The sequence below is a fragment of the Cinclus cinclus genome, chromosome 3, assembly GCF_963662255.1.
Source record: "Cinclus cinclus chromosome 3, bCinCin1.1, whole genome shotgun sequence".
Lineage (NCBI taxonomy): Eukaryota > Metazoa > Chordata > Aves > Passeriformes > Cinclidae > Cinclus > Cinclus cinclus.
In genome coordinates, this window is record NC_085048.1 from 76,906,147 (window position 1) to 77,194,504 (window position 288,358).

Sequence of the window (288,358 nt, forward strand, 5' to 3'; positions counted from 1 at the left end):
AGGAGCAGGATACGTATCCGTATGGAGTCTGCCTGGGTGATTCCCTGTGGAGAATCACCGAAGGGGTCGGGTTAGAAGGGAACGTGGTGGGTCAGCTGGTCCAACCTCCATCGTCCAACCTCCCTGCTCAAGTAGCGTCATCCCAATGCTCATTGCACAGGATTACGTCCATAAGGTTCTGGAGTATCTCCAGTGAGAGGGACTCCGCAACCTCTCTGGCCAATCTGTTGCAGTGCTCAGTCACACACACAGTACAGAAGATCTTCCTCGAGTTCAGGTGGAGCTTCCTGTGCATCAGTTTCTGCCCATTGCCTCCTGCCCTATTGCCTGGCACCACTGAGCAGAGCCTGGCTCCATCCTCTTGACAGCCTCCCTGCAGATATCTATACATCCTCTGTGGAGAATCCACTGGGATCCAGGACAGCTGCAGGCTGAAGTACCCAGCACTCAGGGCAGGCAGGTCAGGATCATGCTTTGGTCTATCCCAGTTTTAATTTCAGCAGCTGTCCAAACACAAGGTTGATAATATTAAAATTAAAATTCCTATTGTGAGATTATGTGATTTTTATTTTCAGAGAAAACCAGTAGAGTAACATTTTCTGTGAATAAACAGTCGCTAAATATAACTCCTCAGTAAAAGGAAGGAATATTTTGCTGTCTTCCTCACTTCTGCCAGTTCCAAAGTGTGGGGGGATATAAAAGATGGTTTGAGGTGTTTGTCAGTTGCCACAGACTTACTGAAATCTGCTGCTTAAATTTGTTTCCCTAAACTATTTGAAGAATATACATTTATTTCTTGAAGAACAATCAGTATGCTTTGTTTGCATCTAAGGATTGCTTCTGCCAGATGGCTCAAGGGGAAGAAAGTCTTTGCAGGGCTGTGTAGTGCAGATTCAAGATTTTAGCATAGTGCTGCTTATTATTTCTAAGCAGGAAGTAGATAATCAAAATTTCTGATACAAGGGTTTTCAGAGAATTACCTTCCTCTAACTTTTTTCAGAGAGTGTAAGAAAATTATCCATATGAAATGTGCTACTCTGGTATCTGAGCTAACACATGTGATATCACCTTACAAGATACCCCTGCTGCTGTATTGATGCAGTATTTAACTTCTGCTACAAGGTTTTTTCCTAATGCCTTTTGAAACAGATTATCTCCTTGTGGACTACCAAGAAAACCTGCTAACTGGAAAAAAAAATGGTTTTTGTAGGCTTCAGACAATTAATATTAGCATAGATTTATTATTATGACATTTTCAGCAGAGGAGCTGCTGTTTGTAAAAGCTCCTGTTACACGATTTTTAAACTGATGCTGAATTCTTTGTGCCAGGTCTCTGGTACTGCTGGAGAAAGAAGCAATTGTACTGTGTGCCATTTTTGAGCAGTAGCAGATTTGCTATTTGAGGAGTGGAGAAAAGGGAGGAATTGTCAAGGAAGAAAATGGCTCATTGCTACACCGGGACGAAAATTTGCAGCATTGCACAACCAAACTTCTGCAGTTCTAAGGAGTACATTTGATGCACCCAGTGAGAGGAGGGGAGATACAAGGCTCATTTTGGGATTTCTATCAGTTTTTCTTGCTTTGGCTCTGTAAGTTCAGTCAGGTTGCATCCCACTAAGTAGTTCGTCTCTGTGATTCCTCATATTTAAGATTACATCATCTTAGTTACAGTATCAGAAACTTCAAGCTTTTTGGAAGCTTGGGGGGCCCCAGTAGACATCAGCTAAGTGTTCAAACTGTTCTCTTGGGTTTTGCTGAGTTAGTGCACAGACCCTCACTGTCAGGAGGGTGGGTCCCTCCGAAGGTTCCCAGCCTATCTACTGCTTTTCCAGTTACATTTGTAATTTAAAAATAAACTTAGACTTGCAGTCTCAAGGAGACAAGGGCAAAAGAATGGCAATTATTACAGAGCTGTTACACCCTCCTAGCAGGATATCTCAGTCACAGGCACGGACGTGATGCTTCACATGGACTGTGGTTGCTTCACTGCATCCACCAAGCAGCTCTGAGTCCCTTGAGTCTCTCTGAACACTTGGCCAACTTACGCTCTTGCTTCACCAAACCCCAAAGGAAAAAAATCACTGCGAAGTCGGTGACGTGAAGGTAGAAAAGCTACGTTTCTAATGTGCTAAAATAGTAGAGGCTAAGGAATTCTTCTCTTCCTCACAACTTTATAAAGCAGTTACAGTTAGTGTAGGCCACTGCACCACAAGAAAAGCAAGAGTGATTCAAACCACTCTTTGGGAATGTAAAATGAAGAACATGCCAGTTGCAAATAACCATGGACAGCTCTTTTCTGGTATTGTGGCAACTCTTCTAGAAGCTGACATTTATCTTCATTAATCATTTGGCAAGTACTATATATTAATATTACTGGAACTCTTTTTGTATGGTATCCAGGATCAGTAAAGGAGTAGAAAAAGAGGAAGTAGGTGTCCAGTAAATGCGTACTCTGTAAAATACAGCTGTAATATTTGAGGTGCAGTCTTCCCACTCATAACAGGTTAGTTTTTCTAAAATATAGCCATTTAGTAGAAAATCTATTGTCATTCCTGATGTCCATGAGTATGTATTTGCTGACCATTTTGCAAGAGTTGCTCTGTTCCTTCTTTTTTCTCCTTTTTTGTCACATCAGAACATATCTCATCTGAACTTTTAAAAACTAATTATTATCTGGTTAGTTAGCATAAATTTGCTCTGTGTCAACTACATAACATCTGTGAATTTTCAGATGAAGGAACCAAAGCTTATGTGGAAATAATTCAATTTACTGTTCAACAAAAGAATTCAGAAATTACTCTTTCATTAAATAAGCATGTCATATGTGCCCAAGTAGACATTTTAAAACTATTTAATGCCTTCTTAGATGAGCTCATACAGAGGCATTATTTTATGATGTCTAATTTTTTTCAAACAGCAACATTTTCTCCCTTTGCTAGCTTCTAAAGATGAGAAGGATTTCAAATGAGAATTAAAAAATATTAAATGGCTCTCATTAATTGGATTCTCTTTGTTAGTCTAGAGAAAGAAAGCCAAACAAAATTGGTTCCTGTCACACTACATCAGGCAGAAGTTTTAGCTGAAACAGAATGTTTTATTAAAGCTACATGATAATTTTAATCGCTTCAGTGCACCCACAAACACAATTGTATTTTTGAACATAGAATGTGCATGGTTACCTGTGAGCAGAAATATGTTTTTGAGATTACCTCACATAGAATAAAATAGTGAATAGTTCTGGCTCTCAGATGCATTTGTGTCACAACCAGGTCACGGTGGCTACAGTGCTCCTGCCGGGACATCCTTGTGGGGCCGTGCTGGCATGAGACTGATGGGCTCATCAGAAACACAGACTGAGACAGGCAGCAAACTGTGGAGGGGTGATGAGCTCCTGATCTGGAGATCCCAGCTGAATCCTTGATGTATTGTCTGTCACCAGAGAAGAGTGAAGCTCTTGGATAATCAGCCCCAGTTGTGCCTGAAAATCACTCGCAGTGATACTTTTTCTGTTGGGCCTCCAAAATATGGGTCATCTCTGTGATTTTTGACTTCAGTAAGATTTGGTGCATGATTTAGGGAATAAGGACCATTGGTCATTCCTGGTTTATATGTAAGATTTGGTGAGTTCTGTTGATGAAATATGGCATGCCACATTAATACAGAATATTCCATGTGCATCAGCAGAAAATACCAGATACAGGTTTGTGACTATTTTTGTAACAATAGAGCAAGCAGTTCTCTCCATCTTTCTTAGAATCTTAAAAACACAAGGTCAGTTGTTACATTATTAGACACTAATGCTTTTGATGCAAATTGGATTCCAGAATTTAGATCTACAGAATAATCACTAAACTTAGATGTTACAATGTACCTTCCAGTATAATTCTTCTAACTAATTAGCATGAAGGATTTAACAGTGGTATTAGCTTAAATGCTCTGTGTTGATTTGTAATGACAGGAACACAACAAGGAACATTCTGCTTGATGAGAAGAGTATTACCCTAAAAACTTCCTGTTGCTCACAGCTTTGACAAATAGCACAAATGCCACATTTGATGTTTTCTGTTTGGAAAATGTCCCTTAGCTTGGACTTCTAAGCAAACTAGGTGCAATTTCCCTCTATTTTTAAACACGGGCACAAAAAAGTTTGTTCCTGTATTTCCCACTCTTCTCTGAAGTGCATCTGTTGGATGAGGAGGTATTTAGTGACTGGGTGTGTGGTGCCCTGTATGTCAGAGAAGTACTTTTTGCCATCTCAGTTTGAATTTGTTTAAGTAAAAATTCGGCATAGCTTTGCAGTGTGATAGAATTATAATAATAGAGGAATAGAACTTGCGAGAACCAAATGTTAAGGCAGGACGCCTCAAATCTGGAAAAGACAGAAATCCATTTGTTCTACTGAATTTAATCTGGATAATCACCTGTGCAATATTTATGAGAAGTTGATGTTTTATGGTAATTTCAAATGCTGTTTTGGATAATATGGGACATCACTGTGGATGCTATTGGTTCTCCAAAGTTTGAGGTAGACAAAACTGACTGCAAATGTTAGAAGTTCCAAAGAAAAAGGTTCTAGTAAAATAAATAACTAGATTTTGGTGGAGGGAAGTAGATGGAGAGTGTTCACACTTAAAACACCAATAGACCTCAATGTCCTTCAGCTACCAAAAAATCTGCACTGAAATGATTTCTCATATTCTCCATAATGAGTTTCTCCCTAAATCTTTGAAACTACTAGCTTCTTTGAGGATTATCTGTCCTGGCAAGAACAACAGTAAGATAAACATTCTCTTTCAAAACCTGCCTCAACACGCTTGTCAATATTTACTATGTATTTATTACTTGACACGGTGAAGGATTGATGAGATCATTATAGTGGATTAGAATGACTCATTTCCCTGTCCTTCATGACTGCTTCTGCTGAACTCTTTACTTCTCCTGACTGCCCAAAGGAGAAACTCCAACGTGTTCTGAGCAGCCTTCCAGAGAACTGGAAGAAATCAATCTATTCTTTTACAGTCCTTGAAGATGTCCAAAGGATTCTCCAAGCCAAACAAATTTTCTGTGTAAAACCAGCACTCAAGTGAGTTTTCATTCATCTTGCAACTGTTAATCATTAGACTCCACAAGCATTAGGAAATCTATTTGTGTCATTCACAATCTCTTTCCACAGGCAAAACTATTGGTATCAATAAAATCAGGCTTTGACTTTCACTGGTAACTTCTGTATAATCTTTCAGATCCTATGGTACAGTGAGTGGAAACAGTCCAGTCCTCTACCAGATTTCTTGTGGCTATTAGGATGAAAATAAGTTCCCTATAGGTTTTCCAACTGTTCTGATCAGCAGAATTATGCATTACTTTTGTGGCCATGAGAAATTCTTTCTGCTTTCTGATGTTGTGGGTTTAGGAACATTCTGGTAGGGGTATGAGTAGAAATGAGAAAACACTTTTTATATCTACTGTGTGCCTGCACGCTGCTGATCTATTTATACATCCATTCTGTTCAAAGACTGACTGTAGCAATTATTAGTGAAAACAAATTAGGAGGCATAAGGGATTAGCCCATGTCTACAGGTTAGTTTTGTTATGCCATGAAATAAGCTGCAGGGTGTTGTGAGCATACTTTGAAGAGGAGGGTAAGAAAAAACATTCATACTCAACCTGTTCACCCGTGAAAGAAAAGCAGTTGCTTTAGACTTACATTGTATCTCAGAGGAAGACTTCTTCTGGTTTAGCTTTATGAGTGAAAAAATTATTAGCAGCGAAACAGTTCTGGTTTTTGGTCCTAATCTACTACTAATTCTAGGATATTTGTATGAATTGCCTAAGGCTCTTTTTCACTCTATAGTACCTCTAGGTTTCCTGATAAAGAATGACCTGAAACAAATACAGATATTTTACTAAGGAGAAAAAGTTCTCTAAATCCAGATTTGCAGTAACAAATTTAGAAAAGAAAATCTAAAAATCTTAGGAGAAAGTTGTTAGAGATGTAAAAGTCTATCAAGAGCTGGAGAATACTTTTTGTCTTTGTATGGATTCACGCACAGCAAAAATATGTTGGTGTTCTGACATCCCAGAGTGGCTTTGAATTGTCTGAATCACAGAACTGCATCACAATGACTCATTCTTGTTGCGTACGGACATCCCTGCTGGGAAAGAGTTGCTGTCTCTCCCTTGTAGCTATTTCATTGACACATTTTTGTTTCCTCCTCCCAGTGAAGTTTCTGTCCTAACAGACGTCTACAGAGGAGCTTCCCTTCTTCAAGAAGACAGGCACTGTTTTGCAGGTGCATTAACTAATTTATTGCTCTATTAAAAGCAAGTATTTACTCCTCCAAATGGAAAAGGAATATACATCCTACCTACTGTTTCTAGGCACTTTGCTATAATTGAATTCCTTCCAATGCCAACACACAAGAGGGTAACACAAGCAGGATGCTGATTTGTACATGCCTTTCCCTTTATAGATGTAACATTTAAACCCTTTAGAATAAAGATGCTAATCCTTCTAAAACAATCTTGTTTTTGCAGCCCCAAAAGAAAAGCATTTATAAAAGAAGATGATCAGCCAGTGCTACAAATTCTTTGTATTCAGTTCCACTCAGCTCAGAACTATCTAGCCTGGGATGAAATGGTACATATTCCATGGGTTTTGCCACCATGCAACAGTCCTAGATTAAGTGAACCAGGAGAGGCACACATAGAGGAGATCCTTCACTGTCTGTATGTTCTTCTAATCTCTCTGGATGTAGATGAGGCATTGTCTTTTCAGGGCAATCTCCAAATTTATGCTGAGGGCAGGGAGAAGGGAACTCAATACACCCTTTTGCCAGAAATTGTGATGATTCCCCCCCATTCTTATCATCCTCTATAACCTTAGTGACATAGTGGGTGATCTGTCCTTCCACAAAGTCACTAGAATTGTTGCTCACTGCATTTTTCACAAGGACTTTTCAGGAGAATGTTAGTATTACTGCCAAATTCTTGTCAGCACACTTGGGCTAAGAGCATATGACTTAATGTCTGGCAGAAGTCCTACAGGATTTGCTTCTGAAAATTTATAAGCCCTCACACGTTGAGAAGAGAACAGGCCAAAGAGGCATAATCAAGTGCCCTCCTGAATAAAAACATCATTTTTTAGAACTTCAAGGAATATATCTTAGGCCTCTGCTGGTACCTGTGTCTTGATAGTGCTCTTAGATCTTCTTGTCCAGACCTGTTTGTCTTTTAACTCAATGAAATCACCTCTTGACTTTTCTTGCCCAGGAAATTGAAGTTTAGGGTTTTTTATTCAACTTTTCCTTCAGAGCTGGCAGTAATTTTAATGTTGAGCTATAGATTCATCATTCCCATGCTTGATGCTCACATGCCATTTCAACCTTCAATGCAGATAAACTTTGTAAAACTGTAATTTTTCTTTTATTGTCACAATCTTTTTTAGAACCTATTTATATATGCTTTCTTCCATGAAGATCTTTGTTGATGTGATGAAACATTTTTCATTTATGCATTACATTTTAATGATTTTTTTTAAATTGCTGAAATCAAGTATGATAAATTCATTGAGGAAATTTTAAGCTAATGTGTCATTACAGGATCTGTGCTCAGAAACAAATAAATTTGGATTTCTTGACCCTTAGGAACAGGTCTGTTTGTTTTATTTTGTTTTTTTCTGACAATGGATAAAGAGTTAGGAAACCAGAAGGTTCTTTCTTTTTTCCTGTTAATCAGTAGTTCTCAGATTCTTTCCATTTTCTTTGTCAAATTTTGATATTTTCTTTATTAACTAGCCTGTAAAAAAAAGGGATGATGGTATTTAGTCAAAAAGGGAAATTTTAAAGGAGTTCATGGTAGTCTTCCCATTTGTAAAAAGTTGCTGTAAAGAAGACTCACAGTATTCAGCACACACTTGGACTTTTGTGGTCTTCTGATGCTGCAAGCTTTGCCCAGATGATCTCTGAATTAAGGTTTTTGTGATTTTGTCTCCTCTGAAGTTTTTCTCTGAGCTGTGAATCCCCATGATATGAGATGGCTGCATTCACAGTTGATGATGATGAGATACACGTTGCACAGAATATGCTGGCATAACTTTAATCAGTACAGACCTTTCCTGGTCTGCTCCACTGAAGCTGTAGTCAGGAAAAAGGGGAACAAGATCTGTCATGGATGGTTCTGATCTGATAAATAGATTTAAAACTATGTGTCCCATTTGCAGTGCTGCTCAAACATACTGTAAGGCTTTTTAATGATTTTAGAGAAATAATTCAAAACATTTAGTCAAAGGCTTCTCAAAAAATCCCAACAATAAAACAAACCTTTCCTCCTCTTCTTCCTCTGCTGCTTTAGCTTGTTAACTCAGTTAACCCCACTCTGCACCCAGGCAGAGCCCTAAAATGAGTAATAAGTCTCATTGTGGGAATGACACCTGCATGACCTTAGAAAGATGAGGCAGAATTTCAGCTTTGATTTGAAACAGCTGCTGCTCTTTCTTGTTTGTTTTTTTATTTTTACAGTTACATATTATTAAATCTTCATGGTGTTTCTGAAATAATGCTTTACTACTTTTCTATAAACTTAGCAATGTAAGCAGCCATTGTATGTTACTTTCATTCTTTTCTGTAGATAAATATACTTTTTAATAGCTGAATTTAGTCTGCACAGTTGACATTGAGACTGGCTGGTAGGGAGCCAGATTCTGATAGCATCACAGCATGTTGCAGGTCAGGACTTAATTTAGTCTGGCTTCTAGTGTGGATGGATTCTCCTGTAATGTCATCTTTCTACTCCTGACATAGAATAATAGCTAGTTCTGCTTACATCTCATTTTCAAGCCACAAAATTCCTCCTAGTACCAAAAAAGACAAAAAAGGCACAGGATAAAAGATAGTTCCCTTGCTATAGAGCAGTTGTTTTTGGAAGAATGGAGGTGATGTTGGGAACTTGAGTTTTGTCCTACTCTCTTAAAAATAAATAAAGGTAAGATAAGGCTTTTATTCCCCAGTCACCTAGTTAGTGTAGCAATACATGTTTGTTATGTTGTGAAGCCCTACAGTTTCTAATTTAGAATAGCTTGGGTCGGAGGGCACCTTAAAGATCATTGAATTCCAACACCATGACCACAGGCAGAGACACCTTCCACTAGACAAGGTTGTTCAGGGCCCCATCCAATCTGGTCTTGAACATTTCTTATTTAAATTAATTGCTTGCTAGATTTCTGAACTTAAAGGAATCTGCTTCAGGCAAAACCTGAGTTTTGCAGAGCCTATTGGTCCCTGTTAGAGAAGCTACACCTAGCCTATATTTGTAAGCAATATTATCTCTTTCAGTTTTAATAATGTTTTTCCCCTCGTTCCAGTTCCTTTCCTTTCCTTGCAATGATTCCCGCCCCCCCCCCCCTTAAAGTCCTTCTTGACAAAATAACAAAATTCACTTTCTCAGTGTGTGTGTGTGTCTCTCTCTCAGTTAATAAGCTATACTGTCCTCCATTCCTGGCAGTCAAGTTTCTGGTATTTCCAGGTTTACAATCACTTATTTGGGAGCTTTGCTGCTTGTTTTGTAGTATTTGTATTATCTTCTCCTTACTGCTTATTGGGATTTGAGCCTTATACGCATGGGATCTTTAATCACCATTTTTGGCATCTTAACATCTTGAATTAATTTAAGCAGATGAAAGAGATCAATAGGTAAGGTCTTAAATATCCTTGATAGCCAGATGCTCCTGTATTTCACATGCAGAAATCTTCCATCTGCTGTCAGGGTGACAAATGAACTGAGTTTTGAATGTGTCCCCTGTTTACTTTAATGGCTGAGCATTCAGAGATTCCAAACTCTGTGTTCTGTCTCTGCACTGAAGTGCATAGGCCTAAATGCAGGGAAGCTTCATGTTTATTATATAGTACATATCTGATTTAGATATGTAAAATAGTTAATTCAAATAGTTATTTTAAAAACATTTTTAAGTAACTTCAGACAAATTCCAAATGCAGAATCTTTTAACTGCTTCAGACTTGCACAAGTTGCACAGCGGAGAGGAAGATGAAAAGCTTATTCTAGTAGCTGGCTTTTTGAACTCTGGAATTGAAAATTTAATCCTTTGTCACCTGTGTTCCCTAGCATTATTTGTTGAACTTGATGTAAAGTTGCTATAAATCAAAACTTTCTTACCTTGGTGTGTACAGAGATATTTCTGTTGGTCTTAAATATTATTGCATTATTCCAACCTTTTGAAATCAAGCTTAAAAAAATCTATAGTAGATACTCTATTGTCTTGATAGCATTTATGGTAGTGACTGGGCTCAAGCTACATAGCCTGTCCTGATGTAGGCAGGTCCTACACCCAGAATGTACAGCATACCTGTTGTTACTCTGTCAAGCCTAGTGATTGTTGACACAGTGTAATACAGCATACAACAGCAAAATTTAAAAGACATTATAAACTAATCTTATCATACTACTAAAACAGTGGTTGTAAAATTCACTACATTAGATATACCATAAAGATTTTATTGTTGCTTAATGACTCTAGAAGTACAAAAAGAAGTAAATCCCTTGGGTCTAAGCACAGCCAAAATCTCTGCCAACATCCAATTTGGAAAGATGCCATTTAGCCTCCAGGAAAAAGTCCTGCCAGCAGTTTGGACTAAAAGTGTTCAGACTCACTGCCTAAATAAACAGACACTAGACTTCAGACTCTATTGGATGACGGTGATACAAAAATATATTACCAACCCTAATAATGAGAATGCCAACATCTTAGTCCTACATGTGACTGAAAATAAAGAGAACACTTTACATAAGGGTGCAGAAAGAAGTTCTCCAGCCCCTTTAGTAAAGTCCTTATTAGCCTGGTTTCCTAGGGAAAACCAGTCTATGCAGTCTTATCTTGGTGACTTCAGTTAAGACACTGGGAGGGCACTGGCATCCTTCAGCCAAACTTAACAGAGACAACTTGTCCCTAAATTTTTTCTAGGTGTCTGAAAAAGCTGGATAGATAAGAAGAGAAAGATAATAGTCACAGTTTTGATCCTGCATGAAAACTTTTGTACTATTATGTAAGAGCGAATTCAACCTTAAGAGGGTAAGGGGTGTGGGAGAGGGGAACATTAAAGGCCCTGAGAGCAGAAAAAGCTTTGGTTGTAACCTGCAATCAGCTGAGGCAAAAATCAGCTGGAGGCCACACTCATGAACCCTCCTCTATGTGCAAAACTCCTGATTTAGTCACAGCACCATGATCCTTAACATGACTGCTTACAGCACACACATTTGAAAACTGTTTACTTCTCCCAGTAAGCTTTTCTGTCTCTTATGTTCTGTTTGCATAACATAGGGGCTTTTTGTCCTTAGACCCATCACCTTTTTTCCTGTGTCATGGCGCCCATGTTAGATCTCCACCAAACTCTGCTGCCAGTGGCAATGCAAGCTACTGTCATAATTCACTTTTGTCCCGTATTTCAGTTAGTGGTATGACCTTATTTCATGACCAGCTCACATTTAAAGATTTTGTTCATCAATAAAAATGTGCAGCTTAAAAATCTCCAAATTCCAGTTCTAAATCAGAATTTGTTTCTATAACTCATGCTGGTGTTTTCTGGGGAAGAAGAGGAAGATGATTCTGGTGCACAGTGATTTTCTCTGTAAAGTTCTCCTATCTTAGTGATTGTGGTGTTAATCACTGTCAGTATGCTCTAAACTTTCTAACATGGGGAATGCTTTGCTACAGGTTACTAGCACAGTCCTGAAAGGAAAAAAAAAATCTAAAAGAATACTAGCTAAAGTGAAAATGTGAGAGGGAGAGATGAAAGAGAAAGCCTTGACACTTTCTCTTTTGAGTCCAATTTGCCAAAGTCCTTGGATTGCAAAGTGGACAATGATTTTCTCTTGGCACCTTTTTAATTTCATTTGGGATGGAAGATATATTCTTACTGAAATGCCATTGATTGGCAACAGGACTTAATGGGGTGTATGAGTAAGATATGTAACATTGTTTGTAATCTTGCAGTTTATCATTTAAATTAAAAAAAAGAAAAAAGGGAAAAAATGAATAGTCCCATAAAACACCCTCACCACACCTGCCTTTGCAAAGGACAGCTGGATGTTGCAATTAAATTCTGTATATTTTGATGAAATCAAAATTTAGTGCTACCACAGGGGCACCTTCATGGCAGTTCCCAGCTGCAGCAGCACTGGCTGCTTCCCTCTCATATTTAATGCTTCCTTTGGACTCAGAAACAGCTGTGAAATCCTGAAACAGAGTTTCTTTAAGAAAGACATTCCTGTTTCTCACTACATAGCAATTTAAAATTTTTTAAATGCTAATAGAGAAGGCAAGGTGTCAGCCTTTGGATGACTGAGGTTAGAATTTTCTCTTTTGGAGCAATTATAGCAGATTAAAGCTAATCAGAAATAACCATGTTTAAAGGATTTTCCTTCAAACATTTATTTACAAAACTTCTTCTCAGGCATCAGAGCTATGGTGAGAGTGTAAGTCAAGTATAAAATATTTTGTGTTGTAAAGCAAACTATAAAGCATAAGTTGTTACTGTTCTTCAGCTGCAAAACTTACACGAATCCCAAATCAATTTGTAGCTGTCTTCAAATTTTAACCCAGGAGAATTAATGGTAAGAATTATTCTAGGTGACATTGAGAACTTCTGAAAGAGCCCACCAAGAACTTGAGGCCAGCCAGGCTTTTCTCCTACTTGTCCTCTGTATAGCAAAAAGCAGCAGCCATGGCCAAAAATAACCATGGAAAAAGACATACTGTGAAAAACTCCAGTCTCTTGAGGACTCATAGAGAAATGGTTTGCAGAATAGGACTAAAATGTGAGTTAGGTGACATTTTTCCTTTTTTAATAAAAAACAAAACAATCCAGACATCCCTCTTCTGATCACTTTGTCATTCTAATGAGTTTATCTATACACCAGTAAAGTAAAAGCAAGACACTTTCAAATACATGTATGAGCAAGGAATCTAATTCAAGAGAGATGAACAGTCTGAGACAGAGAAAGGATCATTTTATGGAAATAACGACCTCCAAGTGCTTCCACAGTCTTCATAGTTTCCCATAGTTTTCTCATAGGCATGAGTGAATTCACATCTTCTATAATTTGTGACTTTTTCAAGACAATGGAATAAAATAAAATTGAAATTTAAACAAAGCCAATGTTAAAGCTAATGCAGCAGCAGTCTGCAGGGTTTTTTTTTAGCACATGCCCCAGCACTACTGTTGTCAGATGTCTGCTGGAAAATTTCATAGGTTTCTCAGGTGGAATACCTGCCTTTGAATTCACTTATGTTTTTGCAAATTAGTCTCGTCGTTATTATTGAAGTGACTAGTTAAGAGGCAAAAGACATGTCTCTGACAAATACTGCCTTGTGGGGCAGGACACTGGTTTTACATATAATTCTGGCAGCCAGTAGATTCAAATGTGAGAATTTTGGCAAGTTCAGCACAGGATAATCTTTAAGCTTGAAGTATCTTGGATGAAGCCACAGGACAAAATAAAACCAAAAAAAGGCTAATCTTAAACATGATTCATCTGCATTCAGTCCATGTGAGAAGGCAGGAAGTTTTTTCCCTGGTCTTGACAATGCAGTTCAGTGCCACCAGCTTGAGCTTTGCTTACATAACAGAACACTGACAGTTTTTCCTATTTGTAGATATATTTTTTGATAGAAAACATTTAAATAGCAGTTTTTAAGCTCATACGAACAAGGTCCTTTCTATTTGAATTTCCAAAGCTGTGTTGCTGCTTGCTCATAGTAGGTTTGTGCCTCTGATAGAACCTGCTGTTCCACTCATTGTACAAACACAGCATCAGAAGTTTGTGAGTTCCAGGGAAAGTCTGATTTCAGCACTGCAATCAAACTGCTTTGTTAATTCATTGCCTGGGAAGTAATGGCCCATATTAAAACAGGGACCAGATATCTTCATCACAACAGAAGACTTGGGTAGCAGTCCTTGCTACAGGGCTGGCAGGCAGCAGTAAGGTCTGGCTGCTCCTCAGGGATGGTGAGGTGGAAGAGGAGATGAAGGGGACAGATCTGGCAGGACAGGGCAGTGTCCCACACACTCAGGGCCCACTGCCCACAGCACCTGAGCAGGGCAGACCCACAGACCACAAAGCTCAATCACGTCAAGATCATTACAAAAACTCACCAGGTCCGAGATCAAGCCAGCCCAGGAATTCAGTTCAACAGCATCCATAGCTATAGCAGAAACAGAAACCAGCCAAACCCCAGCAAGCAAGCAAGCAAACAAACAAAAACAACAACAACACAAAAGCCCTCCCCCTGGGTTTAGATAATGCTCCTGAGCCCACAGGAATGGCTGTGTGTGGTAGCCCCAGGTGGGGCTGGTCAGACTGGTTAAGACCAAGGCCTGTCAGCACACTGGGAGTTCTGGCAAGAACCCTTTCAGAGTTTAAGATGGGAAGAAGTGTTACAAGATATGCTCAGAGATACTGTGGAGATCTAATGTAGTAAAAGGCAGAGGAAACAATCTTTTCATAAGTCAGCTGTGTAAACAGCTGCATCTTGTCAGATTTTATCTTTTTAATGAAAAGATCTGACTGCTACACAAATAATGGAAATTTCTGCAAAGCCTCCATGTATTTACAGTCAGGACATTGCAGAAGCTGTCATGGTAGATCCTGGAAAAGGATAAAAGAAGAGTGCTGAGAAGTGGCATTGCAGACAAGCCTGGAAGGGTTTTGTTTTAGTTTGTCCATAATGCAGTGTGAAAGACAGATGAATGTGTTTGTGGAGGAAAGGGTAAACAGGCAATGGAAACTTAATGTTGCTGTACCAGTTTTCATACGTGTGTATTAAAAGGTAGTGCCTTGTTCAGGAGGTGATGAATAGGAGAGGAGAGTGGACGTGTAAAAGGTCTGATACATTACTTTACTAACAATGAAAGTAGTTATTAAAGACAGCATTTTGTGCTTAGAGTCATGTTTGGGAAGAACCTCCATGTAAATTGTGGCAGCTCTGCTGGTAGAGGTTAAGCATCTGGACAAGAGTTTCAGTAGTTGACCAAGACTCCTTTAAAGTCTGCTTTATTTCTTTGGAGTGCAATTGAATTTTTCAAGCAAATGAAATTCAGTCTGTGTTCCTTCCTCCCCCACAAAATTTACATCCTTTTCTCTAAAACACCTCCTGTTTGCCTTGGAAAAAAGAGCATTTCAGCCTCATAGCTCAAAACCAGGGCAGATGGTGCCCTTGCAGAATTTAAATAAGATATCAGCATGTTGTCACCTGTAAATGCAGTGGTTAAAGCAATTCTGCAGTGCACTGAGATGTTAAAAACAGAAAAAAGAGAAATTTTACTTCAGCAAATGCTGCATAGAACAGTTTTGTAAATTGCTTAATATTCTTTAGCTTACTGCAGTGCACCTGGCAGAAATGATTAGAGAGATACACATATACAAGGATTAAAAAAAAAAAAAAGTAATTGATTTCTGCATGTAGTAGGTTGAGGGCATTAGAGGAAATTTAATATATCCATAGCTGACAGTTTTAATTTGTCAGCTTTTAGCATGGCTTTAGAGGATAAGAGGCCTCAGTATTACTTTAAAGCCCATACTATCTTTATCAACATCAAGGAGTACAGAAGTTTGACTGCTCAGTTTGTTGAAGTAAACACAAAGTTGACAGCTACAGTCTGTTCCTGAAGTGAATGCAATATGGAAAATGTGTGCATGGATTTCTCTTCTTGTATGTTATTGCTGTCATTCCCATTTGAATGTGACATTAACATATCACTGAATCGTTGTTTCAATTACTGAACTGCATTTTATATTTTCTTTTAAGAAGAGGCAGAAACATGAAAAGCTTGAAAAATAATAAAATAGAACACATTTAGGGGGGCCATTTTTGGATAAAATTGTGAAGATTTTACAGTTAATCTAGAAAATACTGTATGAGTTAAGAGAATTTGGCATCCAAATACAAGTTAAGTCCTAAACACTAATTAAATAGCTTGGAGTGAAGGGCCTTGCATTACCAGAAGAGAACATTTTTTCAAAGACAGAAGTCAAGCATTGCATGAGCTGGGAGAATATAGAAAGGAAAGAACAATGCAAACTTTGGAAAAGTCGATAGTAGTTTTTGCAGTGAGAGAAAGATAAATGAATGGGAAAAATCTATGAGCTGATAAAGGGACTCATGAAGGGAAACAGCACTTGAGAATACAGTGCTTGAGTTTAAAATGCTTTAGTGAGAGGAATTCATAATTGAGTCTTTTTTTTTTGCATCTGATTCTATTTTGAGTCTCCTGAGAGTCAACAGTATAGATTACACCACCCAGCTCCTGACTGATTGATGCCAAGGGTTGTTCTCATTTAAGGTGGCATCCTCCAAGATTCCAGGAAACCAGTATGCAGCTATAGATTAACCCCTTGACACTGCACTTTAATCTATTTCCTTTCCCCTGTATCAGTACTGAGAAATGAATGAAGCTCATCAGAAGGACAGAGACTGTGTCACACCTGTCAGAACAAGGCAGGGTTATTTAATTTGATTTTGCTTTCCTGTCATGATTAGTGGGCTGGCACGCAAGTGCAACTATGGAAATACAGTCTCCCTTTATGAAAGTAAGAACAGAAGGAAAAGAGAAAAAGAAGAATTTTTTTGTCCCTGAGGAGGTTGGTTTTTATTTTGATGTGGGAGGATGTAGGATCCCTGGACACTATGAAGAAGTATGGAAAAAGAAAGAATTTTGTTTATTTTCTGTGTGTGTTCAGGAGGCTTTACTGGTGTTATTTGTTTGGTTTGGTGGTTTTTTGTGTTTTTTTTTTTTTTTTGTTTGTTTGTTTGTTATAGTTTGGTTTCAGTTTTGGTTTTGTTTTTTATTTCCCCTATACCTTGTACTGACGTTTTCCTGGTGCAAGGTCATGCTAATTATATGCTCTACCCCAAAAATGTATTTCAGAGCCCATCTAGAAGAATTTAAATTGGTGAGCTAATCAAGCTGAATAAAAATTAACAAACATGACTGATAAAAGGATTAGATTGAATTCACCAAGGAAGCGTCCCTTTGTAATAAATCACATTAGTTTAAAATACATATGTACATGTTTATTTATTTTTTTTAAAACAGAGAAGGCAACTGAAAGTTATGAGGTAAGTTTGAAAATTGGCCAGGCAGAAGAGCTGCATTTACTTTCATGAGCAGCTCAGCTGGCCAAACAGGTCACTGCCTCTGAAAACGAGAGGTCTCAACACCCTGCCCTCCCCTCCTGCCTTGCTTCCATCCACATTGCTCTGTGCATTCCTTGGAGGCTGCAGTTCCTGACTGCAGGAACTTTGTTCTCTTCCTCTTTGTTCAGGCACCTTCTTGTCAGGTTGAGGACGACACTGTCACAGTGATGGCAGTGTCAGATGAGCACCAGAGTTCTGGAGGCAGCTCAGCTCTGGAGTGCTAGAGACCACTCCCATTCATGCAGCAGTGACCTGCTGGGTCAAGTCAGGCCATGTCACAGGGCTGTGTGCTGTGCTTCAGGATGAAATGGATAATTAAAACATTCGTGTTAACCATTGTGCTTAACACCGTACAGAAATTTTACATTTTACAGAAATAAACTGCCCCAACAAAATTGCTTCTCCTTTGGAGTCAGGTGTTGAGGTATAATTTGAACATGAAAAGGAACAAATAATGAACAAATCCATATTTTTGAGTGTTAATTCTCTCTTGCCTGAGGTAGGTGTTCTGGATGATGGTATTTGTTTCTCCAGGACGTCTAATTTCTAAGTTAAGATATTAAAGTCTCAAGTACAAAAACCCAACCTTAAAGTTGCTGACTGGGAAGCTGAAAGAGCCTCAGCCTTGTGAGACCCATTTTAAAAGCTGGATAAATACTGAGGGGCTATCCAGCCTCCCATTTGTCTGTATAGGAAATGGATGTTTTAAAAGGGACTTGCTTTTTCATTGCAGCTGTTCTGTGTGGGCACAGGTCGGAGTAGATCAGCTGTGTGGAAAGAGAACTGCTCTGCCTCACCCAGCAGGGCTGTGGTTATACATACCATGGCTACAGCAAGGGGATGGGATTAAAGCTGTGGGAAACAGATTTTCAGCTGTTTCCCCAGTTTGTTTTTCATGTTTTCTCCAAAGGAATAAAAAAGAGCAAATAGAAAAAAAAAGGCTTGAGTCAAAACAAAATCGGTAATTTCTTCCAAACCTTGACTTGAAATCTTACGCAGAGAAATGGGGAGTAACAGCTTTGACTTTAAGGTTTGGTCCCAAACCTTCCATTTTCCATGATGCCATATACATATATTTGTTCTACCAAGCTGCTGCAGGATTTCAGAAACTAGTTGCATTTTGGTTAAGGTATAGGCTCTAATTCAGACAAGGTAACTTGCTTTTGGAGGGGGAGAAATAAAAATCTATTTCTCTCCTGTACTACTGCTTTGTTGTTTAAGGATTCTTATGCACACAGGCAAATTAGATGCTAAGGTAATTTCAGTTTAAAGGATTTATATGTTCAACTATATGTGCCTGTACAAATAGTGAATGTGAAGCCCTGAATTTAAAAACATGTGCTTTAAAAAGGGGAAGAAGTCAAAACCTGCAATGCTAATTATTATTTTAATAATCTTTTACAAACCATTAGCTGTAGCTTGATTTTTATTCTAGAAAGGTTTTGGGTTCTTACTGCACCATTTTTAAACCACGTGTATATTTTCTTAGTCTATAAAAGTGTGTCTGTGTCAATGCAGTATTTAGGTCTATTTAATGAAAATTAAAATCAAATTTTACTCTTTAGCAGCTGACATCAATCATGTCCCCTCTCTCCCCTCCCCCTGCCCCCCATAACCTTTAGTGCTAAACAATATTCCAAAAGGAAAATTTATTATATCGCCTATTTCAATTCTCTGACATCATTCTGTCATGGCAATGAAGTGATTTACATGGAAAAATGTATTACCTCTGCTTTTAGAAAAAATGAGTTTATGATGATTAATGGTTTTACTGCAAGTATGACATAACCTGGAAATGGCCAGCCTTTTAAAAGTGAAACATGACCTATGCTCAATTTTCCTCCTTTTTATTTTCTTCAGTTATTGTGAAATGGTTTTGGTTGTGAGTAAATTAAAATGAAGAAATTATGTCTTGTAACTGAAGTAAGCTATAAATGCTGGGGTGTCCATGGTAACATCATTACAGAACTAGAGACAAAAGGGAGAAAGAAATCAGCTTGAAGTACAGAGTCTAAACTATCATGATGGCAGGGGACTTGGATCACATATTCCATCCGGAGTCTAAGTCCTCAAGGAAGACACATGTTTAATTTGGGGAAGAGCAAGGCTGAAGGATGATCGCCTCCAGCTGTCCCTCCTGCTCACCATTCCTATGATTCTGTAACACAGTTGACTTTGGGCAGAGAACTTAGAATGCAGTATGGTCATATGAATAGTGAAATAGTGTTTTAACAGGAAAGCATGGAACAAATAATCTTTTCTGATACATGCCTTAAAATGACACTTGAAACATTTCCTTTAGCTTCATACAGAGCTATATCTTTCCTTAGATATCATATAAATAAAAAGTAATACACCAAGGCCTAAACTAAGATGAGAAGATGCTGAGTAAGAACTCGGAAATATTTTCTTTACGTATGTTAACTGAACCAAAACCCAAAGGTCATTAAGGCAAAAGCTGTTCAACTATGGAAAAACTTAAATTCAGGAAAAATGTAAACAGTAGCATGTTTTTCCTTTTTTTTTTTTTTTTTCTTTTTTTTTTTTTTGCCATGGGCCTTATGGAACAAAATCACTCTGCTAAAAAGAAGGCAAAGGTTGAGGTGAATAGTGACAATTTAATCTGCATGGAGAGATTGTATCAGTCAAAAGATATAATGTTTGAGAACAAACAATTTCTGAATGACAGATCAATTACGCTTTGCTTTTGGACATTTAATCCCAGGCTATGATGGATGCTGGGCACTGAGCACTGTTCTGCTGCCTCAGTGGAGCCTTGGTGCCTTTCCATGTGTTGAAATGTGTAAAATGAACGATTGGGGAAAAATGAAATCTGGATGAATTTACAGTCATGGCTTGTCTGTAGTGACATTGATTGGACAACTGTCGGTGAGGGCACACTTGGCAATGGAAAATAACTTGCTGTTGGATTCTGTGCATGAAAAGGCATTTGCAAGTAAAGCAAAAGTGTATTTAAGGTAGTGATTAAAAATACACAAATCATACTAACATTTTCAGGAAGACAGCAGTATCACAACAAGCATTTTAACCATGTTACTTTTATTCAGGTGATTAATCCAAATCTTACATTAGACATGCATTGAATTTAGCATGCTACTGCAGTTCTCTATATGAAATCTAGAAATTTCAGCATTGTCCCTCATTGACTTCTGCTACCAGTACAGGCTCTTGAGAGCTCTGCAAGACTGAAGTGTCTTTCCTGACTTAACGTAGTTGTTTATCAGGAGCCAGGCACTATTGTTCTCCCATTCTTTGTTCAAATGGCTTGGCTTTTCCTCCAATACAAGTTATTGACCTTCAGTTCCCTGCTGTGTGTTGCTTGCTCATCTGGCTATTTGTTTTCTAACTTGAATGATTTCCTTGGAGGGAGAGATAGAAACAAGTGAAAGGAGGTTTAACACATCGGTGGGCAGTGCAGATACAAAAGGATATTTTGTTCTTTGACTTACCTTTTCTTCAGTCACCATTTGCTCCCATCAGCAGCAATTGAGTCTGAGTGTATGTTGTGTTGTTTTGGTTTCTTTAACTACGGTGAAATTTGTATGGAGCTAAATCAATAGTTGGATGTAATTTCCACCTTGTTTTCCCTGTTCTGTCAGATGAATCAGGTGGTGTCTATCAGACTCTTCATGTTGCTGATGCTGAAGTCTCCCAGAAGCCTGTACTGGAGCAGTGTTTCAGTGTCTGTGTGACAAGTCTGCGCACTTTAGTGACCATGAGGCAACTGGGAGATGTGTAGAATTGAATCTGATAATGTGACTGTTTCTCCCTAGTGTGAGGTTTCTGTAATGCTCTGGGACTTTTCCAGAATCCCACATGCTAAGTAAAAATTCAGCCAGTCAGATGGTCACATGATTTGTCTTGTGACTGCTACTTTGCTGGAGGCCAGCCCCTGTGAATTTTATCTATCACATCAAGTTTCTCTGGTTGAAACTGCCTCAAAATCCAGTTGAGATTTGCAGTGTGACTATTTGGTGGGTGAGAAGATGGGTCCTGTTGGCAAGCACAGCATTTCCTTTCCAGCAATCCTGCTGCTGTTAGGTTTTGATGTGCCATGCCGCCTCCGTTCCCTCTTGACTCACTACCGCAGGACATTGCCAGCAAACAGCTGCAAGGTTCTCAGGACAACCTGAACTATAGCTATAGCCAGGATGGAGGCAGGGACTCACATCCTGCAGAGCATTCCCAGCCATTGTGCACAGGCATCTGGCACCCCGGATTCCCTGATGTGGGAATGTTGGTGCTTGGTCATGCATGTATGATGGTGGCCTTGTCAAAACCTGAATTAACCACACGGGGTACCCCTTCTGCAGTGTTAAAGAGGTGCTGTTGTAGTCCAGGCTTCGAATTGTGCTGCACCAGAATCGAGCTAAGGCCACCTTCTTATGGGCTGCTTAAAATACTTGTAGAAATAAGTTTATTACTGAAAACTCCTGAATGAATGAAGAATTTTTTATTGAAAAAGTTCTGGAAGTTTGCATCAATGTTCTTATTCCTAATTTAGGTACGGGTGAAGTTTTTCTGTGGCTGAAAACTTAGGGTTTCAAGGTGAGAGAACAGGGCTTCTGGAGACATCCAGACCATTGCTTAGGAGTAAGATTGTAAGACATTTTCTGTTGGTTTTCTGTTTCTGAATCACATGGTTATTTAAGTATCTTAATGAATACAGAAAAGATGGACCCCCCCCCCCAAGTTTTGCTTTTCCCATTTGCTCTCACAGTAAGTAAGAAAATCCTTAATGAAGCAACACTGAATATTTACAGATTGCAAACTGATTTTTTTTTTACCTTGAGATTTTCAGTTTATTTTAATTTTCCACATTAGCACTCTTAATGCAAAGGGTAAGTTGCATTAATACACCAGGAAAACTAAGTGGATCAAGTTATTTTTTGAGAGCCAAAACTTGGCCTCTGAGGCAATAAGACCAGAGAAGAGATTACAGCCTGCAGAGATGACAGGTCACAATATGCAGAACTCTCTCAATCAAGACAGAATTGTGGTTTGGGATTTGTTTTCTGAGCCTTTATTAAACAGAGGCAGTGGTGAGATTACTTGGGAGCTCTGCTGTATAATTCAATGGGTAGAAAAATGTATTTTCTGCATTCAGGGTTTAGGGGAATAAAACAATGGCAACAACCAAATTTCAGGAGAATTAAAATGTTTTTACCTGTGATTCATTTTAGTAATTGTGGAGCTTACTTTTACACCCACTCAGCTCAGTGTGTTTCAGAATGCTAATTGTGATATAAATGCCCAGTTGTTCCTACAAATGCTATGGAAGAGAGGAAATATCCAGCTCAGAAAAAATTTTCAAGAGGTAACTGCCAGACTGGATGCATTTATACATGGATAGGTATGTATGTGTATTGGTAAAAAACCTGAGAAATAGATCTGAAACACCCTCTCTACCTTGTACTTGTTCCTTACAACAAGAAAAATGAAAATGTCTCCTTTCTTTTGTAAAATGCATTTATTTTCTGTTTTCTATAAAGAGAGCTGGCAGTCCAAGGTGAATCCACTTGGTGGTGACTGGCTTCTGGAGAAAAAAAAAAAGGAAACACCTGTAAATCACACTAATACAAAGGCAGCATGGAGTTATAAAATGAAGAAAGCCTGCCTGAGAAACTCCAACCAAAAATCTAAGCCTAAATAATTCTCCTTCACAGGGATCAGAATAACATAGTATAGTCCTGGCTTAAACATAGCTCAGCTGGGTTTGTGTTCAGGTATTTACGGGTTTACAACACAAATTAATAACATGGCTGTTTGCTTATCAAGTTGTTTTCCTCAGGATGTAAAACAACATTTCCTAAAGTGCCACCAGAAACATTTTGGGGAAGACAAGTAACGGATAACATAGCTGGAAGAAAAGACTGTTTTGTAGTAATGTTTTCTTAACAATGTGATCCTGCTAGAAACTGAATGTCCTGTTTGATAGAGCCATCAAAATAGTATGGTACATTTCCTGTACTGTATTATATGGGAGCTTTTTTTTATTTTTTTAAGCAAATAATAGATGCTCCACTGCTGCTACACAGAACATCCAAGCACAGCACTGGCATGCTCACACTCCATGGAAGTGATCAGCAGCCCAGCGCCTTACCTGTGTCAGCAGGATTTTAGGGTTTTACCTGTGGCTGCAGGAGAGTCTCCTCACCTGGCTATCAGAGGTGCACAGTATCTATCTTGAGCTTATGGAAAAGATTTACAGAAGAAAAACAGTAACAAAGCCCAACCAACAATGCCACACAGGTCACTGCAGATCCAGTCGATCTATAGTTATACATATTTTATTCTACTTTTATCTAAACATTTAACATGTAATTTCTGTAGTGAAACTCCAAAGTTCTTTACAGCTTTTATGTTTCAAATTTTTTGTTATTTGTTATTTTTTCTTTTTTTCTAGATTGTCATATTTGTTTTTTCCTGTATAGGAGTGGCAGAATTACAGAGGAGCATTAATCCATGCATTTATGCACATCATTTACCCAGAGGAAATTCCAGAGAAGACCATCAGATCCTGCAGAGGTATCATTGCTGTCTGTTTATGGAGAGTGCTGTGGCCACAGTTGCACAACAGAGCAGTCGTTCCTGTGCCGCAGTCAGTGGATCGAGGGCTTTGCTCTCATGGAGCACAAGGTCTCATGGATAGCTGAGCTGTTTCCTCCTCTGTAGACACTGTGGTTGCATCAGTCAGAAAAGCTTGGCATTGTTGTCTGTGAAGCACCAGGAAACACTCCTGCCTTACTCTGTGGTGCTTTACTCTTCCTCTGGCAGAGTGGCTACAGCAATTCCAGTGGCTGGTAACATCCCACACTACACTGCAGAATTGTAGTGGCAACAGTCAGTCCTGGGCCAAAGGCAGCACCAAAAAATATGAAGTAAAATTCCATAATGATCTAACTAGCAGCTTGCTGCCCTCTGCACTTTCGAAAATAACTTCTGTTGAATTTTAAAACATTTTCTACAAAATCAGCTTAACAGTTAAAACCACAGGACCTGAATGGATGGTTAGAAACTGTGATTGATCTGTACAGGTTTCTATTCACTTTGATGAAATGGTAAGAGATGAGTCTACCACCTTGTAGGATTTATTTACTGAGATGTTACTTTTTGCCAAGTAGCATAGCTACCTTGTGTATTTAAAAACCTAAAAATGTGCATTTTGTGTTTGTTGCCAAGTTCACAATTTACTTAGTAGACTGCTGCAGACTGAATCTCTGCATTAATTTGGTACAATACCGTTCGAGCTCATGTTAGAGCAAAAGAATGATAATTGGTATGTAGATGCAAATTACAGTTTAATATCCCATGCAGCTGTTTACATCTGCTTAATTAAGCAGCAGTGACTTCACATTAGCATTGCTATGAAACCATAAATACACACTGGAGATAAAGGTACAATCATATTAACCACCTTCCTCATGTCAAATCAATGCAAAATGGGTACTTTTTGTTTCAGTCTTGTGTTTTAATGGTAAAGAAAAAAGTCTTGATGCTTAAAGATGATCTTCATGTTCAATACATTTGGTTTTGGTATACAAGTACCAGGATTTTATAAAAAGACTGTGCTCCTGTAGGCAGGCAGTTAAAGCAGTAAATGAAGAGCTCTAATGCAAACTCCTAACAAGTATCATTGGAAGTCAGTGGGTAATTTTGCTTTTGGAGCCTTTACAGGAGTATCACAGTCATTTTGTACAGTAGTAGAAGAAGGTAAGTAAATACCCATCTGGAAAAATGCAGGGCTGTTTTAACACTGATGAAGTTCTAACACTTGGACTATGTTGCATAAGCCCTTCTTTTCATGTATTTACGTAACAGCAGTTCTGGCACAGGGCTGTTTGTTTTGCTCTTTGACTAAGGACTCCTCAAGTTCCACAGATGTAGCCAAGCTGGTATTTTGAGAGGTATGTACAATCAGAACAGGCCTTGGATTAACACAACACATTGGTAGAACACAAAAACTGCTCTTTGGTTGGGACTATTAGAACTAACTGTTAACCATCAGGATAAGAACACAACCTCAGCTGGTGCCATTTTTAATGATTAGAAATAATACATTGTAAAACAAAAAGTGAAAAAATTCCAGCGTGATACTTATTAACAAAGAACAAATAGAAAACAAAAAAACTTTCAGTTTTGCCTGATTTATAGTATTTATCATACAACAGATCATTAGTCTGAGGTAATACCACTATTAACTTTTTAGTCCTTCAAGGACTGCTCAAAAATTAGTAACAATGATAGCAATGCATGTTATGTTAAAAGTGAGACTTGATAATTAAATCAAGCAAACTCCTTACCCTTTTAGTTAGGGATCTGTGGCTGCAAGTATAAAACTGGAAATAAGTTTACACACTAGGAACTACAGAACATCAGAGTCCTGTGTGGCATGTCAGTATGTAAGAGTACAGCTGAGTATGTAAAAATCAGACATTTCCATACAGCAAGGACTTTGTTCCAGAGCAGCCCTTAAGAAATTTAGAATATTCTTAGTTTGCATAAAATAGCCAAAAAAACCCAACTAAATCAGAAGTCCAAATTTGGCATGAGGTAAAACCATGTGCATTTATTTCATCTGCATTTTAGATTTAGTAAGCATAAAATTAAGTATGTTGACTGTAAAGAATTCAGTCATACAAGTGCAAGTCTTCAGCTAGAATGTATTTTATGGCAGTTTATTTAAAAAATGTACCAGTAAATCATAAAAGAGGGATCATGTCCATTTAACGTTTATTGAAGTATACAGGTTTTCTTTAGAATCAAATATGAGCATGAATATATGGCCAAACGTAAAATCTATCAAATTCAGTGAAAATTTTCTGACTTTAAATAGTAGCTGTAAGAATGACCAATATATATTCTTTGTTACAACCGCCCTCACTCTACAAGTAAAAAAAAAATAATAAACATTCAGTAAACATTCTTTCCTAAGGTAGTTTCCCTTATATATCAGTGACTTACCCATTTTTTGTATACATAACTTTTTAAACATACCAATCAGTGGTTCTCACAATTGAAAAATAAAAGCACAAAAAAGTTTACACTCTTGTACAGGTAAATAAAAGATCATTTTTAATTAAACTGTATATCCTTAAGGGCATAGTATAGTTTCAATTTCATTACCTATTACATAATTAACTTCTTACATACAAATATTGACATATTTGGCTTGTGCTTCAAAGCCGTTGTGTCTACAAAGTCCATGTCAATGCAACTCATGACTTGAAATCAGTGGGGACATCTTTACTACTGCTGGGTTTAACCTGGTCGTGCAACATGGTCTCTTCTGAGCTTGTTGTGGCACTGCACTTTTCTGGGGAGTCATCAGTGTCTGGATCCAATCCTTCAGGACAGGGAAGTTTTAGAAGTTCTTCCCGCAGCTGAGCTGTGTGACGCTGGATATACAAACAAAAGTCAGTGTGGAAGGCCACAGTTAAAACAATACTTTTCACAAGGTTAGACACTATAAGGCAAAAAGAGGAGTAGGTAGAAAAGATTTAAATGTATGATTTCAACATCTGGATTAACTTCTCTCCTATATTTAAGGACTGGTACTTTCATTTTAGTGACAGAATAATTAGCAAGAGCTGCTAGGGACAAATTAAAGGTGGTCAACAGAGCTGCAGCCAATAAGTGCACAACTATTGAATGTTACATCATTGGTCTTGCAGTTGAGTAGTACCTGTGTTTGGGGTCACAGCAGAAACTGGCTTGGACTTGGAAGGTCATACAGTCAAACCAAATTTATAAAGAACTCATGATGAGACCTTTCACAGAGACAGATATGCAGAGATTTGTATACTGATCACAGTAACTTCATTTTGAAGACCAGTCACACTGAAAGAATGGAAGTCTGGCAATAGAAGACTTCAAAAATTTGGGATTTGTACCTCAAGGGAAATAAAATCTCAAATATTAAGAACAACAGACTGTTGTCTGTGTGATCACAAAATGCACGAATGGTAATACTTGGCTAGGAAGGCAGAAAGTATTTATAATGGTTATAACTTGATTAAAGTTAACACAGGGTAAAACTGATTGTAGCAGACCACACTTTATTAAGTGTTTGTCTACTCTAAGAGCTTGTTTTCTCGCAAGGCACTGGTTGTAATACAACTTTATCATTAACCCCCACCTACCCTCAGAGTGAACAAAAAAGCTATTATCACAGAATATTCTGAGCTGGAAGGGACCCACAAGGATCATCAAGTCCAACTCTGAATGGCCCACAAGGGATCCAGCCCACAACCTTGATGGTATGAGAACCTTGCTCCAACCAACTGAACTCATCTCAGAGTCCCTGTATCCTATACAAATATTTATAGAGGAAATGGGCAGGAGAGATGCTAGAGGAAAATCCAACTTGTAGTAACAATATCGAGGAAGAGGGATGCACACAACACATTTCATCTCTTGACAACTGGGAAACTTGGATTTGTTACAAATGTCTCACCTTCAGAGCTGCTGCATGATGGGACATGGTCCTGCCTACCCGTTTGTCACTGCTGTACTGCTGTATGTCTGCTATCCACTCCTCACACTGAGCCATGATCTCCACTCTTTTCAAGTAGAAGTGCTTGTGGATGACCTGCAAGAAAACATTCCCAATGTAACATGGATGGAAGAACCATATACTTTAACTATACCAAATTTACAAGACCTCTGTGGGTCTAACTGAATAAAAAGGGGGCAAAAAAAAGTATGAAGGTAATTCAGAACTGAAACAGTTTGGAGATAAAATTGGAATTTCTGTCCTCAGAGGTTTCCAAAATCCAACTGGAGAAAGCCCCGAGGAACCTGTTCTAAATTCAGCTAATGCTGTTTTGGGGAATTTGTTGGCCTGGGTATCTCTCTGTAGGAATCCACAGTTGGTGTGCAGCCATTCCAGCAGTCACTTGTGTTACCTGGGTGCAGGGTAAACCAGTGCCAGAAATACACTGAGCAAAAGCAAAAGGGAGAGCAGAGCGCTGCTCACGTTCTGCAGCTCAAAGCTGGATGTACTGCACGGGCACGAAGTTCACACAGGAGCAGAGCTGCACAGAGACACTGCTGAGGCTTTCATTGTTTCTTTCCCTGCCCTGTTCAGCTAGAGAAGCACAGAGGAAGCAGAAGCACCACCTCCTCCCCTGTCACTGACCACGGGCTGCCTGAACAAAAAACGGATGAGCAGAAACTGCTGGTGATACGAGCACAAGAACATCACACACTTCTGCAGAGAGAAGGATCATAGCAGCTGATTCAAAGGGGATGCAACCACTCTGCTCTAGGCAGACAGCACTTTTGGGGACACTGGAATTCTAAGGCCATGGCAGCTGAGCTGCCCAGTTTGGGTGGGAGCCAGTATTTGACTGAGGAGTAATTTTGGTATTCAAGTGCATATTTGGGTTTAAAAAAATCCAACCAATCAACACTCATACAAAGTTGTGAAACTCTTACTTGGTGTTGGCTTTGTCTTAAACAGTTTTCTGAAACTCTGAATGGTGAGAGAAACAATAAAACCAAAGAAATTTTATTGAGCACTGAGAGTTCTTGGCCATATTGCAACATAATGGGAAAAATAATTTTTCCCTTTGGAAGTTAGAGAAATAGCTATCTGTCTAAAGAGAAACTGCATATTGAAAGCATAATTGACTTCAATTCTGGACACATTCCTTAAATCCATAATGGAGCTTGGAAAAACTCCCAAAGACTGGCAGTTTAGATCTCCCGAGCCTACCCATCATTTAAGACACTGCAGACAACTGAAGACAACTCAGTTCAGATTTTTGAAGACAACAGATCTCAGGATCTACATTCTTAGATCTCAGTCTCCAGCATGAGTTTGTACTTGTGTTACTGGTTTGATCATCACTGTTAAGGTTTCTAAGAGAACCCTACAAAAAACCTAGAGGTCTGAAAAAAAGGGAATCCCCCAAAGAAGTGCTCAGATAATCTGAGACACACATTTCCATTTGGATGGGGCTGCAAATGGAATCTAGCATTGTTCCAAAGCTGCCTTTTTCACTGCCTTTCAGCAGTGTGTTAGCTGAGTTACAGAATTAAGCACATGATTACTGAGACTCTTAATGGAAAGTGCAGTAACAAACAATAAGCTGGGATTCAGTTACCAAACAATGTGATACTGCGTATCCTCCACTTCTGTGAGAAGAAACGTGGAGCATTTTATTGTCAGGGAGCCCACTGCTTTATTATTAATATTCAATTAATTTAATCTTACTTTGATTTGAGAATGCCTTTTTCCAAAGTGAAACCATTAAATTAGCTAGAAGAAAAATGACCTATTAGCAGAAGTTATTGGATTATGTATCCAGATATTATCTTTATCATGGTCTTCTACTTATTGAGTAGAACATTTAAGAGGTAATTCTGAACCACCACCAGGTTTCATTTCATTAATTCAACACCTCTACATACACTGCACATCCTTTTTCACCTGCATGTGGATAAAAATATCTAACATTTGTAATGCAGGTAAACTGTCAATGTTTTCTTATTCCACAAGACACAGTAATTTTAATGAAAAAAGGTTTTGCATTCCAAAGAGTGTTTTTTACAACATCAAGGAAGGGATGGTAGATCAACATCTCAGATGCCACATGCAGCAAAGTGCATAATCCTAAAATAATCAGGCTTTTTCAACATTTTATTATGCAGAGAATTGAAAGCATAGGTGATACTGCCAGATGGTTCCATGCTTCAACACTGGCAACAGCTGTAGTAGTTCAGAAGAAAATGTGTTTTTCTGGAAATATTCAGTGGCAGTACTATGAGATGAGTCATGTTTGACCAAATTTTGCATTAATATTCATACAGATTCTCTTAGTGTTTCTTCAGCTCTTTTTTCCTTGAACTTGATGCTGTGTATGTTCAAGCCCCTGAGATCTAACTAATCTGCTTTGGGAAAGGAACTGGACTACAGACACTCAGAGAAATCCCTAATAACTAAATTCTTCTATGATGCTACAGGTGAGCTTTAGTCTGTTTTCATGAATAAATGAACAAATTAAACAATTTGTAAACAAACTAGTAAACAAATAATTTGATTTAGTACAGTAATTTTTTTAAGACAGCAAGAATGCAAGAAGGTTAGCATTGCTTTTAGCAGCATCAAGACAGTTGTTTTCAAAGGCACAGGTTTCTAGTGCAGATGCTTTGTGGAATTTCTTTTAAGGTATTTTTCCAATCTGCATTATCTTGGTGTATCTGAAGTGTTTCTTATTATCTGCTTCCAATTCATGGTCCTTGGGAAAATACTGCCTGGTATTTATGCAGAGTATGGAGCACGGAATGCCCCTTTGTAGGGCTGACAACAGGTGTTACAGGCCATGTGAAAGGTCCTGCTGAGTACTAAGAGTGAGCTGAGCTGATTGAACCATGTTTTATCCAACTGTGCACCAAGATCCCGTTCAGGTCAGTCCCACTTGCCTGCGTTCCTGTTTCCCAGAAAAGAATCTGTAAAGTTTGGTGCATCCTTATTCACTTCAGTCTTGAGTCAGTTGCCACAGGTGAAAACAGACATCTCACGTATGATGATCTTACCAAATATTTGCATTATTCTTAATACTCAAAAAAGAGAAATACTGCCTTTCACAAAACCTACCTCCTTAAAACATGGTGATGGATTTCTCATTTGTTCAAGCATTGCCCATTTGACCGTTGCCTGTCGGATGTTTCCATCATATTCTCTGGAGCTCTGGGTACCACTTGGAGTACCTCGTGATCGTTCGTAACCTGGTTCATTGAAGTATGGTTCTGCCACCAGTATTAGGGACTGGACAGACACTAACACCTGTTAAGAGAAGAAACCAAATATTAAAATCATGCTACCAAAGTATTCTTACAAATATACACAGCTCTGCTCACTTCACAGGCAAAACCATTTCTATGGCAAAGTACTTCCATTTGTGATACAGGCTCCGTGGGAATATCCACTATTTCAAACCTCAACTGTCACTACAGACAAAAACTACCAATTCCTGTGGCTGTGCATTTAGCTCAAACACTGAGAAAATGACAAATGTAACTTAAAATCCTGGACAACAAACATACAGATATAAGCAAAAGAAAGTATTTAGAGATGTCTGATTGCACCCTTTTGTGTCAGAAAGTGTATTTGTCAAGTTTTCAGTCAACAATTTTGATTTTTATCCTGTGGCTGAGGTTACTAATTCTTCTAATTCTGAACTAGATGGAAAAGAAACAAAGGAGGTAAAATGCCACATGAACCACTGAAATTAGTCCTGAGCTACACTGTCTCCCATTTTTTCTTTCAAATGCATGTTCTTGGCCCTTTAGTTTCAGATTTTACAAACAATACTGTGTCATATGCCAATAAAACAAAATCTCAATATTTTTCTTAAGGGAAAAAATGTTTTCAATACTATATGAAGAAAGCACCAACTATTCAGTAATTAGGAAATAACAATTTCCCTCCTTTCAGCTTTACTATCCAGCACACGTGAATAGATGCTTACATAAATTCAAGGCGTTTAACTGTATACTCAGCTATTACTAATAAAACCCAAAGAATTAAACAGATAGATAGGGCTCTTAGCTATCCAAATGTAGATGTACAGCATATTCATGATTTGAGGGCTTGCTAGTTTTTTCGGCATTAAAAAGTTTGTCCCTGTCAACTTGTTTTTTCACTAAATGAAGGGCAAGTTTTTCTTATGTACTTGGAGGACCAAGTCCAGCAGCAACAATTTTAGGGATTACAGTTCTGTGACACAAACTTCCAGAACTGTAAAGAGTTCAACCAAGGTGATTTGAACACTTACATTTCCTCAATTTGTGAAAAGCTGATGGTATGTTACAGACCAAGGAATAGTATTTCCAGAACTGGGCAAACTTAGGCGCAGATACCCACATGTCAAGGCAGCTGTTTCTGGAACTGACTATCCTCCCAGCCTAGGTACAACTTAGAACTTTAAAACATTCCCTATTTTAGCAGCCTAATTTGTGATTTTGGATATGCAAGACAAGAGTCCTCCTTTTCTTGGTGGATGCAGAATGTACAGCTGATATCAGACAAATGCCATGTCAGCAGCAATCCAAACTCTGACTCTTTTCCAGGCAGTGCCCTGACATCCACAGCTGTGCTCTGTGCTCCAGTGTGGCATTCTCCTGGAGTTTCTCCTGGAGGTTCTCCTGCAGCAAAGCCAGCACAAAAGCATTCCAGCTTCCCATCCTCTCAGTGATGGTTCCTCGCTCCACAGACACAACACCAGATCAGGAACTCCTATCAAAGCAGCAGTCCAAGGCCAGCTGAATGACACAGATTATCCTCAGTCCACCAACACCTCACAGGAACAAACCCTCTCTACTCCTTTAGGTGCTGTGGTACTTTGCCCTTGTCTTGCTTTCATTACAGCACAGATGGGCAGTCCAGGGCATCCAAGTCTTTATCCTGAAGGATTGGACATGCAGGTGTGCAGTGGGAGATGGGAACCAGCATCCCTTGTTGGGCTGACAAGGAAAATTAACCAAGTTTTTCTGTTTCTCAGGCAGGTGCTCCAGGTAGCTGCTGGTATCGTGTGCACCATCACAGACTCCTGTACCTGCCCTGCACTCAACTAGAAGCAGCCATAGTTATTTAGTGTTAAACCTTAAAATGTAGGTAAATGCATTAAAACATACAGAATGTATGTATGCCTCACAAATCAGGTTTCATCAAGAAAATGGCCACACAGATACCAAAAAAGGCAGAATATTGCAAATGTGCTAAGTCACAGTAGAGTGACTTCAGGGCCAAGGCTTTGGATATGAAAGGTGTTTTGGTGATCTCTGTGGCTTTTACATGTCTCCGGAGGAATAGGCTTTTGCTTTTTAAAAAATTAGTATTTTAGATAGCTGTGTTTTTTTAAAGTAGCTATGGTGAAGAAATTTGGCTCTGTAGCATTGTACTTTCCGGGCCCGAATAAGCAGTCAATACTTTGAATTATAACTGTAATGAATGAGAAACTCTACACCGATCTTCCAGTTTTGCTGGGTAATAAAAATTAATTTCTGAAGTATTTTGGGTGGTCTGACAATAGTTCAATCTCTGAGCCAGAAAAAACATGGGAGTGCTTAATTCTTTCCAAGCAATTTTAGTCCTACAGCTGTTTTCCATTTTATAGTTGCAAAGTGTTTTTCTCCCAATATGGTGGGAATGGGACTTTTTCCAACAGTTTTCTTACTATTCCCAAAATGAAACACTGAAAAAAAAGGTGTGAAATTATAAACTTCCATGCTTCATTTTATTTCTAACAGTCAAATCTAACATTCTAATGTAAGAAAAAGGACTTAAGTGAAAATTAGACTACCTTTCGTCACAGATTTTACAGGTGAAATCCAAAATTGCAGTTCATCTCTTGATTAAGAATTTGGATCTTGGGAGATCCCAATGTGATCCTCTCTCTTGCTGATCTTGAAGCTGACTGTGAGATTTGCCAGAAGTTCCCTTGATTGTTCTCCCTTTCAAAGATGAGAGCTAATGGCTTTGCACTGATATCAGCTGTCTCCCTCAGCTCCCCTTGGTTCAAGGGGTTTGGTTCCATGAGCATGTGGGTCCAAGCCCCTTCCGTACTCTTTCCTATACTGGGGGTAATTCCTCATTCTCACAGACCTCCCTAGGGCTCAGGGACAAGGGAACCAAGTCTTACCCCTAAGAGTGAGGCAGAGATGATCTCTGCCTTTTCCATCCCCTTGCCAATAGGTTCCCTGTCCCCCTGAGCAGCTGGAAAGCCTAAAGAAAATGTGTTCTTTTGCTGCCAGCATACTTATGAAAAGCTCTTCATGTCCGTCTTTATAGCCCTCAACATTTTCAGTGCCATCTGAGCCTTAGTTTCCCTAATTTCTCCTGAATGTTTGGTTTATGTCCTTTTATTTCACACGAGTAGCCCATCCCCTCCTTCTACCTTTTCCTTCTACCTTTTTCCTTTTTGCAGCTGAGTTTAGGCAAGACTTCTTGTTTACCCATGCTGGCCCTCTGCCTCATTTGCCTGACTTCCACACACTAGAATAGACCATTCTTGAACTTTTAGGAGACTGATAAATCTGTTCTCCAAGGCCAAATCCTGAACAAGCTGAAATCTGTTCTGCTGAAGGCAGTAATTCTATTATGCTGAATCTATGCAGTCTTCTAGGATTTGGAACAGAAATTGTACCTTGTGCTACATAATAATTACGCCAAACTCAGAATAAATTAAGTAACTGCCATAGGAAAGAAGCCATTGCAGCCTTTACTTTTGCTTAATGTCTTTGCTTGTGAGTCAGTGCATGTCTGTGAAATAAAGCTGAAAATTATAAGGACTGTGTGCCCTAATAAATTCTGCTCTAATGTAACACTAATTGTTATTGAACACAGCATAGCTGCACTTCCATTTCCTTCATCTTTATTCCTCTACTCAGCTCACCTGCACACTTAGGAGGAGAAAGGCTACAGTCTGCACCAGTGTACTTCACTTTCTCATCCCTCACAGCGTGGAGCCTCTTTTGTCTTCACCATAAAAAGCTTGTGACAAATCCATGAGATTATGTCATCTCCCTGTCCTTATTATTTTTTAATAAAATAAACTATTTGAAATCATCTGAGCAGAACTGGTGCAGGAATAAGCTGCACACATGAACAGCCAGCTCTACAAGACCAGACCAACAGAATTACTCATTAGAAAGTGAAAGAGCATTTTGAAGAACCTGTCTCTTCAGCAGTGTTCCTTTCCTAGAGTTCCAAGAACGTTTTCTGGACTTTTGCCTTACTTATGCTTGTTTGAAGAAGATTATTCTGGTTTAAATGTTCTAGAAAAGGAATCCTTAGGACCAAGAGACAACTTACCACTCCTAAGTGACATTTGAAGAGAAAAGAAGAAATTGCTCACCTGCAAGAAACTTGATGTTTGGGGATTCCACTTCTCTTCTGGCCTCCCATGCCATGTGTTAAGTATGCTTAAGCACACCTGAAAAGGTGACATTATTAATACCACAGACAAATAATATGACAAAATTGTTCTGCTTGGACAGAACAGAATGTTGACATTACATTCATGTTTTTTGACTAACTTTTTTTGCAACAGCATTCTAAAAGACAAATTTGTTTCCTATCACAGAATGAGTTAGGTTGGAAAAGACCTCAGAGTTAGAGTCCAGCCTGTGAGAACACCACCCTGTCAACCAGACCACGGCACTGAGTGCCAGGTCCAGTCTTTTCTTTAAATACCTCCAGGGTTAGTGACTCCACCACCTCTCTGGGCAGCCCATTCTAATGTCTAATCATCCCTTCTGTGGACAAATTCCTCCTAATGTCCAACCTAAAACTCCCCTGGTACAGCTTAAGACCATGAGACTACTTTGAAAGGAAAGAGATAAAATTAATGTGGATAAGCAAGAACGGCATGCTAATAAACAAAGAAGACAAGGCAGATTCCTTTTCCCCACAGGAATCCTACGGATTCTAGTAGCTCCAAAAAAAAAATTATAAATATTGCCTGATTCTCTACTTTCTGCTTTAAATACTTTTTTATAAAACTTGTAATAGTGTGTTTTAAAGACAGTTATTCTGCTTAAGCATATAAAAGGTGGCTTCTGTCACTCAGACTATCAAGAAATTGAAATTATTTCTTAACTTTTGTGACTGATCTGAAGTTTAGGGAAGTTTATGGTATTCTTGAATCTTACTGTGAAATGAAACAATCCAAGACAGGAAAAACAAAGAGACAAAACAAACGGAAGAAACTTAGAGGCAAGTGTTTTCCAAGACTTAAAACTAGACAAAGAAAAATGGAGATAAAGTCTCCACTAGGAATTTTATTCTGTCTCCACATTAATAGAAAGCAAATGGAGAAAAAGAGACAAGGCACTCAGCAAACCTTCAGCTGCAGCTGATATAAAGCACACTTTGTCCACGGAAAGGGTATTTTAAAATAAGCTAGCCAAAACAGATTTCTGACAGATTCATTTAGCAAAAAATGTTGGAAAAGAACATTTTTCTCAGTCAAAAGTACTTGTTGTTTTGGTCCAATCCAGCTCATAAAGGCTGGATCTCCAAAAACCAACCTGCAAGACTATTCAGAAAGGAGAAAATTCCCACTTGAAACTGGCAAATCTCTCTTCATTTCGGTCTGAAGATCAGTATTAACCAAAGAGCTTCCTTCTGTACGCTGGGAGTGGCTGATCCATAGTTCGATCACAAAAGGAGAAAAACTTTTATCTGTTTCAATTCCTTGTTACATCTAACACAGGATCCCAGCTGACCTACCTTGCCATCATTGTAGAGGTTTGGATTAAATCTCACGCTGTGGCCTCCAGTTGTTTCCAGATTCACAAGTGGAGGGGAATTTGGATAGTCTTGTGGGAAATACACATCAAATTCAAAGCAACCATTTGCATATGGGGTGTCTGCAGGACCAGTTATGAGAACCTACCAGTGTTAGAAAGAGAAGGAAAAAAAAAGAACATTTGAAAACCCCACCCTTGTATCTATCACACAGTTGAGATTTTTTTAAGTTATACAAAGCATTTCATTTCCCCCTGCTGTGATGCAGGAATTATTATTAGACCTCATAATCACACACAGGCTGTCACTCTGTTCATTCTGATACTGTGGGTAAGTAAAGCCCTCTGCAAACACGCATTTCTCCAGATTACAAATGGAAAGCAAGTCAGGAGGAGCTCAAACTCTTTTCTATTGGATGCGATTAATTGATTGTTTTTTTCAAAATACAGATCCAGAGGCACTCAGTGTAATTCCCCATACCTACTGACTGAACTTCAATGGTCACATGCAAAGATATGTTTGGACCATAATGGAGCAACAGCACTAAACTCTTCCCTTTAGAATAGCTGAAAAAAACCGAATCCTGTTCTGTGAAGACTCCTTAGCCAATGGAGCACTCCTGGGGCAGATGGGCTCTCCCTGTCCCTGCCAAGCTCCTGACAAATCAGACTCAGACTCCAACACTACCACTTATATTAATGCCTGGACATCAATTGAAGCGGATGTGAAACACTTCTGGTTTTTCCTAAGATTTCAGGCACCTTCCCGAACACTTCTACACCAAGCTGGAGAGAGAGCTAAACCCAGCTTTGCTTCTTTACCTTCATTATGTCCAGCCGCTCCTCATCACAGCGCACGAACACGCTGGACGAGGACGAGAGAGGCAGCGAGGTTGAAAGAGTCACGGCTTCCTGAGCCAGGCGTCGGGCCCTGGCAGCGCTGTTGGCGTCGCTCGCGTTCTTTACCTGAGACATGTAGTGGTAATTCACTTTAAAAACCAACTTGCCATCATCATCTTCGGAAACCATTTCAAATGTATCTAGAAGAGAGAGAAATCCTAACGCATCAGGAAAGGAGGGAAGTTTATAGCGGATTAGTCTTGGATAAAGATTATGAGTATTAAAATCAGGAAAGTTTAATTTGCATCACAGTAATGCAAAAAATGTGTGTTTTGTGAGTTAAAAATGATCACAGAAACCAAAGCTTTAACAGTGCTGGGCTGAAATAATTTCTGCAGCTAATTTACAAACTTTCATATACAACTTGTCAAATATACACCACTCTCAGTTTGGAAAACTACCAGCTATTCCCCACCAGGAATGTGATGATTCTTGCAAACACATAATAATGCTAATAACGGGACCTGTGTGAAGCCAAGTGCCAGCGGTATTTACTCGTGTGCTGGTGGCAATGTTACTGAAGAACCATGAAAAACTACAGTGGAGCTGGTTTTCTTTAATCACTTGCTACACAAAATCTGCAGCACAGCTGCCAGAGGGAAAAGCTCCCACTTCATACAGACCTTCACAGCTCCTACTCCTGGCATGCACTCCACAAACATTTGTGAGGAAAACCTCTTATAAATACAACAGCAGAGAAATGTGACTGCACATGCTGTCACTGCAACTCAAAAATACTCAGTGAATATGTTTGTGCAATAATTTTATAGTTCTTTTTTGGATAACATACTATTCATTCTTTCTGAATTTTTTCGGTAACACATTCCTTTATGGCCAAAGTAAGGACCGATTCCCATCGCATTTTCCAAATGCAATATATTGCACTTTATGAAAGGACACAAATTTAGTAGAGTTTCATTTTAAAAACACATTTTGATTTGAATTGTTTTCTATTTAAAAATAACATGTATTAGCTATAAATATAAAAGCTTTAAAAAATCAAACACTTCAATGTAATTTGAGAACTCAAAAGACTCACAAAAAATCATTAGTGTAATGAAAACATGAACACCATCACATCACTGAATTCATGTGGTCCCTTGAATTACCCTAGTGCATGCTTAAAACAATTCTTATTAGTTGCAAGAGCGCATGAGGTATCCTGAGAACACAGATGTATAATTCTCCTCATGTGAAAATTATCAGTGGTCACATATGTAAGACAGTTGTTAACTTTAAAAATAATAAAGGATTCTGTTCAAGACAACACACATTTCTTCAGTGTCTGCTCTCTAAAACACACACTCACACTTCTCAACCTACCAAACTGGAGTTTTTTCATGACAGCCACATACTTCTCTTCAAGGGATCGTAAAACAGACAAAGGCTTGGGCTTCACAGCAGCCTTTTTGGAGTATTCAGCCATCTTCTTTTCTGTTGTATAAAATGTGATGATTATTTGTAGTTAACTATATAATTCCAAGAAAAGAACAGCAAGTGTTGACATTTTATGGTTGCATTCTTTTGCAGAGACATCTCAAAACTGAGCATCACTTAGGATATACAAATCTTTTTTTCTCACAACTGTGTATCATTATCTGAACAGCTTGCTGTAAATAAAGATCATAATCTCACATTAGAAATAATTCATAACTGCTGCTGCTTCTTTGAATATTCTTCTATTGTTTCTTTGATTTTATATTTTTTAATTTCAAACAGGAAGTATGACAAATGCTTGTGTGGATGGCTATTCCCACATGCATTCCTGGACTCTCCAAAATCAGGAGCTGATTATACATGCCTTTATAAAATGCACTCCCCTGATTCAGCTACTTAATCTTTAGGTTTTATTACTAGACAACCAGATGGTCTTCTGAACATCTGCAAGTTCAACCCACGTTTCTGATCTTTGTTCTGCATTCATCTACTTAATAGTTAATCCAGTTAATGAGATTTAGTTTTAATAGAAAAAGTTTTATTACTAAAGGTCCTGTATGTTGTTTTCTGCCAAGAAAAATAATAATAAAAGGTGCTACATAGTTGTGCTGGAAGCTGTGAGGCATAACTCTAACTCTAACTTACTAATTCACTAATGTAAGTTAAAAATTTACTAAGTTACTAATGGAACTCTAATTCTAAATTACTTGAATTATTCTGTTTCCTGAGCAAAGTATTTAAAACTATCACAAGGTTCCAACCACCTTTGAAAGTGCAGTCAGCAGATGGGGACAGAAGGGAAGTGTTTTGCCTTGCTTTTAAGCTGATTTGTAAGTTATCTGTAAATGGCTACATTACAGATGAGCAGCAGCAGTACTTGTAGAAGTGTCTGTGTTTCACCTTGGTTTGCTTGGCGCAGACTGGTGGTTGCAGCATAAACGATCTCTGCAGTCTTTTGGATGTCTGGCACCAGCAGGGTCAGTCCCTCTGGTTCTTGATCAGAAGTATCTGGTTTTACTCCTGCTTTAGCTTTGTCTTTTTTAGACCTGTATGGGGCAAAGATACAGGGTATAACATGAGGTAATATTTTCTAACCAGACATACAGTTGCATCTGTCACAGGGAAAAATACCAAAGATAAAGGATTGAGACAAAACCAAGCCTTCTGAAATGGAATGTGACCCTGTACCTTCAGGTTCATCACTGAATGCAGCAGCTAGCATTTCCAACACTGAACATGCTACCTTGATTTGACAAACAGATGGACAACTGGTGTGAGCAGTGAAAATATGAACACAAAGTCAGTGATTCCAGTTTTGACATCAGTTTCTGCTTCAGCATTTCAGGCCTCCTGACTGTCAGCCTGCAGGCTGACCTGATGTCTGCACACCTTCACACAGGATTAGAAAACCTTACAAAATCAATCTAGGAAAGATTTTTGTCATGAATATGCAATCCCTCCTTGCAAATCCTTGAGCATAACCAAGTCCTATATAGGTGACAAAGTGCTCCTTCCTGCTATACAATACACTAGCAATTACTGAAAATACACTAATGGTAAAACTCCAGGAAATCTCCAGTAAAAATTCACAGCATGTAGATGAACATCAACCCAGGCACCACAGGACACCAGGTCAAACATGAATTTTGTCTCTCTCTGCAGTTCTCTTCTGGGCTACAGAAATGTAGAGCTTTTCTTTCAATAAAGAGTTTAATGTAACATAATTTTAAAAGTCTCAAAATATGAAAAAGCATCTAGGTTACACTGGATGTTTATAATCAAAGTATTGCAAATCAAAACATCAATTTAAATCACCTCAATTTTTTCTAATTATTTGAAAATGCAGTGCATACTAATGCTGTTGTTTCATAGAAGCTAATTGCATAGTAATCTAAGATACATTTAAATCTTTAGATTGTGACAATCCAGTCCTTACTATCCTTACAGATAGTCAACTGCTGAAATGAGGACAAGGGCATTTGACACTAATGTAACCTAAATGTGTGTATTTAAAAGCTTCTATGTTTTAAGACCTAGCATAAATTTACACTGTTATCCTGCAAATCCTGGGAGAATTTAATGCAAACAGCACCCAAATTATTTTACAACTATTTGTGTACATTTCTGTTTCAACAACGCTTGTTCATTTTGAGACCCAAACAAGTTCAAACAGCCAAGATGAAGTGGTTTTCTCTTTCTCACTAGCAAACCAAGAAAGTACCTACACGAGTAATATCAGCAATTTAATGTTTTGATATAGTAAACATATTTTACCAACTATAACCTTTCTGTGTTGCAATCCAGACTGAAATTGTGCATAATGAACAACTCTCTAAACTATTCAGTAGAGGTGATTACAGTAGTACTGCATATGGTCTCTGAACTGTATCTAATCAAATGAGAACATCCCTAGAGAGCATTAATAACAAAATACATTACTGTAGCACGGTCCATTTTCCCTGTTCCAGATTTAATCCAAAAGGATGTTAGCCCATGCCTGAGTTCAAGCTATTCTGAGCTTTCAGATCCTCAAAGTTGGGAGGAATCAGAGGCATCACAGCCAGCTCGCTCCAGGTTGCATTTGAGGAACATTATATGACAAAAATACAGAAGCTGCATCTCCCATTCATACTTTCCAATCCTTACTATTGTATTTTTCCTTGTGGAAAGCTAGGTCAATATTTTTTAAATAACCTACTAAGCACCTTCAGAAATATCTATTCAAACCTACTGAACCTCAGTGATAACCTGTTCTAACATCCTACACATGCTAGCAGCTACCAGTCCCTAGAAAGTTATACAGATTTAGATCTGCCTGCTATTGATGCAAAGGCCTTAAGCTATTTTCTACAAAACCCTTGGAGAAATTCTGGCTGAAGTAAAATGTCAGCGGGCATTATGCAAGAAAAAGATGTGTGAAAAGCAATAAAAATGTGCTTGGTGAAGGTACTAAAAGTAAAATTAATTCTTACAAATTCTTTTTCAAAACTGAGTTCTTGTGGTGCTTTGGTAATCCACTAGCTTTTACAATTTAGGCTATTTGTTTGGTTTTCTTCCTTCTACTTGGTCTTGGAATAAAAAAAAAAAAAAATCATTAAGCAAAATGCTTCACCACATGCTTAAGAACTCCTACAGATATAGGGAGTTACTGACAGCAACTACCTCAGCAGACAAGGAATATATACTAGTTGAAGCAGCAGGGAAAGGAGACATCTACTCAAATGCAAACTTTCCGTACCAGTAATATAATTTCCTCTTGTTCTACCTGCTGTCCACAACAGTTACACTTCGGCACTTTTGAACTGTAAAAAAGAGAATGTATTCTCTTGACATCTCCTGTGCCACCAGGGAAAGGAGATTCTGTCCACTGCAATCATGAGCACAACAGAAAACTCCTTCCTCACCTCTCCTCAGTACAGACTTTTGAAATCATGTGTTTGCAGAACAGCTCTACCCCGACAACTGTAATTACCTGGGGCTTGTGTAAGTGTCTATGTTATCAAGAGGCCTAATTTCTGAGTCGGGCCACACCTGTGGAAGAGCATTTTAGGAAGCAAAATGCAGGAATAAATCTAACTCAGCCACACCTCTGCCCCATCCAAGTCTTGTTTTTTGACCTTGAATCTGCCTAATAATGGATTTCAATAATTTTCTTAGGGAGGATAAGATAGCTGGTACACAAATTCCCAAAATTAAACATACTGCCTTATTTAGCTTCCTCACACAAGTGTTGCTTGTATATTCTAATGGTCAGTTAGACTAAAGGTAAACTTTTCCCCCACTTTTGGGGAACAAGCCAACTGATACAGCCATAGTGTGCAAGACTCCTAAGAATTATGACAACCACTTTTTTCTTCCCCATTTTGTCTTCCTACCTTTATTTGATTCAAAAGAACACCTACTCAGTGTGATCCATCCTGCACAGTTTGTGAGATCACAGAATGGTTTGGGTTGGGAGGAACCTTAAAGATTATCGCATTCCAACCCCCTGCCATGGACCAACCTTAAACTGGACCAGGCTGCTCAGAGCCCCATCCAGTTTGGTCTTGGACAACTCCAGGGATGGGGCACTCACAGCTTCTCTGGGCAACCTGTTCCAGTGCTTCACCACCCTCAGAGCAAAGAACTTTTTCTTAATATATAATCTAAACCTACTCTTTCATTTGAAGCCATCCCCCCTTGTCCTGTCACTGCATGCCCTTTGTAAAAAGTCCTTCTCCAGCTCACTTGTAGGCATCTCCCTCATTATTTTATTCTCTACTTTAGCATTATTCACAAATGTTTGGAGAAATTTAACAGCATTTACAGTTTCTCAGTTTATTTACAATCAGCATATGGAAAATCAAGTTAATTCCCTAGACTCCAGATGGGAAAATCTGTCAAAGGTTCCCCAGCCACGTATATTCTCACACTGATGATAATTTTTAAAGCTCACAGACTTTTGCGATGTGTGATAGAACTAAACACCATTGCAGAAATGAACTACTACACTTCAATTTAGATTCCTTTTACGTTAAAAGACCCAGTGGCCCTTTCTGAAAACATATCCTTGAAACATGTTTATCATGGCTATTAAATAATGCAATTTAAAAAGAAGAGGTGCACTATAAGATAAAACTCTGATGGAGGTGTGATCTGGTCTCTGTACCCATCTCCCTCATGTAAAAAAACACCCTGGTCTGGAAAATATAAAAGCTCATTTTGTTCCCTAAACTGTATGCTTATAAAAGGGCTGAGACAAAAATGCAATTCAAAGCCCATGACAAAGTTCAAAGGGTTTCACATATCACCCATGCACTGGGGAATCTCAGAACACACAAAGTAAATAAAGATCAGAGTCACTGTGAGGGTCCCAGTCCCTCAGAAAGGTCAGCAGGCCTCCACGAACCTGCTGCAGCCTTGTGGGTGTTCTATGGACCTGCAAAGTAACTCCTTGCTCAGATTCAATCTTGGAGTCCTCCAAGGTCAAAACTACGCCTTTACTAAAGATGATAGTCCATAAACTACTGCTGAGTGTGAACTGAAACACATGGCACTGCTTCGTGCACACGTGAAAAAAGCAACCTGATGAGTACTCTGCCATTTGTGAGCACACGTAATGTGGGCAAAGCACACTATTAGCTGAGAAAATATCATTCTCCCTTCTTGCTGTCATCTCCACTGCTGCAGTCCTGCCTGGATTCATTCTCTCTCCAAGCTGTGTGTCATACATGAGTGACCCAAAGGCATCAGTAGGGCCCCAGCTTGAGAGAAGCAGTTGCTGGGAACTTTACAGCTCTCTCAATACTCTATCAAGGAGGAGATGAAATACCACAAGTGAAGTCATAAAGCCAGTAAGATGCTTCAGCTCCTTCGTTGCACTATATCAGCCTGCATAAAAATTTGTGTATGCAGTAGCTAACAGTTTAACAAACTCCTGAGCTCTAGTGCAGGAAAAGCCTTTATCTAAATGTTACGATTTCAAGACTGGAGGAGAAGCCAAATATTTAATTTAGACAGAAACTTCCCCATACAGTTTTTCAGCCACTGAAGAAAAAGCTGAGAAAATGTCAACCCATATTTAAAGGGATGACAGTCACTAATATATTTGTTAGAAGAGACAGCAGTGTACATGCTAATAATTTAAGCCATTAATTTAGCTTGTGCTAGAAGATGACAGCCTTCTCTTTATGCTGTGCTAAATGAATAATGAATTATATACACCCAAGGCAACTTTAATTTTCAAAGTCAATACTAATACTTACTCACCCGTGCCTGGTACTTGGAAGCAAATGTGATGATACAGAATGATACCCTTATCAAAACATTCAGAGTACAGCCAATGAACCATTCAGCCCTGTGCACCACAGGGACAGTGCCTACAGCATGATGTTGCTCACTCTTAGTCTGGGGCTCCCTGTCTTGGGATAAAACAACCCTGGGTTTGCAACTGTAGCCCTCATGATCTCCACCTTTGTTCCTTCCAGTAATTCACACTTTCTTAAACAAATCTCCTGAAATCAGACAAAACAAGCAAGGGACCATGACTTTTCAAATGAACAGTGGTGAAAGCTGGTAACCTCCTCCCATACGGCTCCACTTACCCCACCCTGGGGCTTGAAGCACTATTTACAGACATTAAGTGGAAGCATTCCAAACCAGAGGCTGCAGGACTTCTCCCTGCAGACAGCCATCAACTCAAAATGTGAGCTTCAGCATGCAGCATAAGGAAGTGATAAGATAAGCAGAAGGGACTATTTTTTAAAGTAAAATAAATTAAAACAAATTAGGCCTTGACTCTTGGGGCCCAGTTCTACAGGAAGTAATTTTTGTTTGTAAAATGCACTCTTTCACATCGAAGTTCTCCAAAATACCAATGGAGACAATGAAAAGCCATAGCAGAGAAAATGCCTCAAGCCCACCTGGCTGTATTCCAGCATCCCCATGAAGCATAGTTAGGAATTTTAGAGGTAAGCTTGCTAGACAACACATCACACCAATGAGCCATCATCCCATTTTGGCAAGACAAGCATTTGCCATGAAGCTCACCCAGCAGAACTTAGCTCCAATGAGCCTGCTTTGCCACACATCAGCAGCTTTCTGCAGCAAAGGGCTCAGCCATCACAGCAAGCTCATGTCTCAAACTCCGCCCTGGTGGCAACTCATTACACCAGCCTGACTGCTCTCCAATCACTGATGGCTTTGACTCCCTAGCATTCAAACAGTCATGAGAAATCATCTCCTACCTAAATGTCTTCTCCATTATCCAGAAATTTACCAATTTTCTAACAGAATACTATGGCCTTTCAAAGTAAAGGAAATTCAATGCCAACTGAAGTCCAAAACCAAAACTGTTCCCCTTCAATTCTGGATCAAAGTGGACACTCCCAGTCCAACATGAAGATGATATTTGGCAGACATGCAAGATGCGATGTTTTGCCTTTGAAACTAGAACCCATAATTTTGGGTTGTTGTTCTGCCAATTTGACCTAAAAGGAACAGCAGATTGTCCCATTTAAGAAATTCATGCCAATACTTGCTATATTTCTGGCACACCTTCAACTGAAATGCTGAGAGTTCAAACCTTCCATTCCAGTGACTCCAGGCTGTTCAGGCTGTTGTTGTTTTCATCCCTGTCTATACACTGCTTCAAAGACAAACAGCACTATGCTTAAAACTAACTAAACCCACTAAAAGAAAAGCTACCCTTTTGTGCTGGTCTAACAAAGTAATACAAGAAAATTGTATAGATAATGCAATTCTTAATAAAATCTATCTAATATTAAAATAATTGTGACTCTAGAATTCTTCCTAGCTTCCAGATCCTAAGCTGGCACTGAAGAACTACTCAGACTGCATTTACTTTACTAAACTGAAAAGAGCTTATGAACAATAGTCACGTGCCATTCTCACAAAGCTACTTTTTAGATTTCAGCCTGGGGAAGTGACATGAGAAGATACAGGTTCCCATGGTCATTAAGTCTGATGCTAATGGATGGTCAGATTAGCAAAGAAAATATGGTCAGTGATTCTGGTGGAGAATTACACACACAGGTATTGGAAATGGATGATGCAGAAGCCAAATATATTTCCTATTTTAAGAAGATTACATATACTATGAGATATATATATGTGTATATATATATATATAAAATATTGCCAGCAAGCACAAGCTGACTTTTTTAGATGGGTATCCAACATAAATAACTGTTTTTTGTCCTTTCCCAGTTCTGTTTCTTTTGCACCACTGTTTTTTTTGCATTAGCAAAAAAAAAAAAAAAAAAAATCCCACTACAAGTACCTTAAATGCTTGATAAACAAGACTTGAAATCTCAGTCAAGAAGGATTGGAGAAATTGATAGGTAAAGTCCAGTTCATCAGGAGATACTAGAAAGAGTTCCTAATAATGAGATTCCTTTTCAAAAAGTTTTTTGGGTAATAGTTGGCAAATATTCCGAGTTAATAGTGGTGGGAGAAAGAACATTATCCACACACCTTTTCCTGACATTATATTTACCTTCTTCCCATGCTGTTTCAGCATATGCTTAAGGACAGCACTAAATTTTGCAGAGGACAGGTTATTATTTCTTAAGAAGCTGTCTTTAAATTGGAAGCAGGTAAACCAAATCAAGAAACCAATTAATTACTAGAAGCAGAAAATTATTAAAATAAAGAAATGAAAATTTGTATTGCAACATTGCTAGTTATCAATGAAATGACAAGACTACATAAATCCACCAGCTTATGTCTGTCATACCAAAACCATTCCCTATAAATAGTACAGTAAACCAGACAGATACATACATACAAAAACAAATTCAGATCAAACAGATGGTATATTCTCACTCTGGATGGCAGCATCCATTCAGAGAAATATAGAGAACTCAATCTTCTTTCACTTCTACATTCATAATAAGTAAAAGCACATGTCCTGTTTCAGCCAGAACAGGGTTCATTTCTGCAGTATCCAGGAGAAGGCATAGTCAGAACCCAGAGGTTATTCTATACCACCTCAGACCATTGCTGGGGTAGGAAAGGGGGACTCTCCTCTGGGAAGAAGGGGCTCCTTCTGGCCAAGTAAGCATGGTGGAGGGAGCAATTGGGTGGTGCCAGTTCCACACCAGAGGGAGCAGCTGGATAATGCCTGTTCCAAGCTGGAGGGAGAGGTCAGGGTGGTGTAGCTGCAGTTGGGTTGAGCTCCCTGGTGAGCATTTCTGCATGTGAACAACTCTCTCTTTTGTACACTTTTGTTAATAATATTTTTGCTGTTTGTTTTCTTGTCTCATTGCTGCTTCCAGTAAATTGTTCTCATATCAACCTGTGCTCTTTACCATTTGTGCCACCAGTTCTCCTCTCCAGCCTACCACAGGGGAGGGGAAGGTAGGAACCAGCAAGGAGCAGGGTGGTTTGGAGCATCTCAGTGGGAGCAGTAAAGCAGGGAGTCCCATTCCCAAAGCACAACCATACAATACCGTTTAAACGAAGGACAGGGCTGATAAAAGTGCTTACCTCAATCGGTTGGTATAGGTATCTACACACGTCTTCATTTTAGCCAACAAGGTCCCAACAGAAGCTTGTGACTCCAACTGCTCTTCCTCCTCTTCGCTGCTTTCTCCTGACAGAGGAAGAAGTAACGGCACCATGGATGTGCAAGAGGCAATAGCGCGGAGCAATTCCAGCAGAGCTCGGTACAGGGGAACGTGTCGAGCCATATCCAAAACTACGAGAGACAAGCAGTCCACAAGAATTACTAACACTGGAGACACTTCCACTCCTACTGTGGATGTTTCAAATAGAAAAGTTCGCTTTTAGTAATTACTAAAATAATAATGAAATGTAATGATAAAATACAGTATTTTGTAATTGCCATTTTTAATTTGTGTTTTAATGGACCCGTACAGAAAGAAATTTACAACGCAGTTGGAAAACAAAGGTTAACAAAAGACAAAAGAGGACAAAAGTGCTAACGAGGTATGGAATAGGACTACCACATGCTATATTCATTTCTAGTACCTTAATATACAGTTCTGGCTCAAATTGTATGCTGACAGTAACTGTAAACAAAAATCTATGCAGGGAAAAATTGTAACCTATGGCGTAGCAGAGTAGCATTTGCTGAATTTAACAGCATAAGCATCAATAAAGACTTTCACATCACAGACTTTATTTATAGCCATCTTCTCCTTTGGGAAAATTTCTCTGCATTACAGCAGAAATATTTATGGCTCTTAAATTAATGAAGCTATCTACTCAGTACAAGTCCAGTTTTGCTACTTTTCATGAAGAAAGGATAATTCTAAAAAACAGTATGTGTCCTTCAGAGCATGCAAATTTTATCTGCATATGTATGAACCACAAAACAGTAAAGATGAGTAAGAACATATATTAGCCAGGCAACCCTCCCTGTCTTAGTGCTCTTCAGTGTGATAGATGTGTGTTACAGGAGTAACTGTGGGTAGAATATAGATATCAGCTCCTCTGATTAGATTAGGGAAGACAGGCAGAGATACACAATTCTAATGGATTCTCTAGCACCACATTGTTTATTTTCTTCTCCACTTGTTTGGACAAATATGTAATGGATGTCATTTCAACTGACTTTGTATCATTAATAGAAATCCTGAAAATGTACCAATAGGCAGATACTTTAACACAGCTGCTTCCTCTGTCCCTAGGACATGCTATTTTTAACGTAACTGCAGAAAATATTTGCTCTAGTTTAAAGTATTCACAAATGACTGAGTTTATGATAAAATAAATTTATTCTTTTTTCCAGCAAAAAACCCCAGACAACAAAAAGCCCCTGACAACTTGCATTAGGACAGAACAAAGCACAGAAGAACTCTTTAATGTTTCATTTAGCACATCTCATCCTCCAAGCTAAAGCAGATCACAGACTTTCAGCTCCTGTCACCAAACCCTTAGCTCGAAATACAGCATGATGGGACAGTATAAATAGCCAAGCTAAATTCAACAAGCCAGTTTATGCAGGTTTAAGGCTGGATTTATCTCAGCCAGAAGTTCTTCGATCAATAGCTTGCTATTTGTCTTTTGAATCTATTATAATGGCACACACAAACACTTAACTGGGTGAAGTGTTATTGAACAAGAAGAAAATTTACCAAAAGAAAATATTAATCTGCCAGGCCTGGTATCATGGCTCTAAAAATAATCAATGTCAAAATATTCCATATATCTAAAGCAAACTGAATTTAGACACCGGCATCAAGAAAACCACTCTGAATTATTTGCTCATTCTTACCGATAATTATATGTTATTTTTATAATTTATAAAATGCGCCTCCATTTTTTATGCTCAATCTCTAGTGAAAAATGGTTGCCCACAAAAAAAAATCCCCACAATATGCAAAAATAAACACATATAGATCTGATGATGTGTGGATAAAAAAACCCAACAAAAAAAAAAAACACCACACCAAACACACACACGCACACACACACACACAAAAAAAAAAAAAAAAAAGGAAAAAGAAAAGGAGGGTGGTAAAAACAAAAAAAGGGCAAGCATAAAATATTTCCTACCATAGTGTAACCCTGGCCAGAAATCACTTCCCACCTGTAGTGCTAAAGATCAAGTGGGTCCTCAATTTAATCAATAGCTGTTTATTATGAGGATAGTGTGTGAGGGAGAGATGTGACCTCTTAGATAACCACAGCATTTCACTCTGGAAAGCTTTTATTTATTTATTTTAACCATGAAATTTTCATGAGACCAGAATACATAATTTCAAATCCTTCAATGCTGGCTTGCCCTCTCCTTTGCTAAATGGATAGTTAAGTTCAGAATTACCATCATGAAGGGAACTGAACCGACACAACTTTAAAGTGGGAATGTTTTCCAGAGAGATGGGAGATTTCTGGTTTGAGCAGCTCCAACTCACTTGCACTGCTTTGCAATAGTTCCCATGTGAAACAAATGAAATGCACTCACTTGGCTTAAATTTAACCAACCTTTTAGGGAACAACTACTGATTTCTTTTACCTTAATGTCAGACTCTGTGACACTCAATTTTTGGTACCATTATGTGTTTCATGCTATTTTTCTCCTTTATTATACTTATTAAGAATTGTGACTCATGCAAGTATATTTTTTTGATCCCCAATCTAAATCCTCAAAATGTTCATCAAGACTGGATACCCAGATAAATATCAGAAAAACTTGCTAGAAAGAACCCCAAACTGGTGAATTATTGCTTCTTATCTTTATCTGGCAATTCACCTACTCCTTGTGCCTACTTTGCTTTCACTTGAAAGTATGCCAAGATGATTACAGTGTATGCTTCCTGCAGATACAGCTTTGCTTTCTGAAAGAGGTGAAGAAGACTGGAGCAGTTTGTTGATCTCTACATAATTTTTAAGACACTATGTTTAAGCCAGTGGGACAACAGGATACTCTTTTGTAAATGACACCCCTGGCCCAGATCTACTCTTTGCTAACCTGTCTGCCTCTTCCTGGTGTGACCAGCTCCAACTACAGATGTCCCAGCAGCAATTTTCTGGACTGAGAGAGGCTTAACAAGTCCATCAACATTCCAAGTAGAACTTCAGTGTTCAGGCTGTGCCACTCACACTCCATCACCATCCTCACTGCTTTTAGTGTTTGCAGCACATTTAGTTGGGATTTCTGAAAGAGGTCCTTCCTTCAGATATCATTATATATTCCAGAAATATAAATGATAAAGGTTTATAATAAAAAAATATTTTGATCCTGTAACAAAGTCCTTTAAGGGAATTGAATTGAACTGCTACAAATATGAATTAAAACATAAAATACTGCAAATTTAAAAAGCCTATCTCCATCAAATAGAAGCAATGGAACTTTTGGACTACTGTATTCAATACAGGTATCTGGCCAACTAAGATGCCAACAATTTGGATTTCAAGCAAATACAAACTTCAGTGAAGAACAAGTGTTAAAAGTAAAGCACTGTATTCTTCCAAGTATGCTCTCCCTTGGGAACATATCCAACTTTTTTTGTCTGATTCAATTGAGCAATGAAGGTGTATCATAACACTACCTGAATTAAATATGATAGTTTCTCTTATAGGGAAAAAAACAACATCCAACACACCACAAAACAGAAACAAATACTTTTGCTTATACCAGGCCTATAATTTGAATACCATTAGGACATATTTAATATGTCAGAATAATTTTATATGGTTGTGTAAGAAGGCACCAACAACCTTTGATTTACATGGGTATGCATGTAAGCACACCACACTGCAAATACACAGCATTCCTTAGAAAATGAAAAGGAGAGATTATAATTCTTGGCTTTGTAAAAATGACAGATGGATACATTATCCACGAGTCTCTGTTATCCCACGGACAAAACAGCAACTAGATAATGACAGACACCTTTTCCACAGAGCTCTGTCTGGGACGCTCAGGCTCCCGCACTGAGTGCACTCACTGTCCTGGCAGTCAGGCTCCCCACCAACTGTGACGTCTGTCACACCTGTCCTTTTTGGTGCTGTTGGTGCTCCCTGATTCTGCGGGTCACTGAAGTGCTAAGGAATGTTCAGCTCCCAGCACCACAGACCTGTTCAGAAGCTCCTCTTTGCTGACTCTCAAACGAAACTGCTGCCCCAGAGAGCCCACCTGAACTTCTGCTAGGTTTTTCTGAGCACTTCTTCAAAAGATTATTATATGACACATACTTGTACCAAAAGGAAAGATTAAATTATCTCATTTCTAGACTCAAGGCAGGGATTTGCACTCAGGTTTCATCCTGCTTCCTTGTCTGCCTTAACCAGGGCTGTCAGGATCAGTCTGCATGGTGACAACAGTGGTGTTTCAGAGAAGGCTCCAAAACCAGAGCTGGGAACTGGCTTCTGCACCACCTGACCCAAGCTGCTTCCCCCACAGCCCGCCATGTGATTCTCAACTTGCACTGAGTAAATACACATCAAGGTCTCACCTTTTGGCTATTCCAGCAGTTAACCAGCTGAACCAGCAGAGCACGAAGCAGAGCACAGGCTAAAACCTGCAGCTGAACCTGGAGCGTGAGCAGGCAGCTGCAGGACACCACCACAGCCCCTCGCTGGGACCTGCAGGCAGCTGTGACAGCCCAGGGTGGCAGAGCAGGGCAGGAGGTGACAGAGAACAGCAGGGCAACAGCACCATGGGGGGATGGCCAGATGATGACAGCAGTGCTCTTAAAGGCTGCAATACCAGTGGTACCACACACAACTGTAAACAGTAGCAATTTAATCACCATCTTTGTTTCATTAATTAAGCAATTATGAGTGGACATATCCAAAAAACAGGTCAATGTCTTACTGTCCCTGATTATTAGAAAGAAGTTCAGGGGCAACAAGCTACACGCATATTTACTCACAATTCACATTAAAAAAGTACCTCAGGTCCGACTTTATTCTTCTGCAATTATCCGAGCAGAAATCTCAGCAAGGTCACTGCCATTTGCTAAGATAAATAGGCATGACAAACATCTGGAAAACATCTCATAGTTTAGGGGAATAAGGTCTTACACTACTTTTCCCACTCCTTTTGGTAATAAAGGTCAAGTTTTACCAGAAACACTACAACTCATCTAGTCTCTTGCCACAGTACTTGCAATTTAGAAAGATGATGAATGAAGGCTAAATAGGTAAAAATATAGAGGTTTCATTAAACTAAATCTCCCTTATATGCTAGTAACAATCATTCTAATTTGGGTGGAAGGAAAAGGAGTATGACTGAAGTTGCTTAAGAAGCCTTGAATTCCACAAACTGCTGAGCATCCTGTCTTGCAAACTGCAGTCTTTCACATGCCTAAATGTCATGGGATATTAAGGTATTTTGGAGAACTTTTAACCTATGCCTACTTGTTCCTGGGAAACAATTGATTAACATTTAAAGATCCTCTGTGATTCCAGAACGTTTCATCTGCTTTCCATAAATCTCTTTGTTCATCACTAATATAGATCTATTCCTTATAAATATCTAAGAGTAGCCATGTGCAATTACAACCCTAATATAATGAAAAAGCATATGAGGGCAGGTGGCTTCACAGCATCAAGGTATCACCTTAAATTTTATATATATCTGTAGCAAGATAATGACCCAACTGAGTCTAATACTCCTTTCTTTCTTTTAATATTATACAATATTCAAACAAAGAATAGCCAGGCCTAATGGTCCATTAAATAGACAGTACTGAACAGCAACACATTTTTTTTGCAATTGATTTAACATCCTCAGTTCAACTTAACTGGCTATTAATAAGATTATTTCCATTGCAAAGCATATTTAAAACATCCCAAAGAATATGCACGTTTATTCTAAAATGAAGAAAACTATTAATATAGCATATTCATTATATAAAAAAACTCTTCACACTTTACAGCAGATTAAAGAGACAAATAGAGAGGAATAATTTACAGGAAAATTATGAAAAGTTCTGATTTACTTGCATCTAATGTCAAGGCCTTCCCCACAGTGATTCTCACTGTGACTGCATTAAGAATTCCTATGCCAAAGGAGCCTATAAGCTTGATGCAAAAAAACCCCCAAAACAGCCACTCGTAGAAAAATAAAAAATCAACACCTTTACCAGTTTTGCAGCTGTGATACTGCCAGATGCACACCCTTCTTGCTTCTGTGCTCTGAGAAAAGCCTCCTATATATGCTCTCAATCTGTCTCCTGTATGTAACTTCTCATTTTCTGGACTCATTAGTTAAGGACTTAGTGAATTTCAGTTATTCTAGAGCCCCACAGACTATTTTTCTTCTGCAAAGTCTCATTTTACTTTGGACCAATACACATGACTGATGTTCTGCCTTTGTTGAAGGAAAGAATATTGTGCTGGCAGCCACAGCAAAAGGCACCACTGGAAACTCCCCCAAAACTACAGTCCTTTTATTTCTTTTCTCAAAAGAGATCTACCACTGCAAATATGAGAGATGATCATGAATGATCCACTAAAAGGAAGCAGCAAAAAGAAAAACATGTCTGGGAGAGAACCGATATGGAAACCCCAGAAATGTAAGGGAGGCCTCCTTCTTGCATGGGGTAAAGTTTCCAGTGACCCCAGGGATGCTTCCAAATCTCATTTCTTATTTTGTTTTGAATCTATTTCAGTATGACATTTTAACTTCCTGAGAAAATGAATGATCGTGTTTTGTTAAATATTCATCCTGAAGCAGCTATCTAATCCTGCCTCAGTTTTAAGCAATGTGAAAGATAATCACCAGTTATGTGGAGTAACTGCATTATAAAACTGTTCTATTCATATTATGCACAAATACTCAAAATTTACTACAGTATCCAAACCTCTCCTGAAAAAACCCCAAGAAAATACCTATGTATTCTGAGTGACCTATTTTTTTTTCATAGCAATAAAGTTTAAATCAGCTTAAGAAGCTAAAAGTAAAACAAGACATTCTCATTACCTTGCTACTTACTAAGGTTTAAGACCAATGTTAAGACCACGACTGCTGTACCACTTTCACCTGGCACTACATTTTTTTTACTTCATGCTTTTTAACCTCCAAATAAATCAAAACTAAGATCCTAAAGTACTGCCAATTTTACACCACTTCTAAAACATGCTTAGTAATTAGGGAGGACCATTTTTTTGATACCTCAGTATGTTATTCACAAACCTAAAACCCATAGCAATGATCAAATTAAAGACTTCAGGAGGTCATTATCATATTAAAGACTCTCAGCTGGTATGAACACCACTATTCAAAAAAAATCACACAAAGGAAACACTGATTTTGTATTTTTAATTAAAACCTTCAGAAGACACAGTCTTGTGGCCATATATACTGCCAAGCATGAGTGAGGCACTCTGTCTTTCCAACAGGGCCACACACCCTTTTGCTAAATATTTTAAAACAGGAGCTGTTCTTCAGCCCCCCCTTCACTGCATCTTTGCAAACATATGATCTATGAATGCAGTCCCTGCTGCAGGCAATAGTGTCGGTTCCAAATACGTCATGCTCTGCTGCCTCTTGATTTTCTGTTTCAGAATCAACCCAGGGCAAACCTCTTTTATAATAGGCCTAATTAACACACTGTGTTCTGCTCTGCTTTGATAGAAAAAGAGATTGCCCATAGAGTAGGTAAAAATCAGACCTCTAAGAAAGCATTAGCCTTTGGGTAAAAATAAAACAAAAGCTTTCCAAATATTGTCATCTTGAGTAATTTAATTAGCTTTCTTTCTTTACTTATTTTAAAATAGGAATAACACCAGCATTTTCACAGTAGTGTTTTCAGTATTAGGAAAAATGACATCAGGAGAGTCTTGAATAAAGAAGCAGGAGAAAGGGGTTAAGCATGATTCACAGGCCATGAGTCACCAAGCCCATGTCAGAACAGTAAACCAATACAAGAAGGGTGGGCCTCTGAATTTAATGGGTACAGTGTCATGCTCCAAATTATTACTACTACTGTTCGGATACAACTTGAAAGTTTTGTTCTTCTGATGTCAGCACTGAGCCCATTAGCAGTAAAAAAAATATCAGGTCAAATGTTAGAAAAGCTGAAGATAAATTAGAAATTAATGATTGAGGCTGAATTCAATCATTAATATCACTTCAACACCATGTGCATTTCCCCCTTTTATCAAAGAGATAAAAGACCTGGAAAAGAAAGAGAAGGTGACTAAATGCAAGGTACAGAATGAGCTGCTGCACTATCTGAAATGAAATAAAGACATTACAGCCTCAGTGACTAATGAAGGGTATCATAAAGGCATTGCTTTTAAATTATGAGTGGTAAAAAGAGTGAGTAGAATTGGACTGATCAATACATTCAAAGGAATGGGCACACCATTAGAAGAAATAGTGCCATTTGTACAAGAACACACACTACACAGTACATCACTTTTAAGGTTTGGAAAAGCTTAGCACTAAATGTCAGGGTAGTAAATATTATCACAGGTTCAAAAGTAATTGGGTAAATTGATGTAGGAACAGGCCATCAAGGGCTAATAAATGAGGGGACACTACCCTTGGCAGCATACTAGCAATACCAAAGCAGCATCTGCATGTCGGCCCCATCACTGTATTCTCCCTGTTATTGTCCACTATTGGTGATAAAGTGGCAGCCTAACAACCTTGGTCTGTCTTGGCATTGCTATTACTGTGTGTTCTAGGAAACTTGGAAAAAAAAGTGCACTGCAATAGGAAAGGAAAACTGCTCAATTAGACTGTCAAAATGCACTGCTCAGGGACGTTGGTCAGTCATCTGTAGTGCAGTAATGAGGCTCGAAACTACTGCTCTTAACCATTTCCAGTTCGCTTATTTTTTAAGGAGCATTTGATTTTGGTGGAATTGAGTCTTTTCCAGAAAGTTCTGTTTACAAGTCAAGTCAAACAACACTTTTCACACACACGAATCCAGAAAACACCCTTTGCCAGAAAAAAATGCAAAGCATTATGTTATTAGGCCAATATGTACAGTTGAATAAACAAGACACAATTCCCTGCATTTGAAAGGATGAGAAAAAGAATCCCAAACAGTACAAAAGACTTGAAAACCAAACAGAGCTTTTAAAGCATTAGTGACTACTAAAGCCACGCCTGATTCCTGGTTTTGGAGATACTGCTATTTAATGCCACACTCTCATAATGGAATCCACTATGGATCACTCTGCCATTAAATAGAACTCCAAATACACCTGAAAAAGTGACCTCTCCAAATAATGGAGAGGTTCTTCTTGGAGGCTACAAAGCAATCTTGTATGGGGATTAGGAATACATCATCAAGCAAGAATAATTAGCAGAATCTAAAAATGCAAAATTGTGTATACATTTGATTTGTTTGATTTTAAAAATGGCCCAGCAGGCATCAGTGTAGAAAGGCTGTGAGCAAAGGACTGAAGAGTAAGCACACGCTGCCAATGGATCCAACCCCACTGCAACTTTTAATAAATAATCCCTCCTTTAAAATGAAGCTGAATTTAGCCACTACCAGTTCTTAAAACCAAAAAAATATGGAGGAAACCAATTAAAAGGCCAAAGCTCTAAACATGCTTGCATCCAAATCTAAAAAACAAATGTAAGGAAGTATTAGTGTTCCAGGAATGTTATATTATCAAATAAATAAAAAATAATATAGAGAAAGGCAGAAATAAAAGAAAAAATAATTTCAAAAATACATGAAAAATGTGAAGAAAGACATATATAAAGACAGACAATTCAGAGACTGCATGAAAATAAGTGTTTGCCTGGTCAAGGGATGAAAAAAACCTTATTGCTAATAAAACCCAGTATGGCGTTTAGTAAGATAGAAAGGACCAGTGATTTTTATTCAATGGACTGAAATAAATTAATAATAAAGCTAAGCTAGAAATGACAAATTCATCTTCCACTTAGGAAAATAAGAAAAAAATATTTTCTGCACAGAAAAAGACAAGATTTAAATATTCTGCAGACCAATCCTTTCATAAAAAAGCAGAAATAAGTTCAAAATAAATAAGGAGGTGGAAGCTTGCTTATCATGGCATGTTAAGTGTTTCAAGTGTGCAGCACTACATAGAGATGAAAGGAAAGGTAGCACTACCCTTAGAAAGTTGACTGGGATTATAAAAGTTAAACTGGCTTTCATCATCCCTGCAATGGAGGAGGGAATAGTGATTTCACTATTTTTGGCAGAGGAGTGGGCAAGCAGCCACCTTAAACGGTTCTCAGTCTGGAAGAGTTACCTCTTCCGGGCCATAAAATAGTCACTAGTATTTTAGAATAAGATATGAATTGAAAATAAGATGGAAACCTGCCATTTCATTGCACATGCTGCAGTAATAGATGCAGAAATTCAAAATTAGATAATGAAGTTGTGGAGTGTTTTTAAACCATTACTTCAGTAGATGGAAAAAGGCCAAGACCTGGGTCTTCTGCTCTGTCAGCAGAGGACACCGAGACTGTTACTGGAATGAAAGGATGTGTGACTCCTGTGCTTTATTTTTTCTGTATGGGTGAGCACACCTACAGGATCATGTCCTCAGGGGATAGAAAGGAGACTATTTAAGCATCTCATTCTGCATTAAATATCTATTTATTTTGCTTGGCCAAGATAGCAAAGCCACTGTGCATATGCAAAGCAGAACTTTTATCACTCCAGTGTATTTTTCAGAGAATAGCTCCTTCTTTAAATACCAATATGGGCTTTTAGTAAGCACACAAAGAGCATGCTGAAAAGTTAAAGCCTAACAGCTCCCTTGAGTCCAAGTTAAATGAAAGGTAACCCTTTGTATTCACTGCATATTCAACGTGCCTTAGAGTGCAAATAGCTCTTATGTGATAAATACATAAACCAATTTAATATATGATAGGAAGAGTAATCTCTAAGACTTGTGGAATAGGAGAATTTTCACCTTCCATGCAATCTCCATGCAAGCTCCTGCACCACTTGCTAAAATGGATCATCCCCCATTATGTTACAGCAGAACAAGAAAAAACAATTAAAAATAAAATACAACATTCTTTTGTTAATAAGCTGTACTATCTTGATGTCCTTTAGAGAGGACAAGAAGATACAAATCCCATCATAAAAAACTACACTTTGCATTGGCATAATTTGCCATAGACTACTTCCTTCAAACACAGAGATCAGTTTCCTTGGATTTGTACTCAGGACTAAGAATACCCTCAGAGAATAATAACAAAAGAAATAGTATGAGTGGGAAGTCTCTGCATAACAATATGGGAAATGCCAGATACATTTACAGTATTTTATTTTCAAAAACAGGAGAGGAAAAAAGAACACAAAAGAAATAAATGACAACTGAGGGTGTTACTGCCAAGAAAATGAAAACCTATCACTTGACTAAATAAATAAGACTTTCAACTGCTGAAAAGGAAAGCCAGCCTTCACCTCAGTAAGTTCTTCAAATGCACATCGAGCCACACACCCCAGCTGACAAAACTCTTCCCTGAAAGTACAGTGAGCTTGCTCTTAGGAAAAGCAAAGCAAAAATGTCTAGGACAAACCCTGGCAATCTGTTCTGCATATGAACAGAAAAGGACTGTTGGTTTCTATAGTCAGGAAATTTTTAGCAGCTTATCTAATTGTGCTACTACTACTTGGGAAAACCACTAATATGGAGAAACACAAAAAACTGAAAATGTATTACTTACAGTTCTATCAGAGGTCTCTTGTGTACCTTAAAACATTTGTATCCTGTTAGTGGTTAGTGTATCTTTCCAGGAAGGCACAAGAGTTGATAAAAAAAGAGGAAGAAAGCACACTGGACATTTCTGCTATATAATTTGGAACTGTAGAACATGTAGTGTGGTGTCACATTCTCCTCTGAAGTCATATTCTCTTGTCAAAAAAGACTGAGCCTGTTGGCAATGAGGCATGATTTTTACAATTCTTAACATCTCTAGTAAAATCTGTGAATGTTTGTAGCATGTGGCACTGCAGAGCAATCTATTTTAGACATCCAGCATTCATATTCCCAACCATAATTACCAAGTCTAAATGAAACCACTTGAGATGCACCATTTAACTAAATTAAAATAAGAAAAAATGGTAGGACTGGTAATATTTACTCTGGAAATTTTGAAAGATGTAGTGTGGTATCTTCAACTTTAAAGGGCTGGCTGGACACCTTCACCAATTACCCTCAGAGGGGAAACCAATCCAGTACTTAAAGACTCCCAGGATCATCCTATGAGCAGAGATACAGCTACCAGTGTTGGCTTCCAACTGATGAAGGGAAAAAGGGAACTCCTGGGTGAAATGCTCCTGGGCCATTGGAATGGAAAAGGCTAAGCAGATGCTCCCTCCACACTAAACTTTGCTGCCTTGAACAGTCAGGGTAGTGGCCTGCACTGTTTTCCCAAAACTGAACAGCCATCACAAGATGGTGAAAGTCTACTGGCAGAGGGAATTTCACTGAGCACTCACAGCCAAACGCAAACACTTTTGAAGACAATGACCCAGGTCTTTTTATTTCTCAAGTGAACAATTAAAAGTAAGCACAGAAACCAATTTCAGGAATGAAACAAACACCAACTGCATCTCGTGTATGATTTGTTAGCTTCTATACATCCTCGTATCAAGGATCAGCATCTAACTGTATTTCTCCTGAAAGCTGATTAAGAAAGATAACTCATCCACAGGAGGCAGGAAGGCAATCACCATAGTTTAGTTTTCCTTTACATAAGACATATTACATAGCGGAGTGCTAGGCATAAAGGTCTAGTTATGTTTAACTGGATTCAAAGGGGAATAGTAAAAAATAACAGTTCCTTGGCAGGCAGATAGAGATACATAAGCAGTCTGTTGCTCAAACTTTCAAGACAGTCATTTTATCCTACAGCAACAAAGATCCAGAAATTCATAGTGGTCTAAAGATGAGGAAGAAATCTTGTTTGCTTAGGTTTTCAGGACTGTTCTGTGAAGCATATTCAGAAGCTTAGTCATCAATTGGAAGAACTGTTATTTAAGGCTCATAAAAAGAAACTGGCAAACAAAAACCCCACCCCACTTTTCATTTCAGAGCAAAATACTTAACACCTCCTATTTCTCACCTGATATTTCTTGAGCATCTTAACCATGAAAATCCTTTCATTCTGGAAAATTTAACAGGCACTTTAATTCACTATGAACAAGTGAGGAGGGCCAGAGGTCACAAGCTAGCCTGATATATGATCTGTACATGCAGCTGCAAAATATACCACCAACTGAAAAAAATCAATGAAGATATGCCAGTTCATGAATTTAAGTTTAAAAGCCATATAAAACAATGTGCAGTACAGGAACAGATAAAGATTGAAGCAAAGGTCTACTGTCTCAGTGAACTTTGCTAAATATCAATTTGTTGAAAAAAAAAAAATAAAAACCTCCAAGTAGCTCCTTGTAGCAAGCCTCAGTCTTGAAAAGACCAAGTGCTTTATCTGTCATGCAATCCAGTACCAAATTACAAATAAAACTTAAGCTACTTGGCTCCTTGAAACAACTAGGTTTTTAATTTTCAAAGATTTCAATGCCTTGATTTTTCAATACATAATTACTCCTTATAAATTACAACAAATTTCTGCAACACATTAGACCTGAAACTACAAATTTATAAATTGTTCTTTCATAAATCTTTTATATTATTAAGCAGTCAAACGGCTAATCAGTTTTGACATTTTAGAAAATTCTGTTATAGTACTAATCCAAAAGCAGTATCTACTAGAAAACAGTCTGCTATTTGAAATGCTTTGAAAATACAAGCATATATTCATATTCTTTTGCAATAGGAAATAAGAGGTTTCATTGGCTACTATTTTCATCCTCTTATTCCAAAACTATTGCCTTACAAATATGACAAAAGAGAGGAAAGAAACATATAAAAGATGCTGGGAGTGCAGTAATCTCTAGGTTTGGTTTGTTTTTCAAGATCAGTCATCTGAATAAATGTTCTTTCTCAGATGGTAAGATGTTTTAAGGACTTTGGAGAAAGAAGTTGATGTAGCACTGCAGGTCCCTGAGAGCCACCCTCCTGGACTATGATCAGTTCTCACTACTTTGCTTCTCCTTTGCTTGCCCAGTGAGGATACAATATTGGCTTACTGGACTCCTCTAACACACCAAAATTTTCATAAATTTGAAGATGAGAACTTAAAAAACAAACTCGAAAGCCCTAATACTCCTACAGAATCATGTAGCCTACACTCAAGCACTGTGAAGGAATAGTCCTAAAAATCTGCTCTCTTTGATTAAAAAAAAACCTCTCTTGACCTTCAGAGGACAGCACTGAATCAGAACTGAAGCACTCTAAAAGTTACTAATCACTTAATAAAGGTACAGCACCCATACAAGAGATTATTTTTGATTTAAGTAAAGAAGAGAAAAATGAAGATTGCCCAGTGTCAGAAGGTCACCACACACAGCTGGGGCAGAAATCCTCACCTCTAACTCAGGAACATTCATCAGTCACCAGCTTCTGAATTGTTTCAGTACATGAAGACAGTGATTTAAATACAAAGAGGTGACATGTCACATGACACCTTCCAAAGGCTTTTTTTTCTGAACTTTTACTCCACTGTCAAACTTAGTACTTTTCTTGACAAAATAGCAGTGTCCATTCTGACCATGATCACAGGAATTGAGCTTGACCAGTAACAAGAGAAGATGGTGTTGAAAGGTTGTGGCAGAAGAAATGGCAATACTTCACATCCATTTAATTGACTTCTTAATGCAGAACTATTTCCGAGCAAAGGAGAGAGACTGAAACGAGAACATTTTTGCTAAGCAAAAACTGACAGGTGGGAACTGACTGTAGCTAGTTATGAGAGAATTCTAAATTTTTCCAAGGGTATTTTGGGTCAGCATCTAAGTTACAAAATCAGGAAAATCCCCAGACAATAGCCAAAAGAAAATTAAGTTCCTCAATCAGAAGGAAATAAAGATGAAGTGTATAGCTAGCAGAAGTGTCAAAATCATCAAGTCAATGCTGAACTGAGATACATAAAAGAGCCATGAAAGAGAACAGTAAGAAAGTAATAAAATACTAATAAAGTATATAAGAAAGTATATATAAGTACATACTTATATAAGTAAGAAAATAGTAAGAAAGTAAGAAAATAGTAAGAAAATACTTAAAATAACTTGTGTTGCTTCAGATGGAGGACCTGAGTCCTTCCTCTTTGTTCAGCAGACAAGTAAAAAAATACTTTGAAACCTTGCCATGCCTATCACTGCTGACTCAGGGGCATCACACATCAATCTGTGTCATAAAAAATAGGCTAACAGCTCCCACAAAGAAAACAGTAACTGTGTTATCAGGAGAGAGAGGGAAAAAAAAAGAAAAAATACTAAAGAAGAAATAAGAAATGTGACTATCCAGCTCTTGCTTATGCTAAGACAACCAGTTCATCTTAATTTGTGCATCCTATTGCATCTCCCGAGAGACACAGCTTTGCTCTATTGTTCTGCAATTCAACTGAAAAACCATCAGACCTCATAGAGGGAAGTTTGTGGGGGTTGTTGGAGAAGAAACCTAGAATACATCATCCTTCAGAATACATGTGCTACTTAATTTCAAGTACTTTTCTGCATCTTGGGGAAAATTCAGAAAAACTACAAGGGAAAACAGTCTTCACGGACAAATGATCTTTTGGATTTCACTACAACATTTTAACCTAAATAGACTTTAAAACCTAGGTATTATCTGAGTCAAAACATGCTATCGTAATGAAAAAACACAGCATATAGAATAACTTTAGAGGGCACAAAATCCAAAATTCTATAAAGTCATAAAAATACATGAGGAAAAAGAAAACATACGCTTAAGAAAACTTGCTTCTTTTGCAATTGTGATGCTCTGGGTGTACCACCTTACTCGTAGCTGTAGTGTATAGCAGGATAACCATCATCAGAGGATCAAGACCATAAACAGCTGAATTTATACCATGGAGTTCTTACAAGACAGCTTGGCAACTTCCCCTTAAGTATGAATACCTTTAAAATATGACATACATTTGTATTGCTTAAGGTCTATTCCCATGCAATAGAAGTGACTTCAGAGGTAATGGACTGAGTGACCTCTTAATCAACCAAATTTGTCCTACTCTCAGAATATCACATAAATCAGTTACTGAGGAGTTGCCAAAGTCTTACTAAGTGCTTGAAAGCTCTTCCTAGATGGAAGTAACAGAATTAAATTTAGGATGTTTTTGGATACCAGTGTCCAAACTCCAAATACTACATAACCATGTCATTTTCACCCCAAACAGGTAGGTTTATTACTGACATCTATAAAATGTACTCCCAGATTCTTAATGTTATTTTACACATAATGTAAACTATCTCCCCATCTTCCCAAATATTGACTATTACGCGTACATCAAGGTCTTTTCTAATCAACCTACATTATTCACTTCACTCATGTGAGAAATCTTGCATGAAGTTTTCTCTTCACGCTGGAGATGCGCTGTAGCTATAAGGGAGTTATTTGTAAATGCCAGCTTCCACCCAAAATGGATGAATTCCGTGAGTTTCCTATAACTGACAAATGTTAAGTCTAACAACCTTTATTTGCTTCTGCTCAAACAACAAATCTTTGCCACCACTGACAGCCTAAGCAGCTACTTCCCCATCCTCCTTACTGTGTCGTGCTGGAGATTTATTTCTGGCTGGGTCTGTTTCCCAAACCCATTCACGTCATGTCCACACAGACACGCATACCAATGCAATGGCAGGATGTGAGACAGAAACGCCATCAGCCCGTGACAAACACTGCATCTGAATCAGGCTGTGCAGGAGGCATCTCTGCCCCTCACCTGTGTGCAAAGACAGCCCACGCAGAATTGTTTCCCAGGGTTCACCGCAGCCACTGAAGTGCCAGTTGCAGCACAATTCTAAAAACAGCAGAGCACGATGAGACCTCAACCACGGTAATAACCAGGCCAAGAAATGTTACAGGATTTTTTTTGCTGCTCTTTGTGGGTACATAGTAATTATTTGCAGTGGAGCTGCAAATATATCATTCATCTTTTAATAAAATATGCACGTTGTGAAATTTTCCTCTTTCACAAAGGAAAGTGTTTGATTTTTAACATGTGAGGGTTAATACAGTACAGCAGCTTGAAAATTCTGCTACTGCTAGGTGCTGTCAGCAGTGTGAATGGTCAGAATACACAGTTGAAAATTCCCCCATCTTTTTATCTCTCAATGGATCTAAATGAATACAGAAATACATTCAAGTTACATAAACACAAAACAATTGCAAGAACAACTGAAGATGAAGTAGTGCTATCAGAGAAAGGGAAAAGCTTGAAAGGAAAGACCATATATACATATTAGAACATTTTTATTTAAGAAAGCTATGCTGGAGAAGTTTAACCTAATTAGTTAATTCTTCTAGAACCAAACAATTTCACTGAGGCAACATAACTTTTGTGATAAAGGGCAAATATACAAATACCATACAACTCACAGTACTTCAAACATGGTATTTACCATTAAAATAATGCACATGCAAAATACGCTGTTTTGTGTGTTACTAAGAAAGCAACAAATGTACTTTAAGACACTTAGGAAAAACAAGAAGAAAAAAATGTAAGGTAAATTAAGTTGAAAGTGGAAGAGTTTAAAACAATGATTTTACTGATTTCTGCTTTGTCTACAAAAGATTTTTCAACACTGAATTTCAAACAATGCTTTGTAACTCCTAGAACACGCTACTGTGGAAAATTATTAAGGTTTCCAGTTATATTCCCATTGTTCAAACTCAATCTGATTACTTGCATTTTGATTATTCATAAACATTTACAACAGCACATATTTGTACATTTGAATTCTGACTTGCTTGGCATTGCAAGTATTTTTTATAAAACAAGTTTTCCAATAGATGTAAAATACAGCTGCATTCACATCAAGAAGCTATGGTACACCAATGAAAACACATTGCATTGGTAGCCTGCGTAGATCAAAGTGACTGAATGAAATTATTTGAAATACAACTCCTTCCAGAGCTTATTAAAATGGTGTGCTTTTTTTTTTTGGTTTTTTTTTTAATCTGGAGAGACTGGGTGGAGAAGACTTTACAGAGTTCTCCCCCCTTTCCAATTAGGCAGGAAAAATTGCCTCTCTGATTTAAGCAGGAAAAAATTGTGTTCAGGCTTCCTATGAAATCAGAACAGGATTATTTGCAAGTGTTTTCATTAATTACATGGTAACCTGCATTCTTTGGGTGGTGAATAAAAGTGGAAAAGCATTTCTTTCCCATAGAAACAACTGCCTATCAAACAAAGCATAAAAAGACAAAAGGCAGAAACACTGTTTCAGCTTGAATGCCTTAATGTCACCATTTGTCATGCAGCACTTCCAGAGAAAACCCCGAAGTACAGTTAACTCTGCTCCTCATTACACCCGCACTTTCTCCATTGGTACAAGATTAAAATGTGCCTGGCCTGACGATGAAACAGCAGAGCCATCACACATTGTTATGCAACTCACTGTCTGCAAGGGTGGCTCGTAGCTCCTTCTTTATTCAGCAAGTGCCAAGTGCATGTTTAATCAATGTCACAGCTCACCACAGTGTGCAACTAAAGCCACTGTCATTCCTCTCTTCAGATTTGCCTGGCTGAGTTATGCAATGCTCCGAAGAATACCTTGGAATTCTTTCCAGAGGCTCTGAAGGCAGGTGTGTGACAGCACTCACACCACTGCCAGCAAAGCAGACCTCCTTCCATCCTTTTTCAGGGTGGACTAAAATTACATAGTGTGACTGCACGTAGTTCGCTGCATTTGGAATTACAGCATGTCAACGTGAGAAAGCCTCTTCAGACGGCTGCCACAAAGAGTAAATCAAAGGCTGGGTTTCTGAAGTCCTAATAAATAACTAAGTATAACTGAATAAAACCAGGACCTGTTTGCATTTTCTTTTAAGACAGAACAGAACGGCATGCATTTTGTTGATCTGCATCAGCTAAGGAAAAAAAAACCTCGATTTGTATGAGAATTAGTCTACAGTGAGGAGCATTATGAGAAAAAGCTTTACTGTTTTTTTGACTACACTTGCTTTAGTGGATTACTGAGAAAGAACACCAGTCATTTGGAAGATTCTGCAACATTATTATCCTCACCGATAAACTTCTTCATCAAGAAACTGTTCGTGTTCCTATCTGGTCTGTCTGAGAGAGCAGAGCAGCCCCTTCATGAAGATAAAAGCCTGGCTTGCCACTGAATCGACGAGTAAGAAGCATGTCTGATGACATTTTATTCCTGATGCAATGTAGGGTAAGAAATACCATTTTCCTTAACCTTTCTGTAAGATATGCTCTGAGCTGATGACATTAATTAGACTCACAGCAGAAATGCATTAATGTCTAACGATTAAAGCCGTTTGCCAGGAGAGAAGGATGCTATTGCACTATAAAATGATTGTGTATCTTCAGTAAACTGGAGTGATATGAACTAGTAGAAATCCCCATCAAATTTCTGATCGATAAAGCTAAAACAGCATAGCAGATTACATACAACATCAACATCCCAGTCACCAGTAAACATAATTTTACAGGGAATATGTTTCTAGAGAATATTTGACTGTAAATTAAGAGTACGAGAGCAGCTAAGTAATAGAAACGACCTGTCAACCTCACTCCTGCAACCAAAAAAAGATAACAAATCACATATGCATGTGTAAATGTCTACTTGAGTTCTTATACTGCACAGAATGTTGCTACAATAGAAGTACTACCATCCTGTAGCATACTGCAGTAATCAGCATATATAACAAGCACCTTTATATTTGAAGAGACAGACATTTTCTGTTAAATGTTTACTGTTGCATGGAGGTCCAAAAGCTGATCTATTAAACATGAAAAAGGATAAGATCTCGCTTGCAGTTGCCTTCCTGGGGCTCACTGGTGAAAAACAACTGTAATACTGTATTAAGGAGGCATATTTTCCATGTTTGAAAATAGAAGGAAGGAATATTTTCAACTGTTTTTGTTATGTAGCAGTTAAATACTTAAGAAAAACTGAAAATGCATATATCCTCCCCAGGCATTTCAGAGTATTTGGCAATGCTCACATACCTGGTTTCACCAGTATCATCTTTTATAAGGAAACAAATTAGCTGGCTAAAGACACATTTAAATGTCTTTTGTAATAAAGCATATTAACTGGCTTGAAGCACCAAGCTATTTTTCACTCCTATCAAGTCTGTACCTAGAGAACATTTATTTTTAACATGGACATGTTCATACAAAAAGAAAACAAAAGATGGACACAACTCAATAAATGCAGCATTAAGAAATGTTGTATGAAGAGCTACATAATTGTTTTTAAAAAGATCAAAGCTTGCAGGTTTGTCAGACCAGATTTACCATTTGCTTTCTTTCTTCTAGCTAGCTCCCAGAATACTGGTGAAGGTATTTGCAGGAAAAATGGGAACCTCTGCCATCACAACACTGGAAGATGTAAAAAGGCAAGAGGAGAAAGAGGAAAAAGAAGAATCTATTTTAGCACTGCTCGGGATTATTGGAACTGTGCTCAATTTATTTGTTATTGTTTTTGTGTACATCTACACTACACTTTGATGACATTTTTGAAAATCAATTGTACAGCACAAAGTGCAAAGACCTGCAATGGTAAGGATGATTTCTAAATTTAAAGCAAAAAACCCACCTGTCTCTGAAAAGAGTATCAAAAACATTCCAGAGAGAAGTGTCTGGCTAAGGGTGCTGCATCAGTGACTGCAAAGTGCACCTATGAGCCCAGCTAGGGTGCTAAATTACGTAAATAAAGGCAGACCAAATACAACTTCTCGTTGGTAACAGATGAAATCTGAATAGTAGGGATCAGAGTCAGCACTGTTTTATTGCCAGCAAACATGCAAGACAGAAATGTAGGCAAACACTGAAATAATCAGAACATAGAAAGAGATAGACTAAATATGTAAGTAACTACAAGCCAGTCCCATGCCTTTTATGCTTTTGTGCAGTATGTCTCTTCATAGCTGAGACCAGAAAACAGGCAAAGGGGTTTTTTATTTCTAGGCCACCATAATTTAGGATTATAACTTAACACTAATGTATAATAAGTGTGGAAACAAGAACACTGTTATACTAGAAAAAGTTCTAATATTATAAATAAAATTTTAATTATTGACTATATTCTGCAGCATTTTTGTTAGTCTTGTGGAAAGCTGAAAAAGGTTATTTTCTTGCCTTTACTAAATCTGTATTTGAAATCATCATGCTATACTGACAATGTGCTTTTCTAATTAAAAGTACTTTAAAGTGGTGTGAAAAAATAAAGAATAATTTTAGTACTTCTTTTAAGATGTATTAATAATTACAATGAAACACTAATATATATTCTCTAAATGAAAAATATCTTAAATTACATTTTCTATATCACCATTTTTAGAATGTGTTTAACAGAAGCCAAATACAATTGTCATCTTTTCACCATGATGCTTACTTTCAAGTAAAACATATAATGCAAGGATTCACAGTGCTGCATGGAAAACAAGTTTAACCTTTGTCCAGAAGACTGTACTCTCCCTTTCTGGACCAGGTCCTGAATAAATTTTCCCTTTTTGCACTGTCTATGACTGAGGCCCAGAATTGCAACTCTTAATCATACTTCCCAGAACATAACACTTGGCTACTGAAATTAGTGAAACTCATTCCACTCATTTAATTAAATCTACATATGCCTTTAAACTAGATCCAAAGCTACAGACAGTCTAAGACCATAGAAGCTTTTGCATACATGAATGTATCTCACATGTACCTTATAATGAAAATCACTTTTGAAAGCTTAGGATTAAAAACTCATTAAACAAATAACACAAAAAAAGTAAAAAGAAACTGATTTTAATAAATACTTTTCTTACAATTACCTGTGCCACAGAGGAACAACAGAGCAGCTGCATTTTTGAATATCAGCTCAATTTCTTCTAGGCTATAAAACTACATCCAGTCCCTCCATAAAATGACATGTGAAGAAATACATCCCTTATATAGGTGATAGCTTATTAGTGGATAGAATTTGGTAACTGCTAAACCAACTGAGCATTTGAAACCACTTCAAAACCAGTACATGCACAGAATAAGGTCAGGGACCTAGAAGAGAATGAATTTGGCAATGCTACTTCTGTCAGTTGCAGAAACACACTGTAACACTGATTTATGGACAAATGAGGTGGAAGACAGTATATTCTGGTTTTGTAATTCTGAGTTAATACTGGCTCAACTAGAAGAAATGATTAACAGAGCTGAGGCTGCACTGGAAGGAAGCACATGGAGACAAGAAAATTTATTCACCAGCCACAGTCTTCAGCAAGGCTCTATTAAATGTATACTTATTTTTAGTATCTGAAGCACCAAAGCATTCTGTAAAACTAAGCTACATTCTAGAGGAATTATTCAGGTTACTAATGTTTATTTAAGATTATAGAACAGATATTACCATTATTAATTTTTTCAATGTACTTCTTATATCTACATACTTATGGATATTACTGCATTTAATCTCATAGTACCAGGATATTTGAGATGGGTCTCTAAATGAAATATTACAAGAACCTGAAAAGTGAAATTCAGGTAGAAATTACTGCTGTTTATTTTGATCTTGAAGTTATTTAAAACTTGTCAATTCTGTGAAATAAATAAACAGTTTTGTTTCGTATCATTTCAGTGCATAGCTCTCTTCTCAAAATCATGGTTCAACTAGTACATCAGCATTACAGTGAAATACTGCACCTTTTCTCTGTCAGCTCTTCAACAGCAAAACAGACAAAAACCAATCCCAAAAATATTACCAAATGTGGCAAAGGGTCACCATGATTCTTTTACCAATGAATGAGCTCATTAACATTAATGAAGGCTAGGAGAATTTTTAATTCCAGTAGTTATATGCTGCGTATCTAAAATGCCACTGTACTTGTAATTTCATTTATTGCAAAGGCTCTGACCCTTAGTGGAAAGTCACAGAATAACTTTATCATTAGATTACCTCAGTATACATTTTGTTTTAAAACAACAATCTGATGTTCTTTCTTAACAGGCAATACCTGCAGGCTATACTCATGTGGACCTAAATCTAACTTTAGTTAAATGAGCTCTAATAAACAGCTTTGGTACTTCTATGTTTAATCCAATATACGCTTAAGAATTTCACAAAAAAAAACCAAAACAAAACAAAACAAAAAACCCTTAATACCAACTACCTCTCATCATACACAGCAAAAAGTCAACAGTCTAAGGGAAAAGCAGAGTTGCAAGATGATTCAACACTCACACTGCAGCAGTACTGTCACACCTTCAGTGATGGATGAATAAAGAGCTCAGGGTACCTGTCTCAGAGCACTCAAAATAATCAGTTCAGTGGGACTGGATTACTTGGTAGAAAGTAAAACAACACTATTTTATGCCCTGAGAACAAGTATGATTGCTAGAAAAGAAATACTCTTATCTTCAGCAGACCAGCTAGTGCAGTTCATGCTCTGAGGCCTGAACAGTATGACTTCAATGGACTCAGCTAACAAAGGTACACCAAAAGAGGCAGAAAAAGAAGCAGCATATTCACATTCAACAGATTGGTCCACAGTACTGATTAGAAAAAGTTCATAGTGAGGTATTTGGTAGCAGGATAAAGCAGCACAAGAGTAATAAATCCACAAGTCCATGATGTTGTAGTACTTGGTGAACTATGAAAAGTGCATTGGAAGCAAATATTGGATTCTCATCAAGTGGAAGATGCTGGTCAGTAAAGACAATCCTTTTAGCAAAGCCCCCCCAAAGAAATGCATCATCTCTTCTCAGCAGTAAAACCCCGGGAAGACTAAGCTCATATAAGACTACAAACTATGCTGACCACATCACACAGCATCTTTGTCCACCAAAGAAGGAAAGGTGCTTAAGAAAGGGGCCTGCAAGAACACCCCAGCTAAAATTACAGTATCATCTGCTTCCTGTAAGCCTGGAAATTCAAACAAGGAGAATTCAAGCCGAATTCTGCAACCTGCTATGAGATCTGTTTTCCAAGGAAAATATGATAACAAATCATGATATTTGGCTTTAAACAAATCTAAGTCATCTCTAAGATACTAGTTTAAGGACAAACCAGTACAAAATTATTTTTTACCATAAAGAGACTACCTAATATTGTGGTATTGACAAATCCCAACTTCACTGGGCTTCTTATGTTCAAGCCTATTAGAAAGCAGACAGTCCCTGCCCTGTTCTAAAAGCCACTTGATTTGCCTTGTTTCATGACTCCTTTCCACTGCCTTGTGTCTATAAATCTTGTCAGCTACAAAGGCTATTATAAATATTGCTTTCTTCTCTCACACTTGCAAATACTAGCTTGTATTAGTTTCCATAAACCTATCAGTTAAAAAACTCTTACTTGTATCAGCAAAATCTAGACCATCAAGATAGTCATGTATGGTGACATGTCTGCTGGGAAGCTCTTGTTCTACAGTGCAAATTTTATTGCTGTGCATTTTGTCAGGAAGAGAATTGTTCACATATTTGAAAGAGTCCCTAAATTCATTCAAATTAAACATGCTGTACACAAGGCAATAGTGAAAAGATTTTACATTACAGTTTTTGGTGTGAAATGTGCATATATGCATGGTAATGAATATATGCTAGCTGTTTCATGATATAGAAGTTAAAAACTACACCAATTTTACAAATGTAAATATGAGTTAAGTCTTAGGATCAAACATAGATACAATAAAACACTCCCAACCAACCATGTTGCAAAAATAAACTCTTTTCATTTACAGAATGAAAGATAATAAAAGCCACAGTAATGCCATAACAAGACACAAAACAAACACCAAAAGAATGATCAAGAAATGGTGAGGATTACAGCAGCTATTGCCCCTTGTGACGAGAGCTATCTTGCATACTAAGGAAAGTTCTTCAGAGACAGATAAACCTTCATTTTCTACAAGGAAAAAAGCAATTACAGAAATTAATTAAAGTGGTCAGTTCCCAATTTTCAAGGACTTCACAGTCACCTCTCTTTGATGCAGATGAAGCAGCAGAACATATCAGAGCAATCTGGTTTGTACTGATCTGGTTCAAGGTGACATTTCTAGAAGATTAAATGCTATGTGAACACTGCTTGTCTGATCAATATTCCTTTATCTAGAACTATATAGATAACAATCTAGTCCATGTATGTTTTGGGTAAATTAAGCAGGATGCCAAAATAAACTGAAGCAACAAAAAGCCTAGATAGATTTACAGCTGTGACACAGCCCAATCTGCCAAAAGAGCTTTGCAAGCTGGATGTGCCAGACCTGTAGCTAACTGAACATGTGTAAACAAAACACAAGATTCACATCAATACCAGAATACTTACTTTCTTATATTACCACAGAATTACCAGCCTACTGTGCAATGGATGGAAAGACCATGCCTGAGGCTTCATTGCACCTATTTCTTTATAAAAACCTTTTTTGTCCTTAATTTTATGTGTATGATAGATGCATATGGATATGTGAAGATCATTATTGTTCCAACAACTACAAGACCTAAAATGTGGCTGAATACCTTCAGCATAAAGGTAACCTTCAGCTGGTCCCACTAGTACCCATTTAAATCTGAAAAAGTTACAGAGCTGCTGAAAATTGCTAATTTCTGCCACCACTGTGCTGGGCACAGCTTGTTCCTGCTTGGGTGCCAGAACCCAGGAACACTCTATTAGCATTCTATTTGCAGTATCCTAATTTCTCAGTCCAGCATGTTACAGACGAAATACAGTTACCTGCTTCTTCCTCATAAAAGTACATTTTGACAGCAGAAGTCTGAAAATTAGAATACCAAATCCATGCGCATTACTACTAATGCTTTTCCCTTTCCTACTCTCCCTAGATTCCCGTTCAGCCCTGCTAGGGAAGAGACAGGTATTGGAGATAGAGAAATTTGAAATTTGATAAAGCTCTATCAGGAAAGACTCAAATTTGTTCTTCTACATTGCATTGATCTTCGAGATTTAAAATAAAATAAAAATAGTAGTAATAATAAGAAAGTAATTGCCATATTTGAAATGTTTGAACTATAAACACATTAAGGAAATTTTTCAGTCCCACAAGCATTGTACCAGAACTTAACACAGCTTCAGAGCTTCTCAACCTGACTCTCTTGTGTTAGCTGTGTCTCCTGACACTCAGTGTCAGTGACACCAAGAGCCCCAGCATCACGTGCAACTTGCACTCATTAATGTGAAAATTATCTGTCTGCCTTTCAACTCAGCAGTAATTACTGCATTGGAATTATGCCTTGTTACCACTAAGACAAACTGTTTTCAGGGGGTCCTTCCCAACTAAATGCACCTGGCTCAAATATTAACAAAGAGAACATATTCTTTCCAGAAGTCATCTTTTTTGCACATTTCCCTTTCATGCTGCAATCCTACTGTGCTTCCAAAGATGAGCTTGACCAATGCAAGCCTGCAAAGTTATTATTTTTTAAATCCAGGAGAGCATTGTTAGCAGGAAACACTCACATTGCTTGGATGAATCAAAGGATAACAACCCTCAGATTTTACAGTTCTAAATTTCAATAGAAATAACCCCATTCTTTGTGAACTTGTAAACTGAAGAGTAGTTTTCATTTTTTTCTCTGAAAAGTGAGGTTTTGTTTTGCTTTAATATAGTTTAACTGCTATATTGCTCATTCTTTCCTAATTGTTAATGCTTGGGCACAACATTTCAACACTTCCTGCCAACCACAAACAACAGTAGTTCAGCAGTGGAAGATATCCTTAAAATGAACACGCCCCACCGAAACTTTGCCTTTTCTTTGCATGTTGAGAAAACAAATGGTCCCTGAAAGCCAAGCTAGTCTGAACTTCTTGCCACCAGCCACATATCTCATCTCTTCTATCAGTATCTGACTGTTCTCTCCCAGTTAAAGGTGACTTACACAGATAGATACATTCTTCTATTGAAAACAGCAGAAAGCAATTTCGGAAGCTATGATTCATCTGTAACTCAGGACCAACGTTTCATCCTTTAGATGACATGGCATTTTTGCCAGGCCTTTCAATGACTCTTCCTTTTCCTCAATAAAGAATTTATGAGTATCTGTTAGAAAGATTACTTTATTCTTTTACTTTATAATTTCCTTGATTGTTTTACATTGTATTTTCAAATGCGATAACAAGATTGGTCTATCATTAGTTCATTTTCCTCATTGCAATATGTGCAAAAACGAACCAATAAATTCATTACAAAATTACGGTGAGGGGTCAAACTGCAGACTAGCAAGATCTTAATATTTTTGTTTTTACTCTAAGACCCCAGCAGACTTTTTGAACTAGTTCCATTCCATCACACAAGATTATGTAATGCCCTAGTCAGTACAAATTAAAAGAGCTACATTCCTGTTTTAGTCCTAAGTAGCTTTGGAAATACTTCTGACAGGGATGATTTCTCTTTTACCTCAAACATCAAATATATGCTGTAATTCACGGAGCTATAAAATTGTTTTGTGAATTCACATCACCACACCCTCCAACTGGCATCCCAAAGAACTGCAGTAATGTGATAAAGACATTTATCAGTTGCTCCAAAAATAGGGCAGGCAAAATAAGCTCCAAAACTAAATTACTCAGATTTGGAACAACTCCTCCAGATACTTAAGGATTAAATCCATCTTTATAAACAAAGTAACTTAATAAAAATCCAACCTAAGGTTCATCTCCATACTAAAGCCTGTCATCTAGTGAGACTGAACATAAATCACAAACCCAGTCTGCTGATTTTCTCATTAGTTCTGCACAGACATTTGCTTAATTCATACTGCTTCACACCACCTTGTAAAACTGAAATGGTTTCCTCAGCAAGGTACAACATACCAGATGAAAACTATCAAAGCATCTTTGCTTTACAATTATGAGAAGGTATTTGATGAACTTATAGAAATCACTTGGTTTTGCTTAAAAAAACTGAACAATTTAGTTGTTCCCATATATTTGAAATCTTTTTGCAGCTCTGGTAAGAGGCTCACTATTGTATTTCCTAAATTAAAAAAAAAAAGCTTTGACTGAAGTAGAACTGTCCTATTATGTGCAACATTTACTGAATTCAGGCATGCATTTCCTCAATTTTATTTAAAATTAACATTTTTCTTCACAGTAAGCTTCATGGTCTTGTGAAAAGTACTCCTTTTCTCTGTGTATCCTCTGTAGAAGAACTAACATGTAAACTTTTCAGAAGAAAACACCATTTTCCTGTTAGTTTCAACAGCTGAAGAACTGAACTTCAAATTTAAAGAGATATCGAAACAAACGCGAGCATTTCAACAAGATTCTGTCTGATCATTCGATTTTATTTTGTTTTCTAAGGCTCAAGTGAATGTTCCATTAATCAAATTCTAAACTGGCAAGTATACTGAAACTAGCAAGAACCACCTGTTGTTTCTACAAGAACTGACTTGACAGAAGTAAGCCAGCTTTGATTCTGAAGGAGGCAAGGACGCGTTACCTGAGTCGTTGCGGAGGTATGATGACATTGCTGGGATGAGACAAGACTGACTGAGCAGCTCTAGGAGAACGGATGGAAGAGCGCTGCTGTTTTGGCCTCTCCCCTCATGGCTTGTTTGAGTCTCTTCATTTGATGCACTCCCTGCAGGATTTATGTAACTGGCAAGAACCTGAAATACACCAAAGTATTTATTCAAAACTGATTTATTTCAATCAAAAGAACTTTGACTTTCCTTAAGACAGATGCCCTAACACTTCATTAACTATTTTGCAAATTCAGTTCTGGCATTTCATTCAGCAGGCCCAAAGAGGTTTCATAAGAATTTCTATACAGTTATGAGATTATTCAAACTTTGGCTAATGATAAAATGAAATAACTATTATAATTCTGAATTATTTTAGGAGATCGATTAATATGAATTTTGACAAACCTGCTGGAGTTACTCAAAGCACGTTTTCCAGCTCAGACCACTGAGACCTGCAGCTGACCAGTCCCTTCCACTTTAGAACACTAACCAGCAGTAGGAATTTTCTTTTTTTCAACTGCAAATGCTTCAAAATTACTTGTAACTTCCTTTGGGATGGGACTTCAGGGCTTACAGATGAAACAGTGTTACGGTGAGCACAACAGTTACCTGGAGGAACAACTATTGATGAGCACGGCTCATATGTGAGTAAACAAAGAGCATCCTTCCCCTCAGCAATGGTGGGAAACCCACCTGTCCCAAGGGTGGCTGTGGCTGAGTTCACAGGCCCTTACTGTGTGTTGCAGATCTAAGTGCTTGTGATTTGTGCAGCTGGACTCTCAAACTAAATAACTTTGAGGCCTGACAGGCTGTACTGCTTGAAGTCCCAGGGACTCCATTCACCTTTTCAGCCTCTTCTCTTTTCTTTCATCCTCCCCCTTTGTTCTAACCCCCACATCCATAGTATTTTGCTGCAGCATCTTATTAACACTCTGTACAACAGAATTTCTTTAAACCTTTCTAGAGCAGGGACTAAAGGAAGTCTGCTGTACAACTGACTGACATGTTCAGCAAAATGCTACTTCCTTCAACTGCTGAGTGCCCTAAGCAAATGCCTCCTTACTTCATGACTTATCACATTCATAGCTAAACCTCTCCCTGGCAGAATACAGAATACTGCCTGGAAGCTTTGCTGAGAGTAATTCAGGCCATTTTCCTCTTTCTTGCATAGAAAAATGTTTTGAGATTTTATTAATGGCACTTTTGCAAGAGATATGATGATTGCACCAGGTAATTTATAATGAGTAAAATAACTGAGCATCAAAATGGTATCTTTATCGGGGGGTGGAGCTTGTCCAAAATTTCATCTCCTTTGTGCTCTAACCCTAGCAAGTTAATTAATGCTTTTAACTGAGGATTCTGTGAATTAAACTTTTGATGACTAGATACAATCCCATATTCTGTACATTGATCAAAGATAGTAGGGATTGGTTGGATTTCACAACGGACTGAAAAGACTGATTATGCAGGATCTTCTTTTCCTTAGGTATTTAGAAGACATCAGAATTTTACTAAGATCTAGATGTTTATTGGAGAACTACTGTTTTCATGTAAATGACATACTCAAGATTTTCTAGTATGAATGAGATTTTGTTATATTGGCATAACACACTCAGGGACACCAGTAGCAACTACAGGCATTTCCTTAAAGTAGAGTGAAAGTATGCAAGAAATGAATAGGTAACAGTTTGGCACACAGAACAAAGTGCCCATTCCTGTATCCTTCTCCTTCAATGAACAGTCTTTACTTTTGACTGAGTACAGTGCTTTTGACAGAGGTGTGTGACAGCTCAAGGGAAATGCACTGTAACACCTCCTTGCTCCCTTTCTCTTCAGAACTCACACCCAGGTCTTTTTATGCAGCAGTCTAGTGACATTCGAAAACAGCCTTGCTCAAAATATGATCTATATAATTTTCCATTAAGACAGTTGTTTGCAAATAATTTTTGCCCAAAATATTATAATTACTCTACTGTGTGACTGACAAAACTCCAGTTTTACTATCCATGCTTTAAGTTCCTCTCATTAATCAAAATTTCACAATTACACACCTGTAGAAGGCAGGTCACATGCTCTTCTTCTAGTCTTTGCTTAGTCAAGGCTTGTTCAACATCCCATCCTGAAGCTGTAGAGCCTGTTCCAAAGCCTGTACCCTTAGCCCAATACAACTGCTGCTCTTCTGTTGATGCAGTATTGTGTGTACTTGACACCTGTGGCTAAGGGAAAAAAAAAAAAAAGAAGAAAATCACAATTATTTAACTATTTCATCTTAGTAGCTCTATCTTTTGACAACCTTTGTTATGCAAAAGAATATAATCCCAGTTTATTAACTTTCTAAAGATATCATCAGGATCCAGAGAAATTCAAAGCTTTTCATAGGAAAGACTGCTACATATATGGAGCTCTAGTAAAGGTCAGCAGTAAACTGTTGAAAGTAGTTCTTCAATCTGACCAGTACTGTAAGCCCTTTATCATTCTCTTTTAAGATACTATCACTGCTTAAATGATGAGAGGTATTAAAATACTACTTAATCAATATAATTCTAAACATCACATCTCTGTAATTACTGCTGTTTGGAACCTAGTGAAGTCTTAAACACAATGGGATGAAGGGGATGGGAGTGGCAATGTTATCAAGAGAACAGAAATTAAATGTTAAAATGCTCAATTATTTCTTGATTTTGAATAAATGCTCCAAAATAGCAAGAGAATAGTTATATCAAGTTATAAGCAAGTTATATCTATAGCTCTGACACTTGATCTGAGTCACTAAAATACACACTACCTCCTCTCTAGGTAAGAGCAAGGAAGTTACTCATGCTTAAAATTTTCTGAGAGCACGTTTTTGCAACAGTGCTTATGCAGCTTTTACCAATGGACTGCCTCAGTGATTTTAGTAACATAACTCCAATATTACACTGCTTAGCCCTCAAGAAGTACTGTGGAAGTATTTACACTAATTTTTGAATTTTAGCAGGTTATTGGTGAAAAGGATGCAGAAAAAACTCATAGGCATTTTTTAATTAATTCCTATTTACATATTTAGCACCCTTAACAAGTGACTTGCTACTTTCATTGCTCGGTGACATTTAACTGGAATTGCAATATTTGTTTTATGGCTCTGAAAAGTTTCATTTTCTGTTCACATCTGTTTCAGTGACTTTGTGAAAGACTGCATATGAAAGAAGAAAAATTACGTATGAACAGACTGTAATGGTAAAAGAAATTGTCACCTGTGAAGTATCCTACTGACAGTAGTCTGGAATAAACATTAACTTTTACACTGGGAAAAGAATGTGCCTTGGTGATGAAACAGCTGTGTGGTTATTTTTATGCAGACATTACTCATTACATCACTCATGAACATGTTGTGCCTTCAACACTCGAGAGGACTGTCATAAGCACTGAATTAAAGCACTTAAGGAAGAGCCTGGCCCAAGAAATACAAGCCTCAGTGCAGGCTTGATGATCTCTAGTTTCAAGTTACCATCTATCACTTGATAGATATGAATTACGAGAAAGCAAGCTATTTAAGAGGTCATGGTAGCACTGAAGCAGAAAAAAGAATTAATGGTTGCCATTTCCCTCCAAACATGCAAAAATGCTAAGGTGTTAATGTGTCAGCAGCCTTATATCCTATTAGAAGTAGAATCTCTCAGCTTCCCCTTGAATTTTATTAGCCATTAAGGTGAATTATTCTCAGCCACAGCTTCCCCTCTTGCTTGCTCAACCCTTCATCAGTATCTGAGCTGCTAACATATGGACAGCCCTATATTTTACAGGTACTAATCCATATTCAGCCACCAGGCACTGTTTCATGCAAGCCTCTATGACAACAATGCCAAAGAGGGCAAGTCATTAATGTTTTTTTAAACACTTTTACAGACAACAGGCACGTTATGCAGAAATGGTAACTTACAGTTTTAGGACTTACAGTCCCAAAAACAAAATCAGAACATACATATTCTGAATAGAGGGTGGGAAAATACCTTGAAAAAAGTCAAATTACGGAGATTAATTTTGGATCTTGAGTACTATGGAAAATTTTTGTCTTTAAATTTCATTTCACTATAAGTACAAAGATTGTAACAAAAATAACTGCATTAATTCATTAATTTTCACAACTCATTTATACTTGTGAAGCATCTGAAAGGAAATAGTTTGTCACCAGGAGTTTAGATGATGAATGTTAAATAAGGTAATGAGGTCATACTATCTAATATTAAAGAACCACCATTCATTGAGCTTTATGTCTCTCTTGCCTTGAAAGAGAAGGTCCCATGAGAGAAAATGATTACACCTTAAAGCCTGCTTTCTCTACTTTCGTGAAAAGCCTACTTTCCTGATTACTATGTGTATTTGCAATATGCAGGGACAACTACCTAATCAAGTACTTCACAATTACTTTTAAGTTCTGCAAAAACTAGGCTACAATGAAAGCAATGAGATGACTTTCTTTTTGTAATGAAAACTCTTAGCACTTCTGGGTGGTACATACTGTGCTGGCACCCTTACCTCTGCCTGGTTGGGACTTGAGTTGGGCACTCTTGGTGCGTGGTGGCTCAGGGCAGACAGACAAGCCAGGATAAGATGGATGGCCCCGATCTCCAGCGCCATCCGCCTGAGCAGCACTCCATCGTCAGTGGTCAGCGGGGTCGTGCTGAACAAACTGCGCAGCACGTGGAAGGGCAGCGTTGGGAGCACGTTTGCTGAAGGAGACTGCAGGATATGACCTAGGTTGGAGAAGAAAAACATCAAACTCACATTTTCTTTCAATAGTTCAATACAGCCTATTAATCTCTGCAATAGTTTATGAACATACAGAAATATACTGAGGACTCAGGCATTCATGTAGAGTAAAGGTATGTAATACTGTGTTTTTCTTCAAAGAAACATTTCATTATGAGGAGAGTGTAGAAGAAAGAATGTTTATTTTATTCCGAGATTCGGTAAAGAATCAAATTTTTAAAATCTGATTTGCCATTTCCAGGGAGAAAACTGGTATGGACTAGTTATTTTTTTTAATACATATGTATTTTCAATCATACCAAATAAAGCAAGGTAAAGACTGCATGTAATCAGCTAATAGCAGCTCAGCTGACAAGCAGCAGTAGTTTATCACATTTGTATTCTTGTGCCTGAAGTGTGAATTTATGCACTCAAACAAGCCAAGTTTTTATCGAAGTTGAATACATGGTGAAATATTAACATAACTTCAATTAGATGAGTTGCATGTATGAATTCTGTGCTACAATTATTTAAAATTTTCAACCCCTATGCATTATAGCAGGTATTTTCTTTTAAAAGCCACATTTCAGATAATGGAGTGACCTATTAAAGCAACACACTCGGAGATGGGAAACTGTCTCAATTTTTCTCCTGCATTTAACAATACATTGCACATTCCTTCCCCAGTGCACACATAAAGAGAGGCAACTGACAACTGGAGATGCTTCAAACACTGAAAATACTTTAAAGTAGCCAACTATGTCCAGAACTTTGCTCCCTATTTTAAATATTTTATTTTCTCCCTTATTCTTGAGAGTTTACCAGCTATATCATCATCCAGAGATTTAAACAAATATGTCTGTATTTGTGTGTATATGTTATCTACACACATGCATACACACGTGTTAATTCATATCCCTTTGATACTCTTTGCAAAGACACGAACAAGAAGGAATCAAAACTCCTCTGCCTGGGATCTTTATAAATAAAATCAAAAACTTCTGGAAGATAAGCCCACTGATAGAATTCCGTAAATGCAGACATAGCTAAATCCAAAAAGAGAAAAATTTAAACATTTGCACATTATTTATCTTTGCAGACAACTGAATCCATGTTTTAATTGATAAGCCATGGATTTATAATTGCAGCTCTTCACATTATACAAGAAATAATGAGATTCTGCATGTGTGAAAAGCTGCATTTCAAACAAAAAATGAAGATATTAATAGTTTATACAGAAAACTAATGTGGATTACTGGGTACAACTGAACCTACATTTTATAGAGTTGAATTCAGACATTTGGCTTCGGGAAAAGAGAAATTGGCTATTTAGTCCAGCTAAAACAAGGGCAACGAAGGAATGTAATTCCTGTCAACAAATGCATCAAAGAAAGAAGACCTTGGCCACAAACTGCATACGAATAAATATAAGCAAAATATTAAAGCAGTCCCTATCCACCAAGAAAATTATGCTCTGGAATGGCATTCCAATAGCAGTAGTGGCTGCACACAGACACAAAAGAAAGCAACCCAAATTCTGAAGGTCTCTTTATTTAAAAAAGGAAAAAAAAATTGCCTGCAGTAGTAAGGGAAGGGGATTACTCTAGAAACTGCATGTAGTTCTTCAGTTATTTACCACTCAAATAAGGTGGGTGTAAGCAGCCAGATTGAATTTTTATTGCCCAATTCATTCTCATCTACTGCCCTGCACCTATATACCAGAGAAATAAAAAAAGATAGGCAGAAGGGAGGGAAAACGAGATTCTTGGTTTTTCAGCTAGTCTTATGAGGTCCATGTTGCACACCACTCTCTATTGAGTGCTAAATAGAGAGTAACTTCTGATCACTGCAGCCTACAAAAACCAGCATGCTTCTCAAAGTCATAATCACAGATTCATGTGGGTAGGAAAAGATCTTGAGATCACCAAGTTCAACTGTAAACCTGACACTTCTCAAGTGCACCGTTACAGAATACCCAGTGAAATGAAATGCCTTAAATGTACGAAAGCATATTTCATACAGACTTATAGCTTTTCAAAAAAGTAAGAAACACGAATATTAGAACTATATGTAGAATTCCAAGTTCATTTGCAAAGACACTGACAATAATTTTTTTCCTGGCTTGTCTGTTTACTCTTTGAAGAATATCCCATTTCTCCCTCTGAACTCACACCATCAAGGTAGAACTTCTGTTTAGGCAATTTAATCACCACAATCTTTAGATCATACTCTCCTTCTCTAGAACAATATAATTCAACGGTTTACTCTACATCTGCTGCAGCTTAACTCTTATCCATATTATTCTGCATTTGGTTGCAGAATTATAGGATGTTTGCTCAATTAGTTGAGCATTTCTAGCTACTCAAATCATTGTCTGAATGCAGTAATCTTGACAGTGTCATTGTAGGTTTTATCAGTGCTTATTTTACAATTACTCCGACATGAGATGAGAACCCTTGAATACTGATGATTGTGATAAAATTTTCCCAGACAGAATTTAATAGAGACAAGTTTATCAAAGATGCCTGCAATGCGCTTCTGCACAAACCAATTCTAACTTCCTGATAAAAGCAATACAGTGCAAATAAATTTAAGTAAAATGATCTGTGATCTACAAAGAAAGGTAATAATTACAGCACATACTTCCTTCACCATCATCTGTAACTCCCAACACCAATCTCAACAGACACTGAGCATGTTTCCGTTCTTTTAGCAGCACCTCAGCATAGCCCGGGAGACGGAGAAATAAACCAAAGGCAGCCAAAGAATGTGCAGGTATGGGAGACATAGTCTGGACTGTTGACTTGATCGGTGGAGGTTCTGCAGCAATTGTTTCTGGTGCTTCATACACCAATTCCCCTGACTGTTCAATGGTAACCCATTCAAACTGATCACTGTCCTTCTGTTTTTCCTGTGCGGCTGACGTAACCACTGGAGTGCTCACCTTAACCAACAGAAACAACAAAGAAATTTGGTAGTCATTCAGTTAAACACCTTAAACAAAAATTCTGTTATAGTAAGGATCTAAAAGACATGCAATCTTAATGTAGGATGCAATAAAGAAATCACATGAAGTACTCTACCATCTGCAGATACAGGGACCATGCTAAATGGCTGAAAAGAGCATACCTGTGGCATTTTCAATACAGCGCTAGAACACTGTGCTTACGGAAGCAAGCAAATGTATTTTGCCAACCTAAAATCCTCTTTAAGTGTGTTGTTTAAATATAGAGGCATAAGAGAATCAAATTACTCTGAAGCAAATACAAAGATTAATTTATGTACCGTACTGTTAAATAAGAAATAGCCTTTTTATTTTTAACATTAAACACTGTGAACGTAATTATTTTTAATTACATACCGAAAAAAAGAAGGAAAATTAATCATAATGCCTTTAAAAACAAAGAGTAACTTCAGGTATCTTAGCAGTTTTGTAGCAACTCACCATCCTTTTGAGCTTTCAATTGATTTGACAGGCTTTATTATTATTATACTCTAACAGAACAGTCTGTTTTATGACCAGATGACTGTGCAGTCAAGCATTATGATGAGAATCACAGTTTAAGGGGGTAGTAGCTGTACAGTGCCCCAAGACACAATCAAAAAAATTAAATCATGACACTAAGGTTCCTCTCATAATTAAACGTCACAGAAGTTTCAGGCTTTCATGCTATTCAGATAAACTGATTTGATAATTTTTAGAATTTTACTACTTATCACTAGACTGATCTAAACTAGAAAAGATTAATATGAAAAGCCTTTACAGAAATTACCTAGAATACCAAACTCCTAATTTAAAGTCAAAGCCATGTTTTACTGCACTTAGTCCAATTATCTTCACATTAGGAGAACCAGAAGTACCAGTGACTTTGAGAAATATAAAAGTAAAATTAAAAAACTAAGAGTCTGGAGAAATCTTTAGTCTTCACTCTGAATAGTCTATTTGGTAGTACTGCATTTAATTTTTTTATGGTACACAGAATTTTTATTCATTATTTTAATCTAAATATATATCTCAAGATAAGAAATTATTAAAAGACAGTAAATCCCCAGGACTACAGAAAAAGAAAAGAATGAAATTTCTCATGGTCATAAGTTAACCTTTCATGTCTTGCACAATTCCATCTATCAGTATTCTTCAACACAGAGTACCCTTTATCCATTTTGGAATTCATAATACAGTAACTGTTTATGTAAATACTTTTCCTTAACTTGTAATTTTTGAACTGCATTGGTACTAGACCTCTAAGGCCTTTGTAGAACTATTTACAAAGGATGCATACTAATTATCCAGTCTCACTACAGGGTTCCTATGGTTGCCATAATTTTACAATCAGACTACTGAATAGCACCCTTAATTCAAGATTAATTCATTTTCAAGGGAATAAATATTCTTTCCTGTTAGGATCATCAGCCAAAAAACTTAAAAAATATAGTCAAATAGAATCTAAATAACTCATAGGTTATTTTTTTCCCTTTTTAGCAGTGTGTACTTAGAACAGCAGCCAAAGGAGGAATTCCACACTAATGCCACTGTTGACACTTTTGAAATGCTTATCAGTGCATCCAGAGGAATTCTATATGTAAGTATACAAATAATATCTATTATTTTTAAAAATAAATATAATTAAGATGATACAGTTATTTCTAATAATAAAATTACATCATCTGCTTTGAGAACTGAATTTCACTTAACCATAAAATTATCTATGAGGGTACACTTTCATGAAGAATTAAATGATAAGCAAATATGCCTTCATAGTACATTAGCAACTTTATTTTACTGCACTCTCAAGATACTTTCAGTTAAGAGAAGCAGCTTGCCTTGGTCCCACAAGGACACAGCTAGTCAGGCAGTCTGTGACATGGACAGGGAAGCACATGTACAGCTGAACAGGGCTGTACAGTAATGGTCTGTGGAGTTAATGCACTTGCCTATTTTAAAGCAACTTCCTCACATAACTGAAGTTAAACTGAACCACAGAGAAAGATATGGAAAACGCTGTCCTTAACCAAACAAAATACTCTCAGCATGGTTTCTGACATACTTTTTTTTTTCTACTCACTTGCTGAATTACGTCAGGATAAAGCATGGGGAGTCTCTCTGCAATAAGAGCCAATCCACCCATGCCTGCAAAAACTTGCAGTGGAGACTGAATGGGACAGGTTTCAAGAAGTGATTCATCTAGAACTGCATCCATACACTCATCCCCAGGACTGATGGCTTCATCTTCAGGGCAAGGTCCCAGTAAATCTGCATGTTCTACAAAAACCCAAACGTAAAAGAAATTCATACATATTATCAATATTGTGTTTATTTCCTTGTCCTTGTTTAATAGTGGATTTCAAAAGACTGTTCCTTCTCAAGCAAATACTGAGCCAAGAACCTGAAATGAATACAGGAATATTAAAAGAAAATAAAGTGTTAGAGGTACCTTTTGCCAACGACAGCAGATTCATGTCAAACTCAGCATTATTTATACAGGACTACATGTTAATTATTAGAATCACGTGCTTTATTAGAATTTGATCTATGCCTTAAAGACTTTGCTAATTTTGGAGTTATGACACTTCTTAACACTCTTTAATCTAGAAGTGTAGGTTTGTTATTCTTCAATAAAGAGTTTATAGTGGAAGAAAGGAAAAATAATCTTAACTTTAAATTAATTTTGCTTCTCACATCTCTTCTCTGTGAGGTGACAAAATCACCCTCTGCAAAAGCCATGAAATTTAATTCTATTCTTCCTCATGAAAAAAGATAATGATCTGGACTTCTACTTTCTGCTTGCCTCCATACTCCCAGTTTATGACTAAGCACCTGAATATCTTGTACGACAGACAAAAAAAAAAATATGAACATTCTATGCACTTATGCAAACGAGCATATACAAAGTATATACAGAGTATACAGAACCTACCACAGTTCCTTATTGCCAAAAAACAACCCTCTTTGCTAATTGCCACAGGCAAACTTCAGTGAATATTTCTGTATATTTAATCCAGAAATCTGTTTTGAAGATTATATTTCTAAGCAATGTAATGCAGGGGGCCTCCAAGTCTTCACAGTACAGCCACATCAAAAGGCAGGAGAGATCAAGTGGTCTTAGCATCTCTTCACTATGAGCACTCTGACACTCCTGATAATCCTCAGACTCCAAATATATAGCACATATGCTATCATTTATTATATACTTGTATATAATATTATAATAAATATTATTTATTATATAGTTGTAGAAACACAGAAGCACATTAAAGAATAACTTGTGCAGCTACCAAAACAAATTTCTTATGAAAAAATTTTGAAACAGCAAACATTGTATCTTTCAAGAGATACTTAGTCCTTTAAAACTGCTTCTTCTCAAATTTGAAAGAGAATAGGAAGCAGCAGATCTTTCCCCATCCCAATTCTCAACTTTTAAACACACAAGAAGCACTGTGCTACAGGGACATCACCAATATGCTGTGGGAGGATCACACTGCTTTGGAATAATATGATCAAAGTTTAAGATTTAATAAGCTTAAATCAGGGACATGTAGGGATATGCACATCAATTCATCCTACTTCAAACACACAGACTATGAGAAGTCTGTCTGTAGAAGTCTTTCACAGACAGACTAAGAAAAGGTCACAGATACTTGCAAAGAGGATAATCCTTGTAAGAAAATGTCCAAAGTTAACACTTTCAGTACATACAGCTTTGATGTCTACTGTTCTAGAAGACACAGGCAGCAATATATATGGAAGTGCTCCTTTGCCCCAGACAGTGGGTGAGGGAGTCACAAACTTGCTGGTATCAGCAAGGAACTGCCTTCCACCAGATATATGGAGGATTCCACCCCACTAGGCTGAACACGATTTCCAATTCCATTGCTTGCAATGGCACGAATTGATCGCACCATGAGAAATGTTAGATATCCTCTATAACGATGGTTTTAAATAAAGATTTTGACAAAAAAACCTCACCCCTCTGTTCTGCAGTGTAAAAAGCCTTCCCAAAGGAAGAAAACAAGAAAATAGAAAACATAGAGATACTAATAATGCACAGAAAGCTGCTTCTCTGCAAAAGACGTTTGAAAAGTTGTCAGTGAGTAAGGCTACAGGCAGATCCTTCCACTGTGAGTGCAAATACAGTATCATCTTCACTATTCACTGAAGGAGTTACACTTCAGTATGCATCTCAAGTCTTTAATTAATCTTATTTTAATCCAATTCAAACCATTTCACCTCCACAAGGATTTTTAAAATTTTCAGTGAAGTCATGCACTTCAGCCGTGGAAAAACCGTTGATCTCAAAAAAGGCATTGAAGCACACAGAAAAAATGTTAATAAATGACACTTTTCCTCAGGTAGTAGTAAATGCAACAATAGAGACACCATGTGAAGCAATAAAATCTGTCCAGCATAGACGGTGTCAAAAAACCCACAGCCTACTTTAAGTAGCAAGTAAAAGAACACTGATATGTAAGAATGATGTCTCTAGATATTAGAAACTAGACATGAAAAAGCAGTAGATCTGACCTTCATTATTGCTGAGTCATGACTGTGAATATAAATAATATTTTGCTGTACAGCACCATAGATCAATGGATTTGTAATGACAAACTCCAATCTTCAAAAGTATTTGTCTCAAGTTTAAAAAGAAAGTGCCCAGTAACCTAGCAAAAGTTCAGAGGACCTTTATGTCTTCACACTCAACTTTACTGCTAAATTGAACCTTCTGTAACAATATGAATTTTCTTCAAATAGTAAAATATTTAATGTATGTTTATAATTTAAATCAAGAGCATGACTAAACAAATGGATCATTTGAAAAAGGTATGTGTCCAGTAGTGTGAGAGATATGTGTATCCAAACACTGCACAGAGTCATAAAATGCTTATTTTGGACCAGATACCAAGAATTTTTTTTCAACACTTCTGTTTCTTATCTTTTATAGAAACAGACTGTCAAGTGAGCAGTTATTAAAAGAAGCCCCTGTCTTAAAATAATGGAATAATTAACTTTGGAATTCCATGCTGTGTCAGCAGGCTGATGATCAGGAGATCACAACTAGCTTAATTTCAAAGTCCCATTTCTCTAAATCTTGCCTAAAAGAATGATACAAAAATATTTCAGAACAGATTCCTGGGATAGATCTTCCTTCCCCTTCCCCAGCAGGTAGATAGCAAGCAATTGGCAAAAGTATTACCAAGAAATATATCATATTAGACAATGTTAAATATTTTTAAAAGCTGGAGTTATAAGACCTGCTTAGATGGCTTGAGAGAAATCCCCATTTTCTAAGGAGCATTTGGTACCTAAGATACCCTGAAGCAAGACAATACTGCAACAAAAATTTTCACAAGCTTCTCTAACCCATATGGTTTCAAACAGTTCTTGTGTTACTTTATCTGCCCTTGTTACCAGCACAAACACTTACTAGAGAGAACTGATATACATGTCAAGAAATAAAATATACTGTATCTACACAATCATAATTGCATCACATACAATATTACAATCAAAAACGAAAAGTGAAACCTGAACAACCATACTGGAGTATCTTATAGATACAATTTAGCCAGGCAATGGACTTGTACTTCATCATAAGGTTTAGCTCTAGTCTAGAAAACAATAGCTCAGGCAAATCATCCAAGACAACACAGGAAACCGCTGTTTCTCATCAAGAAAATCAAAACAATTTTTGACCAAAATAAAAACATTTTTAAAAGGAATATATCAAAAAAGTAAGAACACCCACCTTTTTCTGTGTGAAGACGTTTAAATGAGTCTGTTTTAGATAAGCTTGGATCTGAGATTACTTTGGAACCAAGTTTAACTGTCAAGTCTATTGATCGGTATCCTTGAGGGAGTTTGCGGTCATACAGCAGAGTCAGAAGTTGGGCAAGTGTCATTTCAGCTGGTAATGGTTGACCTAGACAACAATGGCATCAAGTCAGAGAGGAAAATTCTGATTGGGTTATTTTAACACACATATCCAGGTGCTATTCATTACTTGCACCACACATGCCAAGTAGACTAAATATCATCTGGCTCCAAATTAAGGCCTTAATTTTACCACTCGTTCTCTTGGGAAAAGGGGCCCCATCAGTTTGGAACCAATCCTCAAAAAGATCTATGCCAACATTCCCTAAGACAGCTCTGTGCTGAGAGCACAAGCACTTGGCACATTTAACAAATGGCTAAGGCTGTAATTTGATGTGCATTTTAAGTGGGTACTGGCTGTCCCTTTCTATTAAACACGACCTTTGCATCACCCTTGAACTGTGGGGGCATAGAGGTGTATATGACCAGAAGGTAGAAGGGGTGGTATTGAAAAAAGTGAAAACAAAGAAACTGGCAATTCTTTTTCAGGCCTGCTAATCTCAAGCCTAGCTCACTACTCCTGTGTCAGGACAGCAGAACTTAGCAGGAAAAAAAAAAAAAAAATGAAGGGCACTGCCAGGACTACTTTTTCTCCATGGCAATGTAGACTTGAAATGCACATGCAAAACAGTCCAAATTAATTACTCTAATTCTGATTTTGGCCACTTTGTTGATTGCAAATATGTTCTTCCCTGAAATTACAAGTTAATCTCAAGGCAGAAAAATTTTACCTGATAAGCAGTAGATTTACACATGAAATATTTTAAAGTCAGATCATATAATAGCATGTCCATTTCATCTTGACTGTATTTAATCAAGTAAAACAATATCTAAGAGTTCCTTAGTAACAACCTGTTTCTTCAATTGAAGATTGCGTCTTAAGAAAAACAAAAATTAAAAATATCTTGCCATTGTGCAAGTAAGTTTTCTGCCCTTTTTTCCCCCCCATCACTGATTTTCTTGATTATTTTTATTAACTGTGTGCTGTGCAAGATGTGACCAGATCACAAATACACAATAGTTTACATGACCATCACAAGACAGACAACCTTTACCAGCTACATACTGAAAACAGGCCACTTTGTGGATTGCAAATATTTTCTTCATATTTCTGCTTTCACTCATGAGTGAAAGTGGAAGTGTTTTGAGAAGTTTTTTAGGAACAAGGTAATAAACTTCAAGGGAGATAAACATAATGGCTACTTTTTTCAGCCACTATGATGTTACAATGCTGCAGCTGCCGATGTTACAATGCTTTCCACTTGAAAGCTGTCCACCTGCCCAGAAGGGTTCCACACTTCCAAGATGCTTATGCCCATTACCAGTGCAAGAACTTCCTGGTCACATATCAGCCACTGAAAAGACCATAATTTTGATGTTTATAGTGTATTATTAAAGTTACCTGGTAGTAGTTTGTGGTATAGATGAAAGACTGGAACACTAATGGTCTTGCTGGAGGATTCTCCTCCTGAGGAAGAAGTACCAACTTTATCTGCCATCACTCTTCCTCGCCGTGATGGTGGACGAGGAGGGGTGGATGAAACAGCTCTTTTTGACTGAGATTTCAAACCTAGTACAGAAGTAAAAAATGTCAAGTTGTTCTAGTATTTAATACCTTCAGTTAGCCAAGATACAACACACTCAAAACCTTCAATGACAGAAAAATATAAGAACTTTACCTCACCGGCTATTTAAACACAAGAATAACATTTATGTATAAAACGTATTTGGATATAATCCCAGTAGTCTTACTTAAAAGGCTGTACAGTCTCCTAAGCCCCAAACATAAACCAAATCATAACTAGATTATACCATGCATAAAAAACCCCAAAAGCTATTCAGATTCTGCTCTTGTTAAAGAGAGTGTCTCATAAGGGGCCTTACAACAAAACATTTTTAGGCTGTCTTTTCACCAGAAAGCAAGAAAGGCACAATTTTCCAAACTGACAGACATTTCAGCACAGATTATAGATAGTAACCACTTGCCTGGCCCACAAAGGTGACTTCAGCTGCAGTACTCACAGTACCACCTGTGATGAAAGGTGTCTTTATATGTGCTTTTCAAGTTCCCTGGTCCCAAAACATTTGAAGTAAGCACTACCATGAAAACTATGAGGCAGAATAGCTACATAAAAGCTTACTGTTATCACACAGCAAGACTGCCTTATCTTAGGACAGCTTAAGGTGACTTAAGGTACAGCAAAATTATACTACAATCATAAACCCTTCTGTGCAGCTGACAGACCAAGGTAAAAAGCCAACAGGTCAAAGACAGACACAAAGATAGACAATTACTAACTTATCATTGTCCAAGAGCTGCCACAAAACTGACAACAGCCACACTTCAAATGCTGCAATACACTCTGGTTTTAGCTGGCCATTAGAAGCAGTTCTAATGAACAACATATTGTCCAATAATCTCAGCACACTAAACTAGCTTGCCTCAGGAAGATCAGGCTGCAAATACCATCTTCTCCCTCTATTAATTCTACCCATAGGTAAAAAGTTCAATACTTTTAATTTCTTGAGATTCTGAAGATGCTAAGAAACCCTCAAAATATATGAAAAATTAATGACAGAAGAAGAAAATATTTGACAAACAGGTAGCAAAAACAGGTAGCAAATGAAATAAGTTTACATTTAAACACTTACTAAATTGATGAAAATTGGAAACAACATCAGAAATAACTGAAATCTGCTTCTTTTTAATAGAGAATGGGGTATATTAGGCAGTAAGATGAGTAATGCAACTGGAATGATACGGCTGACTGTGCTATGCCCTATCTTCAAGCTTGGCATAATATTTTTATTTCTGTGATTTTTTTAAATTCGCATTTTAACCCTTTGCTTGGGACCTATTGATATTTTAGATACTACTAAAACATGTTTAACTTGTTTAAACTACTACTACTGTAAATATCTTGTCAGATAAAGATTAACATAGCCATGTTACTCTAAATGTATAGCAAGTTCAGTGAAACTGCTGCCCTATTCAACATTTGCTTTAAGAGTTATATGTACATCTAAAACCTGAAATAAAAAGCTTAAGAAATATTGGTGCCAAAAGTCAAAGGAAATCAGCATCTCTGCTTTCTGCTTCATGAAGTGTGAAGGAACTCGAGGTACCTCAATAATGATGGAAAGCTAGATAGGAAGGGAGTAGTTTGAAGTTCATTAATCAACGTCAAACTGAAAGACTAATGACTTCTACAGCCATCATCTGAACTGTAACATTTGTGTACCAATGCAAAATTAATATGCTCAATCTATACCCTCCAACAACAGGTCCGCAGGAAAAGGGCTTACTTACATGAAAGATATCTGAAGGTTTGACTCACTAGCTTTTATAAACTGAATGGTTTGAAAGAAACTCCAGTATTAGCTGTTTCCAAGTGGAATAACCTGCTTTTGTGCCAACACCTCCACCTGACAGTTTTTAGCAGAGTACCATTAGTTGTTATGCCAAGTATGTGGATACCTTTTATTTCTGAAGCGTATTTTGGGAAGAGAGAGGTGATTAAATTCTCTTGCACCACCTACTGCAAAAAGGTAGAAGCAATAATATCCTCCAAGATTCAGGGGTGTCTTTAAAAAATGCTGTAACATTCCCTAGCAACAGCATCCACGAAAATACCACTGACACATATATTTAGGTGTACATACTTTTGATGAATTTGTCAACGTATAACCTGCTAGAGGCAGCCATTTCACCAGGAATCAATCTTGGCTGCCTAACAGTGCATTATAATTGCAGTACCGGGTACTACAATCTTCTTAACTATCACAAGTAATAATATTAATTACTGGTAGATATTTTCTTCCCCATACACACTTTTAACACCAGAAAAATCCATTTTATATAAGACAGAAGAAAAAGACATACCAGAAGCAACAACAACACTGTAATTGTCCTGAAATCCATTTTCTGCTTTAACTTTTTCTTTCTCTTCATAGTTCTTTTTTTCTTTATCTTCCTTCTGTTCATTAATTAGCTTAGCTGTAATACTGGGTGTATCTATATGGGGATGGAGGGGACAAGGACAAAGAGGAAAGAAAAGCATATCAAGATATTAGGATTTTATTAGTTTCTAAGCTGTTAATAAGGCTATTCTCAACTACTGTAGCATCTCAGAGTTCCAACAGAGGCAGCAATACCTATGTCAACACCTATGAATTAAGGTATTATAGTAATTCTGTCCCCTTCTTCTCCCAAAACTTTGTTCTCTGACAATTTAAATCCGTTACAGTTTAAAACCATTACTTGATGAGTCAAGCATTTTCACACTAAAAAAAACTACTAAATCACTGCAATCAACCAAAAATGAGATTAAGCAAAACATCCCTATTCAAATCCAAACCCCATGAACCAAAAATCCCACAAAAAATCCTGACAAAACATCAACAGCAAAAAAGTCCGAAACTGTTTTTTAAAGACAGCTGCAGACTTATTTAAATAGGCTCTTGTATTTGGGTCTGGGTATCTCTCGTTACATATGGATCCAATTTCAGAACTGGTAAATTCTCTTCCTTTGAAATTGGAAAATGCCTCAAGTACATTACACAACCAGATCGTGAGCCGTTTGCTTAAGAGAACATTAGATTACCATAGTTCAACCATTTCATTCAATTATTAGTGTAGATCACAACAACCAATAAGTTATTAAATTTAATCTAATTTATTAAATCACTGATGATAGGTGACAGTGGATGATTTCATACCCTGTACGGTACAACACTGGTAGCAAAATGGCCAAGTAATTCTCAAATTGCTTCTGAGTAGTAACTTGCTTCCACATAGCCACAGCAGCTTGAAGGTACAACCAGACTCAAGACCTAGAAGTACCATCCAGCTACCTTTAACTTTGTGTCACCAGTGGGAGAGGTGCTGAAAGGGATGTGGTTTGGCTGCTTGGAAATATATTATGATTTGTGCCTGTAAACATTAGTTATATCTCTCTTAGACAGCAGTGGAGACTGAAAAAACATACAGAGTGTGAAAATACTGCCACTTAGGACTCAACATTCACACACATTCACTCTATGTATAGATCTGTGTGTATATATACATACACACAAATATAGCTATCTATGAGACTGTGTATGTTTTTTGCTTTAAAAAATTCATTGTTATTATTACTATTACTATTATTAAATTTCAGAGTTGCTCTGGTTTTGTACCATGGACTCAATGTCCACTTAATGCTGGGGAATTTTAGGGTCATTAATAAAATTATTAAAGAAGGTTAAGCAATGGTATTTTAACTACTCAGGTGATACCCAGATTTGTTGTTCAGTTTTTCTGACTCAAGCAGCAACTCAAGACTAAGGTGCATTAAATACAAAACAACTGGTACTCATCCAGGCAATCCTATCTGCTGTATACTGTACACTTTCTTCCTATGGTGAAGGGATGCAAGTAGCAGATCGATCAATGATTTCAGGACCCCTTTCTCCCCCCATTTTTTTTTAGAGCTGGGGAAAAAAGTACAAAATTAATATGGCTCTTGTGATTTATTTATGCAAAAAGTATGAAATGGTTAATTACAACAGTAAAGAAAAAAGAAGTTAACTCAAGGGACAGATTCTGATACGGGATCTTCATGACTTCCTATTGCTATAATGGTGATAGTCTCTTCTTTCTTTTCTACCCCAGTCCACCCCTTCTGTCTCTCACCCTAAACACACAGCTTGCTCCTCTAATATTCAAGCCTTCTTTAATCTGTCCTAACCACGGACTTTATGGGATGCCATACAAGAACCACAAAGCCAAGGCATAGCAATCCTGTAGCAAACCCTAAAGTTATGGTGCCCTACAAAGTCAGCACTTGACCATTTTCAATTACAGACATTACAGTTTACCACATCATCACATTCTCCTCTCCAGTCCTCACTAGCACTGGCTATGAAGCTGACAATACACACTAAGGCAGCTACTCAGTACAGTTTATGTCACTACTCAACAACTGACCCCTACCTCATATGAAGTGATCATCTCACCCATTACAGTAATGATGAGATCCTTGTGCAGTTTGTGACCAGAAAAACCTTAGTCACATTTCGCACATGACTCTCTGGACAGTAATTAACGACAGAATTCAACCAGAAACAGTAAATTATTCCTCGATAAATAAGATACAAGCATTTATCTAGGAATGGATATTTTTCTATTAAAATCTTAAAACACATCTTGCCCTATCTAGTATTCTGCCAAATAACATTTTAATACTCCTATCAGCTTGTTAGGTAACATTTATTGCCCCAATAAATTTTCCATAGATATAAAAAAAGCAACATTTGCTTTTAACTCAATGAAGACGTGCCTCATAAATGAAAAGTTGATCTACACAGACTTCCAAAAAAAGTACACATTCGAGTAAACCTACATATAGGAGGATACATACCTAGTCAGATGGATGGGCAACTAAGTGCACACCCTTCAGTGCACATCTCCCATGTGGCAAAAAGATAGTTGCTCTAACAATCGATGACTTTTCTTTGGTACTATTGAGACCCACATTTGAAGAATAAAGAGGCAGTCCTGGATTTGCTATTTTTTTTTTAACTACACACGTATCTGGCATGGACATGACATCTTTAGTAGGAATTCTACTCTCTAACTAAATATTAAAAAATATTAACCCTAATCTTTAACATATAGTTCTGTTTCCTAAAGTATTAAATAAACACTAAAATTAAAGGTGGAATTTATTTTAAGAATAAGATGTCTACCATTTAGGTGTCAAAATCCATATTATGGTCTGTGAAAGCCTGATCAACCAAGTTCCCTACAGAGAGGTTAATCTCTCAGCGTATATTCAAGTAGCATAACTGAAAGTACTGAAATTTAAAAAACAACAACAAAAAATTAATGTTTTAACATTATCCTCCCACTGTGCATAATTTTAAAATTAATACCTAAAAGTAAATTATACTTTTCATTTTCCATTTAGCAAGCAAATGCAAATATTTATATAGCACACAAAGGTATAACCACAGAAATTAGATGGAGTCTTTATCAAGGTCCTTTTCACAAGACATACATCTCCACCTTGAGGTGTATCATTAAGTTTCAGGATATTTACCTGACAGAATCTGGGGAAATTTAATGAATGGATGAAAGACATTGTGTTTTAAAGACTAATACTTGCATACACCATATGCAAGCCATATGCAACCTTACATACCATTTGTATAGTCAAACAAATAATGTAAGATTTTTTTATTTTTTAAACTGCATTTAAAAAACAGGTGTGATGTTTTACCCTGAGGGGAGGGCACACTTTTTCTCCATGAGAACTTCCTCTGTGGATTGATGGGACCACTTGAAGGCTGCTTTAGCTGTTGACAGCCTGAGAAAACCATTGGAAAAGTCGGTTCGCTCAGTGAATCACATTTGAAGCAAAGTAAACCCCGGGAAAGCTCCCTTGTATTTCTGGCCTCTCACAAAGTAACACCGACCTGGCACGGCCCCGCTTCCAATGCGGCCCAGGCCGGGCAGGAGCGGCTCCAGAGGCTGCTGGGCCCTGTCTTTAACCAGGGGCCCCAGTGGCCAAGAGGATCCAGCCCATTGCTGGGATCCTCGCCCTTTTCCCGGTGTGTCCGTGGCTCGGGGGGCCCTGCCCTGCCCTGCCCCGGCTCGGAGCAGCCCTGGGGTGGCCGAGCCCGCCCGGCCGCCCTCACGGGCTGGGGGGAGGCAGCCGGGCCCGGTTCGGGAGAGCCCCCAGGGCTTTGTGTGCTGGGCAGGGCAGAGGGAGAACCCCCGGGCTGCGGCTGGAGCTGGGGGCGGGCAGCGCCGGGGGAAAGCCATGGACACACGGCCTTGGCACCCATTTCTCCTCTGCGTGCACTCTGCAGTTTCCATCCGGCCCCCCCAGCACGGCCTGGGCACCCTGAGATCCTGACACAGCTCCGGCATGGCCTGGCACAGCCCCTGCAACTTCTGGGTGAGGTTTTAACTTTTTTTTCCAATGCTCAGATAAGACTTACAGACTTTCATCTTTCCTTGGGTGAGAGGGAGAAGAACAGAAAGGATACACCAAAGTCAATGAAGTAAGACCTAAGTTTCTAAATGGATGGAGAATGAGGAGATGTCATGAAGGTTGGCTGAAAAATCTTTTTGTAAGTTATAGGGGTGGACTGTACTTCACTAAAAATTTCTTTAAACCATGAAGAAAAGAGAGACATGGGGGGATGGAGCAAGGTGTAAAGTGTTTGAAGAATCCTTTGCCCTGAGGAAAAGAGGGGGATCTCTGTTCCTGGAAATGAAGTATGAACAGAGAGAAGAGAGCCAAAGAGAACTTTTGCCCTTGAGCAGCTCATCCTTAAAAGTAATAACCCATGACTTTTTAACATGGCCTGCAACTCAGTTCTGAAAAGACTGTGAAGTGGGAGGAAATTCATGATAGCAGATCCCGGCTGGCTGCTATTCATGAAAAAGTGGAGTCAAAAGAAAACTGGTTATTTCCTCTCTTGGTAAAAGATCCTTATAGCTAAACAAGAAGAAACTCCTCTCCCTAAAGTAAGCTGAAAAAGATTATTTAAGTAAGGAATTGACTGAAGTGTCCCTGTATGTTGTTAAGCTGTAACAAAGGGGGAAAGAAGAATTGTCTGAAAATCTGTTCTGAATTTATTACTATTATTCTTTGTGTTGCTAATAAAGTTCTTCTTTATTCCCTTTTACATTTTAGGCCTGCTTTACTTTTACTCCTAATTCTATTTCACAACAAAAGGTAAATATATTACAATTGGCAAACCTAAACTATTACATTTTCAGTGCATTGGCCAGGAAACAAACAAACTAAACCATGACACAGGAAAACAAAATCATGAACTATTGCAAACTTGCCTGACACACGATCAAGAACCTCTGCTAGAGTGGTTGAGACAGGCAAGTGAAGAGTACGAAATTTGTGTCCAGCTCCATACATTGGATGTTGAATTACATGACTGGTAGCATTAATTCTACCTTTGTACAGCTGAAAGGAAAAAACAGTCAACATTAATTATTACTTTAACACGGAAAAATAACTTAAACCACTATGTTCTTATAAAGCCATGTCAGCTACATAAAGCTAAATTCTTAGCGTGCTAAAAAAGAAAACTGACATATCCTTCAATTTTGGAGGTATACAGTAAAAATGCTTCAAATTAGGACATGTTTTGTTTTTTAACTCAAAATAATTTGTTATGAAAGCCTACAACAGTTTTAGGACCAGAACCAGTATGATATCATCTTTGCTTTAAAAAACCCAATTATTTTACATAGCTGTAAAATGTCTTCTTTTCAAGAGAAAAATTGCATGCCTGAGACTTGCAATTATTCAGGAAATTGAAACAAACTAAATACTTAAAACTTAACAATATACTTTGAGTAGAGAAAGATAATATTTCTCTGTTGCTCTGACTTCAGGAGGAAGTTTTTTCTAGACTTAATATCTACTTTTTGTTATGACAGGTAACTAAGCCACTATTAGTTAAAACTTTGCAAATATTTTACCATAATGGATTTTAGACAGCCCCTGAAGACCTGTTTATTCATATGCACTTACAGGACCAAGTTATTATTGTGCAGTACAATAAAAAAAAATCGTATTTGCTGACAACCAGAACAAAGCTTCTGAAATAGAGTTGTGCTAAGAACTTCTAAGATAAAAATGGGGAACCAATCTTTGAAAGATTATGTTGTTAAATATTCTAGAAGTATATCCTGTACATCCACATTATTTTTAAGGTTTCTCTTTGCATGTTATAGGAGGAATCATCTCAATAAGAACCTAATTTCCCAGTGTTTTTAATAGAAAAAACTGAATTATGGCAACTTCAAAACATTTTTTTCTGCTTTTACATATCTAGTAACAGCTTTCTGTAAAAATCTGTTGTATGCAAAACAATTAACAGAAAATTGATGTTACCTTCACATTAACAATGGACCTGTTAGCAAACACTCAGCCAAGTTAAAACATTTAAATGTTTGTGATAAAACTGTGTTTCTGCCTCTTTTTCCATTTTACACTATCCAATCCAGTTTCCCTCTCATATATCTCCTGTAGTACTTTACTTCGATACAGAAATCAAAGCAACCAATATTTTTTTCTGGATGGGAGTATCAGATCTCTTAAAGAAATTTGTGGGTTTACCCTATTTTTCAGTCACTGTTAGCCTTCAATGGAGAGCATTTCAGACATCAATTGTAATTCTGTTCAAGTGAAGCATGTGGAACCATAAAGCATACATCTGCTTTATAAATTAATTTACATATTTGTCACTCAATTTATTCATGGCATTTTGGCTAACTGCTGAAGGATGTCTGCCAATTCTGACTGTGACTGATCCTTAATGAAACTGCTAAGGACAACTGGATAGATATTGTATCTATATTTATTGCTAGTGTGTAACAGTGCTATTAAAAAGGCTTCTGTAAGAAATTTCAGTTGTCAGATGCTTCAGAAGCAGTATATTTCCAACAAATATTTTGTGTCATCGTAAGGTAGCGCCTTTAATTTTCCTCTAAAATGACGTGTTACAAGTCAACAGCACTTTCCAAAATTCCATGAAGTGTACAGCAGAATAAAGCTGCAAGCATTTAAAATTTGAATATTCTCAGACTTAAGATTTAAATGCTAAATTTATTCCATGTTTACCACACAGTATCAAAAATTCTTACTGGACAAGGTGACTGAAGGAACAAAGTCACTTTCTCATCCTCTAGCATCAGCTGCAAAAAAAGCCTCCTAATAAATCCTGAAATATTTCCAGAGGTTGGGAGGTTCCCACGCTGAGGAGAGGACTGGAACAATTCACAGAGAACCTGAGAATGCAAAATGATATCAGATTTAAAATATTTCTATATTTAGGTCTTTAACATATAGCTCTACAGAGCCATAGTAGGCACTGTCTGAGATCCAGTTATCACACAAACCAGCCCAGAAATGAGCACTACTCAAGAAAATACCTGCAGCAAATAAGGTGTTTAATATAAAAGGTTAAAATGCTGACTATGGCATCAAAGTAATTGTAAACACACAGATTTCTCAAAAACACAGAAAACTGAAAATAAAGTAGTCATAAAAACAGCTTTTGAATTCCTAAAGCAAACCTTTCCCACAGCATAATGCACTATTACTCCCAGCTATTAACAGAGAACTGACTCGATTTTTTACTGAAGCCTACTTCTTCCTAGAGCATCATAATTTTTAATGCTGAAAAATCCATTTTTTCATTATCCTTGTATTCAGCTAGGTCTGCAAGGTTAATGAATGTGATGAAGACAGCTGAATCTGCTCTAGAATGCCAAATGCAAAGCCATATTATGCAATAACCTGTATTTCCTTGGACACAGGTGGCACAAGCAAATTTCCCAGGACATAACTCCTTAGGTTGCTAATATTAAATATGCATATGAAGCTTGCTGTTCAAATTCCATTTCACAAAAGTTTAGACCTATCCAATTAAACAGTCTTCTGCAGTTTGATTTAAAGTTTATTTCTCTTAAAGTGGAATACAAATCTATACACAGGACTGGACAGCCGTGCCAAAACTTTTTTATATGCTTCAGACAAGCTAACAGTTTTAATAAAAAAAGTTTCCAGTCAACAACAGCTTAAAAAACTCAAGTGATTATAAGGAAAGGTTAAAAAACCAAAGTTTTTAAATTTAGCTGTAGCTATTAATAAATGAAAACATTATTATTTTTCTCTCTCACCTGTGCCATAAGTCTCTGGTTATTTGGATGGCAAGAGATGCACTGTAGGAAAAAAGCAACTGTTGCATTTTCAATTGCTGTCCGCTGCTGAGTGGTCAATCCTGTGGTTACGGTCGAAGAAAGCAAGCTGGATCTTGCACTGGTCTGTTGTGCCGTCATATTGTGTCCTCCCGAGGTAGCACCAGAATGGCACAACAGGAATAAAAGTGCTGTCCACAATGGATTGACTTCAGAGCCACCCAACCAATCCTTCATCATGTGGCTGTTGCCAACTTCTGTCAGAAACCTGAGAACAGGAGCAACCAGGTCTGCCGTGATGGGCATTTTATTAAAGTGCTGTGGAACGTGGTGCCTCCTGAGCCTGTCCTGGGTGATATCCACTGATTGTGCAGTGCAGTCAGAGCTAGAGGTATGGTTAAAGCAAAAACTAGCAAGACTTCTTACAAGCAGTGAAGGCAAACCTGAGTCCAGTAACTGCTTGATAGCTTCAGGAGACTGAGATGAGGCAGCAAGAGTAGCCAGGTGAGACTCTGTTAGTGCAAGAGGGGCTTGTGCATTTTTAGAGTCATCTGTCAAAGATGAACTAAGGTCCTGCTTTTTGCTGTCATCGGTCATAGACAGTCTGTGCTGACACTGCATTGGAGGAGGAGTGATACCCATCCATCCCATCAATAAGGAAAAATAATTTGGGTGGATGTGGCACATGGAACAAAGCAAACTATCAACAGCTTTCTTCAAAACCATGTTGCAGGGAAGAGACATGGACCAGTTAAACAGTGACCTGTAGAAGACAGAAAATCCTATCAATACATAGTCTACGAGTAATTTTCCCCTTTTTTATCACTGGCTCATACAACAATTTTGTACTTTTATGATTTACTATTATAGAAGCTGCTGTGAAACACTCCGTGCCGAACTTGGAAGCTTCTTTTGGATCACAGTATCAGCAGGATGCTGATTACCCAAAAGGCATTTCTCAACTGAATGCTTAAATTTCTTTAACCACACTGTATTTTAAATAGATATAAACCAGCTACACACAAAAACCAGATTTCAGTCTTTCAACAACTGTCATACATTTTATCCACTTTTAACCAACTGCAGCCTCTTTGTGCTGTCAATTCTCCAAGCTGCAGCTATTAGGTCACACACGTGCGTACACAGACTCATTTACATGAAGGTCTCAATTCTTTGTAAGAACTGAAAGCACTTTAACATGTGTCAGAACTTCTAAAAATTTCACTTATTAGGCATTTTCCTAAAGATACTGCAAACAAATGAAAGCAGCAACCACCTTGTTGATTGAAAAACACACCCTTGCTATTCTTACTTGACTTAAACTTAGGACACAAGTTAACAACAGAATTATTCCTCAGGGATTCTAAAATCCCACCTAACTTTGACATCACATCCAAGTGCTATCTACTTAAATGCTAATGCAAGGCATATGAGTGCCGAAGCTAATTTAGATCCTGTTATTCAGCTTAAATTTCAGAAGGGGTACTTGCAAAGTAAAATGATAAATTCTTCACACAGACTTGTTCAGAGTAAGTGAAGAACTTTTTTAAAAAAAGCCAGTTTTCCAAACTGCATTCACAGTACCTTGACACCACAGGTGTCACATTATTTTAACATCTACATACAGAGGCAAACATGCACTTTGTGCCATTCAATGCTAGATTTTTAAATTAAATTTGGATGTATTATCATATATTGCATTTCTATTTGAAGACAAGGATTGTTTTCCCCTCTTCTGGATGGAAATGTTATTCTATGTTTAGTCTAAGGGCACACTAGGAACTCAAGGAACCCTTTGGGTCTAAGCAAAAGCTGGATTTATCACCAGTCAAGAGCATGGTTGATAAAACCCCTCCCCAGCAGAAAACTCATCTCACTGACTAAATTATCTATAACCCTGGAAAGACAGTCACAACTTCCAAAAGTCCACATATAATAAAGCTACATTTACCTCTTCTCCAACTATATATTAACACAGTCCAAATGCTAAAATCTTCTGGATGAATTCATGCTATATGAAAATATTTTTTTTTTCTAAATACATATTTAAAAATGGCTAAGGGATTAGCATCCGTTGGCCAAAGCAAAACTATTGAAATGGAAAATTGGGATGATGGGAAAATTTTTCCAAGAAAAAAGTAATTTATCATGTGAAGGAGAAACTTGGAGCTATAGCTAGAATCCATTACAATATTTCAAAAGTTACAATATCAAAGAAGGTGAAGAATACACATGAAAAGTTATTTTTATTAGAAAAATTATTTACCCATATAACTCTGAGAAAAAAGCTTTTACATTTATTGAATAATATATTTTATAATTTGCTCCAGATGGTGGCTCATATGAGTGATAGTTTTATATCTGGCAGGAGGTAAGGGAATGGAGCTATATTATAACTTGCATACTCAAACTAGGTACAAACTATCATTTCTCAATGTGATGAATACAATACGCTATCCTCCAAAAGACAGGAACTCAGCTGTGAAACTCACTTCTATATAAATCTAATTGGACTGTCCATTTTAGAAAGCCCATTTTTATTAGAGCTTTTCCTTTTCAAATGTTAAAATGTATCCCGAAAATGTATTTCTGTTAGTGTAAAAGGACTAATTGACCTGCAATTTAAAATCCTTAAACTGATTCCCAAGATGAACAAGCTTATTTTGAATTAAAATTATCTGCATCACAGTATCACTGAAGTGTCTTTGGAAACTATCTTGCTTGAAGTCATGTTGTACATGTCAGAGTTCCACATGCTTATACCTGTAACCATAATTTAGACACTTGCTGGTGTTTGAATGTTTGGCTATGCCTAAAGGAGACTGGTCATGGAAAAATATTAAGGTTTCCTAGGAGCAACAATAAAACCACGTGCAAACATCTCTTCATTAACTGCAATTGTATTCAACAGTACAAATCAAAGATCCTTGACAAATGCTAGATAAAGTAATTTAACAGTCATTTTTCTCTAAAACATGTGTGACAGTTTTGTGGCTTCCCTTTTTTATTGTTTTGTTTAAAGAGATGTTTAAGCAACATAAACTGCAAATATTAGAGCATATATTTTCATTTTGGGAATCATTAAGAGTATACATCTGGTGTTCAGGGTGAACTTCTCTTTAGAATCCACCAAAATGAAGCAAATTCATAGTTTTAAGATTCACTCCAGATTTTGTGCCTCCATTTCTTTCAGATGAGAATGGCCAGAACAGAAATGGAAACTCTAAGAAAACATCTTCCCCTTCCTACCTCTCGGCTACCAGTTATAGATGTTGGATACTGTGATGACTAAGATAATGTTTCTATAACAGCATCCTAATGAAGATCATTTAGAGGTAGTGGGAAAATTACTGCAAACAACTTCAACAAGAACAGTCCATTAAAAGAACGGATGAACAAAACCATGAACCAGCTTACCTTTCATATATATGCAAGTATATACATGGATTTGCTGCTTCATTTCAGATTTTTGGGTCTTTAAACACAATTATACCTGGAATATGTGAAGTGCAGCTTTGAGTTTAGAACTGTTTGAGTATCTTTAGATACCCATTCTATCCATTAGCTTCAGGCATATCACTTTCCACTATATCTCACAGTAACTGCTCTTCAAGCTGTATTATATCCAGGAACAAAACAATTTAATTATAAAAATAACGTGGTGCAAAACTTTGCTTTACTTACTCAAAGAGCTCCCTGTCCAGCAATGCTGGCAAATCGTATTCAACGAGCAATTCGTAACTATGCCACAAAATTGCTGCTACACAATGCAAGTGGGAAGGAGATGGCATCAAAAGCCCATACTCTCTGGTTGAGCTACTGGGACAAATGTAGCTGACCCGGCCACTTTTTTTCATAGCTGCAACCCTTGCAGAATCACTGACCCATTTCAGCAATGCTTGAATTCTGTAAGACAAGATGAAGTTGCACACTATAAACGAGAAAGAAACATTTAGAATCAAAGCAGCTTGCTGGTTTTCTTTGTAACCCAATTTACACGTTTATCTCTTTCTTTGGAGTGAAGTTCAAGAGTGAGATCAAGCTCCTTTTTCTCAAGACTTAGATCAGGACAAAATTAATTTAAAAAATTTATCTTGGACAGCCAAATGTGAACCTTCAACAGAAAAAGAAAATATAGCAGGTATACGAGTTCTGACTATTTGAGAAAAAATTCAGTTGAAAAGTTTTATCACATTTTTAACAGCAGGAAAGGAGGGACAGCATTCCCTGGAAAGGTTACCAAAAGCAGAAAGTTGGGTGAGCTTTTTCAGATTTCTGCACTTCCACGCTACCTTGTAACAATCAGATTTCAAAAATGTTTGGTTTTGTGAACTAATGCCAAGCCACTGTTTAGCAGGTTATTTTTTGTATATGCTTCCATATGACAACCCAAATAACATTACCTATCTTTTGTTCCAGGGTCTTGAGTTGTTCCAAGCTGATAAAGAATGTCTATTGTGGAGTCAGAAGAGAGACCATTTAATCTTCCAAAGAGTAAAGGGCTATTCAGATCTTGCCGCATTAAAAAAAAAAAAAAAGGGGAGGGGAAATAATAGAAGTACTTACATACAAATTTTTTAAAGTGTAGTAATGACATTATTACAGAATTGTAATATTAACAGTAAATTAAGTTTTTTCATTAACATAAGGATGAAATTCCTGTACACACCACTATCTTAAAACTGTGCACTTTGCATGTCCAACGTTCAGCCTTACTATGAAAGGAAAAGCCATTACAACATTAATCAGATTCAGGACTTAGAGCTTTACATAGTAGGTTTCTTCAACACATTCCAAAAGATATTATTATTTCCAAAGAGCTGTCAGACCTCTCACTTCACAGAAGCAAACACATTTTTCAGAATGCATGCTTATTTAACTCCAATTTACAGCAATGGGATTACAGCTGAAGATTTCCACAGATTATTTCCTATTCAGCTTGCCCTCACTGTGCTCATCTTCTGTCCTGCCAGAGAGTACACTCCTACCTAACAACATTCCAGCTAAACAGAACAGTCTACACCGAAACACTAACTCATGGCAAAAGAAGTCATGGAAACCATTTTAAAAAAGAGTGTTCTATGTCAGCAGCCTCAAAACAGGAAAAAATTGTTTTCTTTCACTTAGAAGCTACAAAACAGCAAAGTGATATGAAACCATAAATGCAAAATCCCCAGTGCACTAACAGAACAGCTTCTGCAAAATTTCACTGTAGGACACAGAATGTAGTCTCATCTTCATTATGTACTTCCACACATAAATGTTTTCAATTTTCAATAGCTTAGTGCTATTCAGTATTCATACTGTACTACAGACTACTGCTGCCCAAATTCTGCTGCCTTAGCTTTCCTTAGCAGTACTTGTGGCAGTACTCTTTATTTTAAAATATCTGGACACAGTATCTAAAGTAAGGGGCATTTAGGATACACTGTGCATCCTACTCTGTCTTCAAAACACCCACCTAATTATGAAAATCAAACAACCCTGGTTGCACTGCTTTACCTTGGTAGGACTACCCACATACAAACAAAGACTGTGATACTTAGAAGCCCAACAAAGAACAATAGCAAGTTCTGGCAACCCAGGTTCAGAATCAGAAAGTAACATGTATTGTATTAGTACTTTTATACAAGCAATGTTTTTAAGCAACAACTGAAAAGAAATACACTGCACTTACCTGCAGGATCACTCCCTGATGCTGAGCAGTTTCTCAGAAGAATGTCAATCAATTTTAGGCCAATTCTGGTGGACTGAAGCCCAATTTTCACAAGCACAGCCTCAATGTTTGGAGAATGCATCCCACAGTAAGGGGACATTAGTAAAGCAGCACATGTCTGCAACAGATTAGCAGTGGGTGCTGCAGCACTAGCCATCATTCCTTCCAAATCACTTATGTGAGTGAGGCAGTGGTGCAATAATCTTAACCATCCAATACTGAAAAGGAAAATAGAAAAACGAGCTAATATATTATTTTATTATATTACTTTTTATCTGTAGCATAACTACTTAGATTAGATTAGAGGACAAGTAGTGCAGAAAACTTCTGTGACATCATCAATCATCATCTGAGCAAAGCAAATGACTGAATTTAAGACCACAATGAAAGATACATTAGTAATGGTGTTGGAATAATTGAGTTAAGACTGTAAGAAAAGCAGAGTCTGTGGACAGAAAGAATTAAGAGCCTGCAAGTTTTATTACTACAGTTTTTCAAGATTTCTCAATTCACATACATATTTCTTCCAACAGGAAGAAATCCTTCCCTGTTGAGGGAAGGATGAAAATGATGATGTTTTATACAAGGGGATGGGTGTGGGGTGAGTTTGGGTTTTATGGATAGTTGGGTTTTTTTTTTCTTTTCTGGGTTTTTTTTACATCAAAAGGAGTGAAGGTGTAACAGTAGTTGGCATTAAAATTACACACCTGCACAACTTCCCTGACATTACAAACTTTTAGGATCATACACATTTACAATAAACTACAGTGAAACTTATGTAACCTGATTTAAAATGCATATAGAAAAAGCACAGAAATTAAAAATGTGTTAGCTACTACATTCTCTCATGTCCCTCATTCTTTGACAAAATCATTTAGAAGTCCTTTTAATAACAAATCCTGAGAAATAAACCTATTGTAATTGAATCAATTTGGAAACACAGTCAGACTTTATTTATAAAATACACCACAATACTATTTAAACTAGCATCATGAACAAGATGGCAATCTGAGCTGCATGTGAAATAAATGGCATCTTTCACTGACAAGTTCTAAACTAGCAGGTTGCTTCCACAACTAACCTTTACAACAGTTTAAAAAAATGTAAATGTTATTATAGATCTTAAATTAGGCTTACCATTTTATTTTAGGAATTATTTACTCCTAAAGCAATTGGATTCATCAATTACAAGAGAGCAAGTTCTCTGTTACGTCTACAACAAAATTTATGCAAGTTTGCTGCATTTATGTTTCACGTTACTATCACTGTTTTCTTGACAAGCTAAAGCATTAAGCTGAAAGCTACAATAAAACATTTCAAGAAATGAGGAACATACTCTCACGTTTCTTTAGATATTGATTATTCCTGTGTGACTTTATTATAACCTTTTCTGAAGTAAAAAACACAGTACAATTCGGCTATAATAATTCACTTCACTGCTATTTAAGTGCAAAGACCAATTTCAGTTATATGGCTTTTAATAAATACACAGAGAGTATTCATGTACTTATGCTCTCAATTTTTTTCCCTACAAAAGAAAGGTTTTTAAAATTTTCACATGCCCTCTTCAAATTTATAAACATTAAGGTTAAAGTTAAAGTACTTAAAATTAATGAGTTTTACAATTTAGCAAGCTACACTTAAAAACCAGGAAGTCACAAAAATCCAGCCAGCAAATTAAATTCAAAGTTGGAAAACTTTGACAACTCTAAAAAAATTCCTTACGTGTTCATTTATTTTTAAAATTAGTATGAAACTCCAAATGCCACCTAACCAAATAAAGGCTTTAAATAAAAAATCTTGCTAATATGCCAGAATCATAACAGCATTCAGCTCCTATTTCTGAAATGTTTGCAAGCAGCAATATTAGATATGACTTCCACAAAACATTCCATTGTTCTATTTCTACTCCCGCTCTAACACTTATGTAACTTCGTTGACTTCTGTAAGGATAAGAAGTATTTTGGCACTCCATTATTTTTGACAGCTGCCTACCCATTAAAACCACAAAATGCAACTCCAAATGCTTTCCTATGTGTTGTATTCTCTCGCCACTGCAGGGACAAAACATTCCCTTTTACATTTGCAGACTGAGCACGCTACTAAAGAAGGCAGAAGTACTGCTTGTATTTCCCTTCATGTTGGGGAAAAAAACTGACAAAGAGTTTGCTACTGAAAGGTCTAACTCGGAGAAGAAAATGCCATAAAAAACCCAAACCCTAAACCATACACTGGCCCAAACTGTCCCCTGACACTGGAGCCTCACCTCGTTTTGGAGACCTGGTCCTCGGAGGGAAGGAAGGGATTATTGACGGTGGCAGAGGATGTGTTTCCAAAGGCAGTCAGGCCCAACAGCTTGATCTGAGAGAGGCCCAGGGTACTGGCATCCCGAGGACGATGGAGACGAAGGCAGACAGCTGAAGCAACTTCAGCTTTTACCAGCTGGATTTTTATATAGGTGAGACCACTCGTGATAACAGGAGTTGACAAAGGTAACATATTGACACCATCTGCGCTTATTTCAACAGATACTGATGAAGGGCAAGCTACGGAGTAAGAAAGTTTAACACTATTTTAAAATCTATATTGGTTTGTCTTCATCATGGATACAACATGGTCAACAATTCAGAGAACAAAATGACTGGAATGATCTCAGGCAGACACTACTACAGAACTGCAGCCGGGGAACTTGACCTGGGAGATGGTACATGTTAAAAAGCACAAGAATTTTGATACATGTTATATATAGTTTATTTCAAAGACTTCAGATGAAGAAAAGTCCTGTCACTGACAACAGTTTCCCTGTCAGGGCTACAACAATAAGAGCTGAAAATCTCTTGCTTTTCCCCAACTACCATAAAAAAGCATTTTGCCTTCAGACCCTTGACCAATAACACTTTCTCACTGGGCAAAGTTTTGGTAAGTATGACTAAGTTTTTTGACATACTTAACATGAATGCCACATGACATCTACTAGGCTAGAAAATGAGTAGAGGCAGTGCCTTCAGTTCTCAAAGAAAGCAGAATTTGCAAGTTTTCCAACTTATTTTACAGGCATTACTCAAACAACCTCCCAGCTTTAGCTCCTCTGATTATACTCTCCGTACTGTATCTCAGCCTTCAAACTTTTGAACTGGCATCAACATCAGTGAATCTACTTACTTGCCAGAGAGGCCAGGTGAGGCTGGATGTGGATTTCCTTGAGCAGCACAGCTGCAGGAAGGTGAATCGTGAGGTCACACCAAGCTTCCTCAGGTAAAAAAATGTATGACCATGCAGCAGACCGAGCCCGTCTGTGGGGAGGAGTAGCCTGCAACAGCACTTCAGCAGGCTGGGCAGTGGGGCTGCTTGAGGTGATTGAACCTTCAGAAATAGCACCATTAACACTGATTATTAATGTTTATTAATAAAACCCGGATTAATTTACAACTTGAACTGTGGAAAACACCTTTTTTCTGTCTCATCTCTTTTGCTTTATCAGTAATATCCCACACTTAATGCCCACTGCCCAGTTACTTTTCTTTTACTCTGAGACTGTTTTAAATAGGCAGTTTACACACTGACATGCATGTGCATGTCCTTGAAATTTGCTAGGGGACAGCTGCTACCAAAGTTCTAAATGTATTCTCAAGAGTACATGACAAAAACAGAACAAATAGAAAGGTGCAGGTTGAACAGCATGCTTAGAATTTGAACTCAGTTAATTCACAGTTACACACTTCAAATACTAAAATAACATAAATTACTTTAAAACCAACTTCAGTAACCTTTTTTCTTTAAAAAGGTTTCACATGAAAACCCTTTTCTAAAAAAGACATCAGAATAAAAAAAAAGAAACCTGACCACAGCTGCTGCTTCTTTTTCCACTCCTAGCATAAGTTAAGAATGAAGAAGGAAGATGTAAGAAGTCTTCTTTAGCAAGTTATTAAGTTATAGCAAGACCAGATTTGAGCTGCTCCAACCACAGGTACTTGGGGTGCTCTACTGTAAGGTAGCTATAATCTGACCCCACAACTAAAGGCCTAGCAGCAGCTGGACATTAATTCCTGGACACATTTTGATAAATTTTCATCCCAAAATGAATTAAGCTCACCTCAGAGAATAACCACATGATGAGAATCAGAATTTACTACAGAGACCATTAAATATGGGAATTAGAATGTACTAAGTGAGGGCAACCAGAAGGTTAATTTCAAAAGCATGCTCCTGACTGAAAGTTAAATATTAAGAGAGATGCCCTCATGGAAGAACACTAAGAACTGAAGTATTCTGCAAGCTGGAAGATAAGGTAGGCAAAAACCTACCACCATACATGCTTAGGATTTTTATTATTTAAAGTAATAGAGAACAAACATTTGCAGGATTCCTAAATTTACCACTTAGAAATTTGTGAAGACCAAAGTAGAAGATTTCCAGTGGCCCCTATTCTACCAAATAAACCTCTTTTCATTGTCTTTTGTAATGCCATTATTTTTGACACTCTGAATCACAGGACTGAATGGATTCCTTTCTCATTCAACAAGCTCTCCAGAAATGTTAAAATTAATCCCCTCCTGTCACTGAGACAAACTGTATGAATACATTCAAGGGCCGCACCAGCTAGTGGACAGCAACAGAAAACAAAGACACTAGTAGTGAAAAGGAAAGCCTTTGTAAGATATTACAGTACCACTACCTCTTAAAACAGACATATTTTAGTTAACTGGCAGCCATTATATGAATATCAAAACAGCATTTCAATTTTAACAAATGCTCATGCAGGCAACTTGAGAGCAGTTAGAAGTAGGTATGAGAGCACATCAGCAATATCAGCCTTGTGCTCCAGCTTCTTCTGCTCTGCTTCACAGAGCTCAGGCTCATTGTCTATCATCCCATCATGCCATAATTCTGTATTAAGTCCATCAACATTGATGTGCCTAAAAAGAAGTTACTGAGTCTTAGTGTGTCTAAGGCAGATGGTGGGCTGGAACCAGGCATCCCCTGACCTAGGGGAGGAGAAAGGGGCTTGCCTTGATGCATGACTTCATTCAGACACAGATCAACTCCCTCTCCTTCTCTCTCCTGTCCATTACCACAGGTAATGAGGTCTTATTACCTGTGGTGGAGGGGACTAACCTCAACATTACCTTGAAACACCAGCAACCACTCTCATTATACAAGATTTAGTAGTACTGGAACATAAGACACTATTGTATTACTTTCTGTTAAGAACTTGATGCACATTCAAATGACCAGCAGATATTAATCTAAGAGAAAGGAGCATTACTCACCCAAAGGTGCAAAATTGTGAATTCCTTCTGCATTATCAGGCTCAGAAGCAAGCACTCTGGCTTTCAAACTGCTATCTGTCGCTTTGGTGGGACCAGAATCCAGGAATTTCATAATAGTTGAAACCATGCTTCTTGCTGTGTTAACAATAGCTCTTGTGCTTGTTACCATGTTGTTGCAGATAAGTTGAACACCGCCTGTGTATAACGCGGGCAGAGAGAAAAAAATATTGCTCAGAAGCATGCAATAGATTCCACACAAAGGCCTATTCAGTAAATTGGTCCATGTAGACACATTGGCCATATATGTATTCTTTAAATGCCAAACAAATCTAAACCAAACTTTTTGTTGATGTGGCTAAAGAAAAGACATTCTTACCCATATCATGGAAAGCCTTCAGTGCCTCACTTGTATCCAACACTCGTAAAATGAACCAGAGCAGTGGCTCAGATAACTGACAAGTGGCAAGAGAACCCTAAAAGCAAATCAATTAAGAAATACATGGTTTCACACAAAATTAATACAGCAGAAACTCAAATAACAGCTCTCAGCCTTCCTCTTTTACTAAGTAAAATTACCAGGGAAGAAATGCTACCACAGCTGACCTCTCTGCCACCATATACAACATGTTCCACATGGTTCAATTCCTTACACAGGAAAAGTCTTTTGGGTATGGAAAAGCTCAAAATCGTGCACTGAGCATCTTCAAGGAAATAAGAGTACTGAGCATTAAAATAGCCACAATAAATGTGCTCCTCACTTGCACATAATAAAACACCTGTTCCATCTTCAAACCTCTAGCCAGGAACATTTACAGGAATGTCAAAATGTCCTTAGACAAAACTCTCTCCCTCTACTACGGGCAACAGAGAGAGGCTTCCTCACTTCAGCACCTAAATGAAGTGAGGTTGTAAAAATGTTAACATTTCTTTTACATAGCAATACTTTAGTCTTCTGACCTTATTACTGATTACAGAATCAACTACCTTGAAGCACAGCAAGCCTACTGGAGCTTACCTGCCTTCCCATGTACCCACAGGCCATGTAGGTAAGAATAGGCTGAAGCATCACTTGAACTGTTGTTGCTTTCTTACTAAGTGTTGTCAGGATAGTGAACAACCCATCTCCAACTGATATTGCATCCAAACCACCATGAAAGTTCTCATGTTTAGTCAGATGTAATCCACTTGCACCTAAATGAAAACAGATAGTTCAAAGGTCACAAACTGAGACCTAACAAACCATTAACAGCACATAAGAGAACTCAAGAATATTAAAATGTTCACATGGATTTTACAAAGTACAAATGGACCAGTTTTCAGGATCATATGACTTACAATTAAGGGTTCTCATATATGTATAAATTGGAAGACTTGACCCAGGAAGTCAGGAAATTTCAATCAAATCAGATCATAAAACTTAGTGTAATTAGTGAAGGAATCAGGGTAACTACAAGGATTGGAATCACTCCTAGCTAGAAGCAACTGACATTTAAGGTTTTTTACAGGTAATGATAAAGTGCCCTTGTGCTGCCAAAAACTGCCCCAAACATTTAAGACACATACTTCTATCAGATATACGTCTCCTGGAAATTTGCTTCTCACTATTAAAGCTCAGGATTTATTCATGGCAATTTTCTGAATATTGATTATCAGCAATATTGACTACACATTGCTGAGATTACAGACAGAAAGCAAAATAATAATCTTCCCATGGAAGAGATTACTTCCATAAATACAACTGTCTTACAAATCATATGACTTCAATCTGCAAGAGCTGTTAGAAGTGGTCTTAGATTTAAATGTAAGACAACCATAGAGTAATCCTGTCCCATTTAGAGAAATTAAAGTTGTACTAACAAATAATAATAAAAAACAACGTGCTCAAGTGATCTTTGGAACATGTCTTAAAGAAACATTTTGGCAAGAGAATTGCCAGGTGTAATACTTTGGCCACCTTTAAATGGTTAAGAAAGCAAATATTGATAAGCAATGCATGCACACAAACCAATAAAGCTGTGCCCTAAGACCCAGCCTCTGTCCAGCCTAGGAAAGTTAAATGGAACAAATGATAGAGGAGCTGAAGTAAAGTAAGCTGGATTTGCTGTGAGGGAGGACCTTCAGGTGAGGAAAAGATAGGGCAGGAGGCGAATACTGCTACTTTTATGATTTTCACAGTTTATCAATTACAAAGCATAAAACCCTAATGAAGCAGACATAATGGTCATAAAAGGAAAAACAGAAAGAAAAATGTTTAAAATTCATGTGACAAATTAATTACTTGGGGCCATCCTGGATCCTGACCAGCTTGCTTGCCAGATGCAGTAAATTAACGCTATTACCATAAATTCTGGCACCAGAGCCACTACCTAACAGTAACCTTTGCAGACGTCTTGTTTACCTATGCTGGTAGCACCTTTCCATGCTGCATTAGTTATTACATGTTCAATACTATATGATGATAACTAATTTTTGGATCCTGTCTAACCTTGGCTACAGTCATGCAAAATTCTTTGTTCACAGGAATTGTCTGGAGAGAGCTTAAAATGTTTTTCTTTAAGGAACTAAACCCACAAATAGCTGTGTTACATCTTCCCAAAATACATGGACAGATTATTTTCAATAACCTATATTAAAAACCCTTTGGAAGAACAATCCATTGAAGGGATTAGCTGGCCCAGAACCCTAATTTCAATAAAAAACATTTTGAAAAAACTATCTTCCTAAACTGCCCTTAAAAAATGCAAAACAATTGCTGGACAAAAATCAATGGTTTAAAAAGATATCAAAGTTGAGGAGAATATCTGAATTTCACTCCAAAGAAACACAGAACAAACCATCTTTCCAAGAACAAACTACTTTAGTGTTCATAGTGTGTTTGCAATATGACACCAACTACCCAAAGTGATGAAAGAGATAATGTGGAATTAATTTCAGGAAGGTTCCAACAGCACAATCCAGGCTTGTGAAATCCTGCCTCCTGTTTGACTAGAGATAACTGTCTTTTCCTCAATTCATGCTGAAATAAACCACTACCCTAGTATTCATAAGGGCTCACTGAACAAGTAACTGTTTCCTGATAATAGCAATGTTCAAATTTTGTATCTGCTTAAATGAGGCAGCACAGAAAAGGCCAGAGCCACTTGCTCCACAGCTAGAGAATCACTGTAAGAGAACAAAATTTTACAACTATTACACCTGAAATGGAGTGCAGCTCTTCGTCTATCCTGCAAAATATTTTGCACATGCAGAAATCCATGGTATTTCAGTCAGTGGTTTAACCTGAGCAAATAAATTCTGTGCTACCATCACAGCACACAAGTCACAAAGATAGGCAGTCTCTCTGAGAAAATGCACTTCAGATAAATGTTTGACAAACAGGAGCTTTGCTTTCTAAGTATCATCATCTCCCTCACTAGTTCACAGCAGGAAGATCCCACCCGCAAATATATGACTGCAACTCCTAGAACATAATGTTAATGCAATTTCAGGTAAAACAGAGGAAAAGTTCAGGTATTCTATGAAACGGACACAACTGTAATTTGTATTTTCCAAAAGTGATTTTAAAAAGGAAAAGCATCTAATACATAGCAAGCAACTGAGGTAAGGTGTCTTGTACAAACTGAAGACTCATCCTAGTTCATGCATAGAGGCATGTGATGGCCGCAGACTGAAATACAGGAAATTCTGCTTTAACATAAGAAAAAGACTTTTCTACTTTAAGAATTATTGATCATTATAAGAGGTTGCCCACAGCAGTTGTAGAGGATTTTCTAACTCCGGAGGAATTAGAAACCCAACTGAACCAAGGTACTGAGCAACCTGCTCTCAACTGAGGCAAACTCCGAGTTTGTACAGGAAAGCTGGACTACACAATCTCCAGAGGTCCTTTAAGCATTCTGAGATTCAGCAAATTCAAATGCCAAACACATTCCTGTTTGGTTTCAATTATTGTCTCTCACCTCCTATTAGGGACTTTTTTCATGCATCTGTTCCCCTTTACCTTTGTCTCTTTTTTCCTGTCAATTCTGAAACACATTCTTTCACATCTACACCAAACTTACGCGATTTCAGAAGTTTTAAATGTTTCACCACCCAAAAGATCTTCCATGTTACTCAGAAAATACCTACCAATAATCATTGCCATAGCACTGCTGTTACACTGGCCAAGCGCAGACAAAATCTGGCTCATAATTTGTTGGTTGGCCAACACCAAGTCGGCCACATATGCAGTTGATCCTTGAGTATTAGGGTTGCTTCCATTGCCATCTTTGCCTCCTGAAACTTTCTCCTCATCAGACACACTGTCTGTAGTACTGCTTGCTACTGGAACACGGGCACTGTATTCTCGGTTACTGGAAAGCGGCAGTTGAACTAAAATGTTTATCAGCTTTAATAAATCAAACATGAGTTGATCCCTTGTCATTTCTCCACAAACTGCTTTGGCATCACCTGGACGGATGATATTGGCAAAGAGCCCTCCAAAACATGCTCGAGCACCCACAGAGCTGTCTGAGCCACTGCGAGACATTACTTTGTCCGAACACGTAATGTAATGATGCACAAGAAAGGTTATAGACTCAATTACTGCAGAAATAGTGCTGACTGGTACAACTTCAAAATTCTGTTCCAGGGTGAATTCCAAGAGTTTCACTTGAGCATCCAATGGTCCCTGGCCCGTCTGGAAAGCACCCCTGAAAGAAAAAAAAAAAAAAAAGAAAGAAAAAAAATGTAGAAAGAGAGATATTACTGGTTATACAGGTTTGACTGTTTGAGTGTGGTCTTTTTCCTTGATTTTTTTTAAGAGTCCAAAAACACACCAGACTTCCAATTAAAAAAAAAAAAAAATCCAGCTATTTCCAGAAATGCATGTTGAAGCAAAATCTAATCTTTCACCTGCATCAAGCTTTTCTGATTTTTTAATATACTGATCATTAAACAGCCTGCAGAACCTGCTCATGCCACCACCTTCCTGATACCAGAAATAATTAAGAGGTAAAAGCCTTTGAAAAAGGCTAGGATTAATCTTTTTTTTTATTTTTATTTTGTAATTCAGTTAATTTTATAGGTAAAGACTTGTAATAGTCTATATATAGACTGAATAGTCCTGCTCAATTCTGAGTGAAAGGTTTCCTACATTTGCAAGGAAACCTCATGGAAAGCAGTCACATAAAACTTCAATACCATGAGGATTAGTTGCTAACAGGAAATCAAGATGGATTTTTTTCTTCCCATAGGTCTTTTGTTGGTCCCCCTATCTGGCCACTCCCCACCCAGAGATAAAAAGAAGAATGGTCAGGTTTTACTTATCTAAATAGTAAATATAAATGAGACCATGAGAAGGTACTTAAAATATCACAGGCTGGTGCTTGTAGGTTGACTGCTTAAAAGATTTCTTCTAGAAATAAGTTTATTTTATCAATTGCTTTTACACATATAGTGGTGAACTACAAAAGGAACCTTTTGAATGGGTGTATCTAAAATAAAACTTGTATTAGTTACTGAATTTTCATATACTTCTCTGTATCTTCTCACATTGATTAATCTTATTCTAGCTTTTAAAATTAAATACAGAATGAAACAGTTTATAGAAACAGCCCTGAAAAAATATTTGGAATTTAAGTAATTCTAACAGTAAATTACTGTTTTTCTTTACAATTAATCTTATGATCAGACAAGACACAGTACAGTTCAGTAATTATCTGTGCTCTTAGAAATAACCATCTAAATCCCTTTCTGGTGCTTTAATTTCATGGCATTTCACAAAAAACCCACACACATTTCAGAAACTACCTTTTCAGTGGTCTCATTAGCTTATTTTAAACAAATGTTGGCATGCAGACACATTGATTCACTCTGAATTAATGACTTTATTGTATTATGACATATCTTGTAGAAATCATCAATATAACCTGGTAAACACCACTCTTATAGTTTAAATTACAGAGATAAAATCTCTTGGAGAAGACAGAAACCATTTTCTGTAAGATTAAAGAACAGATAACACCAAAGTGCCACCTACTGGGAACTCAGAACTGAGGAAGGTCATCCCTAGCTACATGAAGCCTCTGTCTGGAGATGAGCAGAACATCAATACTAGAAAGAAATACATCCTAGTGTACTTCAGACTAAACAATTGCTGTGTTTCCAGTGTACCACTGGAGACAAATTCTTGTGCCCATTGGTCTTGCCTTGAGGAAGCAGAACTGTGAAAGATGAGCCATAAGCTCTTATCTCTCCCCTGGTCAGAGGCACTTCACTACATTAGTGAGCACCAATAAGGCCCCAGGAGAGTGGGACAGAGGATGTCTACCAGTGTCATGTGGAAAGAAAAAACCCACCAAAGATAAAGCAATAAAAATGCATATTGCATAAACAGGATTATGCAATCTCATTATTAAACCTACCATGTGAGAAAAGCCATCTCTGTATGATTTTCACAATCTATGAATAATTTCTGGAATCTTTCATTAGTTCAGACCTCTCAGAATACTTTCTTTAATAGGTAAGCTCATCAACAGTGTCCTTACTTTAGGGAATTACTTCAACAAGGTTTACATCTTAGCTTTAAATAAAATCAGTTCAAAGTTTTAGTGCCTCTATTGACAGTCACTCACAAAGACAGCTTTGTGTGAATTCAAGGTGTACTTTTCCATGTGCATGGAGCAGCCCAGGTCCTGCTGCTAGTGCTGCAGCAGCAATGATCATTTCCACTGACATGTAACTTGACAGTATGACAAAGCACACACACACACACACACACACACCTGAGTTGTGATTCATAATCACAAAGATTTTAAAGAAAATGAGTGTATGAAAGAAAACAAACATATAAGATTTACCTTTCTGTTGAAAGTATATGTATTAATTTCAATAAAAATTCACTGAACATCTGAGGACAAGTTGAAGAAAGGTGCACTTGCAATCGAGTAAGAAATTCTTGCATAGCTTGTGTCGCTGTAGGCCCAACCTGGAAGAAAAAGACATTTTAGGAAGTAAAAAAAGATTATTTTTTTTCTTTTCAGTAATGCAAACTATAGTCCATACAGAATCCACTTCTGTACTAATCTGAATGTTTATTCACAAACTACATACTTAAGTAAGAACTTAACGGGCACTGTGCAGTGTTAAACTTCTGGAAATGACTATGTATTTTCTTGAAAATATGCTGGAAAAGAAACTCCTGGAACTACCAGGTGTTTTCTGTCTCCCAAACTGAGACTCCTGTCAAATACTACATACAATTAAGTTCACTTGGGCTTTTTAAAAGCACTATTCGTTGATATTTCAAAGATTGCAAAAAGCAAGAAAACACTAATTGAAATTAGGAGTGGCAGCAGATACCATATGAATTCAGAAACAGGCAGAAAATGAAAGTATAAATTCAGGAATTCTTAGATATTAAGACTTAATTTTCATTGGCATTTTTATCCCAACCCAACAAGATTTTGGGAAAGTAACTGAACGGAACATTTCATTCACATATGGCATCCCCTCCCTGTGGCAAATCTCTGGAGAGTTGTGAAAACATTCCAGCACTACTGACAGTGTATCAACAACATGAACTTCCCTATGGCTGCTCATCAGAACTAACAGACTGTAAGTAGAAGAAGATACAAGACAAGAATATAATACATTATGCATGAACACATATTTCTGTCAAGTGTCTTGAAATCCCACTGCAAAAGGTTTCTCTTATTTTAATCGCTCATTACCTGTGGACTGTGCTGATTTGTTCCATGAGGGTTAGTGCCGGAAAGAAATTTCACTAACACATGAATAAGGTTGGGATCTGACACCAACAACTGGGCAGTACTTTCCTGAGCTCCAATGGCATTGCTTGGACCAGCTTAAAAATAAAAACACAAAAATTACATGCATAATCTTAAACATTAGGCACAAATCAAATATTTATTGTGCAAATACCTTATACTTATTTCATGATGTGGAAATATTCTCAGCTAAATCAACTACCAAAACCTGCTTTAACTCAGGACTACAATTTTGAGTTTTCCAGTAAGTACAGTTATAAAGCCCCCAAACCATCCAATCAGTATTCCAAGCTTGCTAAGGCATTTTTCCTGAAAATATAGATTAATTTTGTAGGTACAATACATACAGATATTTTGATTTGTCTCTTTTTGTTAGTCCAACACATTAATAAGGCTCAAATGTATTTTTTAGTTTGTCAGACAGAGACCAAGTGTTCTGTTATCCTGCAAACAATCACAGTATTTTTGCTCTTGGCACATGCAAAGATGTCTCAGAATAAAACTGTAGGGAGCTTAACAGGTAAGAACTCTGAAGACTGGAATTTGAATTGAAATACACCCTTCAGTGATCAAACAAACAAGCTTTACTAAATGTGAAGTCTTACTCTTGCAGTAGTAGTACACTGAATCAGTTCAAAACAAGAAAAAAGCACAACATAAAACAGATCCTGCAGAGGTGGAACAATGCTTTTTGATAAATGCCATCAAGCCAATTTCTCCCTTTCAGGACTGGCTGAGGGGTACAACTCCCCTGTGGGGGAGTTACAGGGACATTCACATGTAGGCATGAAGGTGTTCATCCCTCCTGATAAGGTGTAATTGACTCAGCTATGCTGCCTTTAAGAGGCGACTGTCATGTGGTGTCAAACCATCAAAGACCCCCAAAGTGCCCCCAGACTAATTTCTGGGGCTTTCCACCAGAAGACTGTGTATGATTCTGTGCTGCATCAGACTGTAGAACTGCCCCCCAGCAGGAGTACCTGGGCATTCCCACCTGAACCTGAATGTCTATTAACCCACTGAACTCTTGTTTCCTAAGCTTCTACCACCCTGATGGATGACAACTGTGACCATCAATTCCACCAATGAGTATCTAAATTACAAGGGTAAAATCCTGTCTCTGGATCCACAGGTGGTAATACCTTTCCTCTCCCCTATCTACTCTTATTCTTTCTTTCTCTTTCTTCGTTTTTGTTATATGTTTTCCTAAGTGACATCTTTATATTTCTGTACTGTTCTTTTTACAGATAATAACCAAAACAGCTACATACCTCCTTTCCATCACAACTAAATTGTTCTAAAATAAACCTGCCATACAGGTATTTATCCATACATTTATCTATCTCTCTCCCTATATATATATACATATATATATATATATATATATATATATATATGTATATGAACATTGATCATTCAGTATTGTTGCACTCGAATCCATCCCAAGGGATCTATTAACAAGAACTTGTAACCCAGCCTTTAGGTACAAGTCATGACACTATGACACTTGCACGTCCAACTCCATCCAACTCAACTCCAAGCCATAAGCCTATGTGCAAAAAATACACAGCCACATTCATATGCTCAAGTGTGCCTGCCATGAACCACAGGGTTTGCTTCTGAGTAGTTTTTTATTCACCTACTGATCTCAGGCAACTCCCAAAGAAAGTCTTCCAAACATGCAGCTGCCTGTCAGTGTCAGAGAAAGACACTGAACCTCGTAACACTTGCAAGATATTCACATATGATCCCAGTGATACACACTGCATAAATTTTGGAAATTTTTAGCAGTCTACAGATACAAACTGAAGAGTTCGACTTGTTAACCAAAGGCAGTTATACCAGAATTCAGGTCATGTTCTATTCTCAAATACTAAGAATAAGAGTGAAGTCTCTTTCATTAGTTTTTTTGCAGCTCTACTTCACCTGATGGCAAAAACTTCATCAGATTTCTGTGAGACTGATTTCTAAAAACATCACAGAAAGGGGATGGAAAGTAAAAACCTTAAGAAAAAAGTGCATCTTAAAGTCAATGATTTGAAATGTCAAATATGAAAAAAATTCATAGGCAACATTTTAAAACTACTTCCTTTAATTTCAATCAGTTTTGTGGCAAAATCTCATCCACAGAGTAAGATTATTGCCAGTGTGTTATGGAGCAATATAGAGAATGTGAGATATACTGGTATGCATATGGAAATGAAATGGCTCGGTTTCTATTTTAATAGATTCAGCTGCTGGGGGTTTATTTTCAAATAGCTTAACATCAGCAGAGACTGGTGCCTGCATATTTACAAAAATATTCCTACTCTGTCAGAGAAACTTCAATCTCACTCATAATAACTTAATCATTCCCCTCTGCTACTTCTACTCACACTAGGAAACCTAATTCCCAGGGATCATTAGCTAGTCCTAAAATGTTTTTTTGGAAGACACTGACAACTTGCTTATAATGACATTTTCTTTTACCGTGTTTCTGTTTCCCATGGTACAATTAGTTCAAGGAGCTCACTCTTGAAAAGCCCAAAGTTAATGGAGAACAAAAACATGCATACGGCAAAAGGAATACTCTGGAAGTCTTTTAATGGAACCACCATTCATTTGTACATCACTAAAAGTGTCAACATAAGAAAACCAACCAAACAAACTTACCATTGAGCTGCATATTTGTCATGAGCGTTAAGCTGTGAAGCACAAGGCACCACGTCCGCAATAAAGTATTAGGATACCATGCCAGAACTGACAGGAAGCTAGTTACTGAAGCTGACAAGAAAAACAGTTTTTTCAAGTTTTAATCGTCAAGGTATTACTATAAATTTCTAAGTTTTACTGTAAGATGCTATACTAATTACTGTTATTATTTTTCCTTGCATTCATTTTTTTTTTGACAACCACTGTTGCAGGAAATTAGGAAAAGATACCTCACCAACACTTCACAGGAACTGGCCCACAGAACTTTCTACAGCATGCAGACCCTGACATCTCAAAGAAAACAATGCAAAGAAACTAGTTTCAAAGGTTCTCATGAAGTCAGTGTAACAGGGTCATTATATCATGCATTAACATTTTGGAATAGCACCACAAGATACCACAGACTTTCTTAATTATATAGTATAACATATTGCAAGAAAAACAATTCAGCATGTATTCATACTAGATTAGTATTTTGATACTCAGCAGTAGTGGTGCTTTCCCACTCTGCTGACCCCTTTATTAAGGGAGGGATCATAGGATGGTATAAAGGAGATTAAATTCATCAGAAAAGTGCATACACTTGCATAGCTCATCTCGGACTAAGAAGTGTATTCAATGAGTCCTCCTGGCAATAACTATGCAGTAGGAACCACCAATTTTACCATTTCATTTCTAATAACTTCATCAAAATTGAATGAATCAACTCTCAGTTACACACTAGCAATGTATTTTCCACTTTAAGAAGAAAATGAGACCAAGGGTTCTTCTTAAGAAGACAGTAATTATCTCAACATTGATCTTATAAAAAAATGCTTACTGCAATACTTTTTTCTTATTAGCAAAAATTGAGTATTTAAAAAAAAAACAAACCCAAACTTATTTCCCATATTTAATGTATTTTACCTTGGTTCAGGGAAACAACAGGTATTCGGTTAGCATTATAAAGGAAAATATCAGCACCACTATCTTTACTTCCAGAAGAGCTGGAATTCAGGCTTAATGTTAGCCATAGCTGCAATAGGGATTCCAGCTGAAAGAAAGGTGAAAAAAAACCCAAAAACCCACTATGAGATGAAACTCAGAACCCCAGAGCATCAATGTTTTAATTTTAAAAGCCTGGTGTACATTCTCAGGTGCTACTGTTTCACTGCACACACACACACACACTCTCTCTCTCTCCTTTACTGGACTAGAAAATTCTGCTAAACATAATACTCAAGGCAAATTCAGCCTAAATTAGCAAATGCTTCCGCTATTGTTTTTGTAACTGATTTCTTCCAAATAGTTTCTCTGAAGTAGTTTTGTCAAACTTGTGTTATGAAAATGCAGCTTTACACACTGTTCAGAAATACCTTTATGAATTAAAAGTATACCTTGCACCTGTAACATGTACAGGTAGGCTTACAGATCTACAAGAAGCTTTTGTAATGTTATTAAAGTGATGTTTCCCAGTCAACCAAAATTATTCAAGAGAGGTCATTTATCTAATCAGAAACCTTAGAGACACTGATGCTTACTCTGAATAATTCGCCTGAGGCAAATAACTTGTTAGATATTCTGGGGAAGCATCAAGGATACTTACACAAGAAGTTGTATTTTGGATGAGATATTTAAAGAACAACTGAGGGATGGAGCCATCCATTTTATCAAAATATCAAGAGGCAGGCAGGCAGCTAATCATTATATATATAGCATGCATGGCATTCCTTTGTATGAATCAAGAAAAACATTACTAAACCAATGACTTTTCAAAAAGCAAACTTTCAAATTTGCTATCAACATACAGAATCATAGGACAATTCAGATTGCAAGGAATCTTTGCAAGTTATCCGATCCAAACTGCTCAAAGAAATGCCACAGAAGATATGAGATTGGTCACTTGGGGGTTTACTGAACTGGGTTTTGAAAACCTCCACAAATCTCCATTTGTAATTAAGTGTCACTTAGTGATATTTTTCATTAATAAGCAAACAATTATCATTCAGTAGACATACAAACTTGTTTTTAAATATGAAAACATATACCAGTTTTCCACTGTAACAAGCAACGTCCTCTGAAAAAAGCTTTCAGCCCTTTGTTTATTACATTATCAGTACTGTTGTCCATGTCATATTCATAAGCAATACAGCACAAAACAGATTACTTGAATCCTAAGTAGCAAGAAGTAGAGGAAAACAACTCTCAAATTTTAGAGATAAATATTATCAGAACATTTCAAGTTCAAAATTCTCTACCTGAACATGGTGGACTTGTAGCATAGAAAAGAGTTTGTTGAAGCATGTACTCAGCATAGGTATAGATGACAACTGCACCATCAACTGGGCATTTTGGTTAGCAGCATGCAACCCCCTCAGCAGTGAATCATCTGTGCCACTGGGAGACTGCGTCACTAGAAAACAAAACAGGGTACCATCGCCCATGAATTACTTTGAAAGGCTGCCAGAAGTAATTTCATAATTATTTCCTTGCATTTTATACTTAAGTGAAAGATAGTTTTTTATAATTTAGAAGGACATCTTCAACGTAGTGTTCAGTAGAAGTGGACTACTGACTACCATAGAAGTAACATACTTGAATATGGGACATTTCCATCTCCACAAAACCTGTTTGGAACCGAGTACACACTGATGCATTTTCAGAGCTATTACAGCAGTGTCCTGGTAACACAATAGTGAGACAAACAATTGGACCATTTCTTTCATGCATTAGAGTACAACTGTTGCAGACAATAACGAACTTCCAGAGAATAAAGTCTGAAGATGTCACTAAACCTACTCCATCACTACATACTCAACCAATGACTGCATGCACATTAAGGTATCCAGACGGCTGCAAAGAAACACAGTTTAAAAAGATGGGCAGCACAACTGGCTGAAAAAAGGTTAAAAAGCAAAATGCTCTATGGATGTTTTTGTAACATAAAGCTCACTGAACAGCTGAGCTCAAAATTGTGTTCAAGTATTTTCACTTTCGTCACTTAGTTGCTGTAACTATCAAATGCAAAGAGCTTTCAAACACCAAGAATGAAGCTTCACACAAGAAGCTTAATGTTCACTTGCACCTAGACCTAAAAATGAAAACTTTCCCTCCTTCGTAGCATAATCCATATGCATAGTTGACTGTTTCACAAAATGTCTTAAATACAGGCACGTAAGTTATTGAATAAAGAACTATCTCTGAAGTTCAGCCTCATAAGAAAATTCAAGCAAAATGTGACTTTTTCTAAGCTACTAAGTGACTGCAGAAAACATTAGCACAAATTTCAAAGCATCCTGGTCATTATGTGAAAAGAATGATTTGACAACACGTAGTTACATGTAGGAGATGTGTTTGTTAATGCTTGTAGAATGGAATCAGCCTCCAGTGTGGACATCATTTTCAGCATCAGCTCAGCCTGCTGCTCAAGTCCAACTTCAAGACGTGCATCTAAAGCTACAGAAGGCAACCAGAAAGGTCAAACTGAGTTATATCAAGGACATACATAACTACAGAATCACAGAACATTCAGAACTGGAGGGGACCCACAAGGATCATCATGTACAACTCCTAAGAGAACAGCCCCTACAGGAATTGGACCCCTGGTGTTATCAGCACCATGCTCTGAACAACTGAGCTAATCTCACCTTTAATTTGTTCCTCTTTCTATAACATTCTTACAGACTTGAAATATATAATTATTAAAACACAGTATTTCTGTGAAACACACCCATATTTCTTTCCACACTCACTTTACTATCACACATGACAATCTGCATATATTCAAGTAATTTTTTTCCCTAAGGCAATAGCTCTCAAACGAGAACAAAAAAGTTGTTTTTCCCAGTGTGGCAGAATAAAAAATCTATCACCCAATTCAGTAGTACTCCTACAAATGAAACAAGCATGCCACTTCACTCCTTTGGGTAGAGCCAACTAGAAAAGGGCTTCCAAAATTTCCTGAGAAAACAGGAAAGATTTAAAACTGCCTTAAAGTGCATTCCAGAAAGTTAGAAAATAAGATCTTCTGCCCTGTTGGGGTTTTTTAAAATGCAGGTTTCACATTATATTCTCTCAGTTACTACAGGCAATGCAGCATACATAAAATGTAATTATTTCTCCCTAAAATACATAGACATTGCTAAAATAATTTCTTGTCCTAAAGTGTCAAATATAGAGCCCCTGAACAGAACTTTAATTCACTGCTTACCTTGTGAGACTGATATGCTGACAGTTTGTGATCCATTTTTCTCTGTAGTTACAGGTGGTTTTGCAACTGGAATTCCAACACCACCAATGTAAGGATTGTAATTGTAGGTGCCATATTCAGCACCCCAGTAATCATACCAGGTGCTGCTTATAGGCTTAAAAAACAAACAAAAAAACAAGGAAAAACAATAAACAGCAAGTCTTTAGATTGCCAAAAGTTTTTAATGACTAAAAACAAACTTTGAAGTTAAGAAAATGAAAAGCAGTAGATTGGTTCCAAAGAGTTTTAGAAAATTGCTTCAATTCTTATTGCAGTGTAAGCTACTCAAGCCTTAGTGATTGTCAAAATCCAGCAGTGCAGTTAGCTGCTTCAAAGATTCAAGAAGCCAATCTGAAAATGTTATCATCAGTTTTTCTTCACACATTTGTACCATACTGTAAATTTGGAAGCAGATTATTACACAGATATTTATCAAGACAGAATATTATACTATTAACTGTTCTAATTAAGTACCTTGAAGCCTCAGTGAGGCTCAGGGACTATTTGTACTGGGTCCTGAAAAATAAACAGCTGAGCAATCTCTACTTGTGTCATAATTTAGACACTAAGAAAGCATATGGATCACAAGGAGTAAAAGCAATGTAATACTCTATAAAGGCAATTTGCATATGCTGGTCTTTTTAATGGTGAGATCCAGTACCACTGTCATTTTAAAAATATAGAAGCAAATATTAAAAAAGATTAAGAATGAAAAAGTGGTTTATGCCTGTTTTTTTGGTAGACATCAAAGCAGGTAGTAAGATGATAAAGGTACCTTGGATGAAGATGACTAAAGAGTACTGCTACATGACATAAGAGAATAAAAAAGGCAGGAAACATCACTAACACAGAATTTCAGCAGTAAGTGTAATTTTTGGTGGTAGACTGAGATTTAAAGAAAAAAAGTCTTTACATGATAGGTAATTGGTGGAATGACATATGAGGGAATACAGAAAAAAAACCCCAGTGTTTTCTGAACAAGCAATGAGACAGATATTTTAGGTTAATTCAAACAAGAGGTTTAAGTCAATAGTGAGGGGCATGAAAAAACTCCAAATGTCTAAACAGAGAAAAGACTCAATATTTCATTATGAACAGTGTATTTCTTTGAAGTCTAAATATTTTCAGTTTTCATATTCATTGACAATATTGTAACTGTATAACACATATATGTTTAGCTTCCTTTTAAGTATAAAAGTACTTAGTAATTTTCTTGTTCCCCAGTGAAGTAAATTTTGAAGTGAGTTTCTTCTCTTCATAGTCTGAAGCCAGTCTGAGCACAAGCTACTGCTAGCTTCCTCTTTTAAATACAATACTAACAGTATAAATTCATCTTAAGATCAGTCACAGAAATGGTGCATTATCCTTAATAAAAAGGACAAGACTGGATCTAATTTTTCTATTATGCTTCTGTTGTCTTTAAGACGTGCTAAAGTGTGAGTAAACTCAGAACCTCTTGTTTACACAAGTACCTTCATGCAAAAGCAAAATATTTTGTGGTCAACTGAGATGTAAATATTTACATTTTTTCCTGTCATTACACATTAATTGTCATAAAAAACTCGCAGCAGGTCTAAGACATCAAACACCACTACTGAAGAAGTGTAAGGGAGTAAGGGTTTTTCTATCTCACATGTAAAGGTTATCCGGAAAATTAAGGTGTGACATACCTTGAAGACTTTGGCTGCAAGGGGATCTTTCTCCAAATCAATATCCAAAGGATCAATATCAACTTCCATCAGGTCTTGCAGTAATTCAAGATCAATGTCCTTATCTTTTTCCAATGATGACAAGGGTGGAGCACCTTGAATCATTAAGAGTATTAACCAAACCAAAACCACTACACACTAGCAAGTAAAAATTATAAAACAAGGATGTATAATATACTTAACAGAATTTTAAGCTTTTTAATATTACAACTTTGTGGAAAAAGTTTAATCAAGTTGCCTTTTTAAAAATGATACAAAAAAACCCCTTCTTTACTTGTCAGATGTAAAAGTAACTTGAAGAATTACTCAATCTGCCTATATTATCAGAAGCTATTTATGCTGCCATCAAAAAGTCTTTTGCCGATACCTTGATAGATGAGTAAATTTTTTTACTCTTTTCAATAAATACACATATACAAAATTAGGGAATAATTTACCTGTGATGTCATGTGTCAAAGGCTCATCTATGGTTTCCACTAACTGAACCGTGGACTGCTGGAGAGAGTCATCAGAATCTCCAGCTGAAGCTCCAGCATCTTCTCCCAAAGCACTTTCTTCCATAGCTTCGGCTGCTATAGGTGCCAACAACTCTCCTAGGTATTAAATTAAGCAGACAACTCCATTTCAAGCTTTATTCCCATAACAAATTAACATCCCAGTGTCTATGCCTACTCTGATTTTTTTCATCTAAGTTCTCTGTTTCTTCAAGGGGAAGTGTTTTGAATGATTTTCAAATAATCATGGTGATATAAAAATACACTTTTCAATACACAAGTCACTCTAATTGCAATTTTAAATAACATTTTTATGAACGAACTTAGATGCTGTGATTTGTTTAGGGTTTTTTTTAATAATCTAGACTGTGTCAGCAGGTTCTAACATAGTAATAAATCCACCCCCCAAATATTAAAGGAAGATTCAAGTGCAAGATAACTTCTGAGAATATGAACTTAAAACAAACCTGCTAGAATATCCTGTAGCATACAAGTCAGAGAGTACTGAGCCCAAGCTCCTCCCCAAGAGATGTCTCCTCTGTTAAAGTCAGTTCCAACAAGAAGCAGCAATAATCGTTCTAATTGAGTCTCATTTACAATCTCACATAAATGGATTGTTGGTCTTGTAGCATTTGCAATTCTAGCAAGAACCTATTAAAAAATAAATATATGCCAAATGATAGTTAACCGTATGAAAGCATATAATAATTTTATGATTATTAGACATTGTTTACAAATAAATCAGGTATTTTTACCAGCTCACACTTCAGAATTTTATGGGTGCAATTACATGAATATATTCTTTTAAAGTTAATTTTTCCATGCAATTTTGAAGCTACCTTATTGTAAGTCACACAAAAAGTGACAGATCAGAAAAGCTACCACACCAGAAATTATTAGAACTTTTAGTGCTGCAGCTAATTTTTACCATCAAACAATCAAAAAAGCAGTAATAGAAAACTAATTTAATGTGGTTGCTAGATAGTGCTGTTCCATATTCTGTTTACCTTACAAACAAAAAGAAGCAAATCTGCATGACAAGTAAAGTCCATGGACAAGAGAAAGAGTGCCAGTTTTTGCACTACAGAAATGCAACGTTCATGTGCCAGTGTAAAGGGAAGTGGTTCAACTTCTGGAGTTTCCTTTGCTGTTGATACTTCTGTATCTAAAGAGGAACGAGGCCATTCTGCAGTTCGACGCAGGCGTATTAAATCCTTGAAGTGCTGCAGAAATTAAATTGGAAACAACAGTTACAGTTTACAAATGACCTCTACATCTTTCCCAATGAATCAGTGTGGCAGCAGTAACAGAGAATGTAGAACTTCTTAAAAAAATAAAAGGAAGTCTAAAAATATATGAGAATCTGGAACAGAATTAAGGCTTTATTGACTGAAATTTGTTTTGGCAGAGTGTTATCTTAGATGACAAACGCTTAATCAGATTCAGATCTGAAGAAGTGCCAATTAAGCCTTATGTATGCCATAACACATATTGAAAATACATATTATCAATGTCTCTTCCTTATTTTCACACCTGTACATAAAGCTCCAGTTATCATAAAGCAAACTGCATACAAAAATAACCAATATGGAAATTTAACAGTGACTTTTCAGTCCTTCACATTTGATAAATCATCAGTAATTTCTAAATTTCTTAATACTGGCATGATACAAAGTATGCATTAGCCACACCATAAATTGTACTAGTTTGATTTTTGATCATGGCCTACATGTGATGCAGAAAAGAAGGTGCTTTTATTAATCCTCTCATCCACCAAGAGCATTCATTTTGCAGTTCAGCTCATTGTATCAGCTACACTAGCAGTCGTTAGTCATACAAATGCCTCTTGTAATCTCATTTAAGCAGTAGCTACTGAATTAGACCACAGAAAGAGCTATTTACTGAGACAAAGGTTTAACTTTCTCCTAAATGCAGTATATGTTTTACGTCACTCACAGCTTGTCATAACTAAAAGTGATTAGTAGGTGTAAAATGCAACTATCAAGGGTTCAATAACACCTTAACTACAAGTTAAGAAACTACAAGAGGAAAGATCTTTAATTCAACACGTTGGGTTTTTTTATGCAATATGGCTACTATAAAGTGAAACTTAAAATAGCTGGACAGCACAGTTCAGCCAGTAACTCATTTAAAGATGTCTCAAGGGATCACCAGTGGAGCAACCCCCTTGGTACAACCTTCTGGAATAAAGCAGAAGATAGCGCAGGAAAGAACAGCTCATGACAAGCAGTTAGTGAAAACTTAGGGCTTTATTTTTATGCTAGTGATCATTTTTTTTCCCATAATTATTGGAAGTTTAAATATTTCCCTTTAGATTGCCTGTAAGGTCCAACCTTCCACAGGCCTATTTTCAGGTATCCTAACAGACATGAGTATTTCTTGAACTAGGGAGTAAATATTTCAAGGGACACCTAAGTCTGGTAGCTAGAAATTTTTTTTGTCATCTCAGCAAAGTCCATGTTGTCATTGTCTGAAATCCCTGAATTTCAGCACCTCTTCTCATTACCAAAACAATTCTTTAACTACATCATCAGCTCTCAGTATCTGGGGCTTACTGCAAGATGCCACAACTGAAGTGGTGGGTCCCTTCAAGAAGCTAAGGAGCTTATGATAAACTTCAAAAATAATTCTCAGAAGTCATGTTTATTAGTTTGGGAAGACAGACATTGGCATGATTATTTTTTGATTACTCAACCAGGACAGCATCTAGAAGAGTATCATGCATAAAAGCTAGCCATACAAAGTACTACTTTATCCTTCTATTGCTATATGTTATCCAAAGTTTAATGACATGACTGGCATTCTCAAATCTACAAGTTTATTAGTAATTTTGGCCATGACTACCTAAAAGAACCCTGTAGAAAGATAAACTATCTTTTACAGAGCAATAAAAATCCTGATGGCTGATTTTTTCAGTATTAGAATATACTTGATAGCAGCCATGGTAAAACAACTTTTTATAATAAGGTCAGAGCAGGACAAAAATGACTTTGCAGGAACAGGTCTTTTCACACAAAGGACAAGAAGTCAGTTACAGTTTCAGAGCATCATACCTTTGAAGTAGCCTGCTTTAGTTTTGCCTGTTCTACTAAAAGTTTGTATGATGATCCTTTGTTGCTTTGTATTTTCTCTTTTTCCATCTGTTCCACCAAAGCCTTCTGTTTTGCTTTTAATAAGTTAAGTTGCTAAAAGAAAATGTTAATAGGAATAAATGAAAATTTAAGCAATAAGATGTTAAAAGGATCAGTATGTTCACATGATAGCAATCTTCAGTTCAAACTGTAACTCGAGCTTTTAAAATAGTTTTAAATCACAGCTTAGGTGCTTGCATTCGGGAGTACTCAGATTTATGTAGAAAGTACATTATATTTACTGTCCAATAGAGTACAACAGTACACTCCAACATTTGTTTTTCCAGCAGATCCCTTGCCCCGTGGTTTTAGATGAATGTCAAAGAAGTTAGGCAGCCTTTAGCTACAGAATCAGACCAATGCAAAAGCAAGGCTGAATGAGTCCCAATGCCAAAGCTGTTGTTTCAAGAAATAAGATATCCTTTAAATAAGACCTACTTCTCTGAAAATAGCCACTACCATGCAGGAAGTCACCTGTTTATGATGCACGAGCTGTTTCCTGATCTTTCGGGAATACAGTCTATCAAGGCTACTGTTGCCTTTAGTTGATCTGCTCAGACTCTGAGTGTGAAGGCTATTATTTATAAAACTCCACTGGTTTCCTAACGGAAAAAAAAAATTAAAAATTAATCCATCTTATTAAACCTCATTTAGCCATAGAGAAAAGCCTTTATGTTGCAATGGTTAGCATGTCCATACATTCAGTACTAAAGAAACAAGCTAAATCTAACTCTTAGCATTATTCCTCTATCCCCACTTACAGCAGTATTTCTGTGTGACCTTAAAATGCAGTGCCATCTTTTTTCATTTTTCTTAGAACACAAAAGCAGGCAAGCAACTCTGTCCTAAGTAAAAATAGATTAACATCTTCATCATGTTTTTTTAGAAAAGATCCTAAAAGAAGACCATAGCTAATAATAATAATAATAATGATGATAATAATGATGATGATAATAATAACAATGTATGGTACTTATTACTGTTGTTATTATTACTACTACTAATATTATGAAATAAATTAAAATCAGACAATAACCAGATTCAAAAATAGTGGCTACAAATATTAAAAGATTATGAAGTCACACTGCCAGCCCTTTCTCACAATGCAAAACGGTGCAACACAGTGCACTCCCAATTGAAGTCCCAGTCACAAGGTAATGTACAAACTAATTTCCAAACTAAAATCAATCCTGCATTTTTCACTTGAAAAAATGAAAGAGGTCATATATATGAGGAGATGGGAACACAAATAAGCAGAGAAGAATGAAAATAAAAAGATTACAACATGCATTTTTAAAATCTCTTTTTTTTCAAGTGAATAGAAAATGCATTTCAGGTATTTGGAGAGCTCCCGGAGCAATACTCATGAATCAAGTTTTGATAATAAAAGTGATGTACCTGCCAAAAATCGTTCCCTCTCTTTTCCATTCAGCGGTTTCTTGGCTGTGGCTGCTTCATCTTCAACAGTAGCTACATAATCCAGCAGTCTGGACACCAGCATTACAACCCAACTGATCATGGGAATATCTAAAACTCCTTCAAAATAAACAAATTTCGGTGCCTCAATAAATTTCTGAAGACATAAAAAACATCACACATTTTGCTAGGCCACAAAGACTCCACTCCCCTCTTCTTGTTTTTTAAAAGGAGAGTTAGAGTCTGAGCACTCACAAATGAGGGAAGAAATCAGTATCAAACTTAGCTGCAAACGAAAATGTCACAGTTCTCTTAGTCTGATAAAGTCAGAAGTCAAAAGCTTCACCCCAACTGTTCAAGCTAAAAATTAAGCAGCATTTTTCTTAAAAAGAGTCAAAAATTTCATGTCTAAATTTCCTAAATACCAAATGCATAATGACAGCTGCTTGCATTAAAGCACATCTCAAATTCAACAGTGTGCAATTCCTCCATCAAGCAGGGCTCCAACAAGATAGCTATAACCGTGCATACAGACACCTACATAATTACTTCTCCACTGGTGTATTTTGATGTACCTATCTGAAAACGTTCCAGGAAAGCCAAGAGTGACTTCAGACTAGATGAACCACACTGGTGGCACTAATGACTGGCTAATGCCTATTTCAGTCTCACACTTTAAATGCCCTATTTTTGTACAGACAGAAAGGGAAAAAAGATATCTCTCGCATCATGCAAGAAAAGTATGTGCACATGGAAATCTAAATAAACAGTTCCAAAGTGAACTCATGACCGCACAACAAAACCAGAAACCTACAAATACTGACCACTTAATTACAGTCATTATGCAAATGGCATAATTCTACAATGTCAATACAGCAAAGACATCAGCACTAGAGGTTACACCCACATTTTCATATCAGTGCGCTGTGCTGAGCCACATTTAACTACACAGTGCCTTTCATGCACTGACCTCAAAAAAGCTGTAATTAATTCAAATTATTATTAAACACAGATCAAACAAGAAAACTATGGCACACAAACAATCCACCCAATATCACACGTAGCTGCTGGCATCCAAGCAGTAGGATGCAGCCTGACTTGTTAACTGCAGTTTCCTGAGCACATTCTGACAGAAAGCAGCCCATTTCATGCAGGCAGAGGAAGGACCCCAACATAACAGGACCCATAACAGGACCTGGATTGGAACCACAGACTAAATTGCAAGAACAGAAATGAGGAGCACTGGTGATTGCTACACACCTTTTTGTTTGGCAGAATAAAAAGAAAGGATCCTGCTGCAGAGTGAAGTACATACCTTTACACACTTCTGTTAAAACAAGATCATTTCTTTTCCTTCTGTCTCTCAAACAAAAACAAAAAAAAAAAAAAAGAAAAAAAAATTTTCTCAGCTTCTTTCCCTCCCTCCCTCCAAGAGTCTTTTGCTCATTCCTTTCTTCCTCTTCTGGCTCAAAGCTTACAACTTCTCTCCACCCATAACGCTCACCTTTTGCTCTGATTTTCCTTTGCTTTTTCACTTTTTCCCCAGCAAGTTTTCACCCCTTTGACCTTGATTTATGTGTGATAGTTCTCAAATAGGAATTTCTTCTGCCATACCTGATGCTTCCACCACACATAATATTGCCCTAGTACTCACCTGTGCTGTCCAGGAGGAAGCTGGAAGACCAGCAAATAAAGCTCTGAAGTATCAGTTACTTCTGCTTCCTAAAGTCCTCCATGAGGACAACTAGTAAGGCAAGAGCTATGAAAGGAATTGGAAGCTGTGGGGAGAGTGCAAACAGAGGTAGAGCAGATGTAAGCTTGGGTTTGCCTCAAACTAGTTAGAGACTATAGCAGGATATGGCCCCGATAGAGAAAGCACATGGGAGATCAGTGGGAAGCAATAGGACAGCTGCTCACACCAGCTGTAGGTCAGTTAACATCAGAACACAAGGGAAAACTAAGGACTGAGTCTCAGCTGGCACTTCACAGACCTCACAAGGCTAAGAACTTTAAACAACTTATCTTCTATGATGCTTTGCTACCTGTACATAACAAATGAAGTAGTCTAGAGTGTGATGTTTTCACAAGTAAGACTTTGCATCAACCTTGGGGTACTTAAGAGAACACTCAAAGAAAATCAAGTTCACAGAATATAATTTCAGTGAATTTTTAGGACCCAAAAAATGTAAATTCCTGGTAATTACAAAATGCCCCACAAGAAAAAACTCCATGTAGTTTGCAGAAACAGTGCAGATACACATAACAAATCTGTCTTCATATCTGTTTCACCTCAAAAACTTGAAAATTAAAAAGGATCTCATGAGCAAAGAGGTGCATTTCTTTCCAAAACATTGAATTCCAAAGTCAATCACTAGACCTGTCTATACACTGAATGTTCCCACCACTCTGCCAAAGCTTCCTAGCTGAATTATAAACAATCAAATAGAACTTGCTCAGGTTTTAATGGGGTGGGGGAAGGAATCTCTTTTAGCACCTAAAGAACAAGAAGATTCTTCACATTTTAGAAGACAACAGTGCTTTAGAAATATAGTAAACAAGCAATTTCTTCTTTTAATACACCAAAAATTGTGAGTTAGTCTCTCAATTTTCTAGCTTATAATTAATATGAAAATTATCTCCCAAATTAGAAGGTTACCTTCAGTTCTTCTGTGCACAGGTAAATGAGGTTGCAGTGGTGACAGCAGGTTATCCAGGAGATTAAGTAAACTTTCTAAAACACCACTGTTGCTAAGTGATCTTTGCCCAATGCAAGAAAGCAACATGAAGACCCTAAAAATAAAATTTACGTATTTCAGATTTTATTTCTTTTTCAGAATCATTAATATACTGCAGCACCCCTTATGTAACAATATTGTCCTAGGCTTTCATCTGAGAGACACACAGGTTGCTACAGAAAGCAGAACCGTGGCCCAACAAGTAGACTGGATTTCACATTCTACCGTTCTTAAAGTTAATACAGCATTTTAGGGTGAACATCTTCTATTTCACCCTCAAGAGGTCAGCAGTCTTCCACATCTGAAACAAGATCTCATCCATTTTATTTCCTGTAACATATTACCGATAGCAGGGAAAAAAAATAAAACAATGGATTCTTATATCCTTGAATTAATGAATTTTAAAAATATATGAAAATATATGTGCTGCTGTTCAAAGAAGGCAAAAAGCCACTAAGCAGAAAATACATTTGATTAAAATAAAACACTAACATTTAGAATGTTAAAGACCTCAATCAATAATTGGAAATAATCAATACATCTAACATTCAGTGGTCAACTGTACACACTCTTGCTCTTTTCTCAGCACAGTCTTTTACAGTGAATGCTAGGAGAGTACCCTCCAGTCTCAATCCCACTTTCAAATAGTGGAGAAGAGCAGCTCTATGATGAGGGTACATTTAAGCCTGATAAAGGAGAAGGCCATTTTGGGAATCAATCCAGCTAGTTATGTGAAGATCTCCAAGTATGAAAAAAATAGCAAATTTTTCTGGTGTAAGAACCAAATAGGTGCACTAAATAACTCCAACTGGACATTTATCATCTGCAGTACTTTTTCGGGTCTTTTTCTTAAATCAATCAAAAGCATGGGTATGGTCAATTCCAGTGCTAAGTTATGAACAATACAATTACTTCACTGATCCACAGGTAATGTACCAATACAGATTTATACCTTACCTGTCTTGTGGAAATATGAGAAGTTGTTCTGAATTGTATAATTCCTGCAGTACATTTGAAAGAAACTGACCCCACCACCTTTCACCTCCACAGAGCTGAACAAGCAGAAGGCCAGTATGCAATCGTATCTTGGGGGTTCCACTGATACACAGGTGTTTAAATAACTCTTCACAAGCTTGAGCATGAAAAGTACTCTGCAGAACCACAGGAACCGAGTGCCCTTTTAAGAGAAGAGAGCACCTCTGTTTAAAGAGACAATGACTTGAAAATATACAAAAAAGTTTAGAAAAACTTGGTACAAGAAAGTTTTTAAAACTACTACAGTTAAACTAATTGGCACAGGAGTAAAGGAGGTGGGAACATATGGGAAAATGCTGATTTGTAGGTAACTCGAAGACCAGGCCATTTGGTCAAAACCAAATCAATACTATGCCAGTGCAAATACCCCCCCAGAACCTACACAAAGCAAAAACTAAACCACCATCCTGCTTTCAAATAAACTGGCACAGAAAATCACATGACAACCGATCAACAGAACAGTGTTCCCTTTTTTTGGTTTTTGTTTTGTTGTTTTTTTTAAATACCACCAACTCCTACACAGATTTTTCAATTTCAATTCTCCAAGACTTCTTTCAATGGCAAGCTTAGGAAATAAAAATTTTTACTGGATATAAAAAATTGTGAACTAACTTGAAATACTGGTTCTATGAGTTCACTACCACTACCACTACCACTCTTGAAGCAATTTCTACCTCCTTGGCCTGCTTTTAACTGCCTAATCCATCCCCAGCATTATACAGGCTTCGATGCTCACAGATACTTTGAATAAGGCGATTCTGTCTGTCAAAACCACATGAGTATTCTGCCTGGGTAGTTTTCTGTTTACTTCAGCAAACTGGATCATCCCACAGAAGGATCAGATGACTATCTGAACAAAGAATTATGCAGCCAGGACTACACAGAAGCAAGAAGGACCTTGACACATTCTCCTGTTCTTTTCAGGAGGTGGTAAGGCCAGCTTGGTGCCACTGGCAGAACTTTACCCTGTTTATTATCAGCTACTAGAATCACAGCAGATGTGGCTTGGAACAGTCTGGTCTAGGTTGGGCCTAGCCTGGTCTGGAAAGGTGATACTCTCCATGGCAGGATGCTGGAACTTTATGATCTTTAAGATCTCTGCAAACTCAAACATTTCTACATTTCTATGATTCTACATCTAAACATAGTTTTAAAGGCCTTATAGTAGAAAAGTGCAAGTCAAGAAATAGAAATACTCGGAAATTGTTTCTACTGACGTGACAAAAAATCAAAACCTCAAAAAAATACTGACCATTGGATGAATGTAGCAAACTGAGCAGAGTATCCAGTAAGTATCTAATGATGGTGCGTAACTGTTCTGTGGATGACATCTGAATCAACTCTTTTGGATCAAGTTGTTCCTTCAATGTTTTCCTGCTTGCACCTAAAGCTACTTTGAGCCTCTGAACAGCATGGTGAGCCAAGTTGAGTTGAAGCTGCAGCTGAATGCAGTCCTGGTAAGCAGAAAATACTCTGCTGTCTTCTTCTACTGCCTTGTCTGGCTTTCTCAAAAAGTACTGGGCGTTGTTAGCACTATTGAGTGGTGGCAGGTCAATACTCTGCAGAAGGATTTCTAACCGATGACAAGCCAAATTGTACCTAAAGGGAAATATTCAAAAACCACAATTCAATACACATTAGCAAACAGCAATACATTTGACAATCACCCTGCCAGAAGACAACTTCTGGTGCATTGTGAATGCACTCTTAAAGCAGATACGGAAAATAAATACAGTGTAGTTTTTGTTACTGCTATAAAGATATTCGCAACAACTCTACAACAGCAGAGTATTTTTTGTTTTGAAGAATACAATGGGAAGAAAAAAAAATCTGCAGCATTATGATACCCCAGCGTTTTACGTTAAAATAATTAGCAAATACACTTTTTTCTGCTAACCTGCACTGTATGTCTTCTTGTAATGCAACCATCATTGCCAAATGTTGATCAATTTCTGGCTGATTTGCTGCTTCACCTTCACCTCTGAGGGGATCATGCATTAGTTTCAGCTCATTTTCAAAGGGTAGGATATAGGTATGGCCATAATAAAATCCCAATGGGATTTTTGCTCTAGCATTTGTGCTACCATATCGACCAATAACAGTGATCTGAAAGAAAACGCAATTATACTGTAACACAATTGTATCAGAACAGGAAAAATAAACATCAAGTCAAAAATACATTAAAAATTTATAGCCAACAAAAGTTTGGTCTGAAGAAAGCTTAAGTGAAAGCTGATGTACTAACAGACATCAAGAACTTAAAAGACCCTTTTACCTTCATAAACCTGCAAACTGGGGGTGGTAACAAGTCATGTAAAATAAGTGAATGTGTGCTAATGTCAGTAGCCACTACCAGTCGCCTTCCATCTACTTCTTCTCCTAAAGTCCAGATGTCAATGGACAAAGAAGCCAAATCTCCACAAGTGGGAATCAATACATCTGTCAGCAATATAGGTCTTCCAAAATCGAGGGTCACAAATCTTCTCGCTCCTAGGTGAGAAAAACAAAGGATTGCCTGAAAGACCAGTGTGTGCTAACCAGCAAGATATGTTACTTCTCAAACAATAAAGCCATAGTTTATGTATTGTTTAAAATATATATAAGGGTTTATGCATTGTTTTGGCAGAAAGTTTTGGCATCAACTTAACTGAAGCTGTTTTGCTTTTTATGCATTAATTTTGAACAGGTGCTCTGTTCAGACAGCCAACATATTCCCTAACTTTCCAGGATTTTTCAGCTATCACCAAGTGCAAGGTCTTAAACTCACAGATATGACAGAATGCAAACTGAGAAATATCTTTACTCTGGAAAGCGAAGAGAGACTGTAGCTAAGAAAATTATTTCAAGCCCCAGAAAATATTCCACTTCTTACTAGAACGTGTCAAAACTATTATTAGGAATTGTGGTTTTACCTGAGTGCATTCGCTCTATAATAATTGACTGATGAGGTGGAGGTTGAAGAAAATGTGAAGCATGAGATATTGCAAGAGCAAGGCCAGATCCAAGTGGATTCTGAGGAGTGGAAAAACATCAGTAAAATTAAGTGATTAAATTCTATGCATTTATTGTGAGCTGTTAAAAACGTACCATTTTGACAGCATCTCACTACACGCAGATCTGAGCATGAACCATCAAAATACATTAACTACTAAGTTCAAAGGATTAATAGCTCCTTACACAGTTAAGTTAGCTCCAATAAAGAGAAACCATGAGGTATTGTAACAATACTATTTCGCTTTCATAAGTTCTTTTCATATGGTATAAATTTAGTGATACAGCTTTCACACCTCACCCTAATAAACATATATTTATTAACACTCAAGTAGAAATTAAGACCCCAGTAACGCTCACAGCATCTTGTTTCTTTAAGAAAAATAAAAGAAAATAATTACCGTTCTAGACTTGCTTGTATTTTTGTTATGTGCTGCAAGGTTAACTGCTGGGGGGTCAATGACTGAACCAGGAAAAAGCTGAGCAAGCTCTGCATTAATAACAGCAGAAACTGCTTCATTAGGTGGAGTCAAAGGTGGAGTCATGAAGAGAGGAGTTGTTTTTGGTGTGGGTGGAATTACATCTGAAGGATGAATGAAGAATCCTGGAGCTGCTACTGTATTAGAAGGCACAGAGTTGTGAACAGGACCAACTGCTGATGCTGCTGCTGCCGCTGCTGCTGTTGTCTGATGCAGTTTTGCTTCCAGCTTAGCTTTCTGTGGAGAAGATGAAAGCAATGTATGTAGCAGATAACAGTACTTGTGAACACAGGAGTAGTATTGGGCCACAAGTTCAGCTTTGATTATACAACTGGATTTAATAAACCTAAGATACTTTCTTGCAGTATAGCCAAGATGGATGACCAACTATAAGCTGAAAAATTTAAATATCTATTTAATTTGACTCACAACCTGAGGAACATGAGTAATTAGATGGAATAATCAAAAAAAATAATAAAAACCCTACCACTGAACAGCAAAGCAGAGTCAACACAGCCAAGCACTGGTCAGCTAACAATGGCTTTATGACTGGCACTTCCCCGTGGCATCAACTGGGCTTTTTATCTTGGTATGCTTTTTTAGTTTCAGACTGATGTTCTTACTTATGAAGACCAATCTCCCAGCCCATCTTAAAAATACACGAAAACTAAGTCAGCAAGACCAAAGCAGCATGGGAAACGCTCCCAGCACTTTGCTTAAGAAGAGCAAACCAGAGTGCTGAGCAGCTCCTTCCTCAAATATACTATGGAGAACAAAAAAAGCAACTAGCTCTGCAACTACTTTCTCAGCTTTCGAAGTTTAGATACAGCACTAAAAAGAGCCAAATAGCCTCCAACCTGTTGCTGAAGCTTCAAAAGCTGCTGCTGTTTCTCTTGCAGCACCTGGAGCTGTTGCTCGGCTGAGGCCATTGCATGAGAGAGAGACTGCAAAGCTACCTGGGCTGCTGAACTCAGTGCTGTCGAGGCTTCCCCAACTGTTCCAGAAGAGAGGCCACCAACTGCTGGGGTAACCCCAAAGGTACTCACTGGCATGAAACAAACAAACAAACAAAACAAAACATGTATGTAGAAATTATAAAACACGTCTTTAATTCCTCATTATTTGTTCAGAGAGGCATAAAAACAAGATAAATATCTTTTTTTTCAGTTCTTGCTACAAGGCAACGTTATCTTGAATTACGAAGTATATGGTTTATAGACTATGCACATTGGTCATATATGCAACACTTGGATTACAGAAAAGCCACCTATTGCTCTGGAATTCTTCCAACAGAAAAGGTTGTAAGGTAAAGATTCAAGCTTGTACGTTATACTCTCCAATAGAAAAAAATGGATTCAAATTATTATTTTTTTAAATCCAATTTGTTTGGTAAGATCCAGGAAGTTTAACTTCACATATGGAAATTATTTAAGAAAAATTATTATTAAGAAGAAACAAACCACAGACAAAACATTTCAACATATGCAAAACTACAGGGAATCAGTTTGTCAAACAGTGCCCTTATGTTCAATTAAAAATGTATTGTGGAACTATACTAAGTAGAAAAAATGAAAAATTGTATATACCAGTAAACGTACTTGCATCGTCCCTTTCTATTCTAGTTCCATCACTTGTTGAAACACAGGTAAAGTGGAGAGGTTCAACTTCCAGAAGTCCAGTAAGGGAAGTAAAACTACCTTCAGCAGCTGCACAGTTACTTATTTTCCCATTGCCTGAAAGAGAAACATGTATCTACACAGTCAGCCAATGTTTTCTTGACAGTGACATTTCAAGTCACAAAGTGTCAAAAGGGACAATTAAATATAATGCATATATTTTATTAGTTCCTGTTGTAGAAGAAATATCTTAACACTATCACTATTCCTCAACATAAATGGAAGTGTGTTTTAAAAACTGTAATGCTGTCAAACCTGAAGACAGTAAATTAGTAAGTCAAACTGTCAACTGTGACAGAAGTGTAGTACAACCTTCTTAATTCCAGAAAGAAATTATATATGGATGCTCTATTCTTTCTACACTGAAAGCAAATTAGCTTTCAAAAATATAATGATGTTATTGGAAGAGGAAGAAACCGTCAGAACAACTAAGATCATACACAAATTTAGTATACAAACCAGATTATTCATCAAGATCCAAACAAATTTCATGTATGGAAGAAGGGATAGAAGGAGAAAGACAACAGCATGCAAGAAAAGGAAAGGGGTCACTATGACTGATGAATACACTTGCTATGAAAAGAATTTTCTGACAGGTAAAAATTATCTAGTTCTTTACAACATTGCAGGGCCTAAAGATTCACTTATGAATTAATACAAGAAGATAGACACAAATACGCTTTTAACGTGTTTTACCTCCTCCAAAACAGAAAAAGCACCTAATTAAACCTTTATATTTAAGTAGAGGAATACCATATGGCAGCTTCCCAACTTCAGAAAAATCCATTTAGGTTTCTCTGCCTATGTGAGTGCTGCTAGCCTACATGAATAACACCACACCTCAAAGAAGTTACTTGAAAGAGGTGACAGGTGATTCCTACATGACTGACCCAGGGAATGAGAGCAACCATTCTGTCTAATCTCAACCCTGAGATATTCTACAGGATAAGAAAATAACAGATTCCAGAAAGAGGTTTTTTCTTGTAGCCCTAAGGCCACAGGAAATGGAAAAGATACCATGAACAAGAGAATACCTTGGACTTCAGCTTGGCTGCAAAGTATAAGATCACATCTTCACAAAATGAAAACACTACAATAGAGATTTGCCAATTCTACCACAATCAATCACTGCTAAACATACATACCTGATAGCACATCAGACAAATCAATTTCATCTGACTGTACTCCAATACTGCTGTTGTATATGTTTTTACAAGAAGAGCCACATATTTCCAAGTCAAACAGAACTGGATCAAAAGGTGAACTGTATAATCCGTATCTGCAAGTAAGATAAACAGCACCATTCACACAATAAGAACTCATATAAAACTATTTACAGTAAAAAGCAAAGTATTTTACCATCATGATTTATTATACTCCAAACTCATCTGACATACCTTAGAAATTATCACCTGTTTCTATTTCATTAAAATAACTTAATTCAATGGCATTTTCAAACATCTTATAATGCTAAGCAACTAACTCTTCTTTACTGAAGAGTTTTGAAGATGTAACACTGCCCTGGAAACATGACACACAATCACACTAGACATGGAAAACAGAACTACAAGCCTTAGACAGTGAGCCACGGAAAGACACACTCCTGCACGTGGTAAATGAGACATTAGTTTGAAGTCAATAAAAACACAGTACTGTTTCAAAACGGGGGAGGAAATTCCACCTCAGCTTGTTCTTCCAGCTGAAGTAAGAATTAAAAAAGGAAATGCTGCAAGGCATACCAATCAATGCTTGTGATAAATACCTCAACAGAAGAAAACTTGTAACATATACTCTGGTAGTGCTGGAGGGGATAAAATAGCACCATCATTCAAAGTGGTCCTAAATCAATTAGGGTTTTATAAGCCAAGAAAAAGGAAACTCCAAAGTAGTATCAAAATCAGTGGGGGTTTTGGTTAATTTGTAGTTTTGTTTTTGTTTTGAAGTGGGTTTTTTTGTTTTGGGTTTTTTTTCAGTGTTTACCAATACCTATTATGAGCAACTAAAAAGAGGAAAAAAATGGAAATCAGGCCAAATTACTAAGCCAGAGTAGAAAGAAAGAATGCATCTGTGTAGGCACAAAAGTGAGAAACATTAACACTCTGCACTTTGGCAAGAGACAGAAGACATCTGAAATATTTCCACAAATGCATTAGAAAGGGCAGTAAGTTCTTGCATGCCCTTTTCCCTCTGTCTCTGAGCACTTTCTCCTTTCTTTACCAGATAAGGTAAAAACCCCCAACATGCTGAGAAGGCTCGAAAGTTTAAATGTCCCTTTTTGATCAAGTAATCATAGAAGTGTAAATGTCTACATGAATACAACACCAGCAACAAGGTAAAAAATAGATTCTAGACTTCTCTGTTTATTAAAATGTTTCCACATTAGCCAGGCTCAGGGCTTTTGGCCACACAATACTAGAACTGTAATTATCACAAAATGATGAACAATTTTACAAAAGGGCAGGTCACCTGAGAATTACAGGTGACAAGACTGATGTGTTTGCTGCCTGACCTTTTTTTTTGTATGCTAGCCAAGACAACATGCTCCTGTAAAGTGGCCACTAGAACACACAAAAATGCCCAGAAAAAATTCAGTGCTCTACCTTCACAACCTGCTTTACACATCAGATTTAAACATTCAATAAATCAGGTCAGCTCAACACCAACACTGATTACTTACATGTTTGAAATAAAGGGTTTGATTTATTAAGTAAGCAGGTGATAACATGTCAAAATTCTGCAAGAGCACTGTAGACTAGAATCAGAATTTGAACATACTGCAGAGGGTTTAATTTATTCTGTCCAACCCAGATTTATTTCAACGAGCATAGTGCCTTTTACCCCTTCTTCAGCGGGAATGATCAGGTTCACAGTTTTAAGCTTCATTAGCAATCATTTTCACAAAAGGATATAGAAGGTACATCAACAAAAAAAAAAAAAAAACAAAACAAAGACTAAATCAAGAACATCATGTAAGTACTCATCAACCACCTTATTCATCTGTGCAGTAAGAAACAAACTGTGCAAAATACCCCCTCTGCTTCATTCATCAGAGCCCTCAACTGGAATAATGTGTAAAATTTCATGTATCAAAATACAAGGAAGACAAGGAACAAAGAAGCTGAAGGTAATGCTTTAAGAAAGACTACAGATGTAAAAATTACAATGAAGATACAAATACACTCCAGCCATCCAGAATTTGCTTATAATGAAAGAATCTGCTCGGCAGTGCCAGAGTGGGGAGGACACAAGCACTAAAAGGCTTTAATTGCAGCAGAGGAGTTTTCAAATTAGATGACAGCAGGAGGCAGTTCAAGTGTGAATGATAATAATTAAACCATGTAACACCTTACAATATTTAGAATAATTTAATTCCACAACTACATGAATATGGTACTTTCAAGAACAGGCTGGAGGAATTTTTTCAGATTTGCTAAAGACAAAACTAACCTGTTTTCTTGTAAGACAGCTGAAAACCCTCTCTAAAATCCCTTTTTGTTGTTTTATGAGCGGCAAATCATGCAACACACCCTACTGGCCTCATCTTTGACAGTTTTACTTGATTTATTGCAACACATGATAGTAAAATGAGTATTACTCTCCCATGAATTGTGCAGATCCATTAATTAGACATCTGCTTTTAGCTGCTTACCAGATGTTAGGCTATTGCACCTGGGACTAATGACGAAGAGGAAAAACACAATAGCATAAACTCAGCAACACAAATGTACACAAAAAAGATAGAATACCATTTGGGGAAAGAGGAAAAGGGGAAAGCTATGGCTGCCTAATAATTTCTCTTTCAAAAAAAACCCCAAACACAAAAACCAAAACCCAAAAAATGACAGCATTCTCTCGATCCATAGATATATGAAGGAAAAGCCCACAAACTTTGCTTGAACTAGTAAACAAAATCAAGCAACAGTCAGTCCTTGCTAGAGAGCTACTGCAATCAAATAAAGGATTTGCTGGTACTCTTAAACTGTCAACAGAGTGACGGAGTTAAAAGAGAAAGTAAATTAAGTTTCAAGAAGAAAATCAGTAAAACACCATCTAGAAACATTCAGAAAATCTAAGCTTGAAGGACACCAAGAATGGGCTCACTTCAGACATCTTCCCTTGCCATGCAGACAGCTGTGCTCACCAGAAGGTGATCTGAAATGTTACATGTACCAAATTCTCAAGTGAGCTACTGGAAAGGAGGAAAACCTTCACTTTTACATATGCTGTTTAAAGAAAGTACTTGGAAGCAATTTACATGAAGGAACAACTCGATTCCCACAGAAAGGTGCCATTCTCATGTCAAGTGTAATTTTCATATTTTTCTCCTCCATTTGGTTTAAGTCACTTTTTTTTTTTAATCTCAGTTTTTCCAGATACCATTTCTATTGCTAGGATAAATCTTCTAATCAACTGTAAGGATTACAGATGGTGAAATAGATTAACAACTAAGTAGAGGAATGCAGTAGACAACAGGATAAGGACCCAAGTATAAAAACAGTCTCAGATGTTACAATACATTTTGGAATTACAGTTCTTTAAAAACAAACCCAAATATCAACAGATATCCTCCCTCCTCTACACCTTCCCTTACTACATTTTCTATTGCATTTTCAATTTTACCTGAAAATTCTGAACTAACCTCCAACAAACCTTTTCTACCTTGATCTTGCTTGACTTTGAGGAAAACTCTTGCACCCAAACCACAACTGAAAGAGAGTCAAATAGCAGCGTTTTTCTTTCACCATAATGCAGTTTTGGAAACTGCAACACAACTGAACCATCGGAAATTTCCTTTTTGTATCACGCAAATCCGAAGTTAAATGGCCAATCGGTTCAATATGTAAAAGATGTTAAATCACCGCCCTAAATTACATTGATATGTAATTCAAAAGAAAAACCTGCATTCACAGTAAATTACTCCAGGTCTCTACACTTAGAATGTGGCCTTTGGAAGAAATACATTAAATGTATGCTCAGCCTACTGAAAGACTGTAATGTTTGAAGCACTGTGCCAAACTGAAACTATTCAATATACTTAATTCCTTTCAAGAGTCAAAAAAGGACATGCTTTGTTAGTCCTTACACTAAAAATCATAAATACTAATTTCAGGATTGGACAGACTTCAACCACCACATACACACATTTGCTGATTTAAAATGTGAGATAGCAATTAAATTCAACTTCAATTTTGCACAAGTTAAAACTGTTTTCTAGAACTTCAGCAAATTAATCCTTGCTCAAACAAATACAGCAAGGTGTAACATACAACCTTTTTCAGAACACCAAAGGATGGCATTAGATGGTTCTTTGTTTTTTTTTTTCTTAAGTTTTCAACAACCACATTTCTTAGTACCTTGTTTGAAGCAATGCTTCCATCGGTGTTAGGCGATCCTGCAGCTGCCGGGACACTGCAGTCAGCAATGATGCACAAGCTGTACTGCATCCTGCCAAATCATCATCTTTTACATAGTTCAGCAATACAAAATACCAATACACAGATCCTGCATTAAAAAAATACTTCAGGTGAAACATGATATAAATTTTTCACTGAGAAAGCATACTTTGAAGGATAATCAGTGGAAATGGTAATTATCTAACAGTTACTGAACACAGACTAAGAGATATTCTACCCCTTCCCCTTTATTGAGAGTCTTCAATTAATAATCATTCTACAATCACAAGTTTCTACAAATACTTTTGATTCTCTTATCAAGTAACATAAAATTGAAGGATAAAAAGGCTCCCAAGACACAGCTTTCCACACTTCTTTCATTGATCCTGCTCACAACAAACAAAATGCTTGTGATACATTAAGGTGCTTTGCTAGGGGTTTCAATCCCACCACCAGAGCCAAGCCATACTCCAGAGCCAACTCTTTTCCTCCTTTCATCCTGTGTTCCTGCTTGCTGTCTCCTTAACCTGTATTTGTTGGAGGCACTGCTTCCATACGAATCAGTTCTGGGAGCACAGCAAGGTAGTTCTGTACAGAAACACAAATCTCAGCTTCCTCCCTCTCCTTCCCTCCCTGTGCATTCCATACCCTTTGTATCAACATGTTAAGTGTTTTGACCTGGGTGATAGTACAACAAGTCTTTTGGAATGCAAACTAATTTTTCTGCAAGACCCATTGGTGATGCCAAGCTAGAAACAATTCAACAATGTCCTAGTGTGAAAAGCAGGCCTTGTCACCCAAAATACAAGGGTGAAGTCATCTTCCCATTCCATCTGGCACTCCAGATAGTTCAACAAGGTACTAAGAGACCATTACACTGCAATATAGATAAGGAAGAAATTTAACTTGGTTGAAATTTCCTTGTAGTGCAGAAGAATTAGAAGTGGATTGCTAGTTAGTTGGACATTATTTCAATAGCCAAGTTTCCTTGCCATCTCCTAATTAAAAAAATAACACACCACCCTGACTGTCACTTATGTCAATAGAATCTGTTTTTGCTAACCACCTTTCAGAATTCTTAGAAAAATTACTTAAGTTCTTCAAAAAAATGTCAGCTTTCACGCTCTGGTTTAAGCAAGCTTATTTGCTTAAAATTCCACTAACTGCAAATGTCTACTTCATGACCAGACCACTTCAAGGAGCATTTTGTACTAAGTGAACAATTAGCTCATTCTAATTTCACAAGAGAAATTGTTTGTTTCAACAAACAACAAATGTACCATGTATGTTTATGACCAAATACTGCATACGTACCACCTGTGGCAGCAGCAGGCAAAAGAGGCATATTGTCAAGTAAAGCTTTTAGAAGAACTGATCCAAACCCTTGCTGACTCGGGTCACACCTGCCATTGCTACAAAAAAAAAACACAGACACTTTGACATTTAAGGAAGTAAGAATGAAGGATGAAATCTTCTCCAGAAGATGAAGGTGAAAGACTGATGTTCTTTGCAGTCATAGCCTAAACACACATTTCCTGAATGGAATATCTACCAGATTTTGTTGCTTGAAAAATTCAATGTCAAACAGTAACAAACACAATGTAGAATGTTCAGAATGTAAGCAAATCCTCCAAACAGACATAAAACAGAAATTAACAAAAATATATGCAAATAATTAGCACTGACCTGATGCATAGTGCAAGAAATCGTGCACATTTGTGAGCTATGCTCCGCCCAGCTTCAAAGAAGCAAACACGTATAATATCAGAGACACATTTACGTGTTTTAGAAAGCAAACTGTCATTTCCCTCCTTTGAGCTGTGAAAACAAATTGCATACTTTAGAGAATTACATAAAACTATTTTTTTAACCAAACTGATAGTGAGAAATAGCCATGATAATTTGAACATAATTCCTCTTTCACCTGCCAGGGCCGTTAGAATACACTCCGGCCAGCCAACAAAGTGTGTCGAGTACAAGACTCTGAGCATGTTCTGTAGTCAGACCATCCTCTGTCTTCTTGCAAAGAGTGCTGAGCAGCTTCTCATGGAACTCTGAAAACTGTAACATGGCACACCGTTGAACTCTAGGGAGAAGGGGAAGGAAAGAAAACACAGCATTATCCAATAAGGCCACTCTCCAGCTTTCTCTCCTGTCTTCCAAGTAGCAAAAAACGAGAATCCTAGATGGAAGTAAAAGCAGTACACAAGCATATGCTATACTTTCTGTGTACACAGTCCAAATCATCCTATTTTCTGCTCACAGAACTTCCTACATTACAACTCGTAAGCTTCTATGAAGTTTATTCCCCTTATTAACTAGTCTAGCAACTTCTAAACCTAAACAAACTTTCACTGTCTACAGAACTTTTATCAACTGTTTGTACATAGCTCTTTGCAGCCTTGTTGACCTCTTTATGCCCGTTACAGTCAGTGCCACCACTGCAGGGTGGCAGCTGGTAATACATTTTAAATACTGTATTACCTGCATCTAGGTCTGCAGTACCAAACCAAAGACTTCAACCACTTCTTTGTTGGCTGAATTTGATTCTAAACTTTCTGATAAATAATATAATTTCTGCTGTAAGAAACAAGGCAATGTGAAATAGAAAAGAAAGATACTTCCTTGAGAAGATTTACCTGTTTTATCAAGAAAACTTATTTACATTTGCCCTTTGAAGTCAGGCAAAAAAACCCACTCAACATATAATTTCAGGCACTGTGTTATTCTACCACAACTTTCACATCATTGTGCCCTCTTACTTGCAATTTAAAGGATTTTCCATATAAAATAAGTTTATGAAATGAGAACTTGAAATAGTATCTTGACCTGAGCTATTTCAAGAACCAAGTTTTTTATGAGAAGTGTAACTAAAGCTAATATTTCTTCAGAATTAAAAACCACTTACTAACCTTTCCTTTGAAATTGAAGTTTTTTTAAATCTTCGAATTGTTACAGAGACTTCTTGAAGTAAGTCACAGCCTCGCAAATTATCCGATTTTCTCGATGAACTAGTGGCTTCAATTTTGCTAGATGGCTTTTCCTTGTATTTTCAGGAAAAATAACATTCATAAATCACACTGGCTCTGATTATGTTTATACCTTGTTCAGTGAAATGCAAGCAGTTTGCTAAAATCTATCAGTTTGAGCACTGTACAAAAATAAGCTACTTTTATTCACTAATTGCTTTAATATAGAACAATACACATGCGCACACATCTTCACAGACGGATAAGACCCATCAACAACTGAAAAATAGAGGGAAACTGAAAATCAAGGAAACAGAAGTTTCAAAAACAAGTGTTCCGAATGTACAAGTTGCAGAACCGACCTTTTCAATTAAATCTGCATGAAAGAAACAACTTAAGAAATGCTGGACTCTAATTCTTCAAGGTGTCAACGCAGTGTCACCTCTTTAGAAGGCAACTTTTAATGGATCTCAATTCTGCTAACAGTGGTTTCATTGTGAGATGACATAAACATACCAAGACTACAACTAAAATACGAATCTTCCTTGGCTATTCATTACCTTGCCTGCTGCAACTTTTGCCAACAATGAAGCAAGTGAATGGCCCTTGTTCGTCTGAGGTTTTAGAGGAGGTATTCTAACCACTGGTCTAATACCACCATTGCAGATTTCCTCTGTTCCTCTGTCATTCACTGCTTTCACATGAATTAAAAATGAACGATACTTGCCACCAGCCATGCCTAAAAATGGAGAAGAAAAAGGGAGGGGGAAGAATTCACACAGTTTAAACAGACTGCAAGATGTAAACAGAACAGAATAACCACATTAACTACAGTAGTTTATAATCCATTTGAAACAGAAAAACTCATTAAGGTGTTATAAAGCAAAATGTGTCAATGTAAAAATAAACAAATAACAAAACTATGTCTGACTAGAGAAGCATGAGATGCACTTTAGTCACAGAGGCTTCATGCAAATAGCATAATAAACTGGTTTACCTTTAACAAGCTTTGGACTTGTTAGTGTCAACATTCCAGCATGTCCTGATAGATCAAGTCCAGTAGCCAGCCATACTGGACCACAAAGTATATCTTCCTTGTGTTCCTCCAGAAATGGACACAGTCTAAGACCTTACAAAAACATGAGTAATATAGAACTGAATTAGTCACAATCAAGTCACAAAATCTGATCATTTCCATGAATTAAAAATGCACCATGTCAAACTCTGACCACTAAATTAATATAACTTTACATTAAAAAATGACTTGAAGTTCACTTTTAGATATTTTCCAGTGAAATCAATTAAGGTAAATTACAGCCTTAAAACCATTTAAGTTGCATTATATGGATTAATATATATGTTGACTGGCTAATAAAAGCCACAAAATACACAACTGATGAAATAAAGAACCAATATATAACGAGCCACAATCCCTACTGGGTCATTACTGAAGCAGAACAACACTGTTTAAAAAGAAAACAAAATGAATAATAAATTTAAAACAAGGATGGCTTTGTTTCTTTTATGGGATACACAAATTATTGAAATCATCTTCACTCATCTGCTGTTTCTTTCATCACTTTTATCACCCCTTTGATCCCTCCCCTCATCCTTTGTAACCCCTCCTCTCTTGGAGTCATAGAACGGTTTGGGTTGGAAAGGACCTTGACAGTCATGCTGTAGATAAGCCTGACTACATGACAGAAAAGAAGGTGTAAAGTAAGACTGCTGAAAGGACCACGAAAAAGAACCATTGCTCTAGAACTGAGTCACTCCAACTGTCAAGGTTTAGTCTTCAGCTCTCTTCACTCAGACCCACACATTGCCTTTCACAGTCTAAGATATTTTGTGGAAGAGTGCTAGTTAGCAAAAAAAAAAAAGTTACCAAAACAGGCACAGTCAGTGTGATGTGGCCTAGTTATGAATTCTTTACATTCTGTTCCTTATTTATTTTGTTTACTGAAGCAATCTCTACAAAAGCCAGGTATGTGAAGAAAAATTATATCAAAACTAGCCAAAGAAACAAAATAAAATACTGCTGAGACAGGCTAGCAGTTTAATTTTGAAAGGTGCCATATCAATCTACTTGATTTCTAAATTCACATAAACATTTATCTACTTACGAGCACCAAACCTCTCCAGTAGTTTAGAACATTTTTGGTGTGTTTATGTTAAACTTTCAACTGATGGAACAAAGAGACCAGAGAGAAAAATAACTTTGAAGACAACTGAGAAATCAGACTATTTTCATGTCTGAGAAATTTCTGCAGAACATTTCAAATTTATCATTAAAAGAAAAAAACAAGGTCCTATTTTAACTGAAGTATAACAAGATCAATAAAACTTACATTGTGGTTCCTCTACATCCATATACTGCATTTCTTCACTGAATTCCACCAGTCCTGGTTTTCCATTTCTCTCCACTTCAATATTATGAGCTGGAGATAAAGGAAATGTGATCTGTCTATCTACTGCAGCTTCTGGAAATAAAATATTAGCATGATTTCAAACACAGTTCAAGGCTCAGGAAAAACAGAAGTGGCAATTTTCACAGCAAAATTATCAACTTTCTGCCCACACCAATATTTCTAATACAAACCCACAAGTATAAAAAGACATGTTTTTCGTATGGATTGAAGTTACAGAAAATTGTTAAAAAAACCCAGTATTTCTGAATGACCTGTAAAAAGCCTGTTTTGTTTTAACACTCCCCAAATTCTTTTCCCCTAATAATCATCTGAAGATTACTCTTAAGCAATTAGATTCCAGTACTGAAAGTTTGATAATTCAAACTTAAAATAACTGGATTGCTCCTGCTGAACATCAAACATTATTTTGGTAATACTTAAACACAGCCCTTTTTCCAATTAAATGGATCACATGAATTATAGATGAAGAGGACATGCAAGCAAATTAACAAGAAGCATATACAGTGAATTAACTGCCAGACCAAAACCATTAGTTCCCAACCAGAAGAATTACGCCTCTGGCCTTCCCATTACTACACACTACATATTTAACTGTTTCCAGGGCTCCTGTCATACACAAAAAAAATTATTGAATAAACTCTGCCCTGCACATCTTCTCTACATCTCATTATCTTAAAATTTCAGTTCCTTTCTCTCCCCATGGATGGAGAGAAGTTGCGGGGGGGAGTTAACTGAATTTCAGTCTGAGGTTTTTATACATTTCTAAGAGCCATCAAAAATGTTGAATATTACTTCTCCCTAGAACTGGAACATTTTGGTTAAGACCTATCACATATATAAATTGTCTAGGTCTGTCTTCCCTCATAATGAAATCATTAGTGTCCTATTATTTCATTCAATATTCAATTACATTCATAGAAAAAAAAGGCAAATGTCACTGAAGTCCTTTTCCAAAACTCAAGAAATTGAAAAAGGGAAGGAAACAACTGCAATGCAGCTACACTTGGAGATGTTGGTTAGTTGTGGCTCTCCAATCCTACCAAATAAAAAAGACTTCTCCAAGGCTGCCTTGCAGGTGTTGTCACATTCCCCAGTCCCTTCCATGCTGAGTGACCCACCCCCCCCCGTTCGATGACTTTTCTACCTTGTAACAGAAAAAAGCAAATTCCAGCATATTGCATATAAGAAAGTGAAATGTCATTTTCTGGAAGAGCTCTGTCATGTCTTCTCATCAGTATGCTCTGCTGACAAGCATTCACAGAGAATTCTGGCAATTTAGTTCACAGCTAAATCAAATGTCTCCAAGGAATTACCAACTCATGGAACTGTTTGCACAGAAGTGTTTAAAACTACAGCTTTAAGGAAAAAAGTTTAGCTTTTCTTCTATTGTTTTATTCCATAAGTGAAGATTTTTAGATTAATTCTGACATCCAGATCTGCAAATGGACTGAAATAATGCTGAAAACAAAGCAGGTTCCATTCAGGAGAGAAACATGGACAATCTGCTCAGTGTTTTTCTTTGATAGAACAAATTTCTTCTGCATGTTAAAATTAAGCAGCAAGGATTAAAAAAAAATGAAGAAACTGAAAGAACACCTGTTGACTTCTGTCCTGCAGCCACAGCTAGCACTTCTGTTAAATCTAAACCATCTTGAAAGCTAAAGGAAAAGGCTTTTCTCAAACAATATTACTATGCTAGAGTATTATTTTCTTGGGTAACAGCCTGTTTACAGTATTTAAGGGAGCATCTCCAGCACACAAATTTTGTTGTTAAACACTGGGGGATGCTAAAGAGTAGTTTTATGAAAACATGTTAATGATCATTGAAATGCCTATATTCCTTTTCAAAATTTACAGCTGTTACTCGTGTTTAAATGGGATGGTGTTACTTAGCAATTTTAAATAAACAGGAAAAGGGGGGGAAAGGAGCTTTTATGATCATGCTTGCTGTTCTCCTCAACATGTTCTATATCTAGCAAGCATTTTAATAATATCTGACAGCAAGATTTCTCTGAAACAGCCAGTTCCCAGAAGCTTTTGAAAAAGAGGTGGACAGATAAAGATAAGCAATTAATGCCTCAATAAAAGAAGGTGCAGCATGTAATACCTTCCACTCCTAGCAGACAAGGCTGCAGGACATGAAACAAATGTTCTCACCACAGGAAAATCCCAATGGAGGCACTTCCACATCAAAGAATTGACTTTTCAATTTATGCTACCCCCTCACAGGTTCCCTGAGAGCTAGTAAGATGCAGAGTCCAGTTAGGAGTGTTCCCAAGGAAAGAGCATTCCTAACTTTGGTCTAGTCTGTCAAAGCTGCAAGGAATAAAAGGTGAAATCATACTGCAGCTTTCACATAGCTTAGTTAATGAGACAAATGATAAGAGAATTCCCAAGAAAGCCATGGAATTTTTTATTTCTATCATGAAAAGCCTTGCTATTTTCTCACTGGAAAATAATCTCCTTCTGTGACTTGGAATAATTTAATATTTTTTTTTCATCTATTGAGACCTTAAAAGAGCATTATTTGTTTAATCAGTCAATCTCTAGGATGATTTACAACTGACCACTTATTTTTAATGACTGTAAGATTCACAGTTCAAAATTATAATTGAGCTCAGTCGTTTTGAGCCATATGTAAATGTGAAGATTTTAAAACAGTCTACCCAGTCTGTCTCCCCAGTTTGCATTCAAGCATGATAACTGAAAAGAGCCCATGATACAGAGAAACAGAATAAATCAGTAAAAGTAAATACTAACACAATTACAAGTAATTTTTCTGATGTACATCACAGAGAATAACAAGTTTGAGAAAAGAAATAATGTTTTGAAAGATATCCTAGTTTTTTCTTACCATTGACTTTCCCTAAGCCTGGAGCTTTATTTTTCAGTAAAGTCACTTGAATCTGGGGAATGTTCGTGATGTTAGAATTCAAAACAAATTTGAAGTCCACATGTCCAACCATACAGGCTTTTGGTAGAACCAGTTCAAAGACATGCTCATCCCAACTGTTGCTGTCAAGAAAAAAGAAGACAATGACCCAGTGTACAGAGAAAATTCCTATCATGCAGGCAGCATCACACAGTCCATCCTGCATCTATGCACACTCTTTAACAAGAAGAAAAACTAATTTTGTGTTAGTTGACATCCACATGAACTTCTGAAGTAGAAGTCTTTCAAACTTCAAAGCTTTTAAACTTACAAGATAACCACACTAATTTTGTGAAGATGTTAAAACGCCAATTGATATGACAGGGAGAAGCAATGTTCACATGAAAGTAGAAGTGGAAAGATTCCCTATTACCTTGATTGCAGTACCATTTTCATATTATTACTATAAATACTAGTTACTTGTTTCCATGAAGGAAGTACATGAATAAAAAACAAAACACAATAAAAGAAGATCTATCAATTAGTGAAGTGCATGATAGCATCATCAGAAGTCCCTACCTCGTAATCTCTTTTTTAAGTTTCCCTTATCCATTGTTTAACACTTACCAATGTCACTTTCCAGTCATACAAAATCAACATACAGGAGACTCAAAATACTATTCTCAAACTATTTTTAAAGCACATTTGATAATTCATACAGGATGAAAAGCGTTTCTTACCAGGTGCACACTCAGAAGCCTGTGCTGTGCAAAAGGGTGCAGCTTTCTTTTATTAAGTCACATTTTAGTTTTGAAGACAAGTTTGGTTTACACTGCAAACATAAACTTGAGACAAGTACCCCTCGATGATCCATAGTTTGATACACTGGGGTTTGCAAAAAATAGTTCAAACCGAAGAGCAATGAAAATAAAATTAATTATGTGTGAATTGTCCTGTTTGTGTACATTTTTTAAACTAACAACTTCTTGATCTCCTTAATTTAGCAGTAAATAATTTTTAAAAATGTAACTTTGATATACTTATTTAGCTGTACACCTGAGAACACTAAGAAATAGTGTATGTTGCTATAAATATTTTTGAGACATCTTTCTAATATCTAATTAACAGATCGGAATTTTAACTACAATAGCATGCTATACATTTGAGTATTGTGCAGAAAACCATTTTAAAATAGATTAAGGAATGGTGCAAATGTATTTATTTATCTCTCTACAGTATTATCCCTGCCAGCCAGATCTCCTTCAGCCACATGTAATACAACTTAAAAGAGATTTCAGGTACAAGGAATGAAATGGCATGCCAGCTTTCTGGAGCAAGCAGCATAGAAAAGCAGAAATTTTGGGAGGAAAGATGAACAGAAGCAAAAGATGGGACAGAAGAGAATTTGTGGTTATGATTCAAGAAGTAACAGTGAAGAATTTTCAGCTAACTCTACAAAGAACATAAGTAAATAAAATATAATGAAAATTTATCTGACTGCTCTGGGGGGAAAACCCTAAAACATCTGTTAGCAACTAAATATTTACACTGAATATTTAGAATCACTCATGTTTTCCCAGTGCCAAACAGAGAGAGGTTTGGGGGTGGTTTTTCACATAATGCAAAGCATGGACTAAATAAGACACCCAAAGAAGCCAGACTTCTGAAACTGGATGAGCAGAACATTACATCATGTTTTAGTTAAAAGATCAGTACAAACCCAGAAATTAATAATAAACCACTTTGTCTGCACCAGTCTTTTGTAGGCTGTATGTTTCATACAATGCACAAAGCTATAGTGAATTACAACAGTTATTTGTCTACCCCAGAAATCTATTTTTGACAGAATTGAGCAGCAGATGCTCAATAGGCATGTATGGAATAAAGAATCTCCATTAAGGTCTCACAGTAATCCAGCAGTTAAGAGATCTTCTTATAGCTGTGGCAATAAACTTCACAATCTAACTCTGTGATTAGTATAAAAGACTCCCTTTTAAAGATTCCTTTTAATAGGTCACTTTAAGGATATCCTTTATTCGTGTGCAAAGTTTCAAAGAAGCAAACAAATTAATTTACTTCCTTACTGTTTTCTCATATCTTAGCATATCTATCCTAAATATCTCTTTTCTCTAATAATCTAATGCAAAGTCTTTTAGGAACTCTTCTCCCTTTGAAACCCTTCTAAATCTATAGCATCTTTCTTAAGAAGAACATACAATCCATACTGTGTTCCAAGCACCAATATGCCATCATTCTCAACCACAAGACATTTTCCAACACACTTCTTCATTCCATTTCTAGAACATCTTACTGCCTGATCTTCTACCACAACTGAACCTCGAACTGCAGAGCAATTTCCAGAGGTTAAACACTGGAAAGAACATCAGTATCTAGCTCTTCCTTCTTTCATATACTTTCAAATATGTCTCTGCAAAGCAAAAATATCCTACATAAATTTGAGATAAAGCCGGGAAACTAAGATGTCACAGTTCCATCCATGCATATTAGGAAAACATGTACCTCTCCTTTAAAAGACTTAACCTCATTTAACATTTCAGTTACATTACATCTGAGGGGAAATTACTGCTGTTTAGATAATTCACAAGGTAAACCAGATTCTGCTTTCCTGTTTTCTTTGTTACACAGTCTTTAAAATAACAGCAAAGTAAGACTGTAATATAATGCCATTTTCTAAAATAAACTTACAGGATTATCTCTTTCTATTTGGGAAACAAAAGAATTACCATAGCAAATTGCATTACTCATCCATCTAACACTGTAATCCCACATCATGATAGGTATCAGTATGAGGCACTCTAAAAAGAGATAAAAGGAACCTCATATTAACGACCAAAAAAATAATCCAGAAATCAAGAAGTTTCTTCCCAGATAACTATTAATTAAGAGCTAGCATGGCTTTCAATCTTAAGATTCTACCCTAAGAACAAAGGGACTGTAATTTAATAATGTTCATCATGAGTCATATAGTAGCTGTCAAAGATTTTCAGTACTAAACCAAAACTTCTAACTTTTCCTCTTTACAACCCTGTTTTATTTAGCAGCAGGCATAATTCTTTTCCTCTAATGAAACAGTATTCATAAGCTAATTTCCCACTTATCCCCTTCAAATTAACAGCTATTACCTTCATTGCTTGCTTCCTTGTAACTTCATATTGATCGCTTTTTTTAATTTGCAACTGCTCCTGAACACATTGGGATAAATCAAGTTTTAACTGCAAGTCATTTTGCAAGGAACCACCTCCCTTCCGCTTGCTACATACAGAATATTTGACTTACACAATGTAAAACCACAAAATAAATAAACGTTTAAAGCCTATAATGCATTGCAGGTTTCCAACCATAGCTTATGAACATTTATTTAAAGCAAGTCCAGCTCCCATTATGTGTCAGCCCTGTAAATGTCTGCATCTATTATGTGTTGCCCCACCTGGAATGCTTCATTATCACATGGTATCAGTTCTTTACATGACATGCTTGTTTTGCCCCACACATGACCTCTAGCTTCCCTAGCACCCTTTGGCCATTTCATTATTTTCACTCTATGGCTACTTGAAGACTACATGACAACCCAAACGTTATACATCAGCGGAACACATGTGTAGCACTCTGACCCAAAAGATCCTATAGCGACTTATGCACGTTCCTTCATAAAACAAAAAATCTTCTATCAATATTTTGTTTCTCCAAACATTTTTCACAAAAAACTATGCAATGCTACTTCGGGTAGGTTTTAAGCAATCCTTCAAGGAGATTGCAACACTGCTGTAGTCATATTTAGGAGCCCAGAGGAATTTCAAGTTCTCATGTCACGTGTAAAAAATGAAGTCCTGCTACACATACCATGCTGATACAGTTCATTTCAATGAAAATACTGCCTAAACTTTAGCACTGCTTGGCTCTGGAGTAGCTTATATATCTCATACATAAAGATTTAACATGAATAGACATAAAACCAGATTCTACCTTTGTATTTTAAATTAAATTTCAATATGATTTCATTTAGGGCAACTAATTAGTTACACTGACACCCACAGTTTGCATTTTCTGATTAAATAATGTACTAAAACTGTGTATATACATAAGAAGGATGAATCAGACTTTTACAGAAACTATCAAGAATATCTCTAAATCTGGCAAATGTGCTGTAATGTAATGACGACAATTGGCAAATTAAAAAATCCACCAATTCAAAACCTGACTTTGCTAAAATGCCTCTGGCAACCTCACCAACACCTATAATGCAAACTGCCAAAAGGGGATTATCATCTTTGAAAACACATGTTCTTAAACTTGTACACTAGTTAAAAACAATTAAATATCATGAAATTTATGGCTGCACAGCTAGACCAACTAGACAAGCAATGTCCACAATTCCCCATGCACTGTTCCCCTACATACCTGTCTGTCTGTAGCTTCCAAGTCCGAGTGTGCTGAGCTGCATCCCCGTGGTGCTGCTGGTGCAGATGCTGAGGGTGTCGCCTTTGCTGCTGCTCCTGCTGGACTTCCACCCAACAGGGAGGGACAGTGGCTGAAAACCGTGGTGTCAAGGTCTCAAAACGGGTCAGTTCCACCAGGGATGTCAGTGTCTCAAGGGAGAATGGCTGCTCCACCAAAAGATCGACTCCTGAATAATTACAGTACATACATTCATTACTACCTAGATATTTTTTCCAGAACATCTCATTAAAAAATATTTCAAAATATATCAGAACTGCTACAGGTAAAATGAACTACCAGTCATATGAAGGATTTTTTGTTAAAAAAGAATAATAATAAACTCCCTCCCCCTCCAAAAACACCAGCCTTAACAAACAACTACAAAAAACAACTAGAAAAAACCCCAACACATGCAACCAAACATCCCAGCCTTGAAGCCTGTAACCTTTGAAGGCAGCTTACTTGGAATAAATTTTCTAAATACTGAGAGCTCTGAGCATGCTGTCTGAGATTCAGCCAGCATCAGGAATAAGGAATTAGCCAGCTATACTTGGAAGATGTAAAGCTGATTAAACATTTTTTTAAATATCCCTACTGACTCATATTTTAAAAAAAAATATTTCATTAAAATAGACATACAGAATTACTGTGCATTTTAATAACTGTTTAAAACATTACACTGGCCCCTGATTATTAACAACATAGACTTGTTTTATGGTGGATTACTACAATATTGTGGAAAGTTCCCAATTTACTTTAAAAGAGGGGCAAGTGAAAAACAAACATGCTTTATGTTAGGCACTAAAAAGACACTGGGCCTTGACAATTATTTTGTCCTCTTGTCTTTATATTTAGGCCTTGTACCAAAGAAACAAGGGTATTAATTGAAGTATTGAAAACCAAAATATCCAAGGAAGTCTAACACCTAAAAGAGCCACAAAGAAACCAAAATTTGATCATCACATTTTCTCAGACATACAAAATCCCCAACCAACCAAAAAACCCCGAACTGAAACAAAAATACACAAACAAAACCGAACCAACCAAAGAACCCCAATCAAACAAACCTGAGGGAAAATAAGACATGCATAATGTATGTTTTCTAGTATTTTGAGCATTTTCTCTTAAAAGTGCGTTTTGAAGGAAAATCTTTTACTTGTAAAGAAATCATGGTTTCCAAAAGGAGAAAGTCTGCTACCTGACTACTATGTCACCACTCGGGGTGAGAACTAATAATACACCAACGCAAATACCATCCTTGCTGTGAAGCCTGAACCTAGAGTCTATCTTCAAAAACAATCCAGGTTGACTTTGAGGTGAGACGCTTGGACAGGAAATAAATTCACTCTCATTGCAACTACAATAATTTCTACTTTTCAATCTCAGAGGCAGGAAAATGTCAAAGAAACTAGAAATGCTTTAGAAATTGAATTTCAATAATACAGCAAAGACCTTCACTTTTTTAACTGCCAAAAGTGAACCTCATTAGCTGGATGATACTGCAATGAGAACTGAGATCATTGCTCAAACTGTACAACAGGCCTATCTTTGAGCAGACTGGATTTTTCTGCTTCATTCTCCTTCTTCTTCCAACAGAAACAAATCCAAATTCAGAGTATTCGGAGCAACCACATACAGGTAATGAACCCCTAAAACTGAAAAATGAAGGAACTTAACTTTCCACTGCAGTCAAGTATACTTGGCTTCTTTTAAAAATTTCAAGACTTTTATTATATTCTAGCGAAGTGTTATAACAAGACAAAGTTGTAATAGCAAACTTGAAAACAGGTTTCAAACTGGTTAGGAGAACTAATATTCTTTTTTAATTCACTTTGAAAAAAACATTATTTTAGATTACTTCACCACAAGAAAACCCTCTGGTTCTTATAAGGAAACAGTAATCTACGACTACTATAAAATTAACTTATTTTCTCTTAATAAAATTTAAAATGCACCTAGGATGCAAATTCAGGCTAGAAAATAAAATGCAATAAACACATTCTAGAAAGGAAACAGTGGAGAAAAATAAACACACAAAGCCCACAATATAAAAGAACAATATACAAGCAGAACCTTCTGCTTGTTGCAGGAGTTCATTTCCCTAAACAGAAACATTTCTCTTGAGCTGGGTCTCTGAAAAAAATGCTAAGACAGAAGTGGAAGAAAACACTTTTTCTGTTTTTAAGTATGTTAGACCAAAAGAGAAGCAACACTGATATTATAAATCAAAGGCTGATCACAATCCACAAAAGTACTGACAACCTCAGTACTGAAGAGTTTTACACAGTGCTAACAATCATTCTCATATATGCTAATAGTCCTGTATTATTGACTTCAGTATCCTCAAGAGTTCTGCAGCCACCACTTGGTTTCAACAATTCCCACCCAGACACCTCATTTCAACACTGGCTTCTGATAACTATTAAGCTTCTCTCAGAGCTTTCAGTGACTCACTTTTGACATCACAGGAAAATAGTACTGTTTATTTGATCATTATCATGTACCTAACAAATCTTTGGAACCATTACAGAACAAGATCAAGTAAGACTACAATGTCTAAATTATATGACTACTTAAAGGAGGACCTGCAGCTTGTGGACAACTTAAAGATGCTTTGAAGTCTATTTATAAATAAATCAATTTCTTATTTCAGTAAGTCATATTCAAGGCTATACTGAAGGCTGGATGGGAATGAGATTAAAAAAAAGGAAAAAAATTTAAACAGAAATGATCATCTCTTTGACTCATCAAGATAGTCAGAGTTACCATTTGCTTGGAAGTCACTTAACTCTGCTGATAACCTACTATACAGGGAATGCACCCATTGAAGAACATCTATGTCCTTGATATCTATATTCTTTTTTTCTTTTTTTGCCATTAGCGAAAGAAGGGTGCAGAAGAAAGCCATAGCCTTTTATCCCCCTCACATATGTACAACTGTTTATTTTCTAGTGATCTTCAAACTTCAGGAATGGCTTCTTTGGTGAAAAAGAGGAGCAGGAGAAATTCAGTCCTCAAAGCAACTGCTGTAATGCTGCTTACAAATAAAATTATGACAAAAAGCATCTCTTCCTTCTTTTGACTGACTCTTGAGGAATAAAATCAGGGTCAAAAAGTACAGTCTGCCATACTTAAAAATCACATGTAGAGACTGGAAAAACTCAAAGTGTTTTGTTTTTTTTTAAAATCAGGAACTGCTGAAGTGGTATGCTTGCACACACCCAGTGACATACAGCAACTACAGAACTCTAACTCTGGGCAACAAAAAAATTAAAAAGCAGAATGCTATTAAATAATTGCAAGTCATGTTCAGATGCAACTTTCAAAAATGACAGAAGAATTTTGATACATGTACACATGTGCAACTTACCTGTAATGCCTGGACTAGAAGGGTTGGATAAGGGCTTGGTGCCTTCTGATGACTGTTCTACACTTTTGGAAAGGGATCCATCTACAAGTATATCAGCTTCATCGATGTCATCGCAGGTCCCTCCAATCTGAAGGAAATGAAGCTCTCCACCTAAAATCATCACAGACACCACAAGAAAATAGTTATGACAGGCATACAGCTAAATTCAACTCACAAGACAGGCTTGCACTTGATTGCTATGCAGTTATGACAGTATTTATGCAGGACCTAAAATCAGTGAGACTGTACAGGAATACTTATTTTGCTTTAGTACTACTGATTTTTTTTCAGGACAAATGCAAAACAGAACTGCAGAAATACTGCAGTTGCAAATGGCATCAAAAATAACAACTATATGTGGGGACGGGTATTAAAAGGCACTTAACAAAGGAAACCTCAATAGAAACCAAAAATCCTAACCATTACAAAACTTCCCATAATCCAAATTATGCTTTTAACAGAAAATATTCTACCATTCCAAGTGAAGGCCTATACTACCTCATCTGTATAGACTGCATAAACCTCCATTAAAAATTCAATATCTGAAAATAGAAAATTAAACTAATTTCTCTGAATTCTTCTAACTAAGGAGCTCCCCAAATTATTTCATCAAACCTAGAATTAAAACACTGATCAGTGTTTGCCTGTCAACAGGAAAAAGAGCAAAGTCCAAAATTTTCAATGAACATAATGGATTGATGAAAGTCCAAAATCATTCAAGGAGGTTGCCCATTATTCACCACTACAGATAAACATAGATCAAGTCTAACATTCACAGAGAAGTCATAGAACCAAAGAGCGCTAAGATGGCCATGTCCTACCATTAACCCAGCACTGCCAAACCCACCACTAAACCATGTCCCTAAATGCCACGTGCACATCTTGAATACCTCCAAGGAGAGTGACTCCACCACTGCCCTGAGAAGCCTGTTCCAATGTTTGGCAACCTTTTGGTAAAAACATTTTTCCTAATATCAAACATCCCCTGGGAGTAGCTTAAGGCCATTTCCTCTCATCCTGTCACTTGTTATTTTGGAGAAGAGGCCAAACTACTCCTCACTACATCCTTCTCTCAGGTAGTTGTCCAGAAGGATAAGGTTATTCCTGACCCTCCTTTTCTCCAGACTAATCAATCCCAGCTCCCTCAGCTGCTCCTCCTTCAACTCTTAAGTCACTGAGAAGGAATGTTTAACTTTACATAACGCTGGGGGCTGGGGTGAGAAGAGCTGTTACCAGTTCCAGAAGTTACAAAAAGTCAAATCAGTAGGATTCAAATCAAGAGGCAAATCCAAGCATAGGCCTTATGTGATTTTCTGAAAATTTATCAGACTGACCTTCGGCATCTGACTAACATTATGACAAACCTTGTTATACAAAGTATCCAGGTAATATGAAACAAAGAAACTTGAGAATAAAAATGTAAACAAACCCCAAGATAAAAGCAGGTATATGTCCTGTACTGTGAGGGGTGAGGCGAGTGAAACAGAGTGATAGAGAGGCACAGGGAGACAAGAGAGAGCGTGGGGCACAGAGAGAACTCGCACAGGGTTTTTGGCTTTTTTGTTTTTAAGATCTCACTAAGAAAGGCCTGACAACAAATGGCCTAATAAACTCACTCTTTTAGGAAGACAGAGTAAGAAAACGCTCAAATGACCAGAATGGTCAGAACAACTCTATGGACAGATCAGTGCACTGTGCTGTGGGAAAATCCACCCCAGGGTAATGTACAAAAGTAGTGTTCCTGGGATCTGAAAGGGTGGGACATTTTCTCATTATCTTTATTTATCTTTTTATTCTATCTTCTCAAAACAACTATTCCATTAAGCCATTTCTTGGTGGGTCTTTTCTAACTGAGATCCACTAGGAAGCCTGTATCTCCTCTCTCTCAGCCTCAAACCACATATCCTTGGAGCAGAACAGTACATCCCAAGCAGACTTCAAGAATGAAGGGGGAGAAAAATAGTTCTAGCAAATAACACTTGTGAGTTTCCTTGAAATTAAACAGCCAACTCATAAATAAGTAATTTCCTCAAACTTCAAAGAGAATTAGAGACATGTTAAAAAACACAGACCTTTGTAGCTTCATTTGGTAGTAAGTCAAACCTTACTTTGTACATCACTTTGTATACTGCTCAGCAGCAAAAATGTCCTCACCATTTTTTCTGTACAACAGAATAGTCATAATCCCTGCATTCCTGAAAGATTCCAGCACTTTTCCAAGAAAAAGTCTGCGCTAAACGTGAGACACCTGACTTCATATTACTCATTTTTTAAAAGGTTCTGTAAAGAAGTTTACCATGAACTTCAGTTGTACAGTATTAGCCTCTGCTTATGCATGCTTTTCCAAAATGCTGCAGTTGGCTGTGCCTCTGTATCACAAAGGAGGCATTTCCTCTCACAGAACACCCAAAGATGACTTTCTGATGATGCATGCTTCATTATTTGTTTCAATGATACTGTAGTTCCAATAGTAAAAAAATCTGTGCAGAAGTCAATGCTTTTCTTTTTTTTTTTTTACTACTATTGTTTGCAGCACTAGGCTGAACGAGTGACTCCTCCAGTGCTTTCTAATTCTAACCAGGGAGCAAACACCTCAAGTAGCAGTTTATCTGAAGGCTCCTGTGTTTGCATCACTTTAACAGAGGCAATAAATATTTCTGTTGCACTGCCAAGATACAAAAGCTGACACTGACTTACTCAGTTATCACAAAAGAGAGAAATTGTTAACTAGCATCATTATACTTCCTTCAAAAAACACGCTAACACAATCAAAACATTGTTAATTTAATTCTGAACTGTCTAAAACCTGCAATTTGCATGGATTCAAGAACCTGGTAGGCAACACAAACAGAACACAAGAATCATGAATTCATTCAAATAAATCACGGGTTTCCTTCTGGCAAAACAGTTCCTGGTTCCAGGAAAGCAGCGCTGGAAAAAGCTAGAGAGCATGCCAGAGACTAAGGCTACTGCAGTCAAAGCCAATCTGGTGAGATGTTCCTGCACTCTAGAAGGAGTTTGGGAAGAGGGACACAATTGTCTTTAGGAAATCACAACATAGTGACATAGTTGAACAATATCCAATCAGTTAAAAGGAATTGGAAAACAAAGCCATACCACAGGAAACTATGCACTAATCAATTTATAGTCCCCTCCTTCTCTTGTCACTGGTTGGCTCTAAATGTGCAAGTTCAGAACACTTGGAAAACATTGTCAGTAAAGCTATCCCAAAACCTCACGTGGAGACGCTCCAATTTAAACCGCTCTAGGAGATTTTAGCTATAAAATTCTGCCTTGACTTTGAAAAAATAAAATGCAATTGAATAGGGACAAGTGAAAGTTACTATGCCTAGAAAGACATAATTAAAAACCCTGTTACAGGATGAAAAAAAAATCAGCTAGAGAGCAGCTCTGTAAGAGAGTTTCTTGTGTGTCGGATGATAAACCTCATTCAATTTACTGCTCAAAAGTGCAAACATTCCACTATATATACACACATGGTATGTACAGACCCCAGAGCTGCTTGAGGAATTAATCTGTAGGATTACTGGGCCTGGTTTTGCATCTCTCATCAAGAAACTTGTGACTGACTGATTGGATCTTTTGGGAGGGGAAAGTAAAGGTTACTTCATTTTTTTCTTCTTTTTTTTTTTTAAGTTTGAAAGGATTGGAGATAATCAGCTTGAGAAAATAAATGGCTGGAGAAGGACAGCACATAAAAAGACTCAGCCTTTCCTGCCTTTTTTGAAGAAATCTCTTTGCCATATTCATAATGAATGATACAACAGATGCAACTCCAGTGACAAAGATGATAGAGGCTAACCACTAGTGAAAAAAATCATAATCAAGGACAGCATGCAGCAGGAGAAATTTCATGAGCAGACTGTTAAATCTGTCCTGAAGATGTTTAAAAATGGTGATCAGTACTCTATTTCTGAATGGGTAAATGTAACTGACCCTGACTTGAAGATGAGCTCTTAGCACCACTTCCAACATTAATTCTGATGTAGAAAAAAACTTGACCTCTCTCCAATCCTATTGGACTTCATTACCAAAAAAGGTAGAAAATTGAAAATATTGAATTGATTCTTGAACTTGAAATACACAGTACACAGGGCAGATAAAGCCTACTGACAAGGAAGACACAAAGATACCCAAACTAAATCAGAAAAAAAAACTAGAGTGTGATAACTACACTATTTACAACTTAAGAGCAAAAACGTTGCTATAAATGAAAGGCGCAAGATTTGGGGGAATCAATTTCCAAATGTATTCAAGTGCCATCCAGTTCTGCCAGGCTTGCAGGTAAGAAATATCAGCATAGGCAACCCACTCTGGGCACACCAAAATCCAGCCTGAAAAAATATTTCTTCAGACAGGAGGGAAGGACTAAAAAATCCTTGCTATGTTGTAGCTCCTTTTAAATGTTATAATGTTACACATTGAAAATTTCATGTGGGCTCAATCCAGCAGTAAGAAACCATATTTGACCCTCTTAAACACAAGATAACAGACATTAAATATCAAAGGACCACCCTACAGCTGTAACCCTAATCAAAAACAGTAGCTGCTGCCTAGTTTTAGAATAAAGAAATTACTTATTTTCTTTTTATGCTGAATGTTATAAAAGCAAGAGCTTAGACTCTTATTAATGACACAAGAGAAAACATCTGAACCCCCATATGAGAGCGACAAAGCACTACTAAGAGGAATATTGAATATAGTCTACCTGGGCCAAGGGGAAGAGAAGAAAGCAAAATACAGGGAGATTAAAGTTCACTATGTTTTCTTAACGGAACTGGAACAAAAAATATACTTGAACACTTTCCCCCAGAGGTCAAACTCATGTAATCCTTGCAGAAACAGATAAGTACCTGAAGCTGACACCCAGAGGCAACATTCTGAAGTGACTCACAAAGATGGATGATGTCAAATGTAGGTCTAAAACATCTTTCCATAAAACCATCCCAAACCTGAAGCACCCATTCACACAGAGGTTTTCTTTTCAGGCATATCTTAGAGGAAGCTACAGAAAAATTTCATATAACCTACTAATGAAAATAATACATCACCCAACAGGAGAAACAGAAGAAAATGATATTGTGCATTCAGAACTTTCAGACATGAAAGTACTTCTCTGCTTACTCTGACGTCCCAAACAAGTAAGCAGGAAAGAACACGCTGCTCATGCCTGAATATTTTCCAACATCATCCAAGCATTTCCAATGCATGTATGCTCCAAAACTTTCACTTAACATTTTCATTTATGTCTTTGCACTACAAGCTCCTTTCTAGATGGAATAATGCTGTTTCAGTGGATCTTTCTAATCCTGTCAGACAGCTGGCACCATCCTACTGTGTCTGTAAACCTAGAGGAGCAAACACTCCTCAAGGTGATTTGCAAAGAAGCATAAGAAAACAGCACTTAAGAAAAATAACAGCAAAACCCTCCATCTTCAGCCACCTAGCTAAGGAAGAAATTCTACCCATTTAAAGCAAAAGTTCAAAAGATGATTATTATTTAAGGTAAGAAAAATGATGCAAAGCCTATTCCATATATTAAGCTATTCAAACATACAATAAGATAGAGGATTTAAAAAGTTGTAATAATAGTTAAGGTTCTTGATTTGTTTTTTCTTCTAGTGTTCCTGAATTTTATACCTTTTACGCCTTTTTTATAAGCCTTCCAGTTCAAGTCATTCTTTACCAAGTGATGTATTTTGGCATAAATGTTTTGACCCTGAGGTTCAGACACACCTAGATCAGATTCTGAAATCCAAACTTCTAATGGACATTGACCCCTAAGTACTTATGATGGCTTTGGACTTAATTTCTCAAAAGTGAGAAGAACATAACAATGACTGAAATGTTTAAAAAAGAAACAGAAATTGAAAGCCTCTTAAAGACATACGAACCATTAAAAGAATTAACTGCAAAGTCCATGGGTGAGCAGAAAATGGAAGTTCCAAATAGAGGTGTAGAGGGTGTAAATGAAAGATAAGAATGATCAGTGGAATTTTTTTTAAAGTAAACAAAGTATTGTATTCAAAAGAGGACCCTAGTGGGCTGTCTTGATACCTGTAGCATACTGGGCTACAGAAGGAAAAAAGACACAAAATCTCTGTCATCTTAATGGCAGTATGAACAAAAGAAATCCAAAAAAGCTATTGATAAATTACTAGATGGATATTATAATACTGAGAGAGATTTACTGCAAAAGCAGAATTACGGGCTTGTCCATTATCAGGAAGATGGAAATAGTCTCCAGTCAGTAACAGAGATGGTGGTTATCTAGGCAGAGACAAAATACTCCTATAAATATAAAATAAATGCTTCCAGCTCAAGAGACCTGTATATCTTACACTCCATGCCCCAAAGAGATTTAGATAAAAGATACAAGAATATGATTACCACACACACTAACATTGGATGGAAAAGTACCGTGCACAGTAAGCCCTTTAACTTTTATCATGAATCTTAAAACACAAGAAAGGTAAAACAGATTTGATGAAAGAAAGAAATCAATAGTAATAAAATTCTTTAGGAAAAAAATTCTGTTTGCAAGTCTTGTCAATGAGATTGCAGTTTGATCAACTAAGTATAATTATGACATGGATATAACATGTTTTCAAAGGCATTAACCTTTCAGTTTGAGTTTCATTTTAACTAGGAAAAAGCATGCGTTATTAAACACAGCTGAAACGGTTTAATAGATATTTCTTCAAAAGCAGTCACCAAAAGAGAACAAATTAATAAATATGAATGTTATCCTTGGGAATTAGCAAACATAAATACTAATTACTAACTTCTAATGTTTTCATTAGTATTTAAAAAGCAAATCTGAAATGCCCACTTCTAGACATCTTTGTAGGTGGGAAACATGGAACATGTAAGAAACAGATGTTTACAATAAACTTAACTTATCTGTTGGAAATAACTAAATCTGATTTAACTGCTCATAGGAGGACTTTAGTGACACCATCATGAAAGAAAAAAAGTTATCAATTTCAATTCTTCTACTAAAGAGGAAGGTCAACATGATACTGGTGGGAATTTATTTGAAAAGTATGAAGAATCCCACCAGCTCAGCCCCTCTGAGAGCCTAAGCATTTCCTCCAGCGCTGTGATAAACTGCAGATGAACTAAACAGAACACTGGGACATAAGAGGAACTCAGCTGGATGACACCCTGAGCTGTTTCCAGTGCTCCAATGTGACACAAGAAATGGGGACTTGTGTGGTGGTTTAGGAACTTTTACAAAGCAGTTGTTACCTGGACTTGAGTTACACGCCCCTCCTACCTGTCCCCTTCCCCAAAATGCCTTGTGCTCATTTGGAAAGGAAAAGACTTAAGAATTCTTCATGGATAGTCTGGCTCTAACACTCAATAAAGTACAATCCCAATTCCAACAAGCTGAGGCAGAACCAGCAGCATGGTACCTGAATGAAAATAGGCTGGGATAAGGTATAAAAGCATTATCTTCTCCGCTGTCATGAATATCATAAATTACAGTCAGAAAACAATTTTCTGAAATGGGACTTCTCTATCATAGAAATAATTATATACAAGAATGACTTCTATTTGTTTTGGACTTAAGAAAATCTGTGCCTCTTCAAGAACTAAGACGCACGCAAGAATTACTGCCATTCTAGGGATTAAAATTGACATTTAAAGTGAGGAATTAACTAGAGCCCATGCTTCCTTGACCATTAAATTGTATGCACATTCAATGGAACTTGAAATTTAGATTCTAGATCCTGTGACATAATCCAAATACAGTAAAATCAGTATTTTTTTAAAAAAACTGAAGAAAAATCTTACCTTTGGTGCATGCACATAATCTGTCTGTGCCTGAACAGTATATCACAGAGACAAACATATCTGGTTCTTCAGTGCCCTCTTTTTTAGGTGGCTCCACTTTGGCCAGAATTTCAAAGTTTGAAAGATCTAGTATTTTTACATATCCTCCCTGAGTAGTTATTACCAGGTGCCCAAGAGTAGAGATCTCAGCTCTTCTCTCTCTCCCACTGCCATTTTTAGAAGATAATTGTATTTCCTCTACAGGCTCCTCACAGTCGTCCTCTCGATTATCCAATATATCTGGTGGGAGCAAAATCATTGAGGTAATTGTGTCTTGGGGGTCTTTGATATGCTGGATTTTTACCGGCTCCTCCTCTAGAGTAACTATTCTAGTGGCATAATTCATCTTATAAAGCACTAGGTATCCACCACTAACACTTCTCTGCTCAGGCTGAATTATTAAAGGAGTTGGTACATCTGCTGGTGACTCATGCTGGATTACATCAATACTCGTGCCATTCACTACAGCAAGACTTGATTCTAGTTCCCCCTTCCTTCTATTACATAGTGCCGAGTTTAATTTATTTAAATTATTCAAGGCCTCTACTTGATTTATTGCACTCAGAGATTCGACAGGACAAGTCCGCAGTCCTACTAACAGATGAACTCCATCTGCACAAGGTGTGATTGAATCTACACACAGGTTCTCCTCCTCTGCAAACTTGGGTAGACGCAGGCACTGAACCAAAGTCCCGGGCTTGGGAACCATGGAGCTCCACTTGTCCGAGTCTGGAGATGTCAGGTTGGCTGCAGCATCTGCAAACTGCTGAATGTAAGTCACAGGGGGATCCTGTAACAGCAACTGTTCCTGACTGTCCAGCTCCATTTCAATGATCTGTGGAACTGTGAAACCATCATCGTGTATACTTTTACTCATAATATTGTTCATCTGTGAAAAGAGTTTTCCTGCTTTTTCATCAGACTCCTTAATGCTGTACAGTAGCAATACAGGCAAAGTCCTCCTTACCAGAGGGGAATTCAGTTCTGAATTAGTGCAGGATTCATTGTCAGTTGATCCCTGTTCCGAGACACTCTCACCTCGAGTCCTACTTAAGCCATCCAGTGATCTCTGAGAGTTACTGCTAACAGGAGAGGTAGCAGGTGATTTGTATGTTAATAGACCTCCAGCTAATAAACAAGGAAAGGGAATGTTGTGTTGTTCTAGATGTTTTTCCTTCATCTTTTCACTCTTACAGTTGGCCAAACAGGGATTTGCCCCAAGTTCTTCTAGATCTTTGACTGTATCCTCCAGAACATTTGCAACAATTTCCCACTGAAGTTTTTCAGGCTGCTGAAGAACGCTGAGAGCTGTTATATCAAGGCTGACTTCCATAGTTTCTTTTTGTGATGTATGCCCTTTAAAACAAAAACATTTAATGTAATATACTGCAAATATTAGTGTTTGTTGGGAAAAAAAGATATTTCTCTACGTCTTATGCTCCTTACTCAAGATGTAAACCAGATTACAGAAAATAGCATGTAGTCCTCCCTCACTCAAAATTCCTGACTCAACCTCTAAGAAAATAACAACACCATGCATAGCACTGTTCTGATTCCATATAAAATCTTTATTCAGGAAGAAATACTTCATCAAAGTGTACACCCTTAGGGAAACAATCAAGACACAGGAACTCTTTCTGGCAATCCTCTGAATTTAAAGGGTTTTATACAGCTGTAATTTGTTCCTTTTCTAAGAAAGTTCTTTTATCTCAGTTTCTGTGCTTTATTGACAGCAAGATAAGTAATGCTTGTTGTCAAGTAAGACATTTATTAACTAACGAAGTGCAGCTTTTCTTTTCTCCTGCATGCAATCTCTCCACCACACAAGCTTTTATACTGGCATTCCTTTCAAGGTAAATCCTCTTCCTTTTTTCTAATACAGTGAATATAATAACATCCGTTTGGACCATGGTTTTTTAAAAGCCTGGATGAGTAATTTCCCCTTTCACCTCTAAACTATCACATATATAACAGATCAGATATAACCTACCTGTAACAGATTCCGATCTGGAATGCTCTTCACTGTCTGAATCCTCCAGCAGGTCATCACTGAAAAAAAAAATACATGAATGACACAATATACATGGTAACTGCATGCTTATTTTTAATTCAATTAGTAAAAAATTCATAAAAACAATGTATACTATAACTAGCCATTCCTTTTAGCCAGCATTGTTCATCCACTGATGAGTTCGTCACAGACACCACCAAGATAAAGACTTCTTCCTCCATTATTGAATCAGTAGAACAGATTTCTTTTTGTCTTATTCTACTATTGTATTTCCTACAATTCAGGCATAAATGGAATTAAAATGAAAGACAATTCTCAGGAATCTTTCCAAGAAAAATAAAACCATACAATCAGAACATCTAAAAATTAATACTAACATCTTCAAATTCCTCAAAATAGTATCTGGAAAGTGGAGCTGACAGATTGGTCTTCAATTCTGCAAGGTGATTTTGTAGCTGAAATGAGGGATGTAGTACTGAAACAAGGGATGAATAGTGCTATTGGTTTTAAAAACACCGCCAGATAAATAGTTTTGTTGTAAAACCAGATTCTATTCAAGACACCTTTTCAAGAGAAATAGGACTCTGAGTAGCTCTAGGAATATATAAATAATTAATGCGTCTGACTTTTCCAATAAAAGAAATTATTTCCTATTAAAGGCTCCTTACACACAGGAAGGACAGTAATCCCTTTACAGCTTCAGGCATAACTACTCACAGCTCCAAGCCAGATCCTCAAACTTCAACAAACTGGATGCTTATTCCTCATATTCAAGAAATAGATCTTTGTGGAGTCAAACCTGATCAACCTTCACTTCACAACATGGCAGAAGCAACTCAATACTTTGATTCTAACCCAGCTTCTCCTTAAGTGGAGAAGTGATCATAAACTCCATGTAAGTTAAGTGAAATCAAAAATGCTTAGTTCTAGGCAGCATGATTGCACTATCCTTTATTCAGCTCTTAAAACTGGCTTAATTCTTTAACTGTTAAGGAGTTCCCAGCCCTAAAGCTACAGTAAGAGTCCAGGCAGCTGCTGATGTTGCCCATGTCAGCAAGAAAACAAACTTCCTACTTTCTCTGCACTACCGCAGAAATCACACCCAACTTAAAACCAAAGATTTACCTCCCTATGTATATAGCACTGTTGTTACTTTCTTTTTAAAGCTGAAGCTTAAGAAGGAACATTCAGAAAACTAGCAAGACTCCCCAGACAACTTTTCATGTAAATTTTCTAATAGTTATTCACTCTATTGAGCTTTGGCAAGACCAGAAAGAGTTCCCAGTAACAGGCTGCATGAAGCACAGGTGAAATACTACTTTTTCTCACATCACACCTTCTAAGCACTTGCATACCCTCTAGCTTATCCAGACCCTTGCAACAGGACTATCTGATTGTTTAGAGTCTCTACCCACATATTAAAAGTATACAAGGAAGTACGAATTCCTAACACATCCACAGAGTTTATTTTCAGAATGACATAACCAGAAATCACAAACAAGCAATCAGAGAAAAGCATGGTGCAGAAGTCCATGAGGAGCCCTTACTTTCAAAACCTGAACTGTATAATCCAACTAAAATGAAAACTAAAATGGAAACTAAAATGAAAAGCTGATCCAAAACTTATATTCCTTTCTCTTTTTACTCTGCCTCTGAAACATGAGCACAGGGCAGCAGTGAGATCTGCAATCTCTCTGCTAGCAGAGTATAAAACTGGAACAGCAGGAAATTGGCTTAAAAAATAGAAATTTAGATTAGTCTTTTCCAAGTGTTGAATTGTGTACAAATACAGAGTACTAAAAATATCATTTCCATGACAAGAAAATTACCAATCTTATGTTTTACAAAGCATGACTTTGCTAAATGGCATTTACCACTTACACAGAAGCATTTCATACTTCTCATTTGATAGACTGGCATACCTGTCTCCTTCTAATTTCGGTATGTCTGAGCAGCTAGAGGAATCTTCTAACCATGCTAGTGTTGGTCTCCTTGAGTCAACCCCTGAGCTCTGTTCTCCTGATAACATAAGTTGCTGCACAATAGCAGGATCATATGCATTGATTTCAAATTTTAAGTGGACCTGAGAAATAACAACACAAAACAGAAGAGGTACTTGATTTTGAATCAACATATGCCTGATCAGTAAATAGTTGATGAAAAATTATTGTTTATATTGCATACCTTCATAAGCTTGGAAACATCCCATATGCAGATCTTTCCTCGTTTTGTTGCAGCAGCTAGAAAATGAGGGCAACTTCCAGATCCAAAGCAGGTTATTCTGTCAGTGCCATCTGTGCAGGGAAACTGTGCTGGACTTGTTGCCAGCGTGACTGAAAGAGGTACATTCTGAGTGTGCTCACCCTTGACAAATGGGCAGTTTGGGGAATGTCTCTCATGTTCAGACCTTTCCAGGTTAAAAACAAAGACAGAAAATACTGATTTTTTACTGTGAAAACTACACACAGTATATACAAGCTCAGCCCTGGAAGCGAAGCTGAAACAGAACTGTTTGAACTGTACTGCAGTCAACCATACAAGAGAGTTCTGAAATCACTAATACAGCTTTCCCTGATGGTTCCCAATAGCAGACTCTGTTAAAGACTCTGATCACTCAATGTACTTTCATATTCAAATGGATCTATCTACACAAAGCTCTAATATAATTAGTCCATTAAAAAAAAATAATTGTTCTATAGGCAGCAGCCAATCATGTCCTCATGCAGAAAAGCTCAGATTAAATTAATGTACATTAAGACTCAAATGTTCTGAGTAACTTTAGAAGCAAGGTCCTATTTCTAGTTCTATATCCACAAGTAAAAAAAATCAAAACTTAAAACAGTCCTGAATGTCACATTGACCAAGAAGCATGGAAAAAAAACTGATCTTGATATACAACTAAGGCAGAGACATGACAAGAGCAATTACAAAGCTACAAAATGTCCTGAAAATCTTAAGTGAAAGGAATAGGAATAAACTGTGAAGATACTATTACAAGGAAAAGTTTACAGCAAGTCAGGAATTCAGTGTGTTCAAGAAAAGATTATAAATTAAGAACTAATAAAAAAATACATTAAGAACACTTTAAACAGTAAAAGGACCCACATTTCTGTCACTATGCACAATTTTAGATCATTCAGTAAACTAGTAATGGATACAACAACTTCACATAAAAGGCAAATATGCGCAACACAGCCATGGCAGGTTTTGCACCTGAAAAGAGATGTATTCCAGTCACAATCAAATAGAAGACTCAGTTTAGATCCCTGCAAAGAAGTATTGGCTGACAACTCTCAAGAAGCAATTTGAAATGAAATAGCAAATCAGAATTAAGAAATAAAACCAACTACATTTTTTTCTTTTAGTATTTACACAGAAATTTGATATAGTACATTAAATCTTTTTGTGATTTATTCCATGGAATCATTTTGGAAACCCATTCTTGCCAATGACTTATCCTAAACTTACCTGAAATACCATCAAGATAAGTTGATTTTTGTCCTTTGAACATTTCTAATCTCTTCAGCACAAAATTAAGTGCACCTCACACATCTTTAAACTTACCAAGGTTCATCTGTAGGCTCCCAGCACACCAAGCACACACTACAGGTAAAGCACATGGCTCTGTCATCTCCTGATGAAGCAGGCTATGAAAATAGGAAGAAACACTTGGAATTTATATAGCTATCTACTACAAAACACTTAACTAGGTATCAAGTTTTTTCCCTCCAGTGACACACTAAAGCATCACATCAAACATATAAAAGGCCACAACTTATATACTGCAAAGTGGCAGTATTTAACATAAAAAAGGATACATATTACTCTAGAAGAGATCCAAAACTAATACTCATGCAAGTCATTGGATGCAAACCAATGAACAGAACATAGAACAGAAATTACTTTTTTTTTTTAACTGCAAAAGTTCACAAGGTTCAAAGAATTTATAACTGCAGCAGAATACATGCTTGGATAAACAAAGGTTAAAAAATATTCCTACCAATCTCTTAGGACATAAAATATTCTCTACCACTCCTCTGCAAAGAACAGTTGTTACTAGCTGAAATAACTGAGGAAAAACAATCAAAATTTCCATTCTCTTAAAACTTAGCATTTTCATGACCTCATTTCAAGACATGCTTGGGAATATGCAGATGCAATTCCAACATATGAATTCCCTGAATTTCTCCTTCTGTACAAGTTTAAGCAATCATCCAAAAACTTCATCAACCTACCACACTTTGCAGCTGACAGAATGAAACAGACAACATGCTGTCAAATGATAGGCACTGCCCAGCCATCATTATCTAAACCCTTATTATAAATATTTTTTTAAAGCGGGAATAATTTCAAGGAATGAAAACGGGAAATAAGTAAATGTAGTTGAATATAACATTGAGATTACATTTATTCACTAAGCCTGACTATTTAATGTGATCTAGAACCTCTGATACAATTAAGTTCTACTAGGAAAGTATGGTTAGAGAACTCCAGTGCCAAACTTACTACTTTTTTTGCTTTACTTGTAATATAAAAAGGATTATTTACTCAACAATCCAACAAGGAGAAAGATAGATTCCACATAACAAACAACTTCATCTCTATTACTGTTAACTCAGATTAATCTGATATTTCAAAAAGTTTTATACGCTGAAGTACAGAACAGTATTTTCTGTGATCTGTACAAAAAAAAAAAAAAGAGACAAACTCAAGGCATTAAAACCCCTTGAAACTTTAAAAGAAAAAAAAGAGCAGAATGGCAGAGTTTTTATGGTTTATGCGTAATTGAAGAAATACATTTAAAAATTAAAAAAAAAACCTACTAAAAAACATCACCACCTTTTTTTCCCCTGCCCTCCCACCTGGGGAACAAATACTTAAAAGAACTAAATTTCTTACCTGGTGATAGAATCCAGCTTGAGCCATAGGATCTGGCTGTGCCCACCGATAACCCACATGAGGCCACGAAGTGAATGTCTCCCGTCTGTTAGCTTCACTATACATCAAAGACCTAGAAAGGTGAAAAAAACTCTACATTACCCAAAATTGCCACTTAAAATTAAAAACCCAGACTATTTATAAGATTTCTAGTGCTTCAGTAACCATTAAAAATAGCACAAATAGTTACCTATAACTCACACATAAAATTATAATTAACTATCACAGGAAAGTTATGACCTTCCCTCACTTGGGCACCTAAAGTATATCCCCAGTAAAAAAACAAAAAGCAATACAAGAACCTATGGACCTTAAAAGCAGGATTAACAAAATAAGCTTCCAGGTAGGCTATGTGATCTACCTGCAGAAAGTATCAGATACCTAAAGCTATTCTGCATCGAAAGCAGGTGGAGAATCTAGCCCAACACAACTGCAAGAGAGTTGGATTTTTTTAACATGACATCTACTTTAAAAATTTAAGATCTGTAGTTAAACTGATATGAATATGCATATTTTATAATACTCTAAAGCAGTATTTTAGGCTTAACTGAATACAAGGTACAACCCCCTCCAGTCATCACTCACTACATTCTATAATACTTGCAAACTCTAAACTAGTACGTCCCAAAATATGAACCTCTCTGCAACTCAACAGTTGGAAAGCAAAGAAGTTCCTCTCTTTTCCACCTTCACTCAGTGCATGACCCTCATCTGCAAAAGTACATGAGAAATGAGCATCAGTTTTTCTTTTCCCTTGACAGAGTTTTGTTCTCCCAAGAACCTGGGCCGCAAAGGCATCTTATTTACTGTTTCTGCTTCTCAGTTTCAGATCTTTGCTGTCTTATAGGAGAATGGAAATATTAAACATTTCCTGCCAAGAAGGTAATTTATTCCAGCAACATCCACATAAGAGCTATCTTAACTTGACATTATACCAGCTCAAAAGACAGATCTTAGGAGAGCTCTAATCAAAATATAATATGGTGAGGTACAGGTAGACCTGAAGGCTTGGGGAGGGAAATCTAAGAGATTAAATCAAATAAACTGAATTATTTGAGATGTAAGAAATGATAACACACACACAAAATGTCTGCACAAACACCTTCAAGAGAGAATAATTTATAAACTTAGAAGATTTACCAGTATTCTAACTAGTCTCAGGTCATGAAGGTTAACATAATGGGTTACTTGCTTGTGTATATATTACCATTTGGATCAGAAAGAGACAAAGCAGCAATCTGAGGTAAAATGTGCTCTTACCCCAACCACGTAGCAGATGACTAGAAAGTTCAGAAGTAGCATAAATAATGGTCTGCAAAGGTAACTTCTAAACCGTAAAACATAAGCATGACTTTCTTGTAAGAAGGAAAAGCAGTTGACTTCAGGATACAACGTAGTATGTACTTAAGGCTGCAATTGTTACCTTTCTGAAAGTATATGTTGGGATTAAGAGCAAAGTAAATTCAATTTGCAATAAAGATGAAACCCAGACTATCTTGTGGCATCCATAAAGGCTTTGCTAAATTCAGTAATATGTACAGCACACTGTGCATTAAACAGTTAATTAGCTGTATACGTAAGGGCAACAAAGCACAGAATAGGACTAATTCTTTGGCAAGTAAGTTAAAGCCATCTAAGAGCTTATTCTGATACAACTAAGGGGTAAAATTCATCACTTATTTTGTCTTAATATACCTGTCCACAGATCGCCCAGGTCCCACACCAAGCTCTGGTCGTGCGCTGGGTAAGAGGTAAGATAACCTATCCATCACAGAGGATGCTACAGGTAAGGCAGCAATATTTTGATTTATCTTCTTGAGTTCATTTACAATGGCACTGGCGACAGACTTCAAAACATGATGAGGAAGGTGGAACGTAACTGTTGCCCACTAAATAAGGAAAAAAGTGATTATGTTTTAAAATTTTAACATCTGAACAACAAACAGATCACAAGTGTCAAAACCAAAACCAAACATGTGATACCAAGAAATCCAACAACCGACACACAAAAGCAAAATGAACATAACACAAGTCAGTAACTTCAAATTTTAAACTCAGTTGGGTTTACTACTTGACTTTATCAGCAAGACACTCATCTTGTTTATTCTCTTACCAAGAGAAGCTTCACACGTAAAACTAAGGGACAGATAATATATTCCACTGTCTTCAAACAAAATCCACCACACTGAGTCACAGTTTTTGTTTCAAAGGTAGACATAAAATTAGACATGGAAATCCATGTTAGACAGTACAGAGACAAATTCTTACCTTTGCAACTTTATGATTTGCTGCTGTTTCATGTGAGGTATTTTTCAAGCCATCCTTCAGTTGTGTGATGAACAAATCATATCCCTCTGTGCTAGAAACATCTACTTTTTCTATGCAAGCAGATAACAGCTGCTGAGCCTAAAACGCAGATGTGCAAGCAAAGTTAGCATCCACACTGAGTAACTACAGCAGGAATTATGCCTATTTCATTACTCTCAGACATGTCCTTTGCCAGATCCTACTTTATCATATATTATATGCAAAGATACATATAAAAGATCCAGACCTGAGTATGACGTTCCAAATTTGACTTCACAGGCCAACGTAGATAAACTTCAGCAAAGGTAACAGCAATTACTATGAATTCCCTCAAGGGCAACATTTCCAATGTTAAACAAGTCAGTCATGTAAGTTAAAACTGAAGATCTATTAAAGCAAGCAATGAGGAGACATCTATTGCCCAATGCTTTCTCTTCAAAAGTATTCATTCAGTTTTAATGACAAAAAGTGACAGCAAGAAAATAAGTCTTGCCATTTTCTGAGTAGTTTGTACCTTCAAAAAGGTAGATAATAATGAGAACGACAACATTACGATAAAATTAGAGATAACTTACAATGCTAATACAGTGAAGCTGAAAAATTAGGCAAAGAAAACCCAAGCTAGTTCAGAAGTTAGTTCTTAACATTCAGAAATAATGCAACTAGAAAAGAATGCTATAACCATTCATTTACAGACATTTTTTTCCAAGTCCCATCTGTTTTCAGCTTATCCCTATGTCAGCCAACTTCATGTTGACAGGTAAGATTTAAAGATATGCTTAATGTGCAAGGCACGGTGTATTCTAAATCTGCTGTTAGGTGCGTTAACATCTGAAAAACATTACAGGAATTCTTTCAAGTTACAAATACAAGGAAACAGTTCCCAAGGACAATGGTCAGCCAGTCCTTTAAACAACCACAAACTGCTCAAAACAGAACAGACCAAAAAGCCCCTTAATTATGTCCTTTGGAAGTTCAGGGGAAGAAAGACTGAAATAAGGCAAACCAGCTCCCTAGCTAAGGCTGTATCAGAAGAATAACACATACACAGTGGAAGTTCCTAAACTTCAGTGTTCTACAGTGATTTCAAAACTGCATAAAGGTTGCTTCATAACTTGTTAATGGTGACAATTAGAAATGCATAAAGGTGCACTGCGTTATAAGCAGATCAAACTACTTAAAAGACTCCTGAAATTAAGTGCAAAAATTTGCAGAAAAGTTCCAGAGACAAAAAAAAAACCTAAACACCCTTCCTTGGATGAATGTTCTTGACCTTTCTAAGATGAAAGAGATGGACAGATGTGTTTGTATGATATTTGCTTAATATTGACTAAATTTTTCCAAGGTCTGGGTTACTCCCTCTTTACAATTAAAAGTGAGAACTTGAGACTGATAATATTTTGCCTCCTTCCTTACTGATCTGGTGATGGAACTCCCAAAAGTATTCCTACTGAACTCCACATTTCTTTTTCTACAGGAAGGATCTTTACAGAGAAGTGCTGTAAATAAGGGCCTCTAAACTATTTAGAGCCAAAGAATCTTTGTGCCAAAAAAAACCACAAACTTATAGGCTGTATTGAACCATGTGAGACTGCAAACCTGTGACAGCAGACCTTATGAAAGGAAATCCTGACCTCTGACAATTCCTTCACACTCAGCCACACATACCAAGATTTTTTAGTAACCCACAAAGGGTAGAAAAATTATGCCAGTGGGCTGCAAGCATCAGGAACCCAGAAAGCTCTCTTCAGAGACATCTATGAAACATTTTATTGCTGTTACTATTACTCAAGTCACATAGTTAAAAACCACACATATAACACACATTCTTGATTCATAGTAAGAACCTGTTATTCAGTACTTCAGAAGCATATTAATAATTTACACCAATGCTGAGGATAAACAAATGCAACAAAATCTTAAGCATTACACTCTAAGCAGAAATGCCTACATTAGCTTCTCTTAAAGTGATACTAAATGCTCCAACCACTAAGTACTGCGTTACAGCTGATCCAAACATAAAAGGGAAGCCAGTTTTGCACAGAAAAAAGTATTTTGTTAGGCCAGCTGACCTTGCTAGAAAACTTAGATTCCAATTCTAATTCTTCACATGATGAAACACCGTATTACCCGACTTTATCTTTCTTTCCCTGAAAGACTATAACAACAAATCAGGGATGCCTAACAAGCCAGACTGACTTCTAGAAGTGCTTATAGATTCCATATACAAGCACTGACAAAGTGAGGAAATGCGTCCTTATTTCTGGTCACTAAAAAGTTCTTTCATCTGAAATAATTTGGTGTTGAGGCATGCTCTTATTTGTTTGAGATACAAGCAACTGTGAAAAGCTATGGCCCTATGACAGCTAATAACTAAGAAACTTTTCCATTACATGGTTTTAATATCACTCTAGGAACTCAGAGTCAAATGTCTGGTTTCAGAATTTCTGACAGTTATTTACATACCTCTTCTTGTTCCCCCCCATCTTACCTCTGTAACTGGCAATTCAAGCTGAACCACGTCATCTTGTTTTGAAACAGGCGTTTGCAGAGCTGTGTCTAACAGTAAGATACCATTGAGATCTTTCCTACATCCTACTGCATAATCGTCCACAAAGATCACTTTATCCACAGCAGAAATATACTGACATTTCACCCGTCCACCTGGTTTAGCTATAAAGGGAAGATAAAATGCAAGATCTAATTAGAAACATGCTTTTATAGAAAGGACCTCTTATTACTGTTTAGGGAAGCAATGTAACATTTTGGCAAAATCTTTACTTCTTGAGATGATCAAAACCTTGCATTTTAGCAACCATAATTTTCACCAAGCTTTTATATTTCCTACATTAAAAAACAAAGTACCAAAATCTACACATCCCATCAATAACCACAACCATTTTATTCCTACAGAGGAAACCATTAATTTAAGTCCTCCTCCTACCAGGAGGCCTCAACTAGAGTTTCCAACTTAAAGAAGATGCCTGGTGTACTTGATACAAGTTGACAGTCAATAATAAGAATTAAATTGTACAAACCAGCATGAACACTGAGACAAAATTGCTAAATTACCATTAAGGCTTATTAACTCTACTTCATCAAGCAAAACAATACTTAAACATCTCAAAACTAAGTACAGCTTGTACCATGTACCAGTACGTGTTCCTTGAGACAATACTGCAGCTCATTTCTACTCAGTGCTGCACATGTGATGTCAGTAACAAGTTTGAGAAGTTTGGTGAAGGCAGAGGAAGACTGTCAGCAGATAAATAAGGAAAGGCTGTGGAAATGGATATTATCCCCTAAAATGCTTAATGTTACTTGTCACTACTACGAGTCTAAAGCTGAACTAAATGCAACCCATTTAAAATGCTACTTGCATAGAAGGCAAACTGCTTTCTATCACAGAGTAAGATGCCACTCCAGAAAGAGATCCTGTGTATGTTACAAATACATGGACACATTCTCCAACGGCAGCTGAAAATGCTGCATTGTCAACATAGATGTCTTCCTGTCACACAGGAACAGAAGTTTCATTAAATTTTGCATTAATCATGTCCTGCCTATGTTCTCCTCTTTCCTCAGACACTGGACACCGTTTTTGTTATAAATAATTTAAAAATCACTTAATAATTTTTAAAATAATTTTAAAATTTGATAGCTAGCATACAGTAAAACATCTGGGTAAGGACAGCTACATAATTCTGTCCTCTTCACATTTTGATAGAGTTAAATGGAAATTAAAATTGCTGGAAATATAGGGCACATGAATCTGACCACATTACATTTGTGGTATCCTCTCTTTGAAAATGCAGGTAAAGAACAGTTGTCAGCTGCCCTTCTCATCAAGATTTCAGAAACAATGACTCATATACTCACAAAACAAAGGACATATGCCTTTGCCTGCATTAAGTATACTGCAATTGTAATCATTGACACAGCAGTCAGAAACACTTCAAGAGTCTGGAATCACTTGATAGTTGTGAAGTCTTTGGTCCTTGCTCAGCAAAAAAGGGTTCTCTGAATGGTAAATCAACTAATTCCAAACTGTGTTTTAGCCAATACATTGGAGATACTTGCACAAGACTTTCTACAGCCAACACAGCTGCAGAAAAGGAAGCAAACCGTTCTACAGGAAAATAAATTTTGCCAAGAATTCAAATACAACTTTTAGCATCTTTAAAAAAGTATTAAGTTTCAACTGTGTACTGGAAACTATTATGCAAATAAACTGAACAGTATCTGATGCACTAAACTAGAAACCTCAGTAGATTCTGATGGTGTTAGCAGACTATCCAGAGTGATCCAAGGGTTGGATCACTACAGGACACTTTCTTTAACACATCACTTCCCTCCTCCCCCCTCCCAGAGAAAATGGAAAAAGCAGCTCACCCTTTGTGGCAGTGCCAGCACCATGAACACTTTCTTCTGCACCTTTCTTACTTCCTGTCAAGCACAGGAGTATGTTCATGCCCTGTCCCAAGGAGTTCAGCAGTCTGTAGAAGCCCCAGTCAAGGGAAAGCCCATGTGGCTTTCCAGGCTAGACCATTCTTACTTCATCAATTTTGTAGTGATGTTAATGAAATCTCATGTCTAAAGCAGCAAACAGCTAATATCCTCCTGAGTAAATGGTCCAAATCCTTAGAAGCCAATGATTACTAACGAGGCAGATAACAGCATTTCTGCTCCATTGCAAAACAAAGTAAGAAGTTATAACTACAGAACAAGCAATACATTGCCTACCAGTTGTGACTTTCCCTGTGCTAGCTAATATTCTGGTTGGTTGTAGTGACAGAAAGATTGGCCAAATTATCTCTAGAAAGTTATTTACAATTGCTGTTTTTATTTTATTTGAAGCACATAAAAACAAAACAGGCTCCCTTACCCTAAATTGATGGAGCGCCAAGGAAATTATTCAATCAATATTGAATATTTTCCCAAAACCCAGAAAAACACATTCTGTAACTGACTAGCTTACACAGAATAGCCTCTGAGTTGCTGAGAAGCTTTTTTGCAAATAGGAGTTTATTTTTTAAAGTTCACGAAACACATTTCAAGATGATTCTAACGCTAGTCACATAGTCTACATATGGCTGACCATATGATTATAATAAAAGACCAAGAACCAGGAAACCAAGGAATATAACAAGTCACCACTACAGAAGTAGTAACCTAGAAGTTATGCCTAGAAAAGTTAAATCATGCTAAAGCATTGTCAGAAGTGTCCTTTCTAACTCAGGATCAATATTTTACAATGTACTTAAGCACTCTGCCAATTTCCTTTGAAGAACACACTGGTGCCCCTCTAACATTATATCCTGCCTGTCCAGCCTAAGTTTACTGGTAATAAATAGTGATCTGCATCTTCACAAACCACAGCTAAAAAGTTTCATGTAAAATCACTAAATTACTTAAGCTAGATCATCAAAACCCAACTGTTACTCTCATTTTAGCCCCAGTTGCTTTAGCTGTAATTTACTTTGAGTGCTAGAAGAAAAAAGCAGTCATTCAAAGTTTCTAAAGATTTTGCTTTTTAGTCTTGGCACAAGTGAATTATAGCAACTCCCAATATCTTCAGCCTATCTGCCTAGGATTAAAAACAAAACAACTCACAAAGAAGTCATTATACCTTTTGTCAGTTCCAACAAGGAAACCTGGCAGGCTGCTAGCATGCTAGAAGTGCAAATCCAATAGCATATTACACTATGGTATGTCATCTACCACCACATTAGAACTAGCAACCTAAAACTTAAAACCAAACAAACATCAAACTGCAGAAATTAAGAACCTGAGAAAACTAACATTTCACTTCCAGCTTCTTCATTTCAAACAATACAGAACCAAGACCAGCAATCCTGGGCTCAAAATCTGACCTACGAGAATATTACAGAAAAAAAATCTTGGGAGAATTCATAACAATCTAAACAGCATCTGTCATGCCCCTTGCCTGTGGGCATTAAGATGAACCAAACCAATTAGAGAATTAGCCTTGCATTTCAAGAAGTAGAACACTGAAAAAGTTTGTCTCCATCTCTCTGCTGAAGATAGTTTCAACCTCAAAGCTCTAGAGCTTAAGAGAAGTGGCAGTCACCTGCACATGCTTGGCCACCATCATGAAGAGATACATATTAACACCAGCAGTAACATCTTTCTTTTGTGATATTGAAAAAGGTTAATTCACCTAGAAAACTGTGAGCCAGGAATGGTATTAAAACATTTCAAAGTCAGTAATACCCTTGACAAGAAGCTTCTAATACAGAGCAAAAATGCCCCTCCAGTAATTTCTAAATTAAACTAACACTTACCTGCAGTTATTAAAGTGAGAGTGGTAAACACATGCATCATAATACTAATTCTATAATGCTAAGACCCAAGTCCAATCAAATATCTAAAGGAACATTCATAACTTTGATCTATGAATGTCACTAGGTCTTTAAATTAAGAATTAAAGTAACATTTTTAGAGAAACAGAAATCCCATCAGCCCAGTAGAACACATACCTTATGTGCATTAATACAAATTTCTACATCTTTAATTTAAGTTAAAATATCCAAATAATATCTCAGTACTCATTTCAAAATACTGCAAGCATGCAAAAAATAAACAAATTAAGTTTCAGGAGATCAAAAGCTCTATCTATTCCATTAATTTTATACCGTAAGATTTGAACATCAGGCTACTTAAAGAGAATCCAAACCTCAAGAGAAGTCCAGATTAGTGAACAGCAAAACTATCCTATCCATTTGAGACAAAACCACTTACTGCCAAAACCTCACTCAGCTATTTATCACACATTTTCCACATGTACCTGGGATTAACAAAACCTTACCTATCAGCTGTCCTCATTTGTTACAAGGCAAGTGCCTTTCTTATTGCTAACACTTCATGCAATCATAAAACCAACTGAAAGTTAGCAAGTACAAAACCTAATTACATGCTTGCTAAACAATCCGCCAAGACAAGCGAATCAGAATACTTGGAGTTTGAGGAAGTTCTGCAATACAAATAATAATAAAAAAATTTCCTGTCCTAAAGTTCAACTTGCTGTCTTAACTTGCTATATTTGCAGGAATCTACTTTAAACTAATACCTCAGAAAATCACAACTATGGATGAGCTGCAAAGGACTCACACATAAAAAAGAATAAAGAGCAAATCACTGCAAGTCTGGTCTAAAAATAAAGTTGTCTCCAAATTATTTCACATCAGTGGCTCCCAATTGAAACAAAGACATGGTGGTTATGAACAGTTGGGAACACCACAAGATGTCTAATGCCTGGCCAAATCAGGCCATCACTGCTCATAATTACTAAATGTATCAGTTAGAGATTCTCCCTTGTTCTTCCTCTTCCTCATGCACATCCACTGTGGATACTTCAGCAGTGGAGTTTTATCTTCCAAATCCAGGCCCAGCCCCTTATTTGCACTAAACATTACTTCACCAAAGCAGTCTGCTGTCATCACAAAGGCACTCCATGACCCCCTCCTTTCCCCAAAACAGAAACATTCTCAAACTTTAGGAAAGAATAGAAAGGAAACTATTAGATGAACACAAGTTTAAGTTCCTATTTTAGACAAATTACATAAATAGCTTAAACCAGGTATATACAAGCAACATTTTCTCTTTTAGATTTCACTATATGCATACACCTACATCTGGAAGAGCTGTCCAAAATGATGTAATAAAGAAAAAACACACTAGAGCTGAAGCAGGAAAGAAAATAAAAAATGTTCTCCAAAGAGCAAGAATGCTGAGACAAACACCCAGATTTGCATCACAAATTGCCTTCAAACTCACTTATTTGCAAAAACTGGAATTAGTTAATAAACAAGATGTGATCTAAAGTTTACCTTTTCCTTTAGCAACAAGCAGGACAGAGTTGCTTCAGTATCAGTTTCATTATATGATAGCTGGTTTTAATAATCCTTATTAATTGGATGGTGTGTTATCTAGGCCAAAGCACTGGAGACTGCCACATACATATTAACTAGATGTTTCTGCTCAAGCAACTACTACAAAAAGCTAAGAGTAACACTTGAAAGGTTTCAGAACATAAACAAAACCCCACTGAGATCAAGACAGTTCATATTTCACTTGCTTTGCAGATATAGAGTCCTCTCCCCCTGTACAGACTCAAAATGAGAGTGAATCAGCAGGAAGATGCTGTTGAGCTCCTTGTGCCCGTGTTCTTTGTGTGGTTTCAGATCTCCATGTATCCAACATCACTGGCATCACTTGTATGTACAGAACACAACTGCTCAGAACTTTACACCGTTATCCCAAGAACAAATCAGGAAAGATTTCACAAGGTATTCTAGAATCCTTCCTGCAAGTCCCAGGAAACTGTGAGAATGTAACTCCCTGCAATTCTTCTGCAAACACCTCACAGAGGGTACATTCTTCTCCAAAACTTTTCTTAAAGTGAAAAATGATGAAAAAATTTGAGGAAAGTTTTCTTTCAAAGAGTGCAGACGGACAGATTACACAGCTTCCACCCACAACCAGACACGGGCAAGGAACACTTCACAGCTCAGTAACAGGAAGTTCCCGTTCTTCAAGTGCTAGTCCCATCACAGCATTTCAAAACAAAGAAACTTTGCCAGATGAAATTTTACTACCAGTTCCTCTTTTGGTCCCTCAAGTGGCATCTGAGTTCACCCATTATGCATCCTGCAGTCTCTGCAACAGGAGAAAACATCTCCACATATGGCACTTTTTGAACTCCCAAGACTGTCTGGCAGGAAATGGTTTAGCTTCTCACCCTTCCAAGCTCCAGTATCATAAGGAGATTCCAAGACATCATGCTGGAAGAGGCAGTTAAGTTCTCAAAAGCAGATGGATGGGTTACAAGGCAATTAAAAAACTGGCTACATTGTCATGCCCAAAGTTAATCCTTAAGGATACAACACCTAGCAGGAAGTCAGTTATGAGTAGCATTCAACAAAGCCTGATACATAGTTCTCTACCTTCAATGGCCTGGATGGTGGGACAGGCTGCACTTTCATTCCCACTGTGAATTACACCAACAGGAGAAGACTGAGGGCAACTGATGCATTAAATGGCAGGGCTGCTTTATCCAAGGATCTCAGACAGAGAGAATAGCTTGACACACATCTCCTGATGTTCAGTGAAGATAAATGCAAGGTCTTACACCCAGAATGGGATACAACCCCATACATCAAGAGAAGTCAGGGACCAATTGTCTGGATGGGAACCCAGCAGAAAGAACTTGGGGATCCTGATGGACAGGCTGAACAAGAGGCAGCAGTGCATCCTCTCAGCAACAAACTGTTACCATAGAGGAGACCACGGGAAAAGATCAGTCTCCTCTAATCAGCAATAAGCCCGCATCGAGAATATCAGTTCCATCTCTGCTCCTCCATCTGAGATATCAGCACATATGTGGCAGTCCCATGAAGGGGGTACTAAAAAGTGAGGGGGCTAGAGCATACAACATGTGGGAAATGACTAAGATAACTGCGCTTGTTTAGTCTGCAGAAAAAGAGGTTTAGCAGAAAATCTAACAGCAGTCTTCCATTACTGCAGCAGTAGTTCAAAAGCTATTTTCGACAGCTGAATTACTACCTTTCTGTTTTGGACATTACTTTAAAAAAACTGTACTGACCAGAGAAGCAGGCATAGTGGGTCAGATGAAAATGCTCATAACCCAATATTTTGCCCAAGACACTAGTCTAAACCAAGTGGTTAGTGAAGAATTTAAGAAAGGCAATCTACACAATGGTTCTCTCCTGTAACAGTCTCAGCCCCAGCCAATTTGCGTTTAGGGACCTTCTGACCCAAAAAGGATTTTGATTATTATAATGACCTTTGACAGATTTTTCCTCTATCACTTTGTCCAACACTGCTGTAATTCCACAAACAGATAGCATTCACAATGCCTGTAGCCAGGAGCTCCATATTTTATTATTTCTTACAGTTACTTCTTTTGATGCCCCCAGCTCCTGTACTTGAATAATCAACTCCCAATTCTGATTTTTCACATCCTCATTCTCTCAACTCCTCATTCCAAATCATCCCCATCATCTTTTTCAGACTGAATACTGTTCCACATATATAAATCATTCCACACCTTAAGTTTCTAGTTCGGTTACACTCTTTCTGAGATGGAAATACAACACAGACATTGAAAAAGGATATATAATCAGATGAGCTCTTGACAGCTTCTCTAGCATTTACTTCTACAGTAACAACTGAGCATTTAACTGGTATTTCATATTCCTAGCACAACTCCAAGATCTCATTCTGGTACTATGAGTTAGTTCAGAGCCTGGTACACCAGGCTACAACACCACTAAATTCTTACAAGCATTTCAAGTTTATTAAATGCATTTTCTAGTAACTACTTCTACACAGGGAAGCTGAAGTAGAACAGACTAGATTCATGCACATTTTAGTTATATTTAAAAATGAAAAACTGTTCTTTAGGATGCTTTACAAATTCTTCAGAGAAGCTGGCAAAATTAAAAGGCATTGCATACTTTAAACACTTCTTTGCAACATAAGAATAGTTGAACACAGTGATCACCTCAGTTAAACCTGAGTTGTGTCACTAAAGAAGGACATTCAGAAAAGCTACTTTAAGCCTGGCATCTTCTGTAGGTATTGGGAAGCAGGTTACTCCACAGATTAAGGATTTTTTCTTTCTCATTATGGCATGGGGAGGGAGCCTGAGATTATTTTCTTGAAAAATGCTGGTCTTGTGACTTCTCACTCACAAAAGCTGTAGAAAACTACTAAAAATGTTCAGCAAGCAGTGTTACATGTCATCATTTACATCACAACATAAATCTAGGATCCTGCAGAAGACAGGTCAGCTAAGTCTACTCCATTGTTTCTCCACATTAACCACACTGCCTTCTTATTCTCCAGTTTAGCACTATAATTCCAGTCTTCAGTGCCATGTTCCCAGCTTCCTACTTCCTAACCCTTTCCTCATTGTCACTCAGGCACTCCTTTGTGCCTGTTAGTATAAAGTGCCATCTTTCACCCTCCCAGTTCTTCCTTTCAATATGGAGTTTTTCACAAATCTTTGTAGCCTGCTGCCCAGTAAACATGAGTTTACCAAACTGCTCTCCGACAGCTGCCAAATGCAACAATGAGATCCTGAGCGCACAGTCAGATCAGGGAAGTGCAGTGGATCAAAGAGCTTTCCCTCCCTAGACTGTACAGGGGACTGAAGAACTGCTGACAGACTGTATGCTATGTGAGCCTTCATTAACCAGCACTTGTGACTGGATGTTTTCAAGACAACTTCAGCAAATTCCCTCTAAAGTTACACATTAAAAGGCTATCAATACTCACTGAATGACCCTAGGAAATAGCTCAAGATATTTTTTTTTCAATATAATAGTGTTTCTATTGATGTGACAGATAAGTTATTATCCATAATTTTACACTTTTAAACTTATACCCAATGTTTATTGACTATCATCCTTATCTGTGGAATGTTCTTTCCCCATAATGCACAGGAATCGTCAAAATAAATGCTCTGCAGACTTCCTGTCTACTTTTTCACTAGCAGTGTACACTGGGTCCTTAACAAATCTTGATATTCTTCCCAAAGGCAAGGCAGCAAAGGACTTGCAAGTGTTAGTATTCATCTGTATTTCACAAATGAAAGAACTCAGGCCAATAGCTGTTCTTTCTTGAAACTTCTACTCAGTGACAAGCACTCATCTGGTGACTACAAGCAGTTAGTGCAATTAAGAGAGCATTAACTATTTAAAGGACAGCTTACTAACAGCAGAAAGCAATACTGTAGCATCACTTAAGAACCACCAGGAAAGTGAACTGACCCATGCATAAATTTTTTATTTTCAAATTTTAGAAAGACTGTGAAAGGTCAGTGATCCCATTGGAACAGACAACATGCAACAATCTATCTCACAACATGACCTGGGACAGATTGATACACTCAAAAGTTGTTCATGAGTCCACGGGATTGCAAGCCTCATCTCCATCTTCAAGGCAGCTGAAGAAACGTTTTTAAAATATGTCATACTTATTGTTCAGGGAAAATTAAAGAATACTTGTAAAAGCAAGGATGGACAGCTTTGTTTCCTGATTTGAAAGTAACTTGGAAAGAAAACCTGAAATAGCAGATCAATACCATACCAAAAAAATCAGACCTAATCATTATTTAGAAAAAATTAAGGTTAATCTTAATCTAGGACAGATTTTTCTTATAGTCTGTTTCATAAAACTTAAGATGCTCTATTTCACTTAAGTTATGGATACCAGCACAACAGCAACCATAAAAACATAGTTATGAACAATGTAACTAAAGACACAGAAAGTGGTTCTACTGGGCCAGCTAATGTGGTGGGCTGCTAGAAAGGACCAGCTGTAGGACAAGAGAGTATGTTAGATCCAAACCACTGATCACCAGGATGCTGAGAACAGTAAAAGATCAGGCTTTTAGAGATCACTAGGCTGGGCAGTGAGTAAAAGCCTTCTCCATTCATTACTTCAAGTCCAACAGAGATACACCTGCTTTTATCCATAATGTTCCAGACTTGAACTATCAGTTATCTATCAGAATATATTTCTGCCAAGTTTCTTCTACAACTTACACAGCACAGTACATAGCGTAACTGGGAGCTGAGCTGAAGGGTTTATCACATAGGCATATTAAAAAAAGCTCTCTTGACCAAAGCTGCATAATAATCAGCAGAGAGGTGAAAGTCAGTTTTCCTGAGAAACTTTCATATCAATAAGAAATGCCTTAACTACCCATGAGACAATTAGGGCAGGAAGACAAAGTTCAAATCCCTGACACAAATCCCAGCACAGTGTTTCCTCTTTAGGTCACTAAGAAGCATATTAGGGTTCATCTTCCTGCAGAAGACCTTTTTCAAAGTCCATGTGTATAGGTCTAAGAAATTTCAGATTCTCTGACATTAAAGCATTCTGCAACCTTCAATAATACTGCACTGCTGTTGCAATGACAGCCATGAATCCATTGGTCCAGATATGAAAGATCTGTCAATAAAACAAAAAAAAAAAATATTGTGTGATCATGCCTGGCAACATAACATGCCTGCATTGCTGCCTGTTAAAACTTCTGAATCAATGCATGAAACATGAACATGCAAACATCCCTTGAAAGCTACATAAAAAGATCTCTAATTTTACTCTATTTTAGCTCCTGCTGAAGATAATCCAGATGTGCTTCAACAGAGCCTGGAAATATCAACTAACAGCATTTTGACAGTCTGGCAAGATGCTTGGTAAGGAAGAAGGGATATTTGGCATACTCTGATTAAGCTAGCAGACAAATGGAGCTCACAGCAGTCTAGAGCCTTTGTTAGTATAAGACACCAAACTCAAATCTAACCTTTCTCTTATCCTGTTTCTCAAATGCCTAAGGTGCCTCATGAATTATCTTAAAATCACATAAATCAATTAAATGATCTCTTTAAGAATTATTTCACCCAGATTAGCAGTCACCCAAGTATTCTCAAGTGCAAGGTGGGCTGTAGCAGATCACTAGATTTGACAACATTCCCTATGTGACAAGAAATTCTGTATTTATAGCAAGGTGCTTCAACATCACCATTATTATTATTATTATTATTATTGTTTCAAAATGGAACAAAAGAATATAAGAAACAAAAATATGGAAGAAATTCGCCCCAAGAACTTGAGCAGTATTAACAGTGAGCTTCAAACAGTTGGAATTGTTGATGGCGTCTTCAAGTAAGTCAAGTGTAGAACTGGATGACTGAGTACCCCAGCAGTTTCTTCCTAAAGTGCAAATTCCCTCTATGACTTCCAAGTGGCAAAGGAAAATCTTTTCCTCTTGTTTTGTCTTCTGCATCACATGGAAAATAATCTGAAAGAAACAGAGCTGGATACCCCTTGAGAAATTTCCAAGGCACCATAATTTAAAGTTAGACAGCTGAAAAAAAAACAAGAGTTGTCTTTTCTTCCCAAAAAAAGAACTCTGACAGGTAATGGTGCTGAACTTGCTGGCACAGGTGAGCCTCCTGGGCTGGGATCTATTTACTTCTAAGTTCTTCTGATGGAGGAACAGCCCTTGAAGGCCTCCAACGACAATGCAGAAGCCCTGTTCTCCCTGCAGGAACTGGTATATATGTATCATGAACACATCCTTCCCTGTACAGATTCTGAAGCCCATATTTTGATTCCTGTTAGGGCTTCTACAGTAATTTAGAAGGCCTTAGCTACAAAACACTGTGCATTTTAGCAAACAAGGCTCTGAAGTTACTGCTACACCAAATTAATCTAGAAATACCTACTGGAACTGTCCATCTGACAGTACATTTTAGTTTCTTATTTTAATCCTGCTCAAGCTTCTCTGGGAATTACAGCACTCTCCCAGTTTAGGCAGTTTTCTTATTTCATTTGTAAACAGAAGGGACTGATAAATCAAATACCTCCATGAACCCTAAGAGAGTCACTCAAGACTAATCTGGAAATTTGTTTAGATTCTTCAGGGGTTTTTTGTCTTGCTGTTTTGGTTTGCTTCTTTTGAGGCCAAGGAAAAAGCTCACCTTTAATGCTGTGTTTGGAGATTGCTCATGTATGCTTTCTGGCTACCAGTGTTCAACTTGAAACTGAAACCACAGAAACATTTAAATGTCTAAGAGGGAAAATAAAGTACTTGACAGACTTGTGTGACAGATTCAAAACCAGTCCTGACTAACCACTACTAGCAAACAAACAGAAAGGCAGAACATCCAGAAATCACAAGAATTTTCCTTGCACTCTCAGTCTGGTTCTCTGAAATGCACAGTGTGCATGAAACAGTCTTGAGTGAATAAAAAGGACAACCTTGTGACCAGGTAAGACAGAGCTTAATGTTAGTGTTACCTGATTTTCCCCCCTACTTTTATGCACTACCATGCTCTGGGCTGTTGCAAATGATCACCGGGTCCTCTTGAATAGGCCCACAGGGTTCATACTGGAAACAGATTACAGATGATTACACACCTTCAAGAGACAGCTGCTGAAGATTCAGCATGGTACAACAATCCACCCTGAATTGCTACAGACAGGGCTCAGAAGAACAATCCCTGGATCACCACATACATTAGATGAATGAAGTTCACATGTGCAACCGAAGCACACAGACCACATCTCAATGTCTTGACCTGATCTATAACTGAATCGTCTTCTGGCTGTGAATCTTTTGCCTTGCTCTTTTACACACCAAAGAGCAATCTGCATTTCTATTCTAACAAAGGCAGCCTCCACTGCTCTACCACATTCAGCATTCCACAGGTTCAATCTTTTCACAGAGAATGAGCTCAAAGCTTAATATATATTTCCGCAGTGAACTGTGACTGCAAATACAAAACACACTGAGGCTTGGTTGTGTTTCTTTTCCTCCCCTATTCTGCCTTGATAGGAGAATCTTTTCCTTGCTCTGCTTTCTAGAAAGAGGCATGCTACATTTTGTTTTTCTTTGGGTAACAAGCAACAGCATTTCTGTCCAACATAAATCTTTTGGCAAGGCAGAAGACCTGCAGCCTCAATTACCAAGGAGGACAAGCAGTCTCCCAGGAGAAGCAGTTTTAATTCCTAGAGACTCTATTTTTAGTTATAGTACCAGAAGTCCCTGAAGCAACAATATCCTTTGACCTGTCATTTATGGCAGGGGAGGGAACAGGGACAGAGTTGGTCTACAGGTCTGAGTGTCCAGCTACTACTATACTACATTAAAAGAGCCCACACTGTACAGTGCAGGCAGACATCAGAGAGCTGCTAAATTCCCTTCTCCTTCCCTTCCCAAAGACGGCAGGAAGAGAGAACAAGAGTGAACAGAATTGCTAATAGCCGCAACAGACACCAACCACTGAGATGAACCGGATTTCTGACAGGCATGCCAGTCTGAATCTGTAAGAAAATTAATCTAAAGTTTCTTCAAACTAAACTAAGAATATAATATTTTTTCCTCAGTAATAAAATCATCAGCTCTACTGCACAGATAAAATTCGGGTAGATTGCGAGCAATTCTGTTGTTTTATGTGAGGAGGAGTAGAACCCATCTTTTACAGCCATGCTGTCACAGAGAAGACTGACACTAAAGGAAGTATACATGATTGAATGTACATAACAGAAGAAAGCAATATGTTATTTTCAAATAGTTACTATTTAGGGGAGAATTTCCATTAGCATTTTGAACACTGAGTAAAATCCTTTCCAAGGATCCTAGAACAGCAAAGTGTAGAATCACTTTGATTTACAGTTCACTTCCTTTTCTGTATCTGAGAATTAAACATCTCCTACACAGACAGCAAATTACAAATTAGGTCCTCTACTTATGCCCTCTTCATCCACAACTTAAAAGCAATTTTAAAATTCCTGCAATAGCCTGAAGAAAAGAAACAAAGTTATTAATAAAAAAGCAGTTTAGGAAACAGCACAGTAGAAGTGAATTATAAAAGCAGAGTGATCTGAATCCTGAACAGTGCAGGAAACACCACACAAGAGCCTCATCCTCCATGCAAGCAACTGACAAAAAAGCAGCTGGCACCTTCTTAATAGTTCCCCAAAACTTTTTTTTTTCCAATTGCCCCAAATGCCTCATCGTTACATACAATGTACCAGCTTTGAGCTATGCAAGGAAACCAGCAATTTTTGTCCTGCTCTCTTCACTTCGACACTGCAATACAGTTACTGGTTTTCACAGTGAAAGCATACATATTGCCCAGGCTATGGCATTCCCATGCAGTTCTTGGCATTACTGTACCATGTTCAGGCAGCAAACAACCTTTCACCACCACCACTCGGCAAAGCAACATCTTATTAGCAACGCACAACTGTAGGGAGAACCCGAACATGGAGGCACACAACTGTAAGAAGCCTGTCTTTCTATTCCAAGGGCTGGACTCACAAGGAGACAAATAACTCTACCTACCACCCATATTCTCACAAGTGCCACAATTTAAAAGCCATTAATGAACAAGGAACAAAAGCTGTTAATGGCATATGGAACATCTTCTGTAGAGCTAGTTTATCAACAGTGAAAAAACTAATGGTCGGCAAAAAAAATTGCTTCATAGTTGTGGAGATGCTACAGTCTAGGCCTCCACAAAGCCACTACACAACCATGCTTCCTGAACATAATAGCAGGGATATGGTTACTACCACCAGACACAGTCAACAGCCTGAAGAACTATTCAAACACATACAAAAATGTATCACCAAATAACTTCATGAAGTATTCTGATCTTAAATAGTTTTAAGCCATAGGACAAATGACACTTTTAAGCAGTAAGCCTTCTTTAAAAAACAGAATAAGGCTCAATAAATAAATTATTACAGTATCACATATCAATAAGAACTAGAACTATGCCTGTCCCACCTAACATGCTGCTTCTAAGCTTTGGAAGGTTCATTATGTGATCCACAACAACATCTGCAAAAGCAAAATTAAAAAAATACAACCCTATACATCGCAGCCTTCCATCCCCATTTAATCTTCCAGTAACCACGCCAATATGTTTTACAGAAGTAAAACGCCTCGGCGCTGTCTACTTGAGTATCTCTGCCCCAAAGAGTAGGAACACAGAACCACAGGCTCTGGTTGGGAAAGACCTCTGAGATTCACTAAGTCCAGCCTATGACCAAACACTGCCATGTCAACTAGACCATGGCACTGAGTGCCGCGTCCAAACATTCCTTAAACACCTCCAGGGACGGCGACTCCACCACCTCCCTGGGCAGGGAAGCCGTTCAGGCCAGAAAATGAAAAAGGGGTGACAATAAGCCAGGGGGATCCTCCGGCATCCAGGGCCCGACCCGAGCCCGGCCGTTCCTTTCCGAGGCTCCCCATGCCCGCCACGACACCTGTTCGGCGGCGGCCCCGCTCCCCGCTCACCGCCGAGCGCCGACGCCTGCAGGGTGGCCCCCGAGGTGCCGTCGATGACTTTGATGGCGCCGCGCGCGGTCACGGCCAGGATGGCGTTGAGCGCCGGGTGGTAGCACAGGCTGCAGAGCCCGTCGGCGTCGCAGCGCAGGCAGCCGTCCCGCAGCAGCAGCCACTCGCAGGAGCCCGGACCGGGACCGGGACCGGGCCCCGCAGCCGCCGCCGCCGCCGCCGAGGAGCAGGAGGCCGCCGCAGCCATCTTCGCGGCCGCCGCCGCCGCCGCCCTCAGGACAAGAGGCCCGCGGAGAGCCGCTCACTGCCAGTCCCTGGAGCCGCCGCCGCCGCCAGTCACCATCCGGGTCCGGGGAGAGGGGGAAAGGGAGAGCGCCCGCGTGAGCGGGAAGTGACACAGCCGCGCCGGATGCGGAACCGAGCGGCCGCGGCCCGGCGGGGGGCGGGGGCGACGGGGCCGCTCCGCGAGGGGCGGGGCGGGGCTGCGGGGCTGCGCGTGCGCACCACACACCGCTCCCGCCCCTCGCTGGCTCCCCTCGCTGGCTCCGCTCCCGCGGCGATCCCGGCCCGCGGCGATCCCGGCCCGCGGCGATCCCGGCCCGCGGCGATCCCGGCCCGCGGCGATCCCGGCCCGGCCGCTGCCGTGTCGTTGCGGGGAATTTGTGTTCATACCCCGGCTCCCGCAGCGGGTGTGTTTTTGACCCCGAGCATGCGAGAGCCCCGGTGCCGGTGGCCTCAGCGCCGGTACGGAGTGACAAAGCTGCAACGCCTGTGCCCCGCGGAAGGCACGCTGCCCTTGGAAAGGGAGTCCCTGGCCTCGAGCCGGGAGCGCGGAGCCATTGCACCCGCGAGCGCATTCTGCTCTGAAGCAGCGCTTCAAAAATTACATCAGTTTAATAAAACATTTTGTATTATGTTCAGATTTTCCCCTTTCACCCACTAAAGTACCAATTCAGTTTGAACAGTTCAGCCTACCTGTATGCGTTACTTTATCTGCCATAGGCTTTATTTGATTTAAGTGACATATTTCACAAAGCTTTCAGGCTACTGCTGGTCTTAAAGCTAATTTTCAAATACAAAATTTTCTACATAATATTTTATTAGAAGGACCCAAATTAGCACAGGCTGCTCTAGCAGGGAATTTTTTAAAGAAATAACAGTGTGCGAAGAAAAAATAAGGAAAACAAACCCACGTGGGTATGTGTGCCACCAAGGCTAATAGAAATTGTCCTCAGAGCAAAAGGAGCAGCTTTTAAGCTTGCTGGAGTACTTCAAGCAAAACATTAAACACCAGTAAGGATAATGATAAAATTACAGCAGATCTCAACCTGTACGTTTTCTCAACAATGGAATTCATCAACTTTCTGATAAACGGCAGTGTATGTCTGATGGGTAGAAGAGGAAACAAGATGTACACGTCTAGCTGCTTCCTAGAGATAATTCAAAATGCACCTCTCACCAAGGTGTGATACCCCCTGTCACCACCCCAATATGAGGTGTTACATCTTACAAAGGCAAATTTTTTTGCTAGATGGACGTGGTCTAAGTTTCCAGTTTTGACAGACTGAAGTAGTATGTTGATTATCATAAAAAATTATAGCCTCAAAGCTACTGGTACTATATGTATCGTTTCAATATATTGGTGGCATGCCCAGGAATATGGATGTGTCTTAATACATCAATATTAATTGTTCAGTATTAAATCAGTAAATATAAATGAGCTTCATACATTCTGTAAACAAGTTTAATTCAAAATTTTTATAAAATACATCTTGTATTTACACATATACCTCATCTAAAAATATGAATTTGTTGAACACGAAGTTATTACAAACTATCAGGATCATTTGAGAGCTGTTTGTATGTTTCTTGCATAACATACGCAGAAGGTGAGCCTAAAGATACTAAGATTAGAAGGTGCAAATCTGCAATTGGGTACAAAATATGTACTGTGTTAAGTGCATTATCTACATTGCATATTATACATGTGCCAAGTCTGTGGAAAGGAACAGCTAAAATTCCAGCTATAAATTTCACAGAACATTACTGGAAAGAGAAGTATTTGGAGATTGAATACAACATTTTTACATCCTTTCAATATTCATAGTCAGTTCAGATGCACAGAACACCTCACGAACAACTATGCAAAAAGGAACTAAGCTTAAAGCTGTCTGACAGCCTAGTAACCTAAATGTGTTCCTGCCTTTCACCTTTGTGGGCACAGAAGTTAAACGGATTCACAGGGGTTGGGTGGAGTCTTATAATAATAGTTGGATATTCCTGTTAGAAAAAGAAATATAAGTCATGAAAAAAGAAGTAAAACCAGATTATCATGCAAGATTCCAAAGCTAATATGCTTTTTTTAATACACTGTAACTTCCTTTTTTTTGTTATAGAATGGAGTATGAATGCTCTCAAAGCACTTGTAGGTATTAGCTGCTGGTATAAATTGATTTAGTACCACTTTGCATTAATTCCACCACAACTTATTCAGAAATCAAAAATCAGATGAAAAGTCAATCACTCTACCAATTTTCCTCTTTTTATATATTACAAGCTCAAGTACTACACTACAATTTATGTCCAGCACAAACTTCAAGTGGTTCTGTTTAAAACCAACACAAGCATCAGCCAGGAAAGCAGACTGAATAAGCTAAAGGTCTGTGGGAGAGCTGGAATTTATTTATATATCTTGCATCAGTAATGACTGGTAAATATAACTTACCAAGCTGGCTGGTTACACAGTCTAAAAAGCTGACAAACTACAGTTCTGATATGGAAATATGTCCATCAGGGACCCAAGACAGCTCTTGCTATTACCTTGTCATGGCTGATTTTTATTTGTAGCATTAAAATAAAGGAGGGGGGACAGGGGGGAGAATGGAAAACACTTTTTTGCTGTTGCAGAAAAAAAAAAAACCAAACCGTCAGAGCTATATGTTCATACTAAATCCTGAAGATTGCAAATGCCTACATTAGTACCATACAAAGTGAACTTCAGTGGACTTCCCTTGTGAGGAAACATTACCATAAGGACCATTATATAAGCAATCAACACAGTACACAGGAAATATTTAACATGTCATCACATTATTACATAATCCTTGGAAAGTCAAAATTAGCAAGACTCTAACTGTTACTAAGGCTGCCTCATTTAGTGGAGGGAGAATCTGGCCTTCCAAATCTTTCCTGTTTCTCTTTACAAGGGATTAATAGTATTGGTGGAAAAAAAAATAAAAAAGATGCATGTTAAATACCATGCTATTAAAAGCAAAACAGAGCAAGATGTTGTAAAACATAGTTAGGGAAGCAATATTTTTTATTCTGTCATCATAAAATAACATTGTTTAAAGATCACACAAATTTGATAGATCATCTTTTTTCTTCTCCAACATCAGGCCAGCACTAGAGTTGAAAAAGGTGTTCACCCATTTCTCTGTAAATTTATATTTTTAAGTAAAATAATTTGATTCTCTAAATATGCACTTTAATTATGTCACACGGTAAATATCTTGCTCCTTTGGTCAGAGATAGTAAATGAAAACTTCGAATACTTGCATCTTCAATTTTTAAAAACCCAATATACATCCTTAACCAAGGAGTATTTACGGTACGCACAAGCCATAGATACAAAATACACAGTATATACATGTTCTGAAAAGAAACTGGAATTTATAAAAACTAAACAGCCAAATCACAGTAATTGAGGCACTAAATTAAAAGTAGTATCTTCTCGGATCTTGATTATACAGACCATTCTGTGAACAATCAGGACTGTTTCATAAATATATATTATCTACAGAATTTGCTGTGCCAAAAAAAGCCAGCTGTGTTTAAGCTCAAAAGAAAAATTGCACTTTGAGATTGTTAACAGTTAACTTCTCATTTTTAATTCTTGAATATAGTAATCTGGTCCCAGTGCTTTTGGCACAGGTATTGAGTTGCAGTTTTGCTACGCTTTGTTATAAAACACAAGGTTCTTTTATTTTGTTCATTAAAATCTGAAGAGTCTTAAACAAACCTAGAACTTTGATACAAATCTATATAGCTACAATTGCTTCATTAAATAATATACACAAATATGCTCTTCCATCTTAAAACATCTCAATAACTGGATACAAAACGGTCACTTGTACTATCTCCAGCCTTCTGAATCTTACACACTATCAGTCTGCAAGTGACTGAAATATGGTTTCTGGCCACATCTGACACTAGATCACACCCCAGTATACAAGGACAGAAAATAAATGTATAATAAAAAGATTGGATAAATTAGAAGGGGTTTCTTGGTCTTGAATTCTTCTCCAACTAGTAATGATGCAGCACTGTATGCAGCCCAAAAGACTCCAAACAACTGAAAAAGAAGACGAACAGTCTTAGCTGACACGACAAGAAAGTCTCTCCAAATACCACAGTAAAAATCACTTCTTTCAGTATAACACAGAGCCAGCTGTAAGAAGTAGTACTTGTCACAGCCCAAGAAGTTTTGGCCATTTGGGGTTTTTAATGCATTTTCATACTAGTGGTGCAAAGACAAGAACCTTGCAGAGATTCACCCAGAAGTTAACAGAAGGCTGTTAGCAGCAATCAAATAACAGAGGTTTCATGAACATGTATTTATTTTGAAGTTATATATTAGTTAACTGGCAAGTTAATGATTTACATTCTGACTATCATTTATCAGTAATCAAAGATTATCAAATCTTAAATATAGCAATTTTGTTACTTATCATACAGTCTAGTTGTACTTCAATTATACTGTTTGCCAGCAAGCTAAAGGGACAGAAATAAAGAAATCAACAGAACAAACCTCCAGAAAGCGTACAGCTTTGCTCATAACAGAATTTTATCAGGCTCAGCAGGAACTTCAAAGGCTACCTAAAAGGGTTTTAAGATGTACTGGAAGTGTTCAAGAGTGTTACATCATTCTGGGATCTTTTAGGGAATGTTGCTGGTTCCATAAAAGGTGTCCAGCAGCAGGTGGTATCAGGCAGGTTATTCTTTGTGCCTTACACTCCCCTCTCTGTATCAGATCAATCCTTACCTTCTCTGCAAAGGGTATGGAGAGCTTTGTACTGCTACCACTATGGGGAGGTCTCAGAACAATGACTAACGTCATATTCATGCTGCAGTGACTAAAAATAATCTGGATGATGGGGGAAGGGAGAGAACAGCCTATTTTCAGATTCTTCATTCTGAGGTTTAATTATATATCCTCCTTTCAAAATGAGAATCCTATCTTTTTTGTAATAGAACTATTAGAGCACAGCAAAATACAAAATACAAGCTACTCCAGTAAACAACAGGTATTGTTATAGCAACAGCACTGTATATCCCCAAGCACTCAAATGGAGCATTTAAAACCACATTCACTTTCCACCATGCTAACCAAAAAGGATCACAGAGTTCACTTTGTTGTTCTGAAAATTTTGACACATCATTATGTTTTCCTGAGCAGATTACTTAAAGTGTTAAGAAAGTGACTTAAAAATAACTAAATTCTCAATAGATTATATGAACTTACTTTTATTAGGGTAGAAACAACTTCAAATGATCCAACCACCAAAAGTACAGGTGCTATGACAATGAGGGGAAGTAGGGAATATCCTATTACACCAAGAACTTGGCCATAAGCAACCTGAAATTTCCAAGCACATAAAAATGAGCTTTGCAATCCTCAATCTCTATCACCAAATACAATTTGTTCTTGTTATAACACTATGAATAACAATTATAATGTGTTATACTCATGAAATTACAGCTAAAGGAGGCTTGCTAGTGTAAAAATTGGTTTTGTATGTTAAACCCTAAAATTAGAAATATGAGAAATATGTTGTCTTTTTTTTTTTCTTCAAAACACTGTAAATGATCACTTTCAAATGAACCATTTACATATGATACCCAGGAGCACAGAACTGCAACAGACCTCTCATGGACCACCTGTAGTCCTGGTTGTCTAAAGCAGCAAAGGCATAATTTTCTGCATTAACCTACTCATATCCATGATACATAAATGAATACATAAAGCACATAAATGTTTTTGGTGTCAGCGGAATACTTAAAATTTGATCCCTGTAAGGCACAGAATTCTGATTTCCAGCTTCAATTTATTGTGATTATCTAGAACAGAGTTGTTCCAAGTACTTCCATAACTACTTTTAGCTTCAGAAGGAAATGTCTAATTTTCCCCTACTATGGTCTGAAGTGTTCCTGTGCACAGCTAGGCTTCTCGGATTTAACAGGAAAAGTAGTGGCATCTTGTAAGCATTTTCTTGTGGATGATGACCTTTCATAACAAGTTCTGCAAACCTATACTTCGTTTCCAGTTTATACATCTGGTAATTTCCCATCTTGAGACATAAACCAGATTGATTTAAGGCATCTGGATTGTGTTGAAATGCAGAAATACCATGCAATCGCATTTATAAAAACTTTTTCTTTCAAAACAGCATTCACACAAGAAGACTCTAGCAATTATGATTAAAAGGAAAGTTTAAATAAGTAACAGAGGACCTCTGCAACACCAGTGCATCATTAATGCAATACCCATTGCAAAAACATAAAAACCAAGCACCACTGAATATTTAGTTCTTCACAACACAGTTCAATGCATTTTATGCTGCAGATGCATTTTAAGAAGTTTTGTCCTCCTGACTGTTCCACTGCAGCTGTCTGTGGGCCTTGCTCTAAGTCATTTTTTATTGTTTACACCTGAATCACTTAATGAGTCAATCTGTAAACAGCTCAAGCAGCTATTCCAATCCTGCTGGTGCAAGCAGCTGGAGGAAGGGATACTGGCCACAACTCCAGTTGGTTTTGCAGTTGAGAAATGCTCTGGCTTTCATACTTCAATGGGTTTGAACTGCTTCAGGCCATGGACAAAAACAAACACTGTGAGGTGCATTACACATAAGGACACCTAACTGCTGTTAGCCTCCCATTAAAAAAAAAAGTTTAGTCCATTTAGTCCAGTGACCAAAAACCTGAAAGCATTCTCTCTTAAGAATGGACTTCAATTCTGGACCACAGGAAGCTGTTAGAATTTCTGGGATTCACAGCAGAAATTTCCAGACTGTTTATCACTTCCAAGCACACCGTCTACTGCACCAAGAGATTAATTGATGATCTCTACATTTTAGACTTCATTTTGGAGACTGAAAACCTGAAATGTTGAATTTACACTTAGCAACTGCAGCCATTCTTAGCTGGCTACAAGATCCAAACCCAAGCACTATGAAAACCCAACTACTGCTGAAAAACATCATCAAGAGACTTTACCTTACCTCTCTCTACATCCTTTTCCCATACAGGTACTTACTTCTCCTCCAAGAACTCTGGCCAGTAAAAAAATTGTCAAGGATCCAAATATCCAAATAGTTATAATCCAAGAAACAACCTTGAGAGATAAAAAACAATTCATGTATATGAGTAATTGTCATTGTGAGAAAGGAAAATCCATTTCCATAATTACTTTCACAGAGTCAAGAATTTTATTATGCAAAACTGAGTTCTGAATTGTGGCATGAACAGTGTTTAGTATCACAGTATAATTAGCAAATGAAGTTCAGGAGTTACATTTACAGAATCACATTAATGGTAAATTCCAAAAAAAAGGAATGCACATGGAATGTATTCTGTAAGTATTGTAACAGGAATAGGAAGTTGAGTTAAAACTACCCTAAATGTCTTCATATTCCACCTATTACAAAAAAAAGGGCTGAGACAGTTTTAAAAAGTCAGCTCAACCAATACAAGGACTTGGAATTCTCCTTCTTTCATTTATAAAGATGCCACTTTATCCTTTACTCAAACTGAGAATGCTCAGAAGACACAGGATTTTAATTCTCAGTGGAACGTGATGATGATGACAACTTAAAAAGAGTCTCAGATGCCTGGGACCAAGTCTATCATTATTTTTTCTTGCTTCTCTCATAGTTCTGCTCTTATACTACAGAAGAAATCCTAAAATCATTCTTAGAAGAACCTTCAAATTAACTTAGCTGTTTTTAGTGTTGAGCCACTGGGAAGACTAGAAGTAAAGCTCCTTTCTGAAACGCTTTTTTGGAAGGAAACAACAGTCTAAGTCCAGTCTCTGTATTTCCAAACATACAATCACTGAACTTAAAAAAATTAACTCAGTGCTCAGTTCAGTACTTTGCTTAATTAAAAGTTCCTTATTTCCAGAAGAATGAAATAGGAAAAACTATATAAAAATCATGGCAGTACCAAAAAAAAATATAGTAGCTTTATACTATTTGTGAAAATAGCACATAGCCTCCTTTTACTTCCTGTTTTCCTCCACTGACTAAAAGAAGAGTACCAGATTAAAGTCTTAGAGCAGAAGTGCTCATCTCCTTCCAGTGTAGAGCCCACCTTTGGGTTCATCTAGTCCAGCTGCTGTCAGTCATCCTGCTGCTGGCTGCTAGCTTTCCCTCCTCATACATATAGAGCACTCTTGCATCCATATGGTAAACCCATTGCTCCTAAGAAACATCAGACCCAGTGTTGCTGTACAGGAGGTACACAAACTGCAGGAGGTGGTTCATCTCTCACAGGGTCAAGGAATGGTCCTTGCTTTGCCAAAGAGACAGTTGAGTAATCTACCCAGAAGCCTTGAACAATAAAGTGGTTTAGTCCACTCACTTCAAGCCTCACAGAGACAAGATACTGAGAGTGAATTCTCAGTCAGCATTTGGTACACCATATGGAAGGCAGAGGTCCCAAATGGAATGATTTTATCCCACCATTCACAAGAATCCTTGCATAAGCACATTCTGCTGTTTTACATATGGTTTATTGCCATACTTGGTCACATTCAAACAACTGTAACCACACATTCAGTCATAAAGATTTCCAATCCAGGACCACCTAGGCTTACACTCAAATTGTTACTATAAATAATAACACTTCTTTATTTTAATCAGAACATAAAGAAAAAAGATAACAGTGTTTATGGAAGTCAATTAAATATGTACAACACCTCTGAGTAGCTATTCACCCTGGAGTTCAAAAGGAATGATGGAAAAAGTCTACTGACCAGAGGAAAAGTTAAACTAAGCAGGGATGACAAAACAGCAAATGTCACTAATGAAGATTAAATATGCCAGATAATATGAATTAAATAAGCGGCTTTATTTGTCAGAAGATTAGAATTCATGGCATCCAAACAAATGCTTTTTGCTAACATTTTTTAGCAATAAAAAGCAAGTTAACAAAAGGTTACAATTAAAATGGAAAGATTCACTAATATGACTACAAACCCATTAGCACTAATCTGGTTCCTCTAGAAACCACATCTTTCCTTTGTTTTACTGTATAAAAACAAACCTGACATTTCATCATGATTAACTTACCCGTGGGCTATTTAATACATTCCTAACTGCTGCCTTTCTACATATTAACTTGAGAAACAGCACTTGAAATGCCCCACATTAGTATGTGGAAAAAAATACTTTCTACCTACGTAAGAATGCAAATTGCTTAGCAATGACATCCCCAAATTTAGTTCAGATTTTTTTTTAGGCAGAAGATTTATACCCACCTTAAATTGTCCATATAATGAAATCATTGAGAAGAAGAGAACAACTGCCAGAGGACCCCAAAAGTCCGGATTGTCTCTCACTACCTGCCTATTGAACCCAAGAGATGGCATAGGCATCAACACACATCGAATTTTGTAGTAAATATCCTTCAGATCAATGTCGAGTTCTTCCCTGAAATTGCAAAGCAAGTGAGCATTACTATACACCACAGTAATGAAACAGAGCCAAAAAAATAAGTACAGGGGCAAACAGCAGGTTTATAGAGCAAGTCTCCTGTCAGCCACAAGGCTTTCTGAATCCACAACTAGCAAAGGAACAGTTTGTCCACAGTAAAGCAACACCATATCTTCATGCTGCATTCAGTAACTGGTGGGACACAGTTAATATTAATTACTCAAGAACAGATTACATGACTGAGAACAGAAAACATATACAGCATACCCAGACCAGGCTGGATGGGACTCTGAGTAACTTGGACTGGTGAGAGGTGTCCCTGCCCAAGACACGGGGGGTGGAACTGGATGATCTTTAAGGTCACTTCCAACCCAAACCATTCTATGATTCTGTGATACCTTGAGAGTCTGCATTAAGATAGGAGGTCTATTTTTCAGACACACTAGGACATGTGACACATTTTGTATCATTGTAACTACAAGTCAAAGACATGCATACATAAAGAATGTCTGTGTATTCCTATACTAAGCAGTTTGCCATGAGCACACTTACTATAAATATATTTTATTTCAAATTCTGCAAGAATACCATTACATTAACTAATCTTAAACCATTCTAAATACATCACGTAAAACCAACTTTTTAAAAGAAATAAAGGTTAGCATCCTTCAAGAACAGTAGTTTTCAACAGACCAGTTTATGCCTATTGTTTAATTTCTGGCTTGTTTCCACTGGGTAAAAGAAATAGAAGTCACTTGACTAGAAGCAATATGTATCAACAGATCTTGCCCTTCTCTCATTGCCTTCTCTGCTTCCTGTTACAAACTCTCTGCAAGCAGATACAAATTGGCCAGAAGACTCTTCTGCCCAGGACTTTTAGCCTGTACATGTTGCCCTGACTGTCTTAGCCTAATGGGGAAGGAATCAGACTTCCCAAGTAATGGGCAATTCCACTCCCTTATGTGCAGAACTTCAGTCATGACTGAGGAGCTCTGAAGAGTTGCAAGACACTTCCAGCAGATACTGCTCTACATTTAAGAACACAGTGAAGAAAAATGTAGAATTATATCCTTGGTCCATTTATCAAAGTTTTGTCCAAGGCCTTCATTTTTTTAGCTTTTTTCTTAAAATAAAGCTGAAGTGATAAATAAATAAATAAATAAATGAAAAGACATGATTCACCACAACTTCTCTTCAACAACAACAACAAAAAAATTAAATAGTTCTAATACAGTCCCCCAAGGCAATTTTTAAAATTATTGTTACTAAAGCTACTTCAGAAGTGGTATTACTAACTGGTGACTAAGTAACAAAATTGTTCTTTAACCATCCCTGAATCTAAGGAATAGACTAGAAGCATCTATTTGCCTCCATTTATCTAAAAAGGATGTAGCAAACCTGTACTTTACTCTGAAGACTATGCAGCACAAATATTTTCTGTATGGAAATAATTGTTTCTCGTTGGCTAGGTCTTCTGATATTTTCTCATGTGAACAAATTGTCTTTTGCATGAAGCTGACAGCTACCTCAACTGAAAGTGATGGTAGCTGTATCAGGAAACAAGTGTCTGGAGTAAGGCTGCCCAATGAGAAAGCGCAAAAAAAAAAAATCTCCTTTTAGTCTTTTGCTGCACAAAACATTTGCACAGGAGCACTGCATTAGTGAACTCCCCTTAGCAGGCTACTGTTCTTTCAATACTTAATAAGAGTCAGATTGCAAGAATTCATTATGACACATGGGAATAAGGTTTCTGGGAATAGTTAAAACAATAAAATTACACAAAAGTCAGAATTACTGTATTGCTACCTCACTACATCAGTCTGTTTCTTAATTAGAAGTCTGAGGTTTACAAAACAGACTTATTCACGCAAGGAGCTCCTTCTGCACACTTTAATTTAAACCACTTCCCAAGTAGCAATGTCATTATTAACCTCTCAGACATCTGTTGTATCCCAACACTCACATCTGAGTTCTCCAGAGTACTCTCTATCTACTCCAATTTTTTAAAGTATCATTATGTTTAATTCACAGGAAAACACTGAGAATGAAGTTGCTTAAGTGCAGAACAAAGACCAAGCTGCCTTATTCACAGTGTAGTAACCTTAAGATGCAAACTTTCTTCAGCCAACCACCTCTCTGTGAACAGAACAACAGAGAGGAGACTTCCAGTTTTAAGGACATTACTGTCCTTCAGCACTAGCACCCTTTTAATCTAGCTTCATAGTAAAAGGCAGCATCAAATATTTTAAAGTTTTTGCTACCTTGGTTCTAACATCCCTACTATACTACCCATGATTCACAATGCTTTTGCTTTAGAATAACTGACAGAATTGACTGGGATTCACGTAACAGGAATCTTCCCACAGGACTGTCTTAGTCGTTGATTCTTTCACAACATCAAGAAATATAAATGCAAAATATACAAAGAACTGAGTGTCATTGTTTAAAAACCATTACAAGACCAACAGACAAAAACAGAAAAGCCATATAAGCTTTATACTTATGGAGACTAAAATCCATAATGAGAAACAATGTTTCCATTCTTGCACCAGAAAACATTCATTGGTCAAGTAATTTGTCAAACAGAATTCTAGCCACAGCACAAGGCTGTGGGACTATCAGAGATTACAAGTTGTTTGTTTTCTGAACACAGCTAATAAAGATAAGATACCCAAAAATAATTACAACATACAGAAGTGGCTTGTTATCTTCTGGGTCATCATCTTCCACTTCCAGAAGCCAGCCATATCCTCTCTGTCTTAGGAATGTAGTCGCAGTAGATTCTTTAATGAATTCTCCTCCAAGATTTAGTTTAACATCTGGAGTTGTTATGGAACCACTAAGATCTAATAAAAAAGGGAGAAAAATATAGACCTTTTTATGTCTTGCCAAAAGCTGTTTGACTTTAAAAGTACTGGAAGATAAACAACAAACATATGAAGCTACATGTGTTGGTCATCACCATAAAACATTCAAAGTTACAAAATAAAATTACACTTTCACAGATACGTATTTAGAAAGTGTACTTGTGGTTTTATTGCAATAGTAACAATGTTGGGTTAGGTACCAAAAACCAGGTTTTAGCTTTTAGCGGGGACTTCTGATTTATGACACAGTGTTGTAGTATAACAGAAAGGCTTCTATTTGTGCTTTATCATTAAGTGTTTAAAGGCACAAAAGGATGAACTAATAAGAGTCTCATCATGCTATAAATTATGGGTTATTTATATTTTTTTTCTGGTCATACTCTACCTCTTTTGGCACCCATTTTTTTTTATAGTGGCATTGTTTTAGCCAAAACCACTCTCTGCTTTTATGTCAAATTTTTCATAAAATGAAAACATTTGAAGATGTTTTAATTTGTAGCCTGTCTTCAACGCAACTGAAAATGTTAGAGAAAGAATGCTATCAGAGATCCTTAGGCTCTAGACAATAAGAAGTAATAGAAGTTCTCTTTGATACACTATGATCTTTCTCTACCACAGTACTAAGCAAAACAAAGATCAATTTATATATGTTCTGGTTGGTTTTGGCAAAATCACCAATAAATATTAAATTTTTGCTCATTTTATTCTCTTATATATAGATAGAAAAGAAAAAAATCGTATAGGAAAATAAATGAAGCAACTTGAAGAAAAAAACGATATAAGAATCTATATATAAGATTCCTTACAAAATAATGTATTTCCATTATCTGCTAAAAAAGAAAAATCCAAACAGAAATGTGTAAGAATTTATAGCTTACTATAAATATATTGAGAGATAAAGAAAATATTTTTTTTTGCCTCTTCATCATTGTGTGTTTTCACACATTAAAATTCCTCAGCACAAGTCTCCCACCTAACTATAGCAAGTACTTCTGAAACACACAGAGGAACTTCAGACCGTATTTGTAGATTACATTTTCAACATCCTCTTTGGAAATATTACAGGGTTATAGAAACAAAATTTGTACAGTGACAGAAGCTCAATGTCTTCAGCAGACATGTCTTAAGTGTTCATGGATCATTCAGTATAACAATTATTTCAACAGAATTCTCCTTCCCAGACCAACTTGCTAGGCCACTCAGATTCAAGTTTCTCCATAAATGCTTTTCAAGTATTTCATAACTGTGAGTGTTATTGATCCATTCCTTTGATTCTTGGGACACCATCTGCACAGGACCCTTGTAAAGATCACTGTAACTTATAGCAGGAATTTCTCTTTGCTCTTCCCAGTCCCAGCACGCATACACCATTCTCACTAGACTCGAGCAAAACCTTCCTCCGCTGTTTACAGAGGGAGGAAAAAAGAAAAATCTTTATGCCTGGGCATCAAGCTGAAACCTCAGAAATTTTCTCTTAACTGTGGGACCCTTATGTCACTAAGAAATATTTGTTTCTGCTACTGTGCATAAATGCAGCTGTCCAAAGAAGCAAACACAGCAGTCCAACCAGCCATGAGTTTCTCCTTTCTCAGGGAGCACTAACAATCCATCCTGAGGCACGGGAACTCCTACACTAGTTGTATTTACCAAGACTCCTCTTAGCAGTCAAATACCTGCAATCACACTTTCAAATTATAAAATCTATTAACATGATCTTAGGTCTGTTTTGTAAAACACAGGATTGGTCACCTCCTCTTCTGCAGGTTGCTTTGAGTAAGATTTTTAACTGTGGGGCAACTGAGCACTAGAAAATCTGCCAAGAACTGATGACACTGATGGCTCCTAACATGAGTCTGGGTGCCTTCACTCCTACTGTCTCAGGCTGAACACCACAGAAGCAAAACCAAGGTCTCACAGATGCCTCATTTCAACACAGCATAGCAGAAAACCAGTTTTCAAAATAGACTTGACTCTTAATTAAAAAAAAAAAACAAAAAACAAACCACAGTACAAGAGGCAAAACCCCAGTCTGCTCTTTCTACTGGTGACCTAATTGTGAACCTCTCCCCAGCTTTCTTCCATACAGCTCCTACATTCCACAGAAATAAGACAGAGAAACAAAACAGCTAATTTTTATTTTTTCATATGGACTGAGATTTTGTTAACATGTAAAAATTAGAGGGTAATGTGTACTATTTCAATTTTAAAATATCAAGATGCTCACTTTTGCTTATGTTTTTCTTCACTAGGGTTGGTCTATCAAGCACTTTGAGGACAGGACTACACTTGAACAGGCAGGAGATCACACCTTGCTTGTGTTCATAAAAAACATGGAGCCAAATGTGATTCAACACAACCTACCAGAAAGGTGGCTTTACTGGATTTGGTTCAGTATTGCCCAACAAATACTTCCAGGGAAGAAGCAGAGAGCTTCTGCTCAGAGTTACATGGATCCGTTTTCAGGCCAAGGTGAAAAGATAACAAAACAAAAGAAAACTAACCAGCAAAAAAACCCTCAGCAAAAAAAAAACCCACAGCCACGACTGTACTGTTGACTTTTATTTCTTTACAGAAGGGCTGTGAAGTTCACTAAAGAAGAGGTATTCTATAGCAATTTCTCCACTTCAGCAATTCCTTTCCAGGGCAGGACACATAAGTACTTTTACAATTCCCTAGCCACAACTATAAGGGCAACTAAATACATACATGAAAGTAGAATCCTTGTTATTTAAATGGGGCAACACCAAAAAATTATTCTCCAACAAAGTAAGTTTACACGATGCTGACTCCTCTATGTTCAGTTTTGAAGTTTGAGGCCGTATCTTCACAGCATGCTGGTACACCACTGCCATCTGTGCAGCAATTTGACAGCAGGCCACACTTCACCCCCTAAATTACATACACGGCTTGTTTTTCTCCTTCACGACTGTGCTGCAACGAGACACGGTGCAGACGCTCTGGCACAACATTACAGCAAACCTGAACATAGGACACAATCTTGGGTAAGACAACAAAGTGGGCCTCCAGCAACACGGGAGCCGGCGGAGAGGGCAGTGACAGCGGTCACGGTTGTGTCACGTAGCGAAGCTGGGAAGCGGAGCCGCCTTTGCCACGCTGGTGCTGCTCCCGTGACGCGGACACGGCGGCGGGGCGCACCCCGGCAGCGGCCACCTCGGCCACCCCGCTCCGTCCCCGGCCACGACACCGACACCAACCGCGGGGGCGGCGGGAAGGAGGGCAGGGAAGGCCCCTCTTGTATCTGCGGCCCGGGGACAGCCCGTTCCCCCGGGGCCCGGCCGAGCCCTTGCCTCGGGACGGCGAGCGCGGCCCTGCCCGCGGCCCCGCGCTCACCTTCGGCGTCCGCCGAGGAGACGAAGGTGAAATCCCCGCTGCTGGGCGCGTAGAGCGGCGGCTGCTGAGCGCCCGGGGGCTGCATCTCCCCGCCCTCCGCGGGGGCTGCGGGGCCGGCGAGAGGCGAGCGGGTGCCGGGGCCTGCGGCCTCCCGGGTCCCTCCTGCGGCGGCGGCGGCGGCGGCGGCACCGAGCCCAGGGCGCAGCCGCCTCACGGGGCGACAACAAACGGCGCCGCCCCTGCCATTGGCTGCTCGCAAGGCGCGCCCGCACTGGCCGCCGGTGCTCCGGAGCTGTCCCGGGAGTGAGGTCACTTCCACTCCGCGGCACAGCTCCTCCTCCTGGTGGGCCGAACCACCCAACCCACCCAATCTTCCTTCCCTTCCCTTCCCTTCCCTTCCCTTCCCTTCCCTTCCCTTCCCTTCCCTTCCCTTCCCTTCCCTTCCCTTCCCTTCCCTTCCCTTCCCTTCCCTTCCCTTCCCTTCCCTTCCCTTCCCTTCCCTTCCCTTCCCTTCCCTTCCCTTCCCTTCCCTTCCCTTCCCTTCCCTTCCCTTCCCTTCCCTTCCCTTCCCATAGCATTAGAGCAGTGTTTTGACAATAGAAGGAACCTTCCTTTTCATATATATCCCATTAAATTAAATCACTGAGTGGTTCATCTCAGAAACTTGTTAGCAAGTAACAGCCAATCTTTTTTTTATGGAGAGAACATGACTGGAAATTTCTACTTCGCCATACCCAAGGATCACTCAAATTTGCATGTATATCAAATACGATTTGGCTTCAGGTTCTCTGTAGGTGTTTTACAACAATTATCAGTTCCCTTGCAGCAGCACGAAAAAAAAAATCACCCATAATTGCACATTTTTAAACCTATTTTTAAAACAAAAATTGTCTTGATAGTACAAAATGACCCTACAGATACTCATATAGTCAGATTTTCCCTTTTAAAAGATGAGCAGTCAGGACATCTGTTAAGAGCACCTCATTTTCTTAGCTGTTATGTGGCACTACTTTGTTACAAGACCTCTGCAATAGGCTTCTTTCACTTTCTGACGTCTTTTTCTCTTTAGTCAGTTACAGCCAGCCTGTCAGAGTTCAAGGAGCTTTTGGATGATGCTTTTATTCATATGGTTTATTTCTAGGTAATCCTGCAAGGAGGTGGGAGATGGATCTGTTCATCCTTATGGATCCCTTCCAATTTGAGACATTCCATGATTCTATTATTATATATAACTACCCTGCTATGAGTGTGCTGTTCCCTGTTGTTGGGATGTCTTGGATGCTTCTGGGAACTACCCTCCAGAGGATGCCAGATAGGGCTGTTACTGGGAAAAATTCAAATAATGAAATAATATAATTATGGAACCATTTAAGCTGGAAAAGACATTTTGAGTCTAACCATGACCTTAATACTACTAAGTCCACCACTAAATCATGTCCCCGTGTGCCACAACTACACTTTTTTGAATGCTTCCAAGGATGGTGACATCACCACTTCCCTGGACAGCCTGTTCCAATTCTGACCACTCTTTCAGTGAGGAAATTCTTCCTTTAGCCAGTCTAAACCTCCTCTGGTGCTTGAGGCCATTTCCTTTCACCCTGTCCCTGGTTGCCTGGTAGAAGAGGCAGATCCCCACCTGGCTACACATCCTCCTTTCAGGCAGTTGTAGAGACCAACAAGGTCACCCCTGAGCCTTCTTTTCTCCAGGCTAAACACCCCCAGCTCCCTCAGGCACTCTTCACAGGATTCGTGCTCCAGACCCTTCACCAGCTCTGCTGCCCTCTGGACTTGCTCCAGCACCTCAAGGTCCTTCTTGTAGACCGGGGCCCAGAGCTGGACACAGCACCCAAGGTGGGTCCTCACCAGTGCTGAGTACCAGGGTGCAATCCCTGTCCCAGTCCTGCTGGCCACACTGTTGCTGGTACAGGCCAGGATGCCACTGGCCTTCTTGCCCCCATGGGCACACACTGGATCATGTTTAGCCACTGTCACCCAGCACCCCAGGTCCTTTTCCCCCAGGCATCCTTCCAAACACTCTTCCCCAAGCATATAATTCTGCAAGGAGTTGTTGTGACCCAAGTGCAGAACCCAGCACTTGGCCTTGTTGAACTGCATATCACTGGACTTGGCCCACTGATCCAGCCTGCCCAGATCCCTCTCTGGAGCCTAGACTTCTTTCTTAGTTTGTGTTTTTTATTTGTTTGTATTCTTGTTGGTTTTTTCTTTTTATTTAACTACACATAGGGATGGCAATAAAGAATGCCATGTCAAGGAATTGATTGCACTTAAGGGAAACCTTTCTCTTGCCTCATTTCAATTCTTATTTATTGATATAGGATTTTAAGCTGTTTAGTACTTGTCCTAACTTGTCCTAACAGTACTTTAGTACTGTCCTAACAAGACCAACAGCATCCAGTGCTAGGGCAAAATTTGGGGATTTGGGGCACAGAAGTAGTGTAACTCTTGATAAACACAAGGAGTAGTCCCTCAGGGCACTGTAAAGGAAGAGACAAAAGAGAAAGAGATGAAATAACACACTGAATCAGCTTTGAGGAGGAAGCTAGGGACAATGATATTTAATGATAGAATGTTATGCAATAAGATGAGTCACAAATGCACATTTTATTAGTGTGCAAAAAGGAGCAGTGACAAATGAGGCTGCATGTCAAGCTGGGTGACTAGTTCTGTCTCTCTTCTGTCTCTCCTTGTCCATGCACTGGACCCTGTGTTATGCATGTGCTGCATAATTTTCTAAGTATAAATAGAATACGCGTAGGTTGTTATGAAGCGGAAGACAATTTTGTGACACTGCTGGTACCTAGGAAAGATGACACATTGTTCACTATTTGGAAATATTTTCTGTATTTTCTTGTCTGATTCTGACTGTTATCTCTGTACAAACACATGCAGTTAAGTAATTTGACTTCTCTGCTTTCAATAGACTATTTATAAAGACATTCATTATTATTCCTTATCTACCTTTAAACATAATTTTGATGATACCAGAAGACTTGCTCTTTATTTCCATTTCTAGGGTATTTCTGACCAGCTGAGATCCAGATGGAATTTCACATCAAAGAGACACTGAAGGAGACAAAGGATAGATGTTCTGCTCATGCCTGTGTAAAATAACAATGAGTAGGTTTTTAAGAGCTGCTCTTCCGGATGCTGTGTCATACATGAGTAGTGAAGGATCAAGAAATCCACCTAATCCAACTGGATTTTTCTCAGCTTTTGCTCACATATTAAGATTTTGGTCTCTTCCTTTCAGGCTCCTTCCCTTCCCACTGTAGAGGAACCCTCTGTCCCCTGCCTGAGCTATGCCAGTGGAGGGCACTCTAGCACTCCTTTTGCCAGATCAGACCGTGTTCGGAGTTCCAGTTCAGGGTTTTTTTCCGGGGAGAAAAAAAAAGTGCTTGAAGGCAGCTGAGAAACCCTGTTTCGCCCAGAGGCTGCTGCTAGCTTTGTCAGCAGTTTCTGCATTTTTGTCGTTCTGCACACTTCAGAAATTGCCTTTAGTTATTAAGGCCCACACCACATGTAAATATGTGAGCAATCATCAAGTGTTCTGTTTGGTCTGTTGAAGTTTAGGGTGTCTTATAGCTCTCTGCATATAGCCACCCTTCCATGTACTTTAACTGTTGGCAAAGGCTGGCTACATTCCCACCACCAGTGGGATTTTGATTTTCCTCTGGCTTATGGTATGGTAGAAGGGGAAAAGGAAAAGGGAAAGGAAGCATTTCAACAGGCTGTAATAAGCTGTGCTGCATAAAAATGCCTTTTTGGATCATCACAAATGCAACCTGTCTGCCATTAGGAAAGGCTCCTATTTAATTTTAATTTTAGACATTCAAGAAGCATGCATTATGTGAATTTACCAAAAGATGTTGTAATAATTACTGTGTAGAAGAGAAGTCAGAACCACTGATGTTAAGAGTCATCTGATTTCTTTGGGAAGTTTGGAGCCAACTGACATGACAAGGAAAGTAGGCAGACTGTTGTGCAGTTTTATTCCTAATGTCTCAGAGTAATATCAGATTAGGTTAATTGTCATAATAGAAATAATCCACTCTGAAATGGTTTTTGCATTTGTATCTAAAGTTGTTAGAGCTTCCCTTTGGGCTTCCCTCACTATGTCTAGTTGTTGAGTCAGTGCTGCTCAGATTAGTGAGGCTTGGCTTCTTGGAACACTATGACTGTTTGGATAAGTCTAGATATCAAAGTCCCACAAGAAACATCTCATTCATGAACTAAAGTTACCATCTTTTAATGAAGCCATTAAAGAAAAAATGAATGAAATGCATTTTAGATACACTCATTTCTACTGGTAGCAGAAATATTTACTAACTGGACCATTAATTCTGGACAGGAAAACTAGTTTTTCATGCCTGTATAATAAAATTTCAAATACTTATGAACAGGAACTTGCTTTACATCAAGAAATGTTTCTCTACTTTTCTGGCAACAGAAGGGCATTGCACAATTTACTCTGAAAGCAAACAAGATATTAAGTAATTGTACAAGGAGGAAACTTGCAGAGAAAGTGCCCTCAGATAATATGGAGAGAGTTTTTGACAGGCACTACAACACTTTGTTGCTGAGAATGGGGGTGTTTTAATAACCTCTGAAATTTGTATGCTACTACAACTTGAAAATCCTACAATTACTTAGAAAAGTAATTTCTTATACATTTGCACTGAAGTCATGATATGTTCTGTATCCTAAATGCCAGAAAGTGTCAGAGTGCTCCTTTCATGTTAGTAATGCATACCATGGCTGAACTGATCAGACTGACCCCAGAACTGGCTAACCTGCATGAACTGCCATTCAGATTGCAAAGGTGACACAGTTCCTCTCTCTGACCTACTGCTGGCTTTCTGTGAGGTCAGTCACTAGATACCAAGGTTGAAAAGTTTGAGTGTTTGCAAGGGCCACACAATCCAGTAACTGAAATGGATATGGCAATTCAAATGTTTGCCTTTGATGACTTGGTAAAAAAATGCTTTACTGGATTTGTTCCACAGGAAGACCCCATTTGTTCTTCTGTGTTCTACTTTCTCTGGGCTGACGAGTAGTTCATATTGATTACATGATACAGTACCTAATCAGTAGGCTGTGTTTATCTTTTTATGCAAACAAACTTGCCATGTAACTGAAGTCATCAAAATATAGGTAGTTGTAGTGTGTGAGACAGCAGTTTGCTGTGACCAAGGCATTAGAAACATACAAAAACAATTCAGCTAAAAGTGTGACCTGTTATTTTTTTCCCCATCCCATTCATGGCTGAAGGTATCAGACATATGAGAGGACTATGCTTATTATACATGAACCATTTGACAGCTACTGAGGATGCCATAGCCTACATTGTGAGATAAATCCCTGATGAACTAAGCAACCTTGAAAAAATCCCACTGGGCAACTGCTGCATCTCCAGAGATGCTGTGGAAATTCTAGGTAAAAATAATATTAGTAAGTTTACAAATGGAATATGTGTGTTTTGAAAATGAATACATAATTTTGTAACAGAAGGAAAAACATATAATTCTATGGCTCAAAATCCTTTGTTGTTCTAACCAATATGTTGAAAGATGGCTTCAATGACAGAATAGAGGATACGCTTATATAATTTCTGATGATGCTGAGTTTTGAAGGCTTACAAGCCCTGTTGGAATACAAAACCACAAATGAAGTTGGATGTACTTAAGAAGTGATTAAAAAACAATAGGGAATTCATAACAGACAGATGTAAAGAGCTGTAGCTGGAAATTACCCATCATTTTCATTAATATGAATGTAGGTTTACCTGTGTAACAGATAAAAATTGAGTCTCTTCTGTGAAAGACTGGAGAAACTGCTATTGCAAAAAACTTGCTGGTGAGTACTGAAAAAGAAGTCTGTGTTCAGCCTCTGTAGGATTATTAAGAAAGGTACGGAGAAGCCAAGAGAAAGCACTGAGAACAGCTAGAGGTTAATAAAATGTGACTTACGAGAAATAGTTTAGTTTTGTTTTGCTTGAGAGAGAAGTATGAAAAAGAGCTTTCTCAGTGGACCTACAATTTCTCATATTTGAGAAATGCTTTTCTCTATAATCACATATTGACTCAGTAGCTTGAAGATTATCTGGATCCCCTTGTTGGCAAGTGAGACTGGAGTGAGAATAATATCATATCCTCTTCTGGAAGAGACAAGTCAAAAGAAATTAAGGGAGAGCTGACCTTGGGAAAGCTGAGCTACCCTCAGATCCAGCAGCCTGTAATACCCATCAGTCTTTGAATTATTTCAAAGAGTGTTCACTTTATCTGTGTGGGTTTTATGAGCTCGTTTTTACCAGCTCTGACATTAACTATCTAGAATAGGGAAAGCTCTTAAGAAAAAGTTAACAAAATCTGCAACCTGATGTATAGTAGATAGGTGTTTTACTATTGTTTTCTTCCACTGAGATAGTATAGTTTTTGGACATATCAAAAAGAAACTTTTCCTGCTGGCAGGACAATTCTAGTATAGTTACACCTCTATAATTCACTACTTCAAAATTTATTGCCAAGACAGAATATGCCAAGTAAAACTTAGACCTCTAGAATAACAATAGAGTGATTAGAGCATATTAGTTCTACAAAAGAGGGCATGAGTAGATGTGAGCAAGAGCTATTCTGTAGTTATTTGCCACAAATAAATTCTTACTCTACAGGAAAACAGCAGATAGCTTATTCCAAGTGACTTTACCATCTTTAATATACCATGACTTTGGTTTGCAAAAAGAAGTCACCATTTATTGCTTTCATTTAACACGTGGCAAGATTTGATGTTTGGTTATTGGAACAAAGTTGCAGGTTCGCTCTCAGCTTTATGTTGTGCCTTCACAGGAAGACTGCAACCTTTTTAGCTCCTGGTGTAGATAAGACAGAATGTGTTCTCCAGGTCCCCGGAGTCCAGAAATGTCCCAGGAGAGCACCATGCACACAAGGCAGCTACAAACACAGAGGAAGAAAACAGGCGAGTCACTTGGCCACCTCTGTAAAAAGTGGTGGCCAACCAAAGATAGCACTCTTTGCTTCCAGTCTGCCAGTGGAATGAAGGGCAGGAGCTCCTGTTAGAGCTGCAGTTTCACTTCTCTAGGCATTGTTAAACCATGGGTGTTGTACACCGTAACCCCATTAACTCTCTGTTATCTCCTTATCTGCACTTGTGCTCTGGGTTCTGTGTTGTGCTAGGCTGTGCTTCAGAGCTGTTTCATTCAGCTACTTTTGCCCTGCCAATGAAAAAAATAGAGCAATTTTTCTGTAGTTTGGTTCTTTCAAAGGCATTATTCCAATTCAGCAAAGAGCTGAAAATGAGTATGAAGAGTGAAAATGTGTAAGTTATCCGTATTGACAAAATCTGACATAACATAATTTTTTTTTCCCAATCAGAAAAATCCTATATCAGATATATAAACCCAAAACTGAATAAAGCTAAATAAAATAGAAAAATTGATTTAAAATTGCTAGAGTGCATCTGTGAAAACAAACACGTGGATTTTTGTAGTAAATACTTAATTTTAATTTTGACATAGAACAGAGATCTCAGCATAATGTAATAAAGACAATATTCTCATCAAAATTTAAGAATTCCAATCTTTTCAGTTTCTTAGTTGCTTAGCAGAACAACTTTGTGCTTCAAAGCTGTCTTTCAGATTGGTCAAAATCTGAAGAGTAACCAAGGTCTTGGTAACCCTTTAATGTCTCTTCTCACAGCTGATTTTGGTTCCTTTCTCTCCTACTTCCTCAGAAGACTGTACTTCTCACCAAAGACTGTAGTTAATGTGGTTTACAGCAGAAACAATGAAAAGTTAGAGAGACTATTTTTATTATGTGTATTCTTTTGTTTATTCTTTATCATTGCCACCTGATCCTGCAAATCCCTTGTGCTCCACAGTTTTGTTCTGTAAGAAAATACAAGTAGAAAAGCACACACTATTTTCTGGTGGATATTGATTTGCAGCATACTGAGTGTTTTTGTCTTGAGATGTATAAATCCACTCTGACAGTTAAGATAAATGATGCAAAACCAAAAAGCTCCATTAGGCCTCATAATTAGTGTACAAGGATGTGGACAGATGTTTGAAACAATCAAATGAAAGGACTTCATCTTCCATTTAAAGGCAGCTGCAAAAACTCATATCTAGAGAGCTGTTGACAGAATAGCATTAATGGCTGTTGGTGAACCAGCAGAAGATAGTGTGTGCAATCCAGTCAGGGAGCTTTGTAAGGCCAAAATCCTGGACAGATGGTAAAAATTCATTCCTGGAACTTGAAGGGTGATTTTTTTTGTTGTTGTTGGTTTTGAGACCCTAGGGAGAAACTTAGGGAGCAAACCAAGAGATCTGACATGATGCTGAAAAATTAGAATGAATAAGAAATATTTACTTTTTGCTCCTGGTGCCTGTGCAGTTTTGTTGCCAGTTGGCATTTCAGACATAATAGAACTAAGCTGGAAATGTGAGCTATAGAACAGTCAAATTTTGGTGAGGCTGTGAAAGAAAATAAGAGCCAGATGAGGGCTTATGTCTCACGCTATGCCAAAAGTGAAAGGACTGTGCAAGCCCTGAGCCAATCTACTTCCTACAGCTAAAAATAAGTATAAAAGATTTTTTGGTAGAGAAAAGGAAAGAAGACAACTAAAAAAACCATGCCCATGAAGTTGCAAAAATGAGCAAATGATGCTGTTCAGATAGCTGGGGACAAATCTACACAATTTTGATTTGACAGTGTTTTCAAATAGAAATGCTGGCATCACTTGTATTTAGCCTCTTGTGCTATTCAGCCACATTGTCCCAGTCTGTAGGCCTTCTGTGTTCTATGGAAAAACTGACAAAACCACACATGACTTAATGATTGTAATTAAAGGACTTTTCTCTTTTTCCTAAGATGTTATGTTTTCTTTTATCCCAGAGTGTCATTTTTCCAGAGGGAGCACATTGCAATGGCATTCTTTGGCCCTCCCTCTGTGCTGATGCACCCAAATACCATAGTGCATAGAAGTAGAATATCAGGCACTGGAAATGTGGAATATTATGCTGTATAGAGAACTGGAGTAAACATACTTGTCTTGTGAGATCAGAAACAAGTGCCATTAACTCTAGGCCTTGGAAGAATCTTTTACTTAAAGTAAGAAGTGGAAAAGTCTTTGTTAGGACTGTTGAGAGGGGGGGCAAAAGCAAGCCACTGAAGAACAATGTTTTAAACACTTTCAAAAATTGGTAAGTGAGCCTTTGGAAGACAGTTTTAAGAGTAGTCAGTCATGGCCTGTGTATAGTCTCAATCCTATCAGAAGAAAGGCATAATAAGATCAGATCCCAATTTTTCTATGGTGGAATCGGTGAATAAACTTACATTACATAAACCAGTACATTTCAGTACTTCTCTAAAGTATTTCGAAGTGAAAAATTAACCATCAGTATCTTCTTCTCCATCCTATAAATTAAAGGAGCTGGAGACATATACAGCTTATTTTTCAGATTTTCTCAGTGGTTTTCCCCAGTTTTCTTCCACATTATCTTGGAACCACATTCTTTTCTACTTTGTATATGCCTGTAGTGACCACAGTAGTGCTGCCTGCAAACACAAACAATTTTAAGTTTGTTTTTACAGTCTATCCCCTTCCTTCCTAAAGGTCTGATGATTAACAAGCTGAGTTATAGCATATTCACAACTTAAAAATAAAAAAGATGCTGATGAGATACTTAGAATGTCAAAACACAGACATATAGAAAGCAGGAAACTGCACCCTACAGAAAAACATTGTTGCTACAATGTGGTATAGTGTGGTACAATGCGTTATGCCTTCAATGATTTATGAACGATCATTTAACCTGCCTTCTCAGTCCTCTGGAGCTGAATTAGCCTCTTGATAGCTCTGATTAACTTGGCCCCCTTGAATCATATAATGCTGGTTTTGCTTGTAGATAAGCAGCTTTTGGTTCGTTGTATTTGGACTGTTTCCCACAAGTGGTATAAATGTGTCCTTAATGCTTCTTACAAGTTTGTTAATAAGATTAGAAGGATGACTGTAATATTTGTTGATTACTATCCAGTATACTGCTAATCCATTAGCAGTGAGGAAAGGGAAGTGCACAGCATGGATTTGAACATAAATCTCAAACAGTAGCACTTGTTAACTTTCAGCAGCTTATGTATTTTATTGCGCTTATTGCTAATTAAAATTCTTACATGGAAAGCTTGCTTCACCCTAGTCTTGACCTGCCTCATATGATGCACTGAGGTAGCAGGTTCCTTGAATTAAGGTAGTTTGGGCATGTGACAAGTATTCTCTGATCACCTTCCTTGTTGTGAGGCTCTAATAACCAGCTAGCACGCAAGAAGAGTATTAGCATCCTTACTGTGTTAGTTCTCCTGTGTGAAAATGTATTGGGATTCAATAGGAGGGAAATAAGGTTGGAACTACTTCTAACCTTCATCTCTGGCATTTAAATTTATTCCTCGCACTGCACTTGTGTTCCTTTTCTTCTTTAAATTTATTCCTTTATCCTCCTTCTCCTTTTTTTTCTGTGAACCTTCCCTGACATTCTTCTTTTTAAAACAGAGATTTTAAACAATATTTATTTAACTATATTTCAATGGGGATGTTGGAATAGTCAGATTACTTTTATGGGAGCTGCAATAAATTCTTTCAAGACTGGGGCCTCAAAAATCATCTTGAAATCTGGATCAACTGGTACCACCTGCCCCAATACAAAAACATAACAGTAATAGGTTTGTTAGAATTAAAACTATTTTTTTCTTTAAACTATAAGAATGCAATAGGAAAACAGCAAAGTGTTGCTCTTCTTCAAGCCTGTGAATATCCCAGTATCCAGAGAGAAATTGCAATGATCTGGGGACACTCACAGAAACTTACTCTGGTCCTTCAAGACACACAGAGGTCTCAGAGGCTTTACTCACATTCCCTTAGGTTCTCTACTCAAAATCGCCCCAGACCACTTCCAACTGATGGTTTGAAGGTAGGAATGTGGAGCACACCTGGCTCCCTGCATCCAGCAGCAATAGTCCCTTACTGGAAAATTCTAAAAGCTCGTGCACTGAAGTTAAGAGGGTATGTCAGTTCACACATAGTCCTAAAAAAGGCTTAAACAACCCCTATTCTGAACTATATATTAGAAGTTGAGGGTGAGATTGCATGCCTGGTGGAAGTAAACCTTTTCCAGTACAACATGAAAAGAAGTGAGAGTGGCTAGGAGATTTCTTCCTCAGGCTGTAGGACAAAACCAGTATTTCATGAAAGCCACAGCTTGGAAGACAAGTGAGTATACCAATATCCCTCAGCAGTCAGGGTGGCCATAGCCAATTCACAAGAATGTGTCTGCCCCAAACCTGAGGCAGATTGTCAACAGCAGGAATCACCTGGGCCAGCATTCATGGCCAGTTACACACAGTTCTGCTCCACTGGTGTCAGTGGGAGTTTCTCTGGGATCTTCAGTGGAGCCTGGGCTTTGCTGCTCCTTTGCCTGCCCTGACTCTCAAACATGCACAACCTCATCTTTTGCAGTGTACTAATGCTCATCTGTGCCTGCCACAGAACCACCTTTACTTAAACTGTTATAGTCCTTCTGCTGACCACAAGAACATAAAAATTATCTCTGTGAATCTTCAGCAAAGATTCAATAAAATTTTCGGAGTGAAGGGAATTGAATTAATCAGCATCTGCTCTACATAATGTGAAAAATAAATTACTATTACTGGATTAGAAATCAGCAATCACTCCTCACTATTAGCTTAATTTCAAGCAGGAAGCTTCTTATTTATGTCAAGTTGATGCAAGAGCAATTTGTTTTTCCATTAAACTTTGCACTGAGTTTCCATTTTTAAGTCTCATTTGGCTCCTAGAAAAAAAAAAATCACAATAAAATTCTAATCTACAATTCAGACACACAGAAAAAGAAAATAAATTTTTTTCTTTAAAATACTAAGTGGTCTTCACACACTGTCCACTGTAAGAGCAGATTTGCTATCCAAAATGCTAAAATAAAGGTGGAAGGATAAATTGAATGTAAACATCCTATCTTCTGCCTTAAAGACGACACAGAATATTTCCTCTACAGGCTTGATTAGCAAAAGTTTTGTGACAGATGAAAACAGCTAATTCTTTGAACTGTGCTTGAGCCAACACAATTTTATTTAACAAGGGCTACAAGAAAACACTACTTGTAAGATTAGCTTTGTATGTTTCTGTTTTAATTTAGTTTTAGAAAATACAATATATATAACAAAAACAGGTGCTGAATCACATTTTTTTCAATAAACAACATACACTGGGACTTTTTATATGAGCTAGTTTAGCTAATGATCAGATCCAGTGCCCAAATAAATTACGGGTCAGTCCATTATATTAATTAGCAACCACCACTGGGTGTCACTCTGTCTCTACAAATACAGCTAAAATGGGCTTGATACTGTATCAAGAAAATAAATAGGTTGCATATAATGTGTACCATTATTGTGGCTTTTTATGGAATGGTCAGGTTACTTATTCTCCTGCGTATATGAAATCCTTAACGCCAGAGTAATGAATAGATAATGATAAGAAAACTAACAGTCAACTAGGATATTATCATAGGATAAAGATGCTCTCTCTGCTGTTTTTACAATCTGCAACTGTGACTGCTGGCATCAGCATGGGCAGAGTTCATTTTATATTTCTTTCTCTTCAACGCATTGGCTACAAAAAACCTACCATACATTTTGCCCAAGCTCTGCAACTACTGTGCTATTAAAGCCTCATACCTGACTGCATTTATAAGCTGTTCTCCTTTAAAAGATTCATAGTGGCTATAAATATTAACCTCAGCATGGAATTCATCCTGTAAACAACTTGTTCTCCAGAAGGAAGTTCTTTATTAAGTGAATATTTTTTTAAAAAAGATTGATTATCGCACACAACAGCTCTGGTTTTCCAACCTTCTGTTTCACCAACAGCTTTCAGTCTGACAGAGAAAGCAAAGCCCAGGACGACTTCCAGGCTTTGGACAGACCATTTTACACGTTACTCCCCCTGAATGCTTCTCCAGCTATTTAAGTATCACAAGACAGTGCCGTTGTCAGTGAAGGTTACCATGTGCTGCTTGCAGGGACAGCAAAGAGAACCTCGCCAGCAGCAGCATCCCAGCCTGGAGCTGAGCTGCACTGAGCTTCTGCCAGCAAGGCCTGCTGGGTCACTGCAGGACTGACAATGGGAACAGCAGAGGCAGAAAGCGGTGCTGCTGTCAAACAAAGGAACTTGGATCCAGCTCATCAGGGTCCTTTTAAAGCCCTCACTTTCAAGTCCAAGCATATAAGTGGCCTCTCAGAGTCTCTTCCCATAAGATTCTGCCTCGAGTAATCGTCATGACTGGCACATATGCAAACCTCAGAAGAAATATGTGGTAATACTGTCTTGGCATCTCTGGACTTAACACCAGCATAAGTAGAAAGTATTGAGACTGGCAGATAACTGAAAATCCAATTTTCTAAAATCCAATCTATCCAATTCAATCCACCCAATCCAATTTTCCAATCCAATCCATCTAAAGTCCAACATTTCTTCAGTCTTGCTGCTGTGGTTATCACAGAGCAAAGATCAAAAATGCTGGTGAAGTGCTTTTTTTTTTTTCTTTAGGGTCAAATTCATGTGATATATATTTAGATATCTGAAGTATTCATGCAAGAGACAGGCAGCTGTAAGTATCAATGACACTATTCTGATCGATCAGTCTCAGCAAGGGAGGCAGAAAGTGTCCTGATGAAAAGAGGAGAGAGAAGTACTGACTTAGTGTGAGTCATACAGGTTTAATCTTCTGAATTCTGAATATGCATTAGAAACATTCTTTGGTGAAGAGGTGAAGCAGCTATGCAGTTAGCTCTTCCTCTGTGAGTCTGCTGATGCCTAAGCAGTTGCAAGGACTGGGGCCTTGTGGTTGCAACTAGAATTGCCTAAAACTGAACATGGGCACTTTGCTCTCTGATCTGGAATCTGGAAACTACAGGCACTGTCACTCCCTCACCAGATTTCTCCTGTCTTCTTGCTTTCATTTTTGTTTTTTTGCTTTCAAAAAGCAATGAAACTGACTTATCTCCTGGGTGCTTCCAGAAGGTTTGCTGCTGCTGCTGCCCAGTGGCCTGGCAGACTTTTCTACTCTGTGGCAGAGTGCCCAGGACACTCAAAAGCCCCCCCTGTATCCTGGCTTCCAGGCTCCCAGACCCAGCTCAGGGAGCCAAATAACTCCAGTGTCTACATGTGACACACAGTCCTCTGCTGAGGATGGCGAGCTCTTGTGACACCCAGTGGGAATTGAGGCTCCCAGAGTTGCTGGGCTCTCTGTTGCAGCCTGGGAGGTCAGCAAGAAGGGAATCTGTCAGTTGTAGGACAGCAGGGGACTTGAAATTTGGGGACCTCTAACCATCAACTAGCCTGGAGAGCAGACACACCCGTATCTTGCATGTTCTATAAGCACAAAGTAAATCTATATGGGGCCCACAACCAGTCTGAGATTATCCCAACTGCCACCAAAAACTTAATTTGATCTCTCAAATCCCAAACTGTAGAAGCAAGATTTATGAAGAGCTGCTCTCTGAGGCAGTCCCTCCCAAATTTGTGGCAATACAAACGACATCCTCTTTCCTGACACCAGGCAGAACCAGGTGCTGTTTGGTCCTCCCCTTTTCCCATACAGGTTTTGCAGAGATGAAAATGTTAGGAGCAGTCCTTCTGCTACAGGCAGGATGGAGCCTGTGATACTGGATCATTTCTGCCTGGTCTTCTGTCAGGAGGGCTGAGCAATGGATCTTTCTCTCTGCAGAAGCTCTCATCAGCTGCTGTAGCCCAGATGCAGGGCTGTGAAAACAGCAAGCAATTAGAGGGATTTCTTCAGAATATTGTCAAGTGCTCTCTCCTGCAAACCACCTATCTGTTCACAAACTATAAACTTTGTGTCTTCAACTCCTTCCAACTCAACTAATTTTAAGCTTTGCCAGAGCTGGCAAGAATTCTAGACCTTTGAAACACAAACTCCTGAACTGTCCTCTCTACATGAATTTTCAAAAAACTAGGCAAGTTTGGAAAGGAAATACAACAGTGATTTGGAAGAAGTTTGTTGAAACCAAACTTTCCAAGGAATATGTTGGTTTTGACACGTCAGGATTTTCCAGTGTCATTACATTTTGTTCTCAAATTCCTGAACAGTTCCAATCAGGTCTTTGTTGTGGTTCAGTGACAGCAGTGAGGTCATCATCCAGAAATGATGGGCAGCAAACCCAGTTTCATTGAAGTTCTTTTCTCCAGCTGTGAATTTCTACATTGTGAAGGGTCTCACCACTACTTGAAAGTGCATTTTAAAGTTTGCATTTCAAATTTCCTTTTCTTGAAGTAAGAATCACAGGATGCTGAGAAAGAGGAACACCAAAGTCATATGTTTATAATGAGATAATCTATTCAAATGCACATAACCAAAAGTGCTGACATTTTTGGAAAGGATGGCTAAAGTGACTAAGCCAAATGACAAGAAATCAAAGTGTTTACACACTGCCTTCCTCCATTCTGCAAATATAGAAGCAACTTCTGTGGATGTGTATCTCTTGGTTGAAGGCAAATAGGGTCTGGAAGTCTTTCTATTATCACAGACCTAATAGGAATTTGCTGACATTTAACTCACATGCTGTGATTAACTTGACATATGCTCAAATACCTCATAGTTAGAGACACTTGCAACAGAGCTAAGAGAGATCTTCACCAGAAGCATCTCTCTTCAAATATTTAGAATTTCATTGTGCAGTTTTACCTCTGAGGTCTTACTTGGTTTGCTACCATACAGATGCTTTTATCAGCTGTGTTTCTTTTCTATCCCACCACTGCAACTCTTAACAATGTGACAGACTATATGCATTGATTTACCCCTAGATCCTTTCTTTCATAAACTAATGCTAGACCATCCTCTCATTTTATTTTTTTATGTAAGCATTTTGAACTGTGGTACCAGACAGATATTATGATTTTAATGCTGTAGTCCTTAGTGCTAAGATCACCACAAAGAGCACGCATGCAGAGGTTCTCAGATTATGTTGGTTTGCATGAAGTTGTGTCAGAATTGTATTGAAGTGCTCTCAGTTTTGAAGAGGTCGGTGGGTAATATTGTTGAATCAGCATGATTCATCAATGATTTTTTAATCCTTTACTTTTCAAGTGACGGATAAAATCAGATTCGAAGATCAGGATCCAAATTGGCCACAGAAGTGCTTAGTTCAAGACAAAGAAAATGTAATGGGACTTCCTTCTCAAGGCTATTTCTGATTTACCTCCTTGCTAAGGAAATAAGATGCTGACTGAGGGAGAGAGACAAAACATTCTGAAAGTATTAAATAAGAATTCGGTACCATTAAACTTCAGCCAGTTATTGCTTAGATTTATCTTCACAGTGAGACCCAGTGCAAATTAGTCATAATGCAGATGCAGTCCCAAAATTTTCAGTCCGCTTTTAAGCAGCATTAAACAGAGTGACAGCTGTAGAAGTCCACTAAGTGCTAAGGAAACTTTCTCTAACATATGTAGCTTTCATCACTTGAGACTAAAAATAGACAAGAAGCAAGCACCTAGATTTGGGACTTTGGGTGGGTGAATTTGAACATCGTTGCATTTACTGACTTTATGGTGAACTTCACTGAAAAGTGGGAAGACCGGGTTAGCTTTCCCCATTTGTAAGGTACAGTAATGAAGCAGCTGCTGCTGGCCCGCCCCTCAGTCATAACTGAAGGAAGCAGCTAAGAATGAGATTTCTCTTTCTCCAGTCTTTTGTACACAAAATTTTTTTCTGAGCTTCATGGTTACACTTGGTTCTGTCTGCAAAGCTGTACGGTAGAAGGATTTACCACAAACTTCTGTACAGGTTATTTAGGACCCTCAAAAGTAGATAGCATGTGGGGAGCTTATTGCTGAAGTTTCATGTGACTCATGTAAATAAAACGGAATAATAACAATATCTCTTGAACTCAGTAAAGCTGGAGGACTTTTAGATAAAGTTAAAATGGTGCACAGGCCAGAAATATTATTAAAACTGATTCATCTCAGGGCTGTTTTAGCCTGAGAGGCTTGCAGCTGGTTTATGTCAAGGTTACTGTGGCTACAGCATCCTGATGAAACCAATTTAAGCCTCCCTTATTCATTTTTCTACTGTGTTATAGCTTTCATCAGTGTATAGACCCAGAGCTAACCTCAAGGATATCTTTTAAAAATAAAGGTAAACTTGAGTTTCTAGGTTCTGTTAAACAGATAAAAACCCCTATAGAATATCAGGGGCTATCTAGATCTTAAGCTCAGTGTAAATTCAGAGGATTGCCATAGAAACTAGTGCAAATTTTTCATTTTGGAAGAAGCTAGTGAATTAAAACAGTGAGTTAAATAATTTAGAAGATGAGTATGAATGGCTGCTTAACTCTCAAGCAGCAAATTTGCTCTATTTATAGCGTAGGTTCCTTTTTTCCTTCTTCCATCTGTATGCATTTGAATAATTTACTTCTTCACTAATAAAGTATTCAGTGAGGTCAGTATGCCCTACTCTGTACCAACCCATCAAAAATGTGAGTTTGGGAGACTTGATTCTGAGGTCAAAGGAAGAGGGTGCATGAAGAAGATGATCAGTCTGAGGGCAGAGGCAGTGATGCTGACATGACAGCATGTATGAACAGTTCTGTGACCGATTTGGCAAATGTAGTGTGATGGCACCACTGCACCAATGACAGTTTCATCCCAGAGTCTGAGATGATGCCACATAATTATTCTTCTGCCTAGAAATAAAAGGGCAAGTTGAATGTTGATCCAGATAAATGGTTCCAGGAAGGGAATATCTCACTGGAAGAAAGGGAAGTTGCAGTGCAAAGGATGCCATTTGAATGATGCAATGCATTACTGGGTGAATGACCTCCTAGTTGAAAATAGGACATGGGCAAAATCTCTTATCATTTTTAAAAGGGGCACATAAAGACGATCTGTTACACCCAGGTAACAGACAAGTGAGAAGGCAGAAGCATGGTCACAAAGGCAATGATAATTCTGGGGAGCAGCAAATGTCCAAAATCTATTTTTTTCTGTAGTAGTTGATTTTTAAAAAAAGAAAAGAAAAAAAAAAAAAGGAAAAAAAGAAAAAGAAAAAAAAAGAAAAAAGTGTCTATAGAAAAATGAGAACTCTGGGAAAAAAATACTGAAAAGGGGCAACTAAAGAGTAAATGTTTGTAGCTAATATGAAGGCTATTTATAAGCAGTATTTCAAAGGCTCAGAAGGATGGCAGGACTTCTACCACACAAACTTCAGATATATCACATTCCACCCTGAGCCCAAAGCAATCAATTGGCATGATTTAGTATCAGGTTAATGGAAGGTATTTGAAGTAAGAAGACAGGCTTTTAAATATATGAGGCTACATTGAGAAGAGAAAAATGGAAAATAATATAAAAACTGGCAAGTTAAATATAAATGCATAAAAAGCCAGGTTGGAAGAGAGTTTGAGGAACAATTTGCAAAAGACATGAAATATCATATAGATTGTTTTTCAAATAGATGAAGAATAAAAAGCCAGTCAAAAATTTAGCAGGGCAATTGATAGCCAAGCATAAAAGGGATTATTCAGAGAACATAAAATCAGAGCAGAAACAGTAAAGACATTTTGGAGACTTTGGGTACATTTCTCCATCAGACTCCTCCTTCCTAGTGGATGAATCTAAGGTTGTGTTACAAACTGAATTGTTGGTGGATCTATCAACAAAGTTAATAGTAACAAATCAGTCTACCCACAGTTGTAAAGAATATCAAGCCTGGAGTAACTAAACTTTTAACTGTTGCATGTAACGTTTTGTTTATAACCATCTCAAAAGCAGCTGAAAGGAATTTCTTACATTTGTCAGAAATAAGAATTCAAAATCATTGAAAACACTAGCCAAACAGGTAAAAACAGTGGTAGAGAATGTAATCACTGAGCTGGAAAAAAGTTTGACAGTGAAGAGGCAGAATTTGCTGATGCTACTGTATTGTTCAAGGTAATCAAAACAAAAGCTGACTGTGAAGATTTGTTGACTTCTGTGATGCTAAGGCAGTAATAGAACAATGAATGAAACTGAATGCATAAAGTAATGCCTAATCTGCAAGTTAGATTCAGAAATAATTTGTCACTCAGGAGAGAGATTTTGAAAAGTATCCTTACTAATGAACTATTAAGATGCTAAAAGTCTGAGAATTATTTGGAAAAGAGTATGGCATGAATCTACAATGGACCCAGTTGAACTTCCAGTACCATCATCTCAAAAAGCTTATAGTAAAAACAGAAAGACAGGGGCAAGAGGGACTCTTGAAGCCAGATAATGTCTTCCATGACAGAAACAGGACACAGCCCAGAAAAGCAATGGAGAAATGCTGCAGCAGACTTCTGCAAGCAGAGTAGCAAATAAAAATGAATAATTATCCATTGACTTTTCTATTGTAAGAACTATGGATATAAAATAGACCTAGCAGGTGACAGATTAAAAACAAGCAGAAAAGAGGCACTTGACATAATGCATCCAAAGTCCTTAATACTCCTGATCTGAGCAAGAACAGGTGAAGCATCATTAGATACCTTCCCTATTGTTATATTTAGATCCTTCCAAATAAAAGAATAGGGACCCATAAGACTTGGAGTCTTAGGGGTAGGATGCTGTTCTCATGTTCTAGGAGAAGCTTATTCTCATTCCATATCACAAATTAATTTCATTCCTCTCCTTTCTATTTTCTGAGTTTATTTGCTAAGGACTCTTATCATGTCAGGAAAATATACAAGGACCTGGAATTCAACCCCTGTAGCAAGAGCTTCCCAAGAAAACTGGGGATAAGTAGATAAGTTTAGTTTCTGTTGAACTTCAAGCAGAAGTCCTTTTGGTAAACACACATCTCCATAGAGAAATCAACCCTTTTAAGGGAGAACAGTATTAGATTACAGGGTATGTGACACCATTTTTCCACATTCCAGTTTAATGCTCACACAAGCTCTTCCTCCCAGATGTGACATTTCGCCTGACACTTACTGCATGTCATGCACTGGCCTGGAGGCAGTAGGTGAAAGTGACATGGCATTTAAAGAAAATGTTCCCGCCAGTGTTGTCATGATCTGCAATCATGGAAATCACTACCATTTATTTACAGTGGCTTGGTTAAAGACCTGTGCCTGGCCCAAGGGCATAAAGCAGTGACCTAAAGTCTTAAATAGAATTTGACTTGAAATAAAATAAAACAAAGGAAATATGTCACAGTGATAATATTTGAAATATCTGCTGAGTGGCAAAATAAACACTGGCTCTATTTATTTGGCTATCATACCATGGAGAACATGAAACAATTTGTCATACTGGAATGGTGATACTCGTGAGCATCTTTGGGATCACTTAACTTACATACATGAAAACCTAGTGGAAAGAGAGAAGATCAATACCATCCCTTTTTTAACTTAATGATACAGTCAACACTAAGTAAATAATAATTTCCCTTTCCTTTTCCCAGTGGTCATCAGTCTTATTTATTCCAGAAATTCCAGTTATTCTCAACTTTAGTTTAATGTCTGAAATAAAATCTTGCAATGTGCAATGCTAAGAAAGTATTTTTTAGTTATTTGCATATTTTTAAAAGGAGATTACAAATAATATGGGTTGTTTCAAACAACTGCATTTTAAAACATGCCTGATGTACTACAAGGGTAGCTGGGAGAGAGGATTTATGAATTAAAATTATTTCCCTTTGTGGATGTGATAAATAGGCTTGGGAAGCAGATACAACTGTCCCCATGGTACATTCTGTATGGAAGTTTGGAGGACAGAGGACTCCTGCAGTGCTGCTCTCCAGCTGCACCCCTGCAGCTCAGAGAGCAGCCAAGGGCTGGCCCTGCTGGCCAGATGGAAGAGCAGTACCCACCAGGGAGAGCAAAGAGCTCTCATCCCCTGTGGGGATGGGGGCTTGAACTGGCACTCAGGTGCAGGATATTCCCCGACTCTCTCCCGTAGGATGTGCCTAACCCATTGTCAAATCATGCCTCATATTGATACAAGGAAAAGGATCAAGTCTGTGTTCAAATTCAGCCCAGTGGGTAACATGGGTCCACCCATGATTATAGGGAATTTTCTACCTAGTCCTCCTTCTGGGTCTTATTTCTGACTGCCCAGTAGATGGGTCTGAATATACTGACTCTTTGGCACAACAAGAACAGAAGAAGAAACCTAACAACTTGCTTTTTTAACAGCTACTTATTCAAGTATATAAAATCAAACCAGAATAACAAGTCTATTATTTTGCATATCATTGAGCTGCCTTTATGAAACATTTCCACATTTTCATCAAATAAGGTAGGAATGCTCCGGACAATCTCAGTCATGACAAGGCTACCTCACTTGCCATGTACACCACTGAACATTGAACAGAAATTTTGCAGACAAAGACATAGGTAAGATTCTCAGAGATTCAGTGCAGTGCTTAGCAGCATTGGAAAAAACAAATCTACAGTATATAAATAGAGACACTGCCTATAATCTGGAAGAAATAATTCTAAAATTATTTTGAGTGGACAGAAGTATTCAAACGTGAACTATATGCAAAAATATGAATATTCAGGGACTAGTATGAGGAGAAAAAGAAACTGGAGTGGTGCATGAGTACATTTTATGGGGTTACAGAGAAGGTAACAGAGCAAATGGCCTGGTACTGAGGGAGCTGCATGAGTACTTCCAAAATGACTCCATTTTATATTCACCAGCAAAAGTAAGAAAGGGATCAAAGAACAAAGGATAATCTACTTAACACTTAAATTCTCAACTCCTGAGCTATCAGCTCTTTCCGTAAATTCAGTGGCCTTTTGATGAAGCCCTTGCACATCCAGAGCAGGGTAAAGAAAAAGGAATGGCCAGGAGAAATGTTCTGAAAGGTGGCTTAGTTATCTGTTTGGAAGATTTACAGAAATGGAGAGAGAACAGGAATGAGCCCAGGGTAATGACACTGCTGAATATCTTGTCTTTTGTGCACAGGCTTCTCATTAGAACCAAATCTCTGGTCTGAAACAGTAGGAGTCAGCAGGATAAATGTACTGTAAGAAACACGTTTTCATCCAACAGTTCAAAAGCCTCATTAAAACTGGTAAAGATTAATCTGTCCACTGTGGACTGTAGCAGCAGACAGCATGGGTGGGGCCTCAGTGCAAGTCTTGGCTGCCTGTTTTTTTAGGGAGCTTGAATAGAGATATTTATTCTTGGAAGAAAATAGGTCAATTATTTTCTATGGGAACTGGAAAATAAACACACAAACTGCCAGCAAAACATCTATCCCCTGGTTTGGTTTGGTGTGGTTTTTTTAATGTTTTTTTTTTTTTAAAGACCAAGTGGAAGGTTACTTTGTCATATTCACTGCCAAACTATTTATTCAGTTAAATTCCATGATGGCTTTTTACAGTTTTGCAGAGCAGTTCACATTGCTGGAAGCTAATGGGATGAGCCCCAAGAACTGTGGTGGAATCTGAGATTCAGCCTGGGCCCAAGCCTAAGCCAGAGCCAGGCCACTGTAGAAAGTGAGTGGGGAGAAATTTCACCTGGATGCTCATGCAGTGGGAAATGTGAATCATGAGCACTGTCTCACTTCAAGGAAGATTTATGTGTGCATCATTTGTATGCAAATTAAATTTACATCTTTAAAGATGTCAGCACTACTGGGTTATTGAGGTCAGAGTGAAGGTAGTTATTTACTTCCCTTGTCTCTGCAGAAGCAGCACTACTTTCTTTCAGTGGAGCAGCCAGCTTGCAGTTCATTCGCTTCTCTTAAGCTTGAGCCATCTTGGTCTCTGTAGATAGGTGATTCCTTCCAAAAGTTAGAGGGTTTCCTCAGAGGGTGGAAAGAAGCCTCCTAGCTCCTTCCAAAGGTAAGCTGACTGACTTCCCCAGCATCTTTTCTCCTTTAACAAAAGCCAGCCTTAGCCTCTCTCAGACTATTTTGGACTTTCAGTTATTGATGTCCCTGTCAGCCTCTCTTCCTCTCTATTGTCTGTGAGTGATGTGCCAAGCACTGATTTGTGACAAAAGACAGGTAACATACACCACTAAGATCTGTACTTGGCAGCTGAGTTCCAGATCTCATTTCTTCTTCAAACTTGAAGTAACCTAAATGATCTGAGTTGCAGGAATAATTTCAAACTTAGAGCCAACTGACAAAGCTTTGCAGGAGAGCAGCTAGCATGGGAAGCTAGCCTATCTTCTTGGGAGAACTCTTGAGTTTTCTGAATTATTTCAAGACAAAAGGGTTGCAATGGTTGACTAATACCGAAGTCTGCTTTTGTGAAATAATAGTATCTTTGAATACCATTAAAAAGGGGCAGCAGTAGTGAGATAATAGGCATAGCACTGAAACGTGAACCTATGAAAATTCTTAAAAATATCTTCCAATTCCCCATGAGAAGGGAAGAAAACTCACTGCTGCTACTAGCATCAGATTTTCATCTAAGCAGCTGTTAGATCAGGATCTCTTTAGATTTGCCAGTTGGGAAGAAAAATTAGTAATGGATTCAGTCACACATCTTCCATGCAACTTGATTTACAGGAATGTACAAATCTCACTCTGACTACAGAAAAAAAGTTAAACAATCTATGACATCTTCTTCACTTACCCTTTCGAGACTCTTCCTGCCAGAACCTTAATCCAAGAGTCACCTCTCCAGGCTTCCCACAAGCCTACACAGCAGCTCTGTTCTGACTGTTGAGGCCACTTTTCTCTCTTTTCCAGTGTGTGGTCTCGCTCCCTGTATCCCGGAGCCATATCACACATGCAGGCACGCACATACACACACTCACATGCACTCACACGTACTTTTCCTAGACACTCATGCAGCCAAAGTATCTCTGCTCAGAGCATTCAAATTCCTGAGCAGCTTTGTCTTGCCTTTATTTTGTGTTGAGTATCTGAGAAAACAAGAGTCCTAGGGCCAGAAAAAAAGTGAGAAAATTCCAGCCTTGTTGTGGACACTATAGTAATAGGCATCCTCAGCCCTTAAAGTGAGCAGATAAGGGTTCTAGTGCCAGTTCTCTCTCATCCTACAAAAATGCACTGTTCATTGCACCCTTTCCATTGTGCAGAAAAAGATATCTCTTTTTCATTTGACTGCTTTGAACGAGGGGGCAGAATCCACACCTCTCCTTTCTTGCTCCATGTGACAGGGCACTACTGCTCCTTAGGTTCCCGTTATGCCCCAGCAGCTCAATCCTCTCCTTAGAAACTGAATATGTGGTGTAGTATTTGAGCATATTTTTCAGAGAAGGTCTGTGATGAGTCATAGGCGAAGAGGTATGAAGAGCTAGGTAACAACAACTATACTACCAGATTAGGTTGTTTTTGAACATGAATGGTATCTGCTTTTAGGTATCTAATTAACTTCTGATCTCTAAGAACTTGTAAAATTAAATATTTTGAGGCACTAGGTTTGCTAGACCTCCTTCTTGAAATTCCTGCCTTTATACAGCCTAGCTAAATTTTAGAAAGTTTGTACAATGGCTTTGGTTCTGATATTCCTTTTCAATCAGAATAGAGCTGTTTACCTCAATGATATTAATCTTCTTCTGTTTTCCTTGGAAAGAAATTGGCATCGGTCCCAGAAACTGTGAGCCACTGGAGCATAACTCTAATAGGGTCTTACTCTTGGATAATTTTAATAAGCGAAGATGCTAAAGAGTACTTAGGTTTGAAGGGCAAGACCGTTTTCACAGTTTCTCTCCACTGTAAATACTGCATGAACTGTACAATACATCTTTGTTAAAATAAACAAGGCATGAAAATTTTTCTCAAACTTTGCCTTTACTCACAAGTTCTTGGGAAAAGGAATATTGTTAAAAACATGAATTCTTGTCTTCCCCTTTCTCATTTCTTCCATCAAAATTTCCATATACCCCTGCTTTTTATTTTCCACTAATGTAACTCACTGGAACCAATGCTGTTTCCAGAGACAGAGCTACACACTGGTTTGTTTAAATTAGAGTTAACTGGGGAGACAAAAGAAAAATGACAACCTAATTAAGTCTTGCAGTTTCTAGTGGCCCATATCCCATTTAAGCCATGTCTCCTTTACACCTAGGGGGCATAAATTTGTTGGGCAAGAGAGGAAGTAGGGAGGGGCTTTTGTCTTGTTAGTTTTTATTCTTTGTTCTACCACCTTTTGTGTTCCCAGAACAGTGATTTGGTGGCATCTCTGAGGAGGCTGAAAGAAAATGGGGAAAAATGTTGTGTCAGAATATGTCAGGAATGGCCAATAGGAAATAAAGAAGAAAAGAGGAGAGGACATTAGCCTTGTGACTACAGCTGGCTAGCACAGTCATGCAGCAACAGAGATAATCCAGTGTTCCATGTCCATACTGTTCCAGAGTAGGTTGTTTGCTGGTGATGGAAGGGAGAGCCCTGTCATCTTCCCCATTCACCATGTTGTCCTGAGCTGCCATTTTAGAGGTGTAAAATTGCCTTCAAATGCAGATAAATTTATACTTGAAAAATAATATTTCATATCAGCAAACCAACAATCTGTCTGGGGTTTCCATATGTGAAATGTGTATTTGAACATGGAGACACACCCTGAAGCTTCCTGAAGATTCTGTGTACTGGAGAGTTAATTAGTTACTCATCCTAACTGAAATTCTCCCTTAAGTCTGGTGTTAACAGTTTTAATCATCTACATACATCTTACAACATACAAATTTTTATTCCCAAATACAAAGAAGAACAATGGATGTGGCTTATTACTCACTCTAGTGAGTAATTACTGCAGAGTGGTAACAAAAGGCATTTGGGGAAGACAATGCAAGTGACCACTAAGCCTATTTTTGTTCTGCATATCTGCAGTGTTGAATAAACAACTCAATTTGGTTTGATTTGCTGGACAGCCACAGTGCTAAATGTTAGTTTGTTCCCAGCAGCCCCTTAATACCTTCTAAAGCAAAACTGGGATGTGGGATTGGGCATTGTTGAGCCAAGTGAAAACCCAGAGCCAAAAGTTCTGTTTTGTGTGTGCCATTAGTCTGCTTAGAAACGAATCTGCTCTCATTTCCAAACAACCTGACAAAAAGAGGCACTAGTGCTGGTGGGGGCTTTGAGCAAAATACTAACTAGTGTTTGGAAAGTGGAGAAAGAGGGCAGACAGAGGAAAGACAGAATAGAAACTTCAGTGATGCTCGGTTGCCTATTACCCACCAGAAAAGACTTGAGAACAGTGTTACAGGGTTATGTTTTACTTGGCTGAACTGAGCACTCCATTAGGTCACTATTTATTTGGATTCTCCAATATTTCAATGAGATTCTAAAATCCTCCGGAAATTAAAATGAGCAGTATTTTTAGAGAAAGAAACATCTTTTTTGTAAGCCCTCCACCAGCTTCTCCCCAGGCTTCTGAGACAACGAAGAGGATGTACAGCTGCCCAAGAGAGCTGCTGAGGCTTGGCTGTTTTCTACATATGAGGGCCTGTCTTGTAAAAAGCAGACATCAGAGTCAACTATTTAAAGGGAATAAGATGAAGTTCAAAGGACTCTTTAAATACTGCAGGGAAGAAAGCAAATCTGCTGTTAAATGCATCCACCCCTATTTGCAGGCTCATATAGCTCAAATCTAAATCACAAACTTTGTTTTGAAGCTTTTTGCCAGCTCATGCAGACAGGGTATATTTACAAAGAAGCAAAAATCTCCACATGCAGGAGGAAATGAACAGTAAGAGATAAAATTTGAATATTTGAGAGAACAGTAAAATTAAGTTAAAGAAAAACATTTTAACTCTGTTAATGGGATACTTTTTCTTTTAGGGAACTGGAGAGTTAATAAATGTACAGATAATGTGGTATTTTCCAAAATACATTCCCCCACATGTGAGAGCATTGATTTGGTGAGAAGAAGATTAATGTCTTACCAATGTCATGTTTATATTGAACATTTATAGTCTTATGTGACTAAGAGAACTATTTATCAGTGCCTCTGACATAGTATAATCATGTCATCTAGACCTTTGTACAGACTTGTACAGTAGGAAGTCAAGAGGCTTGAAAGCAGTGCTGCAAAAGGGACCTGGGATCCTGGCCACTGGCAATTTGGACATGAGCCAGCAGTGCTCTGGCAGCCAGGAGGGCCAGCCGTGTCCTGGGGTGCCTCAGGCACAGCATCACAGCTGGGCAAGGGAGGGGATTGTCCTGCTCTGCTCTGCACTGCACTGGGGCACAGCTTCATCTCGAGCGCTGGGGGCAGCTTTGGGTGACAAGAAGAAAGATATAAAGTGATTAGACAGTGTCCAAAGGAGGACAACAAGGACAGTGAAGATCCTTGAGGGGAAGTCATACAAGGAATGGCTGAGGCCACCTGGGTCTGTTCATCCTGAAAAGAATACTGAGGACAGATTTCACTGCCGTTGCATCTTCCTCATGAGGGCAAGAGGAGGAGCAGGCACTGACATCTGCTCTGTGCTGACCAGTGGAACGGCCTGAAGTTGTGTCAGGGTGAGTTTAGGTTGGATATTAGGAAAAGGTTCTTCACCCACCCCCAGGGAAGTGGTCACAGCACCAGCCTGACAGAGTTCGAGAAGCATCTGGACAATGCTCTCAGGCACAATGTATGATCCTTGGGGGTGTCCTGTGCAGGGCCAGGAGCTGGACTTGCTGATTCTAGTGAGTCCCTTCCAACTCAGCATATCCTCTGATTCTGTGATTCTACATGCACTACATGGGACCTCTAGGATCAATTCTACAACATAATTAGTATTCACATTTGTTAGGATAGAAGATAACAATGTGTTTCACATTTCTAGAATCATTCTTCAATGCAACAGTAACAGAAAAGAGAGAAAAAAGAAATATTAAATAAAGAAACTTCGGATCAAACCTAGGAATTTTAAAGGATTAAACTTATTTCTCACTGCAACTTATTATGAAGTCTTATCAGCCACATGGAAAAATGCACTCCCTCTTACCACTCTTGATTCTACACCCAAAGGAAACCATAAAATACCCTTCCTTTCATTTTTTTTTTTTTTTTTTTTTTAAGATGGTATCCAAGATTGTTCAAATTAGCAGCAGGAGACTGAAACCACACTAGAATACGGCTGAAATACAAGCTTAAAGCATTTTGGAAAAGAGCACAAAATGCCTCAATATGCTTCCTTGTTTAAGACTGAAAATGGAATAGCTAATTTATGCCACAAATCTGTTTGTGGCAAAGGCTCATGTAGACTGTTCCTTCAAAATGGTGGAAAATGGCAGTTCTTAATCGGAGGAGAAATAAGCTCAAAATTCATTCAGCATGACTGAATTCCTATTCAGAACATCTGCATTTAGAATATTTTGGCTGATTTGATTGAAACATCTTACCACCTTCAGCACAAAAAATTATTGTCGAGAATCAATGCCATGGAAAGACATGGAATAACAAGTTCTAACTTGCTGGGCAATAGGAGACCCTACTGTGTTCTTCTGTTGTAACAGAGAGCTGCAGAGTTTTCATAACTCAAATGTCTGTGTACTTTAATACTCTAGAGGTACAAAGCATGTAGTCAGATGCTTCATTTGGTAAACTGCCAATGCATTTCTCATTATCCAATTCTTTGGTAGGAAAAAAAATAAAGTATAGATGTGGGTAGGAAATGTAACAATCCTGATGCAGCTGTATTCAAACTTGCATCCCTGGAAGTGTTGACAGTAAATACATTTGTATGAGTTCTTGAATTTCTTATCTTATCAGTCATCAGACCCATCAGTCATGATGAAAAAACATTCTTAAAAAATGAAGTAATGCAAAACATGTGAGACCCAGAAGGTTTTCAAGGAGCCTAGGTGGTCCTCTCACCTCACCTGCATCACTCACATCTTTATTTGTCTGTTCATAATATTGGAGGATATTTCTGTTTTCTGGGAACATGATAGGGCAGACATACAGCTAGCACTTACGCAGGGTTGACAGGGCTGCAAAATTCTAGAAAGAATACCTTGGGAAGAAGATAATGTGTAGTCTATGAGAAAGAGACTAACAATTGAGCTCAATGACCCCCTTGAGTTGAATGTTATTTTTTTCACTGGGATTACTGGCAAATTTTAATTATCTGTATACATCCACTCACTATGAATTTTTGCAAGACTATCTATAAAGAGTTAGTACTAATAACCTCAGAACTTCACTCTAGTGTTATGATATTTAAATAAACATTAAAATTTATTTGAACAACATACATATATGGGTTTGTTTAAATATGTCAGTCAGTGTTACAACCATTCCTACCGTTTTATTCTGCTTGTACACATGTAAGAATATGAGAATAATCAAAGAATCATTATGAGCATGTGCAATCTAACAATGAAAGAAAGCTAAACCTTCTGCTCATGTAATTTCTAGTTTCATTTCCAAATTGCTTAATAATTGAACAGTTATCAGACTAAAGATACTGAACAGAAGTGTAAGAAATATATGAAAATTTTGTAAAACTACATTTAGGTTTTACTGTGACGGCCTTAGACAAAAGGAATAACAATGCTGTCTATAAATCCTTAATTCCATCCCTTCATATCCATATATTAGCAATAATTAGAAGCTCACATATTATTTTATTCTGCAGGACTTCTCTTTCATTTAGCATAGTGTATCATTAATTTGTCAGTGACTTCTCTAAAAAAATCATTAGATCCTTCCTGGCCTTGCAAGACCTTAACCTATTAAAAAGAAGCTCATTTTTCCTGATTTTTCACAGCAGCAGTCTGCAAAACCCTTTGTGAGCTGGGCTTCTGAAACCCAGGGTGGGATCAAAATCTTTGCTGAAGCCTTCAATTTACATCTAATTAAGTCCATGAATAAGCAAACTCCGCTCTTTGCCTGCCATAAATGCTATACTCTTTGAGACCTTCAATTGTCTCGTATTCACTGTTAAAACCAGTGATGAGCTATGAACATCAGCTTCAATAACACAAATTCCCAGGTATCTACCTGTAGAATGGATAGAGCAGTTTTCAGCACTGATTATAGCTACTATGCTGTAAGACACTGTCAACACTAATCTTTTCCCAGGATCGGGGCCTCCTTTCTGCTGCTTCTCTACTTTGATTATACAGCAGCAGTGCTAGAATTATTTCTATTAGGATTTTATAGTCATGTGTATCATCAAGCAAATGTGCCACTCATTTATATACAAATTTAGAGACAATGTCCTTATTACACTTCTTCTATTTTGCTCCTGGTTAGAAATTGAATTGCCAGGATTTAGCACATAAAATCAATACAGTTGTTCATGCTTTCAATTCTTAATTTTTTTAACAGTTCTGCAATAGCTGTTGTTCCCTCAGGTTCTCAAATGCTACAATAAGGATACATAAAGATTGCAGCTGTTTTCAAACTGAAAAAATATGATGAAAATTTCAAGCATTCCAATCTTGAGGGTAAAATTTTTAAAATGCCGAGTTAAAATGCTGATAACAGGACAAATTTAAAGAGAAACATAAATCCATTAATACTGTTTGATTTGTATCTGGGAACCTGTCTCAGTTTGGGGTGATCTGCCTTCATTTGTAAGAATGTTTGATACATGGCTTTTTATTGTGAACCATAAAGAGCAGTAAAACAGAAGAGAAAAATTCATTGAAAGACAGTAGCAAAAAGAAGCTGAAAATGTTACTGCAAGATAAGAAAACAATTCATCCTAGAGGAACAGGAAAAAAACCCTTTTATCACATTACTTGAGAAACAAGACCATGATTGCTGTAACATCTGGTGTGGGCTCACACTGGCTTCAATCCCAAATGAGTTCTCTTGTGCGACTATATAGGACAGGAGCTAGTCTGGTAGGCAGCAGATTTGAAAATGGCAAGCAGATTTTTGCTCATTGCTGTTGAATTGATCATATTGCCATTCTATTCAACACTACCAAACAAAATGATAAATGATAGCTACTTACATCCTACATTCAACTTTCAGTCATAAAGCTGCTGGCAGTTTAAGTAGAGTCATCTTAACAGATACTAGACAGCATAGATTTCCTTACAAAATTACCTGATATTTTCCTAATCTCAAATTTGCCATCCAGCCAAGAACTTATTTTGCAGCCAAGTGCTGTCAGACAAGAGCATGAGGACAACCTCACATTCTTTATCTTGTCACTTACTTTAATAGGTGACACCAAAATCCTGCGGATACCTCCTAAGTTCTGAGAGCTCAAATATTCTTAAGATAGTAGCTTTCTGACTGTGTCAGCAGATGAAATACAATGAAAAACTGAGAGAAGGAATCTCTAGTTTCTACAGCCACCTAGCCAAAACTGAATTTTGATAAGCTTTAAGGATAGTTACAGCTTCTCTTTGGGCAGTACTTTTAGAAGCATAGGGACTGCCTTCAAACACCACTGTGCAACTGAAGGGATTAAGTCAAGGCCTTCTTTCCAGAAGCTCTCTATACTTCAGAAGCAAGAGGCTCCATAAATAAACAATCTTGACAACCCAAAATCCAAAGAAAAAAAGGTGGTCTGGAGGGACCTAACGTGGCATGATCATGATAGAAGAAGTAAATTTACAGAGAGACTGTCCAAAGCTAAACGTAATTAGTAGAAAGAAACATCTCTCTGCCCCCGTTGCAAATAAATAACATTGGACTAACATACTGTAACACATATGCATAATTATCACGTTTCCCAAAAAATGGAAAGAAAATATCAAGAAACATGAGTATTTTTGATAGCAAAAAATGTAAACAATAAACATGTATGATATTACCTCTTCAAAATCTGATTATTATTGACATTCTGTGTACCCTTCAGCTCTGATGGTATTCAAACACAGACAATATAGTGAGCCTGGCAGCTGTTTTATCACCATTTTTAAAGTGACATTTTCAGGCATTTCATGCATAACAACCTAGTACTGTTTCTGCATGTATTGCATGTGGTTAAATCGGAATCAGTTAACTCTTAGCCAGTGTATTTCTTCCATGAGTTCCTTCCTCTGTGGTAGTCAGTGACAGTCAGGGAGTGTCCTCTTGAATATGATGTCTTTCAGAGACATGGTACTGTTTGTATGGCCCAGCCAGAGCACCACTGGGAAGGGATGGACCTCTCCTCTCAGCCATTTCTCTTCTCTGCAGCCTCACATACAGAACTTGTCAAAGGCTGTTGCCAGAGCAACTGAAACCTCTGACAAAATAGCATTTCTTATGTGAGACAGCTGTGGCCCTGGAAAATAGGAAAGCAGCTATTTTTAAATGGCCAATGTTGAAGTAGCTGGTTATGAAAATGCCGTGCTATCAAACCCAGTAGTAAGAAATTATGGTTTCAAGGGTGGTGGGATCATCTCCTGTAATGTTGCTTTCCTGATAAATAGAAAAATAATCTAGCAGGCAGTATTTATGAGGAGGCTTTTAGGATAAATTCAGCCCTTTTCTCCATGGGTGAAGAAAGGTCTTGATATTGTAAGCCTAATAACTAAGCTATGAGACAAGTTTAAAGGACTGGCTGAAAAGCATCATGATACCTTCATCAGTTCTCTATGCATCCGTCCAGGGAGCAAGAAGGGAAAAGAAACCAAGCTGGGCAGAACCTGAAGAACAGCAATAGAAAAGAGGCTTTTGGGTCTTGTGGTTAAAGACTATGAGTATGCCTTACTGCTTTTCTAGGGATGCTAATAATAACGCTTCCATGCAGGTTCCTTTTCCTGTTTGACTTAGCATTCAGAGTAGATCTTCAGTAAGGAAGCAATTCCCTTTCAGTCTTTAGCCAGAGATGATGCATTTAGGCTTAGCAAATTTTTTATTTAAAGTGACTGAGGACAATAATAATAACAATAACAACAATAATAATAATATTAAATAATCTTTCATGTAGTCATTGATTCTTTTATTTTTGGGACAAGGGCTCAATTTCAAGCTGAAGTTGGTGAAGGTGTTGATTAAGGAAAGGTAAGAGCATATATAAGCTGAGTTATAGTATATATAATGAGTGTCATTGAGTTACTTGTACAAGCTATTCTCCATCCTCAGATTGCACAGCTTCCACATATTTCTTATGCTGCAAAGTACATGAAGGTATAAAGGCAGATACTCACACTGGATACTTTAATATATTACATTCAGAAAAATGGGCCGGTATTGGAAAGTTGCTGTGATTGGAGAGAATTTCTAGTGCAGCAAATGTAATTTCTCACGTTTTTTGGAGTTGGAAGCAGTGACAAAGCTGTGTCAAATATCATTGCCTCCATAGCATCCTTCAGCTCTGATATAGAAGAAAATTAAGGAAAGAGTGGTAGGATTAGAAAATGAACATTGACTTTTGCATTTATTGCTCTCATTAGGGATATCAAACTGCAAGGTGCTGATCTTGCTGCCCATTATTAGACCAGTCCTGCTGATTTCAGTGACGCTAATAATTTACTATTTCTTTAAAATTTCATCCCTGAAGATTTTTCTGGATTAGGCTGACAATGTTTGATATTTGCAGAAGCTATTTCAGAGCTCTCTCACAGGTATAGTTTTCTTCAGAAGACGTAACTGACATGATAACTTCAGATGTGTTCAGCTCTGGTTATGTTTCAGTCTCCTGACAGCAGATGTCATGACACCTATGTCATCTGAAAAAAGTATTATTCTTCATAGGAATATTGGTAGGGTTTTAAAAGAGTTTAGGACTCTATTCCGCTGTGGTTTGTCAAACTAATTGAAAAGCAGCTTCCTATTTCTCTTCTTCACACTCAAATGTCATCATTACTCAGAGGCATAACTAGAAGTACGGAGAAATGGATTTTAGTCTCACAGCTGTGTTAGTCAGTCCATCAAAGTTAACTGATAATATCAAGCCCAAAATGAATAAACATTGTTAATGCAAAGAAATCAGTGCAATAATCTTGAAAATTGTTAGTAAGAGCTTCTGGGAACTTTATTTTTGTCAGATTTGTTCATCATTTGTTCACCATGTTACATGCTCTCCCTTTATGTAAGTTTCCTGCTTCCTCTCCTTCTTCTAAGTGAAAAATTTCTGTTTCCTTTAAAATACAAGATTATCAATATTTGCATTGCCTGCATAAGGTGTGCTTTTCCTGATATCCCACTTTAAAGATATGGAAAAGAAATGTACTATTTTACATCAAATGTAGTTCACTACAAGGCAATGAAAGAGAGTCTCTAAAGTGGTAATTTCTTTATGGAGTTCATTTGAATCAACTTAATCTTACATAGTTTATATATCTTCAAAAAAAATCACTGTTAGCAATGTTTGGATACAAATGTAAGTACAGGACAGAGCGCATTTCAAAATTTCTGGAATGTAGCTATGAATACTTTTCTAAGTGATGTCCCAGCTGTCCAGCTGCAAAGTGCCCTAGCACCAGAGCACTTAACTTAGAGCATTTGTGTTTACTAAACTTGTAATTTCTGATTTGAAGAATCCCTGTGTCATTAATGTTGTTTCTATACAGATCACTTTTAAAGACTGGAACTTTGATCACTTTATTGCTTGTTTAGATGATACTATTAAAAACATCAAATATCTATTACATAAAGTAAAGGGAACATTGTGTTTATCTTCATTTTCTCGTTTCTCAGCTTGTAACAAATTAAGGTTTATCCAGTTGATCAGTTTGCATAAATTGGAAAAAAAATAGTTTCAGAAACAACTCCTCTTATCCAGAGGTTGGGGTTTTTACTTTTTCGTGTTTGTCTTGGGGTTTTTTGCTTTCCTCGCCATAACTACCACAGCCATAAAACAATGGCATGGTAATGTGTATGCACCTTCTAAATTATTAGAAAGTATGTCAGCCCTTTGACCTCATTCTTTCCATGGATTCAGTGCAGCTATTTACTCACATGGTATTTCTTTGCCTCAGACATGATGAGTCAGACTTCCACATCTGCGAAGGCCAGAAATGAGAATGTCCCAGTGGCATTTCATAAGTCTTCATTATCAAAGGGGAGATATGTGTATCTACTAAGCCAGTTCTGAGAACAAATGCTCAGACAAAAAGCAAGAATTTAGAGGGTCTGAATGGAAACCTTCTGTGTCTACCAAATATCTTGAGATAAACTCCTGAAGTACCTTTGATAATGTCAGGAAAATAAGTGGGAATTTGACTACTGACTTTAGGGCAAGCATGGCTTGCCTGTGTGTTAATAAGCTGAGCCAGTATGCTATCTTATAGATGTAAGGAGATCAAGGTCCTCCACAAAAGGACCTTTGAACCACTTCCTCTGCCTTCAAGAGCTCCTTCAGACAACCTGGCTGGGAGAAGAGGGGACAAATGCAGGCTCTCTTAATTTTCCACATTTTTCTTATTGCAGACTGAAATAAAGGATCTTCTTTTTGAGGCCCTTAGTTATTAAAACCCTTTGTACCCTGCTCATTGCTCTCTCATAAGTCTTCTTCCTCTGCCTCAAAATTTCCTTGCAACTTTAAAGTCACTTTGACAATTGAAATCTGAACATGTCCCAGAGTTGTTACTTTCCCAGTGGGTCATGAAGTCCAGTTTGCAGTTATTGGGTGTTTTGTTTTAAACAGAGTATATGCAAGCATTATAATATTTTCTCTCTTTGAAACACAAGAGAATTTTTTTTTTTGTGAGATCTTTATCATAAATTGGTTTCTTGGACAGGAATATCCACTTGGCATTAAGCAACAGTAAAGGGATTTGCTTTCACTCAGGCTGCTTTAGAACATTTTAAAGACTACAGGAAATATTCTTTCTATGATTTACACTCTATCTTAATTGTGCTACAGTATTTCCAAAACAATATTGAAGGTTGTTCTTTTGTGGGAAGCTGGGAATAAAAATATCTCGTTTAATTTTTGAGCTATGTATACTTTCTTGGCAAACATTAATTTGAGAGATGAAGAAAAGATAGTTTTTTGCTCCAAGGAAGGATTTTACTTTAGGAGATTGAATTTTGCTACTAGTACAAACTTTTTATAGTTTGGGTTAAATTGTAAAAAACAAAACTTGGAGAACTGACATTTGTTTGGCTATTTCCCAGACTGTTGGTTTGACAGTTTTTTTTAAGTCTTGGTCATGCAAGGCATCCTAGTGTTTGTCCTATATTTCTTATTTTTGGAATGGAAGCCCATCTCAGGGTATATAAAGCTCAGCATGGAAAAGGTGAGTAATGAAGAAGAAAGACTTTTGTCAACCCTAGCTTCTCCTGACTTGTGTGTTGGGTTTTTTTCCCTTTTTGTCTTCTACTGCAGCCCTGGGTATGGTCATAGAAACAAGACTCTAGAAGCCTGATGAAAGGATAAAAATAATCTAAAGCAGTGCCTCCATCAGACTAATTCTCAGCTTATGTGCTGAACTCTGGCAAAGAGGAGAAGTGCTGTGCCAGGGGAAGAGAGATTTCTATACAATATTCTATTACAAGAGTTCAAGGCATCTGAAATTAACTGGCATTTTCATGCTTCAGGAGGCTGGGAATTCTTCACTGAATAAAAGTATTTTATGGAAATTCATTCTATTATTAGAGTAGCTTTGGAGCAGGTTTTTGACACAAAATCATGGCAACTGCAGGATATGGTTCTATTTGTTCTGGCGGCTTCTTAAAAGAAACTAGATTTGTCCAAATGGATACTTTCTTTCCTCTTTATTACAAACCCTGAATGTGGTAGTTGAGCTCAATTTAATTGATGTTAGAACTCATATAATAGGAGTCATGCAATATCTCCTCTGCTTATGTTTTGTTTAACTTTCCTACTGCCATTTAAAATACAGTATTATAAGAAAATAATTCTGAGCTCTTTTGGAGGTTTATGTGTTGAGCTGAAGCACAAATTTACTTAAAAGTAAAGAAAACAAATAACATACTGCAAATGTTCACAAATTTACACTGCGATTTTTAACGGATATGATTTTTGCAATAAAATTCCATTCCTTCCTAGTATTTGTGCATCAGTTATGCTCAACAAATTAAACTGAGGTGGAACTCCTGTTATAATAACCTCTCTGATCCCTGGTGATGGTCAGTGCATGCTGCCCAGATGTGAACATCTAACTTCCACCTATTGACAGTCACACTTGCCTCCATATTTATACAAATACCTCATGTTGCCACCAGAATTACTTTTATTCCAAAAGAAGTTGTTTCGATTGCCACTACCATGCTTCCCACTCCCCAAATTGTGAAAATAAGGTATACTTCTCTTACTTCTCTTCACCATTTTTGTATTAACAAGCCCTCACTCACGCATATTTCTAGCACTGGAAAAGACATTAGGCAGATCAGTGGGTCCTCTGAATACCCCTTTTGAAATATGCTCCATGTCAGTGTTTGCAGAGCACTTTCTACAAAAGCTGGTACTGATTTACCTATGAATACAGCTGGGACCACAGCAGCAAGGTGGGTACTAGCTTTTAATTGTCATATAATGTACTTGCTTGGAAAGTAGTTGGTTTTTTTTCCATAAAAGCTGTATACATTTTAAGCACATTTCTGAAATGCTCATGCTGATGGGCTGTGTCCATCACATGTGCACTGGAAGGATATAAGAAAATATGGAATATATCATAATAGAGTACATACTTCTAAACCTATTGAACATGTAACATGCAATAGTCCTGACTTAAAATGAGCCTTATGAAGGAGAATTGCTGATATGTTTATGTGCCTGCATAGTTGAGGCAGACTCATTTGCCTCACTCTTGTCCCCCTTTGGCTCTAATAAGAAAAAGAGTCCATATTTAAAACACAGTTTGGCAGTTACAGTTGAAACGTAGACTTGTGCTGACAAACACACTTTAAAAGGTGTCAAACTGTGTTTACACTTATTTAACTGCAAATTTCTGTCTATAGAAGAATTTAAATGTTTTCAGTCACAGTCTGCTTTTCTAGCCTAGACAAGTTGGAAACATTGTCCCCTCCAAAACAAACTTATTTTTTTCTATATCTGACCTACCTTTAAGAAAATCCAAATAAGCAGCTATTTGTCCAGTTTCTGGTTTCAATCAAGCCTCAAACCAACACTTTTATATTTCATAATGCTGTAACTGAAGATACTAAATTTTCCTTGTCTGCATTAAGTTGAACACAGTATACTAATCTTAAGTTGCAGGGATAGAAACCAGGACTGGAGTACCCAGAAATCGTTGATACCCAGTGTAAATCAAAATTGGCAAGGTATGCAGCTTTTGGGTTTGCTCCAAAACTTTTAGTATTGCAAAACAAACTCCTTAGCTAGGAATCCTAAAGATGCTTAAAGAATTAAACATTTATAGAAAGGAAAGGCTGTACAAATATTTACTTATGATTATTACTGTGGTACTTTCAGATTCAGGCCTTCAAACACTTAATAGATGTACTTAACTTTAGTGGGAGTACTTCCACTGAGTCAGTAGAAATATTCATCAGCCTAAAGTCAGATACAGATGCCTTCGCAGGGCTGGAACTTAATATTTTCTATGACTGGCATTAAATTCACCTTCCAACTATAGCTTTAAAGTTCATTTAATAATGGGACTCCTGGGGAAAAAAGCTCAGAATAATTTATGGTCCTGGAAAAATATTTTGTGCTCATAAATAATGTGATAGAGGATATTTTCAAATTTTTGAATAACTTTTCCATTAAGGCAGGTTTAAAGACTTGTTTAAAAGAAGCATGAAGCTTGATTTAAACATTTAAATATTGCCACAGGGAAGGGAATATACGTTTATATTTTTTATGAATTAGGTTTTGCTGAATTATCTTATTTACTGCCATCCTATCCACATTTGCAAGGGGCTTATTTTGCAAATCACAAGTAGACATAGTACAATTCATGCCTGAGGTGATCTCCTGTGAAAATGTGTGATATATTTCTTGAACCTGAAATTTAGGTGTGCTTGCATGACATACAAGTAAGAGAATTCAATACATTTGGGTCCAAATTATCTTTGATTTGTCCCTTATATTGTTAGCAACAGTGGTACAAAATCTGTAGGAATCCATCAGGTCACAATGCCACCTGTCCTGGCAGCATTGATGTGAGGAGAGCAGCACTGCACAGGACCCAGTTTCACTGCTGAAACACAGCACTGCTTGCAAAGCTGTAGTGAATGGGGAAGGGAGAGGGGGTGATAATCCCCTCACTCAGCTGTATGCAAAAGCAGGATCAGATCTGGAGCTTGAAATGCAGTGCTGAAAGCTGAAGGAGGTGGCTAAGAAAGATAAAAATGCAGGAAAAGGATATCAAAACTCTTTTTTATAGGACAGAGAATTATAGGCCTGCTGAGAGGGAGAGCAAAACAGTGGGCTGTAGAAATATTTGGGAAGACAGAATGCGGTGCTAACACAAAATCATCTTCTTTGGGTAAAGTTGGTTGCTTTTTTTCCTTCAGATGATTTCCAATTTTAGGCCTCAATTAAATTTAAACTTTTAGGACTTTTCTATGAGGTCAGGTGGAATGTCCTTGTCTAGTTCCATGCAGTACGACCAAGCCTGAAAAATTGCACCTAGGAAATAAGTTTCCCCCACTTGAGGAAGTATTTGTGGAAAAGCCATCAAAGGTAAGAAGACAGAAAACTAACAGGCTTTCATAAAGACAGAAATGCAAAAAAATATGAAGACCAAAGAAGATCTTCACTATAGGTTTCATTAAATAATCCTGGCAATACTGCATAAAAAGATTCATTCTCCACCATATCCTCTGAGACTGCCTGGTAAGGACCACTGGAATATGCAATCTAGTAAAAACGGCAGAGGTGTTTTAATGCAGCCAATACATTATGGTTAGGAGGTAAAGTTTTCTAACGCAGGAGTCAGAACAAATAAAAGTGCCAGCTGGTATAAAGAGACTAAAATTATTGTGTTTTTCTAGAGAAGAGCTCCCTGAGCAATATAGAAGGGGTGACCATAAAACTTTTCCTCTAGGACCTCTTTCAAAACACAAGAAGCACTCTCAGGTCAGAACAAATAAATTCAAAGAAGGTTAAATGCCATGCAACGCTTAGAAAATTACACAGTGTGGTCTAAATGAAACAAAACAATTCTCCTGCCTCTGGGGTGTCACTAAAAGGTGCAAAGATTGTCTAAAGCTACCTTGCCAAGACACCCAAATGCTGTACAGTAACTTTCTTACACTAAGTATATTTCTTGGCCACATTATCTGAGAGACAAAGAAAATGAATTCTGCATAGACACAGATCTACTGAACATGTTCCTATCATCCTCCAAGCTGCTCCATTGCAAGGGATGCAAACTTCCTCATAAATCTGCTTCAAATGCAGTAATTTGGTCAATCAAACCTCTATATGCTGCATTCAGGATTTTTCTTCCTAGGAGAGGATGAATAATGTCATGATCAGGATTTACAAAACTCATGTCTAAATATTTTTTCTATTTTAGTAAATATAGTTTTTATATTTTTTATCAGTCATTTTATGACTCCCATAGCAGAGTTTGTAAGATTTATAGGCTTTCTAACTAACAGAGATATTTATACTTGTCTGTATTCACAGGTACTATTTTACTTTCCAGTAACCACAACATTTACAAAAGATGAAATTACAGGGGAGTAACTACCAAATAAATTGGTAGCTGCTTAATGAATATTCTTGTCTTTACTAAAGCTGGTGATGCCAGAATACTTAGGTGCTCTAGCCTTTCCTTTTAGTTGCTTCAAGATGTTTGAAAAGTTATGTTGAACACTATAGAAAAGCAGAGATTACAGGGAGAGGCAGTATTTTATATTAGGTCATATGTCTATGCTACATTAGACCAAACATTAAAAAAAAAAGATAAGCTCTTGGATCAGACTTTTCTCCAGGTCACTACAAGCATTGTTTTGAACCCTACGTTTTGTTTTCCATGGCATTATAGCAGTTTTACAGAAGCAGAAGAAAATTAGAATAGATTTAATGGGTGAAACTTACTTGATGTGAGTCACCATAGACATTGATTAGTGGCATTGCTTATTTTCAGTGAAAGACAAATACTGATGATTTTGCTAATATTTTAATTATCTAGAATAGTGCAGAACACTGATTTAAGTGCTCAATTCCACCACAGAACCCAGAAAAATATCTAACAAAACCCACCATCTCAAGGCTGTGACAGTATAAAGGATTAATACAAACTGTGACTGACAGACCTATGCACGATTTAGAGTAAATGGAGATGTATTAATCCTTGGCAGAACAGAGTAGTTTCAGGTGATCTTACCTTAAAAAAGACATGAGTAGTAAGGAAACAATAGTTCAGATCAAGACACGATTTTTTTAACATGCTATGCCAATGAGATCACATACAAAGCCATCATGTTTCCTGATTAAGGATTTTTAGAACCTCATTGTATGATAAAATGTTACCATATGATTCTAATTTGTAAGGAAATACAAATAACAGTGTAGACAGATCAACAGTAACACAACTAAATCATGGGTGGAAAAACTGTAAAAAAGACAGTGTCTTACAAGCTAACACACGGAGGGAAAATAATCTAAAACATATGGAATGCAATAGGAGGAAATAATACTAGAAATGGAAAAGGACTATTTGTAGGGAAACAGTATTGATATTGACGAAGTCCTATAATAAAGAGGAGAGAGATTTCCCACATCACCAGAAAACTGATACAATTGCTTACACAAGAGTAGAGAGTGTAAATGGAGAATAGTGTGACAGAAAAGGGAAGAGTCTGATGAGGACTTACTACCTTCACAACCTTCACAAGGTGTCTTTATGGGGATGATCCGCTGATCTGTCTACCAAAGAAAGGAAGGATACAAGCAGCCTAAAGAGATGAAAACCTAGAAGGCTCTAGGGCTAGACTGTCTTACCTTATGCATAAAAGTGGCCTTCTGAAATCAAAAGGCAAATACTATCAGCAAGCCAGATGCAGTTAGACCTTCAGGAAATATTTGCACGTGAAACTTAGATTTCTTCACTGAGTCACTGAGCTGGGAATCAGAAACGCTACCAATAATATTTCCAACTCCGTGGCTACAACATCTTGAACATGCTCATTTCTCTGCATACTTCCACTGCATTTCTTTCTTGTTTATTTGAAAACCCTTTGAGGCAGAAACTTATTCTTACTGTGCAAACACACTTAGCCAGGGACATGTTTTGAAGGGAATTTCTAGGTACTGTTATCACACTTCAATACACTTTCAAGATAGTTTTTTTAAGCACATATTCACAGTACAGGTTACTTACCTTAACATCATCATTCAGGTCTTAACTCCACTCCTGTTACTTCACCTTTTTCTGGTTTTAGTCCAGAAAAAGGTGAAGGGATAATTTGAGAAGGGTTATTTTGAGAAGGAGACCTTTGGATTATATGGATTTGAGTAAAACATTGTAGTTTCTCTGCTTAGTCCCTGCTGTAGTTTTCTACTATAATATTGTGTAGTATTCTATTATCAGTTCATCATCCCAAGTGAAATAGTATGTTGGTACAAGAGCGCTAGAGATAATTAGGCAGAAAGCAAACTTTCCCAGGAAGTTTATGAAGTTTAGGATTTCATTATGAATGTCCCTGGAATATTCTGCTCAGGCAATTCAATTAATATTTCTGACCAGAATTACCAGGTGGCCTTGGACAGCTGTGGTTAGCATTAAGCAGCATAAAATACTGAATCCTAAAGCAAAAGATTGCTTTGTCAGCTGAATGCACAAAGCATGAATTCCCAAAGAACCTCAACAACGTATGAGATAATGGAAGAGAAATAGTTCAGGAAAACAAGTTGACAAATGTGTACACTGGCATGCATATTCCAATAATTTTGGAAGGAAATATTGTCTACAAAAGTCTACGATTTTTTCTTAATATACCATTCTTTGCATAAAATATTTTTGTACCTCTTCTATCAAACAAGTTCATGAAATGAAATGCAATTGACCTTTATCCTGTAACACACCACTGACAGGAACCAAATCAAATGGTGGGTATTTGAAGATAGTTTTGTAAAATGTCTTATGCATTATTTGGGCAATGACACAAAATTAGAAAAGTCAAAATATTTTATTTATATTTTCAGTTTCAGGAGGTATCTCTGGTAGATACTTAAATATCAAGTGTAGTGGGCCACTTAGCCTCCTAACTTGGAGTCATGGTGGGGCTCACACCCTATCAGAAAACTCATTTGGTTTTAGATCTGTTTCCTTCTCTTCTATTTTTGAGTAACCGCAACTGCTCACACTGCTTTATTTTTGCTTCATGAGTTTTCCTCTGACCCAGCTCTTTCCATCTAAGCCAAAATATGAACTTGCCTCCACATCTTGCCTTCTAGCATTTCTCATTTCTACTTACACAAAAAATTTCCTAAACTGAACTGCTGGGGAGAAATTTTTCATGCCATGTAAGAAAGCTGGAAGTGCATCAAAGGGCTCTGAAGCATTGTATTTAGAGGGAGATCTATTCCAGTGCTTAATTATGTGACAGCTGGGAAATCTTCCCTAGTATCTAACCTGAATTCCCTGAACTGCAGTTTGAGCACACTTTATTTTTTCTTGACCTCCAATACACAAGAACAATTTGTTTATAACCTTTCCACAGCAGTCTCTATGCATTTAAAGACTATTCTCACATCTCTCCTCAGTTCTCCCTTTCCTAGACTAAACAAACCTCATCCTTTCAGTCTTAGAATTCAGATTTTCTGGGCTTTTGATCATCTTTCCTGCATTCCTCTAGTTCAAAAATTTCTTAAAAAGGGCTGCTCAAGGCTTAGCATAAGGCTCTAGGTGAGGTCTTGCCAGAGTTAACTGGGAGAGTTACAATGCATACTTTTAACATATCTTACTCATTTTTGTGCATTGGTCATTATATTCAGTTTGTGATCCACTAATTTAGATAACCATTTTGCCCAGAAAAAACATTTAACTATTTGTTCTGCATCTTTTAAACATGAAAATAATTATTTCAATATTTACTACTTTGTGCTTGTCCTTATTGAAATATAATTTATTTATTTAGCATTTCAATATTAAAATAAAATACTTTTCTCCCCTAGCATCTGAGTCACTAGTGGAAATGGTGGAAATACTGATTTAGGAAAAGAGCTTCCTAAACATGCTTAACACAGTCATCTCTTTTGAAAGAGCGATATTAATAACTGTCCTTTGGGTACAGTCTTCTAACCAGTTTTTCAGTTCCTGTGTTATGAGATTTACTCTACCACATATCCCCAAGCTGCTTGTATCATCTTAGACCAAATTAAAATAACCATGTACTATTTCTTTAGTATCCACGTGGCAAATTACCGTGTTATAGAAGGAAATTAGATTAGTACGTCACTTGTTCTTTATAAGCTCACCCTGTTATTAACTTATTACCCTGAAGCATTCTTGTAATTATAAATACATTGTTGGTTGACAGAATGGCACAAATACGCAAGAGTGATTTCACTGAAGACTTTTCAGGTGACACTGCTCCATGTCCAAGACAGAAAATACAACCCAGAAAACACACTTCATTCCTTGTCTGCCCACCCAAGGCTGAACATGTTTGGCATGTTTCCTATCACTATCATAAAATCATAGAATAACTAATATGGAAAAGACCTCTAAGATAACTAAATCCAACCTTCTTTTTTAGCATTAACCCAAATAACTGGAATTTTAAGCTATACTCTACAGAGTCTAAGCGCCTTAATGGGATCCTAATGAACCAGCATGTTCTGGTGCAAACCACTATGAACCTGGACAAATGCTAGTCTGTACAGATGCTCTCTGTCTCTCAGTGCCTGCTCCCCAGCTGGCCTCATGCTGCATAACATAGGTGCTACTTGCTTTTTAGTTTATCCATCCACTTTTCCTCATCATTCTGGTAACATCAGTTTCATTCTTCATGCTGCCCACCAGCTCCACCCATGCCAGGCACATGAGACTGTGCCACTGATACATGAAAAGAGGCAGCCATGAATCATCTCTAGCAGGTATGTTCCCACCTCTTCCAAGCAGCTCTGGAAGTGGCTGTGAGCATGCAACAGCCTGCCCATCTCTTACCGATGTGGGTCACTTGTGGACACTTGCAAGCAGCCAGCCTGCCTGGATATGCCGGTGCTGTGTTAGCTCCCTTCAGGTGCTCAGGCACACAACAGCTTGCATCCTCCATTAGGCACGGACCCATCATATCTGGGACCATGCTTTCAGGTTCACTGTCTGCACAGACAGTGAATTTGGTCTTAGAGTCTCACTGTTCTGTCCCACAGGCAGCATGGGTAGGGTTGAGGGTTTCCTTACAGCATTTGAATGTGCTACTGTAACTCATTTGGAAGCCTGTGTATGCAAGGATTTGGACCAGTTCACATCAAATTACTGTTATAAAAATCTGAGCAACCACAGAAACAAAAAGTCATACAGATTAATTAAAATATACACCAGAGACATATTGTGACTTCAAAAAAAAGTCATTAATGATCACATTACTTTTTCTTCTACCTAAACTACTTGGACACTTTCCAAATAATAAAACTTTCTTTAATGTAAAAATGTGCCTGGATCTCTGACATTTTCAAGGAAGACATGGAGACCAGTTGTTGATTTTTGAACAGCATAAATATCTACATTCTCATCTTCAGAGATGGTGCTGCTCTTACGCCAGGCTAGAGTCAGGACGGTAATAACGTAAGATCTGATATTGACAGGAGACAATAAGGAAAATCCTCATAACATTAAAACAGTTTCATAAATGGCAACAAAAAAAAAAAGTTATGAGGAGCACCACACTACTTATTTGAGTCCTTGGCCATTTTAAAAACTTGAATGACTAATGGAGCTTCATTACTTATACACACAAGAGTCTAAGTATGAAAACTGCAAAGGGATCTTTTAGACTCAACTGTGCAACCAAAGAGAGCTTGTGTGGAAATGAGGTGTAATGATCTTCCATTAACAATGGTGTGTATTGCTTTTCTCCATAAGTAACAAAAACTTTTCTGTCATGTATTTTCTAGAGAGCATGCATGTCAGAATTCACAATTTTCTGTAGTTTTGTGGCTACAGAGAAATGCTCATGATGACACAAGGATAACCCAGAGAGTGCACAGTGAAGCAGACTTCAGTACTTAATTGCTGTTCCTCATCCATTTCTTCAGAGATCCTTTCAGAGAATGGAATGTTCTTGAGTTACAATTTTTACTCTTCAGTCTTGCATCATATCACAGGGAATTTTCCAGTTAGTTTCATGTTCTCTTGTATTTGGTTCCAGGCTTTCCTAAACAAAGACTTCAGAAGTCTGCAGTAAGGGCATACAATGATGAATACATGAGCAATTCATTAATATGCTTCAGCTCTTTGCTACAACTATGTGCATGTACAACATGGTCCCACTGGACTCACTCTTTAATTTTAGTGTTGACAGAAAAAAGAAATTGAACAACTGCATCTCTTAAATTGTAACCTTTGAACTGCTCAATTCTATGTTTGTATTAATACTGTGTCCAAATATGCAGTCAAGGATTTGATTATTTGGAAAATAAAGTGACCTTTTTTGAGTCCCCAGAACTCCAGATTACAAGATATGCTTACCTGCCTAAGGGCTGAAAGGACAGATTTATTCCAAAATAACTCTACCCATCTTACTATAAGACATATTATTCCCTCATTATGGGGGGGGGGGGGGGGGGGGCAGTGGTGGAATTAAAGGCAATGGGAGGCCTGTTTATAGGCCATTCAAAACTGAAACATTACATGGGAGAAACTGACACACATAACCCTATCTCAGCCATTAATCAATATGAAATTGCACATAATCACAGTTCATGAATGTACAAAGTTCCCCCAGCTATTCTGCTTCACAGGGGTTTGGGAAATGGCAAGATTAAGTTTTTTCTCCCAGAAACCTATGCCAATATCTGTTTTGCACAAATAATTTTTCATTTTTTAAAATTAATTTAATTACTTTTGGTGATGCTCTGAGTTCTGACAGCTCAAAGGAACAACTATCTTAACTGAGCTTTCAAGGCTAATACCAAATGAATGCAGGAATCCTTTATTGGTTTCCACAGCTCTGTTTTAAGCCTGTTACAGAATGTTTCTCAAACCTCATCTTGACTTCCCAGTCAGTCATCTCAGAAGACCTCCATAGCAATGCCTATCAAATTCTTGGAAGAGAGGTAATTCTGGTGGCAAAAAAGGAAGAGAATGAAGGTAAAAGGCAGGATAAAACTGGCAGCAAAATAAGACCAATGAAGGAAAGGGCAGACAAAGAGTATATCTAGACAGAGAGTGCTTCCAGCATCTGAACTCAAGTTTTAGGAGTACGTATTGCAAAATCATGTCCACATCTTTTATCTTCTTTCCTGGCCAACAAGATAACCACTGACAAAGGTAACAGTCTACTTCCCCAGTCTTTGGTATTTCCACAGTAAATTGTTGACCTGTATTCCTGATGTTATTTTAAGAGGGAAAGGAATTGTTTATGGAGTGATATATATAACATTTTTCAGGTATAAATTTCTTTTCAGAAATAATTGCACACTATGGCATTGTTGCAGAACATAAATTGCTATGAGAACAGAGTACTTGCAAGCACATCTGCTCACAATTCATGTTGATCTTAGGCCTGAGGAGAAGATGTGGGAATATGGGAAGCACTATTTCCAAGTTGCTAATTGACTGTCTGTGATCAATGGCAGCAATTATTTGCCTGTCAGACTTCTACATGAATAAAACATGACCAGGATACACTCCCTATCCCCTTGGTTCTCTTTCTGTTCAGTATGAGAACAATGTTCTTGAGTGTTAATATATGTTTCTCAGCCAGCAAGAACACAAGTGGGGGTTCAGAAGTCAGATAGACAGGCATGCAAATTTGTTTACGACTCAGAGGCTGAGCTGTCAGGAACAATCAGACATTTACTGAAAAGAAAAACAGTGTTGAGGAAAGAAATGCAAAAAGGAAGAAGGAAATAGGAGGGAACCAATAAAGAAAAAATTGATTCATAAATTTTCAAGTCAGTAAAACAAATGACTGAAGGCCCAAATTTCAGGGATCCATTGAGAGTTTTCCTAAAAACAGACCTAGCCTTTCTCCTTGTGCAGGTTCCCAGTGGTGTAATTCATGGTATACCGCTTACCTGAGTAAGGGGCATGCTGAATGCCTTTAAATATTTGAAAAGAAATTACCTGATGTGTGCCAAATTTTATCATTATTAGAGGAGATTAGACACTGCAGATAAAACTTAACTTTGTCCTTGACACTGTGTCCCTAGAAGTGCTCTGCAGTTGCATTAAACTCATTGAATTAGTATCTCCATGGCCCATCATTTCCCCTGATCTGTAGCAGCTTTGTGGTTAGGGCACTCAACAGCCATTTCTTATTTCTCTGTCACTGCCTTCTCCTGGAAAAACACAAATCTCTGTGGCTTAGCTCCTGATGTATAAAATGAAATGTTTTTAACAAATACTTTGTAAAGACCAGTCCATTTAAGATGTGTTCACACAGTCCACATAGTGTTATGCTTAGGGTGAAAAAAATTCTGACATAAGCAATGTGTTTGTGAGGGAGGAAAAGCAGATTTTTAATCTCCTGCTCCTGTCCAGCACCTACATTCCCCATTACCAGCACAGATGATATCTGTATCTAAAATTTCATGACAGTGCACTAGAAAAAACCTGGAAAAGCCTAACACATACCAGACACTGAAGTAATATGCACAATTATCCTGTTGGAAAAGAAAAAATAAACAAAATTATCTGAATAAAACCAGAACTTGCAATACTTAGATAAGGAGGCATATCAATTTTTTTTTGAATGAGTTACCAATTCAGTGCTTATATATGTACTTAAGCTGTCAAAACATTACATGCCATGGAATATATTATATATATTAGATGGGTCAGATTTAGGCCACTTCCTTCCCATATAGAAAATCAGAGATGGTTAAGTAGGGCATAGATTTTGAGCTTGTTCATGGCCTCCCATAATCCTACTCTCAACAATTCCTGTTGTATGAGCCAAAAAGAGAACATAAGGAATCAGAAGGAATAATTTATATTTTTTGTTATTACTTACTATCAGCCTGGTGTCCTCTATGCTTTCCTCTGACAGAAGTCCTTAAACAGCCAGGCATGATATGAAGCAGATGACTTAATCATTTGACTACATCTCTCACTCTCCAGAAGTTGCTTGAGATTCTCATGTGTTTCCTGCATGTTGTTGCAGTCTCTCTACCACTCATCAAGTATTAGCTTGACCCATCTACTGCTCTGTAATTTGCAGCCCAGCTGGCTCTTGTACACAAGGCTGGGGAATTGGCAAGAGATTAGGATGCTCTGAAGCAGATGAAAATTACATCTCAGTAGGGCTCAGAAAATAAGAATGCAAGAAGGACCAGCATTCTCCCTCCACCATTCCCTAGGAGATGTTATTCTGGGAGAGCATGTGCTCTTGGCCACTATCACCCTACTACTCTGCCCATGTCCTGAGTCACCGATTAAGGAATTCCTGTCAATTTTCTTTAATATAGTATTAGACTGGTTTTTCAGGAGTCCCTAGCTGCTTGTCTCTGCTGAAGCTCTCTTCAAAATTAGTGGCAACAAATTTCGGGGTGATGAAGGGTTTGGTGAGTTAGCAGCTCTACATTCACTTAATTGATTGCCTTCACATTTGCCCCTGAGTATTTTCTACTCAAAGTTCAGAATTAAGTCCTTTAAGTCTCCTCTTTTAATACAATTACTTGATAGTCTTAATCACTTCACTTGTCCTGCCTTTCTCCATACCTTTTTCTAACTCCACTCTGACTCCTTGTGATGTGAGGATCAAACATCAAACAGGGCCAGGATGTGTGAGATTTTGTACTGCAGCAAAATTATGTTTTCTGTTATATTCTCAATGCCCTTTCTGCTGAATTTTGACTTTTTATATCTTCTTGGCTACTACTGTATCTTAAGTGAATGACTTCAGAGGAGTGTTGGTGATGATTTCTAATTCTCTTCCCTGAGATATAATTGCTTATTACAAGTTCAGAATCCCATAAGCAAAGTTTAGTCTTTTTTCCTCAAGATTAATTACTTCACATTTTTCACACTGACATTCATTTGATAATTTTTTGTCTGCTCACAGTGAGAGCAGTTTGTGAGATTGTTCTGCAAAACAGGCCTACAAAAAAATTCTTCCCTCAACTGCAACTGCAACATGCAACTGTCTGAAACCCCTTGTGTGACCTCCAGCACGCAAAACTCTTGCAAATACCCTGCAAAGAGGCAACTCAGTGCACAGGAATATGTATTCTCCTACCTGAACAGGCTCTCAGGTGCTGGGAAAGCAGGAAGTTGAAACACCTGCACGCTTAGCAGGGATTGTCTGTATGACTGTATGTATATCTTGCGTGAGTGTAAAAGTATTCTTCAGCCATTTCTAGAATGACTGAATTGCAAAGTGCTTGCACTTGAGTGGTTATGATTTAATCTTTAGGATCAAAAAGAGAAGGGAAGAATTTCCTTGCCTGAACAGCTATGAGAATTTTGCAGCCCAATGAAGAGTTCACATACCTTCTCCTTGACTGGCTTATGTGTGCAGTGACAGCTGGTCTGTCAGCTCCTCTGACTATTCATTTTGTTTGTTCAGTCCTTTGGGATCAATCTTTTATGTCAGGCTACTCTTATCTACAGGGACATCGGAAACATCAATTCCCCTGCTGGGTCCTTGTGGATCCAGAAAACAGAAAGGTAAAGGAAGCATCCCATAATGAATTTAAGCACCATAGTGTAACATCAGGCAGGCAAATTAATTTCAGCTGTAATCACAGAGCCAGATTACATCACTGTTTTCAAAATTTCCCAATGTAAAACAGATTTAGCAGTGAAAAGTAGCAAAATAAGGTTTGTAACTGATCAGGGAAGATGGGACCAAGGAATATCAGAGACAGGAGATATGTTAGGGTCTGTAAGAATCATGCAAAGGGCTGTCAGAGTCAGAGTAGCAAACACCCTTTGGACTCCTGAATCTAGGAGCTAAAATAGCAGTACAAGCCTGTTGCTTTGATGGTCAATGCTGTATGTACTTCATGAACCTTGCTTCCCTTTATCCATTCTTTGTTTCCAAAGATTGTACCGAAATTAAATGCTTCAGAAACAAACTTTGCAAGCAACCTTTCAGTCTTCAGTAAAGTATGTGAAAGACAATTCAATCTTCTAATGCTCTTCTACAATATAGAAATTACTTGTTCATCATCTCCATGAAGTTAGTCTTTCATTTAACAAAACACCACAATAAAATTATACCATAAGAGATACATCATACATTCTGCTTCAGGTGGCCACTCCTAGAATCCTTCTTCAAGGATGACTTGGTCCATACTCTAAATTAGCATTCCCTGGAAAAAATTACCTGTTCCCCCTTTGGTCCTGTCTTTGTATGCCAGAAGCTTTCAGTTAAACCAGATGCCTGCTTCCATGGCAAGGTCCCTCAGTCAAACAGTGCCAGCCTCGTACAGGATAGCAAGAACCTAATCTTATTTCCTGACTGTGACATATGGGGAGAGGCTGAGAGAGTTGGGATTGCTTATCCTGGGGAACTGACAGCTCAGAGGAATCCTCTCAGTGTGTGTAACTATATGATGGTAGAGAGCAAAGAAGACAGAGCCAGGATTCTCAGTGCTGCCCAGGGAAACAGCAAGAGGACACATATTTAAACACAGGAAATTCTATTCAAACATAAGAAAAATGGCTTTTTCACTGTAAGGCTGGTGTAACATGGGAACAGGTTGTCAAGGCAGATCATCGAGTCTGTATCCTTGGAGGTAACTGAAAGCCCCATGGGACATGGACCTGAGCAACCTGCTTTAGTTGACCCTTTTCTGAGCAGGGAGGGTTGGATGAAACAGCTGTTGAAGGCCCCCTCCAAACTCAATCCTTCTCTGTGATTCTCTGTGAACACTTACAGGCTTGCAAATATAAAACTCACTGCTTGGCTTTCTTGCAGATTTGTCACAGGATATACAAGGGTTTGAACCCTACTGTCATGCATGTGTCTTTGGGACAGTATTTACATCAAGACAACTCAGGAGAAGAACAATAAACTTGAAACACACAGGTATAATTTACGTCACATGCTGTAAGGCCGGCTTTGCACTAGGAAGAAAAAGGCAAAATATCCCAGAACCAGCATAATAGCCATGTCTCAGCTATGTAGGACCATGTCTCAGGAAATAACTTGCATTTACTGCACATATATTTGCCTACAAATTTTAGTGGGCCTTGCTTAAGCACTTTGCTGAATCAGGACTAATATCCACCAATAGTAACAGGCACTTCACCTCTACAGGGTGACCTACTTAATTACACTAATACCTTTTAAGAGATTTATGCCTCTCCTGAGGTATGCATTTTCCCTGGTGTTTTAGGAAAGTCCATGACAGATATTATGATGTGTTAAGTGAACTGCTAAAGATTCCAAATAGTCCCAGATAACAAAGAACATTTTTTCTTTAATGTGCTTTAGAGGAGTAAAGTCAATATATCTGGAAATTTAAGAACACCAGTTGAAGTGTTTATGAAGTTGTACATGAGCTATTTGGTTGTAAGAATGCTTAACTGTAATTTAGTGGTCTTATTTGCAACATTTTTTAGTTTTTTAATGACGTTTTTAAATGGGACTAGGCAATTTACAGCGCTGTGCCGCTGTGGGTTAGAGAATCATACTACAAAACTGAGATGCACTTTTTGTTGTTTCATATGGCATCCTGGCTTCTACAATAGTTCTAGGAATCCTTTCACACAAGTGTCTGTACAGACACCTGTCAGCCTCATTCACCCATCCTGAAGTAACACAGAGGTTTTAGGCCAAAAAAGCCCTTTTGAAGGCATTTAAATTGCCTCACCAAATCCATTAACTTTTCATTTCCAGAAGAATGCAAAGGTGTAACCAGAGTACAAATGCTGCTAATAAATATACCAGAGCTTACTTCTCCATCAGATAGTGCTGAAAACAGTTGTCTTTCTGACATGACCAAGGTTAGATGAGTTCAGCACCTGTTGTAGAAAAATGTGGTAAGTATCAAGCGTGTTTTTCTAAAGTAGGTGCTGAACTCCTTTGACCTTATTCACATCAGCTGGACAAATGGACAACTGTTTTTCACTAACAAAGTCCATGTGTGTGATCTTGACATAGTAGTTTCTATTATTTTGAGAAAGCCCAAGAGTAAATCCTGAAATTTGTAGCTTAATAATTTCAATAAAGTGGAAATCAGCCCTGAACTAAACACTTTCTCCAATCTAAACTTGAACTTTATGAAGTTTTTAATTGATTAGTTTATTTGATTCCTCTTATAAGGACACTAGTTCTTATTCTCTTCTTTTTGTTTTTTTCCCAGCCATCTGGAAACTTATAGCTGACCTCTCCCTTAAACATATCCACATACACTTGTTTTTCAACCTCACCTATTTCTGAAATCCTTGCCAACCTGACTTCTATAATACCATTTAGCCCATGGCTGACTCTAGAAGAGTAATTTCTTGGATATTATATTTTTTTATGCTATACTATACTATACTATACTATACTATACTATACTATACTAATTATCCTTCCTTACTTCATACCTCTTCCTCCAGGAAGGGTAAGCAAATTCGTACCATTTGCAACATGTGGGTAAATCACACAGTGAGTAAAAAGACTTATCTGTGCAGATATTTTCCTTCTGATTTACATTTTATTTCCTCCCAAGTTGTAATGGAGCTACCCTTTTCCAGAGGGAAAATATATTATTCTGTGCAGTGCTCACAATGTTTACCCTTTGTAGCTCACAATGTAGCTCACAAGGTTTACCCTTTTTTTTGTAATTTTCAGACTCAAATAATTTTCAAATTACTTGGTTCCAAAGGCCAAATAATTATGCCTTCGATTTAAAGACTACCAAGTTGAATTGAAAACAAACCCATTTAAAGAGTTGTATTAAATAATGAAGTAATAATATTTTAACTTTTTTCAAATCATTAAAATTAATTAGCATTTATATTCAAGTAAGAGATTAGACAAACTGCAAAGTGTACAGCAGTGCCTAATAATGTTCATACACACATGTAATAAAAATATAGTTAAACACAAGTGTTTATAAGAAATTATAATAGAAATTCTGTTCCCAAAGCAAAAAGAAATTTATTAATATTTATTAATGATCTCTCGTTTTTATTCTTCTTCTTCTGATTTTTTGTTTTCCCTGTCCTTAACTAGCCCCTTGATGAACAGAAAGAAAGCAATTTGAATTTCTTTATTAAATTTCATGAAAACCCACTGTGAGCCCTATCTAAAGATTGGTTCATTCAGAAAAAAGATCATCATGAGCAGGGAATTACTTTTATATTTTTCAATTTTAAAAGAGGATATGAATTTAGTTCAATGTACAAGCTGTGGGTTCCTAGGATTTTCAAGATGTGTGTCTCATGAAAAAAATTATTATTATTATTATTTTCTCCTTTGCCTATGTTCAGCAGCAAAGGGAAGAAAACAGTCTTATAATGTGTATATTGAACTGGGATTTTGGACATTGGTACAGCATCTGAAAAATAAATGTCTACGTGCTTTCTGAGTTAACACTCATGGACTGGAAAAGGTTATTAAGCCTTCCTGAAAAGATATAGATATAGATATAGATATAGATATAGATATAGATATAGATATAGATGATGTAGATGTAGATGTAGATGTAGATGTAGATATAGATATAGATATAGATATAGATATAGATATAGATATATAGATACAGACACCTTCTGCTTTTCCATCTTTTTACTTTCTGGTATTAGAGCTAAGTGTTTTGGAAGGGAAATAATTTCTCCTTCCTGATACAGAACTATTTCTCCTGTAAATGCTTTTACGTATAAGAGTAGTTACTTTCAAGCAAAACCATGCAAAAATACAAGTAGACTACAAAAAGAAAGGCAATTCATGTGTTGATGTGGTGGACTCTGAATTTGTCATGTGACTGAGATGGTTATTTTCCTTTTTCAAGCAGTTGTCTGGTTTTACATGCACAATGTGAGGCCCAAACACATGGTGTCTTCCTCCCTGCCACAGGAGCAGGGCTTCTGCACTGATTCCAAGAGCTGTAGTCAGAACATTCACACACCTTGTCCTCTCTTATTGCAGGTGTGGCTTATCCTGGTCCCATTCTTGCTACCAGACCTTCTCATTTCAGGTTCAGTGCCTGCACTCCTGAACAGCACCACCTCTTGTCATGGCACTGAGGTTAGTTACTTCTCACATGCAGAGCACCCAAGCACCTCATTTGGCAATTAAGCTGACAGGATTTGAAAGGCTTGCATGTTTCTACAAAGCCGTTTTGATCTCATGTTCTGTTGGGTATGATTTTGCCATGAAACTACCTAGCCTGTGTTTAACTGGGCCTGACCAGCAGAGCAATCAACCAGACAAGGAGTAGTCAATGGATCCTTGTAGTAAGTAAAGCAGTTCTCACAGTAAGGCCTGTCTTACTCCACTACAGCAGAATTCACTGATGTGTTATCTCTGCTAGATAACAGTCCTAGTCCTTGGAGGAACTGAATCTGTCCCTGACATGGCAGCGTAAAGCATTCCCTCCAGTGAAAACAGCCCTTTTTTCCTGAAAAGTCATGCTTAAGACTTCTCTGCAGTGTCTTGCTGAGAACTAGTCCAGTTTCCACCCTAGTTGAAAAATTAATCAACTATTTTTTTTTTGCCTAAACTACTCTTACATATTCTATATAGTCCATGTATTTTTAAAATGATCTGGAAAGGATGAAAACCACAGAATTCTTCCTGTCATTTGAAATTTGTGTTTCAAGGCTTGTAAAGGGTCACTTATCTCTGCACAAAGACTGTCTTAGTGGGTTACAGATGATGGCAAAACCTGTTAAGCATCAGTAAGGCAAGGCAGCACAGTCTGATCTGAAGCTCCCTTACAGCTCAGAGGGTGCCAGTGACCTCTCTGTAGGGTGCTTTCATCTCTGCAAATTGCAAAGCTGCCATCTGGACTCTATTCACCCTCTCTGTAACAACACTATACAAATACAGATACATTTAGGCACAAAACTGCTCTGTGATGAAAAAGAGAGTCCTTCTGTCTTGATTAATTTAAAGGACTCCGGGGCAGTTCTCCAGCTACACAGCAGTATGCTGGAGGTGCTGCCTGCAGTCACATACTGTGTGAATACATGTACAGGCTTTCAAAGAAAAAGAGACTTTACTGGTAACTGAGATATTCTTAATCTGTGTTGCCTAAGGCTATACTTGCAGCTTTCTCCACAGCCTCTTTCTTCTGAGTCCCTGAAAATGTGCAGGATTCCTGAAGCCAAGAGGAACAGCACAGGGCCATAGTCACTCTTGTGCACAGCCTGGCTCTCGGGGGAGGGCTGCTGAGGGAGCAGGGGTGCTGAGCACTGCTGCAGGTGCTGTCCAAATAAAAAAACCCCACTCTGCTGTGCCTGCACAACCTATCCTGAAATTCACCTATAAGTGTATGCCTTCTTTTTTCTGGAAAAAGAGCAGACACGCAACAGCGTCTCAGGCAATGCAACACTGGTCCTTAGGGTGCTGCACTGCTGCCAGAAGTGCTTGTGTGGAAGGATTAAAAGTTGTGACCAGGGTGTCTCAGTCAGGACAGCCATCAATACAACAGCAGATCACCGCACTGCGTGGCAGCCTTTTTACTACTCCGTGGTCTGAAATTACTCAGACATGGCTTTGTGAAGCTTCATTAATTTTCACCTTGCAATACAATATTTTCTATTTCAAATTTTCTATTACAGCATTATTGCCCAGTCACAGTTTTTGTGCCACGCTTGCACCAACAGTACTACATTTAATGAATGTCAGCTATCTTTGAACTAAAGATTTATTTAAATAGCAGGTACAAGGGCACTTTTGAAAATGCAAAGAAAATAATTACTTAGAGGGAAACAGGTAGAATTCTGTCCCAAACCAAAATAAGCAAGATGTTAAACATCTGAAAATGAGGTCTCTTGCAAATATGCAACATCAAGTGTTTGCTTTATTACTACTACATAGAAGGCTTATAACTTAAGCCTCAGTCAGAAACTCAGCCAGTACAAATGCTGGGCTGCAGCAACTGGATTTCTGGATCTGGAGTAGGCATTTAAGGGAGTCATAAAACATTTTCCATCTACTAACCTTCTACACAACTGCTCCTCTAACAATTTAAACTAATAGAGCACCTGGCCCCTGCTGAGTCTCCATCTTATTAGAAACACATTGAGTCTGACGGCTGCTTGGGAAGCCAAGAACCACATTCATCACTGGGGTATCTCATCTGACATCAGTGAGATCAGAATTTGGCTTTAATCCTCCAGAACGCACACGATTTTTACACAGGGACCATGTGAAAATTAACTTTGACTGCTACACTAATTCTACTGTATTTGGAGAAGGACACTGAATGTTTCTCTTTGTTCAAAACATCTTTTAATAGCATTTTACTTTGCAACAGCAGATAGGGCTGGGCCTTCACATCACATGCTGTCAGGAATACTGTAGCCTGGAGAACAGTCTGAATTCTTCTCACTAGAGAATAGAAACTTGCTGTATATTATTTGATTTGTATGCTCTCATTATGTTTTGATTTTGGCTGATGAATAGAAATAAGAGCATGGAATAAATTTTGTTTAATGGAAGGAAAGTATATAAAACAAGATAGAATAGAAAAGACAATTGCATATTTTCTAATTGTTGGAAACTACTTTTTTCTTAATCTAGAGATCTTCCAGAGAATCCTTTTTTTTATTTTTAAGAACAGCTTTGAATGAAGGGAGAACTTCTGGTAGAAGACTTTTTACCATTAGATTTTCCTTTCAGCTGGATTTTGGATGACAATTGGGTTTCCACTCATAAAATTAAATGGTGTTTTGTTACTTCTCTATGGTATCAAAGCATAGGCAATGTGCAACTTGTCTTTAACTCTATGTCAAAAATCTGGTCTTTCTGCATCAGAACTTTCAGTCAGAGGCCTCATTTTGTAACACTTGATTCAGATGTGTTTTAGACATTTGCACTTTGAAGAGATGTCTCTGATAACTTAATTTGCAAACTGAACTTGGAGCTGAAAACAAAAATCTTCTCAGTGCCTTGAATACAGCTAATTTGTCTCTTTCAAAAATTTAGGCTGGTACTCACAATAAATTAAATAGGAGACTTCTATCTCCAGCACAGGCCAAACCCACAAATGCTGGACATCTCTCCTTCTTGCCTGTATTTGTACATGTATATGCATGCATACATATATCACTTGGGTAAAAGTTGCAAAGATTTTTACAACAAAACTTCTCGAGCCACTCAGTCATTTTTGTTGTTCCACAGATTGAGAGTGATAATTCCTGGGAGCTCTGAACAAGCTGACTTTTACATAATTATCTGAAAATCATCTTTATGGAATATTTCTTGTGATAAGCATTGTTTGCAAAGTAGTTCGATGTCTAATAAATGACAGACTTTTAATTAATCTTTCTTTTCACTATTTTAAGAGGAAAAATTAAGGAAAATGAGGGCACACTGCTAGACCTGATTATGTTATTTATTACAGAGTTTTAACAAACATTTTCATAAATGGCTGACTAATGACACAAAGATTTACATCCTGTACTCTAACTTGAGCTTGCTCTAATGGTGTTATCTATAAATGACTAGCAGATATATGGCATAGGAAAAAAGTGGAATTTTCTCTGGTTTTCAGCACAAATCATGCCCAGGACATATTCTATGGTATCCTGAAAACCAAAATAGAACAAGAATGTGATTCTTAGTATGAAACAATAATCTAAATTGAAGCATGTTCACCCTCTGGGGGTTCTATTCTGATTTTTAGTGATTGCCCAGTATCTTTATAGATGACTGATTTGTTGAGTGTTCTACCCAGCATTCAGCAGTAAAAACACTAGAAATATGTCATCACATAACACTTAAAGTTGTGATTTTACTAATGAGACACAAACATAAATTGCAAATAAGAAAAAAGATGTTTTTACTTTGTCCTCTAAAGTGTGCAACTTATTAGAAGCCTCCATGTATGTGCTGTCCTACATGTGGGGAAACTTAGTCTAGAATAAAGCCAGAAGCAATTTAAACTTGTCTAAATAGTGTAAATCTGGAGCAACTCCCATTGCTGCCTTCTCCAAGCATTGACGGTTTTTATGGTTTTGGAAATGGAAAACTGAGAGAACTATGACTGAATAATTGTCTACAAAGCCCAGGGCATGCAGTTCATTAACGCACTAAATAGAGTGACCACATCTCACAGCTTGCTTGAAAGAGCCATCAACAGGTATAAAGCCAGAATGCTTTTAAAACAAGCAAAAGCAAAATATCACTTTGGGCCAAGAAATGGTGCTATTAAAGAAGTAGGTGCTACTCAGTTGTTAAGAGCTAAGCTGCTAGTGGGATCAATAGTCACAGATCACAACTAATAAGAAAAAGTAAAACTTATGTCTATCTTTCAGGGCTACTCAGTAAAATATATGCAAAATATGTTAGGCTCTTATTCACAGCTTTGGGATGATGCTTCTCTTATCCCTTTTGTTTTTGTGGGCTATTAAAAAAAGCCCTTCTTATGACCTTGGAAACTCCTTGGAGAGGAGATCCTATATTATGGTACGGAGAAGGGGAGAGATTTCCATACATTTTTTTAAATACTATGACAAAACATTGCTTTGCATAATGTTGAATTCCAAAAGCAGAGCCCCTTTCCTACCTGAGATGAACTACACGATTATTTTAAGGGAATGTATATCGCAGTTATTGAGTAAAATCAATGGCATAAGACTTAGTAGGTACTCGGCTTTATGGACTTAGTAAAATTATGAGACATATAAATGTTAAGAGGCTACCTAAAATATGTTGCAAATTTAGCATTTTACTGTGCTTTAATTTGGAAAAAAGCAAGCTGTTACTGTCTGTTAGTTGATATCTACAATTGTAGTTGCTCTAAGGTCTGATAGAATAGAGTTTTTTTGAAAGCTAGGGCAAAAATATTCTTTTGGCTAGAAATATGGCTAGAAATAATGGAAAATAACAGTATGCATATATGCAGATGAGAATGCAAATGCCTTTATCTTGCCTAAACTGAGGGGAGAAAGGCTCAAATGAAGAGTGAAGTAATACTGGCAATTTGATGAACGCTTGCAGTACACAGGCAATTGTCAGAGGAAATACCCTCATGAAAAATAACACTGGATGGGTAGTTGTTAAGAAATGGATATCCATAAAATTCTGGAAAAGACCAGCAAAGCAAAGAATTTAAATCCTGCCATCTGTATCTGTTTATATACGGATTGAATCTATCCACGAGCAAAGTAGTTATGTCTACATGTTGCAGAGAAGCAGAGGCTACTTTATTTTCATGTTATAACTCTTATCCCATTTTATCTTACTAAGAACACCCCTCATGATGCTACTTCAGTGTGTAAAAGACAGTACTAACAGAGGGACTTCAGGGTTTGGAGTCTGCAGGCTTTTTGTGGGTTAACAAATGAGAGTGGTGTGGAGTAACTTCTATAAACAGGGAGTCCCCTCACACTCTATTCTGCCATTCTCCCTACCAGCTATCCAGTGCCTGTCCTTCACACCACCTTACTTGTTTAAAGTCAGTGGTGATTTAAAGCACAAATTAAGGTTACAGAGGCAGTTGTTCAGTTGGAATGTTAAAGAACACTTATTTCCCAGTTTCTGCTGGCAAGATCTGCAACAGCATTTAATGATTTTGGTGCATTTCCCATTGCTAAAAAGAAAAATTAAACCTGTTTAATTCTGAAACTGCAGGTAGCACTGGTGCTACCTGGTATCACTTATATGTAAATGGCCAGCAGAAAAGAAGATGAAAGTTAACCTGTATGAACAGCTGCTAAAATTCAACTTCTGCCTTCAGGAGGTGATTATTTTCAGTTCCTCAGGGGAAGGTCATCCTGTTGTCAGGCCTCTTCATCACTCTTATACACCATCCCTAAAGGTTCCAATTACATGGAGTGTACACCAAACTTGCTGCAGTGATGCAGTCTGACACCTCCACAAGAGAGTAGAGTCCTGCTCATCAGGCACTACAGAAAATTTCTGCTGCACATGATCAGGCTTTCACTGCTCCCATCTTTGTTTGTGAACTATGTTTTCTCCAGCTTATTTTCCTGGAGTTTCTTAATTTAAAATGCTGGGAATATATATTTATTTTTTTTCCAAGGGGAAAAAATTATCTGAGTAAACTGAAAAAATGCTGGAAAGGAATTTGCTCCATCTTTCTCCCTTCACAGTATATATACAGAGTATTAATCTTCAGACAGGCAGAGGATGATAACTGGTGTGAGCAGGCATGCACTACAATCAACAATGATTTAATTCCATTCCAGTTCTAACATTTAAAAACATTATCCCTTCCAAGAATCATTAATCAAGTCCTTGTTTAGGAAATACCAAATTAGTCGCTATTGCTAAAAGACAATTGATAGATTTTCATATTTCAGAGGAATATTCCACTGCTGTTTTTTTGTTCAGATTTGGTTGTTGGCTATTAACCTTTCAGTGGGAATGTTACAAAAGGCTTGTTCAGCACATCTCTATCTTCAAACTTGAGAGGGAAGGGAACCATCTGCAGAGCGTAAAGTATCCTTGGCACGATTGTGATCTTGCAGGCAGCTGCTCTCCCATCCATGAGAGAGGAATCTGGTTGCAATGCCTGTGATTTGCTTCTAAGTTATTAGAAGTCAATGTAGTTCTTACAAGTGACTGAGGTTGTTCTGGCATGTAAATAATCTAATTAAGGTTTGATGGCTAAGTGAATAATTGTGGTTTACTAAATAGTCTAGTGGGAAAAAATAAATGGGTTCCATGCTGAGAAAGAATGTGTAACAATAAGACATGATTCTTCAGTTCAGGAACTCTACCTTGAATTACCCCACTGAGTTCAGTGTAGCTTCTTAAGGAGAGGAAGGAAAAAATTGAGCCTGTTTTCTCTCTAATCCCACTTATAATTCATATACTTACACTTAGTTTATAGTAATTTTCTTCCATTTCTCATTTTGCAGCTTACTTTTAGTAGGAAATATTACTGTGGACAAACAAGGTACCACACAACTTTGCTGCCCATTTTGTGGCTTCCTACATAGTAAGTGTCCTGCACTAAATATCACATATTTGCACAGTATAAGGAAAAATGGATTAAGTACAAAGCATGACCATTTGTGTGGTTCTGTATATGATCAGTAGAAAACTGAAGATTTGAATAATTTTGTTAAAATGAGTGAACTAGGATTATGAGCAGCTGGTTAGCTGCTTCATGAAATGGCTGCTCCATTAAACTCATCTGAAATTACGCTGATTTCCTATAAAAATGTCTGGCACCTGTTTCAAGCTTCATTTTTTGTGGCCTGATCACAATGTTCAGAATGCAGTGGTTCACAGATAGCAATGTATTTTTCTAAGTGAACGCTTCAGTCAGGCTTTAACTTTCAGTCTAATTCATTGCCCGTTAAAGTCAATGTACAGAGCTTGAAAGATTTGAATAGACAGTGAATGTAGAGAAATGCTGGAGAGTTCTTTTTAGAAATGCTCCCTTAAACATTGCTCTTACTTAACTTAAAAGCTGCATTTTCTTATCTTGTTCCAGAATGAAGGTACTGTTTACAAAAGTTTGGCAACATTCCTAAGAAATAGATAGAAATCAAAATGTACTGGCTAACCTGAAATGGAAAGTAACTTTCCTGGGGCAATGAATCCAATGGATGGTAAAGTCATAATCCAAAGCAATAGAGATATCTGCCTCAATCCCTAGGCTACAATGAAATACCATTGTCCCCAGAAGCTTTTCTAAATAAATTTCTTCATCTGTAACACTGAGGATTACATTACATAGCAAGGATTATATCATATTTATGTCTCTGTTACCTCATATGTTCATATGAGATAACAGAGACATAAATATGACATACCACTAACACAGGTGTGTGATCAGGTAAATTTGGAGAATGGTTTCCTGGAGTAGGTTATTGTGAAAAGGTTCTGACAAAGCAAGTGTCAGTCACTACAGTTATAGTAATAATGTAAGGGAGCTGGCTAGGAGGATAAATGGAAATTTTCTAATACATTTGGGTGCACTTATATTGTTCCTTTGATATAGCTGTCCATCACAAAGTCATCTCTGCAGGAATTAACATGGACACACAGAAGAGGATTATATTTGCAGCAGCATGCACTGTGGTAACTATAGTTACTGTGCTGTATCTGTAATTTGCAGACAATGTGCAGTCTTTTTCAAAAGAAAAGACTATGTCAACAATTAATAACTTAATCTTTTTCTCCTACCTTATTGGCTTAATACAAGGAAGTTGTTTGGGATTTTTTTCTTGGCTTGTTTTGGGTTTGAAGGGTTTTTTATTTGATTTTTACCTGTGCTCCTTGTCTGCTTTAGAGTATTCTTTCATATCTACTCTTCTTCACTATGTCCTAATGTCTTCGCACCCCTGTTTTCTTTATCATCCCCGAATGTTTGCCTCATTCTGTGTTTCTATTTTCTTTCCATCAACGGTTAATTTGAGTCTCCAGTAAACTCTCCCTTATTTACACATGCCTCATACTTAGTGATGTTTGACTCAGTCTCTAGTCTCTCATAGCTGCCTGAACTTCCTTTACAGTGGTTTTCTATTATATTACTTCTAACATTGCTTTCATAGCTCTCTCCCTCCCCTATGATTTGGGTTTCTTTCCATGTTCTACTGTCTTTGAATCCCTCCTTCCTATCCTAAACATACTGAATAATTTCTATTCCCTGTTTTCAGTTTCATACTCCTTGCCTGACATCATTGTTTCCATGGCTTTCCTCCCTTCTTTTGATGTGTCTTAAGGCTGTCATACCTTCTCTTCCCTGTTCTTCCTCACTGTCTCTTCTGGCTTTCCATTCCTCTTTCAAAACACTGGGTGTGTCACACTTTACTCTGCATGGCTGCCATCTCCTGTCAGTGTGTTTTCACAATTGGCAAAATGTGGCAAATGAGATTATTTTGAAGAGATTGCTGCAATTCAGTTCTGAGACCAGACACTGGAAACACAGCAGAGCTCCTTCAGTAGGTAAGAGTGATGCTAGATGTGACAGTTTGATTTAATGCCATGAATATGAACACATCCCCTGACCACATCCCTGTGTTAGAGGTGCATTTTTCTGTTCTGAACAGTTTCATTCATGTGTCAGTATTCAAGAATTGCATAGGCCACCAACTTTATTCCAATCCTGCAAAATTTCAAACAGATTTGATCCTTGTGCATTCTGAAACACTGCAATGGCTGCCCTCACACTTTCCATCCATGATTTGTGCTTCTGCATGTCAATTTTTCTTCAGGCTTTTGAACCTGAAGTTGACATATTTCTAGAATGAGACCAACTTTTACACTTTTAGTTCTGACAACCAATTTTTTTTTTCTTGCAGTCGCTAAGTAAATTCAAGGAATGTTGAACCCTTGGTGAACCATCACAATCCAATTTGAAAAGCAGTGAAAACCTGAAGTCAAAGTATCCTTGCATTTTAAATTAAAGACTACAATGTAGCAACACGTACATCAAATTCTGCGCTTATCAGCCAGCCTCAGCCTGCGCCGTTTCCTTGTGGCAGCAGCAATCTTTGATATACTTAAATACAATATACCTAATTCTGAATAACGGTATTGAGAGAAAAATTCTGTTTCTCTTCTTCGAGTAAGGTATTTCCCCAGTGACAGTTTAGCGGAGCTTCCATAAAGAGAAATGCAAGTGTGTGTGTGGGCTAAGCTGAAGATTTCCTTTTATCAGTTCATAACACATCTAGCAAAAAGCTGGAATGTTCACACAAGGGCTTGGAAACTCTGTCATCACTGAGTGGAATCAGGCACAAACTGCAGCTTGCAAAACAGTTGCTTGGGTTTTGTGTCCTTGAAACATATTTAATACAACCTGCCACTGAAAAAAACTGGATTTGAGTTATCCTAACAAGGGAGAGTTTTCTCAGCTGAAGGGAGCTTCAAAAGGTGAAACATTTCCCTGCTGCTCATGACTGCCAGAACTGTTCTTCCCTGAAGCTGCTGCTGGCTGAAGTTCCTGTTGTAACAGATCTGTGTACCATATTATGAGAAGAAAGGTCAGATAAGCACTGATACATTTTTCTAGCGTGCTTGAATGTATCAGTAATAACTATGAGATTGTAACCTGGTGAGCTAGACTTTGTGTAGCTGCCAGACACAGGAAAGTTTCCTCTGTTCAACTGTAGTTTCATTTAATTCTTCTCTCTAGTTCTAATAAAATCAACACTGCTTTCTTTAACATAATCTTGTTTCACCAGTTGTTACAGAAGCAGGCTGCTTCAATACTCCAAATGAACTTCTGACCCCTGGGGGTGATAGCAGGGAGGTAAAAGGTACTTGGCCTGTAGCACTTAGCAGCAGATATGAAGCCAGAATACCTCCAAGATGCTGGTGAAAGTTAGTATACAAAGCAAGCCAAAAGAAGGGAAGAATATGTCAGCCACAGGACTAAATACTGACAGGTGTCAGGAAGAATTCTCTTTTACAGTGTCAGTATTCTTGGTTTACTTTGTAAAAATATTTGTCCTCTGCTGTCCTACAATCAGCAATATTAGAAACGTTTCCAAATAATATAAAGAATCAGAGTCAGAGGTGGTTATTCAATTAAATGTATTTCACTTAATCTGGTCACATGAAATCAGGACAGATGCTTTATTGAAAAGCCTCTAAAGAATCAATCCATGATAGTGCATTGAAAAAAAAAATCTGGAATTTCATTAGGACAGTAGTCTTAAATTTTCCTTAATGAGGTGCATGTAGCCACTGCCATGGGTTTACCTGGTGTTTAACCAGGTGTTAAACATGTGAAAAATTAAACTTCAATCTTTCGAAAGAAACATTGCCAAAAAAAGATTTGAAGAAGCACTATAAAAGAAGTTTAAGATTATTATTCTTCTTTCCTTTAGCACTTTATTTCATTCTGAACCCTCTTCTCCCTTTTGTGTGTGTTTTAGTGTCAGGCCTGGGAAACACTATGGATTTTCATTTGTATATGGGAACGTCAACATTATAAAAACTGATCATTTCCTGAATAAGCTAGAGACCTGGAGGGCAGCAGGTGCGCAGATTTTGGAAAGCACGTGTCATTCCATTTGTACTACTTTAGCTTTAATGTCCCAGTTTCAAACCTCAAATTGCTCGAGTCTAGAATGTGGAGGCCTGAATTATTCAAAATTACTGAAACACCATTCAAACAGCTTTTTTCTAGCAGTAGATATTTTGGCATCCCAATGAAGATTGGGAGCACAAGTTTATGTGAAGGAAATTCAGGCCCTGAATTCCTCCCTGGTAACCAAAGGACATGGACATATTTATTTCCTTCCATGGGAATTCCACCACAAACTGCAGACAGTGCTAGACAGAGAAGTTTAAGGCCTTCCAAAATTTTGAGCAAGATTTCGCCAAACTGTGAGATTTCAAAATAAAACACACTCTTTGTTGGATATTTACTTTCGGAGATCCTGTCTACAAAAGAAAGGCATTTCTTCTGTACAGCTTGAGAAGTGAATTTAAAGTGATATAAACAAAACTTATGCTTTCTGAGCACACTATTTTTTCTAATTTCTAATGTATAATTTAATTTATTTTGAAAGCAGCTAGCTGAAAAAGTATTCTATATTTCAGTGTCTGTAAGGAAAACATGGGACAAATATCTTTTGTTTTCAATCTTGCAAAGGATATATAGCATGACAAGTTAAAACTTGAGTTCTTATGTATGCTGGTGGTAAAAGTGACCAAGGACACCACTGAGTAGGATTTGAGAAAGTAAAGGATTTTTTGGATGGGAGATGATTCTTCAGCTTTTTGCATAAATTTACATCTTTCGCTATCTCTGTTCAGAACAGCTTCATTTTAAGGCATCTGCATATCTAAATATTGGGCGTTGTTTCCTAAGATAGTCCTGGTGTCATGTACTCATCCACAGTGAAATCAGCCCTTTGAAACTAGAGACAGCAAAAGAAAGCCTTTCAAATACAACACAGTACTGAAGAATGTGACCACTAGTTTTACTAGTAAGAGACTAGGCTTGCCACAGGTAGGAGTCCTGCCCAAGATATCAACAGAAGACGGGGACCCAGCCTGTATCCCTGCACCCTGTAAAGCCAGCTCTGTCTCTATAGCCATCGTGGTACATCCCCAGAAGAGCCTTCTGTACACATTATTAGAAAGCCTACTCTCAAGGCCTCCCCTCCTTTCTGCTTTCACAAGTTAGGTCTTCAGCTCTCATCTCAGTTCATCTGTAGAAAACATGACCCTTAATGTCTCTCACGCTAATACAGAAAGCATTTACATTTGGGCTGCAGCATAACTGCAGGAATGTCCAACAAAGTGTGCCAGTAGAAATCCATTCATATTTCCTATTTTAACAGTCTGTAATTTGAGTGATTGTTCTCTCAAGTGCCTTCGAATAATGCCAATTTCTAGAGATTAGAGTCTAGGCTAAGTATTCTCCATTAACAGATACACAGTGGACCTCTGTTTTAGTTGGAATAAGGTATATATTTGAACTGATTTCTCATTGCCTGAAAGAGCTATTCAGCTGGCTATAAAAATTGTGGGTTTGACATGGGAATGTTCCTGCAACATTGTTTTACATAGCAGTGGCTGAATCTGAAATTTTAGATTCTCTCTGGACATTTCAACTGTGATGTGGTTTGAACTGGAACACCCAAGTCTCTCTTTGATTCCCTACCAAGGGAGAACTAAAATATTATTACATGTTTTTGATATCCAGAAAAGTCTACATTACTTTCTCTACAGGATCATCTTGCTATGTTACAGGTACACTTCCTTCCTGGTAAGCAATGATGAATAATTTATATTTATGCTGCAAGAAACAGAATTAAGTCTTAGAAACTTGAACTTAGTCCAAATCACTCACTGGAAAATGTTTCTGTTTGCCTAGAGAGTGGTGACTAAGTTGGTAAAAGTCTCTTATTAATCTAGTGTTTCATATACTGACTCAAATGAGAATTATGGGAATATCCCAAGACCTCCTCAGCTTCAGACAATGCAGCCTAGAAATTAGGTAAGGAAGAAAGCATTGTGGGTGCTGAGTCCCATATACCACCCAAGTGTGCTTATAATAAGTAAAAGTTCTTGAAAAATGTAGGTGAAATGGGGATATATTGCAAAATGAAGTTTATGCATGTGGGTGGATTACTGCATTCCTTACAATATAATGCTGTCTCCTGACAGAGGAAAGATAATAATGAAATCAGCTACTCATGTACAAGACCATGTAGAACTAGAAAAACACTGAGGAAACACACATAACAAAATACTCCAGACTTCATTATTAAATTCTTTTTGATAAGTAGATAATGTTGCTGATTTGGGGAGACTGATGTGGTGCAGCTGCTGCTGCAGATTAAGTTCACAAGGCACTGAGCACTTTTCAGACCATCTTATTTACTATTAATTGTTAGCAAAATTAGTTTAATTTCAGCTAGTGGGGAAGTCTAAGTTTACTAAGTTTCATCTCACATATAGTTGGAGCTTTATACTGAAGGATTTTCTGATGTGCACTTTTTGCTGAGTTTTTACATTCACAATGAATCAGATATTTTTGAATTACACATGAGTATCAGCTGCAAAAAAGATGATTTGAGCTTTTCAGAGTACACTGTGAAAAATATGCAACTACTAAGCTCAATTTCTGACTGTTCTTAGATGAATTGAGGCAAAGTTTCTCTTGGAGTTTTGCTTGAGTGAGTGCTATAGGATTTGGTCTAGTTTTGCCTGTCTTCAGTAAAAACAACAGTGCAACTGCTCTGTTCTTTGCCTGTCACAACACAAATGGTCCCTTGAAACAAAGACCCACACTGTCAGCTTCAGTATGGTGTAGGAATGAGTATCGACTGTAACTCTGCTTAGTCAAAAAACTGCAGACTGGTGGAAAAAAAGAGACTTAGGAATGAAAAGATTCAGTTGTTTAAAAATAGTTTGGGTCCTATGCGACTATTTTTACAAAACTGTGACAGTAATACTTAAAAAATTAAAATAGCTCTACTGTGCAACTTTTACTTTATTCTGACAGAATGGCGTTGTGTTGAATTTCAAGGCTGACCCTGGAAAGCATCTTAGGTAGCAAACCAAAGATCAAAGCCAATGTAAAATTTTTCTAATTTATATCTCTCCAGTTCTTTCAGGGTCTGGAGGCAAGATGAAGTCTGACTGGATTTAAGATATTATATTCCCACATATGTCTCATGAAGAAATTTTCTTGGAACTAAGAAGATTACAGAGGAAAAATCCCTTACTCTTTCTGGCTTAGCGTAAAATGTGCATATGTGAAGTGTAACTCTGGCGAGGCTTTTCAAAATCTCTTTCAGACTGGTACACAGGACTGTAGCAGGTATCCTTAAACAGCGAAGCAGGTATCAGCAAGTCACCCTCTTGTCCAAGATTACAAGAATGCAACTGTACTGTGCTGAAGGAAGGAAGTGAGGAAGTATTTCACTTAAGGACAGAATGAAAGCTGGAACTGGTTTCATATTTTCCCCCATGTTTTCTTTTCCACTCTCAGTCATATCTGTATGGCTGATGGTTAACAGGGTGCTTTACTTCTATGTGAGGAAGCATTTGTTACTGCTTGCTCACTATTTTCCATAGCAACACAATGTCTCTGTTTAAGATCCAGTGGAGATGAGCAAACAGAAAAGCCTTTAAGAAGCAGTTTGTAAAAGAAGCTAAATTAAACTTAACTCTTTCAGTCTAACTGCACAGTCAGTATTTATTCTGGTATTAAAAAATGTTTTGTCAAGGGCCAGAGTGCCCTCAATCTTTAAGGTCAAGAATGGACATTTTGGGTCAGACCCACTGTCTCCTAAGCACAGAAAGCCATCTCTGCCAGCACAGGGTAGTAGATTTCTACAGAAGAACACAAAAGCAGGGAAGGCATGACATGATAAATGCCCTACTATACTATTTTCTCCCTTTCCTCCCCAGTTTCCTTCAAGCTGCAACTGAGAATCTATCTTGACTTAGAGTGGTGTTTGTGTTTTTAAATGCAGGTGTACAAAGCAGTTGGATTGCAAATAATTTTATCTTTCCCTTACACTACTAATGACAAGAGACAAATCACAGTCTCTGTGTTTGATTACAAACTGCCCTCATTGAACATGTGAAAAAAAAAAAAAACAGGCACAAATCTGTGATGGGAATCAGAGACTATTCAAAAGGTCTAAATAATTTACTGAGCCTTTTAAAGCCACAAAATGAACATACAGTACATAGCATTAAAACATCTATATTGAAGACACCATTTAGTTTCCAAATGATAAGAAGATCAAGTGAACTGTAAATTAAGACTCATGTCAGGCTGCAAAAGATTAAGTATCCTGGAGACACACTCAGTTCATGGAAAAGGCTACAAAAACATGGGTAAGGATACACACAGCAAATTATTTGTGCCCCTGCCCATAAACTGAAGTATGTACAGGACTTTTGCACAGGTCCTGCTCTTGCAGCAACATTTGGTAGAACCAGCAGCCATTTAGAATCCTTTCCCCCACCATATACATTACCTACTTGGTGATAGTAATAGTAGCTGAGAACTCGAGCCAGGTAAAGAGTATTACCTGCACAGCATTTCCTGCAAAGGATTTGGAATTCAACAGACCATTCACCAGCACTGCCAACTCTCATAACTTTTATCGTAAGACCTTCCAAATATGAAGGGTGCTTCCAGACCTAAGTCCCAGAGCAATTTCCTGTATTGTATTAACTGAACTTTTACCTTCCTTTCCCTCATGTTTATGTCCATCATGACTGCAGAGAAAACCTTGAAAACACATACACTAAAGCCTGAGAACTTCACAAATGAAAATAATTACTAATTTTTAGCTCCTATAATTACCAACCCAACTTGGCTTGCGTGAGCCTTGTTCAGGCAGGCCTGCCAACACCTCAGAGGGCTATGACAATCCTGACTCTCCATCAGCCTGTCTTTTTCTTCACAGTCTGTTCAGACAAGGGTGCTGTCACTACTTGGAAAACAGAAAATGTCCTAAAGTAGTCATGTTCTCACTCTTCAGTTTAGAAAAATTAAAAAAAATTTGCATTGAAATAACATTTAAAATAAATGTTAACTAATCTCTGACTGCTCACCAGCTGCTCCTGGGTTTATAATGTTCATTTTTCATTTAACAGAGATAGATTTGGATTTTAAGTATGATGGTCTGGTATTCCTACTTTTAAAAATCATTACAAGACATACGGAGGTGGTTTGCAAATGATAGTGAAACATGCACTGTGAGAGCAGCAGTGCTTTGCAGCAAAGGGCACTGAGTACAATAGGATCCAAGGAAGGGTAAAAACTTCAGTCCATAAATAACACCCTATCTTTTTCTCATCTCAACTGGCATGAGAACTCTATTCTCTCTCATTTCTGGTTTTAGTCAACTTTATTTTCATGGTTTTATTTTACCACTAGACACACAGAGCTGAATAGCAGATATTTTACACATGACTTAGAGCTACCATACTGTATCAAAGAATTTATGTAGGATATTATAATTAGGATGTTTCCTCTGGTGCAACAAAAACATGGTTATAGACAGTTTTAAATATGCCCAGTGATTTATGAAAATATCAAGTGACAGTGAATTATAGTATAGTTTTTTACCTCAAAATCATTAAGCTCATGGAAACAATAGACAGACACAAAATAAGTAGTAGCACACAAAAGAGAGTAGGGATGAAAGAAAAATGCCCAGGAATGTACATCTTCAATTTAAGCATGCAATAGCAACAGAAAAAAAAGTAAGAAGAGCCACAGAATTCCATACTGCAATTTGTGTAAATAATTTATATTTTCAATATACAATCTGACAGTCTTCCTGTAATAGCTATGCGTATAGCATGAGATGGTTTTGAAGTCACTTATGTTGTACAACTATGTGTTTCTTGCACTAACTTCTATTTTTTTACCAAGCAGGTCGACATGATAAACATAGAATAAAAACAACCACCTAAAGTCTGAATCAATTCCCAAAGATTCTTTACAAGTGGCTGGAATCTATCATTAAAATCCAGACCCACTGCCCAAGTCCCTTAGATCCTGTGCGATGGTCAGGGCTGCCAGCTTTACCATCCACGAGGCCTGAGCGACCTTCACATCCCACATGTCCTTCTGCAGACCTCATGTGCCCAGTCATTCACAGGAATTTTGGCTTTTACCGCACGGTAAAACACAGCTTCCCACCGCTGGCACACCTCAGCCAGGCCCTGGGGCTGCACCCATGGATGCAGCTCAGCAGCAGGCTCCTCTCTAGGCCACTCAGCTGGGCTGAGGGGTATTGGTACCACACAGGACATGTCAGAGCTCCTGGTACCACACAGGACATGCCAGAGCTCCTGGTGGCACACAGGACATTGCTGGAGCTCCTGGTGGCACACAGGCCATGTCACAGCTCCTGGTGGAACACAGGCCTTGCCAGAGCTCCTGGTGGCACACAGGCCATGTCACAGCTCCTGGATGGCACACAGGCCATGTCACAGCTCCTGGTGGCACACAGGCCATGTCACAACTCCTGGTGGCATGCAGGCCATGCCAGAGCTCTTGAGCCTGCCAGGACACCCACAGTGGGACCTGGTGCTTCGGCCCCATGAGCTGTGTGGCAGCTGTGCCTCAGCAGCCACACGCTGAGGTGTGTGCAGACAGCGTTCAAAAGCAAATGAATGAAAGAATAGAAATTCAAATCAATAAGTGAAAAAAAAAAAAACCCAACCAACCAAATCCTCAAGCCATTACAATATTCTTACTGCTGTGCTGGAGCTGCTCCTGAGCTGCCTCTACTTTGCCTTGGGAAGGCCTGAGTGCTACACCAGGGCCCTCGCAGAAGGAGCGGGAGCCCTGAGGGACACCCTCGGCTCTTCCTATCTCCCTGCTTCACACAGCCCCAGCTTCTCCAGGCTCCCACCATGCTGCTGCCTTCTGGATCATGGTCCTTCCACTTCAAGGTACTTCATGTATTTTTTACATTCTGATTAAAACTGAAGAATTT

The 288,358-nt window shown here is 37.7% G+C and overlaps 2 protein-coding genes across 3 annotated transcripts; both read right to left on the reverse strand.

Annotated features, from left to right (window-relative positions):
* Positions 1-25,315: 25,315 nt before the first annotated feature.
* On the reverse strand, positions 25,316-199,695 carry BIRC6 (baculoviral IAP repeat containing 6). The gene is made up of 74 exons (XM_062490247.1): positions 199,449-199,695; positions 184,071-184,252; positions 181,541-181,678; positions 180,968-181,161; positions 179,234-179,345; positions 177,899-177,981; positions 176,519-176,741; positions 176,257-176,417; positions 174,314-174,372; positions 172,285-173,679; positions 164,425-164,574; positions 161,016-161,241; positions 156,579-156,739; positions 153,644-153,775; positions 152,293-152,424; positions 151,856-152,034; positions 151,239-151,369; positions 150,251-150,412; positions 150,013-150,144; positions 149,641-149,738; positions 148,288-148,435; positions 144,079-144,212; positions 142,844-142,990; positions 142,115-142,302; positions 141,180-141,494; positions 140,700-140,799; positions 140,063-140,277; positions 139,685-139,893; positions 139,040-139,386; positions 137,710-137,929; positions 136,674-136,807; positions 134,000-134,137; positions 133,076-133,203; positions 132,524-132,655; positions 130,457-130,672; positions 129,917-130,100; positions 129,393-129,548; positions 128,917-129,050; positions 127,208-127,361; positions 126,337-126,453; positions 125,256-125,410; positions 123,925-124,051; positions 122,980-123,090; positions 120,271-120,404; positions 119,398-119,525; positions 116,687-117,249; positions 113,574-113,749; positions 112,935-113,031; positions 112,559-112,753; positions 110,451-110,651; positions 109,555-109,834; positions 107,250-107,506; positions 105,976-106,084; positions 105,257-105,478; positions 101,555-102,335; positions 100,517-100,660; positions 98,699-98,828; positions 93,737-93,868; positions 91,256-91,423; positions 89,729-89,902; positions 86,051-86,247; positions 83,628-83,928; positions 80,772-80,989; positions 78,308-78,472; positions 76,232-76,400; positions 47,807-48,017; positions 39,719-39,864; positions 38,705-38,815; positions 37,304-37,521; positions 36,465-36,626; positions 35,089-35,166; positions 30,828-31,016; positions 27,681-27,815; positions 25,316-26,622 (listed from the first exon to the last, which is right to left on the reverse strand). Exons 1-74 carry the CDS (start codon positions 199,693-199,695, stop codon positions 26,443-26,445), a joined length of 14,577 nt encoding a protein of 4,858 aa, XP_062346231.1. The 3' UTR covers positions 25,316-26,442.
* A 1,492-nt stretch (positions 199,696-201,187) lies between these two features.
* On the reverse strand, positions 201,188-215,566 carry YIPF4 (Yip1 domain family member 4). 2 transcript variants are annotated; one of them, XM_062490248.1, is made up of 6 exons: positions 215,383-215,566; positions 211,857-212,010; positions 208,990-209,161; positions 206,767-206,844; positions 204,973-205,086; positions 201,188-203,802 (listed from the first exon to the last, which is right to left on the reverse strand). In XM_062490248.1, the coding sequence occupies exons 1-6, from the start codon at positions 215,465-215,467 to the stop codon at positions 203,665-203,667; spliced, it is 741 nt and encodes a 246-aa protein (XP_062346232.1). In that variant the 5' UTR covers positions 215,468-215,566; the 3' UTR covers positions 201,188-203,664. The 2 variants fall into 2 exon arrangements, with proteins under 2 accessions (XP_062346232.1, XP_062346233.1); XM_062490249.1 differs by lacking the exon at positions 204,973-205,086.
* Positions 215,567-288,358: the final 72,792 nt, after the last annotated feature.

Excerpts from the sequence above, each read along its gene's own strand:
- BIRC6 (XM_062490247.1), bottom strand. The coding sequence starts at position 199,695 with ATGGCTGCGGCGGCCTCCTGCTCCTCGGCGGCGGCGGCGGCGGCTGCG. Across the intron at positions 140,278-140,699 it reads TATAGAGCGAATGCACTCAG|GAGCGAGAAGATTTGTGACC; the intron begins GTAAAACCACAA and ends TTTCTCACCTAG. Across the intron at positions 110,652-112,558 it reads TCACAATTTTGCACCTTTGG|GTTCAATCACCTCAAGCAGC; the intron begins GTGAGTAATGCT and ends CTATTTCTGAAG.
- YIPF4 (XM_062490248.1), bottom strand. The coding sequence starts at position 215,467 with ATGCAGCCCCCGGGCGCTCAGCAGCCGCCGCTCTACGCGCCCAGCAGC. Across the intron at positions 206,845-208,989 it reads CATTATATGGACAATTTAAG|GTTGTTTCTTGGATTATAAC; the intron begins GTGGGTATAAAT and ends TTATCTCTCAAG. Across the intron at positions 205,087-206,766 it reads CCAGAGTTCTTGGAGGAGAA|GTTGCTTATGGCCAAGTTCT; the intron begins GTAAGTACCTGT and ends TGGAAATTTCAG.